General features: G+C 39.7%; 6 protein-coding genes and 1 long non-coding RNA gene across 15 annotated transcripts; 2 read left to right on the plus strand and 5 right to left on the minus strand.

The window, feature by feature from the left end:
• Positions 1 to 19,253: 19,253 nt before the first annotated feature.
• Positions 19,254 to 171,595, minus strand: rerea (arginine-glutamic acid dipeptide (RE) repeats a). 7 transcript variants are annotated; one of them, XM_057363526.1, is made up of 23 exons: positions 171,393 to 171,595; positions 133,685 to 133,754; positions 99,447 to 99,912; positions 88,590 to 88,660; positions 58,491 to 58,596; positions 57,159 to 57,255; positions 56,131 to 56,235; positions 50,757 to 50,805; positions 49,734 to 49,858; positions 49,536 to 49,635; positions 44,148 to 44,246; positions 38,351 to 38,431; positions 29,542 to 29,704; positions 29,109 to 29,201; positions 26,400 to 26,599; positions 26,127 to 26,288; positions 25,926 to 26,039; positions 23,276 to 24,651; positions 22,427 to 22,643; positions 21,642 to 22,344; positions 21,300 to 21,467; positions 21,039 to 21,207; positions 19,254 to 20,915 (listed from the first exon to the last, which is right to left on the minus strand). In XM_057363526.1, exons 3-23 carry the CDS (start codon positions 99,766 to 99,768, stop codon positions 20,882 to 20,884), a joined length of 4,554 nt encoding a protein of 1,517 aa, XP_057219509.1. In that variant the 5' UTR covers positions 99,769 to 99,912; positions 133,685 to 133,754; positions 171,393 to 171,595; the 3' UTR covers positions 19,254 to 20,881. The 7 variants fall into 7 exon arrangements, with proteins under 7 accessions (XP_057219509.1, XP_057219511.1, XP_057219512.1 ...); XM_057363528.1 differs by lacking the exon at positions 133,685 to 133,754; XM_057363529.1 differs by lacking the exons at positions 133,685 to 133,754; positions 171,393 to 171,595 and adding an exon at positions 124,699 to 125,248 and having other exon boundaries at positions 21,300 to 21,437.
• Positions 171,596 to 175,269: 3,674 nt separating this feature from the next.
• Positions 175,270 to 183,013, minus strand: eno1a (enolase 1a, (alpha)). 2 transcript variants are annotated; one of them, XM_057363533.1, is made up of 12 exons: positions 182,880 to 183,013; positions 181,483 to 181,577; positions 180,006 to 180,101; positions 179,266 to 179,324; positions 178,848 to 178,917; positions 178,567 to 178,700; positions 178,242 to 178,464; positions 176,999 to 177,196; positions 176,327 to 176,528; positions 176,109 to 176,217; positions 175,959 to 176,017; positions 175,270 to 175,736 (listed from the first exon to the last, which is right to left on the minus strand). In XM_057363533.1, exons 2-12 carry the CDS (start codon positions 181,565 to 181,567, stop codon positions 175,673 to 175,675), a joined length of 1,299 nt encoding a protein of 432 aa, XP_057219516.1. In that variant the 5' UTR covers positions 181,568 to 181,577; positions 182,880 to 183,013; the 3' UTR covers positions 175,270 to 175,672. The 2 variants fall into 2 exon arrangements, with proteins under 2 accessions (XP_057219516.1, XP_057219517.1); XM_057363534.1 differs by lacking the exon at positions 179,266 to 179,324 and adding an exon at positions 179,574 to 179,632.
• A 16,144-nt stretch (positions 183,014 to 199,157) lies between these two features.
• ca6 (carbonic anhydrase VI) lies at positions 199,158 to 204,803 on the plus strand. Its single transcript, XM_057363532.1, has 10 exons — positions 199,158 to 199,338; positions 199,683 to 199,862; positions 200,155 to 200,303; positions 200,808 to 200,903; positions 201,620 to 201,686; positions 202,380 to 202,537; positions 202,625 to 202,751; positions 202,835 to 202,918; positions 203,699 to 203,719; positions 203,813 to 204,803. The coding sequence occupies exons 1-10, from the start codon at positions 199,254 to 199,256 to the stop codon at positions 204,457 to 204,459; spliced, it is 1,614 nt and encodes a 537-aa protein (XP_057219515.1). The 5' UTR covers positions 199,158 to 199,253; the 3' UTR covers positions 204,460 to 204,803.
• An 807-nt stretch (positions 204,804 to 205,610) lies between these two features.
• Positions 205,611 to 209,090, minus strand: LOC130545332 (solute carrier family 2, facilitated glucose transporter member 5-like). Its single transcript, XM_057319770.1, has 12 exons — positions 209,049 to 209,090; positions 208,725 to 208,823; positions 208,467 to 208,624; positions 208,268 to 208,392; positions 208,033 to 208,185; positions 207,751 to 207,876; positions 207,246 to 207,433; positions 206,910 to 207,020; positions 206,731 to 206,832; positions 206,433 to 206,508; positions 206,005 to 206,132; positions 205,611 to 205,829 (listed from the first exon to the last, which is right to left on the minus strand). The coding sequence occupies exons 1-12, from the start codon at positions 209,088 to 209,090 to the stop codon at positions 205,611 to 205,613; spliced, it is 1,527 nt and encodes a 508-aa protein (XP_057175753.1).
• A 2,899-nt stretch (positions 209,091 to 211,989) lies between these two features.
• Positions 211,990 to 216,135, minus strand: gpr157 (G protein-coupled receptor 157). Its single transcript, XM_057363535.1, has 4 exons — positions 215,325 to 216,135; positions 214,633 to 214,846; positions 213,260 to 213,454; positions 211,990 to 213,064 (listed from the first exon to the last, which is right to left on the minus strand). Exons 1-4 carry the CDS (start codon positions 215,699 to 215,701, stop codon positions 212,864 to 212,866), a joined length of 987 nt encoding a protein of 328 aa, XP_057219518.1. The 5' UTR covers positions 215,702 to 216,135; the 3' UTR covers positions 211,990 to 212,863.
• A 1,360-nt stretch (positions 216,136 to 217,495) lies between these two features.
• On the minus strand, positions 217,496 to 229,775 carry LOC130572091 (uncharacterized). The gene is made up of 4 exons (XR_008965164.1): positions 229,624 to 229,775; positions 225,536 to 225,733; positions 224,985 to 225,059; positions 217,496 to 218,736 (listed from the first exon to the last, which is right to left on the minus strand). It is a non-coding gene; the product is annotated as an uncharacterized LOC130572091 (long non-coding RNA).
• A 17,869-nt stretch (positions 229,776 to 247,644) lies between these two features.
• Positions 247,645 to 279,450, plus strand: spsb1 (splA/ryanodine receptor domain and SOCS box containing 1). 2 transcript variants are annotated; one of them, XM_057363536.1, is made up of 6 exons: positions 247,645 to 247,839; positions 261,985 to 262,864; positions 269,356 to 276,776; positions 277,079 to 277,151; positions 277,232 to 277,309; positions 278,053 to 279,450. In XM_057363536.1, the coding sequence occupies exons 2-3, from the start codon at positions 262,171 to 262,173 to the stop codon at positions 269,481 to 269,483; spliced, it is 822 nt and encodes a 273-aa protein (XP_057219519.1). In that variant the 5' UTR covers positions 247,645 to 247,839; positions 261,985 to 262,170; the 3' UTR covers positions 269,484 to 276,776; positions 277,079 to 277,151; positions 277,232 to 277,309; positions 278,053 to 279,450. The 2 variants fall into 2 exon arrangements, with proteins under 2 accessions (XP_057219519.1, XP_057219520.1); XM_057363537.1 differs by having other exon boundaries at positions 277,252 to 277,309; positions 278,053 to 278,148.
• Positions 279,451 to 288,358: the final 8,908 nt, after the last annotated feature.

Raw genomic sequence — 288,358 nt, forward strand, 5'->3', positions numbered from 1 at the left:
TGATACTTACAGAGAAAGAGAGAGAGAGAGAGAGAAGAAAAAAGTTTCCTTTTGACGAGCATGTTCCATTGTGAGAATCCCCAGCACCCTCTGACATCTGCTTCTAGTTAGCACCATGACGTGCTTCCTGCCCGCCTGGGCCACGGTTCACAAGTCAAACGCCACACTGAAGATTGAGGAGAAAACACAGACACACACACACACATTTATGGCACTTGTTATAATATCATCTGCATGTGTGCTTGTGGTCATGAGGTCTGAACCACCTGCGAAGAATGTTTTTGTTCATTCCCAACACCAATAAAACGTGTCATCAGAGCAGAATGCCGTAAACATTTTACTTCTGAAAAGTTCGATTTTGTAATGGCTAATAGTTGATCTTTTTTTGTTATCTTTTATTACACTATGAAGGATTCTAAGCAGCATGTTATATAAATATGTTTGCTTCGATGCTTCAATGATTTTTTACAGATGTACAAATTCTGTGTTTTTTAGATATTATCAAACACAATTAATTGACCTTTAATGTAGTTTGTAACTCCACCCCCCACATGAAAACAGTGATCTTGACCTTCCCAACAGCATACAACAATTAAAATGTCCTTTTATAAATAATGACTGTAAAAAACACATTTAACACCTCTCTTCTCATCAGAGCTCGGCGCATTTGCACTCGTTGAATGTTGCAACTTCAGCCGTCATTGAGCAATCGCACTTCTGCGTAAAGAGTTACCCGGGTGATAAGCAGTGGAAAAGTGTGACCCTAGAGAACGTGGGGCGTAGAATGCAAAATGTGCTCTGCACCTACACACACTCTGGAGGGAAACCCTGCAGTCTGTGGGTGCGTGTACAGACAGACACACGAACACATACACATATACACAAACAAGCTGCGTGCATCATGACTGGGGCTTGTGGGTAACGAAAGTGAGAATGAAGAGGAGAGATCAGCGTAAAAGTGAAAATGTCAGGAGTTTAGATATAGCACACGAGGCGGCCGCAGAAGGGCTTGCCTGCGTTGGTGGCGACGTTAAACACCCCCACGTATGCTTCGCGCTCTGCTTTGATCATTCAGGAGCCTGTTTGTCTGCCCCACACCTTACCGAGGCCTTCTGCTGAAGCGAGGAGCCTTTTTATCAAACATGCCGAGATCTTCACTGGCGCATGGAAAATCATATTGCGACACCTAGACCGGCACATGGTGGACAGAACGAAGGCTTAGAAATGATTCAGTGACCACGTAGACAACTGTCAAACTGTATGAGCAATACTGGTTAAAAGAGTGATTTTAGTATTAAGTTTTTAGTAGTAGATTTTAATTCATTAATCCGCCACCGTTGTTCAATTACCAACATTCTTCAAAACATCTGCTTTTGTGTTCTGCTGAAGAAAGAATGTCATGGTTTGAAATAACAAGAGGGGTAAGAAAATGATGACAGAAATTTCATTTTTTGGTGAACTAATTCAATCAGGTGGTACACTGTCTGTATACGTTGTTTTTGCCAGTATAGCCACAACAATCAAAATAAATCAGAAGAAAGCCAAACAGGGCCACATGAAAATTTAGGGGACAGTTCAACCACATCTGCACATCAACAATCTTAAATCTGCGGCTCCACGCCGCCAATCCTCATCCTATACCTGCGGCCTAAATGGCATCCCATCTATAGCCTGGCAGAAGCCCTGCACATCCACGTGGCCTGCTCAGATACATTACCAGCCCGTAACCCAAATATAACAAGCAAGCCATCGAGTTCACTGCATAAGCTTTGCTTTCCTTGCTGTTTTTTCTAGCTTTTTTCTGTTGCGTACACACATGCACACGCAGAAATGGCGAATGGAAGTAACCCCCCTCCAGCGATGTTCATATCCTGCAGGAGCCCTCGGGTTCTAAACTGTCAATATCGCGTGGTGTGGTGGGCCGCCTCGCCACCCCTTATGGGATCTGTTAACCTCCTCAATGGTTGGGACAGCGCTGTAGCTTCTACTGAACATGCACATGACCTTCAGCACAGTATCGCATGCTAAATGATATATTCAGAGAATACGTGTTAATTAGAAATTGATGATCACTTTGCCAAATTGGTGGCTCTTGTGTATCCAGATTTTTTACTTGAGGCATGAAGTCTGGTCCTCACTTCACTTATTCCAACAACTGACCATTTGGACGGTGTGACTGACAGGTAAAGCATCCACAAAACAGACCCTCCAATATTCAGATTAATGAGAAATTAATCAAATTGATTTCAATGGCATTAACTCCTTATATAAATCCTTAGTAGAGTGCATACTGTAGAGAGCAAGCATGTGGGAAATTCACACATGCGTGTGTTTGAGGTGATGGTTGCACGGGTGAACATGTACAGGCACGGCACACACAGATCCTCTTACTGCAAGACGCTGGCGGTGTATACTTATATCTCTGGTTTCTCCTGCATGCGTATGTGTACGTGTGATGAACTATATTAAATCCCTCCCGCAGAGGAGGTGTCATGTTGCGGCTGATGCTTTACGGCTGGTGCCGGAGCGGGCTGGCGGCGAGAAGCGGCGGCATTATCGCCATGCTGAGGAATGTCTTATCCCCCACCAAGACCAGCAAACGTCAGGCACAGCAGAATTAGAAAACCCAGCAAGGTGCAGAACCGCCTGCAATACACCTGGAGGACAATTATGACTCATTACAGGGAGAAGGGGTGAAGCGTTGGATCAAGCTATGACCCAGGCCGGACTTTAAATGGGACCCAGTGGGCCATAAGCTCTTATATGTATCGAGCATGTGCACAACCCACTGCGCCACAGGTTTGTAAAGAATATACAGTAGATCTACAGAAGTCATTTGCAGATGAGACCCCCGCAGGTGGATGACAGGAAACAGTTTGTGATGGCAAGACTGGCACATACGGTTCATTTATGAATGATTAACAGAGACACCTGCCACTACTGAATTATAGATGAGCTAAAGTCAAACATATCGGCATGCACTCCCAACGTGTTATTAGTGACTGTGCTTAAAAGCTCATAATTATTCAGTTAAGGATCACATGCTTCAACGTTTTTAAAATCATTGTATATGTGTAATATTAACAGAACTACATGATTTTGGACAATTTTAAAAAATGTTCAATTATAATAAATTCCTAATTGCGGTTTTACATGGCCCATAATACTGAGAAATTTCATCATACAGATGTCTTATTCATATTTCTAGATATAGGTTATAAGCTTAATTGTGTAATAGCAATCATCCTAATCACATTAATTAAATACTCTGTAATAAATGATGCAAGAACAATTGTCATGAAGCTAAAAGACCTGCTTAAAGGGACAGTTCACCCCAAAATAAAACTTCTGTCATCATACAAGCAGGAGAGCGTATAAACATTTTGTCAACACGCTAAACAGTACCGTTAGTTTACAAGGCCATGCTACTAGGAGGATTAAAGCTGGAGTAAGCAAAGGAGACAATGAAGTTAGACAGACAGTTATTGGTTAGTCAAATAAAAGTGGAAAAGGTATGTTTTGAGCTGAATTACTTCGGTTTCGGGTGAATGTTCATTAGAAAATTATTTCTAAAAACTCAGGCTACACTATTAGCACTTATAAAGAAACTACAATAATGTAAAAACTCAAATGTAAAGATTTCTAGTTACAAATGATCATTGATCCAAAAAAACTGCTAACTGACTTTACCTTCATTTCACTTTAAAAAACCTATTACATTTGTTTGAAAAACATTTGTTTACATTTTTAAAAGAGCAAAAAGTACTGTATATACCTTTAAGAATACACCTCCTCTCTACTTAGTATATTAGCCCAGGTTGGCAAAACTGCCTCTATGGCATTCCTCTAAATCCTGCTCTTTTGGAGGAGAGATTGTACTTCCAGCTGAGCATGTAGAGAACAGCCTCACCAGGGACCAGTTCAATCTCAGCCTTCCTTCAGAGGATTAGCCTCTTATCAAGCTCGTAAAAGCTGCCGTAAGAACTGTCTCTAATTACTCCATCTTTAATTAAGCAAAACGTCAGCTCGGGCGCCCAGCAGGCCTCTCACAGATACTTCAGAACCGTGAATTCGCCGGATATATGTGAAAGTGTGGTGTTTCTGTATTAATTTGAGGACTTTAAGGTCAGCCTCTAATTCCATGTTACAGACAGGTAAGAGCAGATCTAAGAATACACCCTACGCACATACCACCACAGCAGATCTCAGAGGGAACCCTCCCACGAGCCAAACACCGTCCACACCCACTGCCTTTCCATGCTCTTGCTTACTGATGATAATCAGCTGCAATGGAAAGTGTGTGGGGGCTTGCAGGAAACCCTTCAACTACTGTGCCAGGTAGTCTAAACCTGAAACACACATAAAAACAACTTACGGGATGCTCACAAAAAAGAGTCCATGTTCAGAAGATCTTAACTGGTGTCACTTCAGGAAACCAATTTAACATTAGACATTAAAGGTCCAATGTGTGATTTTTGGGAGGATCTATTGACAATAATATGTCAATAGACTGATAATATGTCAATATGAATGATAATATGTCAATATTGAATGATAATATGCATAACTATGTGTCCAGGGGTGTAAAGACCTTACATAATGAAGCGTTATGTTTATATTACCTTAGAATGACCTTTTTCTATCTGCATACACCGTGGGTCCCCTTACATGGAATTCACCATGTTGTTTCTACAGTAACCAGAGCGTGTTTTGTAAATACGTTATCTCATTCGGCAAAGAAACATCTTAGCCCTGTGTCAGCCGCCGTAGTGCTTTGAAAGGGAGGGGCAAGCTGTTGGTTCAAATTCGCAACCTCACTGTGAGCGATTGCTCGAGTGGTCGGAGGCATAAAACGACCATGACACACTAAATCCAGCGTTAAGGTGAATTTAATAGGCAGACAGTGATAAATCCCAGCAAACAGGGCAAAAATGGCAAAAAAAAAACACATTTACAAGTCCAAGCGGTAAAGCATTACCAAGCTGTTACTATCAGCTGTAAATGACCAGGTAGGCAATCGCCCCCACCGTGCGGTACACACTCACTCTCAGATGAGTCTCCGTAGAGAACTCAGAGAGAACTAACTCTCAGGTGGCACTAGCCGCCATTTCAAGGGGAAGCCACGCCCCGGAGCATACATCTCTAACAGGTAAGACTACTAGTTTATCCCTAATGGACAATAAACATTTAACTCCTAAAACATTGCCCGAATACCAGTACAACAATACACAATATCATCCAGCCAACATTCAACAATCAAAACAACAACACAATAAAATCTTGCCGGACTATACTGGGATAATCCCTGTACATCATAACCCGGATGTTTGATACTTGCTCTGATGACGTAAACAGGAATCTGTGTTAACCAATGTGACAACTACACAATGGTAAATTATATTGTTGTTACATGCAAAATGAAATACCCAATAAACACTTAGAATTAACAAGAGTGTATTGTGGTCATTCACATGATATCAGAATGAATAATAATAATAAAAAATAAAAATAGCTAGCATGCCGGTTAGCGGCTAACGCTAGGCTACACGATAAAGCATAAACACACACACGTCATATAAACTCACATATTTAAACACACACCATATACTACATTGCAATAGTACACAGGTCCGAGTATACAAGATGCCAATACCGGCAGGCAGACCGTGTTAATGTATATGTCAGTGTGTATAGTTCATGTATGGTCACGGTCCTCTCCGTGACACTCACCACTAGATGCCACTAAATTTCATACACTGGACCTTTAAGATGAGGGCCCAACACTACCAAAAGTGTGTAATGTAGAAAAGTAAACAAGTGTACTTAAAGGGATACTCCACCCCAAAATTTAAATTTTGTCATCGTTTACTCACCCTCAAGATTTTTCCAAAATGGTTTACATTTCTTTGTTCTTTTGAACACAAAAAAAAGATATTTGGATGAATGGTTGCAACTGAGATTTATAGGGCACCAATGACTATTTTTGCACAAAACAATAAAATAGTGTCATTAAAATCATTCATTTCTGAATTAAAAATGACATTTTTTAAGTAATCTATCATTACCTATTTTTGTCATTTTAGACTATGACCACTTTGATGCGCGAATCTCACAGTAAGGGTCACATATTATCCATTTTTAACATGATGGTAAATTGGAAAATAGGCTGAATGTTTTAGTGTCTATACATGTTCTTCACTGAGATTAACACAAATTATGTTCATCTGTTTTACAAATGAACCAGTATTTAATTGAATCTGCCTAATTTGGTCAATCTTCAACCAAATCTTCTAATCTGTTAAATCTTCTACCTAGTAACACATGAATTTAAAGCACAATAACATTTAAAACATGCACAGCCTTTGGCGTCAACACCAAAAGATATGTAAATAGTTTTCTCCTTTCTTTTAAAAATTCACTATTTTCTATACTAATATGTCACGAACGGTTAGCTGCATTTTAGTATATGCATTTAGCATTGTTTTTTAATCTTAACACCCCTGTAACCTACTCGTGGGTTGAGACTCACTAGTTCAGAACCACTGCTATAAAGAACATGACAGTTTAGAGCAAAAGACACAGCATTTATCTCATTAACAGAAATCAAAGCAGGCAGGTGGCAGCAGGGAACGCTGGTATTTTGGTATGTTTCTGCCGAGGAAACGAGGGGAGCGGACTGCGGAGCCCTGCGGTCACACCACCCCGGTTCTCCCTGAGCCAGCCGGAGGTCGGCCCAGGCATGCATACATTAATGGCCTTCCACACTAATTGCTTCTCACTTAGACAAATCTCTGCAAATCACGGGGCGAGCCGGCAGCGCTGCTGATGCCCCCCGGGAGAGGAGACGGCAGGCAGGCGGGCGGGCGGGCAGGCAAGCGGGAGAGAGAAAGAGAGAGAGCGAAATGGGAGGGAGGGAAGCGCCGCCAGGAACGTGTGTGGTGTGGGCGCCTATGAAAGGCAAGGGGGGTGCTCCCTGGAGGTAGAGGGAGAGAAACTGAGAGAATAGATACATACATAGATGGGCTAACACACACACACATAGTCACACACACAGAAATTTGCTTGGAGAGATTCGTCCAAGCCGGGCAGACCTTGCCAGCCTCAGCCCCCTGACCCCCTGCAAACATTCTTAGATCTCCCCTACCTTCCTCTAGCTACCTATCTCTGTGCTCAAACACCAGCCCGGGGAGGAAAAGATGAAAAAAAAAGAAAATCAATAGCACAGATGGATGGCCGGATAACAGGGTCCGGCATGCTCCGGCAGTGAGGCAATCCAGAGGGTGCCCTCACAACTTCCACACAAGCGAAAAGAAGAACAACACGAAGCCGTTAGAGAGAGACGGTCTGCCCTGAGAGCCTAATCACACCCCCACACCTGTGTTTCAGCCCTCATTTATCCAGCCGTCCCACACACACCCACCAACCAACCAACCAAAACACTCGTTTATTTTGCCTACCTCTGTTCTCTCTTCCTGTCTTCATCAGCCCAACGTCATCCTTTTTGCAAACCTGAAATTCTAGGAAATCTCCACAATTAACCAGTGATATGGACAGCCTCATTAACAGTCCCGATCATGATAACTACTATGTTTTTCTGGACATACCTCGGTCACTTTCATTGTATGGAAACATTTTCCGTGATCTACGAAAAAATCAAACAGCATTTAAATTACATGAGGCGACTCGATGAAAGAATTATAATTCTTGGATGAACTATCCCAGTTCATCATTTACATGGCCAGGAACTGCACCTGTTGGACACTGCAAACAATTTACGAGTTCTTCATCTCGATTTCTTGCATTAACGTGACAATTAACCGTAAGAGCTATAATGACTGTAGTGATGTCTTGCAAATTATCAGCTGTAATCAGTTAAATGAACTCGAAATGTTCTAATCAGAGACGAGAGTGCCGACATCATTTAGACACACGTCTCTCGTTTATAACGTCACGTTGATGAAGCGTTCAAGATGCTGCATGCGACTCTAGCACCACCTAGTGATAAAATGTGGAAACGATTCTAACAAAAAGGTTTATTGGAGTTTTAAAACGTGCTACGTCATCACTTTTCTCAAATTAATTTGAACACCAACTGGCGGCGTATTTAACTTTTTAATTTAAAAAAAACTTCTTTTAGAAGTGCTTTTCGGTTTTCTCGTTTTCTAAAAAATAAATGTCCTGGAAACTCACGCCACTTTTTGCATTATTATTCTCCGCACATACAACAAAATCTGAGACTAAAATGTAAAGAAATACAATTAGTGTTGTACTGTACTCCACTCCACATGCTCTATTAACATTTTGTTCTTGGTAAGAGTAGCAGGAGAAAGGTAAAGGTTAGAGTAAGAGAGTCAGGTCAAAGAGCATGCGAGGACACGTTCAGCTGTACAGGTTGTGGTGAAGAGAACTTCTGTCTGCTGTGTGGGTGTAACAGGAACAAACTATCGCGCAATGGATTGGATATGTCGCCTTCTTGTGGCTTTACTGGGACATAACACCATATGTTCACAAATTAGCAATAATGACATTATGATTAAAAATAACTTTTTAGAAAGTGAAAGAAAAGCAAGGAATTGTTTCTTACAATACAAATAGTTTTGTATAAATCAGGTATACGGATTACATTTATTCCAGGGGTTCTCAACCTTCTCGACTCTAAGACCACAATTGTATTTGACAATATTCAAACCTCCCCCCTCACAAAAACTATTTAAAACTATTTAAAAAATAAAATATTTTAAAGCTTGACATTAACTGGAAAAATGCTTATTCATGATAAAACTGGCTAAATAAGATATATATTTTTAATATATTGAGTGAAGTAAGCCGTCGGTTGCAATTCACAACCTCACAGCTAACTGCTGCTAAATTTCGTACCCTGGACCATTATAAAGATAAACTTTATAAAGTTTTGTGATTCAAACACCAAATTAGTATGGATGTAGTACTCAGCAGATTACTACACGAAGTAGTTATCCAGTTAAACTTATGTGAAGGATATTTCATGCACTCCAAAATATGGTGTACAATCATGGTTGTGTTTATTTTCAACCATATTTGTTTGTCCAATAATGTGTAACTTTTGCACCTCCAAGTCACATTTATTCAATAAACATCAATGGCACAATGATGCAAAATACCAGTACACAAAATTAGGGTTGGGAATCGTTAGAATTTTATCAATTACGATTCCAATTCCGATTCTGCTTATCGATTTCGATTATTATCGATTCCCAGTTTCGATTACCATAGCTGAACTATATCATAGTTCAACTGTAGTTACTATAATGAAACTATGGTTAATTTGTGGTTCCTGTGCTTTTTAAACTATGCTTACTATAGTAAAAATATTGTTAATTTTCATAAGGGCTTTTATTGAGATATCAGCAGATATCAACAAGATACATGCAACGTGTGTAGTTTTCTGAACATATGCACACATGAATTGATTAGAGGAATTAAACATTTAATCTCAAGTATCCGATTCCTATTCCTTTTGTTTCCGATACGATTCCTAGTCTTTCAATTCCGATTCCAAATTGGAATTGATTTTCGATTCCCAACCCTACACACCATAAAACACAGCCTCTGTTCACACAAGAGTTTTGTTTTCAGTTGTATTAATAAATAAATGTATTTGTTTTTACGTTTATTTTTATGTTGCCATATAAATTGAATTTATTTTGGTTTCAGTTTTAGGAAAATATAATAACCTTGCCTCACACAGAGAAAGTACAATCAACCAGAACAACACAGTCTACAGTATATGGCCATATATAAATGAAATATCTCTTAATGATGACCATAAAAACACAAAACCCACATCCCGCCATATGCAGGTACTGCCACCACAGCACATCTGGATGAGTGGCTGTAATAGGCACATGGAGATGGGGAGTATTTTGGCACAGCAGGACTCTATTCCTCTCCAGGTTTTGCAGCGAGTCGTGTCATCTAGGGAACCGATGGAGCCCAGGCCTCATTAAAGGTGCTGAGAAGACCCATCAGGAGCAGTTTTACAGGGCCGGCCCGTACCACTTTCTTATTACATCTTCATCCTCCCTGAAGCACTCTGCTCACACAGCACAAACCCTCCGATATCAAATCAGCCAGCTGGGGAAATAACCCAGTAAAAACACTCACGTCAAATATATTCATACACTGCCACTGACAGACACACAAACTGAACATAAATGCAATATCTTGTGTGTGTGTGTGTGTGTCTGTCAGTGAAAAAGTATATGTGGTGGGAAGCCCGCCTTCTCTTTTGTGTTTTATGGCACGGGCTAAGACAATGATGTAAAAGCATATTGCAATCACATAAACATCTATATATAACTAAACAGAATAATATATATGTGTAATGAAATGTATGAAAACTGGTCACAGAAGACAAAGAAAAGCACAAGCATGTCAACGTAAATCTTCTTTATAGCTCAGACTCTAGCATTCAGCTCGTTCAAAATGGAGGAGAATGTTTCTTAACCTCCCACACAAAGATCACATCTACATGATGACTGACCACACAGTACACATATCTCAACTCTGTTTGCTCAAGGTCTAGTCAACCAAGAAGCCATTATCAGTGTTTACACAAGCCGCTTTTAACTGACTGATGCTGTTATGTGAGTGCTTCATCATCACCATTTATATCCACTCATCTGTCCATAATACATCACTAACATTCCTGTTAAGCTTTAACACAAATGCACAGTAAATTTGCTCGCAAGCTTGTTGTTTGGACAGAGATCAATGAGAGGCATTACAAGACTGAAGAAAGATTTAAATATTCAATGAAGCCCAAAAAAATGCAGTGGTCGAGTGGTTTTGGTAATGCTTACTATCAAATGTAGGCTAGAAGGAGGAAACGGGGCTATAGCAAATTCTTTTGTTTACAAGCTCTCTGTTCATCTAATATTGACACACCTGTGCTCAAGGACTGGCCAGGTGTGAGAGAGCTGAATTAATGCTTGTACAGAACAGTTTACACAACACAAACATCGACGCTGAATAAAAAAGCTTTAACTCTATTCCACAGTCTGGCAAAACCTACAATGGTGCTTTAACTGTATTCAAACATTAAACTGTAATGAGTATTGATGTTAGTGGAAAACAGAATTTTGCTGGTTTGCTTCCATCTTTAGCCTACTACTGTGCCACTGAGCAAATTGCTTTAGAGGAAAGTAATGTTACATCACTACATATGCAGCAACATTTGGCTAAAGCTTTGCGATTACAATCTTACTTAGAACTGTACATTGGCCGTCCAAAAAACAATTAAACATATTACAAATGTATTGCGTCCAAATAAATCCATTTGTCGTGTGTTTTATTATCCGCTAGAGGGCGCCAACTGTCCATTTTCAATGTAGTCACGTGACGTATCTAAACGTTTGGAAGAATCCTGTTTTGGCTAGTTGATGGGAACTGACACAAGCCAAGATCACGGATTTCGTTCTTAGGGTTAGAAATTAAACAAACCGCAGCATTTGTACGATTTTCAAGATAATTTGTCAAATTGCTGCTGTGTTGTGTTATGTTTTCTGTCAGACTGGGAGAATGTTGTCAAGTCTGATAACATTACTCAGCCGCTAAGAGCATTTTACGTTATCCATTATGAGATCAGTGTTTATGTAGCTCTATGGCGGCACCCAGAGGACGCTGAATGGAACAAAGCGTTTCTGGGGTAATACATACAAACACTTATAAACAATATATAAACACTTGGCTCGACCAACAGAGACGCTGCGGTCTTTAGCCTCCTCGTTAGAGCGCCCGTCTCCCATCCGGACCGACGCCAGTTCGAGGCCCGCGCAGAGCGGGGCGAGTAGAGCCGGTTACATTGGTGCCGTGACCCGGATGGGAGTGAGGTTTAGGGGGGTGAGTGTAACGGAGGCCAGCTAGTGAAGAGCTGCGCAGTGTGTAATCTTCACTCCCCGACCAACAGAGACGCTCTAGCGACAGACGCTAGAGACTGCGGTCTTTAGCCTCCTCGTTAGAGCGCCCGTCTCCCATTCGGACCGACGTCGGTTCGAGGCCCGTGCAGAGCGGGGCGAGTAGAACCGGTTACACATAGTCACCATACATGTGCAGTACCACCAGTGTTGGGTAAGTTACTCTGAAAAAGTAATTAATTACTAGTTACTAATTACACATTCGATAATGTAATTAGATTACTGTACAAATTACTCTCTTCAAAAAGTATTTAATTACTTATTACTTTCTATATCCTACATCAAGCTTGATTAGTTAAGTGATTCAAGGATAGACATGAAACGGCTCTTTTCATAATAAAGTATTATTATTAATTACAAATGTGAGAATTATACATTAAAGCACGGATTTTAAAGTTAGACTTTGAATTTTGATGTAAATTCCTCTTCTGCACACACACATATTACACAAAGTATTTAGTTTAATTACATCAGAAGTAACTGTAATTAAATTACAGAAAAAATCAGAGTAATCCCTTACTTTACTTTTTCAAGGGAAAAGTAATTAAATTACAGTAACTAATTACTTAGTAACTAGTTACACCCAACACTGAGTACCACTACCTTCAGTATAACTGTCCGCGCTTTATCTGGCCATGTGTCATCATCCATCTATTTACTCTGTACAAACACACTGGCGCGGAGCTGGTGGAGAATAGCGTCATGTTTGTTGTGGCTTGTATTGAAGTGCGCATGCCCAGTGGAGGTAGCTGTATCCCTTCTAGCCAAAACCGTGGGAATGGTGCGTTCACACCATGTCGTACGACTGGTAAACGCGTTTACGTCCTCGTCGAACTTGTACGGGAATGTGTTGGATTTGGGATTTTTCTGAAAAGTTTCATTTTAGGAAAGCGCCGACTTTTCCCATTATGATCCAGCAGCGCCATTTGCGTTCCAGACACCTCGGATTTATTTCCGGGTTGAGGTAAGAAATATCCTAAATCCGAGTTGTCTAGAACGCAGCAGCATCAAAAATAAAGGTAAAGTGCTAATTTCATAATATTTCAATTAAACATTTCATATGTGATTATAAAATAGTGATATCTCAATAGCATGAAATTCTATTAGAATTTAACTATAAAATCTACAACATTTTCTGCAAAATAGCATACCATATAGCCGTATAATTTTAATAAACCGTTACTTTCTTGTACGAGTTAAACAAGGCTATAATGCAGATTATCCTGATTAGTGATTATGGTCTTTTTGGTATTTCTCATTACAAATCTCTGCTTGGATGGATTTCAAATCTGAATCCGCTCGTTCAAATGACATTCTCTACAGGGAGCACAGAGCTCAGTGTACATATCAAAAGCAGACGTCTCCTCTCTGCCATCTTCCCTCCACTCAAAATTTAAGAAAGCTGTTGAGATTTGACTCACACGTCTTCTGGGGTTTGGGGCTGTGTGGCCACAGATCTGCTACTGCGACGCTGTGAAAAGCCCCTCGTCTCAAGGATTAAACACAGCATCTGATCACTGCAATGTAGCCATCTGTAATCTTATGATGTAGTTATTAAACTGAAATAGTGTGATGCGTTAGAAAGCACTTGAAGTATTAAGCGTTGTTAGTTGATAGCACGCAATATTTTTGTAAGATTGTGGAATGAGATTACTTGCCAAAGGCATGTCTGAAATGTGCTGGTTAGTTTGATGTTTCTCGGAAAACGAAATTAAGTACTTTTCAGTATGTGCACGTCTCAGATTTAGTATGTGAGCACAAATATTGTTTAAAAATGTCATTAAAAATGTATGTCCGTGTATTCTGCATACAGCCGCGAAACAATTAAGAGACAACTTTGGTTTTGCCTTTAATCGTCATTTCTGCATGTATTGTGATAATTCCAGTCAAGTGTCTGTTAAATTTCAACAAAAACAACCTTCAGTAATGACATGAACTCACCAAACAGCAACGTAAAAGACTGCGAAAATGCAAATATGCTTTAAAGTTGTGAAAATACACTGTAAAAACTGTAATTTTACAGCATTTAAATTGCTGTAAAAAAACATCAAATTACAATAATTTTACATGCAAAAACTGTTACTTTACGGTATTTCTAGGAATTTTCTTTTACACTGCATGTAGAAACCTTAGTATTATGTTGTTTAAACAGGAGTATCGTTTTTGCAAACATTTTGACCCGTTGGTCGTGTAACAATTTTCTGCAAATAAATGCAAATAAAAAAATGTACATGGGAAAAATATATTTTGGGGAATTTTATTTCTGAAATGTTGTTACAAGTTCATTGAATGAAACAAAAGTGATAATTTTACATAAACAAATATGTATAAATAATAAATTTAGAAAAACAGAAAATACTAAGAAAAAACTAGTCTCTTAATTTTTATTGCTAATTTGATATTGCTAAAGCTCATATACAACTCCTTTTTGGATTCAGTCCGAATCATTTTAGATCATTTTAAAACAGCTGGTGACCTGAAACATTCGATTAGATCATCACTGATGGGCCAACACACATCTGTGGCAAGCAACTCATGATGCAGTCTTGTTGCCCAAATGATCAAGACATACTGTCTGAAGAAAGTAATAATTTGCAAAATATAAAAAAAAAACATGAAATGGAATCAAACGCAATAACATTTGGGAAACTTATAGGCGTATCAGCATAGTTAGCTTCTGATAATTGATACTGTACTACACCATATGAAGTGCGTTTGGGACTATTCGTGTTTTTTGTTACCATCAACCAATCAGTGTTGTCATGACATCATTTTCTAGCAGCTCAGGAGTAATTTGTCACATGGTGTTTACATCTCAATAAAACCTTTATGCAAACCTGAGCGCCCATAAGCAAAGACGGCACAGTTTAAAACACATATATCCAGAGGGTCCCGAGCCAGCCAAGCAACTGCCATCAAGACGAATAGGAATGCTAATGGTTTGCTTTTTCCAGACCTCTTTGTCGGACCATTAAGACAAACAGAGCAATGTTGAAAACATTACAGAGACACAGTGTCTTTGGGAAATTATTAGGGAACTAGGGAAATTAACCTGATGTCTTGCAGTCTTAGCACTTTTAATTAAGTAAGTAGTAAGTGTTTTATTTATAGAACAGCTGTACTGCAGGTAGGATAAAAATCACATTTGTTATATGTTCAGACTGTCAGACTTTAAAGATTATATACGTAAATGCATATAATATTGGCCCACTAACATGGCACTTCAACTTTGACTCGAACTAGTTGTTTTTGAATCTTGCTTGAGGAATTGCTACTGTTTGAATTATAAGCAATGATTCATTGAAATAAAATTTTGTGTGATACAGGTTTATTGCTGATATCAACTTTAAAATATTTTTAAGCATTACAATAAAAAAAAACATTATTCTTGACAAATAATACACCGGACTGTTTTTTTCTAAAATACAATGTGAAACAAGCTATTGGCGCAATGCATTTTAACATCATCCTGATACATTCTGATATTTCAGCTGTATACTGCATTTACCCCGGCGTGTGAGTTTATCACCTACCGGCCCGAGAGGTGTCTGCTGTGCTGGAGTCAGGCATGAAGATGGACTCAGAGAAGATTAATTGCACCATGGAGGTGCGAAGAAAAACAAAGAACAATCTATCTGTGTCTGGGAAATCGGACAGCCCCACAGAGAGGCGAGTGAGCTCATTGGCACGGTGATCTATCACGGGGTGCTCATTACACACAAGGTCAGGGTGCTCCCTGTTTCTATGGCCCCAGAAAACATCATGTTGCTGCATGTGGTTACACCTGAAACCTTTCGGACAACCACAGGGCAACATCATAAAATTATGGATTAAGATCGTATTTCAGCTGTGATGCTGTACATCTCATTCAGACACATTCAGATAACCTTAGAAGTGGAGGTCAATAATCTTTCTATGCTGAAGGAATGAGAAGTAACACGCAGCTTTTAATAGGATTAAACTTTTATTGAAAGCGCACTCAGTATTTCTTTCTTAAAGGGATAGTTCACCCAAATATGAGGATTCTTTCTTTTACTCACCTTCAAGTTGTTCCAAATCTGTATACATTTCTTTGTTCTGATGAACACAGAGAAATATATTTGTAAGAATGCTCGTCACCAAACAGTTTTTGGCCACTTTAATAAAAAAGTTTAACACCAAAAAATGAAAAGCTTTGAAAAAGATATGATTAAAATGATGTTCCTTGGTATAATACTGGTACATGATACTGGGATTGACAATATTAAAAACTGCTTTACTTAAATAATAAAGTAACCAAAAATATTGGCATTCCCGTGATGTTTTACAAAAGTACACTCCTAGACACATAAGATGGTAACGTTTATAATGTACATTTGAGACTGTAGGTGGCCCAAAGAAGCTTAAGTTATTACCAACACTATCACAAAGCAAATATTTCAGTCTCTGGACACCTGCCAGAGGGGATAAGCGTGAAAAGAAGATTTCATATATCTCAGAGAATAACAATGTAATCCAGCGAAGAGACAGAGAACGTCAGAAAAAAAGATGATGACTAGAATGAAGAGGGGAGGGGTGAAGAGAGAGAGAGAGAGAGAGAGAGAGAGAGAGAGAGAGAAAGTGGGTGTGTAATGCACAGGGCTGGCCAAATGTGAATCTAGTCCCGTAGAGCAGATGAGGGAATAGAGATCTGTTATGACAGGAATGCAAGAGTGGGATATCATTAAACAGAGGGGAGCAGTCCTGCCGTCCACACAGAGACTTACACAACAGCTGCCTAATAATACTCACTGACTGCACACTGGCCTCAACAGAGAACACTGGGCAACCCATGTGAGAGAAACATCATTACTGTTTCGGTCTCCTCTTGGATGAGGAAGGTCTTCCAAGTTTTCACATCACATAGAAATGACTTTTCACTTCAGATTTTCAAAAGGACACTACAGAAGTAATGGCAGTGTGCAATATATATATATATTTTTTTGCAATTTAAAACAATGAAGCCCGGTGATGTCTAGGGATGAGAGTAGCTTTAATATTCTCAGGTATGTCAAATTAAAACAATACACAACTGCAATGTAAATTTGCCATTTAGTGCAGCTGCCAAATAATCCTGACTTCTTTTTAAATGTATCTGTATTTTAGATCAGTTAGTTTAGAAATCATGAGTCAAACTGTTTTTTTGCTGTATGCAAGCAAATTTTGAAAATGTATATGCAAAAGAAGACGACATTTAAAGGTGCAGTGAACTAGGACCACAATTTTAACCCGAGCTTTTGTTATATAAGAGCGAATCGTATTCAAGCGAACATCCTGTAAGTGTCAGACCTGAAAACGCCCTTGTTACTGAAATAACAACTGTTATTGACACGAGGCTCAGCGAACGGCAGGTCCTGGGTTGAACACCGCCTCCACAGAAGAATATCAACGCCTACTTCTCGAGCCCTGCCCACTGGTTCGCGCATGACAGCACTGAACACAAGCTGCATGGAACTAGATAGAGCGAGTGTAAGCATCATGCCATTAAAGATCGTGCAGTGCCTGCTTGTGGAAGAACACAGTCGCTGCATAACCTTCCTTCGGATTCCGACAGTAGGAATGCATGGGAGAAGTTCATTTTTAAAGACGTTCCAGCTCACGTGGGGAAAACATTGAGCGTTTGTTCGCTTCACTTCCAACGCGGATTCCTTGAAGAAGTCTTTGCGGAGAGACTAAAATTAAAAAGCAGTGCTATATTGGATCCGATATTCAATATTGGATCCGATAGGAATGGCGCAACAATCTTATGCGAGTAAAACATTTTTGTACTATGCGTCACTATTGCTTTGTTAGAGATCGCTTGATATGCCCTGATAGTGTTACCTGGGGACCTCTAGTGATTTGTAATAATTGTAATCGGGATCTCTGATTTGACGGGCTCATATATCATTTTTCAAGGGTTTATCCACCGTTTGCGAATAATGGAGGCTGTTTTGAAGTGTTTTGATATAATTTCTGGGTCATTTTGGCCGGGAGTCTACAGTTTGTTTATTTATCATGAAAACTATAACATTTGAGATGTACGGTCATATATCACTAAACACCATACAACTACATGCTATACAAACTATACACAAAGCCTTGCCATCACATCTGGGAAATAAGTCCGTAAATTTGAGTAAAATCACGTTACGTTACGTGTCTAACCAACTCCAACTAAGTCAACTACGCAAGCTGCTATCCAATCACAGCGGTGGGCGTTTACTTCCAAGTCTTCTATGCGGCCCGCCCTTAAAAACCGAGCGTTTCTCCAGCCGGCCTCAAAACCAGGGTAGAAAATGGCCCATTACTTATTGATTTAGATGTTTTTGAATGTAAAAACCACGCGAACGTCATAAGTAGACACTAGACAATAGTATAAAACAATAAAAACGGCTAGTTCACTGCACCTTTAAGCATCTCTTTGCTCTGGTGAATTACAAGGTGGAGTAAGAAAATGTTTTGAGTGTTAAGAAATGCAATAACACATCTGTTAACTTTGTGCGGTTTATGGGTTGAGTTAAAGATAAAGACACTATGTACAATATGAGAATTGCTTTGTGTTCTTCCATTTATTGGTGCTTGTGGACTTTCTCTTGGAATGACTCGTGCTAATAAAATGGACATCATTATAGCTTTAGAGCCATGTACTGCAAGTTTAACACTAATGTTATTGTGAGTATATTTTTTACGATCACTCTTATAAACCTGCTGCATTTATAAGGATGATTTCATTCAACCCAAAGACAAAATAAAAGACTTGAAACATTTTTTTTGTCAGCATGAACATTTACTTTTTCCATGTCATATAACAAAAAGTGTGATATTAACTAGAAATCAAGTTTCCATGTGGTGCAACTTAGTTTTATTTTAATTCCACAAAATTTTCAAAAAAATTACAAAATACTCAAATGGGGAGAACACAGGACTCACAATTTGCCTCAATTATCTCTACTTTTTGTTTACACTGTGTCATCCCATGGCGACTACTAATATATACAATAAGCTTCAAGATACCAGTATATATAAATCTTAGCAGTCAGAATGAACATTCTGCTATTGCCGCTTTGAAACAAGAAGCTAAACCATTGACAACACTCAACATCAAAGGTTTAAGACACAAGAGGGACGAAAGAAGAAAATGTTTAAAACAAAGAAAAATGCTGTATACACTGAGACAGAAAAAAAGACGACAGTCCAATTACAGAAAGTGATGATCAGTTTTGGGTAAATACTGTTAAAATATCTTTAGGGTTCAAGGATGCAGAATGGCTTTTTTAAAACCACAAGGACAAAAAATGATACTGTGAGCTTTCGCTTTACTTTGAACTGTATGCTCAAAAAGGCCCAAATTCCAGCAACAATCTTACTGGAATAAAATGATTTTGTAAAACTGAAATAATAGTTATTGTGATGAATCTTAAAAAACAACAAATACTGCATGTAACAGTCAATGAGTGCTATCTACCAGCCTCAACATGATGGAGAGAAACTAAAGAGGCCTCATGCATCACGGGTAATGCAGTCTCAGGAAGGCAGAGAGAGAAGCTCAGATAATTGTCTTCACTACTGTGAACACATGCACACTCAGGTACAGACTCGAATCCAAGCTCTACATTTCTCGGTCACCATTTTCCCCCAGGCTTCACAGTGAGAATGGTTTGATGAATTTGTACAGTAGATCTGGAAAATGATTGTGTGAGCAGCTTGCAAGAGGAGTTTAGGAACACAAAGTGGATATGTGGGGGAATTGCTATCTTTACCAGCACCCTTAAACAACAGTTCAATGTGTAAAGCTAAACATGAAACAGAAAAAAGAGCATCAAGATGTCATATGTTGTTACTTAAAACAGTACAATCGGTTTTGCAATGTGTAATACTACAACCGTGGGAGTAGCTGGATTATGAACTTCACTTATACAACCGTTGCATTTCGCTTTGGTACACAAAAATCAAAATGACAGACTTTTAAAATGCACTTGCTCATATAAAAAAGCCAATTAGAGTTTAAAAACATAAAACGTCTTTGAGGTTATTCAGTGCAATACTCTTTTTCCAAATGGTCAAGGCTACACAACTCTTCCCCCTTCTCCGCTTCAAGTGTTTTGAGTCTTCTGCGTTCAGCCATTAAAGGAAAAACACGGTCATGAATGTTTGAGTTGCAGACTGTCAATATACAAAAACCAAATCAAACAAAACAAAAACAGGCTTCATTTGAGCATTGGCCTTTTAGAGGTGTCCGGTACCATTCTCCCAACATCCCCGGTTTAATGGACTGAACCATCTGACATGGTTACCTGCTCTACTAGTGCCACCTCCTTCCCCTCTGAAACAAGGGATGACACTTCAGGAATTATTATATCGGAGGTCTACCAACTTGGTTAGGAATCCACACCTAATAATAATTATAATAATAATAGTAATAATTATATGTATATATATATTTATATACTATTTACAGACTCGAAAAAACGCCATGCTGCAGCTTCTCTTAACATTATGAAAACTTCCTACAATGTATTAAAATAAACGTTGAATTTAAGATAGCACTTTTCAGATATAATGGCCCAGCTGATCTGTTCCTTTTTTCGCCCGTTTAGCACAGTGACAAAGTATCTGGTATTCTAGCACCTACAGAAACATCAGGGAAGATTCTCAGAGTATGTTCATGCAGGAAAGTCACGATCGGTCCTGTGGACGCTGTTACTACTTGAACGATATATAACCCCCCGCCCCCGTCGCAAAAACAGTCAATGTCCTAACAAAAACGGTCCGTAATAGTGAAGAAAGCTGACAACAGAAAAAGGTTCCTCGGACAATCCTTGTCGCTTCGTCAAACTTAAAATGTTCCAAGGACATGTGAGTTCCTGTGTGTGACTGTTCTTCTATGACCTCCTGTGTCCTGCTGAACTCTGGGAGTCCTCGGCTGATCACAGCTGTTTGTCGCTCTCTTTCTTCAACCGACTGAAACAGAACAGAAAATAGTTTTTCATGAATATATTCTAATTGGTGATTGTGTCATAGCACGATCTTTCATTGTGGACACAAGCAATGGCTAAGACTTCACATCATGCAATATAGACTGACCTGTAATAGTCCTCCTGTCCTGGCAGAGGTCCCCCGTGCATGTGGTGATGACCGTGTAGCCACTGCTGCTCCATGGCCAATCTCTGTAACTCTGCAGACTGCGCGTGCATGGCCTGCAGCTGGTGTGCCGCTGACATTGGTGGTGGTAGCTCTCTGGGGTATGGAGCACCTAGCAAACACAACACAAAGTTTGGTCTGTTATTGGCTGAACAAAGCGCTAGCAAGATTGACGTGTCATAAATGTACATGACGCAGTCTTACCGAACACAGGGTGCCGTAGCATCTCGTGTTCATGTGGATTCTGTCCGAGCAGGGGGTTGGGGATGGCTCCAGGCGGGTACGGAAACCGGGCGAGGTGCGGTCCAGCTGCCAGCTGGTCTAAGGGATGTGGCCCAGAACCTGGAGGACACACAAGGCATTCACCACCACCTACTCCGTGTCAGCAGCTTTTTGTAATGGTTCACAGTCAATATTATATTGAAACACAAATAATTATTATTAAGAGCATTGACGTTCAAAATGAACATCAAGGTTCATGCATTACATTTTTTTTAAACAGTAATAATCAGCATACAACATAGTACAGAGTGAGGGTTTCCTCACCTTGGTGCAGTGGGTCCTGTTGGTGCAGATGGAGGTGTGAATGGATGTGCGAGTGCTGATGGTGGTGCGGTGTCACGTTGTACATCTGCAGCCGCTGTATGTGGTCATTAGCCACAGAAGCCATTCTTTCAACGTGTAGCCTCTCGGCCAGCCTATCAGGGTAGGCCATCTCTGGCCGTAACTGCGGCCCAGACAAAGCCAGACGCTCTCTCTCCAGAGGGTTCAGGCCCGGGTGGAAGGAGGCGAACGGGTGAGGGCCAGCCATGTGAGGGATACCAATAGGCCCGTGCCGGGCAAAGTGCTCCATTGGGTTGGCGGAAGGATGCAGGCCGTCTAATTCTGGAGGTTTGACCTCGAAGCCTGGCTTCATCCTCTCCATCCTCAGCTCCCTCTCGCGGATCTCCCTCTCACGCATCTCTCGCTCGCGCATGCCGGGATCGTTATACAGGCCTGGCATGTGGTAGGCAAGGAGGGGGTCTGTGGGATTGAGCGAAACGAAGAAGGGATGGTTGCGGTTGGTGGGGGACATAACGTGGGGCCGGGCGTATTCCCGTAGCGTGTGCAGAGCGGGTGTGTCAGGGCCGATGTACGGGGGCACAGTGGCGATGGTGGTGGGAGGTGGATCGAAGGATGTCCGCATGTGAGCCGATCCTGCCATCTGAGGATCTCCCATGCGACCCTCATGGGAAGAACTGGATGCTTTCTGCGTGGACAAAGTGGATGTTTAGAATAATGCAAAAAACGGATGACAAAACAGTAAAAAAAATAACCAAACCAAAACTTACAGCAGATCTCTCTGCTTCCTTTTCTCGTTCCCGCTCCCTCTCTCTTTCCTTCTCCCGTTCTTTCTCTTTTTCCTCGCGTGCTTTTTGCTCAACCTCCCTCTTGGCTTTCTCCAATGCCTCCTCTCTTTTCTTTGCCAGTTTCGATGAGGCAAGAGGTGTGAAGTAGAAGTCTGTTCTGGCACATGTGTTGTATCCTCTGTCCAGATGCTTGTTGAATCTGTAAACAAGATGGACGGAGAGATTGTTACTACACCTCTACAGACAGTTTGAGAATAATTGTAACCAGGGGCGCCATAAGGGGGTGAGGTTAGGACGATTCTAAGGGCCCACACTTTCGGGGGCCCTTGCGGGGATCATGCCGATTGGACCCGGAAACTAGGGGAAAAACGCACCCAGTCATTTGGGATTTTTAATGTAACCCTGCCCAACTTGTGTAGAAATCCTCCCGCAGGCTGTTCAAAAGACAATGCAATTACTTTGTAAAAAATAAATAACCTCTGGCATGTGCTCTTGTTTATTCTACGGTAAAGCCACTCGATCAGTCATTTTATTCGCCAGTGCCATAATGAGCTGCTCCCTTTGTGCATTAGTGAGCTTATTGCTATTCACTGCAAGCAAGTGTGAGACGAGGCCACAACAGCTCTACAATGACGAGCTCGGTTTTGATGGAGGCTTTCGCCGTTATGATGCAGTCATTAATCTATGCCCTGTTCTGTACGCTTGATGACTGCAGAGAGGCAGAGATGAAGCTGAGATTACTTTGTATGCTAAGCAAACTCAGTAGTCTCCTTGGCTTCACCAGATTAAAGGCGAACTGCTTAAGAAACAGTGCAGACTTGCATAACGTACCGTGCTGACTGGCTGGCGTGACTGGGAGTGTTGACGATGGTGGGTGCAGGTGAAGGACTCCTCTGAGGAGGTGGAGGACTTTCCGGTTCCTCCGTCTCATCTAGAGGCTCCTCTTTAATTTGTACAGGTGGAACAGTGGAGGGTCCCGGGCAGGGCGTGCTGACCGACGCAGGCAGAGGCATGGATATCGAGGATGGTGGTGGCTGTTGCAGCGTAGACATAGAGTTCGCCACAGAAGAGGAAACGGTGGAGGGCGATAATACGGGCGAGCTGCCTGGCATGAAGGGGTGGGGAGGGAAAGGGGGTTGAGAAGGCGTCGAGTGAGACGAGGAGGAAGGAAGAGGAGGAGCCGGAGGGGGCACCTGACTTGCCGTAGCCGGCAGGTTTTGGGATTGGGTGAGCACTGGAGGTTGCACTGGCGGTGGCTGGAGTTGCTGGTTTTGTGACATGAGTTGAAGCGGAGGCGGATGGGCAGACGGAGGGTGGTGCGTGGATAGAGAGCTGAGGGGCTTTAAGGCTGGCGGTGGGGGTAGGTTGGAAGGCATTTGTGGGAACGGAGGGTGGTTTGAATGCTTGTGTGATTGAGGGTTTGGCATCTGTGGGATAGGGGTGGTTGGCGGTGGTTTGATGTGGGGCATTGGCAATGGCGCGGGTGGTAATGGCTGCTCTCTGGGAGGCTGGTTGCCACTCTGTGAGGAGGTCTGAGATTGGGATGGGGGTGTGTGAGGTCGTTGTTGCGTCAAGGGGGAGGCCTGCGTCTGACCAGAAAGGGGTGAAGGGGGCACCTGAGACTGACCCATTGGGAATGGCTGAGGGGGTAAAGCGTGAGGGTGAGGCATGTGCAATGGCCCTGCCTGCAGAGGGTGCCCCATGGGCAGCATGGGGCCGTGTAGTGGAGGTTGCAGGGACTGAGGGCCAGACTGAGAGGGGGGTGGGGGCTGAGGCATGCCCTGCAGAGGGGAATGGGGCGAGGGTAGTCGCTGCACCCCTGACTGGATGAGGGCGAGTGGACCTGCTGGAGGTATCTGCTGAGGTGGCATGGAGGAGGTGGGGGGGATTGAGGGGGATGGCTGTGAAGGGGCACCTGAGGTGGGGGGTGTGGATGCTGCAGCTGATGAAGGTGGGGCAGGGGGTAGAGCTCCTGTTTGACACTGGATGACCGGAGGATGTTGGCCCTGGAGGATCTGCTGCTGTGCAGAGGAGTCCGAGTCGCTTTCGTTATCACGCGGGCTGGGAATGCTAGGGGAGGAGCTACGGTTGTCCTGGTCAATATCCTTAGGATCACTGCTGCCATCGTCATTCACGCTGCGACCATCAGAGCTCTCCCCCTCACCTTCTCCTTCACACTCGGAGGGTGAATTTGGCCGACTCAGCTCCTGAGGGAAATGAGAGAAGGTCAATAAACTTGGAGGCACCCTTAATAATGATGGTTAATATTTAAGAGTTCTTCCGGAACAAACACACCGCTACTCCCTAATTCATGAAATTAATCACCACTGAATAAATGGGGCAGTAACAACTATGGTTGGTTTTGAAAAGAACCGGAACCGTGAGCAATTTATACATTTCGGTTCCCGAAAACGGTTCTGTGCGACGAGTGGCCAAGCGCTGTGAGAATCCTTGCACCGCAGTTTCCCGTAAAGGTTGTCACAAACCAAACAGAAACTGCGCTGCGCCACCGCTTTAATTACTAAACATATAGTTTCCCATGACTCGTTGCGTTGCGTCTTTAACATGCGAACACTTTGGTTCCTATAACTGTACACACACTCCACAGATGCGTCTTGCCGCATCTTTACCTGCTGAACACATCGTTTCCCACAACTTTGACAACTGTGCACATTGTTTTGTCTGACTGTACATCGATCAGCTCCCTTCGCCACTAAATTACATTATATTTGTCACATCTTGTCATTAATAGGCTATACATACTGGCTGGACCACTAAATAAATAGACTGCTAATGTTATGCAAGTATGAGGGTTAGATTATTTTGTGTACAGGTCATTTCAAGAGTGAAAAACATTTTCTTTTCTTTTCTTTTCTAAAATGTGGACAGCACTCATTGTATCTCGCCATCTCCTGGCTGCATTATTATTTGTCAAATATGGGCTTTATGGAGTGTATGTATACATGATTACAAGTATGACAGTTAACATTTTAATATTTCATTAATTTAGGGAAATGAACAAGTGTTTTAGCATTTAAGGGACTATTTGGCCAACCAGCTTATTCCTGCTCGAAAAGCATAATGTTACTGTGTATAGTTATGGTGTAAAAACATCAATGTTGAAGCACATGTGATTGATGGACTAGCATTACTCAACAGTACCTACTACCTTACAGGAACACTCCATTCAATTAAGGAAAAATAGTAAAAAAAATTAACAGTTAATTTAAATGGAACCGGAATCAACACCAGGAATCATTAGGCAAAACTGGAATCGGAAAATCTCTTATGATACCCAACCCTAGTCACAACCAAACAAAAACTGTCAAAAATTTTTTTTATATCTATTTTCTTTTCAAAACCATATATCAGAATTGTAAAGGTAGCACAAAATGTAAAACAAAATCTTTCCAAGATGTTACTCAGCAATACGATCTAGGTTTTAAGATTTCCAAAAGTTTTAACACAATCCTCTGCTCACCTGCGTTTTAGATTTCTTTGCGCTCGCCCTCTCCGACTCCTCAGTGTCAGATGCTCCTTTCTCTCTCTGACGTTTGGCACTCTTCATAGGCGACGGCGCCTCTTCCTTTATCTTCTGTTATGAAAAAATGTCAAATATAAGTTCGCTTTGATGCTCTAGTCTGTGCACATGTGTTGTGAGGGCTTTTGAAATGAATCATACCTTGCTGGGTTTCTTCATGGAGTCAGTCTTGCTGTCTGTGCTGGATGTGCTGGCTGCACTAGGTGAGGTACGCCCGCTGGAGCGCAGGTCCTCATTGGTCGGTGAGGCTCTGCCATCCGGGCTGGAGGTTTGCTTCTTGCGGCCACTTCGTAGCGTTGACATCTGAATCAAACGAGACAACCTCTGATGTAACAAATGGCCAACGGTGCAAAACTAACTTCGTCTGATTACAAAAACTAAAAAAGGTTAAATATGTTGGTGGTTTGGACTTACTGAGCCGCGGTTCCGTCGAGTCCTCATGCTATGCTTCCCACTGAGTCCATCGTCTTCCTCTTTGACGGGTTTAAACATAAATGGCGGCGGGTCTACAGGCTTCTCGATGGGGGGCAGTTCTCCGTACTTCTTAAAATGAATTCGGCAGTCCGTGCACAGCAGGATGTTCTCGCGACCCCCGTGGTGCCAGTCCTTGGAGGCTGTAAACACGATTTAGGTTCGGCTGAGTTCAACTTATTAAGCATTACAGTAACAGCGGTATGTGAACTAGGACTAGCATGGGCCCTTAACTCGCATTTCATGGACACAATAAGCTCACAAAACATCAGAAGTGAGTTTGATATGAATGCCAACTGCTTCCAACAGATCAGAGGATTTAATGAAGCAAAAAACAAATGGGTAACTCTGTCAGACTGGATCAAATTAGAAATGACATGCTCTGGTGTCCATCTGCTAGTGGAGGGACAGGATGAACAGTAGCGCTCTCTCACACTGTGAGGGGATAATTCTACAGACTCGATGCATGCAGGGTGATGACATACGTCCGTTAAAATCTCAGTAAGCTAAGCCACTTCCGCTCTCATAGGGCTGAGGTGATTTGTCATCAAGTGATAAGGATATGTTTACTAAAAAAAGTGTACATTTCAGCAAACCGACAGCACTACAAGCTGAGTATTGTTGAGTGCCTCTGTGATCAAGCCTCAATTAAGTGCAAAAGTTTACTTGTTTTTTATCATATTTGTGAATGTAGCTTGAAACGGAAAGCCTGAAGCCTTTCCCCTTTTTGGTTGTCGATGTATGATGTAGTGCTTGAATAATTTGACTCACGTCATTGACCGTAGTCCTATGTGCGTGCATCCTGAGTGAAAACGTCATTGTTCCCTATAGAAGCCACGTGAGCCGGATGTAACCGAGCGTACTGAGACAAAACGAGTAAGCGACCGTGCATAGTCTATTACACTATTTAACAGGGGTCGGCAAGTACGTTTGGCATCGGGCCAAAAAAACATTCGCCGCTAGATGGCGGGCCAGAACATAGTCAAAGGATAATTTAAGAAATTCATTGATGAAAAATGCAACTAGAATAGCCTACTTTTAAAAATATAGATATTATATAATTATATATTATTATAGTCAAATAATTATTTAACGCAGCCTATTTCAATGTATTTGACGTAATCGCACGGGGGGGGAGGGGGGGTGGCTGGGGTACGCTATTATGTCGTGTCATGTGATGTTAACATTTAAACTAGCTAGATGGTGAGAGAAAATGGCACTATACTGACTTGAACTGAGACATTTATTCAAGAAGTTTATTATAAACTGAAAACAATTAGGCTTACTAGACACATTTTATGTCAGAGCGGGATCTGAACAGGATTTGGTTTACCGGTGAGCGTGAGCAGAGCGTTTGCTTGGTCCGTGAGCGAAATATTAATAGTAGGCTGAAAAAGAGCAGTTATGCTTCAGTCCGACATTCTGTGACATTACAGCCAATATTTTTAGTCATTTTTTATTTAAAGAGTGCCTAAAATAACTGTATAATAACTGATCAAGTATATTTGATTTTCGTTACTTTATTTCCGTGAACATATAGCTGCCATAGTGCAACATTCAAAATAAACGCACAAAAGATGAAATGCATATGAACACCTTTATTATTACTGGGGTTAATAGAAGAAACAGGCTCTAAAGAAAAATAGATCAAAACAAGGGGAAATGCGGTCTTAAAACGTCAAACCTCAATTGTTAGAGCATTTTAGAATGTACTTTTAGAAACTTGGACAAAGCAGCTGCGTCTTCGAAGGCTGCATGCGTCCTCCGGAGATCACATTTGTCGGCCGAGGCCGGAGGTTTATTCAGTTCTTAGTGACAGTGTCTTAAGAGAAATAAATATACAGTAAATGTTATAATTTTTTTTTTACTGAAATGAGCCTGTATCAAACCTCTTGTCACCCGTGCACCTCCGCAAATGGACTAGGCGTTTGTAGTTGACGTGCATGCTGTTGCGCTATTATTCAGGCTTCAGGCTCATGCGGTGTACATGGGACAATAATCCAGCAGCAAAAAAGTAAATCACCAAGAGGGCTGAGCGAGCGGAGAGGAATTTTCAGCAAGGCGCTCTCCGCTCCGCGAGAAATATTAACGCTCTGTTCCCCGCTCCTCTCTCGCTCCGCTCTCGCTCCTCTCTCGCTCCTCTCACATGCTCTGCTGGCGCGGGCCAGATATTATTGCTGGCTGACCCACGAGCCGCCTGTTGCCGACCCCTGCTATATGATATACTTTTTTTTTTAAAGGAGAACACTTGCAGGTTTCATCTGTCTTATGATATTATTTTAACAGGTTAATATCTGAAGCACCATAGAAAAACTAATATTTATGATCTAAACTAGCCCTAAGGGTGCATGCTCCCTATTTTATATGAATGTATTTGTTTCATTATTATGCCTCTTATTCTGGCTGGTAGTCTACGGAAGCCCCTAGAGCAATTTCAGAGAAAAATTGTAACATTTTGGTGCGTCTTAATGGTCGTCTGATCTCACGTTTAAAATCTCTTGAGCTGCCATCAATTCATCAATTATTTTTCTTATAGCTTCAGACTATAAGAAATCATTATGACAGTTATATCCTTACAAAAGCTATAGGATGGACTTTTGATTTCCAAAACTTATTTTCATTGGATTGAAAAGCAAGCAAAAAAACACTCACTGGTAGTGAAACAGTGCCGGCAAGCGTAGCCCTTCAGTTCCTGTTCGCTGTCCTCACTGTCAAAGTCATCTTCACTGGCCGAACTCAAGTCCACTGGATAAGAAACACACACTGGTTATTAATTTAACATCATTTCATATCTACAGCCTGTAAGACAACTATATCAGTAAGACATAACAGAAGCCTACTGCACTTATTAATACATTATCAGTAGTGCTTTGAGGAGACAAGTACAGTACACATAATTAGGTTGATCCCTCATCTGTTCTGTCTCTTATCGCATATGAGATTTCAGCTGTTTACTTTGAAGAATCACAGAGGGGGATATGTGCTCTGGAAAGCCATATTAGTCCTGGGAGTTTCAGGGATGTCATGTTTAGTCATGAGAGAGTCTGTTTACTATCTTTGGGGAAAAAGGGCAGATTTCACTTACAGAACTCGCTGGAAGGCGGGCGGGAGGGAGTGTTGACGGGGGTGGAGGCGGTTCGGGTCTTGATCCGACGGAAGACAGGCTGTCTGCGGTGCCTGCGGTGGGCTCTGCAGCTCGCAGCCTCTGGGGTTTTCTTCCAATAATAGTAAAAGGTGATCAACTCCCCCTGTGAGATAGGAAACATGAGAACATCTTTTAAGACCAACAGACTTCGGGTAACAGAAGTATAAAGATGTTTGGTGTTTAATCTGATTTAATGATACAATTCGTTGAACTATAGTATATGACAAAATATTGTTTTGATAGTCGTACTAAATAAATAAGACTTCAAATGTCAAACAGATAAGGGCAGCTACACTGAACGTTTTTCAGAGCCGGCTGTTGAAACCGTTTTAGTTTTGATGACAGATAGAGATCGAGCGGGGAGGTAGATGACTCGGCGTAGGAGCGCACAGTCCCGGACAAAAACTCCATGCCGGGTTTACCAGCACGCCAGCTTGTTGTGCTGCGGCCGTGTCGGTCTCAGGATTAGGCGGAGAAGCTCTCTGAATGCTGGGATATTAGGATCAGTACATTGGTGGCTGCCTGGGTGGCAGACGCTTGAATGGAAACAAAAGAACATGTCAGGGAGAGCTTTGGCGCTACAAATAGGGAGTGAAATGGCACCAAACCCCTGCGCTAGAAGAGTCAATTGAACTTGAATCAAACATTCAGAGGGCGCGTTTGCCAGGGAGTACGGCATATAAATCCTGAGCACAAAAGCCAGCCAGGAAATCAATACCCTACTGAAACATTAACACATGCAATCACGGATCAGAAGACGCTTTGCTGAGGCAGCCTGCGCAAATTAACTGTCGCTTTCCGGCCACGCTCAAAATAATACACATGCCTTAAAACTGTTGTCTGCTGGGGAAGCAATTATGCAGCGGTTCCTCTTGTTTCTAGCCTGTATTTTTGATATGCATTTCATGGGGTTGCACTGGAGAGGTCTACGTGTCAATGCCAGAGCTTTTAACATGCTTTAATGTTTTAATGGTGCTGGGATTGAGTGAACAGGACAGTCATGGGGTTTGTCAGGGTCTGTTACACTTGGGCCAAATGGGGCTTGGGTGTCTTTAATGCGTATTGATTGCTTTCTCTCTTAGCTTCGGCTGTTTTTCTTGACATCAATTGGTCATTAAAATGTTGCTCTACCCAGCACATTAACAGCTTTACGGCAAACACTAGAAACTATTCTTGGCAGGGACACATGTACTTTGAATCCTATCAGACTATTCATAGACAGTTTTATGGTTCGAGATAATTTTATACCAGATACATTAGTTTTAGATGCATGCATATATGACAGTATATGAAATACTTGGGCTTGAAAGAAAAGCTAGTCAAGCTGGTCTGCTAAGCTACCATGTCGGACATGGATAAACGCAGGAGATAAGTCTGGCACTTACAGCTTCTTAAAGGCTTTGCCTGCCACTTATTCACCAGCTATCAAGGTACAGCATCACTTTGCTTTGGAAGGCATACAAACCTTAATGCTTTACGCTTTAATATTTAAATCCACTGTAAGCTATAAAATATCTTTGGGATTGCTATATATGCTCATTTAATCATTGGAGAGAAAATAAAGTGAAAACAGACATAGCACGCATTACCAAAAAGCACACTTGGGCTGTGGTTAAAGGAGAATTTACTAAATGCTTCCAGATGCATCGGAGTTGAATTTACCGATCAGCAGCACAACAAAAGCAGCTTCCACTTTAAGCGGCCCAATGGACGCACGTACAAAGAATATCAATTATCGCAATTACATCAATTACTTGTGGGTGGTAGAAACGCTTCCTAAATGAGGAACACAAGGCTGACAAATCACTTACGTTCAACTTTAAGATTCCCAGCCACCTCTGTTTCTTGGCCTGCTTTAAAAGCAGCATGTTATCTACTCTTATTTGAAAACACGTAAGAGTAAATAACTTGCGATAAATATTTAGAATAATAACAAGCTCTGCTTCCGTGGGTTATTTACGTGATATGATGAGGGGACTGTGTTATGGCGAAAGGCTGTTGGTGGGTCGGCCAGGGCGCAGGTGCAGACCAAGGATGGCAGGCGTCCTGATGTGAAATTTAATTGAAATGTGCAGATCAAAACTATTCAGCAGGACAGCAGGCTGGCTTTCTTTACAGCCTAATGACTGTTCGCCGTATCCCACCCACCCCTCCCTTCCTCATAGTTGCCCCGATGCTTTTTATTTTCCCTCTCTCTATTTGATGTGAGCTTTGAAGCATGAAACCTCAACTTAATCCTACCGGAGATAAAAAGAAAAGGTCATTTTAGCCCTCTATTTCGCTGGAGCACTCCGTAGTTCTTAAACATCCTGGAGGAAAGGCTGGCAAAAATTTCATTCAGGCTCTCCGCGTAATAACGTGGGAAAAGAATTGCAGTGGCCATTCAAAAGTAATTTAGTCCACATGCTATCAAGACAGGTGTCAAGGTTTGGGAGGAGCCGACATCCACGGGCTGGCGATAGCGCGGTGATGTGTAATGCAATCTGCTGGTGCAGTATGTAGAGGAGTAGGGAACGAGGATCAAAAGAGTGATGAAATGTTTTGAGAGGATCATCTATGATGACAAATTTTCTTCGGGCGATAACTGGGTGAGGGAGAGCTATAGAAAAATCCCCTTTCAGGCTCGGGGAGAGGAGATGGTGGAGGAAATATGATTTGATTAGAAGCGTGGAGGGGCTGCGCTAAGTTCTTCATCCCTCACCCGTTCCAGCGCTGCCCATTCTTTTTGATGAGAATGGTTTGTACGCGGCAGATAAAAAAAAAAAGCAATATGTTTCAAGGTGCTGCACGGAAACGTAGGACAGGCACTGAAGATGCTATTAGTCTTTTATATAGGGAGATGTCCTACTGTGAAGCAAAATAAAAGATGACATGTGGGGGAGGAAATGTGTCCCATGAGTTCCTGTTTTCTGAGGAGGTCTGTGAAGCTGGATGCACATAGCGAGTCAAATGCTAAGACTGACAGCATGAATAACAAAGCCGGGGTTTGTGTGTCAAGGTAGATTTGTTGTAAGCAAAACAACGATTTTGCTCAAAACCTTTCAGGCTTTAAAACGTCAGATTTTCAAATTGTATTTTGTAGTATACTAAACGGATAAGTCTTTTATTTCCCGTTCCCTTTGTGCTATAAATGCAAGACATTCTGCTAATAAAAAAATGAAAGGCAAATTAGAAAACAAACACACATGATTTATGTTGGAAGCTAGGCTGCGTTTCCGTCATTTTATGTGATAAACGCTCCCACTTTTTGTTTTTGTACCACATAAAAATACTCTTAACTAAAACGCATACATTTTCACAAATAGCTTGTCCCCCTAGAGCCATGATAAATGCGTAAAGCTCCACGCGTGTGTGGAATTTCCTCCATTAGCCCTGAATCTCTAAGCAGAAAAGAAGAGCGTGTGCCAGGGAACAAGAGATACCAACAACGTAAACTTGGAATTATGAGACGTTTCAGTTTGCTTCCATCTGCAGTTTATTTCTGGAGGGTGGATTATCTGACAAGGAAGGGGCTTACCTCTTATCGTGGCACAGGAAAATGCTTTTCCACGCCTCGAGAACCCGTCAACGCTAAGTAATGTGGGCGTGGATGTACATGGCTGTGTAATTTCCAACAGATTTAGCTTCTTTTTATTGCAATTAGGATGAAACTACGGTGGACCAACAGGGAGAAAGTCTTATCTGGACTTTCTAGTCGTGTGTCTCTGTGTAGGACGGGTGCAAGGCCTAAACTCCTGTATTTATACACTCATCCACACTCAGGCCTGGACTTGAACAGATGGTTTCTGTTTTTCCTGGCAGATTTGTGACGAAGCCACAAAAGGCCTCTGCTTTGACAGCGAGCCAAATGGTTAAGGCTGTAGCTGGCAAATATAGGGGAAGGATAGCGGCAGAGAATGCAAGGGAGGGCAGCGAGGGGGAGAGAGAGAGAGCGAGACAGAAAATGGAAGACAGAAATGGACGAATCAACCCTGCCTGAAGAAATCTCAAGAGCGTTTGCTTGGTTAAACAATGTTTTAAACACAAGAACATTTGGTCAGTAGGTGCAAACATGCAATGTGCAGCTGTAAACATTGATTAGAGGAGTTGGCCGGTGTGCTTTCATGGGAGCAACGGTTCATGTGTACATGCAGGGTGGGAGGAACCATTTTAATTTTTGGGTGACCTATTACATTAAAGTCGCAACTTCTACAAGAACTGTTAAATACCTATCATACTACAAGCATATGCAACGGCACTAGAAATGAAAAATAAAACCATTACAAACTACAAGATTGGAGATATTTCATTCAATACCTATCTATTATTTAAACTGTCTTTATGATGACTTTTACACCAACTTCAATTCTTATCGACAGTCAAACTAAATGCTGTATCATGCAAGCCATTTAAATCACATTGAAAGCAGACATCTATTACCGTAACCTTGCCCCAAAGTCAACAAAGCCAAGTACCACGCTACAAAATCTGCCACCATTCAACACAATTGGCCAACCTTGTGGTTAAATCAAGCAAATGGGAGAGAAATATGTGCGCTACAATGGCCTTGGCTGATGGAGCAGAGTGTAAAAGGATGTTAAATAGACAGCAGATCCCTGCTGCGCCGCTGCTTTCTGTGGTAAAAGAAAGAACGAGCCGTGCTCTCGCAGGTCAACAAGGCACAAGCAGAGGAATCAGCAGTTGTGTTTCCCCGCTGTAAGCGCTTTTAGCCGTTGGAGGCGAACGAATGCCGCAGCGAGGCTTTTTGATGGGGTCGATCTCTTTAATCCGAAAGATCAAGCTGTACAGCTACAGCTTTGTTCAGACAGCCAGACCCAAAATACAGAGAACACCACGCACGGTCTTCTATGCACACAAATACACAACGTTAATATATTATCGTTTGTTTATTTGCACAGCCGATTGAATGGGAGTCTAAACCGTAAAAAAAGGCTAGGAATGGGCAACATTTCCGATATTTCCATAAACAACATCATTTACCAAAACAAGCAGACTATTTTATCAAGCTTGGACAGCTGCAGGAAAGTGAGTACGCCGCCAGTTTTGGCCATTTTAATTAGTGCCCGGCCCCGAATACATCTGATCACACTAGTGCTTCTCTCGGGCACTGGCTGCGGGGCTAATGTCTTTGCATTGAATTCAATTTGACATTTATACAGATCGCACCAGGGCAAACATCTGCTACAAGGTTGTGCAGAGAACATTTCTATCATCTTGGCCATCTTAGCTTGAAAATTACAGGGCCCGAGGGCTAGAACTGCCTCCTCACACAATTGGATCTTCACCTCCCCGCAACACCGGCGATACAGCTGGATTACGGCATGGCTGCTTTATAGTAACGGCTGTTTTTCCAACGTAACGGAAAATGCCCTCTGTAAATCTCTCCCTGCAGTACAGGCTTCTCTTTAAACATTTTATTTTCATCTCTGTTGCGTTCTTCCTGCAGGTGCAACTTCACAATCAAGCTTTGGAGCGGGACCAGCAAGTCTGCCACCCCCTGAAACTGGGGGTCTACCTGGCATTAAAAGACAGAGGCAAATTTCCAAATGGTTAAAGCCACAGACCGCATCTGAATATTGTTAACACATTCAAATACACCAGCATCTGCCCAATGCACCTTTTTAATATGAAAAGCACCTGGAATCACTCACAAAATTATCTTTTTTTAAATTACATAGCACTTTGGAATACTTCAATCTAATTTCTTTTTTTTACGACTTCTAAACTATGTAAGTGAACGGCTTTCTTAGCATCTTGTATGAAACTTAATTTTTAATTAAAAAAAACATTTTTTTGCAGTGATTAGCCATGTGATAAGCAGGATAGTCAGTCATCATTATCACAAAATAAACACTTCATGATGATACAAGACCTGATCAACATGTCAGGTTTATGATAAGGTTTTTCTAGCTCAAATGTGATTACATGTGATCTTGGTTTTATTTGCAAGTTACAAACCGAAACACATCACCGCTAAACAAGATTTCACTACTTTTACAGTCATCTAGAGAGAATCATTCCAGAACAACACATAGACAGAACCGTAAAGCCGTAAAAAGGTAAACACTGTTATCTGCAATCTGTTGACTTTAATTGGGAACTTGCAACAAATGATTCCATGACACTGTCTTACAAGTGGAGGAAATTGTGGCAGCAAAAACAGCACAGACAGTAAGACGACACACCCACTTCCCCAGCTTCCTCTTTTATTTGCCTTCATATAAAGGATTCCAGAGAGCTAGTCAGGCCTGGTGTGTTTGCACAGCAGTGGGTTCATAGCCTTGGCACTGGCTCTTTATGAGAAACTCTGCTAATAAGAGCTGAGGAGAAAAAATAGGGAGAGGCAGAAAGCTGCACTGTATCACACTCCACAGCTCTGGCCATGAGCCGGAGAGTTTAAAAAAACAACACGGTAACTTAACTCGCCTGACATATCAAAGAGAGCACGACCCTGGATAAAATGCACAGGAAAGCGTTCAGGTTTTCGAGTTAAAATGAAAACGGAATGAAATATCAAAAACTCCTTGTTCTCCCAGTTACAAAATCTAGCACTCCAAACAAGAAAGAGCGCAGAAGGCTTGCAGAAAAATAAATCAAGCTGTCCTTAGGGCATTGACTTGCACGGAGAGCCGGCTTCCAGCACAAAAGTGGGGCTTTTTAGTTACATGAGAACACTCACTTTTCATAGTGTATATTAAAATAACCCATCAATCATGTCCTTCAGCAAAACTGCCGTGCTTCTGTCTTTCCTCTTTCTGTCCAATATTTAGAGGGCAGTCTGTAAACTTACATGAATGGATGCATATTTACTAATCCAAATAGGCAAAATGGTTACTTTTGATTTTTGGCTTGCTTATAAATACACACATTATTCTAAAATCTCGGCCTAACCGGCTATTCAGGATAACAGAATACATTTTAGAATGTTACAGAAAAATAATGAAAATAATTTATTGAAATAATAGAACAAATGTTATTCCTTAAATATAGCCTACAATAAAACAGGACCTTGCAACTGTGCAAAAACATATGCGTACAGGATTTATCTACAGTAAAAAAAATTATAAAACAAGGACTCTGAACAAATAAAACCAACAAGTAACATTTGAAGACTAAAGGGAAACGCTCCACTTGTCAAACAGGTATTTGGGTGTGTACACACTACAGAGTTAATGATTATTTGTCCTGAATTCCTCTTTGTTATTTCACGTACAGGGTCATACAGTACTAATAATTAAAATGTAGTTATTTAAAAGTTGAAGCTGGTGGTAGGCAGAATATGTGCCGTGCAGCATGAACGGTCAAAAAAACTATTAAGTGCTGCTGTAAATTAAGGCTGACAGATCTTACCACAGCTTCTTTATTTTCTTTATTGACTAATCATTGAGTGTGGTAAACACACCATAAAACACACACTTCATAACCAACCTTTTAACCAGAGCTTGTGTTTGAGTTTATCTGACAGAGCACAGCAAAGCTAACATCTGACCTCTGACACAACATTGTTTAAAACCATGACTGGTATGCAAGGCATAACACAAGCATGTTAAATAAAAACATTAAAATAACAGATTTGTTGTTAAGAGGTTTTGCGTAATTTTCAGCTTTTGTTACAGTGTGAAGAGGTATTAAAAGCAGACTACTAGCTCTTTTCCAGTATTAGGCAATAAAAAACATTTATTAAAAACATACACATTTATAAGTACTAAAGAGGTGAAAAAGCACAGGATGTCAAAAACAAAAAGCAATAAAATACAGTAATATGGTAATTTGAATAGAGAATTCTTATACACTAGAAGACTTAAAATCTGGACAGATTTTTTTTAAACTAGACATCATACACTTGCAGAGTTTTTGAAGGTTTCAGATAGAAACACACTAACTGATCAAATCTGCAGACTGGCACAGACTTTCTGCAACAAGTACAGACTGAAAATCTGGGCAAAATCTGAGCAAGTCTTGTAGTGTATTATAGCCTTAAGAAATATCTGAGATTTCTTTTCACTTAATGGAGTAATTGTCCTCTAGATTCCTGTTAAGCTTGTGCTCAGCTGTGTGTAAAATGGCTATTTACTCAGAACCAAAGTTCTGACAACTCAAAAAATAAAGAAGTACAATTAAAATTACATTTTAACATGCAAACAAGAAGTACAATTAAAATGATATTTTAAAATGCAAACAAGAATTTTAAATAAAATATAAGCATTTAAATATAAATGTGCTCAGTAAATGTGAAAAATTGAGCAAAAAACACATTGCAGATATAACTTTTAAATTGACAAAAAATGTGCAGTTGCATTAAAAATAGGTTAACAAAAATTCAGATTTAATTTAAAGCTTAAAATAGGTTTAGTTACATAAATTGTAAGTTTATTTTCTAAAACACTATTGTTTATACAATAACAAAGTTTGTTATTCTTGTGCCTAAACATTTGGTAATCTGGTGTGTAGCTGTATTGCAAAATCTGCATAATGTTATATAAACAGTCATGGCTCTGTTTTGACTAAACACATCATGTCTCGGGGCCCTAATCCAAGCACCTAACATGCTTAGTTAAATCTAATATTCATGCACTCAAGTCCACATGTGAGCTATGGCTTTTAAACCCTTCTATACCTTCCCCATTTTCAAAACCACTGAAATGCAACTTCTGCCTCAATACAGACCACAGTTAAAAATGAATAACCTTTTTTAAGTGTCCCAGTAAAAAACCAACACAAATATTTTAAAGAGCAAAAAATGACTTACCGTCTCTTTATTAGGGAGCAATTCTTTCCGAATCCTGAAAAAGTTCTTTCCGTACTGCCTTAAACCCTTTATGAACCGTTTCTGTTGGAAAACAAAACACAATTTTTTTTTAACAGACATTACACTGTGACAATGTGTATGCATGAAAGACTACAGTACACATAATATACAACCATAAGAAAACAATGTTTTGATTTTAATCTGAAAATCTCTGCTCGGGTTGGTTACACTCCTAAGCAACAGCACAGTTTTTTACGCTGACAAAATGACAGGAAATGACAACAAAAGCAGGAATAGAAGCCAAGATTAAACGCAATGGCAGCTCGTCTGATATTTTAGTGAAAGTTTAATGACATGCATATGAGGGTCGTACAACAATCAAGTTCAAAGCTAAAACTTCAGCAAGTTACAAAGAATCACAACAATCGCACTCTTGCACTTCAAACAACTGCCTCATTCCTGTGCAAAGTACGAGAATTACATAACCCTTTTCTTACGTACAGTAATGCAAACAAACAACTTAAGCTAACAATGTTCACATAAATCAAGTTTATCAATCTGTAAATGATTGCTTTTTTCGAACAACAAACATGTACAATTATCAAACAAACCCTTCACCGATTAAAAACATGAGAAAATAACTTTTACAACCCAAAGCAAAGAGTTAACTCCTGAAATAAAATGCGTTTACACAGACCGCTGTAATACAAAAGGAGTCTGTGTAGCTCGACTGCTTTTCTCTTCCTTTAAGAGCCACAGACTGTGAGCAATAAAAAGGCAGAAACATTCATAACCAGCGAAGCAGACAAGCAGCAGATTTACTTTCTTGTTCCAGCGCGAGCCCCGCTCCACAGTAATCTCACTCAACGCACCTCAACAGCAAACTGTTTTAAAACCCAGCGAACCAACGGCACACGATCAAAACCTCTACGTCCACTCGTAGGTTGTACAAAAAAATGAGGTGCAAATCCACAAAGTCTCCAAAGGTACGTCGTGTTTTTTACGAGCAAGAGATAGCTTGTCACTCTCTGCTCCTCCACTACAAAGGGGAAGGCTTTACATGTGATCTTTCTGCTAGAGAGCCTCTGGTCTGCGGTCGGCTAGAAAACCTGGAGTGGAGCTCAGCGCTGCATGGCGGAACGTCACACATGCATCTGTATGTGCGCGCGAGTGTACCACACACAAGACTGTGCTTCTCATTAGTTCGACATCAATTCCCCTCCCACCTAGGGGCTTTTACAAGGGAACTGCACCATGAATACATTTAATGAAACCGTAAACTGCAAACGTCCACACCAGGGAGACAGCGAGCTGAGGAAAGCAGGGGCGATCTTTGTGGAGGATGGTTAAATGACACGAGTCGTCTTGAAAACCAGGCATGGAGTTCCTCCAGCCGTCTCAGCCAACTTCTCGGACTGTTACTGTATGCAACGGTTATGTAACCGGGAACTGTCTACACATGGCATTTAAAAGAACAATCTGTGGTGAGGCAGGCAGCGAGTATTACTCGTTTCTTCTTACAAAATCTGTGCCTCAAAGCGCTCCTAAAACTTGTAATGAGATGTTTGAGCATAATGAAAACCCGAGTTGTGCAAATTGAGACTAGATGATCACTTCCATGAGGCATTTGTAAATGAAAACATCAGATGGGTCAAGATGCTTGAACATAACTAGAAGGCATTGGAAAAACCTACCCCAGATGGCACGTTTCATCTGCTTTGATAAAGAGGCGGATGATTAACCAGTAGGTGGTGCAATGTGCAAAACGAGTGTAAGATGGTCTTAAAATAGACATGTGACCACACTGTTAGTATTGAATTAGACATCTCCCTTTCTAAATATTACAAATATTTTACTTAATGTTTTTTTATTGTCTTATCTTGTGCAGTACTTAAAAAGACAAATTGGACCTTGTACAAAATCAGAAAATAGTCATAGAAAGCACGCATGTTTCCACCAAAGGGCACATGGCATTGTGGGTCAAGGGTGACAACAACCACCAGTCAACACAAGACCGCATAGAACAAACTTCCTCTTACACAGATGATGTGTTAATGAATCTTCAGCCCAATGACCACAGATCCAAGGTCCACACCCGCGCATTTTGTTTAACACATTAACTTGCGACGGGATCATAGCCTGCCTTCATCATCTGAGGTCTGCAAACCCAACCGGCAGGACAAAAATCAATGACACCTGCCAGAGCGGCCTGATTATGTCACCCTAATTATGTTTCCGCTACTGTAATATTTACAGTGCACTGCGGGCAGGCGGCTACGTGCGCGGACGTCTGGTTCGCGCTCGCTCCACTCCGCATGTCGGCTCCACTTTAAGGCTCCATTTCAGCTGCCTGGGCTCACTGCTTTCTGAGCGCGACTAATAAATCATCCACCAATCTGCTCCCTGAATTGCTCTGCCTCTGCTACGATTGCTCCGGCCCTCCGTTGCTAGGCAACAGGGCAGACGAGGGAGGGACGGAAGGGGGAGGATAGCGAGGGGCGAGTGGAGGAGGGGTGAGAGGGGGAGGCGAGCGCTACCAAGTCACCAGCCGCCCGCTCTACCGAAACAACAGGCTTCTTTTCTGTCAAAAATTGTTCCAGCACGCTGGTTTTGCTCTCTCTTTCTTTCTCTCGACAGTACGCCATTGTAATAGAGAGAGGGGAGAATGGAATAAAGCTGAAAAGGCTATTGTAACGTGCGCACTTCCTGCTTAAATCATAATTGTTAAAAGCTGTAAAACTGGTTAAGATCATTGAAGCATGTACAAACAGATGGTGTCAGGCCACTCCACACAAAACACACTAAGCGTGTCCAACACAAACGCACACACAGGCATTCAGAGAACTGGCAGTCTTCAAATACCAAGAATGCCTAACATTTAGCTCTATGATTCAAACACACGGGGGTCTTATGAAATCAGTGTGCTTGGCCTTTTGCCGTGGCCGACCCGCTATGAGCAAAATGGAGGGGAGTATAAAATTACAGTCAGTGATAAGTTCACAAATATGATTTGACATGAAGGCAACGATTGTGACACTCTCGCACACAAAGCAACCACAAAAAGAGATGAGAGCCAGCCCACATCCTGTCCATTTAAGCCTTACATAACATCAAAACCACAACAGAAAAAAATAAAAACTATCAAAAGGCCAGACATAATAATAGTCATATTAATGTGAGAGCATGCTCAAAAATCTTTCTAAATCAGGCCGTCGCCGCCACTTAAAACATTTGCTTAGCGTTTCAAGCTATAAATACGCATCGATTCGACAAAACCACAGCTTTTCTTGTGCTCCGAGTAAAACCAAAGGTGACAGGAAATCTCCAACACACCCTTCCTGCCTCCTCAACTCACACGACTATAAGCAGTCTAATTAATCTAGGCACCGATGACTAAACTTCGCACACAATAACCCTGAAATAGCCCAGCGATGGAGAACATAACAAGCAAGTTATTTTCAGGGTGGGCTGCCGGTTGCGCCATCCGCAGGAAAGAGTCTGGCTCTATACTAGGGGAGGTGTTATACATTCTTCTCAGCCCCCACCGCCCTTTATTTCAATGCACTGGGATAAATAACAAAGAGCAGGGAGGTTTTTGGTTGAAGATAACATGCAGGCTTCTTTGCTCGCCACTGGGGGGCCGCAGTCTTGCCAGGTCGCCCAGCTATCAGGAGCTTCACGCCGTCATTAGTCAACCTGTGACGGGCCAGAGATAATACGCAGGAGGGCTGTAGACCAGATAGCAACCTTTACTGTGGTCATATTTCAGACACAGTGAAATACAACACTCATTGCGCTCTCTTTCTCTCTGGCTATGTCTCACAACCTAGTGAGTTAGCGGTCTAGACAGCATTTTTGGACAATATAAGCTTGTTCAAAGACAGCCTTTCATAGTTAAAAGAATTCTCTATCAAAAATGAGAACTGCATGACTCAGTCGTCTTTTAAGATTAAAGCGTGATGCTACGCATTTATAGGGACAGTTCACCCAAAAATGAAAATTCAGTCATCATTTACGTACCCTCAAGTTGTTCCAAACCTGTATAAGTTATGCTGAACACAAAGGAAAATATTTGGAAGAATGTTAGAAATTTTCAGTTCTGGGGCACCATTGACTACCATAGTAGGAAAAATTACAATGGTTGTAAAAAAGGTGCCCCAGAACTATTTTCTTTCCTACATTCTTCCAAATATCTTCTTTAGTGTTCAGTAGAACAAAAAAATGTACAATAAGTTTTTTCTTCTATGGTAGTCAATGGTGCCCCAGAACTAAAAAATCGCTAACATTCTTCCAAATATCGTTCTTTGTGATCAACAGAACAAAGACATTTGTACAGGTTTGGAACAACTTGAGGGTGAGTAAATGGTCACAGAATTTTCATTTTTGGGTGAACTATCCCTTTAATTGTACAGCATTTACAGTGTTATACAAAAGAAATCACAGACTGAGCTCTAAAACGGGAGAAGAAATAGAATGGTACGCTCGCTCTTTCTGTGGCTCAAACAGCTGCAGGCTACTTGAGGAAAGAGGCACTGAAGAGTGGTGAGCAGCCGAGGGAGACGGGTGACAAGTGACCCTGAACTGAGGATGATTCTGTCATTTCTGTGACAGTGCCTGTCACTTTTATTCACATTTCAAAAAGGAGCGTTGGAAAAAGTGCAGGAATAATGAGGCGGCAGACCTGAGGGCCAGAAAGAAAGAGAGAAAGCGAGAGATGATAAATAAATGAGAAGCAGCGGGGCCGGTGCGGGCATCCAAGGTCAGGGGTACATTTACACCTGTCCCTCAAGGCTTCAGGGCTGCGAAAGCACAACTTGAAATCAGATCGGGGGGAGTGGTGTCCTTGATGGTGCTGCGGTGGCCTGGCTGGGTTACAGACGGGGAGGAGGGGGCACCTTAAGACTACTTCCTTTGGGGTGCATGCACGTCACAGAGACAAATGCAAACAGCGCTGTAACAGAGACCTGTTCTCATGCGGTATCTATTCAGCGTGTCTATTAATTCTTTTTAGACACTCTTCAATTTTCAATTGTGTTGCTCAGCATGTTACAAAACAACAGTGCACTCAGTTAAACTCGCCACTGCGAATCAATAATCAATCTTACTGATCTTTAACCGTTTGCTGATACCATTATGTCAAACCTTATTTTCACAATTCTGCTGATAGACAATCTGTAGACAAATGTATATATACAACTCATACATATAAACAGAAACATGAGAATTTACTTATTTAAAATAAAAGGATCTACATACCACAGCCTAGTAAATATTTGGGTATCTCCAACTTTTGGAATATTTATGAGTTTTGCAACGTGCTTTTAAAAATCATAATGCCGGTTGAGAAACATAGTTCATTTAAGGACACTGGGCGTGGACTGTGAAAACATGTTATAATATCTTATGCAAGTAAATGTTTGCCCAGGGCTTTTAAACTGGACTTGAAGGCTTTACGTCAATTCCTTTGAAGATTGAAGGTAAGTGTACAAGTCGCTTTTCAGCCAGTTATCGACACTGTAAATCTTTCAACTACTGTTTGCAACACACAGCTTTCTGCCTTCCAGATGAAATTTAATTCCTAAGGCTAACCAAGACTTTGTTTCCCGTCCTTTGCTTGTTCGTTCCGTCTCTCCCTCAAAGAGAAGATTTATCCCAGAGGCCATAAACAGGATGCAGCTGCCCTGCTCTGCTGGACGAGTTGGAACTCTAGTGCTTTTTCACTGGACATTAAAGAACCAGAAACGCGAGGGATTATGGCCTCTTACTTCACAAAGACAAAGTTAACTCCTTCACTCACCACTTCATCTTCTGACCAGCACTTTTCGATGAGCTTTGGCACTGGTTTCTTCACCAGCCGTTGCAGGGCTTTTCCGGCATCATAGCTGCTCTCGTGAAGCTGTGCAAAACAAGAGGGAAAATCAGTCAAAATCAGACATGAAATTCAGCATCAAGGAATTTATAAAAAAGAAAATGATTTACAAAAAAGGAATCAGTGATTTACATAACCCACCCAAACAAACTCTTTAGATGAAACAAAGTCTTAGGAATGAATATATTTTATATTCCTATCAATCATAATTTCTAACACAACATAGACGAGACAGAGGAGAATTTTAAAGTGCAATTTTCATCGGCTCAATCAGCAAAAATGTGCAAACAACATGCCACATTTTGCTATGCTACATCGGTACTTGTTACTATTGAAAAATGTAGTTAAGTTACTAAAAATTAACGTTGGAAAATAACCGTGGGATGACTTTACAAAGCATTGTGGGCTCATTTTTCCCTAGTGTAAAGACAGCTTGAATATCTCCCTATAAATGTGTCAAAAAGGGTGAGTTTGGACAGCTGGGCTGGAAATCTGAAAGCCATTAAGTATTGAGCAGGCAGTGTGAACTGAAATAACCTCTAATAATACTCTGCCAAAAAAAACGGCACGCAAACATCCAGATGAAGACACCAAAAACACCAGCTCCTCATCCAGACAAGCTCCTTGTTTTACTAGCACTTAAAGGGGTCATATGGCACGGATACGTGCTTTTCTGTGTCTTTGGTGTGTTATAAGTTGCCCATGCATGTATTAGACACGTAAAATTGCAAAAATCTAAGTGTCAGAACAAAAGATGCATTCTATCTAAAAGCGAATGCTCACCCAGACTTGCCTGAAATGTCTCGTGTAACCACACCCCCACAAATCTAAGTCAGTTGGTGGTATGATTTGACTAAGACCGCCCAAATGTATACGCAAGTACGGTGGGCGTACCTGTCAGTACAATTGCTTTGGAACCTGATGTTCCAAATATGGTAAGAGGCGTTACATTTCCATCACACGCTTGCAGTATTCCACCAATCACTACGCACTGGTTAACTGGCCAATCACTGGCCTCGCTTTTCAGAGCGATGAGCTTTGTAAAAAATCTGCACGTTTCAGAGAGACAGGGGGAAAAAGAGGAGATACAAACATGCACGGTATGTGGAAAATACAGCATTTTTGAACCTTCACTCGTGTATACGTCGCGTCGTGAAATGCGTCGACGCTTCGTATTATTTACGTTTATCTGCCGTAATAGCAGTTTCTGTTCCCGGGCGTGTGTAAGTTAATCAGCAGAACAAGAGAAAGTATAATTCACCCGACAAAAAGCGATCGAGAGCCTTGGACGCAGCAAGTTAGTGAATGGACGGATGAATTCCCCCTAACGTTACCCCCAGAATGCGATCATCACAGCATGGACACGCAATCACAAACGGACGGCGAGGGGCACGTAGATGTAGACTTTCATAATAAATTACTTTTTTGTAATGTAAAACTACGCTTTACATTAATGATTTACATTAACGCTATTGTAGTAGTGTAAGTTAGTGTATGTGAACCTTTGCAGATTGTGACCCTGCTTAAATTACTCTTAAGCTTCAAAAAGGACTGACTATCATGAAACCACCAATGCACTTTATATGTCATTCGATAGCTTTATGCGAGGAATAAACCAAATATAGCATAATGAAGAAACTCTGACCTCCGCTGGTGCTGTCTGTCAATCTCCAGTCAACATGCGTGTGTACGGTGACGGTCAGGACGCTACTCTTTCCAAGATGTTCCAATGTTTTCATTATTCTTCATAATGACAAGATGATAGTCTATGGTTTTGTTTAAAATGTATTTTGCTAGAGACCGTGAGTTAACGTTACTTGCTGAGTATAGCTTAGTTTATTAGAAGCACTGGAAGCGGTCTGAATATGTTGCGTCTTCATACGAAATAACTCCTCTGATTTAACTGTATACTGTCGGATTGATGCAACGTACTATGTGTTAAACATGTAACATATCATCTCTTCTCGTTGTGTTCTAACTATTATTTACTTTGGGGAGCAAAATGATCCACGGGACTTCAGAAGGAGTAGGTGCTTTAAGCGCATCATTGTGCGTCCGGGATGCACATAACTGTAAATAATGAAGCGAATGCATTAAGCGCATCATTCTGAGTTCCGGGTGCGCTTTAACGCCACTCTGCATTAGTCTTTTATACGGTGATAGTTTTGTACAATAAACAGAGACAGTAGTATTTTACTTTTACTCAATTACATTATGAGACTGAAAATAGAGTCGGCTATTACTTGGAGGAAAAAAATACAGAGCATATATCATGCTCTAGTATTTTATATACACATTTTTTAATGTTTTTACATTTACATTTAGTCATTTAGCAGACGCTTTTATCCAAAGCGACCTACAGATGAGGGAAACAATGGAAGCAATTGGGACAACATAAGGACAACAAAAAGCGTAAGTGCAATAAAACATTTTTTTTTACCTTTAATACAGTACTTAAGTACATAAAAAAATCAGTATTTTTTTACTTTTAAAATTAAAACTACTTAATTAAAAGAAGATGGTGATTTTAATGTAAACACGGATTAAAATGTTAAAACAACAATATTTATTTATAAAATGTAGTGGAGTAAAAAGTATGATTTGCTTTATAATGTAAGAAAATACTAGAACTTATTGTTTATTTGCAAAGTTTGCCAAAGGATTAATAAAGTAATCCAAAAAATCTTTATTAGATTAATAAAAAATAATAATCGTTAGATTAGTCGTCCAATGGAAAAAATAATCGTTAGATTAGTCGACAATTAAAATAATCGTTAGTTGCATCCCTAATTGCATTACATCTAAAACAAACCATAATATTAGTTTCAGCAGTGTCATATGACCCCTTTAACAATGAGCTATTCTGTCACAAACTAACGTCAATCACCATTCAAAAGCTTCACATTTCCCAGACAAGTTTTGTTTATGTAAAAATACGAATACAGAACTTATTCATTCATCTTTAATTTTCACAACATCTGGCTGAAGTGAAGCATTAAATCCTTTTCTTTCCACTGGAGACATATCGGGTCTGGTTTCTCATTGGATGCTTAACGCACAACTCAACATCAACAATCATTGCTAACATGGCTACAACAAAGCAGCTTGTCAAAGGCAAGCAGGTACCTGATTGAGGCACGAGTCAGTCTGAACACATTGGAATTGCAGATGAGCGGAAAAAGGTCAGGAAACGTTGAACCGCCGATCGCATTAATTCTTGGCTTATACCTCCTCAGAACGGAAATGTCATGTTTACTGCATTTCAGGTTCATTTGTCGAACGTGTTTGCTGATTTTTCTCCCTTTCTATGCTTTTTGTAAGGTTAGCGAAGACAAAGGGAAGAATCTGTTTGATAACTCACAAGCCGTCTGCCTCTCTAGGGTGGCATTAGCATATCTAGCTGTTCCACAAACCCGTGCCAACTGGTATATTGTACTGTAACTTGACCGGCAGCTTTGCAAAAAGCTCAGCTATCAAAGTCTGCCACGCATTAATAAAGCTATGAATTACACCCCTCGTGTTCAGACATCTCCCACCTCAGACATTACTGAGGAGCTCTTCAACACCAATTTACAAGCATGTTTTGATGGCTCCTGGTGGCCCTGTCCTTCACGAGGCACAGTGCCGTTCATGGAGCCGCAGCCTGAGGTGCACACTGAGAATGTGAAGAAATGGGAGTTAAAAACTTTCTTATCATCGTTGACAATTACCCATGAAGACTGCCTGGAACATCTTTCTCTGTGTCTCTTTGGAACTGCAGGTTTAATTGGCCAGGACAAATTGGGTTTTATCGGCAGTACTAAGTTGGAGTAGAAGTACATTTCTATGTGCCGAAGGTCTTGATGTGAGCTATAATGATAGCAGGTACAGTCACTGACGTATTGTGCACTTGGGGAACACAAGTTACTTTCAAGGTCATGAAAGACCATACAGTGAAGACCAAAAAGCAAATAACTAATGGAAGATATTCAAGCTGCAAAATTCTCAAAATAATCTCAGTTTGAACACAGAGTTCTGCTAAACCAATTTCCTCAAGAGCTTCACTGCCCGAAGATTAGTTCTAGAAAATGGCTCTTCCTGAAGCCTGTGGTTTCTCTGTTAAAGTGCTCCACTGCCTGGGCTCTGCCTGGATCTTTTTATGGCTTTGACATATTTGACACTTTATGGTTTCTGTAACTGTGACTAATGTGCCTGGTAAAAATTCTCTGCATTTTTACGGAATAACTACAGTTAAACAACAATAAATATTGATAATAGCAAAACAAAAATGCACCAGGACTGAATTATCGCAGTTTATAAAAGGGGCTGATCAGAGATGGCTGAATCTCTTCAGCAGCTGTGTTTTATTGTGAGGATTAGAATGAGTCATCTGATACCGATGAGACCGCATCTCCAATTTAACATCGACTTTCTAAAGCTACACTGCTGAGTATTTTTAACTCATATCTGGCTCCTAAAGGTAACTGAAGGACATAAAACATGACCCGTACAAGTTATAATGGTTTTAACATGTAACAGAAATACAGTACTTTCTTTAGTACTAGATTTAAACAGTGGTGCTCTGTAATAAGCATCATTTGAAAGCTTGAGATGCCATCGGGAAATTCAGCTACAATCATTTACATGACAAATGTAACACTTTCAGACTACTTTATGTGAATAGTGAGCCTTTTAACTGAAAAAACAAAATACCTTCATATGGCTATGTTGACTGAATTTATGGCATTGTCAGTGCACACTGTGAATCAATAATGCTGTGCAGTTTCGTAGATATTTCAAAGAATCCAATCTGCTAAAAGCAATTACCAATAAATCACAGTTTGAAACATTTGCAAAGTCCAAAATGTATAATTAATATATACAGTTGAAACGCACAGCAAGTAAAATCATCCGTTTAAAATTTATGTTTTGGCATGGAAGCCAATCACCTTTCTCATAAACAAATCATAGCTGTCCTTTTTTTCAGAAAAAGGAAAAAAACACAGTACTTTGTGTTGTCATAGTTGTCACAGCAGTTTTTACTTATTATTGGTTTGATATTTGCAAAACCCAGTGACAAACATAAAGGGTGACAAAAAATTATGATTTGTGGCACAAAAAAAAAAAGAAATATGGAGATACAAGGTTTCAGAAGGACAGCAGCGAAATGTTAGATTAGCCCTGTAAAGGAAGCATCAATTTTTCCTCTTCGCTATTCTCAGTTCTGTTTCTTAACACTAATAATAGTACTTATTAAAAAAACAGAAATATAGCAGCTAGAGTAAAGTTCAGTTGTGGTCTTGTGAGGCATATTGCAGGAAGTGTGTGTAAACTTACAGTGTTTAATGCGTTAAGTGTAGTGTCGTCCCGCGAGGCGGCGAGGCAACCGTCCTCCGTTGACCCCCCATCACACATCCCCGCAAACGCAGCCATGCTCCTGACAACCAGAAGATTGAGAAAGTTAACACTGGCAACAACACGTAGCGCACGACTTGAATTGTGAGAAACATGATGGATGTGGCTTGTGGAACTTACCTGGCTGCCCGCAGGTACATGAGCAGGTCGCAGTCATTGACCCCTGGCATCCAAACCAGCTCCTCATTCTCTGTCAATGTTTGACCTCCAGGAGAGGGAAAGGGTTGGAGCTCTGGCAGCTTGGCCTAATTTGGCAAAGATGAGAGAGTCAGCTGCTGTCACAACCAAAATAGCACCAGCGATGAGTGCTAAATATCAATTTTCAAATTCATTTAATCTCTCTGATGTATCAGGGCGAAGGAGGAGTGCGAACGATCATGAGTGATTAATATCCTAAAAGACCTCGCTTGTATAAATGAGGTGGTGACTAAATATTATTCAGCTTCGCCTAATGTGTACAGGTCACATATTTAAACTCATAGTTAAGATGCTAGGTTAACAAGACGGTTTTGTGTGATCCAAGTCACTCATTCTGACTGAAATGAAAGAGCAAACCACAAGTAATTTTCTAACATATAACTAACTCTCAGTTCTCTCAGTAAGTCCTTAAGATCTTACATCTTGGGTTGCATCAATATCTGTGGTGGCCAGCCTGTAACGCTCGGCTCTGTGGAGCTTTATCACCTCAAAGTCATTTTAAGTAACCCTGGGCAGAGGTCCTGCTGCTGGTTTCACTCCACATGATAACTCTTAATGGATCTTCGGGACGATATACACTATAAAAAAATCTGACAATAATAGCTGGTGGTGCTTGGTCTTTTTCATCATATGCCATCTTCAGCCACCTTCCTTTTTGGTTTTCAATTTCAGACCGCTGTGACCATTCCTAATTCCCATAAAACACTGCTGAATGTGTCTAATAATTCCCACACCCTCAGAGCAGCCAATTTCCATACGGGCCCTGAAAAATCATTAACCATCAACGTCCATGCGACCGAAGTACAGCAGTCATTGCGCTTGTCAAAAAACATTTGCCTAATATAAGTTTAAGGTACGCACAACAAGCTTTTTATTAAGCATGGTTGTAAACAGCGGGAGAAGGTTTCAGGTAACATGGTGAGTATTTGTAGAGTGAAGACATACCTGGTGACTGGGGCCAACTCGAATCTCCCCTTGCGTACTGTTTAATCGCCTGAGAGAAAAAAAGGGAGAAAGAGTCATGTAACTGATGAGCAACTTTTTCCGTCATGAGTGGTGTACTGTAGTGCTGTTTTCTGTTCACGGAAGGAACATCACATGCAACTACGATTGAATTCTTTGCTTCATACGAGAGATCTGTGGTTACATAGAGCTAAAACTGTATTGGCATTAAAAGCCCAGCTTTTTTATTCTTGTATAACAACATCCCTTTAATTTACAGATTCTACAGTGTCTAAAAACTTTAACGCACTTACTGTGCTTTTAGTGCATTATACATCTCTACCACCAGAATGCAATATTCATTAATGCAAAATGCACATGAAAACACAATAGAGACAGAGGAAATGGTATAAATATAAACCAACAGATTCAACAAAAGCACAAAAGGTGGGTAGTTGATGTTTCTCATTGTTTCTGTTGAGGTGCACTACAAAAGCCCCCAAAAGGCCAGATGATAAGGGGGGGAGAAGAGCTTTGAAATGGCTGCTGCTACAAACCCATGGCAGTAACCATGGCAACTACAATTTAATAATAGTGTTCCGATCTCCAGCTGCAATGGATTAAAGAAAATGACAAGATGTTCCCTTTGAAAAGCCTTCCCTGCTCTGTTGCCATGGAAACAGCGCCGATTTTCATATAGCTAGGCACAGAGCAGGGCCCAGAAACTGTCACTATGATTTGCGTCCAGAGCAGCTCGCACTCCACCGCCGGGCTGGCTGCCCAAACCTGGCTGCAAAGTGAGGAGAGGTGAGGGCCTCAAATCACATCCCCCTCTTCTGGGTACATTTCATAAACAACCGCTCTCTCCCTCATGCACGATCTGCTCGACTCTGACCAAAAAACACAAGATCTGTCAATGGAGGAAATTCCACACTGAAACAAATATGGCAGACAGACCCAGGCTGAAAGGGGCTTTTAATCCAGGCTTTTTAATGGGACCTTCACGATGAAAGACATCCACGTCAAATAAATAGCCGGGCAAGCAATATTGCATCTTGACTGAAACTGAATCTGCTGTGAGATGATAGTGGAGGGGGAGAAATCTCTCGGCCAGGTTCCTAAACATTCTGCAGGCTCTGCATTTATTTAAATGGTCTGAATTAGGCAGCAAAACACACGAGCTGAAGGGAATGATCAGAGGACTGCTAGTTAAACTGCATACCTGCATCCAGGCAAAAACTATTTCACCTAATTAAAGAAAATACAGACAAATATGAAACTATAATTTTCAGATGCATTTAAATAAAACACTGTAAACTATTAAGCATTGTTATAATAAAAAAAAGAACCAGAATCAAATTAACCAATCAGTGTAAAACATTATTTCTTATAAAATCCTTTTTAGGAGGGCATTTTAGACAAGGAGTCTCCCTGATAAGTCTAACCTGTTACATATTAATTTACATACAATATTAACTTTTTTACCTAACAAAAATGTTGGACATCCATACACACTGTTATGAAGTGATACATTCATCTAAAGCAAACTATAATTCAGCATTTTATCTCGAGGTGAGTCTGGCTCAACATACAAGTAAAACAGCAACATGTGCAAACACTTATCACGCAAGCAACTTTCCTGACTTGACATCCTTTGAACCAAAGTTCAGAAAATCGCACTGGACGGACAAATGAAAAATATCAGCATGATCCTGAGTTATGATGTGTGTTAGAACATCTAAGATCACACAAAGATATCCTTGTGGAAATTCTTTGTGGTTCCTAAACGCATACACATAAAAACAACATTAAAACGATATTATTTTGTGGTAGGCACAGCATTATTGTAATAAATTGATCCAGACTGACAAAACTTTGGATGTAATTAATAGTTTTATTAAAGTTTTAATAAAGAGCTAATACTTTTGCTATCACACTTTATTAATTACAACAGGACCTCCAGCACATGTCAACATCAACACAACATCCTGCATATTTACACTCGACCACGCATACAGCAATCAAGCCTGGCCCCACCTCCCCCATCAATATTATCCAATCACTGCGCTGCTCTTAGACGGTCATAACAGTGGCTAAATACAACGACTGGACTGCCCCAACTTCATTCACACACCCACTAAAATCACCACAACAGCTCTCCATTCAGTGTCTAAAAGTGCGCACAAAGGCTTCTCCCTGCGCAATGTCACCACTATTGCTTACATAAAACACACAACGCAATAAAGCGAAGAAAACGAAGTCACGACAGCATCTCTCGTGTTTATCTGTCTAAATCGTTACATCAAAGTCAAATCACTTGACATAAAGGACATGTCACGAGACTGCAGATGCGTTGTTGTTTCTGCACGAACCCGAGTAACGTTATTTACATTAGCACACACGGAACCCCGCTTTAGCACAGTCGGCTAACGCTACTGACAGCTACACAAACACACCGGTCAGCGGTGTCAACGCGATATAATGCACGGACAGCTTTTCTTTCAACATAAACGCATATCTAACATGTCAGCACACACGCGAGTCACTCAGTATGACGACTAGCAAGCAAACGTACCTGCGCGGACTGAACAGGTCGTCCATACCGGAGCCAGAGCTGCCGTTTTGTTTTGACAGTATGAGGAATAAAGTCTCTCGCACCTATTTTTGTAGGTACTCAAAATGGAGGCTCGTGCATTCAGACGGACAGCTTTTACACTGAGCTTGTGCCGTGACCTCAGCTTTCCCGTACCGACAGACAGCACTGAGCATGTGCCGCGACCTCAGCGCGCGCGCGCGCAAAAGAATCACAGCCCATCACTCCTGCTCTCACACACCATGCTGCTGCACACCAAACAAGCGGGAGGAGGGAGTCGAGAGGGCGACAGACTGGGATTGAGTGGGGGACCCATGAAGGGGGCTTCCGACCAGCAACTGTGGAGCATTGCGCCCTGTGTGTCAGCCACAGTATCTTCCACACCCGAACTCACCCTGTCCACCTAATGCACATTATTATTGCCGTATCACATGACTGTTGTAATGATTCCTACTGTAATCCCGCTTTTTGTCTGACACCAGTAGTGATTCTAACACACAAAGGAACGGGAGGTTTTCCTAGTCATTACCATTTTGCATGGACATCTATCAGATGTGTCACACAACAATACTGGTGCAGATTTTGTTCTCCTCTGATATATAAATAAATGTATTTAAATATGCAAACATTACCAATAGAACCTGATCTGAATACACAAATCACTATGTACCTGCCTTTGATATTTACATGGCATGTGGAATTGAACAAATCTATTCAAGTATAACATTTAAATATTAAAGGCATAATCAACCCTTTTCATATGGTTTGATATATATTTTAGTTTGCACTGTTCTTTTCAATACAGCAATTTCTAGGGGTATATAAGAAAAAATATTGTGCAGAATGAATGCTTTGTTATTTTTTATTTAAACATTGCAAAGTCAAATAATAGTGCTTTAATATATATATATGTTTTAAACTTTGCATTTTTTAATTGAATGAAATGCAGATAACTAAACCTCAAAACCAATAGCATTTATCTATACTTTTATCTCTTCTGAAAATGATTGGGCTTTATTCTGGAAAAACAGTGCATTAACTATAAAAAGATAAACAGAGCCGTATAATCTTCCAATAAAAATGTCACTATAAACGCAACAAATCAACAATAAGCCATCAAATATCCATCAGACATTCTGAACAACTGGATAATTGCTACACTTAATGTACACTTAATCTTAATGCTTTACTGATGATTTTGTATATACAATGTAACTTCAAAATAAAAAATCCAGGAAATGGAGTGCTATTGTCAACACACAAAATCAATACAGGGCTCTAGACTGCAACCAAAATGCTCGCAAATGCGATCGTTTTTTTATAATGTGCGAGGAAAAATTTCACAGGGTCGCATTGGTGCGAGTGCGTAAAACAATTTTTTGCCCGGCCAAAGATTTATTTAACATTTAATGTGATTTATGAGTGGTGAATGACGCGCTTGTGATAATTGCAGGAAAGAGCGAGCAGAGAGTTCGTGCACTCCCTCTGTCTCCAAACTAAAGTGTGTGTTTCGCTTCATTCGGTGTTGCAGAGACCGAAGCACGACGGGACGGAGTGCTCCATATGCTTTTAAAACGCTCTCATGGAACATTGATGTCATATTCCGATCGTTCGCCGCAGTGATTAATGAAGTCGAACACATCGGTCTCTAGCCTACACACGTTAATCTGATTCTGATTTAAAAAGCAAGGTCAGAATCAATGTTTCACGTGGCGCATTTTGAGAATATTTTTACCTGAATGACAGCTGGGTGTGAATGTGCTCAAATTAAAACATGTTGCCTTTTCTTCCATGACAAGTGTTCCGCACATGCAGCCGACAAAGGGAAAATTCTATCTAATGAAGTGTTTTCCTTGTTAACTTCTATCTTTTGCGATGTCCTAACAGCTGTAAATAACAAACAGCGCATCAATGTCCGCTAATGTCCGATTCGCGACGTAATGACTCATTTGAACGGATTCATTTTGTTGAAACAACTCATATGTCAAACACTGAACTCACGAGACTCACTGTCTAAACCCATCAAATCAGTCACTCAAAACACCTCAGAACACAAGCGTGCTTAGACCATTTAACAAGAGTGGTTTGTAAGATTTAGTATTTAAAGCTTATTTATGACAATGTGTAGTAATAAAGTACATATATAATAATTTAGTTCCGAGTTACTTTTGAGTTCTGAGCTATAGTAGCTAATTTAATTAAATTTTATGTGGTAAAAAAAATAAAGGCCAGTGGCAAAAACACAGCTTTTTGCAAAGAGGGCAATAAAGGAGGATTGTGAAGAGTGACAGGTTATATTTGTGTCAGATCATTTCACAGCAAATATATCACTTGAATATAAAACTGTATAAAATAACAAATACAAAGTTTCTCTGCATTTACTGGGCTCGCAAGTGTAAAAGTGCAAATATGAAGCGGTCTATATCCAACTATTTTAAAAGACAGAGTGACAAATTAACAGCACGATTCATCAACTGAGGTCATTATGATTACCATAAAAAAGGGTGCGACCAAATTGTAAGTTGGTGCGACCAACTGAGAAAGTGGGTCGCACTGGAAAAATGAATCTAGAGCCCTGCAATATATTGCCTTGACTTTATTTACCATCAAAGTTCCTTCATCCCCTACTGGACTATTTGAAGTAAATAAAACAAAACCATCAACTGCAACCCAGAAATGGTTTTCATAAGAGTTCTATTTGTACAATATTTGCAACACGCAGACATCTTAAAACAGCATTTGCCTGAAGAGTAGGAATGATTATTGATGTCAGCGTCGGCTCACCTGGTTTCTGGGTTATATCCTAAGATGTAGAAGAAAGAGTCGATTCGTGCTTTGAACTCCCTGGCAGCGAATATGTCAGAGAAGTGTGAAATGTTACATTTCCCCCTGCAAAGCAAAATCAAGCAAACAAACCGGTCTCATTTCAAGGTGCAAATGCATTTCCACATGTACTCAAAGCATCTGAAACACCATTATAGTGTTTGTTTCTTTATTCTGCAGGTATGATGAATAAGACCCCAGTACTGCTATATAATGATAACATTTAAAGACCCTTTCCTTCATTGCGTTATACAAACAAAAGGTGACGTTGATATGGGTGCCATGCCACAACACAAATCTTAATATTCTATTATATTCTCCCCCTTTTCAGCGCTTTACATTTCAACATCAGGGCACATAAAAATAATAGGCATCACTGTTTGTACTTTCCAAGGTGGCTCAATGGTGTCCTAATTAGATGAAAAGAACATGAGGTTTGGAGCAGGCATTACGACATGCTGGAGGAATTCACAGAGTTTATCTAAAGCCCTGTAATAAGTCAAATCAAAGGAGTTTCTGTGCAGAAGAAGTTGCAGCTAATTTGCCCTGAAATCAGTGGTTCAGCGCTGTGGCTTAGTGTGCTGCCTCCAGATGGTTTCAGTTAAGAGAGAGTGAAGGAAAGGGGGAAAAAATACATCACATGGGTAAAGACAGACCGAGCGGATCTGGTTTCTTGACAATAAGCATGCCTGTCCTCTTTTTCCTGAGCCTCATCGCAAAAAAACGTAATTGCTTTCAGTAATGCTTCGCATGCAGAATCGCTGTAAAATGGTAGCCTGTACTGAGATGGCCACTTGCGTTGTAAACAGAGGATCAAAACGTCTGTTAAAGGTCTTAACAGCTATATCCTATAGCGTCTTTAGATGAGGTTTTTATATACGAATGCGTACGGGCAGTTATTATTAATAACTGGAAATCACTGCGGGTACATTCATAAATTCCTGATCACACTTCAATGTAATGTATTTTCAACTTTTTGTGTGTGTTACCTGAGGGCAGCAGCATGATAGGTGTCCACGTAGTCTGAGATAAAGAGCTCTCTGCTCTTAACCACGGGATCAGTAATAACCAGCTCTCGACCAGAGTCTGGAGAGAGAGAAAATAGACACAGAGCCTGAGAGGAATCCAGACTATCCGTAATAAAAATGTGCACACACAATAACTGCAGGCGAGAGACAAAAGAAACCAGACAGATGCACACAGTGCTACATACTATGAAACTGCATGACTGCTGAAGTGTCATAATGACATCAACGGTATTTTTGCTCTTGGAAAATGTAGAAACTAAAGATGCAATTAAACCCTACAAATGCCCATAAAAAGGGATAGTTCACCCAAAAATGAAAATTCTGTCATCATTTACTCCCCATTTTGTCATTTCAAATCTGTATGACTTTCTTCTGCAGAACACAAAAGAAGATATTTGCACTTGCATTGGCTTTGTGTCCTTACAATAGAAGTGAATGGTGTCTAGTGGTGTTCGGTTACCAACTTTCTTTAAAATATCTTCTTTTGTGTTCTGCGGAAGAAAGAAAGTCATAAAGGTTTGAAATGAAAAGAGGGTGAGTAAATGGTGACAGAATCTTCCTTATTGGGTGAACTATCACTTTAAAATGCCTATCATTTTGTAGAGTTGTGTTAATACCTATATTTTACAGTACACAACGTAGTGAAACAGAAAATGTATTGTTGTGGTATTGATGATTGCATAATGTCACAGGTATTGCAATTTCAGTGTTGCTACAGTCCTGGTTACATATTGTGGGATCAATAACTTTGACTAATCATACATATTCCTGAAAAATCGACTAAAAAGCATTCTTGGATCCAAAAAGCTGAGCATCCATCTCTGACTAAAGCAGGGACATCTTCTGGTCACTGATGCAGCAGGTGGTGGCTTCTCCTCTCCAGCTGGCCGGCAAGTATGCCAGCCTTCTTCAATGCTTTATTAGAGTGCAGTGTGAATCAAAGTGCCAAAGCCTCTGCCCAGCGGAGCCCCCAGCCTGTTATTACTGCCTGATGTGTGTATCAAGCTAAGATTTGCTGCTGATAGTCGGGAGAATGAGTGCTCCGAGGGCACATTACACTGAAAGTTATTTGCACTTCACGGCCCCGCTGTCGCTCTTGAGGGAGCGTTACCAGGGAAACAAGGGCAGGAGAGTTGCATTTTTCCAGAATCCTCATTTATGCTAGATGCCGTTTTCTATGAAACTTTACAAACCAATAACCAGAGGTGGTTACACAAATGATGGGGGTGAGAGAGACTCTTAAAATAAGTTTTTGATGGATTTTCTGCCAGACGCGCACAGGCGCTCTCTTACCGTTTTCATTGTTGCGGTCCTGCACCAGGTGCTGGTAGACAGAGTCAGGTACCTCAGACTGACGGTAGTACCATTTCACATTCATTAACAGATGGTCCCGTTTACTCTGGAAGAAAAATAAACATTTGATCAAATAAACTGACGTCGTTTGTTTGTTAATAGCATCACAAATTGGCCCCTGGCAAACACGGGCCTGGATTTATAGTTCCAGACGTTCTATGCCAAAAGCCCAGGGTGGAACAAAGTCAATTAAAAAGGGACTGAAAGCATTTCATTTTTTAATGAAGTAAACAGCTCGATGGCCATGTGTGGGTAGGAAGTGAGGAAACATGGAGAGTGTAAATTTAGGCAGCTGGGTTGCTGTCCTCTTATTGTTTAAAACGCATGATAAGCACAAGTTTTATAAACGACTATAAAAAACAGGCCAGCATTGTCTAAACATCAAATGAAGCTCAGATCTCTTATAGCTGCACTTTTAAATGCCACCCGCTGTCCGACCAGGGGACTGCATGCAGTGCCTAGTCTCTGCAATACCCCACAATGTCCAGCAAGTGGCAGCACTGAGATGCATCCAGACCTCCTGAAGGCACTTCTGAGAGGGGCAGGGGAGAAGAAAAGGGCAAAATACTGTTTTTATTCCCTGACATGAAATATTTATTATCCCCTCACACAAACCCAACTGGCCATTCAAATGTTTAAAAAGACATCAAAGAAACCACAGTTCAGCAGACGCTGGCGACAAGATCCCCTGAGCTACGGCCAGAAATCAGAGTCATCTTTAACATGACTTCAGATTACCACATTCCCCACAAAGGCTGAGTGTGCCACCGCACCAGCCTAGTGGAAAAAACATCCTGGGTGAATCAGAAAGTCAAATACATCTTGTCAAATGGGGTGGTGGGCTCTCAGTGAGCTCATTGTTAAAAAATTCCAAGACTTCTGCTACCTTCACTGAGGTCAGCGGAAACCACTGGGAGCGTGCGAGCATACACGTGTGTTGTGCTACACTATCCACAAAGGAAAACAGAGCGGCAGGAATTTGCAAACAGGCAGCGGCTTTTCGATCCAGCCAAAGGGGAGAAATGTTTGGATTTCAAAAAGCGAGAGTGAAAAAGATCTACACAAAACATGCGCTGCTGTTTCTATCTGCACGGATGAGATGTAACCCATTCGAATGAGACTAAAAAGGTCTGCCTCTAACTGTGTGTCAACAGAGGTGTTGTCATTGCCTGTTACGCTACAGATGAGAGACAACCTGGGCTCCCTCAGGGCGTTTCGGAGCTTTCCCTGCCTTGGTTGAGCTGAATTCACCATTATCTCTGAAGATGGAAAGCAGAACATGAGGGAGTGTCTATCAGCACTCCCACCTTCATTTACAAAAATGAACACAAACCCTATAAAAACACTGACTCCAAGAACAAGAAATGATCTAAAGAGCACAGATTAATTCAGAAAGAGGTTAACGTGAAGCAATAATGCCTCTAAAGGCTTCCCAGACTTACACTATTTAAGATATTTGTGACGTCCAAGCAGATCCTTATTTGCTTAAAAACGCATAAAACTGCAATGAGTGTATGCGGCAGAATCCTGCGACCTTTCCTTTTACTGCTCTAGAGCTGGAAATGACTCTTTCATTATCAGACCCTAATTATGTTTGCATGTTACACTGAGCAGATCACCGCACAGAATCAAATTATCAAGATAAGCAGTCTGAGGCAGAGAGAGGCAGCCGAATTGAGGCACAGGCGAGGAGCACATTACAGTTACAATGCTGAATTGATTAGTGACATTTCACATAGCATTCCCTCCCTCCCTGAGCCTCTCCACATCCGGCTGATCCCAGCACAGCTCAAACCCACCTATAGATATAGACATACACATATATGTGTACTATGTATATATATATAACCAAATTCTGTACAGAGGACACAATCACAGCCTGAAGAGGGCAGAATAGAGAAACTGTAGAAACATGGGAGAAGAAACAGGGCGAGACGAACACACTGGGCATCACTAATTACAGCGCAGTCAGTGTGCAGGTCCAGTGAGAATGCTAAAAGAGGCTGAAGCTGGACTTTACGAGTCTGGTCGGGACTGCGGTGCCAGAGGGCGAACGGGGAGGGTGGAGTCTCTTCCAGGGGTGTTACACAGCTCCAACAGCTGGGGTTTCTACAGGGAGCCGCCAGGCTAATAATAACCTCATGTGTGGCACACATCACAGAGTAAAGAGTGTGAGGACTATTCATTAGTGATGTGAGAATTAAAGCGGTGCGCACAGAAGCGGACTCTTGAGCCATGCTTGGACGAAGAACCGAGGTGGTAATGAGAGGACAATTACATGAGCTGAATGCTTGCGCACACGGCATTTGAATTAGTCACGGTTTATTACGTGCTATTGCTGAAGGTACCAACATGGAGACCAAACCTCCCACCTCTGAGAACCGCTGCTACATGCTATTGGCTGAAGGCTAGTCTCTTTCTGTTTGGCATAATCATTAAATATGGTGACCGCCGCAAAAGCTGCTAACAAAAGCAGCATGATGTGGTCACATGGTTTCAAAATGAACAGGTAAAAAAGAAACGGTTCTCACATATTCTCATAGAACCAACCCACAACTAAGCAAAACCATACTCCTCAGCTATTCACCTAGTGCACATTAACAGGAAATGTGTGTTTATTTTGTAAATTTTATGTTGTGTTTTCTGTCATGCAGCACCAGTGCCCTATTTTGTTTCCTCTGAAAAGCTCCTCTGAAGTTCAGGGATTGAAGAAAAGCAGAGATTTAGCTTCCTCGAGAAAGTGGCAATGTGGAAGTGGTTTCTTAAACTTGGCAATGGGACGGAATTAAGGCTTCGTTGGCAGTTCAGGCATGTGAAAGATCTGAAAGTCCAGAGTGCTTAAATTCATAGCAAAGCGGTCGGTTTCAATCTCAACAGCCTTGAGGAAATGTCTCATAGGTTAAAAACACCCACAAATCTCAATTTCTGACCTTCTCAATTTATTGCCTCTTACAAAAAAGGACACTTCTAACACTCTCTTTTTTCTCTGTGTAGATGTTTTTGTGTTTGTGACATTGAAGGGACAGAGCTACAAGCTAATCTTCTCTTCAAACATGATATGATTAGTGAGGAGCAGGCAGGCAGGACGGGCTCACTCTTCTCTCGCATGATGGATGTGCCTGATACAGTTTCCGCCCAATGCTCTCTAGCTCTCTAACTGTCTCTCAGACACAGACCAGACACGGCCCTCTCCTTACACACACAAGCACTTCCATCTGGACCTCGGCTCACAGCTGTATGTGCGTGAACGACAAAGAGAAGAAAAACACATCCCTATAAGCCCTTAAACAGCTCTGTTGAACAAAAACGTCTCGTGTGAGGAAAAACATTTTTGTGTGGGCGTTTTGTGGTGCCATTTGTGTGGGCGTTCTTTTTAATACAATACAATAAACATGTCTTTATGAAGCTAACACATAAACGGCAGCAGAAGCATAACAGAGGAACATCTTAAGAGCATTTGCAGTGCTCTCCATCAGCATTTTAGTGCTGCGCTGCTTTCTAATTGCTTTAATATGTAAGTGTGCACAAGACTGCCATCTTTGACCAATTTACTGCTTTTTTAAAACCAAATCAACGCAATTCACTTTTAACACACCTGCATTTTGCTCCAAGCATATGGTTTTGCTAAAATAGCATAGTTTGACTATGATATTTGCATTAAAACCACAATAAAAACAATTTTACTAATGTTTCTCTATAGCAACCACATTTGTAGCAAATAAACATGCCGACTGTAGTAACATCTTGTTTTTGACGCAGAATTTTTATAAACTCAAGAATGTGTCTAGTGTGAGTCTCAAGTCATCCAATTTGCAGTTCAATCCTCCCTCTGGCGCAAGTCTTTTTTTAAGGAGCGCAATGGTGCTGTCCTGCCACTGTCAGACTGAAACTAATAATGGTAAACAAGTGCTGATGACATGTTTCTCCCCTGCAAAAGCCTGTGTACAGATTACTCCTCCGCCTGTCTACAAGAACAAATGGAGGGAGGGAGGGAGGGTGGGAGAAGCGGGCGGGAGTCACAGCTGTGATGCCAGCACAGTCAGGACCTTTATGCTGCTAAACACCGGGAGCCTCTCTCTCTCCCTCTGCTGTTTAGATATTAAATCTCGACTCACTTTGAACAAAGTCTGCCCATCTGTCAGCCGCTCTCTATATTGGATTCGATGAGCATTAGGCGGTTCAAAGGGGGAGATTTTTAGTGTAACAAAACCAGGATAAAACGGCACTCCCCATCATAAGAGACAAATCCAAACAAGCAGGCTGCGATTCAAAACTGTGTGTGCTGCCTACCAACCAGCATTTTAAAGGGGTCATATGGCGCGAATACGTGTTTTTCTGTGTCTTTGGTGTGTTATAAGTTGCCCATGCATGTATTAGACACGCAAAATTGCAAAAATTAAAGTGTCGGAACAAAAGATGCATTCTATCTAAAAGCGAATGCTCACCCAGACCTGCCTGAAACGTCTCGTGTAACCACACCCCCACAAATCTACGTCAGTTGGTGGTATGATTTGACAAAGGCCGCCCAAATGTATACGTAAGCAAGGTGGGCGTACCTGTCAGTACAATTGCTTTGGAACCTGATGTTCCAAATATGGTAAGAAGCGTTACATTTCCATCACACGCTTGCAGTATTCCACCAATCACTACGCACTGGTTAACTGGCCAATCATAGCACACCTCGATTTTCAGAGCGATGAGCATTCGTTTCCGCTCGTTTCAGAGAGGCGGGGCAAAGAGGAGATACAAACGTCCACAGTATGTGGAAAATACAGCGTTTTTAACCTTAAATCGTGTATACACATTGCATTACATCTAAAACAAACAAAATATTCCTTTTAGCCGTGTCATATGACCCCTTTAAAGCATCACAGTTTGTTTCAAAAGCAGATATACATTACGCAGTTATCCAAGATACTAAATCGTATCATAATAATAAGAGCGGAGAGAAATGTTGAATATGTATTTACTATTTGGTATTTATTCAACACTTAAATATGAAAATGTAAAAATATTACTATGCATTTTTATGCTTAAAGACCATAGCCAAACTTTGCTGGAATCGTCTGTGTACTATTTTAAGGCTCAGAGTTACGAACTATAATGGGTCATTTATGACTGTTTATTTTTTAGCATTCTGCTTAAAAGGCTTAAAAGGCTATGTAAGCAGTAGACATTATGTTCTGTAACAGAGCTTTCTACAACCCTATATATTCTTAGCATAAATTCAGACCTGCAGACGTACATTGCCAGGTGACTAACGCCGTGCTAAGAGTACAAATAATGCTAATTGAGATCTCCCTGCTTCTGCCGCATCCACTAGACCTGCCGCTCGAATCGCCCTCGAAAACAAAGCACTTAAAACACTCGACTGGCGGCTGTTCACATAATCTCTGTGTCTATTTCCTCGCCCAGATTCTTGATCTGGCAGGCTATTTCCTGTAGCTGGACGTTCGGGGATATCACATCAGGTGTGTTTGATATGGGGAGGCAGTGGCTGTGATGTGTATCACAGCGTGTGTTGGGTTGCTACACACAGCAGGTGTGACTGCCTCATTTCCCCTCCCCCATTTCCATCCTTCAGAACCGCTTCCCCCCCCATTGACTGAAATGCTAGGGGAAGACATGCTGCATGATTGACAGCAGTCTCCATGCAAGAATGGGTGGAAAAAGTGTTAATGTTTAAATGGTTGTTATTGTAACAATGAAGGGAAACAATATTGTGTCCTAAAAGGGGAAAACCGATGCTTGCATAATAAGGAAATAATGCAATGACAAAAATCTCTTACATGAGCAGACTGATAAAATCCTAGTCTATAAAAAACATCAATGGACTATTTTCTACGTGCTCTTGTTGTTTCAGACTAATCCAGACAATAGAAGGAAGTAAATAGTTATAAATACAACTTTCAATAACACTGAATAACAAAGCCCCACACAAAAAGCTTTCAAAGCTGGTGTTTACTACGCCACTGCTAAATCAAATTTAATTAAAGAACAATAAATAGTTTTAACAGAATCTAAATTGAATGTGATGACACAAACACTGGATACTATGAAATAACAAAGAGACAACAAACAAACATCACAGCCGTGCTACAATAATTTTACTGTAGCTGCTGAATCCACTGCTGACTTTAGATTCAACCCGAACCTTCATCTTGGGTAACATCTTATCTAAAACCTGACTGTGTCAACCCTAAATGTCTGCTGACAGTGTAGATTTATAGACTGAAGCACTGCGACTGAGAGAGGAAAATGCCTGTGAGCTCATGGGACGCCAGATCTGTGTTTCTGACCTCCACGGTCACAGTATAGAGTTACTCCATAATTCTACAACTACCCTGACACAACCTTGTCACACGGCCGGTAAGATAATGTACTACACAAGCACAAGGCTGCTGGAACAGTCTCCCAGAAATGTGAAACATCTCCAAACATTTGAGCACAAAGGCAAAACACATGAGCCGGTGAGCTTATCCAGTCTTGAATCTGTAGAGAGTGCGACGGCGGATCAGTCGCATGAGCACCAGGCTCAGTTTAGCCTTGAGTCGCTGCTCATGTCTCTGCACTTCCTGAATAAAAGGAGAGAGAGAGAGAGAGAGAGACAATGTGCTGCCTTGTTAGTGTGGTCTAATGACTGGGTCGTTTCACTCGCCGGGGAGGGGAGCAACCATGCATTCATAGATAAACACAGACAGGATCATGGTGAGGTGAAAAGGGCTGATCCACAGACAATGGTTGCACCATGGCGACTGGTATTTATATAAATTTAATGGAGAAACTGACTCATAACCATTTTTTAATACGCAAGATGAATAATAAAAATGGCAAACCCAAACTTTGGGACAGTCAATTGTTCATTTTAAACGAATTTATTCATTCATTTTAAATTATACTTATAGACCATTTCATCGGACGCGCGCGTGCCTGACCCCAGTTAACTTCCGGTTTGTGTTTGGCTAGTGTCTAATAATAACTATTTATATTTAATTTCATTTATGTTAATATTAAGTTGTATTATTGTTTTACTGTATAATAATTGTATTAAATAAACGATATGTTGAATTTTGTTGTATGTTCATTTTATTAAATAATCAATTTATTGGATGGTTGCATTTAAACAAACCGTATGGTACATTGACATCTAGCGGTTCAGCTTGGTATCGGAGTCTAAATTCAAAACATTGGAGAGGTAGGTTTAGTCAAGTAACGGTTCTTCTCGGTTTCTTTTGATTGTTATCAGAAACAATCTACAGGCACGCTATTGTTTGTAAAATTTGTATCGGAAGTTAAGTTGGGGTCACAAAAGCGTGCATGCGCAGTAACGTTTGTTTGTTGTTAAGATGAAACCAATATTTCTATTTCTTCTTGAAGTGCTTTTAACGGTGTCACAATGCATCATGGGATTGCCTTCACCTTTAAAACAGTCTTTGTGTCTGGAGCACGCCTATAAAACACTGGATTTGTAGACGGCTCACTAGATTTTGGAACAGAGTGTGTGTTTACAAGACTGATGTATAAATGAAACAAGCTGTAGGGCCTTTAAGGTACTATACAGAATACACACAGAGAAAAATGGGGTGTGTGTGTGTTTAAATGTGAACCAGGCCTGGTTGGCTGGTTAATTCCAGCATCAAGGCTACGGCATGGGCCGCTGAGCAGTGCCGGGTGTGATGGAGCACAGTAATGGAAGGCAGGAAATGAGAAGTCTTGGTTAAGCCACGGCTAATCGATCAGTGTGTTCGGGCTGGAGCGAGCCAAGCTGATGCAGGGAAAGCGGCTTGTGGTGGCAGACGCTGCGCAATCCCTTCGTTTTACACAATGGTCTTTGTTCCTGTGTGCTCAAGCTCTAATTGCATTGGTGACTCACTTGAGTCCTGATTATTTGATTGGGCTGATTACAACGCTCACCTTTCATTGGCTAGTGTACATGTGGCTCAGCAGTTTTGGATTAGGTACAGGAAAGTTTTTTTAAGTAGGTTTAGGTGAGACAGAAATCTGATTTAACAGATCCAAGTCAAATCAGCCGAGAAGAAATCAGCAGCTGATGGGAATATTTATGAACGCTAGCACCGTTCCAAATCTTAGTGAGCTGCCTACACATAGGCAGCTTTGTAAGGTATTGCAAGCACACTCTTAAAAGACAGCTGGTCAAAAAAGTAAGTAGAAAACATCATGCTACATTTTATATAAAATTCTAAGCCATCATGACATGAATCCTTAGCTGAGAAAGCAATCCCCGTCACTAGAGCTGCACAATATATCGGAATTATTGGAATATCGCAAATGTCCATATCGCAATGGTTTGCGATAAGTAGATCATTTTGAAAAATCCATGTTTAATAACTAAGGTTTCAAGTTGATGCAGACAGCAGAGCGATCAATAATAGAAGGAATGTGAAACATGTATGTTGGTTGTATAAGTTTTTTAATATATTCTAATATAGTTTAAGTTGATTTTACAGGCTTTATCGTATTGCCTTATTTTGCAACTTATATTGCATGTTTCTTCAATTATCGTATTTTTCTTAAATATCGCACAGCCCTAATATCTATACATTATATTTTAACAATAATGAAATGTACAGAAAATTTTAAATGTACAACATTAAATAATTAATAACAATTATATTATTGTTATGAATTATTAAGAACCAATTCTCACTATTAACAGCTTGCTTATTAGCATGCATATTATTAGCATGTTGGCTGTTTATTAGTACTTATAAAGCACATATTCTGCATGACCATATTCTACATCCCTAATCCAACCCAATACCTAAACCTAACAACTATCATACTAACTATTAATAAGCACCAAATTAGAAGTTCACTGAGGCAAAAGTCGTAGTTAATGGTTTGCTAATAGCGAGAATTGGACCTTAAAATAAAGTGTGACCATTGCTATCATTATTATAAAATATCAACCATTTATAACAAATATATATACAGTATTAACCAATAGATATATATCCTTAATAGATATTAGTTATTTGAAGCTTCCTGTTAGGATGCTGGCATCAAAGGCATGTAGGCAGCAGATAACAAGGCAGCAGATAACAAGGCAGCTTACTAGGTTTTGAAACAAAGCGGATGTAATATTCAAGACAGAGAAAGAGATAACCAAAAAGGCACAGAGGAAGAAACAGACATGCGGTTCCTTACAATGCCACTCCACAGGAAGTGGTCATCACCAAATACATTTTAGTGGGCAAAAACATCAAGTCAAGAAAATAGCTATTCCACCCAGACTTCTGATTCCTCTCACACACTCACATGTCTGGTTTACTATCTCCGTGGGGACAGTCCATAGGCGTAATGTTTTTTATACTGTACAAACTGTATATTTTATCCCCTACCCCTAACCCAACCCCTAAACCTAAAGATCATAGTAAAATTTTAGCATTTTAAAAAAAATATTTTTCTGCACAATTTATAAGCTTTTTTACCCATGGGGACCTCAATTTTGGTCCCCACGGTGACACACGTCCCCATGTGTTGGTGTGCATTCAGGTTTAGGTCCCCACCGGGATATACAAACATGTCCATACACACGCACGCACGCACACACAAGGCCTCTTTCAAACATCAACCTCTGCAAATATTTAGTTTGTAATATCTCCCATATAAAGGAGCCAAAGCATTTGACTGATCCAGATCACGCATACTAAGACATGGGCAAACATTCAACAATCTACAAGAAACTGCCGTGTGAGGTTCCTAGGATGATTCAGAGAGTTTGTGCCTGGGCAGACGGTAAACTAACCGGCCTGTGACATGCCAGCTGGAGCCCCGCCCTCTGGCTTTACTGCGGTTATGGCATCCATGGCGATTACCAGTGACAAGCGTTCATACAAACACACACAAGATGATGCAGACTCAACTATACATCTCAAGTCACCATCCTCTCGCAGACAGAAAGGCACACACATATTCTTTCCGTATACGTTTAGATTTTAATGAGCGTGTGTACGCAGCTGAAACAGTGGCGGAGGGGGAGAAATAAAGAGGAGCGCCACGGGGAGCTGCTTGTCTGTGCTCCAGACTGTCAATCTGCCAGAGGAGCCGTGCACTACAGGCATGAGGAGAGATCATCTGCCTCCTCCAATCCCTCTCTGTTCTCTTTAATTACACACGCACAGCACATACGAGTATTCACGCGCGCAACGAATTAACATCGACGGAGAGGAAACGAAGCAGACCTCCTTGTCGACGTGTGTGTGAGAGACGGCTCAGACGGGGAGTTACTGGCCTCAGCTCTGTGTCAAGGAGAAGAGGAGATAAGCATCTCTCTGTGGAGGAGAGGACAGAGGAGAAGAGGAGGAGACTGGCAGTTGGAGCTCAAGGGTCACGGCTAACTCTCTGGCTGTGGTTTCTATCCCAGCATGCCATCTTTCAGCTGTTTTTCAATCCGTACACACATACACCAGCAGTCACCAACTCGGTTCTTTGTTATCTAGGGCCTACACAGTCCTGCCAGATAAGAGCTCAGGTCAATCTAATTAGATGTAATGGGTTGTTACACACACACAACTGGTTAGATGGAGTCGTCCAGCCACACTGACAATTTCTCGTGCTTACTTCTGCAGTAAAATGCGAGCATATGGTCGGCTGCTGAGACATCAGCCATTTGACATTTTTATCAAGTACCATAGTACATTTGGAGTAAACTGATATCTAAATTGGCTGAATGCGGTACAGGCCTCCACCGCTAAGCTTAACATCGATTCAAGTTGGCGCGGAAAGCGCACCGGGCTCGCCACATCACGCTAGATTAGAATGAAAACAAGAAACGAAACGTCTGCACGTATTTCTGTCTGCCAGGATGAAGGACGAAGCAAAGTGAGGGTGACAGCTCAATGTGGTCCTCTGCCTATGTGCGTGTGCATGAGAAAGAGGGGGTGTGGTTATTGATAGCTCCTGGCTCGGTGATGCTGCTCGGCATCATTAGTGCAGCGGTCTGTAAATTATCCCTTTTCTTTTTTACACTTTGGCTCACCCACTCGTACCGTGACGACCAATCAACATCCAGCTGGCTGACTGACAGCCTTGCACAGCCAGTGATTGAATGGCAGGGTGCGGCGGTGAGGTGATAATCCACTATGTGGTGTCTGTTTATGATGACTGAAAAGAACTGTTTGTTTGCAAGCCTGCTGAGATTTAAAACCATTTGAACTGCCCCTCCCCTGCATTTGTTTTTCTTTCTTGCAGTGTTTTTTCGTCCTCTCTCTCTCTCTCTCTCTCTGTACAGGAGATTTTCCAGCCCACCGTGTTGGTATTGATTGCGCAGCCTCCCTTGATTGCAGCCCTGAAGTATTGACCATCCAGCTCTCCGAGAAGCAAACAAACACGCATGCATGACACACAAAGTGTGCGTGTTTGTGTGAGTGATAACACGCTGTCAAGCCCCACATCCAAATGCTCCACATGGAGGGTGTAAAAGCCCACAGCTCCTGCTCATTTGCACAATGGGGTCCATCGGTCATTGACAGTCGGTGAGCACATGTCCCCTGCTTTTCTTATATTCTTATCTTACTTTTGGAAACAATTTTACACTTCACATACACAAACACTTCTTCTGGCTCAGGAAAAGTGGCACTAAGAAATGTTTTGATCACTGTCATTTGCTTCAGCTCGCAGTCTCTCCACAATGGGTCTGATCTAACTACTCACACTCCACCCTAATGTACCGCCACAGCCATTACCCACAATTCCACAATAGAGCTTGGATGCTCTCTAATTACACCTGCATCTATGTGCAATTTTAACGCACACACACACACACACACACACGCTCACACGCACGCACACAAAGTTCTCACAAATCTCATAATGGTGGTTGACACGCTTTAATACACTTATTTTGTACTTTCAAAACACGATTTTTAGAGCAAATGGGTAGTTGACAAATAAACCGTAAATGTCTCCTACGGGTGCGACAGCAAAAATTTAGAAAACAAACTGTTAATAATATTACTTATTAATATTTATAGTATACTATAGTATAGTATTCATATTCCATGTCACACCATAGGACACGTGTACGGTTTATTTGTCAACTACTCAAATATACAGTCTGCAGTAAATGCTGTGGACAAATATTTGGTCAGAAAAATAGGCAACACATGATCTGACACAATATTTAAACTCAAAATGAAATGAAAATGGACCATTTACAAATTCCTTGCATCATAGTGCCTAATTGTTAAATTGGTCACAAATATCATTTCATGTGTATTGACTCTAAATACAAATATTTTTTCTTAAAATTTAGTTGTTCTTTCAAACCAGAAAAAAAAGAAAATCCCTGTATGACATCAGAATGCCATGTGCTTTGCTACAGATCGCCCTAACTACTTGAAAACATAAAATGCGCTATTAAACAATACAATGACATGCATGTTTTCCATGCCACAGCTTATAAATCAATCACACCGCAAACAGAAGACAACATTGGCCAGGAGTATATCCAACAGTATGACATAATTCTCATGCCTTGTCTACATTTTCATGTTTAAATGTCAGCCTCCCACATACGGTAAAGACTCAGAGCCACTGTTCTCTAATGGCTGCCGGTGACAGCAGTTTGACAGCTCTGGCACAGATCGGTACGATGTGTCGATGCACTTTGACTCTCTCCTCTCGGTGTTTCTTCTTCTCTTCCGTAAACCTTTGTGTAAACCCCTACCATCCATTCAACCGTAGTGCAAAGAAAAGAGATATAGTACAAGAAAAAAAGCAAGGTTGAAGCCATAAACCCTTGATATTATGCCTGCTCTGGCTACCACTTGGCATTTAAATGCCATTTGTGGCAGCAAACAGTTCACACTTAATTACAGCGGGCAGGCAGCTGTAGCGGCCAGCCTTTCCACGCCGAGGCAAGCTGAGCCGCCAGCACCAGCCCTTTCAACTTCCCATGCCGCTAAAAGAGAGCTCACCTTTTAAATACTAAATTGGCCCGCTGCTCAGAACATCTCAGCGAGGGTTTCCCGGCTTCTGAGATGTTGGCTAGCGCCTCCGTTCTTCAAACACTTCACCATCAGCCTGTCCTGCTGCCCCAGCAGTGGATATAATCAATTGGCCTTTATACAGCACCATGAGATCTGCCTTTGTGTGCATGCGTGGGTGCGTGTGTGAGGGACACTGAAGCATAGATAGAAGCCTCCTCTGAGCTGTGAACCTGCTTGGATGATGTGCTGCACAGAGACATTACAAAGGTTTCTCTGCCACTATCACTCTGAACTGACCTTGGGACAGTAAAGGAAAAGAAAAAAGGCCATATTTTGAAAAATTTAAATGTAAAATTTAAAGAGTTGTGGCATCAAAATGACAGCAGCTTACAACTGTGCCTGTGTCATGCGGTGAACTAATATCAGCCACGGACATACACACCAACTCCATCAAACATAAGAGATTATCATAAAAAACGGTCCCATTTATAACTACACCATTTTTTTACATTTCATAAGCTCATTTTATATTTCTTGCAGCAAACTAAACAACACCAATTCATATTTACTGCTTAAAGGGATAATTTACTTTTCGTTTTTCATTTACTATTTTGAAGAATGTTAGTAACGGTTATTTAGTTTTGATTTTAGTTTTACTTCGTTTTATAAATATTTTTAATAAGCTTTTATTTTTAAATTTTTCGTTATTTCGTTAATTTTACTAAAAGTTTTTGCTAATTTTGGTATATGCTTTTGTCACTGTATAATTTATTTTTTATGTTGCTACATAAGATTAATTCATTTTTATTTTAGTTTTTGTTTATTATAATAATTTTTGTGCTTTAAACTTATTTCAGTTTATTTTTGTGGCAAAATTTCAATTTTTCCGTTAGTTAAGTTTTTCCAATAATTTTTTAATATTTAAATTTAATTTCAATGAACAGAAACGTTTTAATTTTAGTAGGGCTGGGTTTTGCGACCAAATTGGCGATTCGATTCTTATTTGTATGGTTTCGATTCGATTCGATTCAATATCGATTAGTTATCAGTACTTAGATTAAAAAGCTTGTTTTGCAGGCATGGAACCCACATTTAAGTATATATGCTGGTAACTGAATCTCTCCTTGCGTGTCACCATTGCGTATCTCGGCTCCAAAACATTGATAACATTGTGAAAGCCCTCGTTCTCAACTATCGCATATGGGCGTAAATACTTGCAAATCAGCATTACTATAGCGTCAGTTATTTTCTTGGCGCGAGGTGAATCTGACTGTAATTTGCAGGCAAAAGCGAAGTCTAGCCGTTGCTGTCAAGAATCGCATGAACCAGATATCGCGGCAGGGTGACATCTCGACAGGTGGTTTCATAGGTTTGTTGCAAAATCATAGCTCTTGCGGGCACAACTTTCAAACGACAGTTGTTTTGTCGACCTCACCTTTGCCGTCATTGCCTTTAAACAAAGTGCTTCCACACATCAGACTTTAATTTAGTCGGCGCTGGGGTCCATTGGCTACCGTGAGCTTCCGCCATGATCCGTCCCCCTCTCCCACTTTTTATTTGAAATGGTTTTGTTTTAAATGTATCAGCACGAGTGATTGCGACATCTTCAGGAAGATAGGCGAAATACAGATATCCTTGAACTAAAGCACACGCATTAAGAATCGATTTCCCGAATCGATATTGTTTCATTAAATTGAAGATCGATTAAAATCGAAGAAACAATATTTTTTACCCAGCCCTAAATTTTAGTAAATTAAAATGACAACAACGGAAAAACATCGGTACTCATTGACTTACGTTGGTTATGTGTCATAGAAGTGAATGGGTATTGCCATTGTTTGGATACCAACATTCTTTAAAACATCTTTGTTTGTGTTTTGCAGAAGAAAGAAAGTCATACAGGTTTGAAAAGACAAGATGATTGAATTTTTATTTTTGGGTAAACTGTCCCTTTAATATCTGCAATATATGCATCTTCGAAGCATCTTTGCCGATTTTGACGTGCTTCTATTAATTACACTATAGAAAATCTATAAAACTATATTTATGTAGACAATTATGTTAATGTAGAAAAATATAATGCACAACAGTATTGAGATGCTGTATAGATTAATGGAGCTAATCTGTGATGCACAACGCATGATTGAATTTTCACAGCCCTAGTAAGAAAACAAGCTGAACTAAATTCTGAAGCTAAATTCTTCTGCTCAATAGTGATTTATTGAGAACAGATTCATCTTATCTGCCTGAACGTGCAAACCATGCCAAAAGAGGCTGGACTCCGTCTGTCCCACATCAAGCTGTGAGAGAAATCCATCACATCCCAATTTATTAAGTTTTATTTGGAAATTACCAAGGTAATGTCACCTGATAAGGGGCTCATGCTTGTTGATAAAAGGCAGCAGTTTAGTATTAATGCCCATCTTATTCAGCCTCACACACACCACTGCCCTGATCTCTGCCCTGGTTTTTCCTCCATATCAAGCACTAATCCAGGTCTTATAATGTGCTTGGCATTTCCTAACATGCAGCCAACCTCAGCCCACTCACTCCTAAACCATCAGTTCGAGGCCAAAGCAGGTGAAGGATTTCTCCTTTGAGTGCAGAACAGCATTCCGCTTCAGTATCACGCATGTATGCGCCCGCTTGTTTTTGAGTGGCACTGGAGATGTTGGAGAGCATATGTGTCACAGTAGAGAAACACGCACACAGACGTACTCAGGTTTTAATCTGTCTCAGCTAGTGCAGCACACACCCTGACACAAACTCCATATCACCTTCTAGGCAGGTCTACACATTAAATCAGGCCATTTCATCTTCAGCAGCAGGGAAGAGCGGCATGTATCTCCTCACTAGCACAGATCAGCCCCGGACATGTGTGTCCACCACATTACAAATGGAGACCATCACCTCATCTTCCAGCATGTCCACAGGCAGACATTTATCAACACCACCAGGCAGCGGCAGAGGCTTTCGAAAACGAAACTGCGAGCGAAAAACAAACGTTCCCAACACGTAAGTGTGCAGAAAATGATCTGGTGTTCTTTCTTTCTCATTACTTTCTTCAATCTATAAAGAGCTATTCTGCTACAAATGGCTCAGGCATAACTGCAATCTATAAATGGGATGTTAAGTTCAATAGCCCAAGGTAAGAATCGGAGAGGGCCCGAGCACCTCGTTGCCCTCCGCGTTATTCTTGTCACAATGCGGCAGTAACAAAAGCTGTTTATGAACATGACAGAAATAAAAACGAATAAAACATTTAGTCACTGACAAAAAAACTTTGCAGCCTTGTGCTGGAACCTACTGTAACTGAAGATTGTGAAATCATTCTACAAATTTCTTTCTACAAATAATTTGCATAAAAAAGCCCACCAGCCTTTTAAACAGGTTTATAAACGTCAATTAAAATGTGTACCTCAAATTACTATTGGATGCTTGCCCTGACATCATCGCTGCAAGGCGCTCACACAACAGGAGAACATGCTAAAAAAATGTGCTGCACCAAAACAGTGGATGCAAAGTAATTAATGTGAGCACGTCCCCTACAAACCACAAATGTGTTGGAATTGAATGCACCAGTGATGTAAAGTATTGGAGTAAATGTAATTAGTTACTGTACTTAAGTATCTTTTTGGCTACTTTGTAGTTATACTGTGTATTAAAGATATTAGCAACTTTTACTCTCTACTTAACTACATTTTTGAACAAGTATATGTACTCTTTAACTTCACTACATTTGTAATGACTAATGCAATTACACATTACATTTTGCATGGCACCTATCTTTTTTTTGCAGCAGTTTATTTTTGCTACAGAAGAATTAATATTGCCATTTACAGGGCATTGAAGGTACTTCTTGTGAATTTTCCCTTACTTCTTTATGTGAATACGAGTGCATTATCAGGTAGTTGACAATCGCTGGCTTTGACTTTTTAATTTTACCTAACATTATTTTATTTATCCGTTATATTGAAGAGACCTTTTTGAAGAATGTTGGCTTACTTATGAGCACTTGAGCTTAAATGAGACTTGGGTGTTTGTAATAGATGTAGGTTATGGTGTCGACCATGATTTGTTGCAATTTTGAGGTGTTCAGTCTTATTATGATTTAAGAAAATAAATGCGATTGCTCTCCTCGCGAATCGACTGTTTCTTGTTTTTCACTGACAAGTCTCTTAAGTGTTGAGGACTAGAGCTGCTTTGAGCCTACATTCAGTATGAGTAAAATACTCAAGTACTGTTAAAATCAGATACTCGAAGACTTTTACTCAAGTCGTTTTGGAATTGGTGACTTGTAACTTGTAATGGATAGTAATTTTCACTGCAAGGTATCTGTACTTTTACTTAAATATGGTTTTCAGGTACTCTTTACACCTTTGGAATGCACGGGGAAAAAAAGCATAGAAAACCCAAGAGGAAGGAATAACCTCAGAGGCGTGAGGATATAAGGCTATGGAATTTTCTAGCGCCTTATATTTCCCATCCTCCCCAGGCCAGAGGGCCCTCCCACTCCCTCTAGTGTTTATTCTTCTATGAGAGCTAATTTGCAACATGTGTTCTTTAATGGAGAGAGCCACCCGATAGAAGCATGTGAACCTGATAGCGCTGTAAATCTGCACTTCCACATCTTTTTTTATTGGCCTGTCACACTTTGGACAAGCTGGAAATTACACTAGGTGAACTGAGAAGCAGCCCTGAGACACTCTAGAATAGCGAGGAAGAAAGGAAAAGAGACAGATGAGAAAGAAATGGTGTAAGGTGCTGCGAGCCGGAGAGAGAGTACGAGAGAGAGAGAGAGAGCGAGAGCGAGCGAGAGAGCGAGAGGATCCAATTACACGGCAGTCAGGCCAAGCACATGTGTTTGGAGAACCGGATTGTTGCAATAAATATTGGCCGCACAAAGACTGTGTAAGGCACTTGGCTAATACACAACAATAACCAAATTTCTGGATTACTTTGGGGCAAATATCAATTACAGTGTTTTAGTTAACAAGAACAGGAAATCCAGCTGGGGAATAAAAACGACACCAGTGTTTGGGTGGGGGTTCGGAAAAACACAATTTATCCGCGTTAAGAAAAACCCTTTCAATTTCATCTGCCCTATAATCTTTGTGGGCGGAAAAAAAAAATATTCCAAAACATCAAGTCACGCTTTCAATAATAATTAAAATGCTGAGGATTACATCAATGCACTCGTTGTTTTATTACACTGTGATTGTCAAAGTGTAAACATTCCCTTCGTGTTGGTATCTGTATTTTTTTCTCTCTTTGACATCAAAGCGTACAAAAGATAGAGCAGCTTGCCTTTCCTTTTTCCCAGATGAAACAGTCGGGTTGAATGCCAGGGCTCAGCGTTCCCAGCTTCCGAAGCTAGTGAAGACATCAGAAGAGGGAATTTGCCTGTGATGTGCCAAAAACCGCTATTGTGTCTCTGCGGCAAATTCCACCGATTCAAAACAAGGAGAGTGAAATTAACATAGCCGCTCCGCCGAGACCCAAATGATTTTTAATGCATAAAAATACTTGACAAATACCCACCCCACCACCAGCGCGGCGGCGTGGTCCGGGAAGGGAAAGCCGAGATAATGAAATGTGGTGAGAAAGGCTCTGTTTAATAATTTAGTCTCGCCGTCAAGGAGCTGCTATTGATTGTGCTTTCAGGTATCTTATGAAAATGTTATCTCCTGCCTAGCATTCTCGCAAGCTCCATCTGGCAATGTAATCACCACCCAGAGCACCCGTACCCCATTGTTGACCCCACACGCCTCCATTTTGATTTTACCTCTTGTTCTCCTTTATACCTTTTCCCCTCGGCCACACAGCTGGTTTCCATAGTAGCGTTTACTGAAAGCACAGAGCTGTTAAATGGATAAGGGAAGGAGAGGAAGAGAGTGTGTATGTATGTGAGAGAAAAAGAAACAAGGAAAGATAGAGCAAGAGAGAAAAAGAGATTGTGAAAAAGAAAAACAATACAAAGGTTCTTGATCTTTTTTTGATTGGATGATACTACAATTCGTATGCTTTCATATCCTTTCTCTCTGCATCTTCTGTCATGTGGTTACCATTGTTACCAAGTATACATATTGCTTTATATATTTTCTGGTGTGTCTACAATTACCATCTGCATAAATGCTCTCTTATGGAGATGAACTAGAAAGTGTTTTTTAAAACAGCACCAAAAGACAAACCGACACAAACGGAGCTTCAATTGGTTTTGGAGAGATGCCCATTTGGAAGTAGCGACAGGCAGGGCTATGTGTATTTTGCACAGTGCTAAGTACCTAATGTCATTACCACCAGCAGCATTAATGCTTCCTTTAGTGGAATTTCAAGTGTACTGGAGGGAGGGAGAGAAAACCGGCCCCACACTTCATTCAAGAACATTAATCAAAACGGCCATTAAGTTGCAGCATTTCACAGCAGATTTACTTAGTGTCTCAATGCGTTGGGGATTTACAGTCATGTTTCGCCGAAATAAACTGGAGCCATGAATAATTCGAGAGGGAGGGCAACATCAAAACAGTGAAAAGTCAATTCCGAAAAAATAAAAATGGATGGAGGGGCATGTGGCGCGCACACGTGCACAAAAAAACGGACTGCCGTTGGTCTCTCGAATTACTTCAAAAGGCCATTGGGGAAAAGTGCATGTTTTAGCATGTTTAGCCATGATGCTGCTGCTGAATTTAGAAGTGCGTGTGATGTCATCCTTCTTGCTTGACAAAAAGCAACACCGACTACCCGGTGCTAAACCGACATTCACTCTTTTTCTGCCACACACGCTGCCCTCCAAACGGCGAGTAGAGATATTTCAGTCCCCGAGAATAGGGTGTGCTGGTTCTTTAGCTGCCAGCGAAGCCTGCCGCCCTGGAGGCTCGTTTTTGGAAGGACCAAGGAGCCACACATACTAACCACACAACAAAAACCTGGGGGGCACTTGTGAGCAATGCACTTTTGCATATTTATACATGCAAATGCACCCGCTCGTTTTCATCAGCTGAGCGGGCAGAGGAGTGATGGGGGGTGGGCGGCGAACACATCAAGTGTAACACTAGCATGAAAGAAAGAGAGAGAGAGATAGAGAATGCAAAACCACCCATGTCCACGCAGCCCCTCTTAATGACTGCAGGCTCCCTGATGTAAAGATGGCAGCTTCGCTCAATAAATATTAACAAGAGCAGCGACTGATGGTGCTGCTCACTGATCCATAATTGCATTTCAAAATGCTGGAGCTCAGGAGGGAGGGGAGAGAGAGAAGGAGATCCTGTTAAAGGAGGAATATGTGTGCTAGGTAGCGGGTCTTAGACTGATGAGGCAACCTACATATCCCACCCTGCGCCGAATGGGGATTTAATCAGAGCTGCGATGGGCATTTAATATAAACGCTGGCCATTATTACACTTCTAATGTTATACAGGCCCTTTAATTCCTTCTCCTGTTTACGTGGCTGGAGGGGTGACGGATGCATTTGCGCATGACTGTATACCTACATTAGCGGTAATGTTCTTATTTGTGGACATCGGTGCTGCTGGCTTGCAGGTTGGAGAAATATCCACGGGAGGTATTGTGCAGGGCGTACGTGCATCTTTTCGTAAACCCACTTTTACGATGGTTGACGCATGCATGCACATATATTTGCATCTTCATGAAGGCGCTTTAATTAAGGCTTTGAATCATTAGCTTTTGAGGGCTCTGAGATAAGCGCGGAACCCATCAGGAATGAATTACACAGGGAGAGTATTTGCATCCCATGAACGCAGGATCTAATGCCTTTAATTTAGCTTCAGGAGGGCTGGCACCGGGCTTATCAAACACTTAAACCACACACCCTAATCAACAATATCCGCACTGCCAATAATCAATAGCCTGTGCTAATTGACATTTCAAAGCAGGACCACTAAAACAAGGGTCAATGCAGGGACAGTTCAAATTGCAGTGTCCTTGCCATCCACTGGGCTATTGTTTCAAGTGAATCATTAGGGGGCTATGTATAGCTGAGTGAGCGAACTGTATAGCTCGGCGAGCGAACTGCAGGGGTAAAAACCTGCATTAACAGGCCCAAACCGAACCAGGGGTCTTATGGTACAATGTGATTATTAGATTCGAGCAGGGGTCCTCAAGGTAATGATGGGGTCCATGTAAAAGTTGTAAAAGAGAAAAACTGTTGAAAAAGGAAAAATATAATACATTTTTAAAAATAATATGGCTAAAATACGTAAATAAGATTTAATAAAAATATATAAATAAATTAAAATTGAATAAACTGACAAAAAAATACATATTTAAATTGAATAAAAATAAATAAATAAAATACATCATTTAATAAGTGATTAAAATAAAAAAAAATTGTTAATTTATTAAACAGATACAATTTAATTTAAGTAAATTAATTGAAAAACTGACTAATATTAATAAAAGTTATATTAAAATTACACATACATAAATAATGAATACATTTAACAGTTCATTACAATAGTGAGGAAAATATATACAATGTAACTTAGCAGAAACTCTTTTTAATTTATAATAATTTTTCAGCGTATAAAATCAGGCATTCACAGAAGACACATGGCTTTTAAATTAACTAAGGATGGGGGTCCCTCACCCAAGGATAATAACACTTGGGGGTCCGTGCCATCTAAAAGGATAAAAACCTGTGGACTACACAACTTATCTATATATTTTTTAGGAAAAATTGCCGTTCTGATGCTCAAGAAACCTGCAGATCTTTGAAAAGCAGTGCATGTGCAGCGTCCATGCAGACATGCGCATTAGCCACATCACTCCATGTCAAGACTTCCACGTCCCTACAGGAACTCACACCATAAGACGTTTTAAAAAAAAGCCTGTTTGTGATTTCATGCATTAACCATCCTTCACTCCGCCGTGTGTCGTTGTGCTTCACTGGAAATCATGAGTTCCTTCTCATAATTGTATTGTACATCACACCTAATTAAATGTCCATAAGCACCAATACAACAAGAAGAGCAGGGCATTTCTGCCCGCGGCCGAGCCCCCAGAGGCGAGCAGCAATCACTCCATTAGAGCCAGCGCTGTGTTGCAGCTGAGCTGGCCAATATCAGCAAATTAGTTTAGCCACGGGGATGGGGGAAGGGTGCCACGGCAACACACCGACAACAAGACTGTCAGTCATCAGGCATATGCAGCCAGCCCAAATTAACAGGAGGAACAAGTGAGAGAGGCAGGCGGAGACAAAGAGGCAGGACATTGAGACCGAGATTGACTCGAGGAGAAAAACTCGTGCTGTTTATGATCGATTCGGTGGTGAATTGTCTTTGTGTCTGAGCATCCCCTCAGAGATCATTCTCCCTTCTTTTTCTCTCTCTCCCTGCCTCTCTTTTTCTTCCCAATGTCTCAAGGCTCTATTTTCAGCCAACCGAGTGTCAACACGACTCTTTTGATTCACGCGTGCTGAATCACTGTATAACACAATACCTGTTTCCCTATTAGCAACAGATACTTAAATGAACGTGTTGTTCTCATCGCGTTAATACGCCGTACGTGTGTTACGCGCTGCACTGATGGATTGAGGCTGAAAAATAAACACGCTGAGGTTGTCAGCATCCTTGAAATCAGCATGCAACGCTAGATTCGAGGAACAAAATGGTGCTGGGATAACAGCAAGCCATTATCGCACATGAAATGAATGCAACTAGTCATTCTGATCACAGTAATGACTTAGTATATGCTGCAAACCCGCAATATCTGTATTTTGACAGCCAAAACTGTCCATTTGATTATTAAAAATATTATTGTATCCATCCCAATGAGCATCATTAGTAGATGCTGGAGTCTTTGCAATACATGCATTACACTGCAGATGCATGTACAGGCAAAATGATGAATAACTGTTTTATTTACTTAGCAAAACCAAAATGTACTAGCATTTAGAGCTTGGCACGTGTTACGATTGTGGAGTATTTTGTAAAAGCTGCTTGATTGAGGGCACAAGCTAGTCCCACCTCAAACAATGCCAATACAGAAAAGATGCATTTTCCCCACCCCCTTGAGTCTCTCCATTATTCTGTCTTTACCACCAAACTGTTTACACGAGCAGAGAGGAGCTCAGTCATCTGCGTCTTAATCACAGTATGTGTGCTCACAAACAAGGGTGGAGGCACCTGTCCTTGTACATCTTTAAACCCTTTTAAGCAGCGAGAGGCTCTTGCAAGATATGAATACGAGCATAGGGAAAAAAGGAATAGGTTGAGTGAAAAGCGTGTTGATTAATGGTGTGATTTTGACTGAGTGAAGGTTGGAAACATTTCTGTGACAGTGTGAAGATCTGCTCCACACACACAGGGCACAAAAAGATTCAGAGTAGGCAGAGGGATTGATTGCAGCATGCAGGTTTGGTCTCCGGTGCTAACTGGATTCCCAGGTCATTAGATAAAGTACACGGGGTGACGTTGTTCAACCCTTAAGACTAGAGGAGAACCATATTAATGAGGTTGTCTTGTCAGAAGCGAGGCGATTTCCGTGGCTCGTGGCAGAAGAGGGTCGCCGGGATCGGTTGCTGAGAGCGAGGCTCACGTGACACAACAGAAGCTCTCCGACGCGAGCTAGCGAAAACACAGCTGAAGCCGAGTGTGCCACGAGTGTTTAATACCGCAGGAGAAACCCATCCTCCAGAGAGCCATGATCATCGCGCATGTAATGAATTGACTTTATTATGTAGAAGCACTCTGTAAATCTGCTAATGCTGGAACCTGCCGATACCCTCATTTAGCATTATGGCCTCTCCTGTTTTCAGAGACCTCAACTGCTCTATACAAGTGGATGAATTAAAGCCTGGGATGAATTAAGGCTGAGAAAGAGAGAGAATGCAGGAGAGGGGATGTCAATGAGGGGGGTGAGGAGGGGTCAGGGCAATCGACCTAAAGGCTTTTCTACCATTTTAGTGGACAGATGCTCGTGTCCCAATTAAGAACAGAGGGGTGACAAAAGAGGTGAGGGCCTGGGGTCTAACCACACGTCCGGTACACTTGTTTCAGACCGCCTGACATCACCTGAGCTATAAAATGACTTTTATCCCAGATTATTTTGGGGAAATAAAAATATCAAGAACACACACAACAACAAATTATTTGACCAATTCTGTTTTTTAACACTAACACGCACAACCAAAAGCACTTAAAAAATAATTTAGTTCGTTTAAAATAAAAATATGAAATGTAAAACATTTGCGCTGTCAAAATGAATGTGTCAACGCATGCAATCATTTTTTTCAGATTAACGTGTTAAAAATATTTAATGCAATTAATGCAGCATCTGTTTTTCTGTCATCCTTTGGCTAGCATTATATTATATGATCACTCTCTTATTCATGCAAAGGCTTTTAAACCATTTAAGCACGATTTGAAACGTCTTTTATGCGTCCAGTACAGTCACGCAGCTTCTAGCTGTGCAGCGCGAAAAATCTCAGTCAGACAACGCACTAGGGATGGGCATTTTTCAATAATTTCATATTCGAATATTTGAGCTCATAAAAAACGAATATTCGAATATTGGTTTATTTAAATTAAGTTAATAATGACGTAATTTGTGACGTTTTTATTTAGTCACAATTTCACATCAAGCTTATAATTATCATTAAATAGTCATAATGCATTAATATTATATCCTGTATATCGTTTTTTTATGCTGAAAAAATAGAAAAATACATAAAAACTGCATTTAAACCTGCGCAGAACGGTATAATACAAAAAGAAAACAGACAAAACAAAACAAACAAAACGCAACGTATATCGACAGTCTGTGATATATGGTTATCTTGTTTATTTTGTTTTACATGTTCTTGATAAGAAAAACAAGCATATAGGTCTATTTTACTCTGGTGAAAGTCTGTTCAACAAGCCGACAGTGGAGAAAACGCGCTGCTCTTCTCTAACTCCCGGTAACAAAACCCAGATCTGACAAGAATACCTGGCTTTATTGTTTATAATGTTGATAATAAATAAAGTAAACGGGCTTGATACCTCATGCCGACTGTTAAGATCCTAAAAATTACCCCGCAACAAAGACGGAGCCATAGTGCTTGATTCCCTGATTACGTCATCTGAGGAAGATATTCTGCTGATCAGCACGCATATAAATATTGTTTTCTTTGTCGTTCACGGTCAGTGTCTGTCTTGTTTAGCTTTGCATTGGATTTGCATCAATAAATAAGGTAGGCCTATTTATTTCAACTAAGGTAAGGAATTACAGCGCGTTTTAAAACAAACAAAAAAAGCACCCGTGCGAATTTATTTAGACCTACAGGCTGTAACTTGAAGGCGACGACCCTATTTGAACTTCTAGAAGGAAAATTCTTGCTTTTAGGTATGTAAAAATGTGCCAGTCTTATGTTAAGGCCAAATTCATTACCATTTGTTGCAGTGAAATGTACATTTTCATGTTTCAAGTTGTTGAAATTAGCATTACTTAATATATTTTTAACAAACAAATATGAATTTACTAAGAACAACTGCTGCAAACAAGTAATGGTGATAAATGAATTATTGTTGTTAATCATTTAATATTACGTTGATATTTTTATACCTAATGTAAGTAATGTTAACGAATTCTGTGGCTCACCAGTTTTGAAACATTTTAATATGGTGATGTGAGCCGTGCATAAAACGCGATCCGGGCATCCAATGTGTAAACTTAAAATATTTAAACTAGCTTGCAATCTGAGTGAACAAAGATTTAGGAACACATACAAATGATTTTTTATATTTTCTGTACATGAAAAAATCATTACAGAAGAAGTGAAGAAGCGTTAAATAAGACCTGACTCTAAGGTCTTCTGTAACAGTAAATTAACCTTGTGGTGACGCAGTTTTATTCTTATGAAAAATAGGAATATTCGAATAGCATTTTTAATATTCGAATAGTTATTGCGGATCGAATATTCGAATATTCGTGCACATCCCTACAGCGCACCAGAATTAAGTTTTCTTTCATGCTTTAATAAAAAAAAAAACACAAGATTATGCCCTTGAGCACATTTGTTTAGTAATTACATTATTATTATTGTTTAGATTAATTTCCAAAAAAAATGTTGTTAATTAGTTATTTTTTTTAATAGATTGACAGCACTGTTAAAAATACAAGAACCGATGTGCAAAATACTAAACACACCAGTCAACAAAACGACTCATCTTAAAACAGTCCACATCTAACGCTGAGCAATAAAACGATAACGATATGTATCGACGACAGACCTTTATCAATAACAATAGAACGATGCGTCCATGCAGTGCGACACACATTCGCATCCACTATTTAACAACGTATATATCTCTATCGCAGACATTGCAGTTATTCATCATCACGGAAGTTTATTATTTGTAATAAACCCTTTAATAAACCTGATGCTGTCTCTGTTACAATAAGTCTATTTATTACCAAAAGACTTTACAGTTATACAGTTCAAATTGAGAAAATGTGAATAATACAGTGGTGAAAATCAATTTTCTACTGGTCTTAATAAAGGCTATTAAAATGTATCAATAATTATCGATATCGAATGATACGAAACCTTATATCGTCGATACATTTTTTCAGCTGTATCGCCTAGCCCTATCCACATCCCTTTAATAATGGATTCAAAATAAGCTACTTTTAACAACTTACCCTTCAAAAATAAATAATGCATAAATGACTCCACTAATCAATCACGCATGCACATTCCTAGCACTTACAGGGCAAACCAGGATCCAATATATCTTACAAGCAACAACACGGATGAGCATTGATTAATGAGATGGATAAAGCAGTTGAAGAGAAAGAAAAAGAAGATCGTAAGAAGGGCCACTGACGTCCTTTTCTTCCCTCTTGACATTTACTGCCATCAGACAAAGACTTCATGATCTGCACTTAATTAAGGTAAAGATAATCACAAAACATACTATATGTTATTCTTGGCAAGAGCAGACTTCTGCTGCCCTCAGCACTCTTCCCAGCAATCCGATTACAGGCTGCTTGGATGCCCGGGCTCTGGCACGCACTCGCTCTCCCCCATCTTTTTCACTCAGCCCTGCACCCCATCCTCCCCCATTCAGCTCCCGTGGCTGTCATAGCCTGCCCTGCATCCAACCCCCCACCATCACCACCTTAGCCGTTCAGTACTATTAACAAAGCCCCCTGGGGCACCTCCACACACTCCACAGGCGAGGCGCACAGGCAAGCTGAGGGACCTCTGGGCTAATTGCCTCCTGCTGTGGGGAAGTAGCCATCAGAACGGTCGTAATGTGCTTATTTGCTTGTGACGCAACTTTATCTCAACGCTGAGATCGTGAAATCTGGCGTGGATGCTTTTGGCAGCTCTCGAGCAGAGGAGGGGGGAAATAAATCAGGAATTTCATTGGCCTGATAAATACAATTCAATCCAAGAAGGTTTTGCTGTATGAGCAACACGTCTTTTGGAGATTCAAGCGTTTTAAGCAGCTGATTAATAATCTATGCAAAAAGTGTCAGAGCGGATTGTGATCCTCAACTAGAGTTTCTGCCTCTCTCTCGCCTTTTTTTAATTGATCAATTAACGGCATGTAAAACCAAGCTGGCGCTATGACGTAAACATGTGTGAGCTAGACGGGGCTTTACTAGAAAATATCTAGTGCTGTGCTTCACACAGGCTAATTAAACTTGTAAATCTCTGTGTTGGAGGCTGGTTTTCCTATTGAGCAAAAAGAATGAACAACTCCAGGCATTAAATGTAAAATCGCCAACTGTCAGCACATTTTAGGGTTGTTCCGATACCGATACTAGTATTGGAAATTCCTCCGATACCACATACAATTCTGGTATCGGAATCGCGAGTACTTGAATCCATGTACCGACCCGATACCAATTTCTTAAACAGGACCGTTATGCCCGCTAGCTTTGCTTAACGCTGCAAATGGCAAGCCTTCTTCACTGCTCAGAATGCAAACACAGAAAGTTGTGCTTTGAAGAAGAAATGAAAATGTGCTAGGGACGTGCACGAATACTCAATCCGCAATAATTATTAGAAAATGAAAAATGCTATTTGAATATTTTTATTTTTCATTAAAAAAACTGCATCTCCACAAGTTTAGAATTGTCTTGTCTTATTTGACGCTTCTTCACTTCATCTATAATGACTTTATAATGTACAGAAAATATAAAAAATAATTTGTATGCGTCCTAGATCTTTTTACAGTCAGATAGCTAGTTTAAATATTTTAAGTTCACACACGGCGGCCTGACAGATCGCGTGTTATGCTCAGCTCACATCACCAAAAATGTTTTAAAAACTGGTGAGCCACAGAATTCGTTAACATTGCATTACTTATATATACGTTGGTATAAAAATACCAACGTAGTATTAAATGATTCGATGATTAATTTATTTATTAACATAACTTGTTCGGAGCGGTTGTTCGTTTGTTAGAAATATGTTGGGCTAACTAATGCTGATTTCAATAACTTAAAACATTAAAATGTATATTTCACTGCAACTAATGTTAATAAATTTGGCCTTAGCATAAGACTGGTACCTTTCTCCATACCTAAAGCCTGTATTTTCCTCCTGAGAACTTCAGGGTCGTCACCTTCAAGTTATAGCCTGTAAATACATCCGCACGGGTGTTTGTTTTAAAACGCGTTGAAATGCTTTAGTTAGGCTTAGTTGAATTTACTTATTGATGTTAATGTAATGCAAAGCTAAACAAGACAGACACTGACCATGAAACAACAAAGAAAACAATATTTGCGGTGGTGATCAGCAGAATTAGTCATTCTTCCTCAAATGCCGGTCACGTAATAAACAACAAGCACTAAAATGGCTCCGTCTTTGTTTTTAGGATCAATTAACAGTCGGTATGGAGGTATCAAGAAGCCTGTTTATTTGATTTATTATCAACATTATAAACAATAAAGCCAGATATTCTTGTCAGATCTGGGTTTTGTTACCGGGAGTTAGAGAAGATCAACGCAACGCATTATTCACATTCTCCGCTGTCGGCTTGTAAACTGTCGGCTTATTGAACAGATCAACAGAGTAAAATAGACCTACTGTATTATGCTTGTTTTTCTTATCAAGAACATGTTAAACAAAATAAACAAGATATCACATATATCACAGACTTTCAATGTGCGTTTTGTTTTGTATGTTTGGTTTTTGTATGATTTCGCTTCGCGCAGGTTTAAATGCGGTTTTTATGTATTTTTCTAGTTTTTCCAACGTTGTTAATCTTTTCAACATTAAAAACCCTATATACAGGAACTAATATTAGTGCATTATGAATATTTAATGATAGATATAAGCTTGATGTGAAATTGTGACTAAATAAAAACGAAACAAATTACGTATTTTTTCACTTAATTTAAATAAACGAATATTCGTTTTTTATGAGCTCAAATATTCTAATATGAAATTATTGAAAAATGCCCATCCCCAGTGCTAGCGCTGTTTGGCAGTATTTCAGAGTTGACCAACCAGCCAGTAAAACTGCGACTTAAGAAAAATAAATAATATCACTCTCAAATGTCTGTCAGATAATAAAAATACTCTCTAATTTACTGTATGTATTTGTTCATGTTTTATTAAGGGATACGTCTAAAGCACACCATAAAATAATTCTATCAATTCACACAGGGGTAGTATATACAGCTGTATACAGATACACACCCTGGTATCGGATCAGTACTCTGTATCGGCTGATACCCTGAGACCAGGTATCGGAATCGGTATCGGGAAGGAAAAAAGGGTATCGGAACATCCCTAGCACATTTCACTTCCAAAAAACCTCGAACACAAGTTTGGTTAAACAAGCATGAGCTAGAAAGACTACGGCAAAATCTAAAGCAAAGGTAAATCAAATCTCGGCGTCTTGATGTTTTAGCACTCAACACCAGCATTGCTTCTGAACAAGTGCTGGCGGACAAACCTATAGGGAAATGAATGCAGGCAATTATCCACATCAAACCTCCCGTTTGATCTTGCTTTCGATGTACAGAAAGAAATAACAAATAAAACACAATAGCGTGAGATGAGGGCATGCGGAGAGGGGGCCGTGATCTGGACAGCAGGGAGGAAGGAAAAGCAGACTCGACTCACCAGCTTAAAATCCTGAATGCTACAGATGAAGTAGGGCGTGTTCGGCCGTCGGCTCTCTATGTACACACAATCTGTGAAAGAAAATACAGAGAGAGCGTTATCAGCATCATATGCACACACCAAATGCAAAAACATGATCTCTATTATATTCATCTTTCCAAAGTCAAACCTACATAAAATAGGGTTTTCCTTTGTAAAATGCAAGTGGAATGTGAGTAATAGGATTAAAAAGCTTTTGGAAGCAGGACAGTCTGCCCTTTCCAGAACAAACATCAAGGGGAGTCCGAGAATAAAGGCCAGTAATGTTCCGACACAATTATGTGATGTTAAGGAGGTTTGTGGAATAAAGAGTTGAGACGCAACGAAACAAACAAACGACAGTGTGGTTGACCATGCAAAACGCATCCACAAACTCCATAAAATCCAAACAGTGCTAAATGGCATAACTTATCCAGTCTGCTGCTCCTAACAGAAGCTGAGTGGAGGGGCTCTGTGCTTAAATTGAATGTGACTGGTGGTATGGCCAGGTCATGAACCCTCATCTCCTTAACAAAAACATTCACACTGCACAACCCCAACAAGAGAAAGCAGTTTTAGCTGAGCGACACACACACACATACACGCACGCACACATACTTCCTTCCTCTGCGGTCAATCTGCCAAACATTTGTAGAGTGCGGGGGATGAAAAGATCACCCTCTTGTTTCCACCCGCTTTGCCACAGAGAGACAATCTGAGCCTCTCTTGAAATGGAAAATACTTCGGTGCCGTGGTGTAGCGACATCAAAATAGCGATTTATGGAAAAAACCTACATCTGTTTGAAAGAAAGGGAGTGTTTGCTAGATAAGAATCTTATTTACACGGAAGAATGAGCCTCCAGTTTGAAGACAAGCATTCTTTGATAGTTCAAATGTGTTAGGAACACAAAGAGGGCTGTGCTTGGCTGCTTAGATCACCCTCTGTCAGACTCGGAGGTGCCAGCCATTGCTCCATTCAAAACACCCATTACATTACACTGCTATTTCACACTAGCGATCCATTTAACGTTGGCACCCGAGTTGGTATGCGTGTTAGCCGGCCTGCTCGAGTCGAGATGTGGGTTGCTGTGGTTTCAAGTTAAGACAACGTGAAATCTAAATAATTGACCCTATTTATACTGTCCTGGTCTCACCATTTACAATTCATCACTGTCTTATTCTAGAAGTCAAAAGGGAATTACGAGCCCCGCCTCTAAAATGACACTTCTGCTGATGTCACCAAGGCTGCAAATGCTATTGGATAGTGTTAAAGGCACAGTTCACCCAAAAATCACTTCAAACCATTACGTCTTAAGTTTCTTCTGCAGAACACAAAAGGAGATATTTTGAAGAATGTTGGAAACCGAACAATGGCGGTACACATTCACTTCTACAAAACTAATGCAAGTCAATAGGTTCCGCCGTTCTTTGGTTACCAACATTCTTTTGGGTAAACTACCCCTTTACCTAAATAACTCTGATATTGTTTTACATTTAAGGTCTGTCTCAGTTCTGGTACACTCACCCACTTTCCGCTAATTCCTGACGGATAATATCCTGTACTACATTTTTTCTTGTTGAATATCCCGTTTGAAACAACTTCATGCCGTAACATTTGCTGCAAACATTGATTTTAAAACCCCACCTTTATACTTTTGTTTTTTCTTCATGGCTCACAGCACAGATATCTACTGGCCTGCCAAAACGCCAGGGATCTATTTTCTCTACATGAATCCACCAGCCGCGTTAAGACACTATAAGCTGCAATTCTCAAAGGTAAATCCCATAACACGACGCAAGACGTTAAGAAATATGTCATCGTTCAGATTCATCTTTTGTTCTCCCCCTGCCCCTCCCCTCCTCGTCTGAAGGTGGCGGCACAGGTCAGTCACAGCGCTGATGGATATATTCACTTACATTATCTTGTAAATGAGAAGATGAGCGAGAGCAGAAACAGACGACAGAGCCCAGACTACCTCACCAACCTATATAGCCTCAGAAAACCTTGTTCAGACCGGCTATGATAACAAGCCTGCGACTCAAAATGGCCCCTTCTGCATTCCTAACACCCCCTCCCACCCCCAACGGTTTACATTGAGCACAGCCTATTAAATATCTTTATTCCGCCTGCTACACTGAACGGATAAACGCAACGAGATCAATAACAGCACCGAGCCAAACATATAAATAAAAGATGATGTGCACTAACAGAGTTGGAAAGGAATCTCTCTTCTTTTGTTAGTAGTCGCTTTTAGCCACCTCAGCCTACGCCGTGCAAATTCATCCTTGGAATAAGTGTTCAGATAATATTTACCTCCATGCGGTTTTAACACCACAAAGACTTTAACATCTCGTGATCTGTGCTTAAAGGGGTCTCACACACACACACCGGGCGCGAGCTGCCATCCTTGCTGGTGTGCGAAAGTGTGTTTGTGTCACGCTCCAGGAGCTGTGTGTTCAGGCTGCTGGGTAACGGTGAGCCTCAACCCCGTCAACAACACACGAGTGTTAGTTCCTGAATTAGTGAGCCGGTGACAAAATGGAGTCGCCGCTGTGGCTTGTTAATCTACAACTCATGTTTTACTGTGCTGTATGGCCTTTGTTTATGAGCCAAGAAGTGTGAATAAATGATGTGCTCAGCATGAGGGCATGGAGTTATCTCAACAGACTGATTATCTGGTATATGACTCTCAACTTTAGCGCTCAGATAAGCCACATTTACTTCCCCTTTTACATTTGATTTTAATTTGAAATAAATATTTGTATTTCAAATGTCCTTCTACTTAGAATCCATGTTGCTGGAAGAATAGACAATTGGAAACAAGAGCACCCGACCACAAACATCACAAGTGGTCCCTGAAGCAATTCATATCTAAGTTAAATATGATGTTTAAAGGGATAACTCACCCCAAAATTAAAATTCTTTCATCATTTACTCACTCTCATGTCATTTCAAATCTGTATGACTTTCTATCATCTGCAGAACACAAAAGTAGATATTTTGAAGAATGTTGGTAACTAAACAACATCAGCCCCCATTGACTTCCACTGTATGGACACAAAACCACCGAAACACTTCTCAAAATATCTTCTTTTGTGTTCCACAGAAGAAAGAGTCATATACTGGGTAAATAATGACAAAATCAATATTTTTGGGTGAAGCATCCCTTTAACTAAATGAACAAAACGACATTTGATTGTAACCACTGGGAATGGGTTGGATGAAAAGCAAGCACTGTATTTTAAAACAGATCCAGAACATATTTATTTGCCAAAACAATGCCTAAAAACCTACTTGGCTATTGGTTAACGTGAACCAATATCCAGCGAAGCCCATGTGGTTTCAGTGTAAAAAGGATAGTCGTTTCAAATTATGTTTTTGTTCACGACTGCCAAGGCGATTTTTCACTTTGAAATAACGTTCACAGTAAGACCAGGGAACACGATCAAATCCAACCAGCATTCCCATGTGTTTTTAAAACATTTAATCCGAAAGGTACTTTTCTCAACCATCTGTGAAACTCTTTTCCAAACAAAAAGGTCCTCGTGAACTAAATTGCGTTTAATATTTTACAATAATGACGGCCCTCGCTGGAGAGTTGCGAGGCTGTTATTTTCGATGTGCTCTTCGAGAGCGGACCTTTAAGACTCCAATCTGTTCCGCTGCGTTCCAGCCATTTTGTGCTTTTAGAGAAGCCCCTCTCTATCAGAGAGCGAGCAGGCAGAGAAAAAGAAAAAAGAGAAAAGAGAAGGGGCGTCTGGGGGAGGGGTGTATGGGATTTGAGGGGTTGAAGTACAGGGATGTGTGCTGTTCTAGGGGCTTTGTGGACTCCCAAAGGCCACAGGTCCCGGCTCTCTCTCTTTCTCAATCTCTTTACCTGTCTTTCTCTCCCTCTCCCTTTTAGTGGCCTGAGGATAACAGAAGAGTGGGGGCTTTGCAAACACCACAGATCCATTATCGACCACTCCGCTAGAGCAGCCTGGCTTCATCCTTAGATTGAGATTTATTGAGCTGAAGAAATAGTCCATCACACACAGCGAAGCGCACGTGCACACACCCGTGTTTAAAGAAAATGGCAGTACGTTCGAAGTTGATCTGTTTCCAGCTATTATTTCTTAATGTATTGTCCCCGTCACTTAGCAACATGAATATTCATGCGGGAAGAGGGGCAGCGCTTCACCAATCCTCCTCCTCCACACTGAGGCTTATTGTTCACTAAGCCCATTCTTCTCCACCTATGAAGCGTGCCTAATTTATAACACACCTTTACCAATGAAACAGACCTGCCCTGCTTTCCCTGTCAACCTAGTTGCTGTTTTAATCCAATTCACTTCAAGGCAAAGGAGCGGGGGTCATTACCAACAACGAAACCCTGGAGATGGTTCGGTGATGTCACGGCCCCACGCAATGGGCGCTTGACTACTTAAGCATTGTTAAACCCAGACATCTCAGTGGGCCGTTGTGGTCACGCTCACCTAAAATTTAAAAGAGCAGGAGGATTGCAATAACGTGGCGACGGGGGGTCCAGGGCAGGCGCTGACTGCACACTCCACGTGTCGCATTCACACCCTTCACTTCCTACACCTCAACCTGCCTCGCTCTTGTCTCATCGTGCTGTGAAGTGCTTTGGCGCAGGTGCTTCAGTTGGCACAGGTTCCCCGTGTTAGGAAGAACAGGTCTGTCCTAACCTCGTTCATCCAATTTACACTGGCGCTAATTTCCTTTGCCGTGAGTCCTGCCCCTTCAAACACACATACGCGCTCTTTCCATATTAACCCTGTCTAGCTTGCAAGTTTTTGGCCCATCTCAGACCAGGAGATTAATACCTCCAGCCCGAATTGAATCAAACCTTGTATGCCATGTCGTGAGAGTAGCAGGCAGCAAAAGCAGACTCCCCCGGGCCGGGAACAGAAGCCGCCTGACGAGTACAGCACACTTAGTGTGTAGCAGTTTTCTAATTTGTAATTGGCAGGTGGTTCGATTTCACAAAGCCTTCTCCAGTCTCCCTGTCATACAATGCCGCTCAGAGGGAAATTTCTAAATAGATCTGGCTCTTTTATTTCCACCTATCGACTTGCTACGGATTTCTCTGCCCACTGTATGAAATCCCTGAAGAGTATTCTAAAAGGAAAATATATCTTGGCAACACTTAATTTTTTATTTGGGGTATAAATTGATGTTTTGCTGACGCTGGCAGATCACACAGATTCATGTTCGTATCGAGGTCTCACTGTCAACGTGAAACAGCATTAGCCTAATTTACTTACAAAATGAACGTTTAATATATATTTTTAATTAGAATTCTGGGCACAAGAAATCTTAAAGGGATAGTTCACCCAAAAATGACAATTCTTTCATCATATAGGTTTGGAATGACATGAGGGTGACTAAATGACTTCCTTTCTTCTGCGGATCACAAAAGAATATATTTTGAAGAACGTTGGTCACCAAACAACAATGACTTCCATTGACTTCCATTGTATGGACGAAAAACACAGACATTTCTCAAAAGATCTTCTTTTGTGTTCCACTGAATAAATACACTCATATATGTTTTGATCAAAATGAGGGTGAATAAATAATGACATTTTTATTTTTCTGTGAACTACATGAAGAAAAGAACAAAATGCTACACAAGTGTAAAACACAGTCCTTTAATAGAACCAGTTGATAATGATTTGATTCAGACAGCAGAGCTTCCGTTTGATCCATAGGAGATGGTGTCCTTGACTGCCACTCTACCCACTCCTGCTTTTCTTCCTCCATCTCTCGTTCTGTCTGTCTAAACCTTAAGACAGCTGGAAGTATAGTGGAAGACATGCATGGAAAAGTTGTCTCCCTACATGGAGTGATACTGTGTCTCTTCAAAAGAGCAACAGGAAGATGAAGTCTGCCGCTTGATGACTCACTCAGGTGGTCAAGTGCTGTTAGTCTCACCTCGCTGAATAATACATGACTGGGCCAAAAGAGAGACGGCTTTTTTCCCTGGACAACAAACGCGGGAGGAGCGGAACTTCACTTGACTGACGGACTGAACTATTTTTGCCAAGGTGGTGTCTGTCCATTTTCACCCAGCAAAGTGTACTGTGTGTTTGGCTAGAGGGCTAGTGTTTCTATAACCCCTAACAACTGTATCCGCTGACAAACATGAAACACACACTGAGCTAATACTAATCGTGCAAAACTGTGAGCGGACAAAAAGGCGGTCTTGAAATGACATTAGCGAGTTGATGAGGAACCGCAAAGCTCTGAGCGGAGGTGAGGACGACGTGTTGAAGCTCACGGGGGAGATTTCAGCCTCGCTGAATGGACTGTGGGCTTTGGGTGGCTACGTAATTAGATGACAGCTGTCCAGACACCCAGAGGCAGACGGGAGAAAAAGAGAGAAACAAATACAGAAAGAGAGAAAAATGACTTTGGCAAATTCTACAACCATACCTCCACCTCATTTACAACCCCAAACACCTACAGACATGTATAGCCTGCATAAGCCCCCAAAGCTGCATTCCAACAAAAACTGAAATGTTCCCCACCCCACACACACAAAATTGGTAAAAAGTGAAACCTGTTCTTTTGTATTGAATAAAATACATTTTATAACTAGCATCTTATCTTGTCGGCCATCTTGACTCGTTTTCACTGAGCTGGGCACAATGCATTCTGGGATTGCCTTTGCCATGAAGAACAAACGCGACACGGCCCTACCTTTTAACATCAGGATGGCTAAAAAGGTAGGCAGTTCTATAGGTTTTGAAACACAGCTATAATGATCTCAATAAAGCCCACCCCAACCTCAGCAGAGCCCACCGTGGACATCCACCTCTCTTTACTGTCAGTTTTCTCATCACACTAGTGGGAGCGGCCTTTCCTGCTTGATGAGCTCTCCATTTTAAAAGCCAAACGGCAGCCGAGGATACAAATTGCTGTCACAGTACAAGGACATTGGTGCGGCTCTGTGTTGAAAAGACGGACTGCAGACAGCCACGGTCCAGGCTTGAGTATTGATCTCATGTGTGTATAATCTCCCGGCTGGATCCATAAGCTGCCTGTGTGTAGCGAATATCCGCAAAGCTACAGGGAGCCTGGACACGAGAACGCCACTCAAAGGCCTGATCGATTCAGCCGCTACACTCTTCCCCTCCATCCGAGCAGCCCTGCCTGCAATACCAATACCTCTCTCTTGTCTTCTCTCCACGTTTTTTTGAGCCCTCTCCTTCCTTCCTTCCTCTCTCTCCCTCACTCAAGCACACTCGATCTCTCAAACGACACGGCCGTGTATCTTTCACCGTGAGCCTTTTCATTTTTTCTCCGACATCCTAATCAATGCACACTAAGCTTGCTATAAAAACGTCAGTGGACAAAGAGCGCGCGGGGGAACAGAGGATCTCGATGTCGGCTTTTAATATTACTCCATCTTATCTAGTGCCCGACGTGCGGTTGACTCTCTCCGGCCACAAAAGCAATTTGTGTCTCGTTTCAGTTCCTCCCTTTTCTTTCTCTCTGCTTTGGTCACTCGCTCTCATTTTCCACTGGCTTCTCGGCATATTTAATACCCACTCCAAGGGTGGCCGGTTTTACATATTGTGTGTCGCTAGACAAACATAAAAGGATTTAACATTTAGCAGGGCTTAATCCAGCACAAGCTTTGTGTCTACTTAAGCCTCTCGAATCAAATCTGATTGCAATAAGGCTGCAGCGACTGACCGCCAACAGAACGCAGTACTACATGTGGCCACAAATGCACATTTGCATAAAATGCATCTACATGAATGATCCACATCAAATGATATTCACATCAACAGTGCTAGCCATTCTATATAGGATATTAAATACTAATTGCAAGACTTGTTATATAAAGACTGTACGAATAAACAAATGATATGAATCATATAACAAAATCTTTTGCAGAATTTTCCTTGTGTTTGACAAAGCTATAAAGCTTTACAGCTGTCTCCTAAAACACGTTGACTTCACATCTATACACCTTTATATTCTCCTCACCGACACTGACAAACATCGAACAACATGCCTCAGATATGTCTGATTCAATTCACTCTTATCTAAAAGAGAGCTGCAGCGCTCTCCAAGGCAGAGCAAGGGCGGCTCGGCAGGGTTATTACAGAAAGAGCTTCAGTTGGAGCAACTGTGTTTTCAAGGACCTTCAGCAGATAATGCCTCCAACTCTATTCCACAGGGGCAACGGCTAGAGGAGGAGGAGGAGGGCAACCATCAGCACATTCTCCTCTCTGCCCCTCAAAGCAAATACTAGGAGGAGGAGACTGGAAATTACACATTGACTATCATTTTCACTGTCTTCCCATTAAATAACTAAGCATTGGCAGCAGGCTACTGCTTGACCTTTCTGTTGCTGCTAAATAAATGAAAGATATGGCAGGGATGATTTAGAACTACATACGCTTGGCAGCTGCGCTACGCAGGCGTGCTTTAACCGACGCTGGAGAGTTGACATTTCCCCCTAGTCTCATGTACAACCAATTTCTAAACAGCAGGTGAAAAAGAGGCCATGTTTACAGCGCAGGAAAAGGTTATTGCTCTGGTCTAGGCTCAATCTTAGCGCCTAATAAAGACCTAATATGGACCACTTTACTTATTGTTGCCGTGCACAGCGAAGACCAGGAAGACTGTCATGTGTACTTTGGCATGCAACGTGTAAAAATGAAAAATAAGCTTTTGCACGACGATTCCTTGTGTATTTTCATCAAGACGCAGTAAATGAACATAGCCAAGCCCTGCAGCCAATATAAAAATGTCTTTGTTCTCAATAAAATTATAAATTTAATAAGTAAAGCCTTGTGGGGCTTAGGTGGCATGTTTATCCTACACTAAACTACTTTTTTTGTAACGTTATTAAAAAAACGGCAAAAAAGCTAAAATAGCAGCGTGCCTACTTTGTGATGTAAGAACTTATTAATTCTGACAGCAGTAGGGGTGACCCCGACTAGTCGAAGAAGCAGCTCGTTCCGCATGCACCCGCAGAGGACTCGTAAATGAATATGTAAACCGTTTCTAAACATTTGTCACTTACTGAACGTTTGGGCATATACAGTAAATATGAATTAACACTTTGTCGGTAAATGCAAGTAGTTCGTTTCTTAGACTGAACTTTGCGCTGCATGATACAAAAAAATAATAAAGTAATATAACCAAAATCACAGCATCAAGCACAGACTTTTGGAACTTGGCATTCTCTCCGTCAGGAGGACGGAGAAAGAGTGCACAGGAAAAAAGGTGAAAGGGACTTTTTGACTGTTTAAATGGTTAGACGCTTTATTACATTCCTCCTTTACGTGCGGTAACTTTATTGGTAGTTTATTGGTAATGAATGTGCTGTATTCCCGTTTGTAAAAAATAGTTTTGAGGCGAGATCTGGTCTAGTATTGTATGGCACAGCACTGTTACGTGATGTTTCAGGGAAATGTCTATTCATTTTACTATTTGTGGCTTGTGTTTTGAATATATGTTCCCCTGCATTTCAGACATTTTACCTAAACACATTTATTTTGCACATTGCGACTTGATTCTGTCTTTTTAAAATTATTATAAAGGTATATTCTGTTCTAAACAAATTCTGTAAATTAATGTTTGATTGTTTTTTGGTGCATCAATGTTGCGCTGCACTTTGTGGTGTACCCTTGTTAACCACCTGGCGTCGTCCCCACATGCACACACACGCGTACGTGCAATTCGACTATAGGCAAGACGTGACAATTCTGATTCGACTATGTAAATCCTTAGTCGAAGACACCCCTAGACAGCAGTATCAAATTTTCCTCCGCAGGTCAAGCTACAAACTTCACTTAAAACAATATTTATTCATACAGTCACGCAGACTTCATAATAGGGGTGGGTAGAATGACCAAAAATCTATTTCACGGAATGATTCATTTTATTTCACGGTAACGATATATTTCAAGGTAACAATCTCCTATTATAATTCTATATCTTAAACCTCATTTTTCTTAGATTGATTTAGTTAATTTATTTATTACAGTTCATTTAAATGCTCGCCATAGTTAAAATGTAGGCAAGTTATGAAAATGTACTAAAGATATCAAATTAAGTTCTGATAATCAGATTCATTATTTATTTATATTTATCTTCTGGCTATATCATATGTATAGGCTACAATAGGAAGATAGACAACATGTATAACAATGAAGTATGAATTCATGCACAAACAATGAGAGTACAGTAGACTAGTGTTATAAACTGGTGTTCATGGGGTCTGTACTGTAGGTCTTCGTCGCTCTTCACTCTCTATCAGATGCGCACTTTTAGTGTTGCGACTCTTTGTCTTTAGGTTTGTTTATTCTCGTGCTTGTCTTTGCACTGCGAGTCTCTGGGGACTCCACACGCATCTCCCAAAACGGGAGGTAGCAGCGCATCACTTTAAAAGCGCTCACGAGGCGAGCATCATCGCGCGTTTCAACGCAAGTTTCACCTTGGCTCGCCTAAAGTTAAACTTTATTAAAACTATTAACAGCTTTACAAAGCAACCTGACTTCTGAAATACGTAAGAATGAGCTTTTTTTTATGCATGCGCAGATCCCTGCACCTGGAGCGGATCACGAAACTACAGACTGAAAGAAGGTGAAAAGAATTTTTGATTTTTTCATTTGTTATGGGTGAATTCATATCATCATAGCTTCCAGAGCGCAGAGTTAACCACACCTACTTATTTACATTCAACAAAATCTCTTACGGTTGATAACTGCATTTTCTGTCATTCCACCCAGGCCTACTTCATAATACGTTATGAACAGCGAGACAAAAACGAAGCATAGCACAATTGTAAGAATTTTACAAACTAAACTTACCGCCAGGTCTGTAAACAATGTCATCCTCCGTAATGAAGGAAGTGATCTCCCCGTTCTCCATTCGCTCATAACGCGACTTCTTTTTAGGCAACTTCTTCTTGCCTTTCTTACTGGCCTCTTCAGCGTTAGCGCCCCCAGGCGTCTCGTTGTCGTCGTCCTCGCTGTGTTCGCTCTCTGCATAGTTCTTAGCCCCGCCCTCCAGCGTGCAGCTGCGCCGGGGCCGTGAGCTCTCGCTCTCTCTCATTTTGTCCCGCTTATCGCGGTCTCTGTCCCGATCGCGGTCGCGCTCCCTCTCCTTGTCCTTCTCTTTATCGGCAGTCATGATTCGCCACGTGCCTTCTTCTGTCCTCTCACGGCTGGGCCTCCGTGAAAGGTAGACTGTGAGCCTGGGCTTCAGTCTTCTGAATTTACCAATCAAATCCAGGGAAAATTTGGCCACACCAACAACCCCAGTGTTTCGGGAGAGCTGAAGGGAGAAAATGGAAATGACAAGTGTTAGACGGGTAATCGTAATAACCTAAACAATGAAAAATATCTGACTATGCAAATACACAATCATAAATTTGGGGCGGGACTAATTGTTGAACCAATGAAAAAATGAGTTCTGGTGATGCAGATATTACACTTCATCTCTAATGCCATCCTAGAAAGACACTCTTGATGTTTAATGCTAGTTTCAAGCCATGAGAGATATTTGAAAGAAGGGCCTGTTGATATACACGCAATCAGATGAATCAATCACAGCCAGCGAGCAGCGCTGTGACGCCACACGCCAAAAGGAACATCAATCGGCAGTCTTCTCCGCAGCAGTGGCGTGTGTGCTCGGGAGAGCTCTGAGCACAGCTATATCAAAAGAGCACTAACTCCAAGCCGCCTGCTCTATTCCCCAGCTCATTTCTGCCTGGCGATGAAAAGCGCCACTGTGTTTCCCCACACAGTGACCTAAACAGGATTCCCCACTGCATTATCAAATAGGCTCAGCTGCACGTTTTACAGGGTATTAGGTTTATACAAACCCTCGCACGACTACCCATTTCAAGCCATCGAGAATTTCTCTCCTGCACAATGCAAGGCTTTTCCTGTGAAGATCCCTCAGGGCTAGAGCGTTTGACAGTTGTGTATGCTGGTCAGGCTAACCACAGCCTGGCCAGAGGCGGCTCTACCTCAGCTAGCGCAGCCATCAGCCGTGGAAATCAGAGCAGACAGGCATGGAGAAGCAAACCTGGCAACAAACTCTGCTCTGGATCAAATCTTGTTTTTACAATGCTTTCACAATGCTCACCGCTACCCTCTTAAGTCAACGTTCATGAAAATAAAGATCGATCTTCTAAAGCAAAATAACAAAATGAGGCGTCTAACATGGAAGCGTGAAATGGCTGTGTAACAACAGAGGGCTCTGCACTTGAAAGGTTTCGCACCGCATCCCCCTCTTCAGATAAACCGGAAAGTAAAGATTGCAGCCTCTGGTGCAGCTAAACCTGACAATTGTGAGAAAGAGCTACGGTGAGTGAATTTGGAAATGCGGGGAGCCTGCGGGAGGAGAGCAGCGGGACAGAATTGGGCTGTTTGTCGGTGTAAAAGGTGTGTTTATGGAGCAGGTATCAAAATGTAGAGAAATGGCTTATCACAGGCACGCAGCGTCGATGGCGGCCTGTCATCTTGAAAGCCGATGTCGACTGACATGGGAGCTGCTCTCTCCTCGTCAACCTCGACGCTCATGCTACAGGCTTATTAGAGAGCTCTGCTGCCACGTCACGGCTCGAATAATCACCTCATCATGAGATACCGCGCTAACCGTTAAAGGTCCAATCTTTAATATTTTGGAGGCTCTATGGACAGAAATGCAATATAATATGCATAACTATGTCTTCAGAGGTGTTTAAAGACCTTACAAAATAAGGCTTTGTGTTTTTATTACCTTAGAATGAGCTATTTCTATCTACATACACCACGGGTCCCTTACATGGAATTCGCCATGTTTCTACAGTAGCCTTAAACGGACAAACGGCTCAGAGCGCGTTTCGTAAATACGCAGTCTCCTCCGGCAAAGAAGCGAAAACGTGACAACATCTTAGTCCTGTGGCAGCCACCGTAGTACTTCGAAAGGGTGGGGTGGAGATAGCAGTTGGTTGCAAATCGCAATAAGCATAAGTATATAAGCATAAGTATATAAGCATATGCATAAGTTGCATTGAGGCAATAGTAGCAACACAATAGTGTTGGGCGATATTCAATATAATCAGATCGTTCTATCACCAGCCTGTGGATCGCCGATACGCGATAGTATCGAGGGGCGGGGCAATTACGCATTTATCTATGACAAGCTGGATTTGTGGACAAAAACAGAAGCTTATGTGTCTAGAAAATGCTCATGTGTGACTGCAATTAGCATTCTATCAGAGTTTAAGGTCAGTGCAGTTGGCAACATTGTTACTTACCACCGCAACCTTTTAAACAAGAGAAAGTAAACTATTGCTATAACTCAATATCATTCATCCAAATGCGTCATTGATGCCCGCGTGCGCTGTTATTACTTGATTGGCAAACGTGAACAACTCGTGCGGTGGTTTTAAACCCTCACACGCATAGCAATTCCTGCAAGGAAAACCCCAAGTTTATCACATCACAAGGAAAACCCCGAGTTTTAGCACATCACAAGTTTACACTGCGTTCCAAATTATTATGCAAATTGGATTTAAGTGTCGTAAACATTTAATTTTATATTGTTCAATTAAACTTATGGATGGTATTGTGTCTCAGTGCTCTTTGGATCACTGAAATCAATCTCAGACACCTGTGATAAGTAGTTTGCCAGGTGAGCCCAATTAAAGGAAAACTACTTAAGAAGGACGTTCCACATTATTAAGCAGGCCACAGGTTTCAAGCAATATGGGAAAGAAAAAGGATCTGTCTGCTGCCGAAAAGCGTCAAATAGTGCAATGTCTTGGACAAGGTATGAAAACATTAGATATTTCACGAAAACTTAAGCGAGATCATCGTACTGTGAAGAGATTTGTGGCTGATTCAGAGCACAGAAGGGTTCGTGCAGATAAAGGCAGAATGAGGAAGGTTTCTTCCAGACAAATTCATCAGATTAAGAGAGCAGCTGCAAAAATGCCATTGCAAAGCAGCAAACAGGTATTTGAAGCTGCTGGTGCCTCGGGAGTCCCGAAAACCTCAAGGTGTAGGATCCTCCAGATGCTTGCAGTTGTGCATAAACCTACTATTCGGCCACCCCTAACCAATGCTCACAAGCAGAAATGGTTGCAGTGGGCCCACACATACATGAAGACTAATTTTCAAACAGTCTTGTTTACTGATGAGTGCCGTGCAACCCTGGATGGTCCAGATGGATGGAGTAGTGGATGGTTGGTGGATGGCCACCATGTCCCAACAAGGCTGCGACGTCAGCAAGGAGGTGGCGGAGTCATGTTTTGGGCTGGAATCATGGGGAGACAGCTGGTGGGCCCCTTTAGGGTCCCTGAAGGTGTGAAAATGAACTCTGCAAGGTATGTAGAGTTTCTGACTGAGCACTTTCTTCCATGGTACAAAAAGAAGAACCATGCCTTCCGTAGCAAAATCATCTTCATGCATGACAATGCACCATCTCATGCTGCAAAGAATACCTCTGTGTCATTGTCTGCTATGGGCATAAAAGGAGAGAAACTCATGGTGTGGCCACCATCCTCCCCTGACCTCAACCCTATTGAGAACCTTTGGAGCATCCTCAAGCGAAAGATCTATGATGGTGGGAGGCAGTTAGCATCAAAACAGCAGCTCTGGGAGGCTATTCTGACATCCTGCAAAGAAATTCAATCAGAAACTATCCAAAAACTCACAAGTTCAATGGATGCAAGAATTGTGAAGGTGATATCAAAGAAGGGGTCCTATGTTAACACGTAACTTGCCCTGTTAGGATGTTTTTGATTGAAATAGCTTTTGATTTCAGTAAATATGACCTCCTAATGCTGCAAATTCAACAAATGACCATTTTCAGTTTTTTACAACCTATGAAATGTTTTCAAACTCTGTTGTGCATAATAATTTGGAACAGTGCATTTTGAGTTTTTCATTTTTTAAATAAATACTGTTGTCAGTGGGAGGTTTGTTCAATAAAATTCCAAATGTACCCTAACTGTTGATTACTTGAAAATTATACTGACTGTCATTTGCATCGACAAATTAGGAAAACCAGAGAAAGATATCATTTGCATAATAATTTGGAACGCAGTGTATCGTGCACTGAAAACTGAAAGCCCGCACATTATAAACTCTCTATGGCGCGAGGAAAAGCCCGAGCCGCGCGCATCACAAGTTTATCGTGCACTGAAAACTCAAAGCCCGCACAATATAAACTCTCTCTGGCGCGAGGAAAAGCCTAAGCCGCGCGCATCACAAGCTCTCTCGTGCACTGAAAACTCAAAACCCGCACATTATAAACTCTCTCTGGCGCGAGGAAAAGCCTAAGCCGCGTGCGTCATTGCAAACTCTCTTGCATGAAGAAATGCGCAATGCGCGTTTGTAATATTGATTTGCAACATATATTGGCAAACAGCCAACTATCGTCTAGGGAATCAGCAATCGCCGATAGGTCTGAGGATCGTCGATACACGATAGTATCATCTATCGGAACAACCCTACAACACAACTAACTGAAATTCGTTACTGTGACACCACTAATGCATGGGTGCGATAAATTGCTTGCGTTTATTTTCATTTGTAAGCTGCTCTGAATAAAAGCATCTAATAAATAATTTAAATGTTAATGTACACACTAGTCTTGAAGAAAAATTGCAAATAGCAGTAGGGGAGGGTGTGGGGGATTGATATTTTACATCACAACAATGTATTAATATACTCACAGCATATAAATAAAATTGGAATGTAAATTCAGTGTCATAAAATTGCAGAAGTCCAATAAAGGATGAGAGAAAAATAAAATGTAAGGGATTTCAATACATCACGGTTTAAATAAGTAAACTCTAAAAAGAAAAGGAAAATGTTATATTACACCCTGCAGGCACCCACAACTAGGGTAGTATCATTAGTCAGAGCAGAGACTACTCAAGATATTTCTGCCAAAACAAAATAATAAAGCAAAAAAATATAACTAAATAAACAATACAATACAATACAAAAATAATCTGAATTAGCATGCTTTAAACAAACAAATCAGGCTAAATCACCATAAATTAACATTCCTCATTAAAAAAACAAAACAATTCTTTACATACAGTATAGCAACATAACTTAACTATCATGACAACCCTACTGCCTACATGAGACAAGCATTCCACAGTCACACGACACATAATAAATAACTTGCTACTGCAGCAAGGTCAGCAATCCACACCTTTTGAAGACACCTGCAAAGAGCATCTCATTTATACCAACAGGAGAATAACCAAGCAAACAGCAACAGACAAACAGCTCCATGTTCTCCACTGCAGGGCGGTTCATAGCACCGACCAGCGAAAATGCAGCAGCTCATGTGGCTTCTGAATGGTGACCGGGACCAATTAAGCAGTGGCAAGTTCTCCTCTCAACAGTACCCACAGATGAATAACACGCTGTGGGGCAGGTGAGGCTTGAAGCCATTACACATCAATCACCAGAGCAGGACCTTTTGAAAGATACCAGCTGTCTTAATGGAAAAGGGAGGGAGAAAAAGGCAGGGAGGGAGAGAAATCAGCCATTTGTGAAAGCTGGTTTTTAAAAAAAGAAGCTTCAGGGGTCTCGGCCAACAGCACCTATTTTACCATTTCCATTACAGCAATGAAGTCAAGGGGTGTGAGCCAGAAGGTTTTAAATAAAAATACATTTCTCCTTCAGCGGGCGGATAAATTAGACCTCCTCACCCCTCCAACCACACAGTTGCTCTCCCACTATTAACACATCACCTCACAATGGGCACGCAGCAGGACTCTATTACAAAACACACTCCTTTTTCAACATTATTCTTTCATGCTCCATGTTTTATTCATCCTAAATCACTCTCCTATTACGCCAATAGGACGACGCATTCATCTCTGTGATTTGAGGCGAAAGCCAATGAAAGGACTTGCAAACACAAACACAAACGCCATTTAACGAAGCGAAACCGCCAGGTGATTCATTCTGGAGATAGTTTTTGAAACGCTAAGTCAGCGATGAACGAGTAGACAATAGAGAGATCTTTCTAATCGAGGAGAAAAAAGCACACAGGAAGTACTACAATATATGTACATTTTATAGAGATCCCAGATGCGATGAATTAGTTTTCATTATGAAACTGTAGAAATTTGCCTGCTGAGGATTACCAGAGGCTTTACGAAAGGACGGAAACTTGTGAAATAAGTGTCTGATATGATTGTTTTCTGCGAGGGAGATTAGCCTCAGAATATATCAAACAAAACATTATCTGCAATATGAGCAACTCAAATCTTATCCAACAGAGGTACTCTGAAAACAGCTTTGCTGAAATCAATCTATTCTGCTACGGCGCGAAGCTCGATAAATAAATAAATGAAACGACAGACTTCTGAAGCAGAGGTCCAACACAACAGAAACAACAAAAAAACATCAGTAGCGGAGAGTAATCAAAACAGATTTCTGCTACTGCTGCTGATGAAAGCGCCACACAGACTGAGCCAACACTAAATTGTGTCGAATTAGAACTTGGAGCAGTTCAACTGCAAAAGTTTTACATGATGAAACATCACAATCGCGTATAAATCCCTACTGTAAACACTGATTCACAACATCATTTGTCCGATTGTACATGTTGATAATGAAATCATTGCACTGAATAAATCACACCCTACTCTAAAACATAATAGCCACTACTGACTATTTCCAACAATTACCGAGTGCTTCTCAATAAATGACTACCCACAGCAACTGTTTTTATCGAGTTCTAAATTGCATTCATACGCTGATGGATCTTTAAGCATTTCCACCAATGTCTGATCCATTAAGTGAAATAAAGTAAGAAAAAGCGATCAAAAAATAGGCCTAATTCTCAAGCAGACTCATTTCTGTCTAGCTCACATTATGCACATGCTAATATCCATGCGTTCTGTTCTGGTACCGAAGCCTTGCATTAGTAGATGATCAAGCCAATGTTCCTCACTTCTTTTAAGCTCTTTTAACAATTACATCTGGAGTTCCAGATTGTCACTGACAAACTTAACAATTTAAAACTTTAAATCAAGAACTCTTTTATAGGAGGAACAAAGTACATTTCCAAAACGAAATAAATGTATGGCACCAGAAAGCCTAGAACAGATGCATCTGGAATGATTATTCTGTATAAATAAATATTCCCATTTTAGCAGAATGAGATTCGATTTGTTGTTTTGGTTTCTGCTTATTTACCTGTTAGACGATTAGAGCCTCAGCAAGTGCAAATCATAAACATTTGTAAAATACTTGAAACGAGTCTTTGTTTTACTTCATAAACAAAACTTTAAAAAACAAACAAACCCCAGAGACATCATATGAGAGCAATATTGTTCTCATTTAAGTGCTGCATATGTTTCAGATGGAAAACAGAATATACTCTCATGTGCATATTATCCAATAAACATGGCACTTTAATCCATCATCAAATATGAATCATACTCGCTAAATAAATTCAGCGCACCTCCATATAATAAGCTGGTAACCACATTGTAAGTTGTGCTAGCTACAATGGTACTTGTATAACATGAAGTACCATGCAAATACTATGGTACATATGAAGAGTTTGGTTCCAAAACTCTGTTTTACAAAATGTTCAAAAATCATGTTTTTTAAGCCATTATAACTAAAAAAAATGCAGCTAACTAACACAAAAACATAACATAATAAAAAAACATGATTTTTGAAAAAAAAATAAACACTTCTCATTTTGGAACCAAACTTTTCATATAAACCAGATAGGGCTGTCTTCAAAATATCGATACGGCGATACATCGTCATGAGCTCCTGACGATGCGCGCATCGATACATCTGCCTCCGTATCGATTCTGTAGCACTTTTGAAATTAGCAAATTATAATGCATAAATATTGTGTAACAATAATTAATGGTGTAAAGGATCTGATCGGAGTTTATCCGTGTTCCGTACGGTTCGTGTGACCCGCACGCGGATTAACTGCAACGTTTCACCATCATAAAAAGGTTGAAAGGTTAAGAGCGCGCTCTCTTACCTTCTCCCTGCATCCGTGAGGAGTAGTATCTGACTGCAATATCGGAGGCTGCACTCTCAGGACCGCATTTCTGGGGACGCATTTCTAGGACCCTGCGACAATGGAAGTGACGAGTCGAGTGCATTTCCAGAATGGACGAGTGGGAGTGTCAAATTTGAATTAATTTTATTAGTTCAACATTAAAAACATTTAACATTTTATTGGAAAGTTAATGTAACCGAAGTGAGTTGCTAAATAGTCTTGAATGCAATACATAGCCAAAATATAAGGTTCTAATGCTGTAAAACGAGTTGTAAGTATATTCGTTCAGCGAAACTGTAGCACGACTGGCAAGCGTATGTTGATTTTGTGATTATGGGACAATTATTAATTCTAGACCTAGCCAGCACAATAAACTGTAGCACTCTTCGTTGTGAAACCTTGTTAATTACTCATTGTTTTTCCATTTTAGGTAATTTAAATTAATCTTAATGTTTTAATTGTCTCGTGCTCACAGTCAACTTGTTAATCCCACGATGCATGTCTCTTCATTTTGACACTGTTTCTATAATATTGATTGTTAAATTTGACATCATAATAATTGACTGTTAAAATACCATGTGCTAGATTTTGTAATGTACTGTGTAGTCTATTCAAGGACATAGCTCAGTGCAGGCAGTAGTATGACAAAAGATGAATAAATAAATTGGTCAAGTACTAGGTTTCGGCCTAATTTAAGTCTATTTATTTATATTGTTTTTGTGTGTGTTTGTGTTCAACTGTTCAGTTGCGATTTTAAATAAACACAATCTTAAATCTGCGCCCATCACTCTGTACTTGAAATGTGGTTGATCTAGTGACTAAAAAGGGAAAACCATGATTTCTTGTTTATTTATTTTTTTACTTAATATATTATGCTAGTTAGTCACAATAATTACTCAACATTCAGCTGTTAGCAATAAGGTTTAATTGCATGAAATATAGTATTTGTGTGTAATAAACCTTTTAAAAACTAAGTAATTAGAATTGGGTGGATACACTGTCTTAGTTGCACTTTTTCGGTCCTCAAAAACCAGGGTCCTTGGTATTAGGGTTCTCTCCTAACTCCGATTCGGTAGGTGGCGCCCTAAAAACCAATTAGGGTCCTAGAAGTGCGGCCCCAGAAGTGCGGTCCTGAGAGTGCAGCCTCCGATATTGCAGTCGGATAATATTGTCCGTGAGCGCAGTATACATGAAAGTGCATTCTCGTATCAATCACGGAAACGGTTGCGTTAGGCAAAGTTTAAAGTTAGTGTCGTGTAGGCGCTAATTCAACACACATGACGCAGCAATGCTTTTGCCTTATCCACTATAAAACTATTGAATGTTATTAAAATCAATGAAACTCCCTCCGCTGGAGGGATGTAGTGACGCGCTGCTCGCTCATAATACAGTAACGCATTTGAAAAAGACGTGAAAGAGCCACAGTACATGTGCATGTACTAGAAAGTGAAGAGCAAAAACCTGCTTAAATCTTACAGCACCTGTCACGTTTATAATATATCTAGAAATCCGTCATATATTTCAATTCAACATTTCTTTTTTAATTAAATCTATTTACACTGACTGGACGTTTATGCATATATTCATATTTTTGTTATACATATTGTCTATTTGTAAAACACATGCATACATATAGGGGTGTAACGATACTTCAAATTACGATATTTCGCGATGCAAAAATGTTACGATGCGCATCGTAGAGAGATGGAGATATTTTACGATATGTTTAATTCTATTTGTTCAACGGTCAAGACGCTACCTACTCTGCGCCAGCGCATCACGTGTGCTTATCTCACATATGCGGTAGAGAGAGAAGTCTCTGTGAGAAGGGGAAGCACAAGACACAATCTGTGTCTCCAAGTGCTTTACAAAGCGTCATATTGTCCTTCACAATCGCCGTTAAAACAAAGCAAACTTGAAGCGCGACTGCAGGCGAGTCACTCCGAAACTCATTACAAAGGCAGCACAAACGTTTCTAAATGCCAATGTTAATTTATCCGCTAACTTGAGCTGCTGCATAACGTGATATGCAACAAAGTAAGCCAAAAGAAACCAGCGTTGTTCCGATCAGAGAAGCGATGAAGTGAGTCGTACTGTATATTAAAAGATCGAATGACATGCTAAAAAACAAGTGTGTGATCTGCACGATTGAAGAATGTGTCTTTTTGAAAGATTTTTCTCATTCATTACTGTCTCAAGCAAAGACAGCGCAGCTTCAAAGAGACACGAGCCAATAGCGCTTGAGCGTGAGCTCTGTCAGAGTGTGTCATTGGTTGAATGTACTGAATGAACACGCCCTTCACGAGAGTCAATTGAGTCAAAATGAGACTGAATGAACTGCTACATGTCGTTCATGGTCTAATATTCTCTGTGTTACAACAATGCATATCCAGTAGTTACTCAACTTTTCTGAAAAATAAAGGTAATGACCTGGTTTCATTTAATTCCAAGGTAGACATGTGCCCGGTTAACCGGGGTTACCACTAAATCCTGCTGAAACCGAGCTGGCTGCGAAATGCAAAATATTGATTATTTTAATGAAGCGTAGCTTGTCCGTGAAGCACGTCTCTGGGATCAGTAGGAAATGCTGCTCGATCTAAAAGCAGAGCGAGTTTAAGTCGCTTATGCATTTAAAAAAGCAACACCCGTCAAACATGATCATTATAAATATACTTTATTATCATGAAAATACCTGAGGAGGCTTGAGGATCAGTGATGAAAACATGTCCTTTGGCATTTCCTAGAACTACTTGTGTTATGGTCTTCTTCTGCAGTGCGTATTTGGAGTTTCTGCACGAGAGCGCCCTCTGGCTTTCAGATGCAGCAGCATTTTACCGTACTACACTCACAAATTGTGCATAAATCACGTGATATATATTTTCGGTTAACCGGGCATATGTCTATTCCAAGGTAAAGTAAATTATGTCGAAACAGTTAAATCTTTGTATGGAATATTTAATTACACCAATTAAATTAATTAATCCAGATAGATTTTAGTAGACTAATATAATGTAGATTTCGTCGACTAAAAATAGACTAAAACTATGATAAATTGGGATGACTAAAATTTTAGTCAAAAGACTATGACTAAAACTAAATCAAAATTTGCTGTCAAAATTGAATCAAAATCTTAATTCTAATTTCAGTTGAGCCTTAAAATGTTAAAATTCTTTATTAAGTTGTATGTGCAACAAAATATTTTGAAAATAAATGTTATTTGAAATTTTTATTTTGTTCAAAATATCGAGATGTGTATCGTATCGTGAACCCAGCACCGTGATATGTACCGAATCGTGAGCTGAGTGTATCGTTACACCCCTACATACATATGATGTAGCCTAGAAACCCTGTTTTAGAAACAAGGGTCTATAAAGACTTGATCTTTTGCAACTTTATACTCATTCTCAAAACTACTTTATGCATTGATTTGTCAGATTAACTGATAGGTAGTTATGAATGGCAATTTTCTGCAAGTATATTTTGCTCTAAATCTTTCATATGAGAAATGTAATAAAAAATTGACCCGTATCGGGATACATATCATATCGGGGCGTGTATCGTATCGTGAAGTTGCTGGCGATACACAGTCCTAAAACCAGAGTACTAAAATTATTCAGCCGACACCTTTGATGTAATGTGGTGGCACTGCTGTGCCTTGTACAGGTATGCAGAGGTTGATGCGTTATATACAGAAATCAAGGTTGGAGTCAAGGGGCTAATCTAACGCCGGTCGAGTCTGTAAACCCAAGGCTGAAGGCTAAGCTCCAAGCAATCCGAGTATATACACAGTAAGTGGATGTGTATGCGTATGTGTATTCCCACTGCAGTTTTCCCGGAGGGGCCAGCTCCCCATCAGCACTCGTGTCTATTATCAGCATCGGGCCTGAGAGTAACTTCATTTCACACTGGAAGACACAAAAACACTGCAAGCCACACTGAGGACTCTCAGACTAGTTTGTCTGTATGGTGGTGGGGGGCTATTCCAGCACTGTGCTTTTAGGGTTGTGCAGCAAACAAGCACGTCTAAATGCAATATCACCGAGTGGGCACGTGATAAAAACAAGGGTGGAGAACGCTATATCCATGCCATTTCTGCCACATCTAGAAACTATACAGCGATTGATGGTGAATATATGCAATAATCTAATGTTCTAATGTAATAAAAAGGGAATTAAAGTTGGTGAAGGCATTTATAATAAACGTCGTAAAGAAAGTAGTATTTAAGGAGTAAACACAATATTAATTGTTGATCCCCGCACATTCTGCGGCAGATGCTCTCATGGCTCGTCCTCCCCAAGCAAACCGGATCAATAACCAATCAATGGCAGATAAACACACACGTCACATTCTAAATCCATCCTAGATACAGAGGATATTACGTTACGCTTTTCCCACCTCCCCTCATCCACTTTGATTCACAATACAATGACTGTGACGTGAATGCGGCCGTTTACAAAAGCCTATTCACCGTTTCAATGGGTTGAGATTATGTAGCAGCGCCTGTGCATCCCCCTCAATCAAAATACAATCAACATAATGGCTGACGCAGAGGAAGACTGTTAGCATGGTGACGGCTGAAAAACACAGAATAAAAAAATAATTTGATAATGTGTGTAAAAGAATACGTAAAGCAGATTTAAGAGTAGCCAGTTGATCAAAAGCGCAGGGGCGGCTCAGCTTGAGCTGTATTCACAGGGAGGTCTCCGTGACTGTCTGTCAGGGCCAGCGCTTCACCGAGGGTGAGGATGGGAGGGGGATGGGGGGGCAGCTCTGCATCACCCACCTCCCCCCATCATCACATGAAACGCAAGGCCTGGAGGAGAGATCTCTGCTCAGGCTCATTGTTCAGGAGCTCATCTTCTCTCTCTGCGATGTTATTCCGCACACGTCTTTGAGAACATAAGGTTAAAGATGATGAGGCTGCAGCGCCCATGCCATTAGGTCAATGCATCGAACCACTTTCAGACTAAATTATTTTGTTATCTGGTGGCGCTCTCCCTAAGTCTTGGCAAACCGGTGGCAGATGGTCCGGTGAACAAGCAGGGCATTGAAAAACACGCGTAACAGCCCTGCCAAAAGCACCTCCACCCCAGATACCACAGGACGGTATTACCTCTAATTAGGAGCGGCTTTTGTTTCTGGATCAGCCGCCTCTCCTGCGCGTTCTAAAACCGCAAGCCGACTGTCTTTAAGAAGCTCTAGTCTGCTGTGAATAACACCCTTTTTGTTACTCCACCTCTCCATTTCAAGCAACTCGGCTTCAATATAAATATACATTTTAGAGGCCGAACGCGCTCCAGTGCTATTTCCAACGCAGGCCACACAAAACACGCATTCGCTGTTTGTTTACATTCGGCAAGTCTGGAGCAAGCTATGGCACCTACGGTGTTGACTAGTATCAAATCTCAGTCCTCAACATCTTAAAGCACAGACCCATCAGATCGCATCCCTGAATTACCTCTATACCGGAGTAAAAACACGCCACATTGTAAACATGATTTGAGATTGTTTCCGTGCCTTGGAACAGGAGGTAGGAGGGGAAGTGACTGGAGGGTAATGAAAACACTGCTGAAACAAGCAGGATCAGAGCTTCTCTCTCCTCTCCGGACAGCTCATAAAACATGCATTGACTAGAACTGTTACCATTCTCCTGTTTTACTGCACCGTGCATGCTCTCAAGAAGAGAGCGTGCTTATCAACCCGTACACAAACCAGACCCTGGTTTATTTAAAGGCGTCCTGTGACGTAAGAGCACCTGTTTAGAAAAAAGATAAATAAACGGCAGGCACCTAAACAATGGGTTCAGGGTCGTGTTTAAAGCCGTGTACAATGGCAGCCGACAGATTAACTCGTAATGCATTCATGTGTGAAATAGAGACTTTATCCCTCACAGATAGCGTGTGGGGCTTCCAGAAAACGCAGGCCCGACCATTTTTCATCATTTTGTAAAACAACTGTAATATATTAGATTACCGCTCGCAGCCTTTGGTGCGTTCGCACAATGCAGACTCTGAAAATACCCCGGTGTTTTACAACAAAGCACGGTGGGAGGTGGGTGTGGGGAGGGGTAAGGGGGTCTGGCTGCTCATGCAACGTGGCTTTTCTAGCCAAGCGACCACATTTAAAAACAAACCATTTTCCAGAGGCACCGGGTTAAACCGCTTGACTGTGAAAAGTAGTTCATGGAGGTCGTAACCAGCCTGAGAAAATAAAAGCCACAAATTGTCTTATTAAGAGTAAATAAAGCTACTACAAATTGAATTTGGGTTCCTTTCTAAATCAGGAGAATAAAGATTCCGTATCGTGCACTAACCCTCCATTTCTCAAGGGAGCCAACCCCACGCACTGGATTTAACACAAACCATTTTACCATGCTATTATTTAGCAGCACATTCACCGGCCCATAGCATTTTTTGCAATGGCAATGGATGAACCTCTAGGTGCAGGTTTGTGTGCATCCAAGTTAGAATAGCTTGGAAATGCATGGGCAAGCTCATAAACAGAGCGAGCATGTTCAGCACAGAGCCACATTCATCCAAGTGTATACACATGTGTCAATCTAAATGAGTAGTCTATTGACTGCTGAGCAACTGTATTTTCTCTAAACTGCACACCGTGCAGAGCTAATAAAAAGCTTGGCTGAAATGAAATGTGGCCTGACCTTTTCGGATCTTTCTTTTAGCAGCTCCTCTACGTAGATTTCCAGCGCCCCTCGTGTATCATGCTGTTAAATAGGGCCCTTCTCCCCCGCTCAACCTGTGTCCCCTTAAGAGGGAGCGGGCACATTTCAGATGTGCTAATAGCATGACGGAGAACCCAGCGACTGCAGGACAAGCCCACTCTAAATGAAAGACCACAGACGCTGGGTTGCAACGAGCAGACTTTCGATGCAAACTGGAAACCCATTTCTGCTATGAAAAACGAGAGGAAATCCCTTTCAAACTGCTTTGTCGCTTGGCTAATTATTAATAAGTAGCTCCAAAGCCTTACGCGGCAATTTCTGCTCGCATTTCGTCCTGTTATCTCCCAAAAACAAGATCTGATGAAGATTTACAGTCTTTGTTACTAAGAGGAACATCTTAATGAGCCACTCGCTCCACAGAGCCACCGCATCTCTAACCCTGCGTGGCAACAGCAGATCAAAAACTCAATAATGAACGTGGATTCGCTGTAATTAATGTTTGTGAGAATCCAAGCGTTTTGAGAAACACACAAACATCAATGATTCATTTTATATAGAAATAATCTCTGATCAGCATTAGCAAGTGGGTCCAAAAAACAAATTAGATTTGAGCTAAGAGCTCCATTGATCAGCTATCATCTAAACTGGCTATGAAAAGGGGCTGGTAATCCAATCCGCCCGTTCGGAAGTGCCGGGGAGAGTTGCATCTCCACAATGGAAACATTCTGTCCACAATGTAATCCATTGTGTTCATTCAGCTAACAGAGAACGCAGCGTTTTGGAACCCGTTCGATTACACTAAAACGGCCCAAATCACCATGAGTCTAAACAAGGCGAGAGGGAACGCAGGGAGGATCCGTTTTCAGCTTGGCTCAAGAATGAGGCCGGAGCGGCCTGAGGTCCCGAGTCAACGGCTGTGAATAAGAGTCCAGCTCCAATGACATTAGACTGACCCGTAGAAATAGTGAAGCACAACTGTCAAAACTATGCCGCTCTCCAAAATATTCCACACAATTCTATGCGTCAGCTGAAAACTCACATTATGCTAGATTTATTTCATACGGGCGAATATTTAATGGCCGTCCGCAGTTACTTTAGTGGATCCCTGGTGGCTAGTGCTATGCCTGCAAAACAAAAACCTACATAAAGTCAGCTCAGTAAAAACAGATGCCAACAGCCATGTTCATTAGCAACACTATACAAGCCATGTGAGATTATAGAGTGTGAGATTATACATTCACTGCTTAATAATACTCAAGACTGTAGCCTTTGTGCATTAGACAAATGGATCAATATGAAAAAGAATCAATAAGGAAATCGCTCAAAATAGATTGTTTCAATCTAAACAGATATTCAAACAAGCTTGCTTCAGGCTTTAGGACTGTTTATATGAAAGCCGTCATTTGTACAACTTTACCTTTCTGAGAAAGTCAAACATGCATGAGAATCAACAGCACGTACACTAGTAATAACCTTGGGCTGTCTAACCATTCCATTACTTTATGGAACTGTATAGCATATAAATAGCAGATCCATTTCAACCCAGTCTGCCAGGGCTCTATTTCAGCTTCCCCATCATTAAATATTTATCCTTGCAGAGTGGCGGATTGTACAGAGGTGATAAGCATTCAGAAATCAAAATTTTCAAACCCCCTCCCCAACCCACCCATTTCCCATGTCTGTAACCCTCTATTTTCCCCCGACGTGCAACAGAGAGAGGTTTATTCGAACGGATTACCTACAAGTGTTCCTTTAATCGGTGCGAGCCAGTGCCCACATTCCCAGAGGAAATGCTTTCTGCTGGTCTTATCGGAGAGATGATCTTAAATACCAAAGGAATGAAATAACTTTTTTATAAGGAAGACTCCCTGCTTTCTAAAGAAAGTCAGACTGGGGGAATTTACAGTAACAAATTCAACATCTCCAAGCCCCTTTGTACCCATAACACGCCAAATTATGATCTAAACAGCCTGGGCTGAAACAAAATAGGAGATCTGCCCTCGCCAAATAAGGAAAAGATCTTCATTGTGAATCGAACATAAATTTAAGTAGGGCCGCTGCTTGTTGCTGTCGCTGCTTGTGTGAGCGTTTGGCTCGGGTTGAATTTGGCATCTTAGAGCGTATAATGATGAAAAGATTTCATGCCTCAGCCTTGTGGGTGGTTGCTGTTGGGTGCGAATGCATCTCCAGCGGACCCCGCGTGCTTCAAAAGCTCCTCGGGCCGACCTACGGTACTTCACAGGTATTCTTGGAAGGACAACAAAAACATATTTTTAAAGCTCAATGGGGAACGGCCTGCCAGAGGAATGGCAGCTCAAAGCGAACAGGCTGAATTCCAAACGGAGCCTCTATATACCGGCTGGGAACTCTCTACAAAACAAGAAAGATCTTATAAACGTTTACTGAATAGCCAAGATATTCAGCATCAGGCGGCACTTCCTTCTACGCAGAAGACGAAAACAAAACAGACCCACTTTATGAGATTTATTTATAGAGAAATGCTTTTGATATTACATAAAACTTCTTACGTACAAATTTTGTCTGTTCAACGTTTAATCCCGATTAATCGTAACCAGGAGAAATGTTTTTGTTTACATAATGTATGTCAGTGTACTGTGAATTTTTTTGTATTTATTATCACATACATACATATATATATATATATATATATATCACAAATATTCCCTAAATATATATATTAACATAATTTAAATTATATATAAACATATTTTTATAATTTTCTTAAATATACATTATGTATATGGGTTTATAAATACAAAATTAATTAATATTTTATGTTAACACAAACTTTTATATTGAACGCAATTAATTACGATTAATTGTTTGACAGCCCTACACTACATAAATACAAACACACACACACACACACACACACACACACACACACACACACACACACACACACACACACACACACACACACACACACACACACACAGCACACACACACACACACACACACACACACACACACACACACACACACACACACACACACACACACACACACACACACACACACACACACACCTTACAGTTCCCAGAACTGAGCCCTATCTTTAAGCACATAATTAGCTTTTGTGTGCTAAACAATACAAATAACCATTACAATACTGTAAACACTACTGTATTGCTTTGATTGTTCATATTAATTCAGAGAAACGTCTGTAATTCACTATAAAGCAGTCTGACCTGTGTTTTAAATGAACGGCGAGATCATGCTGTGTGTTTAACCCATGCGTCACACAGCTGAGTAACACAAGCCCGACGGCGAACCATAACCTGACCCCGCGGCAGCCATGTTTCCGCATGACCCTGTGGCACTGGCACGCAATACTTCCTTCGAAAAAACACAGAAGCAAAATGTACAGAAATCTGACAAGGCCACTTTGTCAAACAAACAACCAAACAAGTACATATTACACATCACATGAACACAGCCGATTGAGATTTGATAAGAATAAACGAAGAGCTTCCAAATGGATGTCTTCCACACACTAGCCCTGACACAAAGTGGTGATGACAAGTGGGAAAGCAAATATTCAATAGCTCTGCGATGCTTAATGGCGACTGGAGTGGGATTGTGGTGTATTGCAACAATAGAGTATAATTTCCCTCCCGCTCTGATGGAGCCACTTCACTCTGATGAAGAACACGACCATTGAGCCGATTCTATGACCACAGTTTCTGTTTCACCCCCCCAGCTTTTCTCTTTGTCCTCTCAATGACACACCTAACCCCCCCCCTTCACAAACACACAACAGGCTTGTCATTTTCAAATGTTGCCATTCAAGACTCATCGATTTATTGTAATCAAACAAACATGATGCAAAAGGCCAAGATAAACACACGGCTCGCTCGACAAGGGTAAATAAACAGCAAAGGTCTTCGTGCACAAACCTCGCGTTCATTAAAGCGGCGTTAACAGCCGGTTACGGCCGCTGGAGCCGTAGTAGCGAAATCAATTACCTCAGCAAGTATCGATATGTCTCGCAGCCTGTTTACAATTTAATCTCTAACTTGTCAGAGCCATTATTTTCCTAATCACAACGCTGGCTCTTCTGCGCCTTTGTCTCTGGCTCATGTTTAAGGGAACAAAAAGGTCACGGGCTCCAGCGCTCCCCAGGGCACAGCCTGCCATCGCTGTAATTATTCCCGAGCAAGAGATGACAAATGAAGTGGATCAAATCAAAGGTGTCAGTAGCTCTTATGACACCGGCCCAGTCGCGCAGGTTAAAACGGAGGTCAAGCTAAAAGGGAAAACTAGTTAATGCCTCCCCCCGAATAATTACGAGCGGACCTCTTTAAGTGACTGTTTGGTAGGTGATCATAATTCCAGTCTTCTCGCTCTGTCTCGCTATAATAACCTGAAGAAAATCCATACGTGCAAGCAATCGACTGATGGGGTCATTCAACTGCAATAGATAAAAACAATGCAATGATGTGTTTATTACTCAAAGCGCATCACAACGGTTGCAAAAAATATCTTGAAGTGACACAGAAAACAGCGCTGACATTAAACCAGTTATAACATCAACAAGGATATCAGCAAACGCGCCGTTTGTATCCTGGCCAGTAATCATTGAGAAATGGAGGCTGATGTATTATTTACTGGCTAATGTATAATTCAGAGGCAACAGCAGATTTAATGCATAAATAAAGCTGTGATACACTCGCATTAAATGTTTACTCACCAAAATAAGATCTGAAAGTACAAGCATGTCAGCACGGCGCCTTTGAAAGTTTCAAAACTGTCACACGTTTTCTTTCCATCTTAGCGGCTCGTGCTAAATGTGAAAATGGTTTGCAGGTGGCGAGACCCGCAACCCCCTTTGTTCACCTCCGTGAAACATCAGAGATGAGTGTCTAAGAACTCTGATGTCTAAGCACAAGATCTTAATTAGTAGCATGTTTCTCTTAGTCAAACACAAACACTGTGACATAAGGAAGTTCATGTTCCAGTTAAAAGGTTTCTGTTACTCAACTATTTCTTTGATGATCTGTTCACATGAAAATATTTAGCCAAAAACTAAAGTTATTTTGAAAATACATTGCATTCTCAAAACACAGCATGTCACATTTCTGAGGAAAGTTTGCCAAACAAATTATGAATGCAAAACAAGCCGAAAGAATTCTTGTAAAAAGGTTAATTAGGCAGATTCAGAGAACAATCTTTGACGGAAAACATGTCAGCCACAATTCCCTGAAGGCTGCGCTATTGACCCCGGCGCTGAGGTTGGCCTAGTTAAAGAAAAACGTCTGCTGTGAGGTGACTCTTGTTCAGGTTTGTGATGAAATACAGACCGTTTTCTCACAGCAATGTGTAAATTTAAAATACCTTGCGGGGAAAGCGAACGTGACTAACGTAAATATTGATCCTATTTTGCTCTCCCTGTGCAGACTTAAAAAGCATATTTACATATAAAACAGATGCCAAAAAGATGAACAAGTCATCAAATTGACAAATAACTTTGACACCAACTCGCTACACTTTCTACAAGGACAGTTTCACTGCAGATAACACAAGTACCTTTTCTCAAGGGCAAAATAATCATAACGTTGCACAGCAAATTTCCTGCTCATAGATCCCCCATGTGGTTTGAACCTAGAACATCTGGGTTACCTGAACAGAGCTTTAACCTCTGCACCGCCATCCCAGACGTACAGACTGAGTTTCTACACCGATGGAAGTTCTTGAAAGAAAAGAAACTTCCTTGGGCCAAGCAGAGACATCTTAAAGCCATTGTTTTCTTGTCTCAAAGGCACAAAGCTTAGACATCTGAAAAACTGTCATACTCTGCACCGCTGGGACATCATGGCATGCAACTGGCTCTGCTCTCATAAGTTCACACCTCAACCACCCAGACAGCTGCATTCCTTACAATGTTCCAGCCTTGGACCATTGTGGAGGTATGTGTGAGGTTGAGGGACGGTGCCCAAAACATTGTCAAACCCATGCAGGGCACCAAGTTCGGGATGACCTAAACTCATACAGTTCTGCCATTAGTCAATACAGGAAGTCACGTTACATGTTGAGGAAAACCACTGACACAAAAAAACCCAGAACGCTAGATTTAATAAGATCAGTCAACCAAATACGAGCGCATGACTTCAATCATACGTTCTTTCATTAAATATGGTTACGCTTATATCCAACTTAACCTTTTCACTTCTGAATTCATATTGCTCTAGATGAGGGTTTTTTAACAGCCACAAATGTTTCAAGGCACTTACATTTAAATCGTCTGCGTTCACCAACTTCATAAAACTATTTTTACATTAATAGGATGAGAAAAGGTCTAATGTCATTTCTTCTGCCAGCCAAGACTGCACAACAGATTTATTTGATAAGAGATATATCAACAGTGCCATTATTCAACAACAGCCGGCCTAGTTTGTTCAGAACAATGTGTATAGTGTCACAAAAAGATCACCACCTAAAAAAATAAATCACCTGCCTGAGAAGAGGCGATCTAGCTGAAAAGTAATCAGTATCTGCCTTAAAATGAACAATTCTTCTGAAAGAAAATAAACACATGCCTGCATTCTGCATACAGATGACCTATCTTAGCTTCTTGCATCTCTTTAGCTAACAATGCCTATTTCTGTTCTGTTTTAGCAATGTTTGTGTCAATTGACCCTTGCTAACATAGCGTAGCGTGACTGTAATGGAGTAATCTTGATGAACGCTTGTCCACCCACCATTACTAATCACAGAAATTAGATTCTGCATTTTGAGTGTCATATCTATCAGCTTTAAGCTGGATAAAGTAAAAAAAGATTACATTTATAAAGCACAAATGAGCAAAAACTTAAGCAATTTAAAAACTGTCTGACAAAATTGGAAGTAGTTCTGAGCGAGAAGCGCTCCACCACAAAAAATCTTAAAAATGGGCTGGGTTGTTTTCTCCATCGGAGTCTCAATGACAAGAACTGAGTAAATACAAGGAGGGGTGTGCAGGCAGAAAAACATAAAGACTCCATCTGACATCCCTAACAGAGCAGGAAAACAGTGGGGCCTGTGGGACCCCAACCTCACTTTATGACCATGTGCTGAATTAACAGGTCCAGATGTCCCCTCTCACTTAACATGTGCGAGACATCTCGAGCAAGGGCTCAGCTGCTTTAGGGCTTATTAAAAAAATATCCGTTTCAATTATACCCATTAACTTCTCTCACTCCTCGCGTTTACATTTATTTGACATCAACAAGCCTCCTTTCCGCCATGATATATGTTTAACGCATAAATGAGCCGATTCGGTCCTGGAGGTATGCTAACTGCTAAAGGTTGATCGGGTTAAACTCATCATGGAAAGAAAGAGAAACAAATAAGTCACAGGGAATGTTGCTGAAACACGGTATCGTGTACCCGTGAAGCCTGAGGAATGAGTCGAACAAAGACGAGCCTATTACCAGACCGATATCAATCTGCCGCTAGTACTTGCTGCTGCAGAAGCATTCAGACGACTCAGCTGCTTGGGCTGTTTATAGTTTGACAGTGTCAGGTCTCTTTGTCACCAGGGCTATGAGCAGGCGCCTGTGGTTACTGTATCTATTATCAAGGGGAAAGTGCCAACACATTCTTGTAAACAAAGGAGAGTCTACCTGCAAGAAACAAAGCCCAACCTGAAAATGCTGGGGGCGACCAATCGTAAGGATCGTTCTGGACTATCTTCCAGAAACACATTTAAATGAATAGGCTTTTAGTCAATCAAGCCGTTACCAACGCAACTCGGATAAAGGTTTACTGAGGTTTTGACTGTGATAACCACAGCATTCTGACAACACAATAAGGCAACAGGAAGCTCAAACATGACATTAATCACCTCTGCCCTTTCTCCAATTCATGAAGCATAACATTACTCTGCCCTGCCTCACACAACTGAGCTTATAGATGCGACACCATTAGAGAGGAGATGTGCAGCGTAATACCAGCCAGTTCCATCATGCGAGCAGATTAAATAACATGCCTGCCCAAGCCCTGTCAAACATTCAGCATGCGCCGCGCATCAACTGATCCGCGACAACACATTCTGTGAAAAAACCCCTCCGTCAGCCCCGCCACACGGTCTTTGATCCAGCTATCAGCCGTTTGATGCTTTTAGAGGTGGGGGGATCACGCACAGGCAAATCAATGTGCAGAATGCTCAAGATACACTCAAAATTGTATCTCTGCTCTTAAAAAAATTAAAAACACAACCCAAGATCATTCGATTCAATTAACACCAAATCTGCATTTTGTCTTGTGCGCGTTCTGCTTTGAAAACACACAGGCTAAATGTTATTGTGCGCTTAGGCATTAAACATTTAGCAGCCATTCTCGACTGCTCAAGCAAAGAGCCAAGCAGTTATTAAGGGAGAAGGATGACACAGTTAATCATACACCCACACACTGAAAATGAAGGCCCGGCACCCAGATGTATCATAATGGGAACATTAAAATATACAGCACTCACGTTGTTAGCAAGAAGTCATTTAAAAAGAGAGTAAGAAAGAGAGAGCCATCTACTAAAGATGACAGAAACCTCACACAAGGACATTAAAAAACACCAAACGCTACCTTATTTACAATTCTCTATTTTAATCAAAACAGGCTACTGTTTGGCTCGCAAATCACAAATGCTTTGCACGCACGCGCCACTACAAACGTGGAAGATTTCAATTAACAGCAGGCTGAATTTAAATATTCAACCTGCAGCCCGTGTATTTGGACGTAATCTAGCTCAAACAGGTTTCCCTGAGTGTAACAAAAGACAATGAAAAACATTCTGTTCCTCGCTGTACTCTTTAGTTCCTCTGCAGGAGAGACGCTTCACTAAATGTTTGATTTCTTTCACCTCAGGCTACCCTCAAAGCCATGGCATGTGTAACTGGGTTTATAAAAGCTTTTCTTCTCTCCTCTCCATTTTCTATAAACCGAAGGATTAGGACAGACACTCTATACATAGTGTTTTGATTAGAGATTAATGATGTCTATATACCGGTCAATTTCATCTTTTGGTAACATTTAATCTTTATCCTTGTGATTAAACTGAGACTGCTGTGACCACACAAGTCTGTGACCCTGGGTTTATCAGCAACCCCTAAACAAAACTAACAGTTCTGTTCCCACAATGTGATCCAGATACCTCAAAGCTCAGATTCAACAATTACCATCTTGTTGCTGGGGATTAAATGATAAACAACTGAAAAGGAAAAAAAACATGCTTGTGTGGGGGATGGGTTGATCACTTTGTGCACAAAAGAGTAGGCCTCGAATATAAATAGCTACATCTCTTGTACGTGCTAGTAACCAAATATGTTGGCCTCTGTACAAGTTACCCTAAGGAAATTAACATATTCAAAAGTCACATGAATTAAAAGTATGACCACTAAACCAAAGAGGGAATACAAGCTGCTTCCTCCTCATGCACAGCATGGAGAACAAGATCAGATAAGGCAGGCAGTGAAACAAAAACTGTTTCGGACAAGTATTTTCAACCACCACCCAAGTTACCCCCAGTAACAGACAAGGCCCTTTGGTCTTTAGCGCCAACATAACACTGCGAGTTCGAACAACCGTATTTGTTGTCATCAGTTTGTGTTTCAGTTAACAAAAACAAGTTAGGCTTACTTGACTGTCCCACGACCAGACACCAACTGGTCAGGCAACTCTACGAAAAGCTCTCCTAGGGTTTTTAGTAAACAAAAGGTCTTAACTCATCACTTCCAACCTCTAAAGGAAAGCAAAGGGGGTTGGTGGGGGTTCATTCCAGATACACTGCTGTGATTATGTTGTAGATTACTTTGTAAGTCTGGGTGCCAATAAAGATGGTGTTTGATAATGCTAAAGACTTGAGATAAACAGCATGCTTAATGTATTGATGATCCACAGCAAAAGCACCTCCATGTCTAAATGCACCATTTAAGCTGCCACCCAAGCATTAATAATTCACTTAATGCATACCAGCTCCTCACTTAATAAAAGAGAAAATGGACAAACTTTTTAAGAGTTGAAATAGCTGAGGATGGTTTTAAAACCGCCTTTGGTTGGGCCAATTGGCCAATTTGAAAGAAAATCGAGTGACAAAGAAAGAAAAAACGCCTGAAACAACAATGTATCCAACTTGATAGACTGCTCACTAGAGTCATAAAGCATCCTTAAAATATTACACACTGCTTGTCTTTCAACGGGGAATCAAAAGCGAAACACGCAATAAAAAACAGGCTGCTTTCAACTTCTAAGCCTGCAGCAATTGCCAACATTCCATCTCTATCCCCCCATTTACCTTCCCACCCACTCGAGCCCTCTAAACTCCCTCTATCTTTCTCTTTTTTCTCTCTCTCCACACAGTCAATGTCGCCGAGGCGCTACTCACCCGCCAGTATGATGATCTAAGTTCCGATCGGACCGCTGCAAACAACTTCAAACACGATTCCGCGTCTGATTCCTCCAAGACGACCCCGCGAACTTCTTGGCCTGGGCCAAAATCCAAGAACCCGAGGGCTGATACTTTATCCCGAGAATGCCTATGTCCATACACATGAGAAACCGGGAAAATGCCTCAACAAAAGACGACCTCGCTTTACTAATTTATGCGCGTTCACACCGCCCGGGGACTCTTTTCTCAGCGCGCGCGGTTCCCCCTCCTTCAGCCGCGCGATAACTCCGAAAGCTTTTACGCTTTCGGAGAAGTAAAGCTTGATACGGTGCGGTAGTTTGTGGAGGGTAAATCACTGAGTTTGCCGTTTACAGACTCCGCTTCCTTTTCACACACACATACGCACGCGCGCGCGCTCTCTCCCTCTTCCCCCTCGCGCTTTCTTTCATATGCACACACACCACGTTCTCTATCTCTCTTTCTGTATAACCCCTCCTCCTCCTCTTCAGCTGTTCAACAGACGCATCCACATGGCTGACCTAGTCTTTCTTTATCCAGGCACTAGTGAAGGAGAATTACCCCCTCCCCTCCACCGCACACCACTTCTAAAAAGCGAACAAAACAAAAACATGGACTGGATTCAAATGAACGTCGGAGACAAACGAGTGCACGGGAATCGTGATCGATCGTGAACCGTAGGGATATGGTCGGTAAAAAAAGTGCATCGGTAAGCAAGATGTTGAATCCGGTGTAACCGCGCGCATTCAGACGAATGCTGTGAGGAATATTAATGTCGCGGGCGACTCCACCTCCACCCTTCCAGATGATCAGAAATAAACACACCCAAGTAGCGACATCCCACCGTTTTAACAAACCACAAATTCCTCTATTGATCTTTGGTGTCCAATAATGAACGCCCTGTTTTAATTGCCGCGCTGTAAAACGCCACACGATTGGGGCTTGAGAACAAAACAACCAGTGCAGATCATGTACGTTGTGCGCTGGGTTTTCATTCTCATTTGCATATTCACATAATTAATTAGTTTTTTTTCCACCGATGTGTCAAATCCATGTAGGCCTATTCACAGTTGTGCATTTGAACAAAGATGAGCATGCGTTCACCGTTCGTTGCTGTTGCTTTAGGAAGCACAACTGATTTATTTTATGTTTGCATATAGAGCAAACACTGTACAGCATTTCATTACTATGTTGTAACAATCTACCAGTGCACACACACACACACACACACACACACACACACACACACACAAAAGAGCAGGATATTCTCCACCCCAACCAACATCAACGTTATATATTTGCGGAGGCAGCTAAAGATCAATAGGAACTGAGTTTGGTGTACTGCGGGCCCTTTATTGCGCTGCAAACCATGTAGCCTGTCAGCTTCTCAAAAGGAGGAGTTGTCCCTAGTGATCCCAGTGCTGGCAAACGTTTTCCAGCTCCAGGGAAGCCACAGACAGTGTGACTTCTGTTTCTCCTGACAATCCTTAGCTCTGCCTTGCACCCACACACACACACGCTCACACCCCAGCAGGCTTCCTCCGCCCCTCCTGGAAAGCGTTTGAGATTCACATTCAGGAGTATTTATTACATTTACTCAAGTGCATCCATATTTATCTCCCCGAGCCGCCCTGATAGCACTTACAATGTGCCCAACAGGAAACCTGAGTCACTTGCTTATGCGAGATCCTCGCTGTGCAAGAGTAAGATATTTAGAGAATGCAGTTTTCAAAGAGATACCAATCGGTGCTATCAGCCAATGGGAGATTAACCAGTGCCTTGTGAGAAAAATACACAACAATGCGTTTGACATGGTGGCAAAGAGTTCATTACGGCTCACAAATGAGTCCCGACGTAGGGTGCGTGTTCCAGAGGAAAGCTGAACGATGTATAGATCGTGCTTATTCGATGGATATTAAATCTGTGTGATGTTATTTACAAACAAACACATCGTCTGGACGACTGACATTCATTATTACATCACTAAATTGAAAGCAGAGACATTCGACTGTTAATTCTCAAAATGCAGTGGTAACATAATCGGCCTGATGGCTCTAATACGTTTTCAACTAATGCGTGCTGTAAAACACCTACCGTTTCGATGGATTTATCGAGCAGCACGCACGCAGAAATGTAAGCCATTCGAGTTGGTTTATGAGAACCAAAATTATTTCAAGGGTGAATGCTTTGCATTTCATGCACTCAGATGGCTGTTCCACACGCATTCGCAACAGCAGATGAGATCCCATTATCAGGCAGACGAGAACTCCACCTCCAGGATTTCACAGCTCCTCTGTTTATCACATGGCCCTGTCAAGTTGGGCACCATTAACCGATAATGAAAGGAGACAACCGGTGCAGTTACAAGCAAAGCATTCTGCATTCTACAGGCCTAAGCATGTATCTGGGAAGCTGACTGTGTCTATTCAGTTCTGCCCTGCATTCAATACCGCATCACAATGCCTCGGCTACTGTACTCTGACCCCCTCACACCAGTGGTTTAGCTTGAGATGACAATCCAATGAATAAAAGAACGACAGCTAGAGTGAATGACTTACTAATAGTTATTTTAATAGTAAAAATCTTCTGTGATGACGGAAAAAAAAGGCAACAGCCCTGAGAAAGTTCTTTGTTACAACCGTCTTTACTGATCTAATTTTAATAACAGAATGAGGCTTCATCGCATTAGCTGTAGATGACTGATTTATTACGCTTCCTCCTGTTTGATTGTCTTTCAACAGGTATTTGAAGACTATAGAAAAACCCAGACTTTAAATGCAGTGCCATACTAATAAGTCAGCCAGTAGCTGGAACAACAAAAAAGGAGAAAGAAAAGATGACATGGTTGAGTGAGCCAAGCTTCTGAGCACTTGGCAAGCCTGGGAGGCCCTGGCCCCTTAAGCACTCATATCTAGTAACTTCATTTAATGCATTCATCTGGGATCATCAGACAAGTGGAAGGGAAACCGAAAAAAGAAAAACATTCAAAGCAACGTTCCCGGTACAAGGTTCAGCGAGTTATCGAGCAGTAAAAACAGCATGAAGAAATTAAACTTAATCTTTCACACTATTTCAGGGATAGACAGGATTTATTTCCCCACTCATAAACACATAATACTTTGAGGAAACTACACTGCCTACAACAGACAATTTCAAAGTGGTACAAAATAACAGTGGTCCGGAGTGCCTGAAAGTGGAGGGTGAGCTCAGCAAGCACTGTTGCTTTTTCTTTTCTCGCCCACTTTTTTCACCAGAGGTCATATTCACACTCTGATGTCTGCCATCAAGAACAAACACTCGTGCATCCCTTCAACAGACACCAGCCACTTCCACCCCCATTTTACTTTTTCCTTTCAAACACAAACACATGTAGGCTTGCGCGCTTCATCTGCTGACAGCCTCTCTCCTAGAAACTCATGAGACAATTTTGACTTCAATTCATCGGGTGCCATTTTGGCATTTTAGGATGAGACTGTTTTACAAGTTTTGAAGCTTGAGGGAGGGGTAATGGGGCTAATGGGGTAAAAACATACCAACCTGATCTCACGAGAATTCGTAAATATTTTACCAGGTGGCTGATTTGTATGAATTGTATGTTAATTTGTACTAAAACGTACGATTATTAGAAAAAAGCAACATGGAAGCCCCTCCCCTAACCTCACCCCTAAACCTAACGTCACTGGTGCGAAAGCGAAACATACTAAAACGTACAAATAAGATCGTACAAATTCATACGAATTAGCCACGTTGTCCACTGCTGGAGAGGATGGTAAAACTTTTTATAGTTTTACATTTAAAAGCATGTATTTTACAGGATAAAGGCTGTGTAGCTTAGCTTTCTTTTCATAAAGGAAACCTAGCTGGTTTTAATCTCAAAGGAATCTCTTAACATATTGTTAGATTGAGGTCTGGATCAGTTTAAAGAAATGTGTTTCTTGGCACATAAACATTTTCTCAAACTGTCTCATCAAAGGTATTCTGAGATACTCTGCACTTACTGACAAATACTTTATAGGAGCAAATACCAAAACATTACAGCCCTCCTCTTTTAAACAGTAGTTAAAGAGATAACTGCCTTCCAACCCATTATTTACCATCATAAACGCAACAAAGAGCAAAGCAAACCTCCTTTGATGCTAGGCAGGAATGCTCAATTTCATTGAAAGATTACCCAGTGGCAAGCCCTACATAGTTATATTGTTTACTTTGCCATTCGTCCATATTTGGCAGGCTCACGAAACCTCAAACCCTGTGACACTTCAACAAGGTTTATTTATCATATTGCCAAGCTACATAAACTCATAAAAATTCATCTTTCAAGGGACAGATTGATTGAAAAACCATCGCATTAGGAAAAAGCAACATTCGCGTTTACAATTCCAGATCACCCGCAAACAAATCAGATCAGGACATGAAGGCGAGGTTTTTGTGTCTCTTTTCACGTAATTACACAGTACAGACCTCGCTGAGAGACGAGTGACGAAACGCCTGACAGGCGGACTAGTTTTCAGCCTCGTGCATAAACTCGTTCTCAAATCCAAACGAGCGGTTACTTCTGAAAATAAACACAAGCGCTCGGCCAAATTCATAAGCGGGCTCGCGCTGGTTTTCAAGTGGCTGTGAAGCTTCTATTTGAATGCCTTAATTTTCTTTGTTTGCCGGTGGTAAATAGCCCATCTGGGCATCGACCCCTCCTTCTTCTACTCTCTTTACTTCGCTCACAAGACAGAGACAACACACACACACACACACACGCACACACACACGCACACACACACACACACACACACATACAAGCTTCCCCAGGTGCTACTTACTAAGCCCCTGATTCCACATGTATTCAGAGCATGCTGTTTCACAGTAAGAACTGCGGTACATTTGTCACAGTTAAAAAATTAAGCTTCTTAAAAACATTCAGTGTTACCTGGGTGTGTGTTACTGTTCATTATCAAACATATTAAATCTGCCAAAGATCTTTTAAATATTTACATTAATAACTAAAACCAAGTAAATAACACAAGAAATTTTTTTTGTTAAATAAATGTTGAAGTAAAAATATATGTAGATAAAAATGTTACATTGATTCATATTAATGAAAATACTTTAATACTAAATACTTAATTGTGAAATGATTAAATTAAGTTAGTTATTGAATATTTAAATACTACTTAAAATACTAAGGCCCGGTTTCACAGACACAGCTTAGCTTAAGCCAGGGTTGAATTAAGATATTTATGTCGCTTTTATAAAAATGCTTTAGAAGAATACATTACTGGTGTGCATCTTGAGACAAAACAATGGCACTGATATATTTTAAGATATTTCTGGGCAAGTTATATTGAGTTAAGACAGGTCACACATTCATTTTAGTCTGGGACTAGCCTTAAACCTTGTCTGTGAAACCGGGCCTATAAGTACTTGTGTAAAAAATATGCCTTGATTATTGTATTTTACTGTATTTTACTTACTGATGTTTAAATCCATAACAGCTGTCTGGCTGCAATGGTTCATTTGTTGAGAAATCAAATCCCAAATTTAATTTCTGAACAAATTAATATTAAATTATTATTTTTATTAATTATTAACTATTTTAGCAGTAACACTTAACAAACTTATTGTAAACTAACAATGAACAATTAGTCTGCTGTATTAACGTAGTTTAATGTTAACCTCCGCGTTTACTAATACAATTTTTAAATCAACACTTAACTTTTCACATTAGTTAATGCAAACAAACATAATTGTACTGGCATTAACTAACATTAACAAGTGATAGTTCACCCAAAAATGAAAATTCTGCCATCATTTACTCACCCTCAAACCTGTATGACTTTCTTCTGCAGAACACAAAAGAAGATATTTTGAAGAATGTTGTTAACCAGCACCCATTGACCTGCATTGGTTTTGTGTCCATACAATAGAAGTGAATGGGTGTCAGCGCTGTTCGTTTACCAACTTTCTTCAAAATATCTTCTTTTGTGTTCTTCAGAACAAAGCCATACAGGTTTGGAATGACAAGAGTGTGAGTAAATGATGACGAAATCTTCATTTTTGGGTGAACTATCACTTTAACTAATGGTAACAAATACAACCTTTATGTCAAATGTTACAATTTTAGCTATAATGACCCTTGTAAAGCCCTTGTAAAATAACCAAGATACAGTGCGAATTTGGTTTGATGCATTTAAAATGCCTCACAAATTCAACCTTTAGTGTTTTGTGTATGCCACCACTGGGATGCCATTCATTTTAAACGCTAAGAAGAAAAAGGAAATGAATGGAGGACGTTGCTTTAAGCTGATGTCTAGACCCATTAGATCACTCTGCTAGTGTCTGCTATGTGCGAGAAACACATTAAAAGTCTCTAACTCTGCCACCCGATGGACAGAATGAGGAATCACACCACAGCCTGAAAAATACAAAGACACAAAAATCTCCCGGAGGTTATAAAAACAATACTGTGTGTTCACATCGAGCTTGAATGTGGAGTTTGATGACTTTTACAGCAACGGGAAATTCAGAGGCTGCTGTTGGTGATTCATTGTTTATATCTCGCTCTAGATACCCATGCCAAGTTTCTACCATATCCAAAGCAAAACAAGACGTTTGTGTGACTAATAAATCACATTTAACTCCAAGATACCATTCTCGGCCCGAGATGACGGAAATTTTCAATAGATTACCAAGCAATTAACAGTGTAAATGTTCTCCAGCAATATAAATATTTGCTGTTTTGCTGGAAATACAAAAACGAAGAGAGCAGAGAAAAAAGCGACACATTCCGCTGCTGTATTAACATCTTAAAGCCAAAGAGCTTAAAGCGGAGCGTTAAGGCTATTGTCAAACAGTAAATGCTCTCGGCAGTATCTCACACTGTTGTTTCAGAACTCAGAACCAGAAGGTTGCCGGTTCGATTCCCAGGGCCGACGGGTAACGACTGAGGTGCCATTGAGCAAGGCACCTTACCCCTGCTTGTTCCCTGATGTACGTGTGTTCACGACTTGCTGTGCGTGTGTTCACTACTCTCTGGATGGGTTAAGAGGTCACATTTCGGGTATGGGTCACCATATCTGACTAATAGGTCACTTTCACTTCACTTTTACTTTCAAATGCAGATGAAATCATACTCAATTGGCAAGGTGAGGGTTTCACACTTCTGTCGCCCTGTCCTAAGATTTCAGAGTTTCACCACCCTGACCCAAATGGAGGGTCGGGGCTGCTTTCGCTGGCGCACGACGAGGAATGCAAACAAAATGACAGAAGGTCGGGTCTGTAGCACTTGAAACGCTCGCAGGAAGTACAGAGGAAGCATTGTTCTCCCTCACTGCAGGTACATTCCTCCAGACGGTGAAAAACAAACCCCGCAATACCATCTACACGAGCCTAGCTGAGTGTAAAAGTGTCACAGTGACTCCGCTGGGGCTCTGAATCATGCTGAATGCTGACATCTTTCTGGAGATGTTTTTAACACCGGAGTCAGCGTGTATTTAGGACATGCATGTGTGTGGGCTCGTGAGCGATTGCGAAAATCTCGAGCAAAGACATCATGACAGTTGTCTTCGTAGCCTGCCTTCGTGTCAGAAGGCATTTCTCACGTATCTGCGTGCTATCGCTTTATAAAATTGCATGTGATGCTGCTGCGGTGATGTGAGAGATGACACGGAGTGGCTGTCGATGTGAACTGGCGTTCGCATGTCATTTAATAACAGTTAACGGGATATTCAACAGTAACGGGATATTCAATGAGAAACAATGTAAGGCAAGGCTTATTCTGTCAATTGGATCATGAAATTTTGATGCTAAGAAAGTAAATGTGGTCATTTCTAATTTTATGTTGACTTGTATGGATGTGCATTGTGGTCAGTATGGATGTGCATTGTGGTCATTGTGAATGCTAAGGACTGTAAGTCACGTATACGATACGGTACCGTAAAAGTATTATATGTTGAGCCTCTTTACACGTGTTTTGCATTGCATCTTGTTGTTTTTTTAGCATCTCAAGCCACGAGCGTTAGGTTTCCAAGGTGGTGTGTCGAAGTAAAAATAGCCAAAAACTGCATTCCTTTGTTCTACTCCATTCAGCTATGCTTCGTCTAGCTGCATGCTTTTGAACAAAATGTGTGGGCTACACCTCTCTCCATATAGTGCCGAATGTTGCTGCTTCCCCAAAGAGAAAAAAATCACTATGTACCAACTGGACCACCTTAAGTGCCACTGTAACAGTGGCAAAATTAAACATGAAGTCCCATTTTGTTGAGTTAAAAAAGTGAGTCATCATTGTGCTTTCAAGATCAATCGTTCCCGTCACTTCAGAGTACTGCGGATCCCTGGAATAAAGGGCAGAAAAAGAGGCGGCGAAGGGAAACACAGAGACAAAGAGGGAGAGGAAGAAAGGAAGACATAGCCAACGGAAAGCCAATTATCAAACTCATTAAGTAAGCCACTCTGGTGCTTTAAGAGGTGCTGCCTCCATATCATTGCTGGATTTATTACCACAATTTGCTCCCCTGATTCAGTCTGGGACTTTATCAAGATCACCATAGGGGTGACAGCAAAACAATCACATGCACCCGTCACAGATGCTGGTCGGCATGCAATGTGGTCATGTTTTGATGCTAAAAAAGTGGGCGGGGCATAACACGATCACAAGCACATTTACATTAAAACTATGCACCCAAAGTGACATTTGGTGCTTTTAAGGTTTATGCGTTGGTGCATTTTATCTTTTTTGTTTGAATCCAAGACCTTGGCTAGCACTATGCTTTACTACAGAAACATGTTATGGTTCAATAGATGTTTTAGAAAAGAGAGCATGTAGCAATCGAGTCAAACAAATTGTTGAAAGACTAACAAAGGGGGTTTCTGGAAAACATCAGAGAGGTGTGTTGTTGGCATCAAGAGGTGGAAAAGAAGAAGATGTTAGGACAGGAACAGCTGGATTTACAGTTGTAATGCTGTTACTAACCTCGACTGCCTTTACCTCTACGTCTCCAAGGACCCGCAGCCCTCTTTACAAGCATTCACACTACCACACTCTGGGGAAAGCAAAAAAAAGCAAGTTCAAAGAAAAGAAAGGAAGGAAATAAATCAAGAATGCATGAGAGAATAAGTGAGTAAATGCAGGCAATAAATGAAGAAACAGCATCCAGCCATTGCGGCTCTATGCACACGAGGAAACAAACGCAAGATTAATGAGTCACCTGGAATTACACTGATGATTTATTTCAAAACGTCTATTCCTGTCAAAAACAATGTGGCGAGGGGAAACAGGGAGAGAACAGCACGTAAGATCTAAGCAACGGCCGCTTTCACAGTCGCTTGGTTCTACACTTTAGAAATGAATCCAAACATAAACTCCCTCTAGAGACGCGGTTTTCCCCCACCCCAAAAAACCCACACACACACTGATTTCTAGCCCTCCTACAAGCCTTTAACTCCCATCCAGCTCCCCGAGCAGCCCGTTCTGTCTTTGCCTCCCAGCCAGAGCTGTGCAAATAAAAACATCAGGACCTCGCCTCGCAGCACCTGTTCGAAAACAGTGACATTTTACATTCAAAGGCGTCCGTTAGCCGAGCATCACAGCAGTCATTAGCCTTACAGAGAGAAACCATGAAAGCACCTGGAAGGCTTGATTTATGAGGGCTGAAACACACTTACTGCTAATCCTTAACATTTCACATAGGAGAGACTGTTCCATTCGTGTGTGTGTGTGTGTGTGTGTGTGTGTGTGCGTGTGTTTTCATTGTGGAAATGCAGAAAAACCAAGCTTTCAATCAGCAGTAGGGCTTCGCAGTAAAGACGTACTACAACTAAAAATAGACGTGTTACTGCATGAGATCTATTACAAATGTTTGTTAATGTTCGTTTAAGTTTGCAGACGACAGCAATAAATATCTTTGTTTTATACGTGTAAGTAGGGCTTTATTATACTGTAATTATAATAACGATTATTTTGCCTAATGTTGAGATTATTTTCATTGACTTTGGAAACAATAAATAATAGTTATTATTAATTAATAAATAACTTGTCAATTTAACACTGGATTCAACTTATAATAACAAATAAGAGTTCATTTGCAAAAACATTTAAAAAATCATGTGGATTCCAAGTAATATCAATCAAACTGCAGTTGGGTTGTTTTGATTAAGTAATAATAACTCATAAAATACAGCTAACTAAGACTATTAAAACATGATAACGCCATAAAAACATGATTTTTGAAAATGTTTAAAAACAGAGTTATCCGTTTTTCCGTTACAAAACGGAATGCGGCACAATAATAGTTTTAACATGATTGTCATTTGTGTTAAATCTACATGTGTTTTTAAGCACAACTATTCCATTTCATTTCTTTGAAGCTGCAATGCTTAGCATTTGCCTCTATAGCGCCATCTCTGTTTAAAACATTAAACTGCACGTTAATTTACAAACAAATGAACTCATGGATTACTCATGAAATTCTACCCCACATCTCAAATTATAAATTAAAATTATAAATTTACAGTTGCGAATCAAGATGTAAAGAGACAGTTTTGAACATTGATGTTTTATGTTCTTGCTCAGTGACTGGTTTTGTGAATTATGAATTGTTGACATTTAATTATTAAATTATCTGTTGACAGTCCCAGTTTCATTTCATCTGTCTGCTGCTAAAAATATTGATTTAGTATTGATAATGAGGTACCGGCGGATTGTATCATGCCAAAGCCGACATTTTGGTATTGATCCAAATCAGAAGCGCTGCAGAGAGTGTGAGGAAAACAACATTTGCTGTTTGCTTAACCTCTGAATCCATTGCATGTCCAAGCATATGGTCTACTTTGATTTAATACTTTAAAAAGAAATAAGAATTGTTTCCCCGACACCCGACATGTCCGCCGATCTGGTGAACCTTCTCTGAGCCTTTGGGACATCTGTTCCACAGAATTAGAGCATTTAGCCCTCTGCAATTACTCCAGATAAAGGTTATTAACTCCCAGGATTAGATCACTGTATTAAAACATTGGGCTTTCTCCTCATAAACAGCTGCATGTTTATAGCTCTCTGTCTACACGCATATTTCTCTCTCAGTGAGTATGGAATGAGAATAAACCAACAAACTTCACAGCAACATGGCTGTCGAGCACATACATGCTCATGAAAAGAGGACATAACCTGATATAGACAAAAAAATTGATGTTTCGAGTTGCATGAAAAGAGTTAAAAACCTTGGTATGAAGACAATATGCATACATATAAAAAGGCACTTAAAAGGATCACTCAATAAAATTCTGCCATCATTTATTCACCCTCAGGTTGTTTCAAACCTGAATAAATGTCTTTGTTCTTCTAAACACAAAGGAAGATATTTGGAAGAATGTCAGTAACCAAACAGATCTCATCAGAGGTAGCTTCAACACACAGGCGCGTGGTGCGGTCTTTATAGAGTTTTTTTGGATAAACATTAGCTTTCAGTGAGTGGAAGAATGTCTCTCTCGCTGTCTTCTCTGTTCAGTGAGTAGCAGAAGCAGCACATTCATGACAAAACCGCAGCTTAAGTGAGTGAGTGAAAAACAACGTTTACAGGCACCTGTCATTGTTAATGACTGGATATATGAACATAATCATTTGTCTGTAATTATTATTTTATGTCTGACAACAGAAACATTAAATATATAAATGAATATAAACAACAACGCCTTTATTGGGCATTCAGTTGTAGTAAAATATAGTAAGTTCAGAGAGTAAACGAAAGCGAACATGCTAATTAGCACGTAACGCCACATTGCACCATAGTGATGGGTAATAATAGATTATGATGGATTTGTTTACGAGCCTTAAAAAAAGTCTAGCGCAACCTCTGGATCTCATCCCCCATTGACTCCCATAGTATTTATTTCCCCTACTATGGCAGTAAATGGGGGCTGAGATCTGATTGCCTACTGACATTCTTCCAAATATCTTTCTTTTATTGTTTAGCCTGAGGATGAGTAAATGACAGAATTTTAATTTTTGGGTGAACTATGCCTTTTAATAAATCTCATTTAATCCAAAGAGAAATTGTTACTTGCAAATCCGTTCTGCTCACGTTTCGTCAATGAGGCTCAAAGAGACTAAGGATGTTCATTAAAAAAGTAAATTATGATTTCATGTCAAAGAGAGCAATCCAGGATACTGTAGACACAAACAGCACAATGAATTAAACTGCATCTTAGTTGACAAAGTGCAGAGATAAATGAGTCTGTGAATGACTAAAAACGACAGTCTGAATCTCATTATGCAACTCATCTCTCTCTCTCTCTTTCTAACTCCTTTTCGCTTCCTCTTCAGAATCAGCGTTACAAATTCTTCACTTCCCGCCTGCCGCGGCCCCCGAGTCTCTGGCTGATTTGAAACTCTACTGACAGCTCTCATGACTAAGGCTCTCATGTCAAACACCATTATATCAGCCATCCATTCATTCCCTTAACACTGCTTTAGTGACATTTTCAAGCACTTAGCTGTGCTGTAGTACTGTCTATGTTACCTCTTACATCAACTCGGCAGCCATCAGAAAACGTACATTATTCAAAAATGCAATCTAGATTGTAAAAAAAAAGCTTGGTGCTTTTTTCCAGGCTGGCGGCTGAGATTAGAGGTTTAAATGCTGCTGTTTTAACTAGATCAGTGGGATTTAATGCTAACGCTCTTGAACAAAAGCTGCCGGCTGCTTTTCTAGAACCACAACCAGTGCACTCCATTTGCCTACAGGTTTCCGAGCATCTCAGGGGAATGGTCGGCTCGATAGAAATGTAGTTTCCATGCTTGGGGAAAAACTAGAAACATCCAAACCAAGAAATAAAAACAAATCTGCCTGCACCTCACTCTCCACTTGACCCAACATCCTGACGCTCTATTCAGAAAGGCAAAAGCCTGGAAAATAAGAAATCATAATCCCTGCTTCCCTTACATGAGATGTGTGCTGCGGTCACTGCTGACCTGGGAAATCTAACAGAAAGAAAACAGATTACCTGCTGATTAGCCTGCATTATAGGCCAGCGCTAACCTTTGTGAAATCGACTGCCTGTTCTGTGCTTAGCCAAGCATGGCGCTCATCTTCTCCAGCCTAAAGAGAAAAATGCAGTGACAAGCCTACCGCTCCCTATTAAGTAAGTGAGCTGAGCAAACAGCCCTGCACATCCATCAGCGAGCAACGACACACAGTCCTGCCATCCGCAACGGCAGTCTTCCCTTTAGTGTCTCTCTTTAAAAAACAGAGGTGCTGTGTTCATTTAGCTCTTCTTTGTGAGATGGTAACTTAATATTATTCAGAATGCTAAGTGATGGCGACTGGAAAGGCTGTGAGATGATAATCAACACTGGAAATACAAACAAGCCCTGTTGACAGACACAACTGCAGTGAGGTGAACGCCTGATGATACTTAAAACCAAAATGTATGCAAATAATAAATGATATGCTGGCTTCTCACAAAGCCCATTCTCAGCATAGATGCTCAAATGTTTTACAGAGTAAAAAATGGTCTTTAGAAATCAGACGCACGCACCAGGACCCAAGTTAACTTCCGGATTTGGTTATCGGTCTGGCAGTGGCTAGTTATATATGCTTTAATATTTAATTTATATTAATACTCATTTATATTAACCGTTATTAATTCTTTGCGGTGGGCTATCTGGAGTTAAGTTTGGGGCACATAACGTTTGTTTATGTTGTTGCCGCTAAAACCGTCTATATAGCTACATTTGTACATTATAAGAAATACAAGAAAATGTAAGTTGTGCTGTTCTAACAAAATTTCCTGCTGCTGTGTTGTGGGCGGTTTCCAGGGTGTTGCTTTGTGGTTTCTAAGGCATTCGATTCCAAGCCCCCAATTTGCAATATTCCTCCTAAATAGTATTCGAAATTAGAATTAGTATGTCCCAAATCATAGTAAGTTGAAATGAGTATTATCAAAGTGCCCAGCTGGTCTGCTATGACCGGTGAACATTTGAAGTGTAGATCCATGAACACTCAAATGGTTGACGCTACTCTGTAATAGACCACTTTGAAAGAAGTAAACAACAACGCTTGTCCAACGCTAATCCAGAAGGACTTCCAGTTTCATTTTTTTAACACTACACAAACGTTTGAACAAAATGATATGCACAGAACATCTATAACCGAATCAAAATGTTAAGTCTTTGAGATTTCATTATATATGTAAGATTATAAAATAAAATAAATAATGAAGTGCTCCTGGACCAGTGCTTACATCATTTACATTTATGCATTTGGCAGACGCTTTTATCCAAAGCGACTTACATTGCATTATCCTATACATTTGTTTCTAAGTATGTACAATCCCCTGCGATCGAACCCACGACCTTGGCGTTGTTAGCGCCATGCTCTTACCACTGAGCTATAGGAAAGCCTTACAAAGTAGTCTATAATAGAATGGTAATAGAAAGTGATGCATCATTGAATTAAAGTGTACAGTACACATTACATAAGAAATAATGAATGAAGAAATTGCTTCCTAATCGTATAGGCAACAACAGTCGCTTCCTTTTCGTGTAAGTATATCCAATTGCGTGCATACTGTTATGCTCTGCAATAAAATGTAGATACTTTTCCAAAAACAATACAGTACATAGTATAAATCAGCGAATTGGGACGGTGCATTAGTATGAGAAGATCATTGGTGCTCCCCTGCCCACCCTCCAAGAACTGTATACATCCATCCAGAGTGAGGAAAAGGGCTCAGAAAATCACCCTGGACCTCTCACATCCAAGCCATCATCTCTTCACAATGCTGCCGTCTGGTCGGCACTACAGAGCCCTGACCAGACACAAAAACAGCTTCTTCCCTCAGGCCATCTACCTCTTGAACAGTTAAATGTTTTTACCCACCCTGCAATTAATAACTCTGTGCAATAACAATTAAGTGCAATATTAATTATATCCTCCAGATAATACACTATTAACTTCTGTAAATTATATTTCATTCTGCTGTATATAGCACATACCTTGTACTACAATAGTCTATTCTTGTTTTTTTATACATACTGTATTTACATACACTCATAGCTTTACTCTCTATATCTTTATCTTATGTTTATTGTATTGTATTTCTTAATTTTTGATACCCATAGGCCCTTATTTAAATCATCTGTGTACTGTATTCTATTGTGTTATGGTCTCTGTGTACTGTTGTTGCTGTTTCTGTGTACTGGATGCTCCTGTCACCAAAACAAATTCCTTGTATGTGCAAACATACTTGGCAATAAAGCTCTTTCTGATTCTGATTTTTGCATGTTGCTAAGGTGTTCTGTGTGGTTGCTAGGTGGATGCTTACTGGCCCATTTTAAAAGACCCCAACCCCAGAGCTACACTATCCTGGTGCCCTGATAAAGCTTGGCTCCTTTTTTGAAGTCTGCGTGGTTTAATTGGCTGTTTCATTGTCTGCCAGATGAAATTTTTAAGTCTGGCTGCTAAGAAAATTAATAGCACCCTTCTCTATCTGAAGTATAATTCATATGGGTAGTTCAAACAGTGCCTTAATAGGTATTACAATGTAATACTTTAGGTTAGGAGTCTGAACAAACACCTGACCTTAAATATGAGCAATAGTCATAGTGATGCTTGCCTTAGCAGGCACCACTAGTAAAACAAAATTGATCTGTTATAAAAACACTTATAACTATGCTAAATAGCACTAAGATGAAGGCCTTTATGAGCAATATTTATGCCAAAATGTCATCAAATTCAAATAAATTCCTTTCTATTACACACAAGGAACAGAATGGAGTGCACTTACGTTGACAGACTTGTTCCTTTTATTTAATACGGCTACGACAGAATTTTCATTTGACAGTTACAAATAGCCCTTAAAGATACATACACAAAACAGTAGACAGAAAAGATCTGCTCAAGTCATTCAAACATATTCCCACAGAGCTTGACCCGCTCCTTCAGCATGGCCCTCTGCAAATAAATTCAAATCATCGTTCGGCCAACGCTTATTCAATTCAGGCTAATATCGGTGCTCTACCAAACCGGGCCAACGGCTGACATTTAACATTCCACGGCAGTAGATACAGAAGGAGGGGGGTGAAATGAACCCGCTTATGCGCCTTGACACGGTGCCCTCTGCAGGAAAATAAAAACATGGCTTTCACTTACTGCCAGACGGTGAGCTGAGCCTATACATCACCTCAGCTACAGAGGAGACTGATCCAAGGTCAGCTCCATTTCCTCGCCGTGCTATTTTCTATCACAATCGCTGAGCGAGGGCCGGAACAGAGACGCTAACGTCACATCTGTGTGGCGGTACAGACTGCGAACCACTCCAGGCTCTTTTATGAGAGCGATTGACTCGGCTACGTAAATGAAGATGGGGTTAGCAAGCATGCAAACTAATGGACAGGGAGTATCAAACCCGCTACGTACTTTCTATACATTTGAAAAAACGATGCAGACTGAGCATGCTCTTACCCCGAAATGACGTGGAAAAGAACTTTTTCTCCAAGTTAAGTAAAATGAGGCAGTACTCGGCTCAAATCTCACAAGCAAACAGCATTAATGCTGAGCGGTGTGCTTGCTGATTGCTTGGTTGAGCAGTTGCTGTGTTTGAATGTGTGTGTGTGCGGGACTCTGGAGTCATCAAGAGCACTTCACGCTAGGTTAACACTCAAAGTGCCCTGGGAAATAACATTTAGGCTACATAACGCTTACTTAACATAACTTCAGTTACACATAGCAAAGCCAATTTTTCTAACTGCAGTCTTTTAAAGACTAGAACAAACACCAAACAAAGCGAAACTCCTGCCTGATCATCATTATGCATTAATCTGTGTTGAGAACAGAAAGGTTTTTGTGGTAGGCGGTAAAACTGGCAGTGAAGGGCAACAGGAAGAGGATGTGGGAAGGAGGAAGAAATATTATGCATGATGAATAGCAGTAACAGTGCTTTAAAGGAATAGTTCAACCCAAAATAAAAATTCTTTCATCATTTACTCACCCTCATGTCATTTCAAACCTGTATGAATTTCTTGCTTCTGCAGAACACAAAAGATATTTTGGTACCCAAATAACATTGGCTCACATTCACTTCTATTGTATTGACACAAAACCAATGCATGTCAATGTGTACCGCCGTTGTTTGGTTACCAACATTCTTCAAAATATCTTCTTTTCTGTTCTGTAGAAGAAAGAAAATCATACAGGTTTGAAACGACTTAAGGGTGAGTAAATGATGACAGAATTTTCATTTCTGAGTGAACTATCCCTTTAACAACGCCCCCCACAAGTGGCTTCCTGCTGTACATTCACCAAACGAATTAAACTCCACCGCAAAACCAAAAAAGAGAGCGAGAGCACCCTTATGTGAAGCATAAGATGGTTGCCCTGAGGGTTTGGATGAGACCAGCCACAAGCACAGACGCTCTTCATCCTCTTGATGAAGGCGCAGGATGGCTCTTTTAATCTCGCTTCCCTGATTCTTCGCACGACTCATTGACCTCTCCTCGGAAGTGTCGGAGAGAGCTCCACAAAACATCTACAGAAACACTTCCTCCCATTCAAACGCCCTACCCTGCCGGTTCTTTCTCTCTCTATCTGTCACTCTCTTTTTACTTTACAGCTCTGGCCCTTGTACACCACCCTCCCCCTTTATTCTCTTGTAGGCAGGAGACATACACTTCCTCCTCATCCCCCCTGCCCACCCGCCAATGATGTTTAAGGGTGAAGCACAGTGGCAGATGGGGAACATACTGCAGCAGGCTAATTAAAGGAACCTGAAACTTCAATGAAATGTCTGAAACACTGGACCTGTCACCTCTGTGGAATTCTTTATTAAAGCAGGCAATGATGACAAACTTCGTCTAACGTAAACCCGTCCGGTGTAATCCAGTCATGGCAGACAGTTAGAGAGATTATGAATGAAATTGCTCTGAATCGCCATGGCCTCGACCCTCTGAAGAGAATCCACCATCTCGTACCATATGCCTTTAACTATTCATTGCTTTCATGCAGATCTTTATGAAAAGTGTTGTTAGAAACAAATAAGATTTTTCTATTGTATAATGAAAACTATGTGGTGCTTATCACAATCTGTTGTGGATGGTTGCTAAGATCAAAGTGTCCTGTATAAAACTTGGGTCCCTCCAGCAATGTAAATCTTTAAAATGTACTTTTTTATATATTTTTAAAATAATTATAATAATTACAACACAATAATAATCATAAATAATCATGAATTCAGTTGCTAAGTAATAAGGAATGGCACATCACTTCTCAATAGGATGCACAACTGTATGTGTATAGTTCAGGTTTATGGTATAAGCTATAATAAAAAAATCTGTCATCATTTATTTACCCTTACGTCATTCAAAACCTGTGACTCTTTCATCTGTGCAACAAAAAGGAAAATATATTGAGAAATGTCTCAGTGGTTTTGTGTCCATACAATGGGGGCCAGCGTTGTTTGGTTACGGACATTTTTCAAAATATCTTCTGTGTTCTGCAGAAGAAAAGCATACAGGTTTGGAATAACATGAGGGTGAGTAAATGATGACAGAATTTTCATTTTGGGGTGAACTATTCCTTTAACACTTGAGGTTTAGGGAAAATGCAACAGAAATGCTTTAGCAAGCAAAACTAAACCTTTTAACATTAAGTGGAAATAAATCAACCCTTAATTATCAGCTTATCGAACCGGTTGACAAAATAGCTTCGCCTTACATCTCTATGTGCAATAGGGACCGATACAAAGAATAAAATACAGCATGTGTATTTACCCTTTTCTCAGGGGTTAACCACATGATCGCATCAATCCCATGATCCCTTGTGCTCTCTCATCAGTGCCACACTATCCTTGCAACTGACACCTAATCTAGCACTCTCCAGAGGGATGCTGGGATAGCCGCGGCCCGAGGCCAGCACCCGCGGGTCCCGCTTGATTAAAAAACAGCAGTAGGAGTGTTGAAGGAGAATGCAGCACCTGTCATGATATCTCAAAATCATCACTCACTTAAAGGTAGAATAGGTGATCCTGTCCAGAAACATTTTTGTCATGCTGGTTGGAAATGTCTTTACATCCTGATAGTAATCAAGAAGTATAGTGGTCAAATAATATTTTTATAATTATATATCATCTGTGAAAGGCGTAGGACCAAAAAACGTTTGCCTAATCAAAACGTTCTGGCTGAACGCTGTGACTGGTCATGTGTACATTTTCAGCCAACGTACTTTGCATACCACTGCGCACCCTGTTCACGCAGACATCATACGTCAGTGTTTCCCATAGGATTTTGACAGACTTGTGGCGCTGGTGACGTCACAAACTAATTTGCATATTTGTGACGTCATCACGTCGTGTTAGCACTTTTTTTTACATCACAAACTAATTAGCATATTTGTGACATCATCACATCATGTTAGTGTTAGCACTTTTTTTGACAAGAAAAAGTTGACAAAAGCGCGTTTTAAGTAAAAAAAACGCTTGCAGCATTTGGTAACAAATAGCAGCCGAACGCCATGACTTCGCGCACTAAGGCAGCCCAGAGAAACATAGGCAGCGTAACGGAAGTCTATTTGAATTATAAACAGAGAGCGTCTTTGCAATAACTAATCACATGTTTAAAAACTACAATACTAATTTCTCATTAGAAATGCAATCAGAAGTTGTTGAAAGTGAAAATTAAACTTACATTTATACAAAACTATCCTCCAACGGGCGTTTCGGCCGCCATTTTATTTTTTCGAGCTTGAGCCTTCTCGACCAATCACGTTCCTCGCATGTTCTTATGGAAACGACAGGTCTCTGTTATTGGTTAGCTGTGAAAAAGGAGCTTGACGTTTTTTTCAGAAAAGTTGAACTTTTTTCAACCTCAAAAGATGCTCTGAGCTGCAGAAAAAGACGCCGGCACTGGCGTTTAACAAAGCGCTCAGGACGTTTTTTTGAAAACACGGTTTACTCCATATAATTATTAGGGATGTAACGATTCACCGTGAGCCGGTTGAAAATCGGTTATAATGAGTGACGATTCAAATTGGTTGAGGTGTGAACTGAGTGCTTTATTCAGGAACTAACTAGGGCTATCAATATGTAAATCATAACTATTTCAAGAGTGAATCCCGCATTTATATGCCGATGTAATTCCCGAAACTTCGCAGCGTGTATGTGGCCGTTGGTTTTAGCAGCATGAAAAACAAGTTTTATACAATTCTGAATGGATTAACTTATATATAGCACAGAAACCGCACAACAGCACTGCCTTTATAATTACTAAAAAGCTGTCACTCATCTTCATCGAGATCTCTAGCACCCCAGAACCAGGCCTAATAATAATTTACGTAAGGAATACAAAAGCCCTGACATGGAGTTGATAAATATAGTGGATAGACAGAGAGAGAAAATTACCCCTCAAAAAAGTTAGAAGCTTCCTCTTCCCGACTGCGAGTGGAGGTTTATTATTCTCCATTTTTTAGCTGAAGTTAGCTTCACCGGAGCGACGCCAATCAAGCAGTCATGTCAACAAGGATGTCCTGCGCTTAGTAGTCTTTAGAAGTGGGGCGGGGCGTTTAAAATTTAAAGAGATATGACAACTTGCCCATAAACAAACTTAATATAAATTATTGTAAATAATTAATTCACGAAATTTACCATATACATTGCATGAATTTAATCACATTTGTCATTATCCTTTTTACTCAAATAAAAATATCTGAGGATATTAGGATAACTGAAAATACCCTAATTTCTTATGGGGGGTCCCGGATCTCCCCAGTCCCCCTTCAATTCAAGCACTGAGCTATATGCTGTTTGCCCTTTCTCGACAATGTGTTGATGTATTACGAACGCTTCTTTGATTTTAAATGCAAGTGACGGTTAAATACGAGAGGTCGAGGGCTCGCGCACACACGGAGCTCATCGGAAGAGATGCGAACACGGAAGATGTGGACGCGCAGGCGGCCACGCTCCACTCACACCAAACAAGTCAGGAAGGAGAGAAGACTCGTAAGCGCTGTTTATCCACTAGTTATTCGATCACAGATACTGTCATTAGCACGGATGGATAATTAAAAATGTGACGGCAAATATACTTGGGCGGCCATAAATATACCTGGGCGGACCGCCCAATTAAATGCATTGTATGGGAAATGCTGATACGTCATCAGCGCGCTCACGTCAGTTTTGTCAATGTAGGGATAATGGCGGACAATCAGCAACAACCAAACTTTCCTGCGGAACCGACAACAAGTAAATATACAAAACGAAAGTCAGTTATTGAAAAGCAGTGACGAAAAATCGTCTGGATCATGAAAGAGGAAAAACTCGAATTAACATCGGTTCAGCTTTTACACGATGGAGACAGCTCTGGCAGGCAAGGGGTCTGAAAGACAATACTATGGTTGCTCTTTTTCTTTTGGACAAGTATGTATATGCTTCGAGAAGAATTTAATGGATTTAGTTTGTAATTTGTTACGTGGATTTACAAAATACATTCATATGTTTGGAGGAGGCGTGGCTTTGGACGGCGAATCGCATAGAGGGTGGGATTATAATTTCAGTGCTAGCAGGCTAAAGTTAGCACCTTTAACTGCTAAATATAAATCCACGTCATTGCATCGCAGATATAATTATCGTAAGGGCAGCGAATAATACTTTTATATTCGTCAGATCAATATTGACACAACAAGAGAGAAAGAGCGCAAAGCCTAACATCAATAATTTCAGAATGACTAGGAGGTTTGTTCAGATATCAGACAGGCAGTTGGAGACAAATATGGAGAGCGACATCAACGCATGGACCAATGAGAGCTCTGCCCCTTCCTGCCCTAGACTCCACTCTCTGTTTTCCTACCTTCAACCTAAACAATGAGTGTCAAAACCTTGTGCCTGCTGTCCTCCTCGATCGCCCCCAAACCCCCCCCCCCTTTTCGCGCTCAGATGTTTGCTGTCTCTCTCTCTGATAACTGCACATCTATTTCAGAGCGGCTCCAGGGTTTTGTTTTCAGACTCTCCAGTCAGGTAAAAATGATAAAGAAAACATGCTCAGTATTTCTATATTTCGAATGCTTCCTTTCTGGTCTCCTTTCAGTAACTTTATTTTTGTCAGGAATGAAAGTGCAGAGCGCTGGGCTGAGGCCATGTCGGGGGAGTTTACCCTCAATTAAGCACAGGTAAAGTAATGCCTGTTCTGGGGGTGCTTGTGAATACATCTCAACCTTCGTGACTCTGCAAAGCAATGCGTTGCATATTTGATGGAAGGGCGTTTTTTCTTGTAAGAACTGCAGGTGCAAAATTATACATCTACCGACTGCTGTGCTTAAAAATGGCGGCGAGTGATTTTTCTCCATTAAGCTTGAGGGTGAAGCCAAATGCATCACCTGGATTCTCCAACGACCTACTGAAATTACAGGTTCATTTGTGACACTATTCCAGAGCACTTATCGCTTTCTCCCAATGGACAAATAAAGTACTTCGAGTGTTTAACCTTTTGTTACCTCACTCACAGCAATCGTGAAGTTGTTTTCCAACTCGGTTTAAAGTGGAACCGCGTAGGGCTGGGCGATATATATCACGATTCACACTAATTATACATGTCTGTCGATTCCGAATTCTGTGTTTTATGCACAGCTCTTCCGGGAACTACGGCTCTTTGATCAGTAGGAAGTATTGCTCGATCTAAAATCACTACGAGATTGAGTCGTTTATAACGTGCATTTGAAAAAGCAACACTCGTCAAACATCATTATAAATATACTTTATTATCATAAAAATACCTGACAAGGTTTGAAGGACAGTGATAGAATATGACCATTGACTGTAGCTCTGTCCCAAATGACATACTGTGCACTATGCACTCAACCATGTAGTGTATGGATTTTAGAAGGGCAGTATTGTCCCAAATGGAAAACTAAACGGTTTTATACTAACCAGAAGTATATCGGTTTCCCAGACGAGCGCAAATGACGTCAATCGCACGGCACAATGCGTGTGAATAAAAATCAACTTGTACATTGTACATTTAATGTAGTTTTCATCTGTCTTGCCAAGCATTTCTTTAGTCATCATCAGATTGATGCGATATCACTTTGCAGGAGAGTTTTGCTCGAGCAGCGTCTATAAAACAGTATGTTCTATATAGTATGAGTGGGTGTAGTCTGAATACATTTCGGACATACTGCATGTTTTATAGTCATGTGACCTGTATGATTTTTGACCTATGACGTTTTAACCACAACCTATATGTGAGCGTTTATAAAAACATAATTTAGTCACGAGAAATTCATTTATTGGCACTTATATTAAAAACGGACATCCGCCTTATAGTTTTCCGCTATATTTATTTGATTTAGTTTTGAAATTTGACCGTTGCTCAGCTCCCGTGGCATCATGGGATAGAGAAGTGTCCTTCCGAACCACACACACGAATCTCGGCGGAAGTAGTAGACCATCCGGGTATTTCTCGCCTACTGTTTTTTTGCATGCTGAGGTTTCAGACATACTATTCATGACTCATACTCATTATCGCCTACTATATAGTATGGAAGTAGGCAATTTCGGACGCAGCAACCGTGTGTGTGTGTAAATCGTTCTTCTTCTGTCCCATATTCTGAGTTTCTGCACTAGAGCGCCCTCTGGCTTTCGGATATGGCGGCATTTAACTGTAATTCACTGAGGAAACTGAGCATAAGAATTGCACGATATATCGTCCCAGCCCTAGAACCACGCTACTTCGCTTAGCTCGGATCCAACTCGATTCAGGAAGCAAGAAATCGTACAGGTGGCTTCTGTACCACTCCAACGAGAGCAACTGTTTAGGTAAACACAGGATGCGAGGATAATTAAATGATTAATCTACGATGAGCACTTCACTCCGATGACGGGCCGCGCTCACAATTTTGACTTATTTTGATCTGATCAAAGGGTATCAAATACTCTCTGCGCTTCATGCGAGTCATCCACTCCTCCTTCGTCGATAAGAATCCAGGAGAGATGGAGATGTCCTGCCCTCTGCTCAAACTCTTTGTCTCTCGCCCCCTCGTCTCTCTTTTCCCTTGCAGTGCACAGTATGACAAACGAGTAAACACAGATGCTGAGCAGCAAACTGGATGAAATCGTTTTATAAGAGATGACAGTTCTTGCTACGGCAAAGAAAAATCAAACATACAGCACGTGTAACTAGTGATGCAGCAAAATAAAATCTACACGCATTGGGCCAAACACATTTTTGCTCTGGTAATTTAAAGGTGCTGTGTGTAGTTTTTTGCATATATAATATACATAACTATGTCTTCAGAGGTGTATAAAGACCTTACATAATGAAGCGTTATGTTTTCATTACCTTAGAATTAGCTCTTTCTATCTACATACACCACGAGTCCCCTTACATGGAATTCGCCATGTTGTTTCTACAGTAGCCCCAAACGGACAAACTGCTCTACAGAGCGCATTTCACAAATACGTTATCTCCTTCGGCAAATAAGTGAAAACATGAGAGCCCTGTGTCAGCCACCATAGAGCTCCGAAAGGGAGGGGTGGAGTGAGCCGTCGGTTGCAATTTGCTACCTACCCGCTAGATGCCGCTAAATTTCATACACTGGACCTTTAATAACTGTTAATGCTGTAAACATTTTATTATATGATCTTCCTTTGTTTTGGATGTATTTATTATGCTGCACCTTTGTGCAAAATGTTTTTAAGTGTCTATAACATGCTTTTGACTCTACATCAGTCTCATTACGAAGAGATGTGAGTTCATTTCAGTTAATATATCATCCATCATCAGCCGACATTTACATTAAATCCAATTAAATCCGGATCAGCTGACACGCATGCTGCTTTATCTTCTTGTCAAAGTTGCTGGTAATGATAAACTTATATCTTAAGATAACTGCTCCTGTTACAATTTCCATTCTGCAGTTTTTCCTTTATTTTTGTCAGTGAAGATTGTTCACGTAAGTATTTGGCTTTAATTAATCTGACATGGGAAAAACGAACAGACAACAGTGAAACAGAGGTACTCAAGCGAGCCAACGCCTCCAGACATTAAGACGGTATTACGATGCTTAAAAACAGCATCACTGCACCTACCAGATGTCAGAGCCAATTACATACAAGGAGGCTGCAGACCGCCCCGCCCAGGACTCCGTGTCACCAGGCCGCCCGCAGACACCTCACCACGTCCTGTCCAATGCCATCAAAGCCAATTAATTACCTCTTAATATCTCTGATTAAGATAAAGAGATAAATAAATGCATCAATCGCAGAACCCCAAGAGGATCCTCATCTGAACAGCGTTGTGACAGCTGAAAGCTCCCCCACGACCCCCCCCTCCCCCGTGCTACAGATGTGACACTGCATGTAAAGAAAGGGGGTAGGGCACATGCTGTGGGAAGAAGGTAGCTTTTTGTTCTGAGCCCACACAGCTGTCACTTGCAGTCTAGTCCAGTCACATTTCTGTATGCAACCATCTCACCACCTACCCACAACAACACACACACACAATGTAATTCAAACACTGAGGTTAGACAACACGACTACTACCCCTCAGGGCTGCGCTGCATTTAGGACCACATGACATGGGCAGAAAGGCAGGACAGGTCAATGCACCTGGTCAAACGCTTATTTTTATGAGTCTGTTTGCCCAAAAAAAACACATCAGAATCAATTACGTATGTTCACCTCTAAAGCCAGCTAATCCACTTGTGTGCCATAAACTTCCATGTAAATCCACTTTTATACGGCGTAGACCGTGCCCCCATTAATCACCGCTGGCACGGTCAGAAACGGGTGGTCTCAAGGGACAGCCTTGGAAATATCAGAGAGGAAGAGGTCACGACTAAGGCTGTTGACACTGTTGTGAAAACGCTATGGCAAAACAAAAAACAAATGGCAACATCAGCTTGTGAACTTGAGATCAGGCAGGATTATTATATGAAATAATTTGTATGTGCGGGACGTGTGTTTGTTTAACATTTTAGCTTTTCCATGTAAAACAAGCCAAATGCAGCTATTATACTTTCAACTAATTGTTCAACTTACAGTTTTTTTTCCCCGAAGGCACCCGAATGCCAAGCTACGGAAAATTGTTTCATGTGAGCTACTTCAAATGGGAAGTTGTGTTAAAGGGACAGATCACCCAAAAACTAAAAAAGTCTTAATTTACTCACCCCCGAGTTGTTACAAATCTGTATAAATTTCTTTGTTCTGAAGAACACAGAAATATATTTGGAAGAATGCCTATAACCAAACAGTTCTTGGCCACCATTGACTAGCATAGTAGGAAAAATGACAATGGTAGACAAAAGTGTCCCAGAACTGTTTGCTTTCCTACATTCTTCAAAAATATCATCTTTTGTGTTCAACGAAACAAAAAAATTATAAAGCAATTTTTCTACTATGGTGGTGAATGGTGGCCAAGAATTGTCTGGTTACAAGCATTCTTCCAAATATCTTTCTCCACACTTGACTTTTCCCTCCATTGACTTCCATTCATACGCATGCTAATGCGACAGATCGGAAACGCAAGCCAGTCCGAAGATATTTCGATGCGTAGCAAAGTTCAAGTTTGGTGAACTCTGACCTGATCTGCGAATTCGCGTCACGTGAGTGTGTGAGACCAATAGAAGATCAAAATGTCACAGCGTGACCTCTTGGTACAGGAAATGTAAAAGATGGAGGAATCACTCCCGCCCATTTTCGCAGCACCGTCCGAACGAATTTCGCATGCTCAAGAGTCTAATCTGGCTTTCAAAACAGCTATGTGATTTAAGCCTTTTCTCTTACATTCCCAAACAATTGTAAACACACTCTTAAGATACAAAAAAAAGAGGAATAAAAAATAATCCGACACAGTCTGAATCTCTATTTTACTTATCTCCTATACATCAATTACTCGCAACAACACATCATTCCACGCTTTCTGAATCTCATATCGACGCAATCCGATTTTGAAAGTTAAACAGCACGAGTCAGTGTCAGCCACAGACATGCATTAATAAATGATAAAATAGCTCCTCTAATCCCCTTGTGCAGGGCCAAGTACTTTTTCCTCATCAATGAGTATGATATTTACACAGAAACTGAAGCGAGACAGAGAGGTGTTCGGTTTTTCTATGGTTTTAACAGTCTGCTGCCTTACAAAGAGATGCTTATTTGTTTCCGTTGCAGCTTGTGAAAACACCGCTGTGAGCATCGGCTTATTATATTCTCCCACACCGGCTCCCTCTTTTCTCATTTCTTTCTCCCTGTGCTCCCTTAGTGACAGATGTAGAAGCGTCATTGACCTAAATCACTCTTTTCCAGCACATTAACCTCGAACACCTTCCAGAAACACACCTCCACAAGAGAGGCGCGCTGCTGCCGCCACCATTTTAAACACAGCCCGTCTCTCACCTGCGCTAATTGTTAAAATGTCCTCTCATTACATGTGGGTGGGCGATGATGGAGGCTGCCAACGCGGTTACTGAACGCAAAATGAAGCCGCGATAGACCGAATTAATTGATTAAATGAGAAGAAGCTGGATGGGAGGGGTTGTCAATCAAACCCGGCGGGGGACTGAATGAGGGGTTGGGAAAAGGCGAAACGACTGAGATACAATCGAGCTCGGCTCTTCTCAGCACGATCAATACGATTTGATTTTTTTAAAGCTCTGTTTATGAAATGCTATAATCTCTCATTAAAATGAAGGCGAGTGTGGTTTGCGTAAATGATTCATGGTTTGATATCCATACTGTGTAATGGGCTCCTCTAGGTGCGGCTGCTCTGTAGTGTGAAAAATACTACACAAAAGAAAAAAGAGCTTATTGCAAAAATAGTGACACACAGGTGCAACGTTTGCTTGGAACAAAACCTGAAAATATTTCTTTACCTTTTTTCATTAAACACAAGGAACCGCATTGACTACCCAAGCTCATCTAACACCGGATAATTTACTGTCTCTCCTCCAGTCACATTTTTTTCCCTCGCTTTTCTCCATCCTCTCTCCCTCCCTCCTTGTTTCTCCACACAGCAACGACTCCCAGTGAGAAAATGAAGAGATTAAGGCTGCAGCATGTGCCTGGCTTTGATTTAGGGGAAACTGGCTAATCATAACATAGACAGTTTAGTGCAATCTTGCATAATGAAACGCTCGGCACTAACCACCTAATGCATACTAATTTGAAACAATCCACTCCTGGGACTGGCAGAGCATGAGGGGACCGGCCGAAAGAACCGAGATGCTAACATCCAGGGACATCGACACACACACACACAAACAAACAAATGAATTCTTTGGCCTCAGACCACATGCACGGATGTAGATTTGCTGTGGTCTGAAGAGCAAGAGGGCTGTGTGAATGCTCGAAGGCCAACTTAAATAGAAAGGTCAAGCATCATTATCAAAGGACTAAATAAACAGCCGTTTGCGACCGTGGTGATGTTTTGGCTGGTGCTGCTGTTACTGCTGATTCCGTCCACCCAAATCCTTTATCTTTCTCTATCTCTCGGGCTCAGACATCACATTAAGACTGTCATATCCTGTATTGATCCTTATCCAGACAGGGCTTTATTGCTCCTTTTTCTACCTTGTCACGGGGATAAAGCTATGCTAGCATTCTTCAGTTCAGAGTGCATTAATAATAACTGCAGCCATAGACACTGGAATAGCATAGAGAGAGAGAGAGAGAGAGAGAGAGAGAATCTTTCATTAGCATAGTGGCAGGTGGGAGGGTGGATTGTGCATCCATTATAAACTAAGTGTTGGGAATTGACTACACCTAATCCTTAAGTTAATTACCTTTAGTCAAGGCCAATACCCTCACCCACCAACGTCCTCGGAAAACGACAGTGTATGTGTGATCGAGTGCAGAGAAAGGCCACAACACCAATAAAACCGTGTTCTTAAAAACCATCCGAGGAATTAATAGCTTGGCCTTATTTCCAATTGGCTCCTAAACACATTCAATATTCTTCCACAATGATGTTTTAAACAATGCTGCGATGTGGCCTGCCTGATCAACTTGTAAATAATTCTCAAGGAGAGACCGTTACTTCTAAACCATTGCGTAAACACATTACTAGCCTAGCGCTGACGCCGGGGCCAATCGACACCTTTTAGCCGTTGCATTCGTCTCCGCTAGGAATCGCTGGCAGCTGCGGGCATGTGCACTTGACGGCTATATCGCCCCCTTCTCTCCTCTCCTCTCACTCGATTTTTGCTTTTTTTATCAGCGGCTAAGAGAAAACTGACAGCATATTTAACATTGCAGTTTTGCAGTACATTTGTGCTCCCCTGGCCGAGTTCCCCCCAGACTCATCAATGCCGCATTACCAAGTCAAATCAGGTGGTGCTGCAGAGCTCGCCTCACACCAACACAAAACAGCCAGATCTGTGAGCATCACCATCACAGCCTGGGAGAGAATATAAAACACTTGCCCCCCTCTGCCGATCTGATTTCTCTGCAGCCTGAGATTATAATCTCACAGGCCAACTGTTACCCTGTTATTGTTTCTCATTTCCAGCGTCTGATACAATTAAAGGTGCACCCATTGTATCAATACTCTTACCTCTTTCTCTGACACGGCTGTTCAGAATTAAATACTAGCTTAGTGAAAACAGAATAGAAAATTATCTACTGCCTAGTGTTTTGAAAACTGGTTAGTATAAAAATAAGATTTACTAACACCATGAAACAGCTATGTTGTTTGTCACATGACCCAATCACAGTGCATATTAATTGACTTTTGCTTAAATTCAAAGAGATAGATTTTAATTTTGAGCAAACAATTTGATCAATTATTCACCCTCATGTCTTTCAAAATCTTTTTTCTTCTGTGGAAAATGTCTTAGAGGGTTTTGTCCGCAGTCCGCAGAATGGAAGTCAATGGGGGCCAATGTTGTTTGGTTACCATGTTCTTCAAAATATTGCCGCTGTGCTTCTAAAACCTTTTATGTTCAAATTCACTGTTTTTCAGAAATGAAAAAAAAATTCTGTACGTATTAAATTATAACTGTATTGTCAAAAACTTTTTATTGGTTGGATATTTGTAAAACCCAGTGACAAACATAAAGGGTGATTATGGCAAAAAATAAAAATCAAGAAATATGGAGATACGAGGTTTCAGAAGGACAGCAGCAATATCTTCTGTTGTGTTTTGCAGAAGAATAACGTCATACAGGTTATTATTAATAACACGAGGGTGTGTAAATGATGAAAGAATTTTCATTTTTCGGTGAACAATCCCTTCAACATCTGGCAGAAAAAGACTTAGAAATGTTACAAATCATTCTGATATCACTACCAGTTCATCTATCACACTGCAAATGAAAGTTTGAAGTGCATTGCATTGTGGGATACAACATTTCACAAAGTACAGTATGTTGCTCATTTTGTCAAATGTAGTAGGTCGTCCGGGTATTTCATTTATACAGAACAGCGCACCGTATTCATAATATATCCCATACGGATAGTGTGTTATTCTGAACATTTTCTTGCCCTCTCTCCTCCTCTCCATTTCTCGCTTATGACCATCGTTCTATTGGAGGAAAGGTCACACTTACTGCCCCCTTTCATCATTCTTATCGCCACGCTGCCATTTACAAGGCAGACAAGCTCTCCTCTGGCATGAGCTCAAGAAAGCAGGTTAGAAGGGACGTTGAAAGAAATCTGCCATTTATTTCCCCCCGCTTTTTTGTTGCCGTTTCCACGGCTGCAGAGGCAAGACAAAAAGCTCTCGGGAGGAGGAAGAGCGAGCGAGAGTGATTGTGCGAGCGAGAGAAAGCATTGTGTATTGTTTACTCTGTAATTCACAGCGCATGCCGTTGATTAGCAAAGCAGACTGCGACACCGAGTCTGGGTGAGGCACAGGAACTATCTCTCTCGCTCTCTTTCTCTTTACTCTAGGGCACACTGTGGAGTGACTGATGGCTGCAATGTGAAAAAGCTGCCTGGGTGAGGAGTGAAATTTAAACTGCTGCTGTCAGGAGCATTATTTGGCTTTCATTACGACGTGCTGCTCCGGTTGCCTGAAACAAGCCGCTCTCTACGTGAGGCAAACAAGGCTGAGGCATCTCGCCTCCCTTTTATTAATTCATGTTCGCAATGAGCTCGTACATGATAATTACTGACAGAAAGCCTGCTTTGTGTGCTGACAGTCGACACAGAGGTGAGAGATGAGAGCACGGACTAAACCTTTAAACATGGATGTCTAATAATATCACATCTGATGCTATAAGCAGCGCAGACATTCTGAAAAAGAAAATACACTATGGCAGCAAACAGAGAATCTTGGGCAATGATGATCATCTAGTAATCCAACTAGGTTGACTAGTTTATTCCTATTTAGAAATGTGAATTATTTTTAAAGGGACAGTGAACACAAAAGATTATATTTTGAGAAACGTCTCCATACATTGGAAGTCAATGGGGGCCAATGTTATTTGGATACAATCGTTCTGTTGAAGAAAGAAATTCATACAGCTTTTAATTAACATGAAGGTGAATAAATGATGACAGAATCTTCGTTTTTAAGTGAACTGTCACTTTAAAGCACATATATGTGCATATATCTATACCTATACAGATATCTTTAGCCATTAAATATCCCACAATGAAAGTTGCATTTAAGTTACTGGTAACTGCAAAGAAGACCCCTCGAGATCTCTGCATTCTGTACCTTTCTGTTACGCTTCATCTAGCTATTTTTGAACACACCTTATTGTACTGTAAACACACCTCTGATCATTGTCACTGTCAACCCACCGACTAGTCTATAAACACGTGGTTTTATTCATTCCTAATATATAATAACAGTAGCTATAGCAGAACAGCCAAAACATGTAGCATCACTGCATTTTTAAAGCTCAATAACAGATTAGCTGTACTATAAAGCATTTCCTAGAGGACTTCTGTTTTTAACCAATAAACTGATTGTGCTGGAGAATACACAGACCTCCTGCTGTTCGGTGTAGATGAATGAGACTGGGAGAAATTTAATTCCCTGCTAATTAGCATTCTGCTCAGAGGAGCATGTGGTCTCTCTGTGGGTTACGCCCAGGTCAGGTGACACCGGGCGACTCAGCAGCAGCCGCCGGGCTGGCAGTAGCGAACGCTCTCGGGGGAAACTAAGTGGCAGAGCCCCTCTTCTGCTCTTCAGTCTGGCTGTCCCCTAGAGCTACTTCAGTCTTTCCCAAAACAAAGAGCGATGCTGCTAGTGGGGAGGTGCTGGGCTCATCTCCTTCACCACAGGCAGATAAAAACAGGATTACAGGTAAATACCAAGAGAAGAGGCAGGCTGGAAACTCGCTGTCTTAAAACCCCCAGCAAACCCTTCTCCGAAACCCAGGAACAACAGCCCCTACGACTCAAATGCCACTCATTGGCAAAGCGCAAACATGCGGCCCCTGTGTAATTTGCTTTAGAAGTGAGAAATGATTGCCTGCGACTAGACAATAATTAATTTTGCCACGGAGAGAAAAAAGGTTACGCAGCCGCTTCAATTACAAGACGATTCCGCCTTTGCTAACAGACGGGGTTGGATTCAAAAAACACTTGGCGATGACAAAAAGGAGAGACAACTCTGGTCTCATCAGAAATAGGCAGCGATGTGGGAAATCAATGGAGAGATCAATGGCGCGCCTGCCTCACTCTCTAGAACAGCGGGGGAAAGGAGCTCTTTACATAAGCACTGATAACCATCAGGGAGGCTTGCTTTTGCTCGCTGATTTACTGCGCCAGACCCCCGAGACACCTTCAGGTGGCAGAGCCGCTCTTATTCGCTATCACTGTAACCTTCTCAAAAGCATCTTCAAAAGACACACAGTCGGAGAGAATTTAAATCATGCGTTTACTCTATTTAAGCAATAAAGTGCAAGAAACTGTTGTGAGTAACGTTATATTTGCTGTATTGTAAATATAGTCACAGGGAAAGCATAAAAAAGACAGACTAAGGGGTCGATCAGACAGAACGCGTTTTTTGCTGTTAGACGCGCCCTCTCTTGAATTGTTTTCAGTTGGGAGCGTTTTGCACGCTACTTATGTGCACCGGGCGCCTCGTGTTTTTGGCGGAGTGCTCTGAGTGCCTGAAGTTGAAAAAAACAGAAAGCAGAAAACGTCTAAGCTTGACGTCATGCGCATTTTTTCCTATTGTCCAATCGAATGAAAGGAGAGGCGGGCCTTCCGATGTGGCGACGGAACTTTACAGTTGCTTGAAACGTCCGGAGCCTGCAATGATGAATTAGAAACTCGTGTTGGCTGACGCAGGTTAACCGAGCAAGGTTGTGCCTTTTTAAAGTTTCTGATAATATGACAGTTAATAGCAACTAGAGCGTTCGCGCTATAATCCTTGACTGACAGGACAGCTGTTTCAGTGGTTACCTAGCAACATAAAAAACCGCTGCGCGCTGCTCTTTTCAAATAGTCAACCAAAAGCGCAGCGCGTTTTCGAACTTGTACAAGCTCGTTCTATGTGATCGCCCGCTAAAGCATCATTTTTCATTAAAGGAATAGTTCACCCAAAAATATAAATTTTGCCCTCATTTATTCACCCTTACGTATTATGTATATGACTTGTTTTGTGGAACACGAAAGAAGACATTTTGAACAAATGTCAGGGTTTGTGTCCATACAATGGAAATCAATGGGGGCCAATGTTGTTTGATTACCAACATTCTTCAAAATATCATCTTTTGTGTTCTGCAGAATTCATACAGGTTTAAAATGATGAGCGTAAGTAAATGATGAAAGAATTTTCATTTTTGGGTGAACTATCTTTTTTATAAAATTATTTCAGGACCATTCAAATTCTTGATTTTGAGCTTGATACCTGTTTACACATCACTAGAAATTAAAGTGGGACCAGCTGGTTTTAAAAGCAATAATAAAAGTGGCTAAGAAACTAAAGTTCGGAGAAAAGCTCTGGTACCATGTATTTGCATATACAGGTTAGCTTCATATTCTGTTCTCTGTGCAAAAAAATTCATTCATTTTTAAATGTCTAAAAGTGTCTTACATTTCTGGGCCCACTGTGTAAATAAACACTAACAGTAATCAGAGAAGGGAAACAATTAGGACGTGGATGGAAGAGAAGGTGCAGTAGCAGTCTTCATTAGAGCTGCCTGCTGAGAACAAGCAGCAGTAGCTGAGAACACGCCGGGTGCTTTCGGCCGATCGGTTAATTAGGATTTTTGCTGCTTGGTTTTGCATGAGAGAGGCGGGAAGTGGAAGGTTGATTGCCTTTTATTATCAGCCAAGCAGCTTCTGCGCTCCCTCCTTCTTTATTGCAGATCGTACAGATGCGGAGCGTCTCGGCAAACATCAATTCCAATAATTACAAGAAAGTGCAAGCGAGAGCACGAGCTATCGCTCATCCGCGGCCGTTCGTACCGCCACGTTTCCCTTGATGACAACGTGCGACAGAAACATTTAAAAAGCGCACGAGGATGCGCCAGTCGTTCCTCAAATTGGAGGATGAATGGAGAAGAGAGGTGCTTTCGAAGTAAAGAGGAACGCTGTAATAACTGCAATAAGCGAAGGGAGTTGTGTAAATAAGATAAGAGGGCTCGAGAGTTTATGTTGTGAAAAATAAAGCTAAAAATATGTGAGAGCGCAACGTGTGAATGTAACACCTCGGTGCTAACCGTGCATCTGTCTGAATGGAGTACTACTCACTCGACAGTTAAATTTGGCTAAGGTTCAAATTACATGGCCTAAAAATCACAAAATACTTAGCTTAATAGCATTGCTTTGCTGCTATTGCAAAACAAGAAAGAACAAATCAAGTAGTCATGCTACAATAATCCACTTGCTTAACACAAGGAAATCTGATATGAGTAGCCTTTCTAATTCACACCGTTTTTTTATATCCCTGTCAGAATTCATTTCTGTCTTCACTTGTTCTTTTTACTCACAAAAGTCCAGCATCAATCACCCATATCATTCACAGGAAATGTTATGGTTTTAAAAACATGTGAATGCTACAACTCACAAAAACCTTTAACTAGCCACAACGCTCTTGTTCGTACCAAGTGATCTATAGATGCTGGCGTAACTGACCCTCTGACTCGTTTCCACTTATTACCGAGACTAATGCTGCCATTTGAATAAAATCAATACTTCTGTTGACTTAGACTTTAAAGCGTTTCTCGTCTAATTTCGCCCGTTAATGTTTTTTTCATGAGGCAGCGCCCTGTGACACATGAAATCCCTGGAGTATCCGATAAAACGGTGGGTGTCGAATGAGCTTGTCATCGCTCTCAAAACAACCACCGTCACCACTTACTCTCTTCTATTATATGAAGAAATATTACGGCTACATCTCCAGCACTAAATTTTGAGTAGACGCCATCAATTTTATGGCGAAGCTTTTCAGTATAATAAAAACAGATAGCATGCTAGTTCGCTCTGGAAATACAGAATGACGACTGAAATCATTACAGCCGTTCGAAGCGGCAGACATTTTAAATCAATCTATATTCAACATGTGTGTATGCATATTTGTTATTGAACTGCGTCTCATCTGTCCGGTCCAATTAAAGCCCCACAATGCAAAAGATGTAAACAGAGAAGAAAAAGGAGAGGGCTGCAGAGAACGAGAGCGAGAGAGAGGCAGGATGAGGGAGTGTGAGAGAGCTCCAGGGTAACGCTTCAATGATAAAAGCAAGAGAGAAAATCTTGTTTTGATAAGTGAATTACTGGCCTTCACTACATTTCCCTGCATTCCAGAACCAGTGGGTTCATTAAATGCATTGATATATCTGTCAACCTCGTCTGAGCTGCCTTCCTCGGGGCAGAGAAATGCAGTCACCTTTGCAGCGTTGAATCTCTCAACAGCTCGAGGCAACAGATTTATTACAAATTGATCCATTAGATAGCGCTGCCGCGGTTTATTGTTTACGCCGTACCTCTCTCCCTGCTCGTCTTCTCCCCTAATAAGCGGGAAAACTACAGGTGCAAAGCTATCGTCACGCACAGCTCAATACAAAGCAAATGAAAATGAAGCTAAATATCTTAGAAAAAAAGGTGCTATCTAACTGACACCGATATGCCTTGAGTGGTCACTTCGTGAAGAGGAAGTGGTTGTTGCAAGGGTAAATGAAGGGCAGGGGAAAGGAGAATCTTGACGCGGCGTTCTCTCTGATGAGTCAGGACTGATTAGAGAGCACAAAGACAGCAGGCTACCCCCCCTTTCTCAAGCACATAATTCACACCTTCAGATCCTCACACATTCGCCATTAAAACATCAGACAAGACTTGATCATTGCTCTGCGGGCGCAGCAGTAAAAACCCAGCTCCGGTCTGCTAATATAAATGACTATCAGACCTGCTTTACGGCAGAGTCATGAACAATGCCAGGCTTTTATGTCGGCATCTGATGTTAGGCTCTTCCCAAAGATCTAAGAGGATAAATAAAATGAATGCCAGTAGGAAGGCACCGTGTTCCATAATAAACTGAGCTCCACATGCATCTTTGAGCAACCTTAGAGAAGAAACATTTGGATTTGGAATGCTATAATAATCATCAGATCTCCATTGAACCAATATGACCTACACATGTATGTATACTATCCGAACATACATTATTTTCATCCATCACTGCCTATACTGTAGGACCAGTCGATTGTGTATACAGCCTGACTCAATAGTACAAGGAGGTCAGCCACAACCAATAACTGATGAATATTGATTATGCTTTCCTTGAGATGTCTTGGTGGAAAATGAAAACAAAGTTACTGTCATGTAACTAATGACAAAAGCAAACTCTTGCTCACAATAAAGCAAGAATCCTCTGCCATACATTATTTTAGCTAACAGCTGTAGTAGGATGCATTTTTACTATAGTTTTTACATGAAGTGGTATTTTCATCTTACATTCCTGGAATTCCTCAATCCTGTTGTTTTTGATCAAATGAACTGTTTCACATTTCATTTGGTGTTTTCACACTAAATGGCTTTTATTTTAATACCCATAGAACACACACGTAGGCCAAAAAGATATACATATATTATATGTATATAAACATATGTAATGTATATACAGACACACACACACACACGTATATGTCTGTTTGTGTGTGTGTACAGTATACAGTATATACTGTATGTACACACACGGGTATTTGACAAATTTACTGTACATGTGTCCTATGGTGTGACATTTTGAAATTTTGAAAACAAACTGTTAATAATATATTATTTTATATAATTAATATTTATAAAAGACTACATATATTACATATATACAGTACAAGACTACATAGATTACATATATATACACACACACACACGCAAATATATACACATTTAATAAAATGTAGGCAATTTCAAGTATCATGTACAAATTCATATTTCAGTAAGAAAACTGTATATAGAGGGCTCCAGACTGCGCCTAAAACGGTCGCATTTGCGACCAAAAATATTCATTTAACTGTAAATATCCAACGGAATCTCCACACTTTTTAAAAAACGCCATGGTAGAGAGAGCTGTGGAGGTCTCAGGGAAGGTCCACTTCCCAACCTCAAGAGGTACTCAAGCGGCAGACGCGATGGACTCCCATGCCGGACCGATGCCCGAGGTCCCCTAGTAGCAGGAGCTGTGCGAGTGACTGGTTACACAAGCAGTTTCCTGCACGTTCAGCGACAGCGCTCTGTTTATTCCACACTCTGCATACCAATGCTCGATGAGCTAGCACGGAATAAGCGCCCGCAGATCTCCACAGAAAACTCTGGGGAATTCCGTGGATTTTAGCGCTTGTTATTGACAAGTAGACACACACAATGTGAGCGTGTTAGTATTATGCTTAGTTAGTATTATTATTATTTTAATAAGCCTGAGGACGAACAATGTGATATTTGAGACGTTTAAAACTAAACTAATCGCGGAGAAGTTCAGGGAACACATTTGTTATAAGACACCGCTGTATCATTTCAAATCCGTTCACAGCAAGAATGAACAACAAGCGAATTCTCTTGCTAAGTTTTATTTGAAGTTATATTTACGTTGTGTTGTGAACATGCGGAAAAGTGTCATTATTACAAACTTAAATCAATATAATAACGTAACATGGCCTTTCGTAATAATAAAATAAAATATATAGCCTACTTTTTCTTACAGTATAATATATAAATATGGTCTTGACATGCACCTTTTCTGTTGGTTCAAATTAATTCGGAGGAATTTGGTCAGGCGTATTCAGAGTTGAATCAGTCTTAGCAATAATCAATAACACTTCTCTGCCTCTTTTTAAATGAGCAGAACCAAATCTGCTCTCATCTGCCTTTAAATGCATAGACAGGCAGCATTTGAAGACTATTTGAACACATTTACGCATTTTTATATTTGCGTACAAATGTAAACACCTTTACAATTATTCTGTGGAATTCTGCAGATTCTTCCCAAATTTTAGGGTGGAATTTACAAAAAAGTCTGCAGATTCGGTATGACCCTGCTTATGAGGGAAAACAACTTGAAAGGAAAACTTTATGTGAGCAAAACCTATGAGAGGGAAGATTTACACACAACAGGATAACTAAAATTATTTTTTATAAAAAAATGTAAATTCATGTAATATGGCTCTTAAAAAAATAATTTGGCGGTTCCTTAACTGATTTTTTTGTCTGGAGCCCAATATTTAGTATAGGCTACTGTGGTCCTTTTAGCTTTGCATTATGCGCTTAAGGTGATCCAGACACTTACGTCTTGCTGAACAAATTGGTTCAATATTTAAAAGCGCTGGTTAATGGGCCAGCAGGTTTATAAGGGATGTTACTAAAAGGCACATGTCAAACACAGTGCAGAAGCCCGAGTTCTCCTCCCCCGGTCCGTGCTGTTGCGGCTAATGCATCGGAGAAAATTGTATGGCTTTGCTAATACATCCTCTCCTCCCCGCCTCTCTCATTCCTCACACTAATGCACTTACAAATGGACAAACCAGACTGGAACCAGACTCCGAGTGAGTATGTGTATGTGTATACTGTGGGGGTGTGTGTACACTTTGCTCTTGTAGATGACTGCTCTGAAAAAAGGGCATTACCAAAATATGTGCAATATTCCAGGAGGCACTACATAATCCGCTCACGGCTCACACAGTACCCAGGCAATAAAGCACAGGTATGAAGTGTGTTAGCTCCATGTCACATCATTACAGCGAAAGCTTTTGTCTAATTAGCAGTGTCAGTCTCCAGTCAGCAGGGACAAACCAATAAGGCTTCATTCTTTTATAAGAAACCATCTTAGTTTCCCTCTTTACTATTAGTAGCTTTACTAATACACTCACTGAGCGTGTGTGTGTGTGTGCGTACTTGTCTGTGTACGTACGTGTGTGTGTGTGTGTGTGTGTGTGTGTGTGTGTCGCTATGTCTATGTGTGTTAGTACGTGTGCATATTGTGTGTGTGGAGTGTTTTGTATGTGGGTATGTCTGTCTTCTGTGTTTTCAACTTTTTCTTGTTTTTGCAGGTACAACTTTAATTATTTTGTTTATAGTCAATATGTCTCATGTACAGCTGCTTTGTAACAATGAAAATTGTAAAAAGCGCTATATAAATAAAGTTGAGTTGAGTTGAGCAGCCAAGCGGCCATGAGGTTCACTGTTAAAACATAAACAGCAGTTTGCTATTTCCCTCCCTTGCGCTCTCTCCATACGTCATGGAAGCCTATAGTAATGCTTTGGTTCTTTCACTCCTTAACATCTGCTTTGGCACAGCTCTGATCTGGGAGGACATCTTGGAGAAATTTGGATAAGGGTCCTATAATTCTTAAACATGTTGCTTCAAGCTGACGGGAGTTTCATGAGCTGTGCTGTGAAACAGTGTCTCGTCTCAACTACATGGCGAAATGCAGCAATGAAACCAAAGCTAATGTCATTCTGTTACATGTGAGCCTTATTTGTTCACATTAAAAAGTGCTGATTGAAACTGTACTTGCGTTTTCATTATTGAGTGAATAACAAGGGAACTAGCCTGTTTTATATAAATATGTAGAAACGCATCATATTCACCAAAGGTTGAATGTTTAGTAACATATACATATACATCCATAACAGTTCATGGCAGTATAGTAGACATGGGATGGGTAATACTCACAGATTTCTTAAGGTACAAATTTCTTTAATATACACTTAGGGCTGCCACAACATCAGGTTTTCACTTCACGGTTATCGTGGCCAAAGCAATACTCGGCAGCTATATTATCCCGGTAACTATTACTTTTATTATGGACGAATAATGATAACAGTCAAATTCATCTTTAATTGTGTTTATGTTGTGTTTTCGCACACAAAATTCTAGTGGGTTAGAGAGTTTGTAAACATTGTGGCTCTTAAGACAAAACTTTAAACGGGTGCTAACTTATTTACGATATTTTCATATGTGTAGAATTATTATATTAGAAAATATTGATAATCATGGTTTAATATCAAGGTTATTGTCAGTACCAGCAGTATATTGTGGAACCCCTATAATTATTGTGCAATTAAATCTTTGTATCTGCTACATATTGTAAATATACTACACATATCTACTACATGTGCAGAGATGATGATTAAGCAACAAAAAATCTGTTACACAGTTTACCACATAATCTCACCAGGTCTTTACTTGTTTGTCTTTTCGCTTACATACAAGAAAAATGACATACAATAGATTTGCATGACTCTCTCGAGAACTGTCAAGAATCACAAGACAATCAGCTCAAGACACGTAGAGCCTCTCGGTGTCAGAGAGGAAGAAAGGAGGCCTGTCTCATTTCTGCCAGGCTGCCCTGAGTGTCAGCGTAATATCTTAAAACAACAGATGCAGAAAGCAGTGCTGCAGCCAATTACCCTGCTGTTGGCATTTGTGCTACACACACTCAAATGCACACACGCGCCAGAAAACATCTTTTGAGAAGAATGAAAGAGCGGGATTGTTATGCGTGCTGTCAGTGTGTGTTGTCAGACTGTTAAATTTAATGAGTACACAGCATTTGAATGGCCTATCAGGAGCTGTTTGGAAGGACTATGACAGCGTTGTCCAGGGCATCAGATCTTTCAAGGAGGAATCGTGGATTTTCAGCAAACAACAGTGATTTGCAGTCATGTTGTGTTTGCAAATCAAAGCAGACCTTACTGTTAAACAACGGCAGTGTAAAGAATGACCTACCGGGTTACACAGATGGCAGCGATCAGTTACACGCCGTAAAAACAAGCACGATCAATGGCCAGCAGGTCAAAAGGTAAATTAACTGAATGGGCGCATCTTTAGAAAAATGATGGCAAAACCGAAAACTCACAGCCTTAACTGATACGACTTTCTTTTGAATAAACAAAGAGGTTGAGTCTAGCTTTAGGGGTTTAGCTAATTTAAAGAACAATTCTACCGTACATCTCTGAGGACAAAATATGCCTTATCTAAACCAAAAAACATGCAGGCAGTTTCTCTAGTAAATAATATCACTAATTAAAAACCTCATTCACATCACCAGTGACTTTATCGCTGCATGCCACCAGACACTGTGGTGCTTAACCACTAGAAGACATTGCTAGTTTTTGTTGCCCTACTAATGGTTCTGAATGTCATTACCAGCACATCATTCCATGTTGACATTAAAGCCACAATATGGAAGAATTTTGTTAAGAAATATGCAAAAATCACTTGCACGGTGTGATATATTTCATGCAGTTGTGAACTTACATTATCCCAAATGTTCCCAAGAATGTGCAAATCCAGAGAAATTCCTATTTAAAATAATGGCCCGTCCCTTGTCTCCCTTGTATTTGTCACATATCAGTGACTTAATATCCGGTGCTCCGCACTACCCTCAGTTTCCGGTTGTAGAAACTACGGCAACACGCAAATGCGGAAGTGGTTATACAGCATCTGGGACGCAGCATCTGTTGTTCTGTTATTATGGATCACGATTACTCTTTGGCGAGTAAAGGAAACCCAAAAAAGTGTAAACATAGGCCAACGAGGCAAGCAAGGCTTATGGACAAACGAAGAAATAAAACAAGGATTAATATCAGCGTGGCGTTTTCTAAATGGAGAGAGCTTCGCGACCAACTTGGACTGGACAGAGACTCCGCTCTTGCATGTGTTAATAGACAGGTAAGCACATTTTTTATTGTACACAAAATACTCATGCACAGATTATTTGAATAGTTATGAATGCAGTTACCCTATGAAATACAGTATATGTTGCACAAAAATATGTAGCCAATAACGTTACTTGTAAATGCTGTGGGTTCAAAATAAAATTCATTCATTACCTCGTCCGTGAACATGATGGTGATCTCCATACGCCTCTGGATGGTGAAAACGACATGTCCCATGACTCTACTCTCCTACATAACGTCATTTAGCTTTGTCTTTTGTTGATGTTTCAAAAGTACGCCATCTAGCGGTCAAAATATTCCATATTGTGGCTTTAAAGGGATAGTTCACCCAAAAAATGAAAATTCTGTCATCATTTACTCACCCTCAGATTGCTCCAAATCTGTATCAATTTCTTTGTTCTGCTAAACACAAAGGAAGATATTTGAAAGAATGTCAGTAACCAAACAGATCTCATTCCCCATTTACTACCATAGTAGGGATGTAAATATATAAATGGGATTCAGTGGGGGATGAGATCTGTTTGGTTATTGACAAATCTATACAGATTTGGAATAACCCGAGGGTGAGTAAATGATGACAGAATTTTCATTTTTGGGTGAACCATCCCTTTAAATATTAAAGCTAATAAAAAGACTAGCCTACATGTTTTTCTTTCCTCTATCTAGAAGAAAAATAATTTGTATTCAAAACATTTGTATTCGTTTCTCTGAAACTGTCAGGAAAAATGCTAACACACATTCAAGCCTGTGCTGAGCTTCACGCCGGGTCAGTCAACTATCTGACACGAATCAAGTCTGGGATCAAGAGGAACAGAATGTGTCAGTGTGATGGAGCATTATGTAAATGCAGCCTCTCCCTGCCTAAATATTGACAAATCAGCTCAGAGAGAAGAGCACAGCAGCATCCACATGGGATCTCCCCTCCAGTCGCCTGACTGACACTTCATAGGAAACGTCTTCCATTTACAACCCATTATTTACTGCTCTCCCCCTGATTGCTTCACACTGGCCCTGGCAGCAGCTGCCCCAAATTGCCCTCTTGGGTGGATTCGGAGCACACTCTTGCTCGAAAGATGGATTCACGCGATGCCAAAGAGACTAACTGGATTACTTCTGTTGTCAGCGTTTTTCCGATTGCTGCCTCTATTCCAAGAAAATGCAAGAATCTAAGATTGCACGAGACAGTTTGACTGATGTGAATATTACAGCAAGGTGCAACTGTACACAGCGGGCTACGTTTCACTCGACAATGAGCGGTAATCTTCGGCATTAAACTGTACTAATGAAGGAGATGTAGTGATGTGACTGTTGAGCTATTCATCTATGAGAACCCTCTCAGCTGTTAAAAGCCAACGGCAGAGGCACTGCACTGCAGTGAATCTTCATCACTATTATGGTGAAATATGAAAATGACAGGCAATCTGACTGCAAGGTGTTCGACAAACAAGATTCAAAAGGCGGGACGCGGCGGAATTGAGTGGCGCTTTGCGACGAGAAGGATGTGCTGCGCTTTAACCTGTTTTCAAAAGCTGAGCCAGGCCTGTACGGATGGCGAATACAATAGCCCCGTCGCCTTTAGGGTTGAAAAATGAGCACAGCTGTGAGTCAGTGTGACACTGATTTTGTTCAACAGTTTACATAGCTGCTCTGTGATACCCTTGAGAGTACTCTCATGCCCTTTAGCCAGCAGAGAATGATTACTAATAGCTTTCTTCTACACTGTTAAGACTCCCACACTCTTTCTTTTTGTTGCGTTAGGCTCAAAGTGAAATAACAAGATCTGCAGAGAATAGCAAAATGAGTGATTTTATTCTCCTCTGAATCTTTGACTAAGAAGGCTCAATGTTATTCACGCAATTCAGCTTTCACATTTTTCCCAAGCTTCTCTAACTACATTTACACTTATGCATTTGTCAGACTCAATAAACAAAAAATACGTATTATTTTATGTTGTGAATGTGTAACGCTAACTACGTTATTACATCAGTACACGTTTGTGAACTGGACTAGTCACGCTGTAGGCACTATTTGTTCTTGCGTGCACCCAGCAAACACAATGTAATAGAAAGACATGTTGTTATTGTTTTATTTCACGGTACCCAGGCCTTTTAACTCATCTCATTCAATTCAGACCACAAGCACAGAGAAAATGTGATTTATATTGCGGTGTAGCGTCGCCTGTGAATACCTGTGCAGAAAACACTAATATGCCGCTTTTAGAAGCTACAAACAGGAACCTGCAGTCGTGTGGTCAGTACATTTGTCATTAAAAGGCAGCGTGCAGGTTTTGTTAAATGATATCACACAAGCCTGAGGTGTCAGTTATTACTGGAAGCAAAATGACCAAGTGTGATAATCCTAGCCTGGTTGCTTCACTTTGCTTTCTTTCAGCCTGCTAGATAAGCACATAACACAAGGCAGAAAAGTGTTGAAAATCACAGTTAAGGACAAACCATAAAGCTAAATTAATGAATTACCAACAAGCCTCAATTGCATTTACGCTATGAAAACGAAAAGTAACAGTAAAAACAACGATAGAGAAAAAAAGCCATGCATACTAACAAAAGTCCAAGAAAAATGAAAAACAGCCCTACACATTAAATCGCTGTAGCAAAATAAAGCAATTTGCCTAAGTACTGTACTGTATTCCAACATTGTACAAACTCAATGAAAGAAATTACTCATTGTTTCATGACAGGAAGGAGAAAAATCACCACAAAAAATACTTTTAACTACTTCTCCCTCCTCCAATCACAAACGGTTAGGGGTGCCATTTGGTCTTAGTGCTACACAGTGGCAGGTGGCTGCACAATTCAGCCTGTGTTTACTGCATGTTGAATAGACAAGAAAACAATGACATGATTATGACCTTATTCAGTCCCACTTCCAATTAAGTGAGCAGTGCTTTAAGTATGACTACTGAAAAAATAACTCTAGTGAAAACATCTTATGTTTATTAAAACAGCTGAGACAAATATTTATAACCGTTCCACACTTAACCTACTAAGCAATCCTTTTATTAGTAGTAGAATCTATAGATGGTTTCATCAGATGCACGGGCCTGGTCCAAAGTTAACATCCGTTATGTGTTTGTTGATCGGTCTGGCTAGTGACTGTGATATAACTATTTATTTTTTATGTAATTTATACTAATATTACTTTATATTCAGATTTTATTGTATAAAAATATATTAAATAAACAATTTGTTGAATTTTATTGTTGTTTATTTTATTAGGTAAACAATAAACAATTTGGGGAATGGATCGTGTAACTTTGTCGCATTTAAGTTTAGCCGAGTAACGGTTCGTCTGGTCTCCCAAAATAATACTGGCTAGACATAATTTTAACTTGCTAGTTAATGTAGTTTACTTTTTTGGCTGTTTTCAGAAATAATCAGGGACTTTATTCTTTATGGATGTGTACTGGAAGTTAAGTTTGGGCCACAAAAGCGTGTATGCGCAGTATCGTTTGTTTATGTTGTTGCTTTGAAACAGTCTATAGCATTGGCAAAAAATTATTTTATATCTCAAACATCATGTTCATGGGGACAATGGACATGATGACATAACAACTTGGCCTTGCATTTGAATAATCAGCTGGTTTTATTGATTCCAGAAGGTAAGCCGAATAATGTATGACATCATCCAACATACTGAGGCTACATTGACAATGCAACCATGTGCTATCATGTCCCTACAAAATCTTACTACAGATTTGTTATTACTACATATTACTCATTAACAACACTATTAAAGCAGAAATGTTGTTTTTATGCAAACATACAAAATAAAAGCCCCAACATAAGGGAAGCGTGTTATCATTGTCAACCACCTGTTATTATTATTTAGAAAAAGTGTCTAATCAACAGCCAGTTTGTTTTACACTTACAAAAACTCATCTGAACCTTTTTAAAACCCTGCCATGAAAACTGTGGACTGATCTTTCACATCACACCTTTGACAAGACAAACACAGAGCAAACACAGTGAGTAAATACAGGCACCTGACCTCACAGGACATATTTGATAATAAAACTATGTGGTCTACCGTCTAGCAACCACTCTTGATTAAAACACACGAAAGGCAAGACTGATTCTTTTGGTCAACCTCAGGTTTTTTTTAATAAAAGCTTTTGTCAATTTTCAGCAGACCACTTTAATGATGCTTAGTGCAATTAAAACCTGCACACTAGATGAGGTGCGTGCGTGCCTAAGCGCGCGCACAAGTTGCCAACAAAGCGCTCGTGACTCGGATGCAAGACATCATATAACACGAGACAAACTATCAAGTTCAATTCTGTCTAAACTCTCCAATAACACTTCGCTTCTGCACCTGATCCACTGTCATAACCTGACTGACTGGCGCGCTGTTATAATTCGAACAATACGTGAATGATTCAAATATGCATGTATCTATCGGGCACTTTGATCGTTGGCACATACAGATTATGAGAATTATGGTGGTGATGATGATGATGGTGTTAGCCTGCTAGCTAATATCTCCCGTGTTAATAAACCATAACACTCCCTCAACAGCAGCAGCTCACAGCGGCAGTGATTAACACACTCGGCTAATTACACGAGCCACAAACAAATAAGGTCATCTCCCGTAAACAGAGACGGTCAAAGGCTTACCTGGAATCCTTCTCTACAACATCAGAGATTTTGTGTTTTGAGAGGTTGTAACTGAGCAGCAGCGGCGATTAGCGGATGACAGTCAAGTGCCGCTTCAAGTGTTTTGGAGTCGTTTTACAAACCTAATGCACCGATATTAATGATATGCTTGTCAGTCATCAATATTTATGATGGTGAGGAGTGTTGGTAACGGGTCAGTGTTGGGACACAGTGTTGTCTCTCTCTCTCTCTCTCTCTCTCTCTCTCTCTCTCTCTCTCTATCTATCTCTCACTCTCTCTCTCTCTTCAGTAAGAAAACACCCCCCCCCCTTCGCGCAAAAGCCGCTCTTCCTGCGAGGAGAATAGCGTGCGCGTGAAGACGCTCGGCCCACTTTCTAGTGTCGCGAGTCGCGATTGGCTACTCGCGAGCAATGCGAGCCATGTCAGCCAATCAGAGCGATCATTTTGTGATTTAAAAACCCGCGTGAGTGTATATGCATTTTTAATGTGTGTGTGATAAACGTTGTGTGTATTTGTCAGACAACAGTGTTAGCGTGATATACACGCGTTGTTCTTGCACAATCAAATATGCTTTTTCAGATTTGCATGAACGGGAAATGTTTATCTTCCACCATATAATTTTCACAATATTTTAACAAGTTTTTCATTAACAAAGAAATGTTTTATTGCCTATTTTTATGATCGACGTGACCTTTAATCCAATGATACAGTATAACCATGTTGTTAAGGTTTTGGGGATGCAAAGACTTAAGAATTTGCCGTTGAAAAACCTTTATTCGTGGACCACTCATCTCAAATCTCAAGGGGGTATATGTATGTGTATTCCGTGCGGCCCTGCGTTAAACACCCGGTCTTAAAGGGACCGCATTATGTTTGAAACGCTCAAGCAGAATATTTCTCTCCTGTGTGCATATAAACACACGGAGTGTGTGGCACCCTGCTGTGGAAATGATTGGTTTATGTCGTTGTCTCCCGCACTTTGTGTTTCACCCTTCTCTGAAAGGGTGCTTCAGTTAGTCCCAAAGGATTTATTCAACAGTGAGTCATTGAACACGACCGCTGAGCCTGAGAATGCTCTACTTAACCTTATGCTGTTCTGTCATGGATGTAATCAACACACAAAAAACATCATCATATCGTTTTACGTTCAACGTTTTTTTTCCACAGTCAGTAACAGTGTGTATTTTTTGACTGTACAGTCCCTCATTACATTTAATAACATTGTAATTAACGTTATTGAAGGGTTAGTGGAATACTGTAAATGGCACCTGTTTTGCATTTTAATAGATTGTCAGTGAAAACGTGTAGCACGTTTTGCAGTAGATATGTGAAGGGTAAATTAAATAGATCCTGAAATTATGCATTATATGCATTATAAATATTTACCTTCGAATGAGGTAGTCGTTGAAACTGAACTAAATAATAAAATTATTAAGTTTATGTGTTTAATTAAACAAATGCTTGCACGAGCATTCATTTTTTATATTAAAATTTCCGAGGATGCAGGTTTTCGGATGTTTTGCATATGCAGCATTGTCCAACAAAGAAAGAAAGCAGAGAAATGATAAATGGAAGCACTGTGGCATCACAGTGCTGAAGAAAAAAAACACAGGTTGAAGTCTAACTGTTTTGTGTTACGGTGTAATGATAACAGCTGGCTGTTTTCTCCCCTCATTATGATAAAGGTATCAAGAGGCTCACTCCAAGATATTGTGTGGGAAACGGATGTCTTGTTATTCTATTGTGACATTGTTGCAGATGACAGACTGAATGAACAATAAAAATGGGGGAAGGAAGAGACTTTTTTGACCTGGTGTTTTGATTGGAGGAGAAGGAGAGGGTGGAAAAAAAGGTGGATTCAGGAGATGTCTGTAATCAGAGAGACAAAGCCAAACGTGCAAGTGCGGTTAAGAGACAGGTTCCTGGGTAGAAAAAGAAACGGCACACCTCCTTTTCCTTTGTAAGTTGAAATATGAATGCTCGATGGCTTCTCTTGATACTGAACACCAGACCTCCATCATTCCTGCCAGCACAAGGCAGATGGCTTGAATCTCATTTCCACTGCTGGACTACCTTGTTTTGGCAGCTCATCTAAGGCTTTGCTATTAGTAATCCCTTACATACTGTCAAGATATAATGTACATTACAGGTTGACTTTATTCTGGCAAATGTCCTTATGCTTTTAAAATAAAAGAACTGAGGGAACTGAATGAAGACATTTGTGTGATGAGTGGAATAATGAGGAACTGGATTACAGGAGACAATAAAGCAGAGTGATTTGATTGTTATCATATTGTGGGCGGATTCATGCTCCCAGTGGGACATAGATGGCACATGAACACAAGAAGGAAAAACCACACGAGCTATGCAGATGAGAATTATTCAATTAATATGCAGTAATCACATAAAATGATAAGCAGTAACAGTCATAATGCTTTCAAATACTAAAACAGAATGTTCTTTCATCACGCCAGAGCTTGAAGTCTTTTTGTGTAGTCAAAGTAGAACAGTAACAAACCTTTCAGTCGCAAATGTTTTTAATTTGCATTGTGAATTTGTATATTTTTACATATGCACTAAATGCTAAATCAGAATATTTGTTTCATTTTGTTGGATTTACAACATTATTTGTTTGTTAAGCAACATGCTTTTTTATAAATAAAGGATGCTTTACATACTCTTGCAAAATACTTCTTGTGAAATACAGGATTAATCAGTTATCTGTTGGTAGCAAATGAGTTAACTTTTTGCTTGAACAGCGTTCATCTTAATAACAGGTAAGCATTTGTGCAAAATTGTTGTGAGAAATAGATACATGCTGATTCAACAGTATTTCATTTGTGACACAAAAGAGACCCCATGGCATCAAAGTAACAAGGAAGTGACGTGTGAAGGATTCTGCAATACTGTAAAATAACAGCAGAGGGCAGTGTGCCACAACACATCTTGCAAAACTATTTCAGTCATGCATTAAAAAACAGGAACTTTCAGTAAACATTTTTATAACATGTACATATATACACACTGAAAGAGTCTCAGAACAAAACTTATCACCCGTGGAAAAAGGACAGGGCCATTCTCAGGGGACAACTGCTCAAATCTATACAATCTATTTAGGCGCACAGACACGTTGGCAATACGACCACTGGGTGGCACAAAAGATAAGCGTATTTGTAATTTGGCTTATCCACTTTTCACAATAAAATTGTTAATTCAACATACCACAACATACTAATATGGCAGTTTATTTAGCAATAATTAACATTTAATTATTTTTATTTTGTAATATTCCACAAAGTACCACATTTATTTAAAAAAATCTTATTTACTTTCATGCTAAATCTTTAGCTGCTTAGAGAGGTAGGCAGCATGGAAAGAGTCTTCACTGAATATTTGAATATACTGACTGCTAGAATACAACATTAACAGAAAAATGTAATACAGCATTTACAGTTATAATTTAAAATCTTAGAAACTTACTGTAATTTTTCTCCAGTAAATATTGATTCACTGTTAAATGTCAGGAATGAAGTATAAAGTAATTTATATTCTGGAGTGTGCTTTCTATCATAAACACTATAAGAACACACTTAGAGTAGTTTGTTAAAATTTAATGTTTGGGTTATATTTCCAGGACACAAAAATAAAACAAATCCTTTAGTAATGACAAATACAATTTCAATTAATTTTAAATGTGTGTATATACACACATTTTTTGCAAATAATGATGATCAAAACAATGCAAATCTAATGTGCATGATGCATCCCATCCCTTTATGAAGAAACAACAGCCAATTAAACTTTTATTCATATGTATGTAGTTGAATGTTTTATGTAAAAAAAACTCTTTATATAATATAACAAAGTTCACTCACACTTTCATTTAAATAGGGATAATTTATTTGTTGTTATGCCACACATATAGAACTAACACTTCTCAAAAGCAATACAATGCACATAGTGCTGTGAACAACGTACAGTAGCGCTAAAATACTCCGTGGAGCACCAGAATCACTACAACTCACAAAAAGCTAAACAAAGATCTCTCACACGACACAGAGACAATTAAAGGACTGATGTTATTTGGATTACAAAGCATAGATGGATTGCGGGAAGGGTTATCACAGAGAGCAGTGTTCAGTGTCATAGACTACAGAGCTGGACCTTTGAATTCACTGCGTTTCCAACTGGTCTCCATTCTACAGGAGTTGACTTTGCGTGGCGTTATGTGTGGGAGACCAAGCATGATAAACACACTAAGACCAATTAAAGGTGCTGCTTCAGATGGGCTTCCTGAAGTTCTTGCCAGCGAAGCGAGCCTTATCACCGAGCTCCTCTTCAATCCTGCGTGGAAAAGCAATAACCAGATCAATCCAGGAATTACATTTTGCTCAAAACTCAGCAAAAAGTATTGACTGGCACCATTAATTACATATTGACCGGCACCATTAATTACATATTGACCAATCAGAAAGAAGTATTTTAGAAAAACAAACAAAATATAAGTTAGAAAATATAACGAGTGGCATATGCTTGTTTATGTAAATGTACTGAAGGTAAACTCACCTCAGCAGCTGATTGTACTTGGCCAGGCGCTCGGATCGGCATGGAGCACCAGTCTTGATCTAAAGAGAGAGGAAAAAAAAAAACGTACAGTTTTATTCCTTAAACTATATTTAAAAAAAAGGGTAAGACAGTGCTTGGTATGTCTATTACCTGGCCGGTGCAGAGTCCGACCACCAGGTCAGCAATGAAAGTGTCTTCTGTTTCTCCAGAACGATGACTGACCATCACACCCCAGCCGTTGGACTGGGCCATCTTACATCTAAATAAAATCAAGCACATAACTCAAGATAAGCAAACATTTCTTTTATTTAGTTGCATTTAGTACTTACAAACATGCATGTTTAGCTCTAGACATTAGAAATACTCACGCCTGCAGAGACTCGGTGACAGATCCGATTTGGTTGACTTTGAGCAGCAGGCAGTTGCAGGCCTTATCAGACACGGCTTTAGCAATGCGCTTGGGGTTGGTCACTGTGAGGTCATCACCCACCACCTGGATGTTGGTGCTGGCAGTAAAGTTGGACCAGGCCTCCCAGTCATCCTGGTCAAATGGATCCTCGATGGAGATCACTTAAAAAAACAGAGAAGCGTTACCGACTATGCATTAGACAAATTTCTCACTTAAATGATTAGAAAGGTAAAATCCTAAATCTTTATGTCTGTAACTGTCATCATGAATAAGCTGGTGCTACAAGAGCTTGTGCAATAAAGTGATTGTTTGTTTAAATTTAAAAAATACTCTAAAGTTTATTTAAATACACTGTATCCATTAAGTATCAAGGGAACAGTTGACTAGCCTCAAGACGAGGGTCAAATCATTACTGCCATTGCTTTGCAAGTTCCCCCTACAGCATCATTCACTGCCGTATATCCTTTCTAAAGACATCTTAGTCTTTAAGACATCCAAAATAAACCGGTTTAAGAAATATTCTGGATCTGTATTCATTAAAAACGTATTGTCCGCCTAGCTGCTCTCACGGGACGGTCAGTTGTCAGAAACACACACGCAGCAGCACTAAAGATCAATGACGGCCACTGACCGGGATAATCCTTGACGAAGCTCTTGTAGAGATCAGCCAGCTGATCGGGGGTGATATAACGGCTGGGGTCATCAGGTGACTTGAAGTCCAGGTCGTACTTGCCGCCCTTGTAGAACTCGGAGGCAGCCACATCCATGCCAATCACAATCTTATCAGTGTAACCAGCTTTGCTAATGGCGTTCTTCAGGAGCTCAAGAGCTGCAAAACATACATTAGTTTAGCCTACAATATTGTCAAAAAAAAAAAAACTTTAACCAATACCATTATGTTAATCAATGTATCAGGAAAAAACGGTATATTTTACTTGATTGATATTATTTAAAATAGTTTTAAGGGATCATAGTGCAAGACAGCAACTTTGCAAATCTTTTACGGTTTTAACTTTGGCAAAGTATTTACGTCAACTGGCCATATACTGTACATCTGTAAGCATTTTAAACAAACTATGAATATTTCTAAAGCTTATATAAGTGACAAAATTACAGTTTGAGGCAATAATTTCAGATTTATTTAGACTTTGGTACATTTGTCATGGTTTTACGCATTAAGCTTATACATTTACATATGCTTTTAACCTAAAGCAGCGCTTGGGCTGGTTGTATGAATCCTTTTAAGATCCTCATGTGGATTCCTGCGGAATATTTTATAGACAAATAAATTAAGACTAAAATGACAAAATAAGGGTTAAGAGGACAAATATTTAGACGTCCACAGACGGATAATCCAACATGTGAGGAACTGTAAACAGTGCTTTTGACTAAATCAGCAGATGTTAGGACAGCGTCTCATGCTCGGAGCCAATGAGCATTCCCAGAATTCCCCACAGAGTGGGCCACAGCTGCAGTTCTTCACTGGGTCCCAATCAATTTCATTTTAAACCAAGGCCCCAGATCTTAACATAAAAACTATCAGTTGTTTGGAAAAAAAATGTTTTCATGTACTGGATAATAGCCAAGATAACAGTACTCCGCCAGAATTCTCTGATGCCTTCAGTTATCCAATCTTAAGTCATATAAAAAGTGTGAATTTGTTGTAAATTTATGTCATTATCTGATCCAACTAATTCTTCAGGCATGGTTTCATAACCTTTTATGACAGTGTTTAAGATCTACATATGGAAGTATGGATATATTTACATCAATTCACAGTACTGCAGTATTGACATTATTAAATGCCTGTGGCATTCTATACTTAATTAGGGATCTTTTTTTTCTGTCGTTTCTAAAACTCCAGACTGTCTCACCTTCTTTGTTCTCAAGGATGTTAGGGGCGAAGCCGCCTTCATCACCCACATTGGTGGCATCCTTCCCATACTTCTCCTTGATAACATTCTTCAAGTTGTGATACACTTCAGCACCAATGCGCATGGCCTCTTTGAAGTTGCTGGCGCCAACGGGAAGGATCATGAACTCCTGCATGGCCAACTTGTTACCAGCATGAGAGCCACCATTGATAACATTGAAGGCCTTTGAAAACAGACAATCTATTTAAAGTGTGCCAGAGTTTGCATTCAATAATGCTTTTTTCTGCTTGTAACAATAGAAAAATAATGTTTTCTAAGAGCGTACAGGTACTGGGAGAATGACTTCAGGGTTGCCGGCGAGGTCTGCAATGTGGCGGTAGAGGGGGACGCCCTTCTCTGCAGCACCAGCCTTGCACACAGCCAGGGAAACGCCCAGGATGGCATTGGCACCAAACTTTGCTGTGGATTCAAGCAGGCACATTCATTAAAACAACAGTCTGTTCAAACCAGTTTGGCTGTAATAAATTTCTTTAATGCCTTAAATAAGTTCCGTTACGGCAACTAAAGCAATCAAAACTATAAAATTAAAGTATATAATATGCTTACATTTGTTTTCTGTGCCATCCATATCAAGCATAAGCTTGTCGATCTTCTCCTGCTCCATGACTGACACGCTCTGTTTAAGCACAACAGATTTATTACTGAAAATCAATCATTTGTCTGACTGGATGAAATTCATTCACATATATTAAGCACAAAACAAATGCAACATTACAGCATTCACAGCATTGTGAGATTAGAAGGGGCTTTATATCCTGTATTTAGAATTAAGTAAATACTAATGTGCCTTTTTCCTCAAATATTAGTGAATAGAATTAATCAAATCACAGCGAGACACTACAATCTGACTTACCACTTCTGATCTGACGCTCAAACAAAAAATACCTCCTTTTTATAATACAAAATTACCATTGCTTAGCAACAATACACATTATCATGTTAGTCAAAAAACAAATATTCCTACCTGGCTAACCAGAGCAGGTGCAATTGTTTTATTGATATGCTCAACAGCTTTTGAGACACCTGCAGGGAACAAGCAAACCATCACTGACCCAGGCCGAGGAGGAGAAGAGCATGCAAAGCAGACATAACTAGATGATCACAGAAGCAAGGCAAAATATCGTTTTATCAATAGAACCCCAGGAAATCATCTGTGATCATCTACAGATACCTGCCGTGGTTAGTCGCCAAAACAAACCCATGGGCTCATGCTTCTGTGCTATGTCAAAAGGGTCAAGTTCCTCATTTCAGTTAATAAACACACTAATTTACCTGATTACACAAAGCAGGGGCCAAGAACTCATTTACATATTTAACAGCTCTTTTCACCCCTGACAGAGGAGAAAAGAATCAGATGAAAACAGGAAAAAGAAAAGATGATAAACACTGAAGTGTTGCTAGAATAAATAAGTGAATTAGACAATTGAAAGATTTACACATTTTAGAAGGAAGAAATGAATAGTTTTTGAAATATATAGCATATTTTGAGTTTTTGTTTTTTACTCAAAGATTATGAGGATAACTGAAATATACATGACATTATGTATGTGTATATTTTTAAACAAACATAATTCCACTTTGCACGAATTATGCTTGATTTTCATTCTTTTAAAAAGCACTTAAAAAGGGCAAAGAAATAGTAACACACATATACATACTTAAATATGCTTGTATAGTAATACTAAATATATTTGAAATACAAACCTTTGCCCAGATAACGTGTTTTGTCATTGTCGCGGAGTTCAAGGGCTTCATAGATGCCAGTAGAAGCACCACTGGGCACCGCAGCTCTGAAGAGACCTGTTGAGCAATAGCATGATTAACCATTCACATCATGATACATACAAAAAATCCTGCATGTTTCTCTTAAAACTAATATGTAGCCACAATTCCCTACTCGAATCACTGATGTAAAAAAGAGAGGTTTTCTGTCATGATGCACCAGACTAAGACAAAGAAAAAAGCCACATAAATGACACTACCTGTGTGCTACATGTTCCAACTGTGTCAAATCTGCACTAAACAAATTCAATGCCAGAGCCTGCAGATAAAACTTTTGATATTTTTAATACCTGCAATGGTAGCGTATATTCCGAAAACAAAAAAAAGGACACATTTGTGTTAATATACTCACATCCATCTACTCCCATTCGACTGGCAAAGATTTTGATTTGACATCACCTTAAAATTTATGAGCTATTAATGTAACTTAAGTTATGCTTGCGGAATTAAACTCCAGCCCCCATTTCACACTGTTTAACCAAAACACATCCATTGAGCTGTACTCAAATAAACACAGACACGTCTGGGTGACTTGTCACCATTTGTTTTTCCCAGTCAGAGACCAAAGGGAATAGTACAGGAATGCCAGCAGAGGGTAAATGTACACTACAAACACTGGTTTCTATAAAATACGACCGTTATCTTAACTGCAGAGTGTGCCAGCTCCCTCCCTCGGTTTAATTCTTTCTGGCAAGAGATAATTTTCACATTTTTGTTCTCTTGCCAGACGCAATCTTTTAAAACGGTCATTCACTTCAACTTCATTAAAATTCTTGCCTTGTGTTAGAGGCCAAACTATCAGCTTGTTTGCAGACTAGTGTGCAGGGAATTACAAAAGCAAAATCATGGTTTTCTTGTTCCTCCGATTTGTTGGATATTATGCATCAGTGATTTTTTTAATCTGCAAAAAAATCATCGAATAATTGGCAAGAGGTCCATCTCTGTACTTCCCTGTTTCTGTGCATACTGTAGCAATGCTATCCAAGTGGTATACATTACGCTGCCTATTTATAACCACCTTCCATCTGATACATCAACTCCAGGCTACTGGACACCAACATGAGCGCCTGAACAGGCAGAGAAGAGCTTAGACGCTCACCCATGCGAAACTGGTACACCCTAGTAACGCAGCACGCAATGTCAATTACTGTCGCTTTGTATTGATGTTAAGCCTGTAATGTGCAGTTCTGCCACCCTGAACAATGCTTTATATGAATGACATTTTAGCATTTGCTGGCAGATTGTCTTATTTTACAAAAAGATTGAATGGATTAAACTGGATCATACATACAAATTTATTCTGATAGCTTTATTTGGTTCTGAATTGTTTTCACTAACTCACTAATATAATGAAAAACAGAAAATACATTTTTGAAAATTGTAACTTTTTTTTCTCTACCTTTCTTGGTGTACAGATCAACCTCCACCGTGGGGTTTCCACGGGAGTCAAAAATCTCACGAGCGTGGATCTTTAGGATGGACATGTTGCAGTTTCTAAGGAAAAAAAAAAAGTATAAAACAAGAGCTTTGAAAGCCATAGAATGACAAATCTAGAAAACGTCTTAAGAATAAGAACAAGAACACACTGTTTATGAAAAAAAAAAAAATCACTTTACATTTGCATTCACATTGCATCTCTGGACACAGCTCGTTTTGATATTAGGAAATACTGAACAAGGTTAGTGGACTTTGCTATCTCAAAATACTCGACTCAAATACACTTTAGCATTCATTTTACATTTGTCCTAGTCATTTTTCATCTGCCAAGTGATGACTCAAACATTACAAGAGGATACAGAGGATTTCTCTCACACTTATGAGTTGCATTCAGATAAAACATACATGTCAAAAGTCTTATATTATTTGTGTAACTACACTGTCATGGGAAAACAATAACTGCTCACAAGACAAGACCATTTCCTGCCCTGTCAAGATACTGGACATCCACTTCATTTAGACCAATGGAAAATCCTGTAGCCTTAAATGTCTGTGTAAACGTCCTACTGGACACAACAGTGGGCGGGGTTAACTGAGACTGACAGTCACAAATGCCAACCCCCTCTGTGGCAGAGAATGTGTTGCTCTCAGTTTTAACCGAATAAGAATGAGTCTTAACCTAAAATATGCCTGAAAATCTAATGACCATTCAAACTATGTCGTAATTGTAGTAATGCAAGATTATTTTTACTGTCATTTTTACGGACTCCGACACTTAACTCATTTAGTCGAATACAAATCAGATTTTAAAGACGCAAACAGGCTTATTGACGTATAGACAAAATAAATAAAATAGACAAGCTAATTTTAGTAAAAATGTGCAGCCTCTACTAACAGGCCTCTCACATATCCGTTGTCAAAGCAGACCTCGATTTAGTTTGCAAATAAAACCTCAATTTACAGAAGTCGAATTGAAACGTACAGAAACTATAATCTCTATACTAAACGTGATTTTTGACGTTTAAAAATCACGTAACTAAACACGACAACCCACTACCAAAGACAGGCTCTCGCTCTCGCTCTCTCTCTCCTTAAAAATAACTCACATGACCATGACATAAAGCAACATGCTGTTGCAATGTGGAAATAAGTTAACCGTACAAAAATACCTCGAAATTCAAAAGCGTATCACCGAACAAAGCGTCACCTTGAGTATTACATAACACGGTCGACCATCCATACCACTGATTTAATACTGACATGCAACAGAGCCTATTTTTCCGGGTTACGGGATAACGTCAATATTTCTAATTGTTTGTAAGGGCAAAAGAATAGTCAGTTTGCTTGTTTTCGCCGTACCTTAACCAGTGCAAGGGCAGACGAATCCTGACCGTGGTGCAGTCGTGCAGAGAAGGCAGAAGCTGCTGGCCTCGCGCGCTGTTAAGTGGAGGACACCAGGAAGTGGTCTGCGTTTCTCCAATTCCGATTGGTCTGACGCGTGTCACGCGGCACGCTATTTAATTCGCATGGGGAAATGCACGTTTTCATCCATCACGACCCCGCCTTCTACAAGGATGCGGATAAATGTAATTTATGTATTAAAAGCTTTTAGTAAGTTGACATTAGTTTATAAAATAAATACATTTGCAGTTACTGGGGGTTGCAGTGGTGTATGTTTAGAAGTAGTGGTTTAACTTGAGTAATGGACGATGTTTAATAGTAGAGACTGCTGCAATGTGGAGTACGTGCAGAGCATCACCTACTGCCAGTGATGCGTCATAGAGAGCTTCCCATCAATGACGAAAACTGGGCATTTTTCCGCTTTGAAGCATTCTTTAACGTGGCTTCTTCCATTACACATCAGTTTATAATGATATATATATATATATGTTTAAATTGTAAAATGGTGCAGCATATAATAATTAATTTCATGTTTGTTGTTGTTTTTTCATTTTACCAACATATCAATATTTTAAATATATTAAAAACACTATGCACATAATTCTTTGTTCATTTTCCTGTTAGATCTAGATTATGACTTTGCATTAGTTTAGAACATTTAGACACATCTTTTATTACCAACACCGAGTACAATTTTCTCAGAGCAAATTTCATCCCCTGGTCTCCCTATTTTACAACACATACGATGGACCAAGTGATGCTGTGCAGCTTCTAGCATGGACTATGGCGGTTTCACATCATGAATGACCTTGAGAAAGATGACTATTGCGCCATCTGGTGTTTGTTCATAGAACGACACAAACTTCAAACGTTTTCACTTCAAATCCCCAGAAGTCTAGTGTAACTACAACAAATATGCAAAAAATGTTTGCTATCCACAGAGTATTTTATGCTACGATAGCATAGATATAGATTGTGTGCAAGTATTTAGAACTTTAGTCAATTTTATTTTTTTAAACATACACCCAAGACTAACAAGTCTAGCCAGTGCTCGAATTGAATCAAGGCTTATGGGGGGTCCCCACCATAAGACTTTTTTTTGGTGGGGGTGGGAGTTAGTCTTGCAATATACAATTTATACAAAATACACAATATATTTGATTATAATATGCATAACTATTTATTAAAACTTACATAAAAGAACAGGCTTTTGTACTGATAAAGAATAATCAGTCCAATGTTAATACTGGATTTAGAGGGTGACAAAGCAGCAGACCCAAAAGGGCAACTATGGCAAATATACCAGGGGACTACATATAAGGCACTTGAAGTTCCGTAAAAGCATGTGACATCAAAATACATTGAAATTCTCAAAAACAGTAGAAAATATTCAGATGGCTTTCAGACTCACTGAATGGTATTCAGATTCAGCAGTGGCACAGGAATAATTATTTCATAATGTCTCAGAAAGCAATTCAAATCAATTTTATTTATATAGCGCTTTTCACAATGTGCATTGTTCCAAAGCAGCTTTACAGGAGCAAATAAGAAAAACACAGAAAGGTAAAACACAGCACAGTGCATGGTGTTTATAGACCAAGCAAGATCATTATAATAAATAATATCTAATAAATGAATGAATAAATAAATAAATGCAGTCTCCCGGTGAGCAAGCCAACACTGCACTGCTGTGGCGAGGAACCCAAACTCCAATGATGAATAAATGGAGAAAAAAAAACTCGGGAGAAACCAGGCTCAGCCGAGAGGGCCAGATCTCCTCTGACGTGTCATAGCTGCACTCAGTGACCAAAGCCACCGAGCAACGTCCACGAAGAACAGGAAGAGCCCACCAGCCGCGAACCAGGAAGCCCAACCCGCCGAAACCGTGCAGGTCCAACCCGGTCCAATTCCGCGATCAACAACAGACAACAGAGGAACAACCAGGGAAAAGTAGTAATGGCATAATTAACTTTATTCCTCTGTTGTCCGACATCGACCACAAAACAAGACCAACCAGACCAGACCCACACAGTCCCAACAAATGAAACTCCCCGAACCACAACCAACAAGCCCCCCCAACTCCCTACAAACACCCACCCAGCAACCTCCAATCAAAGTCACTGAGTGCAGCCATAACTTCAAACTGCTGTCATGTGATGTAAGTTTAGCATTAAATACTAAGTATTGTAAATTTAGCATTTATGTGACAGGTAGTCCGTCTTTGCTCTCGGTTGGGGATGGAATTGTCTGAGCTGGGCCGGTCAGATGGTCGCCTTTTTCTTGGGTGGTGATGGAATTGCCTTGGATGGAGCTGGATGTTCAGTCAATCCGCAGGCTCTCGCAGGAGGATGGTACGGGATTTTCCGATGTAGCTGGCGTAATCTAGTTGGGTATGGGCATATGACGTTCATCTGGGCCTGGCGGAATCTCTCCCTTGGCGAGGACAGAAAGAGAATAATTAGCGTAGCTGCTGTTCATTAGCTATGTATTAGTGAATGCTTGGCTGAAAAGATGTGTCTTTAATCTAGATTTATATTGGGAGAGTGTGTCTGATCCTCGAATAGTATCGGGGAGGCTATTCCAGAGTTTAGGTGCTACGTATGAGAAAGCTCTACCCCCTTTGGTGGATTTAGTTATTCTAGGTGTTATCAAAAGTCTGGAGTTTTGAGATCTTAGAGAGCGTGATGGGTTGTAGTGTGGTAGAAGCTCCGTTGTGTAGGTAGGGGCTAAACCGTTTAAGGCTTTATAAGTAATTAAAAGAACTTTAAAGTCAATACGATACTTAATGGGTAACCAGTGAAGGGTTGATAACATTGGGGTTATGTGATTGTATTTTCTGGACCTGGTTAGAACTCTGGCAGCTGCATTCTGAACTAACTGCAGTTTGTTTATTGATGCTGCAGGACAACCACTAAGCAGTGTATTACAGTAGTCAAGTCTTGAGGTCACAAATGCATGAATAAACTTCTCTGCGTCAGCAACACATCGAATATTTCGCAATTTGGCAACATTTCTAAGGTGGAAGAAGGCTGTTTTTGTGACATTTGAGATGTGATTTTTAAATGACAGGTTGCTGTCTAATATAACGCCTAAATCTTTAATTGTATTTGTTGGAGTAACAGTGCAGCCTTCAATTTGCAGGTTATAATCCGAAATATTCTGCTCACGTGTCTTTGGTCCGATAAGTAATATTTCTGTTTTATTAGAATTTAATAGAAGGAAATTACAAGTCATCCAATGCTTTATATCGTCGATGCACTCTGCCAATTTAGATAGTTGGAAGGAATCATCTGGTCTTGATGAGATATATAGCTGAGTATCATCTGCATAACAGTGGAAGCTAATTCCATGTTTTCTAATAATGTTTCCAAGGGGCAGCATGTATATGGAGAATAGCAAGGGTCCTAAAACCGATCCCTGAGGTAATCCATAATTTACTTGCGTTAGATTTGATGATTCCCCATTTAAATGGACAAATTGATGTCGGTCTGATAAGTAAGATCTGAACCATTGTAGTGCCTGTCCCTGAATACCGGTATAATTGTGTAAGCGATCTAGAAGTATTTTATGGTCTACAGTATCGAACGCAGCACTAAGGTCGAGCAGGACTAGGAGTGAGATGTTACCTTTATCTGATGCTATAAGCAGGTCGTTTGTAATTTTAACGAGTGCAGTTTCAGTACTATGATGCGGTCTAAAACCTGACTGGAATTTTTCGTGTATGTCATTATTTTGTAAGAAAGAGCACAACTGAGTGGACACTACTTTTTCTAGTATTTTAGACAGGAAAGGGAGATTTGAAATCGGTCTATAGTTTCCTAGTTCATTGGGGTCTAAGTTTGGTTTCTTGATAAGAGGCTTAATGACGGCCAGTTTAAAGGCTCCTGGGACATGGCCTAGATTAATTGACGAGTTGATAATGTTATAAATGGGCTCAATTGCAACGGGTAATAACTCTTTTAATAATTTAGTTGGTATGGGGTCTAATAAGCAAGTTGTAGGTTTAGATGTTGCAATAAGTTTAATTAAATCTTCCTGTTTTATAGGTGAAAAACACTGTAGCCTTTCTTTTGGGGCGATGGTTGGTACTAATTTATAGGACAGACTTGGAGGTTGAGTTTTTACTATTTTGTCTCGTATGTTTTCGATTTTCTCTGTAAAAAAATTCATGAAATCATTGCTACCAAGGTGCGGCGGAATACCCAGGTCAGGTGAAGTCTGTTTATTTGTTAGTTTAGCAACTGTACTAAATAAAAACCTTGGATTGTTTTTGTTAGTTTCTATGAGGTTACGGAGGTGCTCAGCCTTTGCTGCTTTTAGTGCCTTTTTATAACAGTTTGCACTCTCTTTCCACGCAATTTTAAAGACCTCTAATTGGGTTTGTTTCCATTTGCGCTCCAGTTTACGTGTTTCTCTTTTAAGGGCGCGAGTGGTGCTCATGATAAAGGAAAAGCAGTGATAAAGGAGCAGTCAGTAACTTCAAATGGACCTGTTTTAGGACATTTTTATTACTTAAACAGTTACAAAAGGATGGAAAAATGCTATAAGGCTGTAATGATTCTATAGAGATGAGATTAGGTATTATTCAAAGAGTGCAAGACAACTGGGCAAACAGGATATAGTCTTTATAATAGTTCATAAGTTTAACATAGGCATGTCCATGCAGATTCTCAAAAATCAACTCATTTAACAGTTTGTGATAATAATGTTTGTTCCAAATTTCTTGTTTAAATCCAAGAAACTAGTTTATTAGACATATTAAAACATAAATTGTAATCTGTCAATCTGTGTGTTAGTGTTGTAGGGATTTTTCAACGATTTCAGTGCAGTTTACATAGTTACGTCCAGTAGGTGGCGACAAGGGACTGTTATGAGTGAGTCTGTCAGTCAGCAGACTATTCAACCATTTCAGTCCAAAAGTCTGCTTTATTCAGGAACTAACTATGGCAATCAATATGTCAATCATATATTTCAAGAGTGAATCCCGCATTTATATGCCGATGTAATTCCCGAAACTTCGCAGCGTGTATGTGGCCGTTGGTTTTAGCATCATGAAAAACAAGTTTTATACAATTCTGAATGGATTATATATAGCACAGAAACCGCACAAGGAGCACTCCCTTTATAATTACTAAAAAGATGTCACTCATCTTCATCGAGATCTCTAGCACCCCAGAACCAGGCCTAATAATAATTCACGCAAGGAATACAAAAGCCCCGACATGGAGTTGATAAATATAGTGGAAAGATATGTAGAGAGAGAAAATTACACATCAAAAAAGTACGTAAGAAGCTTCCTCTTCCCGACTGCGAGTGGAGCCCAGCAAACACAGAACGTTCCCCTAACATTAGTTTTTGGTTCCCTTTTGGTTATTTTTTGGGAACCAAAAAATAACGTTCTAAGAACGTTCTTTTCAGGTTTTATTTTTTGCAACCAGAAAATAACGTTCCCAGAACGTTGCAGGCTGTTTTTTTTAAATACCAGAAAATAACCAGAAAATAACCAGAAAATAACGTTCTCTGATGGTTATTTATTGGTTATTTTTTGCAACCAGAAAATAACCAGAAAATAACGTTCTCTGATGGTTATTTTTTGGTTATTTTTTGCAACCAGAAAATAACCAGAAAGTAACGTTCCCTGATGGTTCTTTTTTGGCTATTTTTTATGGTAAAAATAGTCAAAACTGGTAAACGTCATTGACATGTGCAATACATAAATTATAAGATCACATTGAAAACCAAATGAAATTAATAAATGTGCCCTTTAATGGCTGAAACTAGTTAATCTAAATTAAAATACAATAATCTATATCCATGTGTATTTCTTTAGTGTGGTTGTCTGTTACTGTATGTGTGTGCGCTCGAGCACGTGCATTCTCTGCTCTGCCGCGCACTCCCGTCATTTAAAAATGAATGGTCATTTCGTTTTACCTCACCGACTAACACATTAGTTTAGCGGTTTATTTATTTTTATTTTTTATTTAAAACCGTACAGATTTGAGAGTAGACTTATATTTTCGTGATTTTCGATTGATTTGACACATCTAAATCAACAGACCGTGATGAGAGGACTGAAACTCAGGGCTTTTGATTGTTATATCTAAAGACAGAGCCCCGCTATACTTCTGTGGTGAGACAAAAATATTGTTAGCCTGAAGATAATTAAATGTTTATTCTTCTGTCAATAAAAATCTGCTTTAAATATTGTGTTGAAGTCATTGGTTATTTTATTTCGATATCTATAATGTCTGATGTTGAGGTAGGCCTACACACAGTGTGGTTTTATTAGAAATGATATACTGTGCTGTTTAAATCGAAAATTAGGCTACTTCAGTGATGAAAAAGGAATTATTAGGCTAAAAGAATAATCTAATGCATTGATTTCATCCTCCATATTGTGTGGGATGATGTATTTTACTTATTTTAATTAGATTAACGTTAGACAAGCCATGGATAAAAACACAGCATGGATGTATTCATTACTGACGTGTAAACGGACCGAGAAAAATATTTTAGGCTAACGTTCTGGGAACGTTCCCCTAATGTTAGTTTCTGGTTGCCCATAAAGTTTTTTTAAGGTTTGTTTTTGGTTATCTTTACGGAAATAAAACGTTAGTTTCATGGTTTCTATAACGTTAGGGTAACGTTCCTCTAACGTTAGTTTTGGTTTTTGATTACTTTCCTGGAGAACCAAAAACGAACCATAGAAAAGAACATTCTGGGAACCAAAAACTAACGTTAGGGGAACGTTCTGGGAACCAAAAATTGTTAGCTGGGAGGTTATTATTCTCCATTTTTTAGCTGAAGTTAGCTTCACCGGAGCGACGCCAATCAAAGCAGTCATGTCAATGATGTCCTGTGCTTAGCGGTCTTTAGACGTGGGGCGGGGCGTTTAAAATGTAAATAATTAATTTACGAAATTTACCATATCCATTGCATGAATTTAATCACATTTGTCATTATCATTTTTACTCAAATAAAAATATCTGAGGGACTCCCTTAGTCTATTTTTTACTTCTTATGGGGGACCCTAATGCTTTATGGGAGGTCCCGGATCCCCCAGCCTCCCTTCAATTTGAGCACTGAGTCTAGCACTTATACTGAGAAATGTCCCATTTTCATTCTCTGTTCAGTTATAGACGGTTTCATCTTACATAAACAAACAGTACTGCGCATGCGCACGTTGTGACCCCACCTTAACTTCCGGCACACATTTACAAACAATAGAGTGCCTGTAGATTATTCTGATAACAATAAAAAGAAACCGAGAAGAACCGTTACTTGGCTAAATTTGTCTCCAGTATTTTTAATTTTGACTCCGATACCGAGCTCAACCACTAGATGTCAATGTACCATACGGTCTGCTTCAAGTCACCACGAAACGGAAGTTGCGATTGACTTCTTTTCCGTATCACCTGTATCCGAGTGAAACGACTTCTGAAATAAGAAAAATATGTAGGGCGGGGCTTTATTCTGCCCTTCCCTTTTTGATTGGTTTGTTGTAAGTTGGGCCTGGAGGGGAGGGCTAAAAATGCCTGGCCATTGGGCAGTCAGTATAGTCCTACCTCTTTTTTGTTGCTGACGTCATGAGGTGAAGAGTTATTGTTGAGAGGGGGAGAGGAGCTTAATGCTTTTGATTAAAGATTACAAGTGCAGATGAATTAAAAACAAATAATGGTAGGCACAGATAAATCACTTAAAATAATCACTGCAACATTGTGTAAAACACTTATAATTTTCCTGTTTGATTGCATGGTGACTTTAAATGCGACCAAACTGCAGGACCCATTCAACAAATTGTTTATTTAATAAAATGAACATACAACAAAATTCAACAAATCATTTATTTAATACAATTATTATACAATAAAAAATGAAATAAATGAATATGATCATAAATGAAATAAAATATAAATAGTTATATTATTAGACACTAGCCAAAAACAAAACGGAATTTAATTGGGGGTCTGATGAAACGGTCTATACACATATAGTTAGTTCTTCATATTTAGTAACAAATTAATTAAACATATAGCTCAAGAGATGACACTTTGCACATGCACATCAAACAGTTTTATGATGTTTTGAATTTTCTTCAGTACATTGCTTTCTTTCTCAATTTGATCTTTACTAGGGGTACCTTTATGTGCACTGGGTACCCTTATTTATCTGTACAGTGTACAGATTTATAGATTCTGAAGTTCTCAATGTTTTTATTTAAATTTATGAACTGTCAGCTTTGATGAATGGTTCAGGTTTTCTTTCTGGGAAATCGCTCCGCAAACTAAAAAGTATCACAGACTATCAGTGAGATTGTTGATGTATTTTGGGTCATTCTCGATCTTGATGTTGATCTTGATGTTAAGCATCCATAAAGCTTAATGCTAGTACCACCATCACTGGTATTGTGTGGATAGTAGTTCTAGATTTCTACTACTCATATCACCCAGAATATAGGTTACAAGGTCTTGTCTTGAATTTTGGCCTCACAACATGTTTTTAGAAGTTGCATCCGGGTTACTGTTATGTTTTTGCAAACTCCAGACATGTTTCAAGTAGTTCTTTTTGAGTAATGGACGAGAGCAGAGCTCTTTATATGGTTGACTGCACTTTTACTTCATTGACAGATACTGAACTCTGTAGGTACATCCAACTTGTTTAATGTGGTTTCTGCATGCGTTAATCAAACAAATGATTCTGGGTTTTTGTATTTTCAGTAGGCTATTTGTTTGATTTTATTCAACATATTTTAGTTCAACTATAAATGTAAACCAATTGAATACATGTACATAGACATTATGTTGAGCATGTTTTAAGTTTCGTTGTAAACAGAAGGTGATTTCAGTTTAACCGGATGTCAAACTAAACGTCTACCCATCAAACTCTATAAGCAGAGCTGTGTACATAAGTGTTCATTTGTCACATTATGCATGTATGCAAGCAAAGTTTATAGTCATGTCACATTTGTCAGCTGATTTATTGTTTGTCATTGCAACCTCTCCTCCTCTCTAAGTTATATATTTTTGCTTCCTGGGAACAACTTGTAAAAACATGTCTTGTCAGCTATCACAGTTAAACATCTTTACTCAGGAGCAAAGCCTATTTCTCCATCATTTAGGAAAACAAATGGCTCAGGTGTTTTAAACTAAACCAACTTGTTTTATCAAGTTTACTCTTTAAAGGAACAGTTCACCCAAAAATTAAAATTCTGTCATCATTTACATTTTACTCTTGTAATTTTAAAACCTGCATGACTTTCTTTCTTCCACAGAACACAAAAGATATTTTAAAGAAAGTTGGAAACCGAACGGTGCCGTCACTCATTACATTTTTTGTATGGAAGTAAATGGGTGCAAGTTAACAACATTTTTCAAAATATCTTCTTCTGTGAGTAGTATATATGCGGGACATTGTGTCAAAATGATTGACAGGTATGATTGATGGTGACCTTGACCTTTGCGGGGGGGGTTGACTTTCTCCGGACCACCCACGTTGTGAGGGACCGCCCACATCGCGTTGACCTTTTGACCGTATCCTCCCATATTGTAGGGACAGCCCATTTGGCTCCATTTTTCCGGGGGGCATGTCTGAGCATGTTTTTAGGAGGTTTCGTATTGACACATATCTTATGCATGAATAAATAAATACGGGTTTTAAAGGAAATGTTGAATAAATAAAGCAATGATTAAATAAATAAAGCAGTGAATAAATAAGTGATTAAATAAATAAAGAATTGGTTAAATAAATGATTAAATAAATAAGTGATTAAATAAATAAAGAATTGGTTAAATAAATGATTAAATAAATAAGTGATTAAATAAATAAAACAAGGAATGAATAAGTAAGTAAATAAATGATTGAATAAGTAAGTGTGATGAGGGAGGCGGGACGAGAGCCGTGAGGGAACGACGCGAGGCCGGTGGCGCGAGTGATAATGAGTATCAGCTGTGCGTTACACCGCTCTCGCATCTCTCACGGAGGAGCTCCGGAAGCATAAGAGGAGGAGTGACAGGAAGTTATGACGAGAGATGACCAGGCCTGGACATGTGTTTTAGTTATGTTTGTGTAGCCGGCAGTCAACTGTGAGGTGGCTGCCGGCCCTTTACTTTGGTTTATGCTTTGTTTATGTTATTAAAGTTTTGGTTATCGTTCGCCGGTTCCCGCCTCCATCCTTCCTTACTTTGAACGTGTTACAGTAAGTAATTAAATAAAGCATTCGATATGTATATATAGATGTGATAAAACTTACATTTTCCAGAGAGGAAAGACAGCATTCCTGACGTTATACTGAGAGGCCTCTGTTTCAGGGAGACAAGATGCAAACACGACGACTCGTAAATTGTTGTGAAAGTACGCGGTTGTAACGAGGTGTATTTCAACTTGTTTATGTCCGGCTCTGTGACAGCGTTGGACGTTTTAATCCTCTATGAGTTGTTTTACATCATGGTGTGAAATTGACCGGGGTGTGACCCTATTCCATGTATGTGAGGCGACATGGCACGAGCGGATTATCTCGACACAGCGAAGCGTTGTTTATGATGGGCAGCTGTGGCTTTCGCCCTCGTGGAATGTGGGACAAATCGCTTTGCGTCATGCAAGAGTGTCCAATGCAATCTAGGGTTAGTGACAAACTATAATCTATAATCTTCCTGTATCTCTAACTAATCAGAAAACAATTTATGCTACTAATTTCCACTAACATTCCAAACATATCCGTGTGTAAAATGAAATACAAAAACACGCTTTATTCATCATTATCTGTTTTGTTTAAATCTCAAACCATTCTCACACGTGCCTCAGCAGAACCCTCACAGAATGCGTGTCTAATTGTACAGGGGCCTCCATGAAAATGTCTTGACCAAATAAATGTTCGTATGCGTGCACGAGTGTTGACCAAGAGCGGTTACCTTCCAGCGTTCATGTTTCTGAAAAATAAAAATAAATAATCTGAGTATCCATTCTTCAAACTGTGTCTACAACACTGTATAATTAAAGCACACGCCAAGATGTTTTTCCTAACTGCATGGAGCGGTGTCTTTAAAGCTGATGTTGCCCCTATCCTGACTGTTTTCCTTCTGTCTGAGAAGATGCTAAGTGCGTCCACCAACCAAGGGTGAAGAAAACATCTTTATTGCTAGTGTTCATAGCATCACAGCAGGCAGTTGGGTGATTCCTTAAAACACATAAAGCAGATTTTGATTGAACAGCAAGAATCCTTAAATTGAATGTACGTCATGTTAATTTCATGAATGTTTTTTATATCATGCCTCCAGGTTGTATCATATAATAAGTCTGCATAAGGTTTTCAAAATAAATTTTTTACATTAAAAATAAAAGTGATTCTATCAAAGGCATGCCTTTTAACATAATTGTTTATATGATTCTAAACTGATATTCTTTAAAACATTTAGAATAGTCAAATCTCACACATCCTGTTATTAAGAGTTGTCTTTGCACATCTGTTTTAGTTTAAAGAGCTTTCTGTGGCAACCCCTTTACACATAGACACTATTCGCAGATTTACTGGAGCGACTGACATATATAGACTCTTGGTTCTTTTCAGCGTCAAACCTCTTTTATTATTTTGTGTTGGACATCTGATTGTGCAAGGAAACTCAAGAAGTAAACATTCCATCCTACAGTAAGTGTTTCTGTTTACTTTTAGTTTAAACAAGGTTTTAATTGTTGTTAAACAGTTTGCTTTAGATCCAAACTTTACATTCACAAAGTATACGTTGAATCTCCTTTTCTTCATTTTATCCTCACCATTTTCTTATGTTTTGTTTTTGAGTGTCTATTGAATATACTAGGCTATATTTTCTACAAAGCAACTGGGCAATAGAGGTCTTCTCTGCAAGGATATGAAGTAGCTTGATTTTTTTTGTATATGTAAATAGCTTTATATTTTTTTTCATACACAGATTGGACAGGTTGCGTGCTGGATTGTGTACTACATAAGTGGTAAAATGTAGTTAAATTTAGGAAACTTTCGACATGTGAAAATATATCCTTAAAATAAACTTAAAAAGTGGCTAAAGCATGCAAGAAAAATGGTCAACTTGTGCAGACAATGCATCATGTGAAGCGCTGTGAATTGACTTCAAATGAGCAAAACATACTGCATAGTGCTCTCAAGATAGAGATGCTTTGGTTTCAGGTCTTAGAGTGTTCCTGATTTAAAGGATTGGCTGGTCATTTTTTTTGCTTAGTTTATTTATCATATTCAGCCAAATGCTTGTGTTTTCATCTTTTCTTGACTGCTCTATGAGTACTTTCAAACATACATTGCATTTTAATTTGCCTTCACCTTGTCTTTCAGTGATGTAGACTTGCATATGAAGGTAAGCCCACATGCATTACCCATTCCAAATCTCAAATGTCAGCAAATGACAGACATAAAGATACACTTCTTAATCTGCATGTCCGCTATAAACCAGTGCTTCGGAAGTCATAATTTAGTTCACACTTCTCTGATAACCTGATGTGTGAATATAATTACTATATAATTACTATGTGTAAGAACCTTCCATGGGATTGTTGGTTACCTCCAGGCCAACAAGGGGCGATCCTCTCCGGATTCATTCTCAACGCCGCACTGTAAACCCGAATAAGTTGGGAAAACTCAAAATTTTGAGTTATGATGTTCCCAATTTTAAGTAAGCAAAACTAGTCAGTTTTGAGTTTGTTGTACTGTTGTTGACTCCTTTTAATTTTGAACAATTTTAAGTAAGCAAAACTAGTCAGTTTTGAGTTTGTTGTATTGTTGTTGACTCCTTTTAATTTTGAACATTTAGCAAAGTAACTTTTTTTATTTACAGCTAAATAAATGAAAGGTCTTAAGACAACCTAAACAGTTCAGCTGCATCAACAATTAACAAACAGCCTTCACAGAGAGTGATGCAACACACACACACACACACACACACACACACACACACACACACACACACACACACACACAACCTAAGCACCACTCTTCTGAACGATGGTAACCCCAAAAGTCAAAAACACAACAAACTCTTCTAAATATCCAAGATAATTGAACATTCATCATTAACAAGGCTTTTCCTTTCTAAAAACTCATAAAATAACACTTCATTTCAAAATTTACTTTCCTAATGCAGTCTCACGCAAAGCATGCTGGGAACTGAATTTCATTCTCAACAAATCATTTTGAATTAACTTGTTGAAATTAAGTTAAACTAACTCAAAAGTAAGAATTAGTTACAGGAACTCAAAACATTTAAGTTAGGATTTTTTTTATATAAAATTAAGTTTACACTACTTAAACTGTTCAATTTCTTTGAACATTCGGGTTTACAGTGCGCTCTAATCAAGCTTGATGTGATACACCTGGGTTTTAACCCTATTTAAAGGGACTCACGTTATGACTCATCGTTCACTCTTGAGCCTATGCTACCTGTTTGTTGCGGAAAGTAATATTGTAGCAGACTATTGTTTTTGGATTCTAAGTTTACCTTTTTGGAATACTGCTTTCGTTGTTGTTACTTCCTTTTTTTGAGTAAACACTACCTGTTGCTGGAAAACTCTTGACTCCTTGTTTTGGCTGTCTCCGCTCTTGGGTTCATTAAAGCCTACTACCTAGCTCGGTTGGTAAAACCGGTGGCTATACAAGCGGGAGAACCGGGTTCGCTTCATACCTGGAGCAGACTCCTTACACTATGATACCCCATTTGTCTTAATGAACAGATTTCCCTTAAGAGCAAATGATTAAACCCTAATACCAAACTACGATAGGCTATACAACATAGATGCAACATCTAACTTGCGCTAACAACAATTTTGCTCAAGATTTTTTGACTTGCATTTCCAAAAAACATTTTTACACATCTTAAATTGTTTTTCTTTGGTAAACATTTTTATCATTTTAACATATGCGTTTAAGTCGGTACGAAGTTGTTTTATATAAGGTTTTGAAACATTGTTCTAATATTTATGGCTTTCTGCTTATTCACGGCTTTGATTTGGTTTCATACATGTCTCACTAAAGCTAACCGGCGAGATGTTGTTCCGTCCTCAATACCAGGAACATCTCAAAAGCGAAGCGGCTGAATTCGTGAGACCACGTGATTTGCTTGTCCGACGTTGTTTTTCTGAATTTTTCGTGTTTTAGGGGTTATTGTCATGGCTCTGCTTCCTTAGTCATGTTTTCTTGGACCTGTAGCAGAGTCATGGCAAAGCCTTAGGTTTTATGTGAGAAGACCATGAGATGTTGACATCTCATGTGTTTTCTCAGGTCTTGTCATTGGCCCCGCCCCTCTCATTTCCTGTATTGTCTCCCTCTTGTGTCTTATGTTCTACACCTGCCCCTGCTCGTTATCCCTCGTTTGTCTTCTCTATTTATACCCTCATGTTTCTTTGTCTTGTTCCTTTGGATTGCGTTTCATGTGTACATGCATGTTCTTGTACCCTGTGCCCGTGTTCGTTCTTGTTGGAGAAGTCTTTGTGTTCCTGGTTCTTGTCCTGCCTGTGTTCCCTTCCATGTTATTTTTGGTAAGACGTTTGGTCATTGTTTTAGTTAGATTATTTGTTATTGGCTGTTCTTGTTTTCATTTTGCCCCCTCGTGGGAAGTCTTTGTTTTCTGTTTGTTTCTTAGTTTAGTTCCTGATTTATACCCCCTCGTGGGTTTTTGTTTTGTGTGTTTTTGTTTAAAATTAAAGTCTTGGGTTAACCCTTCACCGCCTGCCTGCATTTGGGTTCTTTCACCACGATCGTGACAGTTATACCATGGGAAAGTAAAAATAAATGGTTAGGTTTGTGCAGTTTTTTTGTAGTGCTTATTGCTATGTCATTCTTTGTTCCCTTATGTTTTACTACACTTATAAAACATTATTTTACCACAAAATAACCTAACAAAATAAGGTGTTGTTTGAGGATAAACCTCTCAGCGTGCATTTCGGGTCTCCTTCCAAGGGTGCAATGTGAAATACGGAAGTCTGCACAAGGACATTTATTTTGACATAGAACTGTGCGGCTTGGACATGGCGTCCGTCAAAAATAGGCTAGCTGCGCATTAAAGATCGGGCAACACACTCAGTTTCTGCCAATCTCATATTAATCTTGAGTGCCTATACAGTAGCATTGCATACGTCGTATCTTCGAAGAGTATTTAGTTTGATCAAATTTACAAAAGACAGATACAGCTGTACGATTATTTCTGGAAAAACATGCCTTGCCTTGCCGTGCTTTTCCGGGAGCATGGACAATAAAAGGAATAGGATCCCTGTGATGACACAAGGATCCAGAATTAGAAAAAACTTTCCGAAACAAGTTGGAGTGCTGGTGGAGTGTACCAAGTACAGAAATACTATGTCATACGTCCAACTCGTTTTTTAACAAGTTGACCAGTTAAGCATGAGAAGCCAGCATGTTTAGTATAAAGAAGTCAGAATGCATGACATAGCATGATTATTTGTATGTTCATTTAAGTTTACCGTTTAGCTTCATATTTGTAAAAAAAGTTATAGCTTTAAGTTTTATAAAAGATGTATAATTATAAAGGTAAATTCCTCAGGCTCAAGTTAGACTCCTACACTCTCTCTTATCATATAGGGCTAAATCATCACCTTCACATAAAAGTATTTCCAAGTAAGTAGAGTATACATTTTAAATTATATCTGAAAGTTTCTTTGAAATTAGTTTTTTTTATTGGATATCCATTATGGTTATAACTTTTTTGTATTTTTTTACAAAACTTTATTAGCATTTCCCATGTTCTTTTTTCCGGTTATTGTGTATATTTTGGATATGTTATGTCCTTATTAATGCCAATACCAGATGAATAATATAGTTGAATGTAATTATCATTATTTCCTGAAACAGGTTGTAGTTACAAATAAACTGTTGCAATGATACAAGAATTCACAGCATGGAGTGGCAAGTGTTCGAAATATTTTCAATCTTAATGATACATAACAAATCTTCATAAATAAAGAAAAACATTACGAGCATGAGCACTTCGTCTGGATTTGTTTGACAGTGCTGTGGGGTAAAAGCTTTCACAAAGTGACTCCTTTATCAACACGCGAACAAAAAGAAATAACAATTTACAAAGAAGGGTCTGGATTATCTCTCAAGAGTAAACAAGGAAAAAAGGAGTTTGAGAGGTACTGAACAAACCAGTCCTGTTGGTATTGAGATCTAGCCACTACAACTCCACCAAACGCCAATACGTCAAAGCTTCTGTAAATTACCATGTTACTACACGCCTTTGGCATTCTGGGTGTAAACCGTTGAATCAATGTGACACTCAGCACCTCTTTACAACCCTGCGAACACATTCAGACTCACAGTGTGGGCTTGTTGTCAGCATGGAGCTGTTTCAAGTGCTCTTATATGCCACTTTTGTGAATTTTGCATCGGCTGGAATAGATGGAGCAAAGTGGACATACTTAGGCAAGTGTTTTTTTATATTTATAGAAAGCAAAACAAAAACTAAAATACATTTGAAATAAAGCCTACTTACGAGTTCTGTTATGCATCTACATTTAGCCTATGCGTCTGTCAGGTAAAAACGTAAAAACATTTTTTAAATTACTAATATAAAAAGATTTATTTGTACACTAAAGTAACAAAGCAAACAAAACATTTCACAGTTTTCATTCATTTTACAGTTGCAGCAAAATATGTAAAACACATGTAAAGTAGCAATTACGCATCGGGTTTATCTCATTCCTTTCATGTATATAATGTCCGTTGTGTGCTTGTGGCTCATATAAGTGTGTTATACTGTTATACAGAAGGAGAACTGGATCAGAAACACTGGGCAGAAAAGTTTCCAGAATGCGGCAAGAGTCAACAGTCTCCAATTGACATACAGCGGCGAAAAGTTCGTTATAATCCGCGAATGCTGCAGCTCGAGCTGTCTGGTTATGATGAGATGCAGGGTCAGTTTGTCATGACAAACAACGGACATTCAGGTAAGTATTTTTAGATTTAAACTTTTAAGGATGAGATTTACACCTTTAGTCAAAAATGTTTAAAAATGATGTGCGTTTAGAGCCCTGCGTCTGTTTCGACCTTCTTTATCGCCCTCTAGTGACAAAAAGTTGCTTAAACATTTCCATAAACGTGCGAAAATACACACACAGTATATCAACGTTGTACTACTGGAGCATGTCTTTGTATGCATGCTTTCATCCAGCTGATTTAATGTGATGTTTAGAGGCTAGGCTAGTTTTCTCTCCATTAATATTTTCTTGTTTTTGACAGTGGAAATTCAGCTGCCACACACAATGATGATCACCAAGGGATTTCCAGTCCGCTACACTGCTGTCCAAATGCATCTGCACTGGGGAGGCTGGGACATGGAAGAAAGTGGATCAGAGCATACATTGGATGGCATCCGCTATATGGCAGAAGTAAAACATTTTTTTTACAGAATTTGTACCCTACACCTAAAGTAATCCTATAAAAGCATAATAATCACATGCATACATCCTATTTTTAAATTAAAATGTACAATTATAGAGTTAATTTGCAAAAATAAAAATAATGTTTTGTTATTGTGCATTCCAATTAATATCAATCAAACTGCAGTTGGGTTGTTTTTATTGAGTAAAAATAAACAAAACAAAAAAAGAGAAAATGCAGCTAACTAACACTATAAAACACAACAAAAACATGCTAACATAAAAAACTTAATTTTTGAAAAAAAATGGAGTTGACTCTTTTTGCAAATAAACTCTTCAATTATATACCATTTTTATTGATATACCATGTTATATGTAGAATTTTCTCAAAAGGGAAATCCTCCCTGTAGCAATACAGAAGAACATGTTAGATCTGTGGTATGTTTTAAACCACATATTACACAATTAACAGTGCAATACCTCATATGTTCCTGTTTGACTTCTCTGTCACAGCTCCATATCGTTCACTACAACTCTGAAAAATACAGCAGCTTCAAAGAAGCCAAAGATAAACCAGATGGTCTAGCAGTTTTAGCATTTTTCTATGAGGTAAGATGACTGTCAAGGGGAAGTGTCCTCAAAAATACTTTAATAATGGTTTTCATCCTTTGAATTAAAGATCATTTTTATGCCATGCTGCCCTTTCATGAGATTGAAAATGATCCACAAATAATTACATAACAATACATTCAAAGAAAAAAAATGAGATGCAAATCTCAAAGAGTCTCTGTGAATGTTATTCATGTTATTACTATGAGGTCTTTTAGGAGCTGGGCCAGGACCAATGACCCCAATGACCCTATGTTGCCTGAAGCACGTAGCATGAGTGAAGTTAGACATCCGCATTTCTCTGAACTAAATGGGTTAATTGATCAGACTATTGTGTGTTGGAGCACTGGCTTCTGATGCCACAAAATTGCACAGGCCAGAAGCTTTCATTGGCATTGTGCTCTTATCGCCCATGTGCTTTAGCAACACACCCACAGGCATTCTGCTATGCTATCCATATCTAGTTTAATTGAAATATGTGGTTCTGCAATTGCTTGGGTTAGAGCTGGGCTGCATCAATAGTGTATTCATAAAACCTGTGTATGAGGTTTTATCTGAAAATGGCTCAATCAGTTGCACATGCAAATAGTAACAAAACGAATTTCAACTCTGTGGCATTGTGTGTTTTTAAAGCATTGTTAAGTACTCTTTATGCACGTTCTTGTGTGTAATCACTGCCTATAGTAATACATTTCACGTACATGCTTTGTTTTCAGGATGGGCATTTTGAGAATACATACTACAGTGATTTTATTGCAAACCTAGCAAAAGTCAAGTATGCAGGTAATGCAAAACATCTGTGTTAAACATCTCTAAAGCACTTAATTCAATGAATTTTATTTTTATGTAACATCTATGCACTTGTATTCCCATACACTGTTAAAATCAAAGTGACAACTTATTTAGTAATTTATCCCATAGCTTTTAATATGTACTGAGGTCCTCTTTACTCAGTTTCTTGAGTAATTTAAAATTTTCATCTCCAACTTAAATTGCTTAATTCTGAAAATCTCCATATTGACAACATTTCTGAAACCTTGGAATGCAAAAAATGTTATACAAATCTGTTTTATTAAGGTAAAGGTATAGTTCACTTAAAAATGAAAATTCTGTCAACATTTACTCACCCTCTTGTCATTTCAAACCTGTATGACTTTCATTCTTCTGCAGAACACAAAAGAACATATTTTGTAAAATGTCGGTAACCAAACAACTGCGGTACCCATTCACTTATATTGTATGGGCACAAAACTAATGCAAGTCAATGGGCACAGCCGTTTCTCTTTTTAAATATCTCCTATTGTGTTCTATGGAAAAAAGAAAGTCATACAGGTTTGAAATGACAAGAGGGTGAATAAACAATGACATAATTTTCATTTCTGGGTGAACTATACCGAATACTGATGCAACTTAAAAATATTGTTCCTATATTTACTCTTTGCCATTTGTAAGGTGTTTTTTCTATCGCTTTTACAGACCAGTCCATGAACATCTCTAACCTAAATGTGCGCTCCATGCTCCCAGAAAACCTCAACCACTTTTTCAGATATCAGGGTTCTCTCACTACACCTCCATGCCATGAAAGCATTCTGTGGACTGTGTTTGATACCCCCATCACCCTGTCCCACAATCAGGTGCGTCCTCCCTTTCCCCTTTAAAAAAGTGCACAAGCATTTGTGTTCTTTTTCACTTCCCTTAACTGTGAATGCGATGACCTTTAGATCAGGAAATTAGAGAGCACATTAATGGACCATGATAACAAAACCCTGTGGAACGACTACCGCATGGCTCAGCCTCTGAATGACAGAGTGGTGGAGTCCTCGTTCCTCCCACGTCTTGGCAAAGGAGGTGAGGGCAGATCTCCAGCTGTTCTGAGAAATATTTAGTGTGCGGTGCCTGAGCATGTTCTCTGTCTCTTTTGATTTGTGCAGGACTTTGCCGTCAGGAGGAGATTGAGACTAAGCTTAAAAAGATAGAGAATCTCATTGCGTCGCTGGACAAAAAAATGCTTCCGGGTATAAACATACCAAGGACTTTTCATGCGACATAGCAGGCTAATAAAGATGAAATATGTAATATATTTGATATTGAAGGGGTCATATGACACGGCTAAAACAAATATTATCGTTTGTTTTAGATGTAATCTAATGTGTATACACGATTGAAGGTTCAAAAATGCTGTATTTTTCACATACCGTGCATGTTTGTATCTCCTCTTTGTCCCACCTCTCGCAGATTTTTTACAAAGCTCATTGCTCTTAAAAGCGTGGTGTGCTATGATTGGCCAGTTAACCAGTGCGTAGTGATTGGTGGAATACTGCAAGCGTGTGATGGAAATGTAACGCCTCTTACCATATTTGGAACATCAGGTTCCAAAGCAATTGTACTGACAGGTGCGCCCACCTTACTTGCGTATACATTTGGGCAGTCTTAGTCAAATCATACCACGAACTGACGTAGATTTGTGGGGGCGTGGTTACACGAGGCGTTTCAGGCAGGTCTGGGTGAGCATTCGCTTTTAGATAGAATGCATCTTTTGTTCCGACACTTTAATTTTTGCAATTTCACCTGTTTACAGTAATACGTGCATGGGCAACTTATAACTCACCAAAGACACAGAAAAACACGTATTCGCGCCATATGACCCCTTTAAAACAGTTTTGTCTCATATTATAATGCATACACAGGTAAAGCTAAACCTTTAACTAAAACATCCTCGAATTACATTTTTAAGCTGTCTTTGTACAGTATATATGCAAACAAAATTTGACATGCATTTGATGTTTACTTTTAAGGGCCACCGTTTCCAGGCACGGGTGAGTGTTTTTTTTTATTATTATAAAAGTTGTCAAACATTTTCATTTAAAATGTAATATATGTTCTGACATAAATTTGCTACCTTTTCCAAGACTCGCAAACTCTATCCCCGCTGGTCCTGTACTTCCCAGAAAAGAATTTGGAGACTTACGCCCTGGTGAACTTGACCCAGCCCATGACCCTTCAGTCCTTTACAGTCTGCATGAACGTCCGCACGCCCCCCTCAAACGTCCTGACTGTGCTGTCCTACTCCACCTCACGCAACGACAATGAACTCATGATCACCTTGGGATCTGTAGTGGGTCTTTGGATCGGCAATGAGTTTGTTAATTTACCCTTCGAGCGCCAATCCCATGACTGGACAAACTATTGCTTCACCTGGGCCACACATACCGGAGGGGCTGAGCTGTGGGTGAACGGACTAGTGGGTGAAGAGCGATATATCAAGGCAAGGTATACCATTCCACTTGGAGGAACCCTTATTTTGGGAAAGGACCAGGATGGCTTTTTAGGTATCTCAGCTACAGATTCTTTCGTAGGTTACATGACGGATGTAAACGTGTGGGATCATGTGCTCACTGCGGAAGAGATTGAAGAGCAAATGTCGTGTAGCAATGGAAAGGTGAAAGGGAATGTTTTGAGTTGGGGTATTACACAGCTCAGTCTGTATGGAGGAGTTCAGCTGTATGCCGAGCAGGTTTGCCACCGAGAGAGAACGCCACTGCTCAACACATTCTGAACTGTTTTTAACCGACTGTCAATATCAGTGAGACTTGCTTTGCTAACTGGTACTGTATTCTGTCCCAGGGGATTTAAATGCAATGGAAAGATAAAAGATTATATTTTATTTGCTCTGTATTTTCAACGTATTTCATTTCAATGTATTCTTACCCAAATGAATAACCATATCTAAAACATTAAAATAAACAATATTTAGATTGTTAATTGTGTTTGATGTTTTATACCACATACATACAAAATGTAATCAAATATTATCAAATATATTACATCAAATAATACACACACACAGCTGCAGACAATAGACTTTAAAAGAATAAAAAATCTAAGTTATTTTCAGCTTTTAAGAATTTACTATTTATTAGTATCTGTTTAGGTAAAATGATCATATTTTTTCATTCTGTGAACTATACTCCCAAATTTCAAATAAAAATATTGTTTCTATTTGCATTTATTTGCAGAAAATAAAAACTGGAGAAACAGGTACAAATAACAGAAAACAAGTTCATATTCACTTTTAAGCAATACAACAGTAATATTTGTACATGTATTTATGAAAAGTAAAAAAAACTGTGATAACCTCAATTTTTTTCACAGTTTTCATGTCTTGTCGTGTCAGTCTTTATTGCTGTTGGATGTTTTTGTCACTCATGAGGTTGGATTTTGTTGAAATTCAAGAGACACTGGAATGACAATGCATCTAGAAATGCTGATTAAAGGCAAACTGAACTGAGCTCTTCATTTGTTTCTCAGCTGTATACAGTCAAACCCAAAATTATTAAGACACCTTCAACATTTCTCAAATTATCACAATTTATTCGCCATAGTTTAGAAAATGGTAATAAAATATGACAAGAACTGTGTCAGTACAAATTAATCTTTGTTAATGTCAGATAACTATTATACAAAGGTATATAATGGAGGTTGAACAGCTGTCAGCTGTTGAATTTAAGTACACAATTTGATAATACCAATTTAGGGCAACCAATTACCAAGCACTGCTTCATTTTGTTCAGTCTGTGGTAAAATGGTCGCATTAGCAATTAAAGGCAAAACACGGTCAGGTCAAACACTGTGTCACTGGACGCGAACGGCGCGACGCGACATGACAAAGTTTAATCTGAATTGAATTTACTTTTAACCAATCAGCCTTCAGAGGAATGTGCTATTAGTTTCACGTTCATTGCTTTCCGCTCCAATTTCTGAATCTCCAGCCCCCACTACAGTCTCCACCTTGTTTCTCTGAGCAAAAAGCTTGCTGATCTCCAGGAAGGTCTTGTTTTTGGTTTCTGGGATGACCAACCAAATGTAGATAAATGTGGCAAGACAGATGCAGGCAAAAATGATGAAGCTGTATTCACCCAGACCCCTCTGTAGATACACAAAAACTATGAGGAACACATTTTTTCCTTCAAGCACTTTCATGTGCTTTGATGATTCTGCAGGTTTTATAAAGAAGAGGACCTTCAGAACACCTACTTTGTACACTGATTCCAATACAGTGCAGTACTATAAATATTTATCAGTGCTTTGTTTGAACTCTGACCTCTAGAAAGGGAAAGACCAGGCCAACTGTGAAGTTTGAAAGCCAGTGAACGGAGCCAGCCACCATGAAAGCCGGTGGTCTAGATGACTGCCGGAACATCTCAGTGGTGATTACATAAGGAATAGGACCTGTTAAGAGAAAACAACCCGTCAAAAACAGAAATTCTGTCATCAAACACCTTCATTGCTTTTTTATAGGAGAGAAAAGATGGCTTGAACCACAGTGCTGCTTTTACAATCTGCTTTACAGCCACTTTAAAGCACAACCTCTTGTGCTCACTCTAGCATTTTAATGTAAAATCTCTGAACTGCAGCATAAATCTATTGTCATTCCCCACAAAGGAATAAAACAGGCTGAGGAGGAGAGAGTGAATTCATTGAGATGTAGCGAGCAAACTGACTGATGTAGTATTATGGGTGTGAACTCACTTGGGCCAATAGCATGTCCGATGACGTAAGTAATGACACAAATGATGCTGACATAAGGCATCCAATCTAGTTTTGTCTGGGGGTGAAACATTGAAAGCAGTTATTGTAATCTGCCATGCTAATAGAATTGCATTTCTCACAGTCAAAATTTGTCAATCCAGATACGTTTTAAATACTCATTCAGTGAACAAGAATTTAAAGGGCATGCCAAAAACTGCTCTTTTAGTTAGTTTTATTATTCATAATGTTATGCTCTGGCCTTTATTGTACCTGGGTTTGAATATGTGTACTGTTATACCTGAAAGTGAAGAGCTATGGTCAGAAGTACACAGGCTGCACAGCATATGCCAAAACCAATCAGTAGCAACAGCTTTCTGCCCGATTTCTCCACAATAAACACCTACAGACACATTTATATACATTACTATCAGGTTTTTCAGTGTCATAACAATTAATATGATAAATGAAGATTCTTACAGCTGCAACTGTCATGAAAACATTCACAGCTCCTGTTCCGACCGTCACATACTGAACGTGATCTTCCCTCACTCCTGCTGAGCTATAGATGCTGTCAGCATAGTAATATATCTGAATAAGGGATTCAGTCCAACAAAACATATTTGAAACCCATTGTGACATATACACTTAAAATGGCCAGTGTGTACTTTTATGGTGGATCTATTGACAGAAATGCAAGTTAAACGCCAACTTATGTTGAATTCTGTTGAAGCTTTCAGAAAACTGATTTCACCACAGGGTAATGTGTTGAAATGAACTAGTTGCGTAAATTGCTTGTTTCAAAGCTGTGCTCACGGCATTGACGCCTGACAACTGTTGACCCATGTTCATGATGACGATAGACAGCAGCTGCCAGCGCAGTGAGCGGAAGGTGAGGAGGTTGAGCACAGACAGCCGGCCTTCTGCTCGCTCCGACTGATCCTCAACGTGCATCTCACACAGTTCCTCATCCACATCCTCCCAACCCCGCAGCCGCTGCAGCGCTACAACACAACCAGAAGACATCAAAGTGTTTGTGCTCATGAAGCATTTAGATCAAAACACATCACATACAACAGATTCTATATTTAAGAACTGGATCTCATGTTGATGTGTAAAGCAACGCTACGTTATAATTAAAGAGACATGTGTTTGTGTTCATCATTTTGTTTAGATTACCTCTTGACAGCTATTTGTATGCTGTAAGATTCTCATTTACAAATCATCTGCGGTCTTTATGCTCATTGTTGGCTCAACTCTGCTGTGAGAGGGTTTTCACGTTGTGTTTTTACAGAGTCGACCAAAATATCTCCTTCTGTACCTTTCCTGGCAGTTTTTTCATCCCCCTTCTGTATGAGCATATAGCGTGGACTCTCTGGGAAGAAGGGCAGAAGCAGCAGTTCAATGACAGCTGGAATCCCCGTGAGACCCAACATGATGGTCCAGCCTGAAGAGAGAACATTACATCAGCACCATCGACTATAAAGAGTGCATCTAAAATCTCTACATTAGTAAGCTGAATATTAGTATGTAATCTTACAGTTAAATACAGATTGACATAAATACAGCAGCTCACAAATGATTCGCACTTAAACAATGTTACCTTCTTTGTTACCCAGGATACTGCGAATGCCAAACACCTGGGCAGTCAGGATGCCAATAGTGATGAAGAGCTGAGGCACGATCCCAATGGCACCCCTGAAATTCTTGGGTGAGAGCTCGCCCAAATACATGGGGACTACATTAGAGGATAGGCCTGGTGGAGAAAAGCACACTGGAGCACACAAACATGATAAAACATGATCCATACTGTCTGACGGGTGAAAAGATCTACTGACCTGCACAGATGCCCACTAGAAAGCGTGCCACAATGATGATTTCAAAAGACCTCACCACTTCACTCACACCCATCATTACAGCAGGAACGATAGAGAAGATGTTGTTGAACAGAAGTGTGCCTTTTCTATAATGTCAACAAATGTGTCAACATAATGGCCCTATACAGCTTATAAACAAATCTACTTTCTGTAAAATTACCGTCCTAATTTGTTCACCAGTGGCGCCACCATGAGAGATCCAAAAAACCCACCGAGTGGGTACATGGAGACGGTTACGGACCACAGGAGCGTCAGAAAATTGTCTGTAATTGGACCGTACCGATCCTCGTATATTTGGGTGTAGAACATCTGCATGTCCTTTTAATCAAAGAGTAACGTTTCAGACTATTTAAATCTGTTATTTTACATTTACCTGTACAAAAAATGAATAGAATAGAAAAATGTATAAAGTCAGTACCGGGGCAGGTGAGTTTATTACAGCAACATTGTAGCCGTATTGAAAAGATGAACCAAATGCAGAGATCAAAGAAGCTAAAGCCAAGACCAGTGTCAACTTCTGTAAAATAATAGCAAGATATTTAAAAACAAAACGTAAATTCTACTAACATTCTTGATTTAAAACAGAGCAATATAGAAAACGTCATGTGAAAGCTGCTACAGTATATTGAAAGTGACCAAAGGTGAAGGTTGCTGTTTCCAAACTAACATAGAAAGTATAGAATTTATACTTGCTTAATTTTGCTATAGAAAAATGCAGGCTGTTGTAATGTAGGCTACTCACCCCCTTCCTCTCAACAATCTCTACTTTTATCTCTTTCTCCATGCTTTAAACCCACAGGAATAGTTAGAAAAACTTTAGTGAAAAAGACTGACTGTCATTATTTATTTATATTGTACCCTGGACTTTGGATCCAACTCTGATAACCAAGGTTATATAGTTGTTCGGTCCTAAAGCAATATATATGTAGTCATATAACCAGGCAAAACAAAAAAAGTAATCATGTCTGCTGCTGGCACTGGTAAGGTAGCCTACTTATGAAATAATTAACCCCAAAATATTTTTTAATTATTTAATATAATTAATTAATAATTAATTACTGGTTCGAGTAATAGTAGTTTTGGCATAATTTGTCTTTTCCTGTAAATAATATATATATATATATATATAGAACTAAAGGATAAATAAATACTATCAAGAAGCATGCGGCTCTCGATTACAACTATGTGGCTTTATATTTGTGAATACAAAGAACATTTCCGCCCTCTACAGGTGGAAAGTGTTAATGCGGTTGGTAAATAGTAGTAGGATTAAGCTTTTGTCTACTAAAAATATATCACTCACACTTCGGTAAATTGTGAATCAATATAAAATATAAAAGAGTTCATTGAAAAGTGATTGTAGATTTAATTAATATAAAATTGAATGGGATGTTTTCAGGTTATCACTGTCCTCCAGGAGACCTTCATACTCCATTGGGAATGCATCACCTATCATATTTGCATATTTTTTAATTAAGACCCTATTGATCAGCGGTTCACACCCGAGTTATGAAAATAATAGTAGATACTGTTAGTAACACTGTGCTAAAGTAACTTATCAAGTCCTATACAGAACAAGAAATGCTGGAGTTATTAATTGAATAATTATTCAATGTCATGTACTAAAAAGAAACATTGTAGTCAAGTATAAATTATTTCAGTAACACTCATCCATAGGCCTACACTTTGAAATGCAACATAAATATATTTTTTGAGATGCAAAATTTTGTGCACTAAATGAATACGATATTTTTTTACCATCATATGCAGGATATAGTATTCTTTTTTTATGTCAAGTGGTGCATATAAATACTGATGGTATTTTCACATTGGCTGTATTTATAATTTAATTTGTAAATACAGCCAATGTATTTATAATATAGTTGACAAGTCAAAATTCAATTTTGTTTCATAACTTTCATCTTCATCATTTCTCCTATAGCTGGGACTTTGAACATACATGCTCAGACTAATATATCTAACCTAGCCTACAGTATATCAACCATCATTGATGAACTCTTCAATCAAATTCCAAAAAAGGGAAACATAAACATATGTATTAGGTATATTTTTATATCCATCTTTAAAAATAACCAAAAAGGCCACATTTAAGAATAAAGCTGCAAAATCCCTCTGATCAGCATGACATGGACAGTAGGGGTCTCTGTCCGACTATCATCCAGTCCCTCCTGCAGTGCAGTACTGCAGTTTTTCCTCATTCTTATTCCTCCTTCAGCAACTCATTAATCAAATTGATTGTACCTCATCAAGCTAAACAGAGATCCTCAGCTGTTTATTTCAGCAGGTCGAGGGCTGAACACCCCGCTGGGGTTTGTGTCCACGCGGTCAGATCGGTGCAGGTTTACAAAGCTCTAATTTAGGTGGTTGTACTCTGCAGTCATTGCATGTACTATGGGGTCTAACATAACCTAATAATAGATACTGATGTACATTGGAATTACAGTCAGTATTATTTGTAGGCTATTGAAAATTATAACATTCAAAATAAACCAAAAAGGGACAGTTCATCCCAAAACAAAAATTCTGTCATGATTTACTCACCCTGAAGTTGTTCCAAATCTGTATAAATGTATTTGTTCTGATGAACACAGAGAAAGATATTTGGAAGAATGCTTGTAACCAAACAGTTCTTGGCCACCACTGACAAACATAGTAGGAAAATTTGCTTTATAAATTTCTTTGTTCTATTGAACACAAAAGAAGATATTTTGAAGAATGTTGTAAAGCAAACAGTTCTAAGGCACTTTTGACCACTATTATAACTTTTCCTACTATGGTAAGTTTTAAGTAGTAAATGTAGTACATATGCATATGTATATTTATAACATAAAAATATATAAATACTTGACAGCGGTGTCAGATAATGTACTTGAGATACAGATTCCATTCACTTGCAAAAAGCGCTTGAGGAAATGCGCATGCAATTAATGTTCTGTAAATCAGTCTTCTGTGAATTAATTGGCAAACAATATCTTGCGAAATAAAAACACTTCTGTTGATAATCTGACAATCTGAGTGACAAGCCAAAAAAAACACTGAAGTAGATCAAGAGATTGTTCTGTTCCAGCCTGTTAAACACAACTGAATTTGTCTTTACACCACAAATAATGACAAATGTTTCCAAACCGACTGTCGAGCCATTTTCCACCCCCTCAATAAGCTGTTGTTAGGAGGGAGTCATAAGATCAGCTTGTCGACTGATGCTGCCTCAGGGTCAGTGATAGCACACAGTATATAACCAGCGCTGCTACATACCCTTCTCTAACCAGTAAACACACTGAAAACAAGATTTGCTATTGTGCTTATCCTGCACCCTTTCCTAGATTTTATCAGAATGGTTCCTCTTCTTACAAAGTGAAAGCAGACCTGGTATCATGCACAGGCAATGGAGAAGTTTCACTTGTATCCTGACGGTGGTGAAACTGGTGTAGATCGAGTCGGTTACAATGCATGCATCATCAAATATTTACAGAGACTCAGCCACAGCTCAGCTCATTTTAAATGCATATAAGCCAATGCCATGACACATCTGCATGTACGCAACTACACGCCAAGGATTAGGCCATATACTGGACCAATACTTGAATCATTTACTAGGTGGACTAAACGTCATACCCATTCAGACATTATCATCCATAAAGCACATCTAAATGTTGCTGATGCAATATTTTTAATCGGACATCAACCAAATACGGATATCAATCATTTTATTGAAATAAAATACATTGGTAAAACAACTGTGTGCATGTAGTGCCGAACATAGACATAATAAGTGCGATAATAAAAAAGACTCCTTCCCCCCTTTTCACTTCCTGTTTGTTTTCAAAGGCATTGTGAACAAAAGTACATGTTGTGGCATGTGTTCTGAATCTGGACATGAAACTCTTTACAAAGAAAATACAGATAATATATTATACAGTACATACTGTATGACAAAGAACGCGCCTGCTCGTATAAAGGGAAGACATACTATAGCCTTCATGCATAGATAAAAACAGTATTTTATACATATAAATCATGTTTTTAAATATTGATCACATAAACCTTGTAAATATAAAGAAATCTGAGGGATCTCTGCAGTATTCATGTTTTTGTTGGGAGAAAAAAAAAATCTCTTGTAAAGACACTTCACAGTACATTTGCCATTTTGGTCACTAGATAATAAATTGCTGTATCCTCGCTTCCCCTGAGCTACAGATCTCATTTCTATTTAAATGAACACGAAACATCTGCGGCAGCAATATGAAAACAGATTCCAGTGGCTGTTGGAGACAGAAAGCCTCCCGTCTAAAGTGCTGAGCTAAACCAGTAACATAAAGTGCGTTTGTCGCTCTGCGGGTTTTGTGCATGTGACCGCAGTCCCCTGTAATCCCTTTAGGCACTTGGTCAAACAAGAAGGTTCAGTTTTGGCTCGGTTACAGATGACCAATCAGAATAAATTTTCACACTCCGTTTCATCCAGCTTTCAAGTGTTTCTTGAGCATCTTCAAATAGATGCCATTACAGCAACTCTTACTCCCCATCGTCCTCCCAGGTTCAGGGGCCGATATTCTCCTCAGCGTGTGAAGGCGTGTTTGCGGTATATGCGCTTGTTCTGTTCTGGGACACCGAGTCGGAGTTCCAGCCTCTGTTATGACCTCTGCAGCACAGCAGAGCCACCAGCCGTGATCGAATCGAGGGAGTGAGCAGAACAAACATTATGCAGTTCGCCGCTCCTTGAAAGGTGTTCCCTATTCCCTACAGAGAAAACAGAACACTTCATTAGAGCCACTGGACTGCTGAATGCAATGAAGTATTGATAAATTACACTGATAAAGTACACAAATAAACTACATTACACTTATGGCGGAGGAGGCAAACAGGAGTAAATTAAGTTCATTTTGGGGTAACTAAGCGGAACCGAGAACAATCGACTGAGAGTCCCGCACTCACGTGCAAGGTCACCAGCACTGGGTTTTGCCTGGCGGGGGAGCCGGTTAGCAGGAGCAGGAAGCGGACGGTGCTCCACACGCGGAGCAGGATGAAGATGATGGGGATGATGGTGAGCTTCCTGTCTGCCGTTGAAGACAATGAATGAGAGGCTGGGCTGCTGGTCAGGATGGGGCGGTACTCAGCCAGGGCCGCATGCTTAAAGATGTCACGGAGACATAAAAAAGAGATCACATTCATTGACACGACAGCATTTTTATATCGTACCAAAAAAAATTTCGGAAAAAAATTAATGTGTTCCTTGGGTAAAATGTCTTTTTTATTATTTTATCATTTGCTTAAACACATAAACTTGACCTTTAATGGTAAAGCAGTTAGTGATGGACTGTTATAGAAACCAGGCCGTTCAATTGGTGATTATTTGGAGAGTATCAGCCTCTCCCAACTTGGTTACAAATTACTGGCCATCATTAACTCGTAGTATATACAGTTGTGCTCAAAAGTTTAAATTAAATAATTAAATTAATTAAACCTTAATTTTCAAAAATCCTCTTATTTTTCCAAAAGTTTCAGCTTTTTCCAGATTGTGCAAGGGGTGTGTAAACTTTTGAGCACAACTGTATACAGCCGCAGAATAAATTAAGCGATCACTCCAGTTTTGCCTTTAATCTGCATTTCTGCATGTAATATGGCAATTTCAGTGCAGTATCTGTTGAATTCAAACTGAAACAAACTTCAGGAATTACATAAAGTCACCCAACAGCAATTTGAAAGACTGAAAGAAGGCAAAGACACTTGAGAGAAAAAAAATCCATCATATATACTTTTGAACCATACCAAGAATACATGTACAAACATTGGTATTGTGTTGTTTAAAAATGAATATAAACTTGTTTTCTTTAAAGTCGTTTTTTAAAGACCTGCAAAAACTGCATCTTTTATTTATTTTGAACAGTTTGTCCCGTTTAAATTTTTTGCAAATAAATGCCTATAAAAAATATTTGACTTGGAATTTGGGAGAAATGTTATCACCAGTTCACAGAATTAAACAAAAATTTTCATTTCACTTAAAAACATGCCTAGAAATACAAAATTTTGAAAATAGTTTTGGAGGTCTCAATTTTTATTTGTGGCTGTGTATACATCTATATGTCTAAACCATCTGCACTACTTGACCTATCAATATCAGCTACTGAAAAAAGTAGTTTCCAGTAATCAGTCAAGCAAATCAATAAAAATTCACATAAGTAATGTCAAAGCTTTAATGTGTGGTTTTATTTATTTGCACTTATATATGTAACATAAATGTTTTTTCAAGTTTATGGAACTCTGCTAAGCCCTAAGATCAAGCATATGATGAGTAACAGTGGACTTACTGCTTTGCGAATGTGTATCTTTATAAGGATGTACAGGATTGGCAAAGTGACATAGGCAATGAACTCCCAGATTTTTCCTGTGAGCAGCATCCACAGCACATGGTCTTCAGCCTGGATGTTTACCCAACACCAGCCAACAGACACCTCGGAGGCATCATAACCAATCTTCTGCAGAGAGATAGCTGCCACAGTGATGGCGAAGGGAACACCCCAACTGACACAAACAGACAGAAAATCACAAGATCACTTAGCTGATGAGAATCATAGAAAAACATCAGCTCTCTAAAACGCATAAAACTTCAAACAGCAGTTGGTTAGTTTTGATTTAAGCCATAATAACTCAAGAAATACAGCTAACTAACACAATAAAACACAATGACAACATAATAAAATTCATTATCTTTGAAAAATATATTCCAAATAGATACCTTAAGGGTAAATATTGCATATGAAAGCAGAAATAATTTTCTTCTTTTTTCTTACATATCTTACAGATAAAAATAGCACATAAATACAAAAATAATAGCACTGTAAGTAAAAAATAAAAAACCAGCTTGGCAAGGTAGAGTAAACAAATAGCATTAAAATAAATAATTAGCCTAATAGTTTTTTTAAATAACAAAATTACCAGAGAATGACAAAGCAAATATACGCTTTACTAAATTGACACTATAAGGACTTTTTTCAGTTACCTGATAAGATGAAAATACAGCACCAAGTTATCGGCCTGTCTCTGGCTGGACCTCACTATAAAAATGTACAAGTAGATGGCAATGGCCACAGTCCAGAAGAATGAGCTCGTGTTTGCGAACGTGGAAATCGCTCCTTGCGTAATGCAGTCTACTGAATCCGTCTCAAAATCCCTCCAAACTCCGTAAGAGTACGAGAGCGCGGACAACAGGTCAGCGACAGACAAATACACGAGCAGTTTACGCGGTTTAGTTCTTAGATCGAGCCATATCGCATACGTACATATGATTAAAAGTGATCCAAAAAATGAAAGCGCACATGACAGCAAGATAAGCACCTTTTCGTAAACATACACCTCCGTCTGGTTCACCTCGGCCATACTTTCGGTGTGTTGCAATACAGTCCTGTTTAATTCATCTATCAGCGTTTCGTCCGACGGAATGCCTGTCAAAATGTAGCCTCATCAAAAGTATTAAATCCACTTAAGTATTAAATCCACTTGTAGCCCACCGAGATACCACTTTTATCCAGAAGCGAAAAACGGCGGACTTTAAGGTCCAGGGGCGTAACAATCTTTACAAACACAACCGGTCCAACAGCTACATGATACATCACAACTGCTGAGACAGTGAAACAGCCAACGATGACAAGTCAAAAACATGTTGAACTCCTCTTTTAATGCCTTGTTGTAATCGTAACGCACTCCTCTTATAAAACAATGGCATTTAACACTTAAATCGTAAATCGAACACGAATATAAGTTACTAAACTGTCGAACTAAGATTTCAATCTGAAGTTTTAAGGCGAGGACTGCCTGCCACACGCCACCTGTAGACGAAGATTTGTTAGTTTATAACAAACTAAGTTTGTTATTTTTTCCAGCTGTTTTTATGACTGTACGTATAGAAATCGTGCCTTATTTTATTTTTGGCAGATTGATTGCTATTTGTATTACCATAGTTTTATTGCAAACACCATGGTTCAGCTGATTATTGTGGTGAGAGAACATACATTTGTGGCTAATACTACAAAAAAACGAAACAAAAAATGCTATGCTTGAAGTTTTCATACAGGCAGTTTGAGGTTTTTAGTTTACCGGCATACAATAGCCTATTATTCTTACATTTATAAGCTCTGTGAAAGATGACTGTGTCTAACGACTGACAATTAAACGCATCTGCATTCTGCAATCACTATAATACACCATCAGATGGCGATATGTATACTCCCAAGCCTCACGGTTTCGTACTTTCTTTCTTTCCATACAGTTCCAGTGTGGTTCATCTTTTTATTTCATGGACTGAGAAAGAAAGCAAAGGAAAGTCAATGGTTCACCTCCAATAAAGGCTTAGATTTCTTCTCAATACCTCGATGAACTGTGCACTCACATTGTTATTCACAGGGTTTTGAGTGTCTCTCATTCTTGTGCACTTTATGCATAAGAATTATTCTGCCATGCATCAGTAACAAAATCAAACTAAACCCTGGACTGATACCTAAAACTGGACATTATACACGATTTGGGACGAGACTTTCTTTCCTGAGAAGAGTTTAGACCTAGAGTTAAAAATGCATGTGTGCTTATATTTTTATGTAAGTCCTCATAACTGCTCCTAAATTAAGGCCTCTGGCCAATAGCATCATTATTATTTAAATGTGTCGAGTGGCTAATATATGTTATGATATTAGGTACGGAGTAGAAAGAAAGAAATACACAAGTAAAACATCTGTTTTGTATTCTGATAAGTGTGTGCCTGCAGGGATGAGGAGGTTGGTTTAACAAGGACAGTTTTCAGCTTCTTATCACAGATACATGGAAATGAAAACCCAGAGCCATTGACATAAAACATGGACATATCTAGACCTTAAGATAAACTAATTCAAATACAATTCAAAATACTGTTGAATTAAATTCTAATTCAGTAAATGACAATATGTTAGGTTACTCGTACTGTTATTTGGATTGACTGGCTATGTGTGTATATATATTTCTACTATAGAGTTTAATGTATATTACTTTTACAGTAAGATTAATTTATATGGCATGTAACCTTTTACATAGTTTTGCATTGCATAATAATCAGACCCTCAGGCCATGTTTTATAAACCAAGATTTAATCTAAAGGTAGAATTTATAAACAGATTTCATGAGTTCTGGAATCACTGTAGACTTACTGAAACACTTTTTTATTTAAAATGTTAATTGTGTTAAAGTCAACCATTTTACATTTTTACAACATTTTAATGAATTATCCACACATATAATGAATCCACACATATATTACAGAATAACTCAACTCACTTTTATTGTCACATCACCACGTGTGGTGAGTGAAAGTCTTGGGTGCGTACTCCATACAAAGTATAGAAGTATTGAATATATATAAAATAAAATAACTCTAAAAATATTATTTGACAATTTCTTGGACAAAAGACACAGCACATAAAAATACTATTACACGGTTCATATTAAATAAATAAATATTAAAAAGAATCTTCCTAAGTAAATATTCCACAAACACATTTTCAAACCAGAAGGAAAAGTACTTTGCTGCATTGTCAGCTGCTATTTTTGCCATTACGATGATAATATATGTTTTGGTCCATTAGCAGATTTAATGATGAACTCATCACAGCACAAGCTGACTACGTCATCAGACAGTAGTCTAAATATAGGCCAAAGATGAACAGGACACAACACGCACATAGAAATACTGAAACTGCGAAATCTGGTCAGCTGATATAATAACATATGACTAAATCACCCATGAACAACACGTTTTTCTCACGAGGAAGTAAACAAGTACTACATTTGGTTAAAGTTAACCTTAAACTGTGTTAACAAAACATACTGTAACCATCAATCTTTTGCTTTAAAAATGTACTGTGTGAGATCAGTCAGCTGTTAATTTTTTAAGAAGCATTGACAAAACCAAAACTGGCTCTCACAATAACAGCAGATGGAATGAATGAAGACAGAAGAGCGGTTTCTGTCTGTATCTCCTCAGCCTGAGCTGGTGGGTGGGCGGCTGAGTGCGTGAGCGGGGTCGGATGGATGGGCCTCCCAAGGTGACGAGTTTCTGCGGCAGTATACTTGCTGATTGCTTCGTTCTCACTCCACACAACAACCAGCTAAGACACTGCCAAAGAACCACTCACAACAGTGCCCCTATCTCTCACGGTCTCTCCTTACGTCATTACAGCATCTTTCAGCCTCAATCCAAATGATCTGTAGGTGCTCTTCAGATATGACTCTCCCATCTCCTGCAGCGCAGCTCGAGGCACATTAACACTCCGTCTGTGGAATGTCCACAGTCCTTTTATAACAGTTGGGGAGGGTTGCAGATTTCCCTTTAATGATAAATCTTAGTTCTGCTTTCTGTTTCCAAGAGATGACGGTGGTAGGTGAAAGTCCTGAAAACAGAGAAAACATCCCATACTTCCAGTTTATTACAGTACACCTGAGCACGGAGTTCACAAACATACTGTGTGAGGTAACTGAAGCGTTCAACAGACAAATTACATTTTTGGAACAAGTGTAATAAAACACACGTGCCCGTGTGGAATGTGAGAATTGGAACGATGATCATTTACACGTCGCCTCTTGTGTGTCTGTGTAAGAAATATTGTAGTTTTTTTTATTATGGTTTCAGCTACCAGTATGAGTGTAGTGGCATTCTCATATTTTCTGCCGAGCCTGCCGATTCCGTCAAGGCTTGAAAGGAATGACTCCTTTGTGTATGACTCAGGGTAGAAAGTACCAAATATCACATGTTCAGTCTCTGAGTTGAAATGCATTATTTTCAGCATCATAGATGTCTGGATCATACAGACAGACACCAAAGATTAAAGGGATAGTTCACCCCAAAATTCTGTCATTATTTACTCACCCTCCGAACGACGGCGGTACCCATTCACTTCTATTGTATAGACACGAAACCAATGGAAGTCAATGGGTATCATCGCTGTTCGGTTACCAACATTCTTCAAAATATCTTCTTTTGGGTTTTGCAGAAGAAAGAAAGTCATACAGGTTTGAAATGACAAGAGAATCACGAGACACCTTTCAAGATCTGAACTCTCTTCAGCTTTACTTAAAAAAACATATTAAACAAGCCTAGGGTGTTGCTGTTCTGAACTGGGTCTTTCAGCCTGTCCACAGAGTTTTTTTGCGGTGTTCAACTGGTCTGGCTGTTGGTACCTGGTTTGGAGACCACCTCAGCCTCTTTTTCATCTTGCTAAAGCTACCATATAAACAGCTTCTGAACCTCACATCCAAAAGTGAAAGACACAACCTGTAAAACCAAAGATCCATTTAGAAAAAGTCTGACCGCCACACCTCAAAGGAGGGGAAAGCACACCTTTTTTATTACTTAATATGAACTATGCTCACCCCCCTGCACCGCAAATAGAGCCGTGACTCACTTATTCTCATATACCCGCTGAATCCAGGTTCAAAGGGTTCAGCCTATATTTGCCCGTAAGAAACTATAGAACGAATGTGTGTGAAAGAGCAACACATGAGTGTGTCATATGTTGGTGAGATAAGAGGGTGAGAGTTGGCCCAGGCCGTGGTTTGTTGTTCACCTACGGAAGATCTGCGAAGGCCCTGTCTGTTGGTATTCCCCACAGTGAAGCTATTCTGGGCAGGCGGCCTCTCTCCTAAGGGCTAAGCCACAGAAGAAGGGTCTCCGCTGTGATAGGACGAATGCTGTTCTGCTCATACAGAACAGAGTGGGAGAGAGTCAGCATATGCGTGGGCGAGCGGAAGCGAAGAACAGCGAGGAAGAGAAAGCGGAGGCACAATTAAAGACAACGAATATGTGAAGGGGAGAAAGAGTTTAATGAAAGAATGGTTGTGTGGCTGACTGCTGGCGACATTAAAATGATATCAGCGCATCTTTGAATGAAGTAGGTTAGCTTTATTCTACACCAGGTTTAGTCATTCATGTCTTTAGATGCACACTAAAGCAATAAGGAGCATTATGACCCGGCCACGGCAAGCGAATGTCCTTCGTGTTATGTACTGCTTGTCAACCGCATGTACCTCTATATGTTAACCCTTGAAATATACATTTGCCTAAAACGGGTTAACATCAAGAGATGGTGTTTTATCTTCGTTTCTGTTCTGCAGTTGGAATGAGAAGCACCGGCGAAGCCTTTTTACAGCAACTGCTGATATAATATTCCGTTGCGTCCACAGTGTTATCTGAGTCTAAGCAAACACACCTGTAATTATGAGACTATTTCAGTAACAGCCCTGCGCTGACTGCTGTCTCACATGCATGCTGATGTCACTGCGGGATGGGGGGAGAGGCAGAAAGTTAATTTAGAAAAAGTTAAAAGTAATATATAAGAGGATTCTTTTTTTTGTTGACACAGAAAAGCAAACAGTAAATCAAAAGTTTTCCACCTGCCTGGTGGGTTTAAAAAAAAGCTGTTAAATATTTTACCGAAGACTTGTGCTACTTAAAGAGATAGTTCACCCAAACTGAAAATATTACTTTATTCATTGTTATTATATTCATTTTTCATTATTTACGTTTTGAAATCCTAAACATCCATAGTTTTCTTATTCTCTGTACTGAAACATATCTTCCTAAAACCTTGAAAATACATCATATGTTTTACTATTATGCAAAGGCTTCCTCTTATATTTAAATTATATTTAAATTCTATATATATTTTTTTAAGATTTGTTTTTGGCGGTTTTTTTTTGCCTTTAATTGTACAGCTATTGTTTTAGAGAGGACAGCGAGCAAAGTGGGAGAGAGAAGGGGGTGGGTTCGGGAAAGGACCACGAGATGGGAATCGAACCCGGGTCACCCAATGCACAACCGCGCCACATGTCGGAGCACTGCCCACTAGGCTATCGGCTAATCATTTCTGTTTTTAAAGGGATGACAACCTGTCAGTCCTGCTTGGCTGGCTCATAGTTACTTGACGTGTATATTGCACCGAAAGCATTTTGTGCAATACAACACATGACAGGACGCACGCCAAATGACATCATCATTGTCATTTTAGTCAAGGACGGATTATGACTTCAAAGGGCCACGGGGCCAGTTACCTCCAAGGGCCCCTCCCACAATTTTCCGTTCTTTCCCTTAGCTGCGCATTCACAGTTATAGAAATTGAAAGTTAAGACGATAAAGAATATTAAAACCGTTCTCGCTCTGCGACAAATGCCTGGGTTACGCTAAAAATAATCTGTACAGCGTTTATAGAAGTCTAATATTAGCTACACAGATTACAGCTCCACAAATTATGGCGAACTGTCAAATATACACGTATGTAATGCATCACATAAATAAAAAAATATTTCTCACCATAAAATCTCTGTGACACATGTCTGTAAACATCAAATCATCAAGCAAAAGATTCAGAAAATGCTATTTGAATGTGCTGTAATTTAATCAATAAGTTAATTTTTAATAAGTCACATTTAATTTAATAAGTTAAAGTAACAAAAACATATGTTGCCATGATTTGTTGATCATTTCATTTTTTTACGGGGTATCCACAGAGGCCTTGCATAGGCTATGGGACCCATATATTAAACAAAGATAAACATTTGTTTTCATTGTTGTTGGGTGCTCTGTACCAAACTGGATGGTGCAACCTTGAAGCCCAGGGCCCCCTCGGGCTCATGGTAGTCAAGGGCCCCTGGGCACTCGCCCCATTGGCCCTGTCAGTAATCCATCCCTGATTTTAATATGCTGCGTGTTATCAGATTAAAGTCTTTGAATCCTGTCAGCCAAAAATTGTCATTAGACCACATCTGATGCCTTCCTTTGAGGAAATAGGATAGGCTGCTTGGACAGACAAACGTAAACATGTACAACACACCCTAACCGCTGTCTACCAATCTTTAGAAGTAGCGGAACGCTACACATGTGCTGTTAAAATCAGTGTGGAGGTAATGCCTGGCTTAAACCATCATATCACATGCAGTGCTCTGTAAAAGCATTCAGACCCCCACTTATCCACGCTCACACACATAAACTCACGCCTCGTGATCCGGTTTCTGCTGCAGTTGCTAAATTGCAGTGTTGTGTCCCTGTGTCTGTATTGCTGAGGTCACATGATGGCAGGAATTCCTGGCTGCTTTGGGCCTGATGTCATCTCTAATACAGGCTTTCAGGAAGCATGGGGGAAAACACACAGCAACACACACACACCTGCCGGCCGGCAACGGCTTCTGCCTGTACACCTCTGACACACTTTAGAATAAAAAGACACACGGGCACTACATTATCAGATGAATGAGTTTTTCTATACACTTAGTGGTCACAAAGTGTGTCTTCTTCGTACAGCAATTGTTGTTTAAATAAAATGTTTAAATTTATAGGGGCGGTTTCCTGGACAGAGATTAGCCTAAACCAGGACTATAGGCTTTAGTTAAATTAGGATATTTAAAGTGTTTTTCAAAACATACTTGACAAACCTCTTGAGACAAAACAATCGCACTGATATATTTTAAGATACGCAAGTGAAAGTTGTTTTCGATCAAGACACCTCCAACATTTAAATTAGTCTGGGCTAGGCTTAAGTCCTGTCCAGGAAACCGCCCCTTAGAGTCTCATAACTGAATTTGGAATTGTTTGCATTAAATGTAATGGCTATCACATTGTCAAATCATACACGACATAACTACAGTTACTGTCTGGAACTCTGAAACAGATCAGGAAGGACGGTTTACAGAATTAATAGTAAAATAAGTTTAATCAGACAATCACCTTACTGCTTACATTGAGTCTTTACCTGTCCTCAGGACCTCTGGATAAGTTTCTGTAAAATAAATACTTTGTTTTGAGTGCTGCGCTCTCTTTCTCACACGGGTCTGTCACTCTGTCTATAGTACAGCAGTCATTTCATTCCTCAGACTTAATCATCTTAAAGGGAAAGCACTGCTGAATGTCACCGAACAAATCTTTTCATGATTGCTCCTTTGTTTGGCCACTTATACTATTACCCTACCAAAAAAAAAAAACCCACTGCCGCGAATTTCTTAGAAAAGTACCTAGAACTTCAATATTGGATGTAGCAGTGTTAACATCAAAGTTAAATTCCGTCACTGGAAACCTCAGAATGTGTATCTATGTAGGAAAATGAGTAAAAAAAATTCTATTAAAGGGAAATATAGGATATTCCCTTTACATAGTATATGGGTAGTTGACAAATAAATGTGAACATGTGTCCTATGGTGTAACAGCACATATTTAGAAGAAAAACGAACAATGAAGATACATCTCTTTTATGCTATTTTAAATTATAGGCAAAATATAAATATTAATAACATCAAATAATATAACATTTTGTCTTTACATTTTTTGCTATGTCACACCATACACAATGGTATATTTGTCAGCTATCCATATACGCTGTGTCATCGTTTTATGTCAAATACTTACAATACTTAGTATGACTGAATGAGTAGGCTATACTTTTAACCTGAAAATTTTATTTTAACATCAACTCATATTTAATATAACTAAATAACAAGACCTAGAGACGAATATCAAATTAGAATTTTATTTAAATATTTTACATTTCAGCAGAACATTTTTTCAAATGTCAGTTTTGCCATTTCTCAGGCTAAAGACAGATGAGGAAAAGTGTCAGTGTATAACTAATTAAAACTAATGGTACTAAAGCTACTAACTGCATTTTCTCAGCTGAGCGACAGTAATGCATTTTTTTCTAACTAGTGCAGCTTTTCCAGTAACAAACTACGTATTTATCACATTTTATTTGTCAGTTTTATACCCGAGGAAACTGAGGCAACAACCAAAGGCTCTGCTAAATGCTCTCATATGTTGGAAAGTCCCATTCGAGTGAATTGATACGTTTGGATGGTGCATGTAAAGTCCCTGCACGGCAATTGAAGTCGTCTTTTTTATAAGGATATATTTAGTTATATGTTGCTGACATTATCGTCTACTTTTATATTTGTACATTTGGATGTATTGTAGTTTTTTAGCTCTATGTGTTCCACTTTAATGCTGTTACACTGACCCCATATAAATACAGATGAGGTTATAAGTTTATATAGATATGTAATTACAGTATAGATTTTTTTTCAAATAAATTACTGCCCATTATTTATAAATGATAAAGATATTGCCCTTGTAAGAACAGTAGTTTCAATGTAATTATAGCTACTGTTTTGTTAGTTACTTGTAGTGTAATTATCTACTTTTTGCGGCCTTAATGTTAACTAGTTAAACTAATCAGCTTATAGGTTGGAAAGCTGTTGTAATTTCAGCAGTTTTCCCAACACTGAGGGGAGAAGATGAAGAGATGTTGTACGAAAAGATCATCTCGAAGTATTGACAGGTAGAAAACCAAAAAAGCCCGAACCTAAAGTCTTTGCAAACCTATATGGGGAGACAAAGTGCAAACATTGCATTCCTAAACAATATCGGTTTACTCAAGAGACTGTTGATCAATGCAAGCTCTATTTGTAGAGCTGGAAAGCATTAATAATTCAAACAGCCCACCTTTCAGCCATAGAAATACATTGCTTTCAGCACACAGATGCTGGCAAAAGGAGCGGTGCTTATGTGAGTTAACCACTAGTTCACGGAAGTAACCACTTTGGTAGCCACCAAATAAACGTACAGACAAACCCATAAAACAAATCTGACAAACCGTCTCACCTTATGTCTCAGGGGTCACACCATCAGAGAGCTGGCCGAGGACGGGGATCGTCCAGACATCGAAAGTGGAGGAAACTGTTTAATCAGAAACACAAACCACATGCCTTTAGTCAACAGTGTCCATATATGTGCTTGAACAACACAAAAGACTGAGTCACAAAGGCCTGTGATCCCTCCATTGCTTCAGATCGATCTTCTCTATTTTTAAGGTCAGCAGTATTTGTTCACGAATGGAGGCCAGAGCACCGAAGGTGATGAGTGCAGAGTCATTGAAGAATACATCGATAAAATATGTGCATAACCACCATAGGAGCTTACATTTAGATGCAGAACAGGCACAACTCTTTTTTAAGAAATGAATTTATGTCAAAGTTTGTTAAGACAGAGACACTAATGCAGATAATGACTTTAAGTGCAGTTCATAAATCAAAATAAATCTATCGTACTCCATTAACAGTGCAATTTAAAGTTTACTGTCATTGTGAAATACAATAAGACATAAAAGCACTTCTATTCTTACACCAGCTACACCTGGGGAGTGACACACTTACCTTTTCAATGTGTTTCAGTAATTGTCAGATATTCTCCAGCCGGTATCGTCAGTTCGGTACTGTCCTCTTTCACAGGTCAGACGGACGAGAAAACACGCACAGCTGATGCTGACCACAAGCCCCGACTTCCTACTGACAAGCCAGTACAAGTCAAGGCATGTTCTTGCTCTGCACAGCGCCCTCTGGTCTGCTTCAGCACTGAGAATTTTAAAGAGGAGGAGCATAAAGAACAGAAGAGAAAAAAGCTTGAGAGGACACATTACATCTCACCTTCTCCTGACTGTTCTGAGCATGTTTAGACAGTCACTTGTCCAATAGAAAACTACAGTGACAGACGCGTGTGAAGTTACCCCCAAAATAAAAATTCTGTCATCATTTACTCATCCTCAGGTCAGTTTGACTTTCTTTCTTAGGTCGAACACAAAAGAAGATACTTTGAAGAATGTTGTTAACCGGCACCCATACACTTGCATTGGTTTTGTGTCCATACAATAGGTAAATGATGACAGAATTTTCCTTTTTGGATGAACTATCACTTTAAGTACAAACGTACAAAAATGCCAAAGTAGTATCATGGTATTATTCAAAGTGTTAAAACTATGATAATGTACAAATATTTGTCATGTATTTATGATTAATGTAAGATTCATTTATAATTGAGTTTCAGTTATTAATTATTACAAAATATAGGCCTACAACTCAATGACAGAATTTACATGTACATTCTTTTTTTTTATTGAGATCTTTAAAAATTAATTATAGATTTTTTAATTTAATTTCAATCTTCCAAAATGTCTATATTCAGTGTTTAATTTAAAATTTTAGATTTTTAATTTTTGGTTTAGCCGTAGTATTTTAAATGACCATAGTTTTGCTACAGTCTAGGCCGGGATTGCCAGCATAACATTTCTTTTGTATATGTATACTGTAAAACTGTGTAAGTGTCAAATAAAATCTTAAATGAATCTATATTATCTAAACTATCTATATAAAAGATAATTCATGTAATTAATGTAAGGTCACAGCATAATTGTTCATAATTTTTAGTAAGCATCATCGGTGAGTATTTAAATTTTCCAACTAAAGATACAAGTGAACAATGAGTATGTAAAGTTTTAAGTAAAGAAATACAGCAGTGCTACTTTAGTCAATGTCAAACTTCATCTCGACTGGAGGGAGTTCATTGCAGGACCTTATACTGCTCCCCCTGGTGGAGAAGTTCTTACTGCACCAAAGTTTCACAATTCTGGCTAATGTTCCAAAATGACAATCTTTCTATTGCAAAAACAAGCCAACTCTGCAACGTTTGAGTTGATTTACATGAAATGATCTATAAAGCGTTGATTATCAAATAGTAATTGTACACTTACCTGAATCCTCAGTTGAATTTTAAACACACATTCACACTTTGATTTGTGCAGTAAAGCAACCCAATCCCTTAAATAACAATATAAAGCTCCATGAGCACAAGGATCCAGATAAAGTTCCTCAGCAGCCCGAGTTGCAGTGTATCATCACAGCTCAGCACTACAGTAAATGTAACACTGTGGCCCCTCTCTCTCTTTGTCTCTCTCTCTTTCTCTGCAGTCTGGACCACTGTATGTTACAATACTTGTACTGCACTTCACTGGATTGCAGCAGTCCAAGACTGATGACCTTACCAAAAAAAAGAGCAGAGTCACAAACGCCAGCGTTTCCATTTCCATCAGCACGCTGTGTCCTGTGACTCACCTTCATTCTTTCATTGAGAGCTCTCACTTTTCCCTCCTCTGATTCATTTACCCCACGCTGCGATGTCTGTTCTAACCCATTTCATTAGTATTTTTGAATGATTGACTATAGAGTGCCAGAGCATGTGAAGAGGGTGATGGCCGAGTGATGGCTTTTTGGAGACAAATGCTGCAGTGGCTGTTAAGAGGACACCAAACATCTAGCTCAGGGCTTTCACTGGCCTACTCTCTGCTGCATTGGTGTCTTGTTTTAATCGTGTCATCATAAAACCATTTACAACTATTCTATGTCGTTTCTTTGGTTGGTGAACCAAAAACATGACAAAAAATATTTGCAAGTGCAATTACTTTGTATGCAATGCTCACATAGTATAAGAGGTTAAAAGTCAATGGAGGACAAGCGTGCAATTCTTACTCCAGCAAGATCAAAGCTTGCTGCATTGATTACATCATCGGAACTAGAGCACTAGTACGGGACAATGCACCATTGGGCTGGGGGGAGGGATGGGGGATAGCAGTCTAATATATCTCTTCTCCTATTTTCTCTCTCCCTTTCTCTCAAGAGTTGTGTGGACAGAGGACACATCCACACTTTGCTCTGCCAAACTCAGTTACACGGCCAGTCGAGGGTAACAGACTCTCATAATGTTCACTCTCTCTCTTTCTCTCTCTCTCTCACGTGACTCTCGCACTGCCTGCGTTTCTTGCGGCTGCAGCTGCTGCCATGTTTCAGCAGTACTGCAGGAACTCTGCTGCAGGACACTGCAGGGGACCGTTTCTGCCCCTCTGTCGTTTTCCCTCACTAACTACTCGCGATGGCAAAAAAGTGCTGCATGTGTAGCTTTTTCGTTGTTTTGGAAGACGTTCACATTGCAGCTGATCTCTTGAGAGAACGATGCAAAGAAATGAGGAGTGGGGGAGGTGGGAGAGCAGGAGGAAAAGGGAGAAGATATGGGAGGATGGGTGTTAAGAACATCAGGTGAGTGCGGCAATATGCTTTTTGGCTGAGCAGCAGAGACCCCCCCTCCTCCCCCCGGCTTCGGTGAGAGCGGAGAGAAACTGCAGTTTCTGCTAATGATGTCAGGCAGTGGATCTGACAGTGATATATATCGCTGCTCATGTTCCTGCTGTATACAGATCTAATCCTGCTCTATACGCAACCGACGCCATTCCTCATCGCTCACCTGGGGTGTCCGGGATGAGTCGTGCGTGTTGCCTGAGTTGAACTCATCATTACCGGGTTCACGGTGCCGGTAATGACGACTGTAGCGTGTGGAGTAGTGGCATGTGCCAAACGGTTGTTGGGATGACGTCCAACTACAACCTTTCCTACTGAGAGGAAACCCCCTTTCTGTTAAAAAGTGCTACACAAAAGATCATGGCGTATTTCTTTAAAAAGCTAAAGCCCAGAGTTGAATAGAGAGAGAGCGAGCTGAAGCAGAGAAAGACCTGCAGTGAAAGAGTTATGAGTCTATGGATTACCCTCGCTGCTTTATTTTAGTCTCTCTCTACCGCACTCTCTCTCTTTCCTGTATGGGACAGTTAGCAAAAGTGTTGCAACGTCCCACAGAGAGTGTGAAACAATCTCTGCACTGACTTCCTTAATCACTGTAGAGTGAAAATTGTAGCACCTCACACAAGCAAACACACCAGCGTACTTTCACTACCACACGGGTTCTTGAGACCCTCATGCACCTGTCTGTCAAACTTCCTGTCAAAATCGTCTGTCCGAGAGTGGCGGTGACAGTCTTAGCTGACGCACTCACGCAGCGCCCGGTCCTCCCCGGGCCATCCTAAAATGTGACTTCCACTTTCCCATCTGCTGCAAGAGCTTTAACTCTTTCTCATCCGTGCATGCGGGACTGCAGCCCTGACACTTTTGAGGCACAGACAACACAACGCATGAAAGCGCAGCAAAGTAGTCTGTGAGTGACACCTGCCGAATCCGTCTGGCCTACATCTTTTATTTATGCCTGTATAGGCGTCTGTACTTGGAGAGCTACTAATTCGGGCTCGTGCGTCTTTTGCTTCCTCTGCTAAGTGCTCTCGCTGGATGGAATCCCACATGCATCTGCTGTGCAGAAACCCTGCGTGTTACAGTACTAAGTTACACACGGGAGGACCAGCCGGCATCGGCCCCCTGCAGAAGACTACAGAAGAACATGCATCGTGTAGGTCAAGGAAGCCAAGCTCCTTTAAGACTAAACCCTGTGTTGATAGCAGGTGAGCAAACAATTCTTCCACCCACATATAAAACAACACAAACACCCCGACGGTCTAAACCCCCGCACGAATGGGCGAAAAGTTCCACATCCATGCTCTAGCCCTGTAGAGAAAGACAAACTTCCACATACTCACTCAGCTTCCTCTTCTCGGGATGCACAACCCGCTGTGTCTTCTCCTCCCGTGGCGTAAAGTTGACTGCAGCATTGCTGCCGAATGGAATGACATTGTTCGCTCTCTCACCGCGTCTCATTCTACTGCTCGCTCGCCCTCTCTCTCTCTCTCTCTCTCCCCCTCCTCCTCTCTGCGCGCTCACTGGCAGCACAAACTGCACCGCTCAGCAGTGTTCTCCACTGCCGCAGCAGCTCCTGCATGAGCCCTGCGTATCCGAGTGTGCCGTGACTTTTAAAGGGGAACGCAACCTCCAGGGTCAGTGTACACCTCGTCGCCACCCCCACTGCCACGGTGACGACCCCCCCATCCTCCCCCGCAGCAGCTGGCCAAGACATTCCTCTAAGAAGGGGGGGTTCAAATCTATCTACCTCAATTCGGATTAAAGGGGTGACCCTTTTTGAAACTAAAGTGTGCTACTCGTTGTGCGGAGACCATCCATCTTCCCGGGTGACACTGGCTTATACCTAATGAGGCTACGTGTGTGTGAGCGTGGGTGATTTTGTGAGGTAGATATTAAAATGATCACAGCTGAATGAAGGGATGTTTTTTTATTGTTTAGAGGTTGTGCTTTATGTTGATAGTTATTTGAACTTTACTTTAGTGTTGAAGTATCAATATTAAGCTTCTAATGTTTTCTTGAGATTCCTAAAAAATGATAAAAATTGACATGAATTAGATTAGACAATTATTGAAATGAGATATGAAATAAATTTATAGATTATATGACAGCATAGCTCACATCAATTTCAATTTGGTGTAGAAGACTGGTGTTTGATCAAATTTGACTACAGTTTGAGCTCTTGAAACTGTATTACACATTTTTTTTGAAAAATTATGAGAATTTAGAATTTTGGTTAAAGTGATAGTTCACCCAAAAATGAAAATTCTGTCATGATTTACTCACCTTCTTGTCCTTTCAAACCTGTATGACTTTCTTTCCTCTGCAGACTACAAAAGAAGATATTTTGAAGAATGTTGGTAACCGAACGGCGAAACTCATTCACTTCTATTGTATGGAGAGAAAACCAATGTAAGTCAGAGTACCGCCGTAGTTTGGTTACCAACATCCTTCAAAATATCTTCTTTTGTGTTCTGCAGAAGTCAGACAGAATAAAAATTTTTGGGTGAACTATCCCTTTAAGCAAAAGTCAACTTTGCATCTTGGATGCTGTCTATGAGAAACAACTGAGATATCGAGGGATCTCTTTTGTAAATTTTCTCTGTAAATATTTCTAAGTGTAACATGAAACCCATAAGGCAGCTCCAGACAGCGAAGTAAGAAAATGTTCATTCCAACGGCCAGGGGAAAAAAGAAATAAAGAAATACAGACATCTGAAACCCTTGTTAACCAGGATCTTAAGAAACGAGATCTGGCGCTGTTTAAGGTGTATCATTGCTTCCATTGCAATCAGCAGGTCAACTGTCTGGGAGTGAGAGAGATACATTACCAGCGGTGTGCAACATTATATTGGACGGAGGAAGACCACAAAGCATTTTGACAATCAAGATGATTGAAACTTGCATCATGTTCCGTTCAGAAGGGTTCTCCACAGTGCGTTCTAAATCCTTACACATCACAAGATCCGACATTACCATAACTTGTAAGAGAGGTTGTATTGAGAGGTCCGGCCCTCTCCGTGCGTGTCCAATAAATCAATCTCAACTCTTTGCATCAGCAAAGCTGGACCTGCAACCCAGCCATGGATTTTTTTCTATGTGCTCCCTCTTCTTGTATAAAGCACAACGATATGAGCCCACAACCTTTTACTATGGTTATGACTAGCGCCTCCCATGCTGTAACAAAAGCCCACCAGGTTACATGTTTTCTCATGAGATTATGTAACATTGGGAAATGCACGATTTCAGACTGTAGTGGTCAGGGCCATGACCTCTGCATCATATACAAATGTAGACCGCATGCAGTGAGGGGTCTTTGTAGAAATGGCAGATGTCATCATAACCATATCGATTGGTGACCTGCGAGATAGCCCGGTGGAATAGAGAACGATCGTGCAAGAGCTCTGTGCTGATCTTGCACATCTGTGTGACTGCGAATGCACTTTTCATTCTGTTCTGCAAATCATCGAAGCCCTACAAACGCAACATCATACTAAGGGGAGTAGGGGATGGTATTAAAATGAAACATGTTTGATTATGGATGCTTTTTCGGCCTAAATTGTGTTTTTACATTCTTACAGCACCATTCAAATGATTTATGGTGTTTATTTTGTTCCAGCTCTTCAGTACAATAAAAAATAAAGAGGGGCATCATGGGCAAAAAGCTTGGATGATTACTCCTGGTGATGCCACAGTGGACAATATATTTTGAGATTATTGGCATAGGCTGACGATTGTGCATTATTGGTCAGTTAGCAAATGTGGTAACTTTGTGTCAGTTCTTAAGCGGGCCACGTCTAGGGCAATAGCTTTCAGAGTTGTAAAGGAGGGCCGCCAGATGCCGAAACGTGTCATAGATATATGTACCCATACATGAAACAATGTGTTTGATATTTAAAAACGTGGTCACGTGATGTGCCATTGTGCTTCTTGTCTGGTGAGCTACAGGCTTGTCAGTTGCAATTAAAAATATATAATTTATTGAATTTGAGGTAAATTAAATTAAAGACACCAAAATAAAAACATTTGGTAGTACACTAACAGACTATAACTATAATATAAATACTCTAGCTAGCATATAACAATTGATCTAGTTACACTGTAATTTTTTTATTCTATTTTAAAAATGTTTAAGAAAAAATATATTTGTATATGTACAGTATATGTACGTGTTATATTATATTTATATATATTTCATATATATATATATATATATATATNATATATATATATATATATGTAGGCCTATGTACAGGGTTCCCACACTTTCATCAACACCAAATTCAAGGACTTTCAATGACTTTTTCAAGCACATTTTGGTCAAATTTAAAACTGTGTTTTTGTGCCGTCGCCGGACCCTTTTGGGAAAAGGATACCATTTTTTATGATTTCTCTCTTCACAAAGGGCCATTTCAGAAGTCTGTTAGCAAAGGGTACATGCAGTCACAGACATAAATAGACACCGCATTGAAGGCTTTGGCCTGTTGCTGTTATGGGTTCAACAATGCTGCCATATTGGAGAGGACAAGACATAAACAAAAGGGAGCTTCTTTGAATAAAAAGCACAATAACGTTTACATTTCACATTGTTTTTTTTAATGATTTACAGTCTACGTGGAGTATAAAAATGTCTTGTCTCGAGTTACTTATAATATAGATAGTCAGACTTAGAAAATTGTTCATTGTTTTGAGGAATTTAGAAAATTCACACTAGTCAATTAGTGATTTGGCTTATTGTTCATAGTAACTGTGGAGACATTCCAATGTAAGTATGGGATACTGTACAGTACAGGTGCCCACTTATCATGATAGAATAAAGGACTGAAGCGGAGACAACCTAGTATCACACAGAAGGGGTTTCTTTTGCGATGACAACCGACTGGCTGTACATTATCCTGATTTTAACATGGCTACTTGCCTCAAGATCAAATTATATCATGTATTATGTATTGATTTTAAATATTTTATTAAACCATTTCCAGCAAATGCAAACCTACTGCAGGGAAAACATGTTTACTTTTGGGTTTTAGGCAAGAAAAAAGACAAACATTCAATTTGGTTTAATCATTTGTAAATACAATCTCATATATGTGATTATTATTGTACTTGTCAGAATGACAAGTACCTGGATGATTGTGCATTATTAGTTTTGATAATAAACAGATGAGAATGCCCTCAAGGAGCTTAATTCAAAGGGTTCTGCCCTTCAAAGGTAGTACAACATAGGTGAGTTCACTTCTGTTTGGAATTCGCTTCTCATTTGAATATTTTTATTTTCAATTTATTTATTTAGCATTCAATGTGACAAGTAATCAATGGTGACCTGAGGGCGCTATGTACGCTCAATGTCATCTGTCAATCTGCATAAATAGTGCTCTGGAAAGTTTCAAGACATTATATAAAATAAATTGTAAATAAAAATATATGATATTACTGTATGATGATTATTATTACTGTTATACTCAAAATTAGGTACAAAGCAGTTTCTAAAAGATACAGGTCTCTGACGCGTGCAGGAATACACCAGCATTCAAACATTTCGTTCCATCACTGCTGATATGGTGAACTTGATAAAAAATGACTGAGCGACTTCAGACACAGCAAGCTCAAATAGCCAAACCTCCGCCCAAACACACAGCAAAAGTTCATTACTGCAACAGATAACACTGCTGGGAGCATGTTTTTGTTTTCGCTAAACCAATGCTATCTAGCTAGCATTTCAGTGTTTCTTAACATCCTAAAAACGATTCAAACTCTTAAGGCACATTTACTGACAAGAATAATGATAACTAATGAAATTATTATTGAAATGAACGCAGTTGTAAAGAAACTTATTTAGCAGTGGTTTAATACAACATATGTTTGACTGTATACGATGATCTTAACCGTTTTGCTTGATGCATAACCTGCTGGTGTACTCCACATCTTAACTTTGATAAACCATATTTTTATTATAGCTTGAATTTGCACTTCTCTGGCATTGAGCGAGTTAAATAACTCCACGCCTCTGACTGTTTTATGCAGGACTGCACATGATCACGATCCATCCGCTCAAAGCCTCTTTTTTAAGTTCTTCCCGCTTTCCCCCAGATCAGCAGCATTGTTTTGTTCTGGCTTCGGCAACACTAACCAATATTTTTAACAGCGCGATGCAACTAACAAAATCTAGTTTGTTTAATTTAAGCACTTTCAAGTACCTGTGTCTGTTTTCAAATACTTTCCAGTCCTTGAATTCACATGTCAGAAATTCAAATACTTTCAAGCACTTTCAAGAAGAGTGGGAACCCTGTTTGTATATACGAATGTATATGTGTGTGTATATATATACTGTAAAATTGAAAAAGTTAATACATTGAAACAATTAATTTAAATTTAAATATAATTTTAAATCAAATTGTTCATACATCTACATTATATTGGCCACTCGGCTCTTTAGAAATTGGTATCAGCATCAACCACTACAAACTCACATTGGTTGACCACTACATAGAAACATCTCAGCATTTTGTTCACTACTGGTTCCCTGTATCTATCCATTGAGAATTCTGTGCTGACTTTGACACAGATAAAAATTCCTTCACCAGCATCTCCTTCATGAGCAGTACATTTGGGTAATGGCATCCCATTGATAAAAAAAACATGAGTGAAGGGCCCTTTTACATGGCTGATCACATTACCCCACACCTCACCTGACGCTCTGAGTCAGCTGTCAGAGTGTCCCCTTCCGCCCCTGCACGTCTCAGGGATGATACCCACGAGAGCATCTCATCACCACGGTTTCAGTCAGGTATGCACTGACCGCAGTAAAACCATGGGATTGGAATGAGTTTACAATATGTAAAGCTGGTACAGCATGATGCTAGCAACGCCAGGGTCAAGAGTTTCGATTTCCAAGGAAAATGTGGATTATGATGATTACATTCCAAATGCACTGTATTACTTCCATTCTATACGTCCTTAGTACTATTTTCATTTCTATATTTCGCTGCAGCATGACATCATATCCTGTTTCCAATATTCATTGCAGAGTGTTTTTACATGTTCAAAGAGTAGCGTGAGCCCGCATTCAGGCTCCTCTGTGTTTCACAAAATTGGTGTAATTAGTTTTATATTAAACCCATTCTTGGCAGTACATTGCTTCTGTGTGGTCAGGGGGTCTGTATTACTCCAACAAATGCACATTTGGTTCGGATTACTTTACTATTAGATCACAGAGGTTAATATTCATCTCCCACAAACTCTCAGGTGTTCTTCAGCCAGATTGAAAGTTAAACCGAAAACCCCATCTGTTTACTACAGTGGCTCCACTTTACTGTGACAGAACCAGCTGTCCTCCAGCAGAGCTTCAAGCAAAATCTTCCCTCCACCTCTCCCTATCTTATTCAACCTATATATTTACCTCTCACAACCAGCTGAATGGATTAACTAATCGTCATGGTTAGTAAATGCACCTCGTCCATGAATTTATTAAGCCTGTGCCTCTCCACCGACCTCGTTTTTAAAACAGGGCAGATATCTCCATAGGCTTCAAACTGCAGCAGATCTTACATAGGCTATAACTGCTAAGCACCTTGACACATTGACTGAGGAAACAGCTTAGAAAAGCATGTATGGGAAATAGGTTATTTTATTTCAAATCTTTGTTAAAGAAAAAGGATGACTGCAACAATCTACTAAAAACAAAACAGGTTTATTATGTACTCCTGCAAACAAGCCCACACTGTAAAATATATTATTTTACAGTATATTTGTTTTCCAATGAAAACCGCATGAAATATTTAGACTCGTTTACAGATAATGTATCATCCATGCAAGACATTTTCACTTGTTTTTTAATGCTTAAAAACGCTAAATCAATCTGTCAGTACAGACAAAAAATATACTTAAATTCCAGAGACTCTTTCTAAAAACAAAGCTTGAAGGAATATCTTAATTAAAAAACAAAAAATTCTGGCATCATACCCGGCCTCAAGTTGTTCCAAACCTGTATGACTTTCTGTACAAAATGATTTTGCTGCTTACTTTTCATACAATAAAAGTCATATGGATTTGAAACGATATGAGGGTGAGTAAACACCAACCATTGTTGTTTTTTTCAATTCAATTCAATTTTTATATATATATACTGTAATTATTAAGTTATATCAATTTTCGTTGTCAAAATAGACAATATATGCTATTAAAACACATGGTATTATTGTAAGTTTTTCTCGATGCAATGTTGTGCAATGCAATGATGAAATTTAACTGAAATAAATACTGTGTGGGATTGTCAGAAACTGTCAATTGTTTAATTCAGTGGTACTCAAACTGGGGGCTGTGGCCACCTGGGGGGCCCCAAGATGGATCGAGGGGGCCACAGATTTTGTGGCATTACATTATATGAAATATATACATTTATCAAACATTCTATGGAATCAAACATCTGAAAAATCAACCACCAACCAAATGTTCCAACATTGTAGAACAGAATTTGTTTTTGGTTTAATTAAAATTCTAAGTTTAAGATTACAAGTTTTTATATAGAGTGCCGCAAAGCAAGGCATGCTCTACACAAAAGAAAAAGTTTAAGAACCACCGATTGAATTGTATTAGTGATTTTTAGTATATTATTCGCAAAATTATAATGTGTGTGTTATTTGTTACATTTACATTTAGTAAAAAAACTAAAACCTCCTTTGACCTTTATACATATACATTTAGTAAATGTAGTTTAAAATGAGGTTTTGATAACTATAACTATTGATATCATTATTTGTCATTTGTTTTGCTTCTCTAGTAAATTGATTTTGTTTGTAGCATATTAACATATTTGAACTAAAACAAGAGCCTGAAACTATGACTTTCTGCAGGGTATAAGACCAGTTTGTGATCGCTTGAGAGTCTGCGGCAAAGATGTCAGAAACACGTGGCCTTTCTCAATGTCCAAAGAGACGCTGATTTTGAGAAAACATAATGACAACATGTTAATTTGCCATGTTCGAAGAGGTGGACGGCTGGAGAGGATTGTTATGGTGTCAGAGTCATGTGTGCAGTGAAGAATGGCAGCCTGCAGTCCTCGGCATGATTAACGGCTTTATGATGGATTGGCCTCCCCCGCAATGGGTGGACTTAAGTATATGACTGCTTCATGCCACAAAATTAAGTCTGACCCTTTGAGCCATCAAAGCTTCAATCATATACATGCCTAATGTTAGCCAATCAGGATCTCGGAATGTTTGGAGCAAAGTCCAAATAGCTGACCAGGGGTTGAGCTGGGGGAGTTTTAATTTCGACAGCAAAATATTTGGCATTCCACCCGTTTAATGTGTTTTGGAGTGTTAAAGTGAGTCAGTCATTTAAGACCTCTCATTAGATCTGCTAGGCAGTACACTGATTTTTAAAGTTGATGTTACATGCTCAAATTAGTCTGACACATGAGCTGTATAAAGCACAGGGTAAACTAAGTGAAGATAAACACGTTACTATTTTTCATGTAGTCACCGCGAGTGGAGAGTCATTACTCAATTCACTCGCATTTCTCACTGCGGCTTTTCTCAGTTATAATTGCGTTTCAGCACTTTCCGCACAGTCCGTGTTTAATGTATACAGATGGAGATGGAGTATAACGCATGTCTACAAAGCAGCTTATTTGATGCATAGTTGCAATACATATGCATGCATGTCAATTCAACAATATGCACGCATGTCAATCATAATTACGTATTTGCTGACCAAAGGAAAACAGCATCACACACTAGCCTGTGAAGCTACTCACATGATCAGTCACACAACATTCTCACTCCCTCTACAGGACAGTGGGGGGAGTTGCAGGAAGACCTCAGCTAGATCAAATTCTACAGCGGTCAATGAATGAAAACATGAAGCGAAGAAAAAGTGCTGACGCTGCTGTTAGCGACGGTGTAGAAATTATGTAAAACTGTACAATCAAAAAACACATTAGAATAAAAATACATGTAGTGTACATTTTAAATTAGATTTTAAATGAGAATTTTCTTTCTTTCTTTCTTTCTTTCTTTCTTTCTTTCTTTCTTTCTTTCTTTCTTTCTTTCTTTCTTTCTTTCTTTCTTTCTTTCTTTCTTATTGGTTTGACTTGGTTTGGCTCAATTTTATATAGGCCATTAAATGTCATTCCAGTCTTTAAATGTAAATGCATCAGTCTTAGGGAGAACAATCTTTTACTGAGCAACATTATTCTTTTTGAAGTTAAATTCATCCTGACTGATCATTAATTTCTCGCGTGAGATGGTAAAAGCATTTGGGCTCCTTTGACCTTTATTAAAGCAGCCAGTCCTCCTGGGGTCGTGGCTGATGCAGCTTTGTGCAGATGAACTCTGTCTCAATCACAAAGCAGGTCATATGCATAACAAAGCATTATAATACCACTTACAGTAAAAGACGTTATGGTACCTTTGTACTTACTAGCCTACAATAATATTGAGTACTTTATTAAATGAGAATGAATAAGATTTAAGAAGATTACATGGGCATACATTCGGGTTTAGTACTGCAAAGAAGCTTAGGACAGAACTGCTGCTTTGCGGAACATATCAAGGGAGAACACTTTGCAGTACAATACTTAAAGGGACAGTACGGTATTGCCCGAAATGACCTGCAAAGAATAGATTTGCATAAATGTGTCACAGTAAGTGGCTACAATTTAATTTCTAAGGAAAATGTGTCAGTCAAAATCCATAAGCCGTTTTAGGATTTTTCATAATATTCTGATACTGACAGATTTAACATTTAAGATTCAAATAAATGCACTCCTTTAGGTGCATTTAAAAAATACATTTTTAATTAAATTCATACCTTGTGGTTTTTCTATTGATTGTTTATTTTAGTATTGTTTATTATTATCGTTCTATTCGGTGGTATTTTACAATAATAAGGGAAGGGTTCAGGTTGCTACAAGGATTTACACCTCTATTTACATGATGATGCAAAACAAATTTGACTAATTTACAACTTATCCATATTCATAAAGACAGATCTGAATTAAAGGGATGAACACAACTCGAAGGTGAGTAAATGATGACAGAATTTTCATTTTTGGGTGAAGTGTCCCTTTAAAATGAATAAGAAATCAATGATCTGATCTCTCTTAGTAATCATGATCAGCAATATGTAAACTGCATTGTCGATGGACCTGTGGTGCACAAGGCGTTTTGCATGTCTGTTCAAGTGAGTGTACAACCGAGACAGCAGTTAAATGCAATCAAGGCACATAATGAGGTAATGAGAATTGCAAGAAGCTCATTAAATATCTACAGGGAACTTCAGATTTCAATAAAAGCAATTTATATATGATTAATATGACACCTCTGGGTCTAACATATTTGTTCTGTCCAATTTGGTCATAGCAATACAATTCAATGGTGAATGATGTAAAGGTATCTAATGAAAGAAAGTCAAAAAGAGTTTGGGGAAAACGATGAACTATACTCCAGATGGAAGTGACATGTGATAGCACATAAAAGCATAAGCCCCACCAGTACTTCAAAATGCAATACTCACTTCACATTTTGCTGTATTATTTTGTATGTTTAAAATAAATATGATAAAATACCAATAACAATTTGATACAAAAAGGATTTGTTGTCTGTTACTATACATTACAGAGATCTTTATAACAGGGCGTTGGGCTGTAGATTGCACCACACACTTGGCACCTGCTCCAGCTGCTGTATAGAGAAAACACCAAAGCTGAGCTGATCAGCACACTTGCACCTAGGACTGTATCCACAGAGCTGCTCTTATACTAATCCTTATTGGCAGTGGTACTAAAGACACGCTGTAAACGGGTCTTCAGTCTGCTGATATGGAGATCAGGAGATAAGACAGATAAAGAGATAAAAAAAATCGTGGATGAGAAATAAGAGATAAGAACATTTTTTTGTCATATCTTTATCATGGGAATAAAGAAATAACAATCTATTACATCTAGTGCTATATTTGCTGTACTTTTGTATAGTGACCTTCACACGATTCCCACAAATTCTGTGTCCATTGCCTACTGTACAAGTAAGGAGACTGCTCAACGCACACTGCCTAGCCAAGGCCTTCCTGTTATCCTCCACCCCCATCCATGGTGAAAAGCTGATTGCCTTTCTTTCTCAGCAGCAATGCAGCATTCAGGTCCTGCAGGCAATTTGACAAATGAGCAACGATCTGAACTGAGGGGGATGCCTCCACTGCAGCACGTCCCAGAGCACACGTGCCCGTAACCAGTACTGCTGCGCTTCATACATACAACTGTCCCATTGCATGCACACGGAGGCAGGCAGGGGGCGCGCGCGCGCACACACACACACACACACACACACACACACACACACACACACACACACACGCACGCACGCACACACACACACACGCACACACACACGCACGCACGCACGCACGCACGCACGCACGCACACACACACACACCGCACGCGCACACGCACACACACACACACACACACACACACGCACACACACACACACACACAAACTCAGCTGCAGTGCTGTAATGGCTTTAGCCTAAAGCTCAGGTATCTGCTTTGGGCAGGCAGTCCCATAATTACCTCCACAATGCAGCACTGAGCACCATCTCTACGCATTACTGGAGAACTTTGTCCTCAATCTCAAGTATAAGATTTTAACCTCTAATTCCATCACATAAAGACAAAAATACACTGCCAAGTCATTCATTATTGCTGTAACTCTTACAATAAGGTTGTATTTGTTAACATTAGTCAATGCAAGTTAACATGAACTAGCAATGAACATATTTATACATCTTTTATTAACATAGTGTTAATAACATGATAATTTTAGCATTTACTGTACAAGTACATTTTTATAATCAAATGTTGTAAATGTTAACTTTAGTTAATGCACAATGAACTAACATGAATAATTGTATTGACATTAACAAACATTAGCAAAGAATAATAAATGCTGAAAACTATATTGCTCATTGTTAGTTCATAGTTAGCAAATGCATTTACTAATGTTAACATATACAAACCATTTCTTAGTAGTATTTTTTTCTAGTAAAAAGAATCTAACCATCTAAACAGCATCCAAACTTAAGAATTGAAATTAACTTAAGAAACAAAATTGTGTACTATAAGAAAGACACAGAAATTATTTGTCATTGAAAATAATAATTTTCTTTGTTTAAGTAAGTCTAACAACAATGTATGAATCTTAAAAGAAAACAAGGAAAAAAATTGAGGTAACGATTTTTTCTAAACCAAGTTTCCCCAGGCTATCTTGTTTTAAGGATGTTTAGATATTTTTACAAAAAAAAAACAATTAAGAAAAGGTTTTGCTTATTTTATATTATTTATCATTTTATTGTATTTACATTTGATTTATTTGCTTATTTATTTAGGTTATATTTAACCTTTTTGGCATTTAGTAAACAAAGCAGATTCATTTATTTAAACTCAGTTAATTGGTTTAATAACATGCGGTTATGCAGTACTGAGCGCCTGAAGTGCTTTCTGCAGAGAGAAGCATCTTACTGCACAAAACAAATGATACTATATGGTGCAATCGCTCTCTTTGGTCCTGGGTTGATAGTTTACTGTAGGTTGTCAATGCCGCTGTCAGACACACATTCTCTGCTTTAGAGAGCGAGTGATTTGCGGGTTGCCTGCTGGGACTTAGTATTGATTACTTTTAAATTACAGGTTTTAAAAGGTTGGCGAAAAAGAGGAGGTGTAAGCGGCCCGTGCGCAGCAGCGTCTGCACGCTCTCAGGCAGTAATCAGCATCTTCAGCATATTATGCTAGCACTGCACAGGAAAATGTGAATTTCACTGAGAGACAGCTGAGTGCTGGGTAATTTAATTCAGGACACACACACACGCACGCACGCACGCACGCACGCACACACACACACACACACACACACACACACACACACACACACACGCACACACACACACACACACACACACACTCTTTGTCGGCCAGCGGTGTAAAGTGAGCCCTATAACCTTCAAAACTACAGCACCTTTCATCCCATCATAAAGAATGACTGACAAATAAGGCCAGTTAAGCCTTTGAAGATATTAAGTGTGTAGAATCATAAAACCTATTCTCCAAAAATTGTCTTTTGGAGGCAAGCAGAAATTTGATCAGCATAATGACGGCTTGTACCTTAATGCATTTGACAGAAACTTTATTCTGAATGTATCATTTTACCCAAAGTAATGATATTATGGTTATAGTAACTGTTTCGATTATATTAAATGCAATTTTGTGGCTCATCAATTTTGCATTACTTTATTGTATTTTATTTACATTTATTCTTTTAGCAGATGCTTCTATCCAAAGCTACTTACAAGTCAGGGAGCATTTTTTGAGCCGCCAAAAAAACAAACATGTTAAAACAACAAAAATGATTTAAACTAATAATTCAACACTTAGAAAAATCGCTTCGTATTTCTACACAACTTTGTCCTCATTTTGAAGAACAAAGTTGTTTTAACTTCCGTCAACATTTGTGAATCTAAACATCATCCACTTACATGTCCTTGAGAAGCAAGTTGTATAAAATAATCTAACATGACCTGCTCCATTTTCAGACAACTTGACGCAAAAAGACATTTTGAGTTTTATGCACTGAAGTAAAAGGACCGTCTCTGGCAATGTGTACATCATTTACAGCAGTTTATACTTTAAATATTATAATAATTGTATAATCAAAAAGCCTAGACGTTTAGAGACTCCAAATGATGGTGCAGGTCACAAATGTTTTCTGTAATTTTAATTAAAAAAAAAACTAAGACACTTTTATTCTGTGTGCTTTGGGTTTTACCTTCATGTTTCCATAGGACATACGAATTTGGGAAAGACTTTTTTTTATTCTGCTGCTGTACCATGCAATATTAAACACAAGGTGGCAGAAAAGAGCTTTTTTTTAACCTTGATCTGAAAGCATCCTAGTAATCCTTCTGTCGCTTACCCTGATCACAAATAAAAAAAAAAGCTTTGGCACCTTTACATCATCTTACAATACAATGCCTCATTGACTAACGCCTTATTGACTAATGATGCCATAAGGCTAATAACTACTATGTTATGTATGTTGACTGCAAAATATCACAGTTTTAACCACTTCCATTCAAAAGTTTAGGATCACTTGACTGACATATATCTCTTGTAATCATTTGATGTAAAGGCATTAGCTATGCATTTGAAACGAGCTGTAGACATAAATATAACTGTGAAAACATTTCATTACAAATTAAAATATAAAAAAGCTTTTGAAATGGATAATTTGGACCAAAAAAAGAAATAAAAAGAAAGGGCAGCCAATAAGAGCCCAGCATAGATGGAAACTGCTTCAATACTGTTTAAAAAGCATCTCAGTGTGAGACCTGGCACATCACATCACACAACACATCACAGCAACTTGTTTTACAGTATACTGTATCTCTGCTGTGCCAACACACCGGATTTAACAGCATGTCAGTCCTTCAATTCCCAGCATGGCTTCACTTATGCCTTGCACGTAAAATAAACAGAATTTGTGCAGGAAAAAATGTGTCTGTCCTGCAGAAGGAATGACTCAGAGAGAGCGAATATGTCAGAGCGTTGTGTGTCTGTAGAATTAGCTCACAGTAAATTTCCTTTTCCTTAAGAAACGTTACTCATGCATGCATTCCTTCAGCCCACTTCCAGTTCCTAAAAAGAATGAGGTTCTTGTGCATGATGTTTGGTGCTCTGCTGAGGAAACACAGCATGTGAGGAACGCAGAGCCAAGACACATTTGTATGTTTGCTGGTGAAAATGGAATCAGACCATGGTAAACAAATACAAACCCGATTCCAAAAAAGTTGGGACACTGTACAAATTGTGAATAAAAAAGGAATGCAATAATTTACGAATCTCATAATCTTATATTTTATTCACAATAGAATATAGATAACATATCAAATGTTGAAAGTGAGACATTTTGAAATGTCATGCCAAATATTGGCTCATTTTGGATTTCATGAGAGCTACACATTCCAAAAAAGTTGGGACAGGTAGCAATAAGAGGCCGGAAAAGTTAAATGTACATATAAGGAACAGCTGGAGGACCAATTTGCAACTTATTAGGTCAATTGGCAACATGATTGGGTATAAAAAGAGCCTCTCAGAGTGGCAGTGTCTCTCAGAAGTCAAGATGGGCAGAGGATCACCAATTCCCCCAATGCTGCGGCGAAAAATAGTGGAGTAATATCAGAAAGGAGTTTCTCAGAGAAAAATTGCAAAGAGTTTGAAGTTATCATCATCTACAGTGCATAATATCATCCAAAGATTCAGAGAATCTGGAACAATCTCTGTGCGTAAGGGTCAAGGCCGGAAAACCATACTGGATGCCCGTGATCTTCGGGCCCTTAGACGGCACTGCATCACATACAGGAATGCTACTGTAATGGAAATCACAACATGGGCTCAGGAATACTTCCAGAAAACATTGTCGGTGAACACAATCCACCGTGCCATTCGCCGTTGCCGGCTAAAACTCTATAGGTCAAAAAAGAAGCCATATCTAAACATGATCCAGAAGCGCAGGCGTTTTCTCTGGGCCAAGGCTCATTTAAAATGGACTGTGGCAAAGTGGAAAACTGTTCTGTGGTCAGACGAATCAAAATTTGAAGTTCTTTTTGGAAAACTGGGACGCCATGTCATCCGGACTAAAGAGGACAAGGACAACCCAAGTTGTTATCAGCGCTCAGTTCAGAAGCCTGCATCTCTGATGGTATGGGGTTGCATGAGTGCGTGTGGCATGGGCAGCTTACACATCTGGAAAGGCACCATCAATGCTGAAAGGTATATCCAAGTTCTAGAACAACATATGCTCCCATCCAGACGTCGTCTCTTTCAGGGAAGACCTTGCATTTTCCAACATGACAATGCCAGACCACATACTGCATCAATTACAACATCATGGCTGCGTAGAAGAAGGATCCGGGTACTGAAATGGCCAGCCTGCAGTCCAGATCTTTCACCCATAGAAAACATTTGGCGCATCATAAAGAGGAAGATGCGACAAAGAAGACCTAAGACAGTCGAGCAACTAGAAGCCTGTATTAGACAAGAATGGGACAACATTCCTATTCCTAAACTTGAGCAACTTGTCTCCTCAGTCCCCAGACGTTTGCAGACTGTTATAAAAAGAAGAGGGGATGCCACACAGTGGTAAACATGGCCTTGTCCCAACTTTTTTGAGATGTGTTGATGCCATGAAATTTAAAATCAACTTATTTTTCCCTTAAAATGATACATTCTCTCAGTTTAAACATTTGATATGTCATCTATGTTGTATTCTGAATAAAATATTGAAATTTGAAACTTCCACATCATTGCATTCTGTTTTTATTCACAATTTGTACAGTGTCCCAACTTTTTTGGAATCGGGTTTGTACATTTTATTTGGTGTTAAACATCTAAAGCGGCTTTCAAGGATGCTGGAGAATTTGTTATGTAAGTAGTTTCAAAATGGATTCAGTATTGAATCACATGTAACATTTCATTTTAGATTTATTTTTTCCTATGCACAAATCATTGTTAACTTACTGGAACTCAAATTGTTTTCTTGTTGTTTTGCTCCTCTAGCAACAATCTGCTAAATATTTTAAAGGAAACTCCCTTTAACAGCTGGCAGCATTATTCTAAGATCACAGCAACTTCTTCCACTAAGATTGTGTATGATTTGTATTAGTTTATGAGCAGGAGAGAAGGAGCCAAGATACATGTGTTTTTATATTTTTAAGAGCCAAGGTACCAGAGGCTCATGGTAAGTATATGCAGTCAATGGTTTTTACAGCTTTGGTTGGTATTATCCAACCTTACTTAAATGGACAGTTTACCCCATAATGAAAATTCTGTAATCATTGACTCACAAAACTTTTTGGGCTGTGTTACACAAAAAACTTCAACTTTCGGAACAGTGGCTAAAGCAGCCTCTGGTCTACTTTTACTGAGTGAAAAAAATGGAAAAGATTTATGGCATTTCTAAGCAAATTTGGATATGCCAGTAGCTAGATTGAACACAAGGGGACAGTACAACACTTTCACATTTCACAACTCCCTGAAGGCAGCAAACACCAGCGGTGTTTTGCAAATAAAGGAACAGTTCAACCAAAAACTTTAATTTGGTTATAATTTATGTAACATTATGTTTTTCAAACATGGGGAACAAAAGATGTTTGGTAGAGTGTGGGTGCAGCCTCTGCTCTAATTCACTTTCATTGTATAAGAACATCAACATTCCTAAAACTTTCTCAACTTGTATTCAACAGATAAAGGTCAAACAGGTTTTAAAGGGGCACGACAAGAGTTTTTTTTTAATTTTAGGATGAACTATTCTTTAAGGTCAATATTAAATCCAACCAACAAAAAAACGAAGGATAGACACTTGCAACCAAAGAGTTGATGGGTTGAAGAAAAGTGGTATATAGTGTAAGGTCTACAGAGGAGTACACACTCGCCAGACAGTAAGAGTTGCCAAGGTGCCTCGCTGTCTGTTGAGTCATAAAGAGAGCAGCCGCATGAATCAGTGTCTTCAAGCATGGAAAACAGTTAGGGTCAGAGTGCAGTCAGATTGAAAATAAAAACGAAAGCAAGTATTACTGTAACTCAAAGAAGGATGGTAACAATATGCTCAATGTGAATGTGTGTGGAAGGGGTCTAACATTCAAAAACCCATATAATCAGCCACTGTTCTGACTAAAATGTCGATTTTGGTCACAGACACGATTGAAAATAATAGAGCTTAAAGCACCACAAAATATCACTTTTTCTATCTGGCAAATACAAGGAAAGACACAAGATAAAATATACAACTATACTGCCTAATATACCCTTACGCAAACTATATTTTCCTATGCATTAACTGTCAATATATTAAATAATGAAACATCTATTCAAATATATAGAACAATACATTGTTAATATCTTACAATATCTCAATATATTATACAGAAAGTATAATAAAGTATATAATAATACAGAAGTAATTGCTGCTTTTCATATATTGAAAAATATAAGCACTTGGTTGGTTCCAGTATATGATAATGTATTATTTAATAAATTGCATTCTTTTTTCCAGTATATCCCTAAAATATATAGTCCTATATATTTTGTTTCGTAATGGTATCCACAAAAAACTCACAGGACTCAAATTATAATTCCAGCTATTACGACTACCAAGAGTGATTTAAAACGAAAATAAAACGGAGCACTAGCAAGCACATGTTCGACATGCACGTTCAGATTGCTTATCATCATTACGTAGTCCACAATTAGCAGGCTTTATCAGGGGAAATGAGCTAAACAACAAAAACTCAGCTCATTTGGGAGGGACGTTCAGCAGCAGCTGGGAGCTATTTGACCACGTGACATGAGAGATGTTTCTGTCGCTGTAGCAGCCATCATTTCACTCAAATACAAGCCTGTGCTAACAAGACACGAAGAGAATATATAGACATGGATTTGCACGGGAATATCGACTGAAAGAGGTTCCACTCCTTCGCGAATGGTTTATTTTTCGGCGTGTTTCAGTTGCAGGTACGCTTTGAAATTCTTATAGTTTAATAAAATGTGTATGTCTTTTGTCCAGTCGGTGTGTGTTCACATGCATACACAACGCGTTTGTCCCTTCAAGGTTTCTCAAAAGCAAACATCCCGTCGAGGTGTTCGACCAGCTGAAGTTATAAAGCAGGACCTGAAATGTACACGCGCCTCTTTATGCGTCTCAATGTAAATAATTCATTAGTGAACAAGAACTAACGTTACTTCCTGTGGTTGTATGTGATCTTATTGCTGTATATTCACATTTTAATCATTACTATTTCTATTTTTAAAACTAACAAAGATGTTTTGTGGTCGTCCACTTAATTTCTCGCCCAGTTTAATGGAAGCAGTATTAAGAGATTAGCGTGTTTCTCCCTTTCGTTACAAAAGGCCAGTTAACGTTAGCCGCATTAAGCTCGATGCACACGTTAATTTGAAGTATCAAACGTTACACGAGAATTGTGTTTTTTAAATTTGAGGTTTGTAATTGTACTTTACGGTAGTAACACGTTTGCTTAAGGCAAATGCTTTACTTTCGGTTTAACACCTGGAGCATTATGCGTGGAGGTTTTTTTTGTTGTTGAACCGAGCACAAACAACATAAGTTCACAGTTCTTGTTGTAATAATACTAACCTGTTCTACTGCAACTAGTTAGCATTGAATAGAGTAACAGGTTAACGCGGATTTGCTTACTCGGCTGTAGTGAATATGCTGCGTGATGTTTCCAGGAAGACTGAGCATGGCGTTTGACCTCCTTTTAAATTTGAGGTATACCGTGCCAATACGGTTATCTCCTTAAGGTTTTTGTAACGTCAATGGTGACTTATATCAGTTTACCACAGTTTTATTGTAACAAGCAAAACTTGAGTAACATTTTTATCTTGATTGATTCATTGTTTTTTTTCCGGGCCTACAGAGGCAACGATGTGTTTCTCAGATTAGTCTGTGGTTGATTGATTTGAGTCCGATAAACATCTCTCGTTTCTATAAAGGCAGGTCTGAATTTCTCACTTCAGCATGCAAATGATTTGTTTGTGTTTGATAATTGTTTGAAACTCTAATGTTCTGCTGTATCATGCAGGTGGCTGGCCAACACTTTAAAGGTGCTGTAAGCGATTTATGAAAACTGTTGTTATTTGAAATCGACAACAAAACAAACCCACTACAATGCCAATTAACACGCCTCCTCCTGCATTGCTCCACAATCAAACGTGCAGTGCAACGCATGCATGAAATGCTTAGCTTTATAAAAACTTAGACCTCGCAAATGAATAAAATAAGCGAAGACAACACGAGTATATACAAGCAGCACACTGGTTCCTGATAAAAAAGGATGCTCAAAACTGCTAATATTACAACAACAACAGCAACAACATATCTTAGTTCTGACAAACAGCAAAATCAATGTAACTCGCATACTGATCCAAAGCAAACAGGATTTTTAGACGATCTTGCTCTCCAACATCTTTGCTGGAAAGCCTTCACTATAGTATGCTCTCTGCTAAAAGCCTTCGCATACTACCACGGGTCCTAACTTATTTCTGCTGGAAAGTCTTTATAACAAAAGAACAGGTCCTAGCTCCTGCCTGACTTTATTCTTATTTTTAAGGGGGCCGACCGCGCAAGTGCTGCAAGATGCATTTATCTGTTTGGGAACAACGTAAAAATAGCACATCAATAAAGAAAACCTCTCAATTCTACCACATTAATAACAGAGATGGCCTAGACAATGCTGTGTGACTCGGTGCTTCTGCATCTGGTGTGCGACCCATCCCCCCATACTTAAAATCCGCAGACCCTTTACTTGTATGTAATAAGACATCGCTCTTTCTACAGTCTTTCTAATGTCCGCTTGCTCTCTTCCCTCTGTCAACATGATTGGACGATCCCCTTACTGCTGATTGGCTACAAGTTTGTTCTTGTACTCAGCCCGACTCGGTTTTCTAAAGCGTATTTGAAAAAAAATACCCCCTTTAGGGATGCGCACGAATACTCGAGTACTCGGACGTCGCGCTCGATGATGAAAACGATGATCGCTTGGACCTATAAATATATTTTTCAAATAAAATTCTTTTTTTCTTGGTTATGCTGGCATTTCGGGTAATACCCACACTTATAGCACACATATGTCTGGCAAACATCTATTTGACATTTGCAATACGTCATATAGACTTCTAGAAGACGTCTGTAAGATGTTTATAATTTAGACTGGATGTAAAACTGCTCTCTCTAAGATGTTTAGCATATGTTTTTACACAGCAGATGTTTTCCAGATCTCCTGATCTTTAGCAGACATCTAACAGACGTACATGTGTTGTATTCGCATCGTTTGCGGAGCAGGGCGAGTGTTTTCAATCCATTCCCATGGACGCTGAGCTTGCTGAGATGTTCAAGCTCGCTTTGCGCTCACTGAGCAGGAGCAAAGCGAGCATTCCTCTGCTCCGCGAGTGCCACGTGAACATGCGCTCAAGTTCATAAGAATGGATTAAAAACGCTCGCCCTGCTACGCACCAATAAATGAGTCAGATGAGTAGTCAGACGAGTAGGGATGTAGCGATTCACTCAGCTCACGGTGCGATTCATTCACAATTTATTTTTACCAAATGAGTTGAGGCAAATTAGGAATTAACAACTGCCCTTTTATTATTTCTTGAATGCTGTGCGTTTCTTTGTGAAAGAAAAATATATTTAGTCAAGTAACAAAACTAATTCCAAATCGACTTCTAAATCAAATAAAAAATGAATAATATAAAAATCTCTTCAAAATAAACTAACTTTGTCTGTGCTTTTATTGGATTTATTTACATTTAAGAAATATCAATATATCCACGTTTTACAAGTTTGCAGTAAACATGGCGGCCCCTGCTGTTCAAAACATGTATTGCGATTCAAATATCTCAATCGGCTTGAATCGTCACGATATAATCGATTTTAAAACGGCTCACGGTGAATCGTTACATCCCTACAGACGAGCATAAGAGACTAGGGATGCACCGAAATGAAAACAAAACACTTGGATGAAGGCCGAACACCGAACATGGCTTTTCATAATTCTTCTCTTTATTTATCCATTTGTTTCACTATTGCATAAACTGAATAGTCAAAATGTGCTTTTTATTTTGTCTTGCTTTTCAACATAATACAATATAGTTTAAAATAAAATTGAGCAAAACAAGTAGGCTAAATTAAAAAAAAAATTGAGCCCTCTCCCTTGAATAGCCTATAACTGACTGCAGAAATAATGTCTACTGTACTCTGTACCCCTACAACAAAACATTTAATTAAAAAGTGTCATTCAACATTATAAACTAAAAATATGAATAAACGAAAACTGTTGGATTATTATAGGCTACACTACAAAATGATTTAAAGAAAAAAACATCCATGCAAGCAATTCTGACTGACAACCATTTGTTCACGTCTCTCCTCCAAACTCTGCCCACAAAAGCTGACTGTTCTCTCAGAAGGTGCACTCATGGCCGGGATGCACAGAACTTAATTTGAAAAGTTGTCTAGTACAAGGAACTGTGTGCACGCGCGTGGCCACTGTATAAGGCTGTCAAATTAAAATTTGAATTTCGAACATTTGTCGAATTTGGGGAAAATATGCATATTTGAACGTAAATCTGGGCATTCAAATTTTACGCATGTCTGGACGCTCACGCAATGTGATGATGACGTAGCTGACGTGGTTTGTTCAATTACGTGGAGCAGCACGGCTGCGTTATTAATTGGAAAAAATGGCTGTAAAAGACGGTGGGGTTTACAAATCGGAGAGGATCTGACTCACACCAACACCTCTTAAAAGTGCTGTGTGGCGCTGCTTTGGTTTTTGGAGAAGTGTCAAAGGGGAAATTATTGACAAAACCAACATCATTTGTAAGCGGTGTAAGAAATCGCTCCTGTATCACTCCACAACATCTAATTTAACCTGAGAACACACATGCAGTCCTCTCATCCCGAAGAGTTTTCTTGAATGTCAAGACAGAGGTCCAGCATTAAAACAATTCGGAGTAACTTCGTTTTACACCATGCACGAATATTACATAGCCACTAAGTAACCTGCTGCAAAACGGGAAGAAATTACTAAAATGTTGACGACAATTCAAATGCAAAAATTTTGTTCTAGCTCTTAACCCACAATACAGTATTCCTTCCCGGGGAACAGTTAGCAATCGCATTTCTACGCTTAATAATATAGTTAAATGGCGGTTTGCTTTGTTTTTGTGTTTATATAAATACCAGCTGTTGAAGCGTTTTTCTAATGCTCTTACATGCACTTTTGAGAAACGCATTTAAGAAATTCTATTTCAATTTAGGAATGTTTAAAATGAGTGTTTATGCAAGTCATGCAATTTTGTTTCAATAAAATTAGTTTGACTAAGAAAATGCGGTGCTTGATTTGGTTAATATTATTGGGTTATTGTTTTGCGCCCTCTTGTGGGCTTAGAAAACAATACAGTACTTTTTCTCTTAGATAGTACTAGTTCTTTATAATTCAAATTTAATACGAATATGAACATTTTATGTATGAAATTCGAATTCATTTTTCAACCATTTTGACAGCCCTACGACTGTATGATGTCGTGAGTGGCGGAGGTACTGTCAGACCGCCCGCTCCAGTTGAAGTACACAAGTTACTGACCAGGCAAGTTCCGTGCTGTGTCTTTCTCTGACACTTCAAAATGCGCTACACACTGCCGACACGTCTGCTGCATTAATAAAGCGTGCGCGTCTCTTTCTCTCTGCGCTGGTTGCTGCTTGATCGTATCACACATCATGTTCGGTAAAACAAAACTTTCCGGTGCATCTCTAGTGTAACCGTTTAATAACATGGCCTAGAGTTGAAATCGTAAGTTTTAAAGATCTTAAAAACATCGTGCTCAGGCATTTAGTGCTCTCAGATCTGTGTTTTATTTTGGTTGAGTCATTGAACCTTCTTATAAAACATTGTTCTTGTGGTGATGTAAACTTGTTTGTTAGAAGTTTAGCTGTTAAACTGGTTGATGAGTGGGAATAATATATTTTTTATAGCTTTTTAACAAATACTATATATTAAAAGAAATTACAATGTGACAGTGTTATTTACTGTGTAACAGGTTTGTAATCACTTTTTGTGCAGGTATCAGTGAATGGTTGCCAATGTTGTTTGTGTGGGGTCTTTAACACTTTGCTTGAACTGAAAACACTAAGATAAAATCATTGTTTTGTTAAGAGTAAAACTAGACATTTACAATTCATTCCTAATGATATTTGCTGAATAAAGTCTGTGTCTCTCTCTTTTTTACTCGCACAGGCGTCTTGTACCATTCCCAAGAAACCTTTTCCACAGGTTTGGATTAGCTATCTATCTTTCTCTCTTGCATAAACTTATAAAACAGCACAAACCAGAGGACTTTTTAAGTCATGCAGCACATGTTTATCTGGTTTAAATCCCATGCTTTAGCAGACCAGAATCAACTTTTCGTAAAGAAAGCTTTTTTTATGGGTGATATCTATTTTTTCATTTTATTCAAGGGTGATTGAGATCCTATGAATCGCTTTGATAAATTATTGATGCAGCGCAAGACTTGTGTACTCCGTTGAATGAGTGTCCATTAGTATCATTTTGAGTATCTTTGAACCTCATGCTCTCATGTTGTTCCATTGGCTTTGTCAAATCGAGCGTTTCATTTGCTTACGTAACTTCGCTAAATTAGTGAAATAATTTATGAGGATTTCAATACAGCAAGCCTTGACACAGCAGTACCTGTAAACTAATGAATGCTGAGCCATTCACAATCGGTTTTTATTCCTGCTGATTTACATAGTTTTATGTTTCATAATTACTGTATGTGAATGTGTTTTGGATTTCAGCACCATGCTTTGTTGTTTGGCTCTGTACAGTAGAATGCCCTGCTTGTCATTAACTTGTGTGTGTGTGTGTGCACAAGATATATACATTGTGGAGATATTACATCATTGTTTTTGTCACATGACCTGAAATGAACCTATAACGTACTCAAATGAAAATAATTTACCTCGATGTTTGTTAAACGCGTACAATTTTACGTTAAGAATAAGTTTCTTTGTTCCTATATCACTTGCAAGAAAAGAGTACCCCAGCTCATTTTAATTTATTTGTTAACTTTGGCGTCTCAAGGGATAGAAATCCACCTGATGCATACTGAGAAATTTGGGTTGAAGCAGGTAGCTAGACCCTGCTGCACTGCTTTTTGCACACTAAGGACATGATACTCATTTTACACAGGATAGAGGTAGGTAGTTTTGGACACTGGCATAGGCTCTCCAAATTTCAAGTGAAGTAGTTCCTTGTGTTATCTGGAGAACTTCTTTCGAGACATGATAATGCGAATCTTGGCCTCATCTTTTTACCTTTAAGGTAAGTACTGTAAATCCAGTTGGATGGGTTATGCCGGATAAAATATCACCGGTGAAATCTACAGTACAGTTACCTGCGTGAATGTTGAGACAACAGCCTTAAATGAATGCAGATGCTACAGCTTAAGTTGACTGGGGTGGTATGAAGGTATATACCATCAAACTAAGAATTGCATCACTTCATTTTTGGTCTCCACATGGGCCTGTTATGGCTACTTGAGTTAAATTTGAGTCTGTCATTATCACTTTCTTCAAACACACCAGTCGCATTCAGGAGATTCCTGTCAGACTGCGGTTTAGAATATATTGGTTATGGTGTGTCATACGGGTGTTGCAGCAGGGCGGTTGAGTTCTGTCGTGATGGCACCCGCTGTGGCCTGGCCTATAAGGCTGTTGAACTTGTCTAGTGGGTGAGTGATCGATCCGAGCGCTCCTGTTCTCTCATAACTGCTGTAGACAGCTGTCGAGTCCACAGCCCTGATAGACAACTGAATGATATTATTGCTGTAATCTTGGGTGAGTCTGGTTCCTTTTGGCACTCCCTTCAGAAAGACATGAATTTTTTGAGATTCATAGTTTATTCTCTTTCCTTAGCTATTCCTGTTGTTGCTTGGGGTTTGTCAGCCTGCCTTGAGAACCTGTTTTTCAAAATGTAGAGACTAAGTTATTCAACATAAGACCTTGAGTCATAAACTATTGAGAATCTCAAGTGACTATTTTTAGTAATAATTGCTAAGTGATGCATTAGATAACAGGATTACCTTTTTTAAATTAACTATTTAGTACATTTTTGCCATTATGCTTAAATAACCAACTTGGATACTTGGAGCATATACTGTTGCAACTAAGGGAATAAATTGTCGACTTCAGCAGATTTTTTTATGTAAATAATTAGGCGTGGCTAACTCGTGTCCTCTTGAGCTGTGTGTTCTTTAAGTCCTACATCCAGAGATGCAGCATAAGCAAACCCCAGTAAAAGTAGGGGCTTATTAAAAAATGTGACATTTGTGGCGTGGAATGGTTTGACTTTCTATCTAAATAACAAAGTTGTGGTATGTATCGTTACCGTAGAATAAAATTACTCGTGCTAGGAAACAGGTTTTTGGTCATCACCTACTCCAACCTTTGAGGTGAAATTAAATAAATCTATAATTAGGTTGGTTTCAGGTTCACTTAACTATGAAGTGTTTACATAAGACGCCCACTTCTATTTAAAAACGCTAGATGGAATCGGGGTTTTTTATACTGTCAATTAAAGTTCTATTTGTTTGCCATTTTACACACTACACAGTATGCCTGCTGCCTGAATGGAGCAGGGGTAGGGAACCTTGATCCTGGAGGGCCACTGTCCTGCAGAGTTTAGCTCCAACCAGCTCAAACACACGGCTGTCGTGAAGTTTCTAGTAATCCTGAAGACTTTAATGAGCTGGTTCAGGTGTGTTTGATTAGGTTGGAGATAAACAATGCAGCACAGTGGCCCTCCAGGATCAAGGTTCCCCACCCCTGGAATAGAGCGTCTGTGTGGCATTTGGGTTGACACCATGATTTGTCGTCATTGGCTTTCTCAGTCCTGTATTGCCCCTCACTCACAGCTGCCTGCCAGGTGCCTCTGTTTCATGATTAAAACCTGTCCAAGATCATGTCCCTGTTTCAGCGCTGTCTGTCAATTTGCACAGAGTACATACATAGACAGTCCATCCTTTGTGTGTTTTTGTTTTCATCACAGACAGTCCATCATTTGTGTGTTTTCGTTTTCATCACAGAACCGATGAAGTTCTGTAGCATTGGATCAAGGCACACTCAATTATTCCTGTTCAACCAGTTTCCAAACTCTATGTACTTCAGCAAAGCACCACAGTTGTGAATAACTAGGCTAAATGTAAAGAGTGAAAATATTGTTGTATTGTGATCCAGGTGTCAATATTATATTCAAAAGGGACCTGGCAATGTCACCCCTTATCCAAGTAGGGGAAAGGTTAGGGCTTCAGGAGGTCACAGCTTTTACAGGGTAGGAAAGTCTAGGTTTGGAATAACTCTTAAATGTGATCTTGATGGTCAAGACAAAAGCTGCCACTGTTCCCCTGGCCTGACAAATCCCCAGAGCCCCCTCAGCATTTCAATCAGCCCTATACAGAGCAGAGACCGCCAACCAGCTGCGAAGCTCTTGCTCATAAGCACCGAAATGAAAAAAACAAAAACGGATCATGGTGTCATCACCATATGACTTTCCAGACAGCATCATGCAAAACCACCAGACAAACCGTGGAGATGATGGTGCAGAATGACATCACTTCTCTGCCGGGTATCGCACAACAACGTGATTGCTTGTTTAAATCGGTCCTAACAGCTCTGTTAAAGACTGCCTGGGTTGGTCCTCCGCCACGCAGCTTAATTGCTCCAAGCATAAAGAGTGTGCAAATTAACATGTTTCCTACTTACTAAAGGTTGGACAGCCATTGAAAACGATATTGTTTGGCATTCACAAACTTGCCACCCACTTCTTGGTGCTTCTCTGGCTCGGGTGGGCCAGTGACGGAGAGGCGTGACCCTTTGAAAAGATTGTTTACTTGTATCGGAGAAAGGGCTGAGATGCTCCTCAATGAACTTGTCTACAATTCAATTACCCTTGGGCCCCTTCAGCGCCTCATTCTGGAACCCTGTTTTCAGCTAGCCATTTTGCTCATTTCCATGCTGTACATTAGACTTTTGACTTGTTTTTCAGACATGTAAATGAGTAATGAGGTTTTTTTTAAACTCTAGACTGGCCCAATTGTTGAATATCAGATTTTTTTTAACAGTTATGTAATTTAGGAGGGCAGGAATTTCATTAAAGCCACTGATCTATATAAATGACTGGATTGCTCATGATGTCATTACACTGAAGCTACCGTGCTGCCATGTTGTTATGCCCAGAGTTATCTCACATTAATGAAACAGTATCACATATTAATGAGACCAGGCCCCATTTTTATACTTAAAGTCTCCCAGTACATTCTTACCATGCAAATGTCTTAAGCATGTAAATGATGAGTTATTTAAAGTTGGGAAATTTCCCGTCTTATTAGATATAGTTACGTTCATTTTCATTACAGTAGCGTGCATATCAGATCAGCAGACTCACGATACACCTCAACATATGACAAATGTGCTTATTCTGAAATCTAAATACAGATTAATAAAGGCTGTATATGTTCTTTAAAGGCGGGGTGTCCGGTTTCTCTTAGCCGTTGTTTGTTCAAATCACCAAAACAAACACACCCCTACCCCCATCTTTTGCTTTCGTCAGCCATCGGCTCAGCTAATGTCCGTCCTGTGCACTGTGCACCTTACTTCTGATTGGCTACAAGGTTGTTTTGGTTCTCAGCCCGACTCTGTTGACTAAAGCGTAATTTGGAAATCTGTTACCCCGCCTTTAAGTCATTCAATTTTATTTCTAAACATTTACACGTGCCATTACAACAGTGTGCAATACATGCTTACCTTCTACACATTGATTTCTATGTCGCAATTCTGCCCAAAATAAACATTAACCTTGGAAAAAACATAAGTAACAATTAATTTAAACACGCATATGAACTAAAAACTTATCGCGTGCCTTTTATGCTGAATTTATTTTTTAACTGCCTGTTTGTCTAAAGCCCTATTCGCACGGGATTAGTATTATCTGGGGACCTCTGGTTATTTGTAATAATTGCAGAGATTGTCTGTGATCATGTTGCGCATTCGCCCTGGATAAGTGAACTCTGATTTTACTCGAATTTACTGACTTATCTCCCGGAAATGACGTGAAGGCGCTTCCCTCTTTCTAAACATGGCACGAAAGAGAGCTTAACACGGATGCGCTGTCTGACAGAGATTCACCGACGCAGCCTTTAGCCCTTTACTGTACACACCAGGCTGGACCTTGCGTTGCGTTTTGCCGCGTCCCACAGTTTAGAAGCTGTCTATCTTCATTGAACATGTCAAAGCAACTGTTTCAAATCGCGCTTAAGTGGTTTAAAAGCCTGTACACGAATAAGAGCGTGATTACATAATGTAACACTAGACAAAGGATGTCAAAACAAACGGATGCTGCGTTAAATATTTTTCATGCGTTAATTTGAAATATTTAATCGCATGCGTTAACGCGTTACCGTTGACAGCCCTACTTGAAAGTCTTGTCATTGTAGGTGTAGTTGTATGTAAACAGAAGAATGTTCCTTACCGCATGCTGCCATGCATGTCATCCATCTCCATATATTCCTTCTTTTTTGTTTCGCTCTTCTGATCCTGTCATGTTTTTTTACAGTGAATATTTTCTCTCTGCCAATATTATTGTTGTCTGGTATGTAGCGACATAACCCAGCACCCAAAATACTGTGAAAACACTCCAACGCAGCTTCCATTCTTTGCGAAAGATGACTGAAAAGGTGCACAGAAACCTTGAAAAAATGATAAGATCCCGCCAAATCTTGTTCAAAATTTCAAATCACAGAGATGCCGATTCGCACTGGACTAATATTATCACAGGACCTCGGTGTTCGTAAAAATATGGTAGGTAATATGTGGGGGAATTTTTACTTGACAAATTACAGACATGGCTGTTTCGCACGTGATTAAGATCACAGACAATCTCTGCGAATATTACAAATGACCAGAGGTCCCCAGATAATACTAATCCTGTGCGAATAGGACTTAAATCAATGGCGCTCTCTGTCAGTTGGGCATACCAAGATAGCGGCGCGATCGCTTCTGGTGGCTTCACCTCCTACCGTTGGTTTAGCGTTCTAGATGCAATCCAGTCATTTATATAGATCGGTGTTAGAAACCAGGACATTAGGAGGGGGTTTCATACACACAACACTGTCTATTCTCTCTACATTTTAATGATTTCTTATCTAGCCTACACTGACCTTGTCTGGTCTAATATCGCCGGCTGGAATTTGCGGTTCTATGTGAGAACAGCTCCACTGTGTATTGTTTTTTAAAGCCATACTTTATTGCTTTTCCTGTTATCTTCAGACTAGATGATCTTAAAAAAGGAAATGGTTTGTCTTTTTTCCACTCCTTTATTTCCTATTTTTAAAGAGCATTGTGTGATGCAGTCGACAGCAGCGGGTTGTAGTGAAGCAAGAGGTTGTTCTCCTCTGTCTTGTCATGTGATGTAATAGTACTCTGAGAAGAGCTTAGTAAATACAAGTGAGCCATTGAGCATGTGACTGACAGCGTAATACAGTTTTTGTGATATTAACAGTCCACTGCCGTTTGTGAGGAAAGAGATTTAGTGTAAGGAAAGATATTGGTTGATCTTGGGTCAAGGAAAGCTTGTCAATCGAGTTTTTTTTTTTTTCTTGCATCCTGTAGGGCAGTGGTCACCAACCCTGCTCCTGGAGATCGACCGTCCTGCAGACTGCAGCTCCAATCCTGCTTCAGCACACCTGTCTGTAATTATCAAGCAAACCTAAACACCGTGATTAGATAGTTCAGGTGTGTTTGATTGGGGTTGGAGCTGAAATCTTCAGGACGGTCGATCTCCAGGAGCAGGGTTGGTGACCACTCCTGTAGGGGCTGGACTTTTTTTGTACATTGTCTGTAAATGTAAGATTCTGCACATTAACTGCTTTCTATGAAGTTAAACATCAGCTTGTGTAATGCATAAATTATGCTTTTTGTGTGTTGTAGTTCTCACATGGTTGGCAGAGGGCAAGGAATAGTTCACCCCAAAATGGTCCCAATTGACTTGACCATAGTCATTTTTATTCCCATTTTTAAAGTCAAGAGCTCCGGAGGTTGACATCATGCAACCTAAACGCCGCCATTTTGCAGTCTATCAGGACAGCGCTAGAGCGGCTCTAGCATTTGTATTGACAGTGGTCAAACAATAATTTAAAACCAGGTTGTTTACTTTACAAATCGTACTGTTTTAACATGGTGGACAGCTGCTGTGCATATATCGACAGAACACCGGAACAGGCAGGGGGAGCAAAGGGCAAATCATTTGATCATATTCCTAAAAATCCTGAATCCCCGATAGATGTATAAATGGTTAACTGCAATAAAACGTGCTAACCAACACGTCACCACTATATCTTCTTCCTCGCTGTCGCTATGCTGCCAAATCCTAAACAAGACGCAGAGCAGCAATTGCCGAGTCCAGCTGTGCAATCGCAGTGGGCTCCTACCACAATCCCATAGTGTCTGTCTGACCACCATCCATGGCATCAATGGAGGGTCATTTAGTTTTTTGGGAATGTTTAACCTCCAAGATCAGTGATATAGCTATGCTGACTACCTACAAACAAGGACAGCTAGCGGGTCGATTACGTTACACAGTTGACTTACCCTTCCAATGACGACGACAGCAGGTTAAAGCCGGCAGACTCGATATCCATCCAAGTTGAATGTCAATTTTTACCACTCCAGGCTTTTAAAGAGTCGCTGGAGTAGGACGATGAAAAGTTGAGGTAGTTGTAGATATTAGGATCCTGCAGGTCAGGAAAGCACCCCGGGGGCATTATAGGGATCTGTTATGTTTAATCTAAGTTTTGCTATGCACAGGTCTATGTCTTTTGAATTAGTGTGCAGCGAACTGTTGACTTGAAACTCATGCTGGTGCCATTAATTTCATATTCGCTCCCGGCTGTCACTAGCCAGGTTTCCATTACATATTTGTGCAACACTTAAGCTATATATTTTTAAATGTCGATAAAAAAATATTGCGGAATGACTGCGTTTCCATTAAAAGATGTTATGCGATTAAAGTGTATTTCATTTATTCTCGCGATAAGTCATTCTGGCCATACTATAACGTTTTGTGGCAGGTTGCAAACCAACTTTAGATGTATAGTGCCACCTACTGTGATAAAAGAGTGAAGAGAAATGTCTATATTTCCTTATATATTTTCATATAACCTCCCTGTTCCTAATAAATCTCCATACTACACTCACTCATTTTCCTGCATTTGGGCCATCATATAAGATATTATGTAATGTGAATTCCTTACATCCTATCTTTCCAAATATTCTGACGATGTGACTTTTTTTTATATGCAACATGACTTGTAAATTCGACAGTGTTTCCATTGCAGTTTTGCAAAATATGCCTTTATGGTTTTGCAAGAAAAAAACACCTCATGCAAGCTTAAGAACTTTTTGGCGATACATGGGAGTTTTTGCAAAATTGACGTGTTCCATTGGTATTTTCAATGCGCTATTTCAATTTGCGCATTTTGAAGGGTAGTTGAAACCTGGCTAATGCCTGCCAGTATGGCGGTGTAAATCCGAATAGGTCACGTGACTGCCGGAGCTCTATTGGGACCTTTTTTTTGTACGAATTTTCATTTTTGGAAATGAAATCCACAATTCCTTTAAAGGAACAGATGGAAATGTAAATTCTTACATTTACTCACCCTCATGTTGTTCTTAACCTGTATGACTTTGTTCTGCAGAACACACAAGATATTTTGAAAAGTGGACCCCACTAACTTCTATTGTATGAACACAATCACAGAAACATTTCTCAAAATATCTTTTGTGTTCCACAGAAAAAAAGAATTTATATATACAATATATATATATATATATATATGCGATTTGAATGAGATTAGAATAAATGATTTGGGTAAATCAGCCCTTTAAATCTGGTTTCCAGATTTGTCCAGTGTTACTTTAGATGCATTTCATATGTTTTTATAACTTGCATGTTCCGTTGGGGTGTGGAAAAATGCAACCGTAGGAAAATTGATTTGTCGCACTCATTATCGCTTTTATCTTCCCAGGTGAGTTTAACCAGCAGCTGCTTTGTCCTGGTTTCCTGGCAACTACTGACAAAAACAGTCGCCTTGGCCTCTTGATTGGTGGAGGTGCACAGGTGAAGGAGTGGACCCCGGCTGCACCTCTTTTCTGTCGTTTGCTGCACTTTGAGACGGAAGGGGGAACAAGTTGCTGTCAGAACCACCCAGAGCATGGGGCAGAAGGTTCCGGGAGGCATTAAAACTGTGGACATGCGGGACCCTGCGTTTCGGCCTCTCAAACTAGAGCTGCAGGCCCTGGATTACACCAAACCTTCCCGTCTGGATATGTTGTTAGACATGCCACCATCCTCCCAGGACGTCCAAGTCCAGCACTCCTGGAACAACGACGACCGGTCGCTCAACATTTTCGTTAAAGAGGACAATAAACTCATATTTCACCGGCACCCTGTTGCCCAGAGCACAGATGCCATTCGGGGGCAAGTGGGATACACACGGGGACTGCACGTGTGGGAGATCAGCTGGGCCATGCGCCAGCGGGGTACACATGCCATTGTCGGTGTAGCGACGGGTGAGGCCCCACTGCATTCTGTAGGATACACTGCACTTGTAGGAAACAATAGCGAGTCCTGGGGCTGGGACCTGGGACGTAACAAACTCCATCACGATGGCAAGAACCAGCCCAGTAGGACCTATCCAGCTTTTCTTGAACCTGATGAAACCTTTATCGTCCCAGACTCGTTTTTGGTGGTCCTGGACATGGACGAGGGGACGCTAAGCTTTATTGTCGATGGACAGTACTTGGGGGTTGCTTTCAGGGGACTCAAAGGAAGAAAGCTATACCCTGTAGTGAGCGCCGTGTGGGGACACTGTGAAATCAGAATCCGGTACATAAATGGACTCGATCGTAAGTACCATACTTTCACACTTGCATTGTGCTGTCTGTACTTTTAGCGATGGTCTTGGAACAATGTGCAGTTATCTCTTGTATAGCAAGGTGGACTTTGTGGTTTGTTAAACATTGAAAGTGGAGCTTGTGCGACTGCGAAAGACTTCCCTCATCCATGAATTAAATGAAGTCAGTTTTATTTACCTGATAAAGACCATGACATCATTCTTTATCTCACATCCAGGAAGCAAATCATTAAACTAACCACTTTGCATTTTCCACATGATTCCACAAGCAGACTCCACTGTTAAAAAGTGTTAGTAAATTTAACAGAAAAATAAAATAATAAACAAACTTCACATATACAATGAAAACTGAAATTTTTATATAAAATGTACATTTTATTTATTAACAGTTTTATAATTTATTTTTCAAAAAAGACAGGAAACTGGCACACTGTTTAACTTTGGACAAAAAATGGTTTACGTTAATAATTTATATTTTTATTAGCCATGACTTTAACATTTCAGTCCCATGACCTTCATCAGGTTTTAATGTTAAATTATATTTGATTACATTGTGTGTTTTTGGCTTCACCGCTATCCTACGCTGCTATCTTAATTTGGTTGTAAAATTTTGTAAAATTTAGTTTTTCAAAGTAAGATATAAACTACCATGTATTTTACTTTGAAAAAAGATTTTCCATGTAGAAAGTGTTTTAATTTATGAAAAATTAAGATTCTTTTGTGTACATTAGGGTGTTTGGTTACATTGTTTAAATATTAAAACCATTATTTGAATTTACTTTTTATAGAGCATAAAACATTTAAGCACCATTGAGAATTTTCCTGGTGATATTTAAAAAAATCACTTTTACCAAGTCCGTTATAATGAGCAGAACCAAGGTTTTTCTTGTTAAAAACTAGTGTTTGTCGGTCAGATTTCTTGAGACTCGCTCCATCCTCTACCCCAGCATGCCGTGATGAATCAGTTTTGAAAGACGTTATTCGTGACATGATTGCACTGTGGTCAAATAATGAAAGAATGCAGGTGAGGGGCCAGACTCGCAGCAGTCCCTGAGAATGCCAGACATGACTCCTGTTGAGTAACTCGCCCCAGTCAGTAGAAACTGTCTCCTGGCTGCTAATGATGCCTTGTCCCATGAAATACATTGTTTTCACCATAATGTTTTGCATGCCATCTACCATCTGAATGACTCCGTAAATGTTTTTTTCTACGCAAGCCATTTGTACCAACAATTAATGGAGGTCTGAAGCTGGGACGAGGTGTCGCTACTGTGGCCGTAACGCATTAGTTCAGTACGCAGGTGTTCATATTTTTAAAGAATTCTCATCGCAACTGAGAGCAAGATGAGAAGCCAGAGTATTACTCAGCCTTATGACTCCAAGGCTTTGGCTTCCTTTGAGTGTCTGTCTTGTGTCAGTGCCTTTAATGCATTCCTCGTCATGCTTGTGTTCAACAGAGGTATAACGCCACCCTAATTTGTCCTTTACATCATTCTGTTTAGTTTCCCCAGCGTCCCGTTAGCCAAAGTTCGTGTTTTATGAAGTGATCTCAACGTCCGAACAGGTGCTGGTGTGTGGAAAGCCTACTGAAATGCACAGCACCTGGAGCTGTGTGATTTGACTAAAGAGGACCTGTGGGGAAAACTAGTGCTGTTGATGTTCAAAATCTGCTAGTTAGGGAGCGTTTTAAGGAGGTTTTTTTTATAGTATTTTTATTAGGATTTTAACATTTTACAAAAAAGAAACACATTTTTAAAAAAAAAAATATATATATATATATATATACACACAAATCAACGTTAAGGAGGTTTTTTGTACCCTGTGTACATGTGACACAATGAGTGCGTTTACACGCACAAAATAAGCGGTTATCTATCAAAAATTAGCTTCTCAAAGAGTCCAGTTTTTCACATGTTTACATGCATATAAATAAACTGGCTATGCAGAAAACGGCGTTTACTTGGAAATTTGAGACTTTGCGTGCAGTGATGTCAAAATCGGTGGTTCATCTAGTAATTACAAGTAAAAAGTAAATCGGAAAGAAACTGTCATTTTCCTTTCTCTCATGTCCGCAGTACTCACAAATGCAACAATGTTTTTTATTTTGCCATTTCTACATCAACTGCATGATTCTAGAGAGGACTTTTGTGTTATTTTACTGTTACTTCCGTTTGAGACTTTTACTATTACGCTGTCAGACATGCACCCATGTCCGGCATCTTTTAGTGCTGGGACGTCTCCATATATCAGTTTCAAAGATCTCCAAATCCAGCGTTATATCCACAGTTTATATAACATTCATCACCCAAATGCAGTGAACAAACAAACACCTGAACTTCGCGAATGCTCTCTCTCTCGCTCGCCCTCTCTCTCTCTCGCTCTCTCTCTCGCTCTCTCTCTCGCTCTCTCTCTCGCTCTCTCTCTCGCTGTCTCTCTCGCTCTCTCACAACTCGTTTTTTGACAAGTTGATTGTGTTAAGCATGAGAAGACTGCACGTTTAACATTGTAAAGAAGTCAGAATGCATGACACCGTTGCAACACCCCTTTAAGCATAATCTGTTTTAGACTGTTCATGTAAACACATTCTAAGATACATAAAATATAATTGAGGGATAAACTTGTTAACCTCACTAGTATAAGGGGGCGTTTTAAAAACTGGTGAGCCACAGAATTCGTTAACATTACTTGCATAAGGTATAAAAATACCAACGTAATATTAAAGGATTAACAAAAATATGTTTTTTTACCATAATTTGTTTGGAGTGGTTGTTTGTAAATTCATGTTCGTTAAAAATATGCTAATTTCAGGATTAGTAAATATCTTTCACCAGAGGAACTTTCACCAGTGTAAAATAGGCCTATATGCTTGTTTTTCTTATCAAGAACATGTAAAACAAAATAAACAAGATTGTCAATAAACCTGCAGAACATGCTAAACAAAATTAACAAAACGCAATATATATGTATGTCCAGGGGTGCACATAAGTTTTTCTATCTGGTTCTCAAGAGAGCACCTGGAGATTCGGTTTGGTGCTCACATTGCACATAGTGTGACAAATTGTATTTACCTATTAAAAATAAACGTAAAAAAGTAGTTACTTTTTAATGAACAAACAAAATAATAAAGTGGGATAATACTATATTTACATTATTGTACATTTAAAATACAATGATAATGTATTTCTTTTTGTTTTTTTTACATTAGTAAATATTAATTTTCAACACCAATTTTGAAACTTAAAACGACAACCTTTTTGGTTTTTGGCAGGTTGCTGGGAAGTGCACTTGCGAACGCACATGGAGACTTGCGGTGCGGAGCTAGGATCGAGTATAGCATAGAGAAACACAAGCTGCGTGCAAGTGTCAAGTTTAAACGGCTTGTCCTTTTAGAAAGTTTAAGAGAAGCGGTGTTTTGGTAGACGTGCAGCGCAGCGCAGTTCCAGACAGTCACAGAGGCTGCGCGTGCCGCGTGCTTCTCTATAACGAAAGCATAACCAATAAAGGCGGAGCTACCAATACTCCGTTTTTCATCATTTACACCCAGGTCCCGTTTATCACCGGGAACAAACGAGATATCAGTAGATTTGGCAGCATTCAGTACAAACGGAAATCTTATCCAGTATTACATTTAGTCGGTCTAAAACAGTGACTGTGCATCAAAAGGTTTCAACCATGTCAGTACGCAAATGAGCGTTCTAAACTTATTTACAGAGCGCATTTTGAATTTGTCGCGCACCACTTATGTGCATCCCTGTGTATGCAGGTTTAAATGCAGTTTTTGTCTTTCTATTTTTTTTCTTTTCAACACAAAAAAACCCTATATACAGCATATAATAGTGCGTTATGAATATTTAAAGATAATTATAAGCTTGATGTGAATAAATAAAAGCGTTTGTCTTTAAACGAATATTCTAAAATTAGTTTTTTATGAGCTCAAATATTCAAATATGAAATTATTGAAAAATGCCAATCCCTAGTACCGGAGTCTGCTTAAAAAGGGAGGTCTGGGGCAGAGGCCGCGTTAACCAAAAATTCTCCGTTATTGACAGATTTTTTTTATACCAGTGACTGAAAAATCTGAAGGTCGTCGGTCACTTTGACGGATTAAAATGAGGGCAGTTTGTAATTCCCCTCTTTGTCGATTTGGTTGCATCCAATCATTTCCTTTCATCAGAACGTGATTGAAGAGATGCGTACGTTTCACATTCATACGCTTAATCGCCATCGTCCATTCAGGAAAACCCATGCGGGATCAGCAGAGACTTACGGTGCAGAGCCAATGGCGTGTATAAACAAGACTACTATGACGGCCCTCCACCGTCTAATTTGTTTCGCCATGGTTTCAAAACGAACTGAAAATCTGTTTGCACTTTTTACAATAACACAGCGATCTCTAACGTTGTTTGTGGTCTTGTTTCTGGATCTGATTCTGCAATCAGAACCTCTCGTCGCGTGCTCTGATACACACAGGCGCGCACAAACCAGTGGTGCATTGTTTACAGACTTTTTTCCTTCAGAGAGCGATAACGACTAGCGTCATTTTGGATAACTTTCAGTGAGTGGAAAAAAGTCTCTCTGCGTCTTCTATGTGACGGTTCTCGGTAAAAATTTAATCGCACTGTTTTCCACCAACGGTTCGGCACGGGCGTCTCATCTGACGACGCATTTATATGTGGTTCGTTAAAAATTATAATGCGTAAAACAGACAAAGTTCAGCTAATGTATGTTTGTCGATGGATACACATTTAATACCTACAACAAATCAAATAACGTAGACAAATTTCAATAGGACTGACGTATGCTGTACAGTCATTTATGCTTTCATCACCCGGGTGTTGTGAGCGCGCGAGTGCAGGTGAGACCTGAACAGCACATGTTGCTGTTTAAACTTCACTCATTCAAGCCTTGCCAATTTAAACATTTAAGTGCCAGATGATGCAGAAGAAAACTCGCTTTGCGCGCTGTGAGAAGATCCGAAGCATAAGGAAAGTCTCAGACATGGCACAAATATTGAGTTGTCTTTGAAGCGCTTTAACGGACAAATTCACACACGAAGTAGGTCAACATGTCCCTCTTGTCGAGTATCTTTACAAACGAGGGTTATGTCATAAGTGAACGGACGAAACCGACGAAAAACAACGCATGTGTACAGTATCAGTGTACTGGATCTGATGCATTCCTCTTAAAGCGACAGCTGCATATTCCTGCTGTCTGTTAAATGTCAAGGAAATCACTCTCTGCTTGTGACTCAATAGCTTCTGTAACTTCAATTATGATTCATCTTTATTTAATTTGTACATTATGCAATGTTATGTTTTATTTGATTACTTTAATCCATTTCTACCTTAAAAGGTATATATACAGTATCTTATTTTATTTTCTGCTTTGCTCTGTTGTTTTATTGGTGCTGTTACTTCTAGCTTGATTATTTGTTCTTATTTTTATTTGTCAGTAGTCCCTTTTCCCTGAACAGCACGAACCGAACCGAAACAGTGACCCTAAAACCGTGACACGAACCAAACCGTGAGTAATTTGAACCGTTACACCCCTAGCGTCTTCTCCTTTCATGACCTAACTGCAGCTTAAAGTTACTTGTAAGTGAATAAATGAACGATTACAAAACTGCGTGTACAAGCACCTGTCATTGTTACTGACTGGACATTTAAACTTTTGTCTGTAATTAGTATTTTATGTCTGACAACAGAAACATTAAATATGTAAACGACTTCGGCTTTATTGGATATTAAAATACAGTAAGTTCAAGGAACGCATGTACATCGCAATGATGTCATAAACATGCTAATTAGCACGTATATCACCTTGCACCATAGTGACGGGTAAAAATAGATTACGACAGATTTTTTACGAGCCTCTTCGTCAAAATGACGGACAATGAAAGTCTAGCGCAACCTCTGGTTTGGGGTGTGGTTCATGTGAACTCCAGTATGCTTGGCTGCTGATATGAATGCAATCGTACCAAATCGTGTAAATGAACCGCTATTAATGACGTATTATTTTGTAAAAATGTGTGCTTTTGTGTGTGTCTCACTCACTTTTCTGACTAACGTGACTGTCATGCTTCTAGCAGAGAGCTATATATCTAATTTCTGTTCGCCTTCAACGTTCTGAAGAGCAGCAGTACATTCATAAGACAGACGAAAGTGCTGTTATGTACGGAAGCTTTGGAAACCACTAACGGTTCAAAAACATAAGTATAAAAGTGAAGCGAGCAATGTTATGCGTTTTGCCCCCTTCTCCTGCAAACGACCTGCTGTTCGAACCCAAAAATAATATGAACTCAGTCCAGCAGGGGGAGGGGGGAGTAATCGAACTAAATGTGAAACCAACCTAATAGTTACTTGGTGTATTATGACTAGGTAACCAACCAAAGTTTTCTTAAATTCCACAAACTTTTACAAATGTATTTAAAGTTTGCACAATGTTTGTAACTTGTTTCTAATAAATGTCTTTCTGTCTCTCCAGCTGAACCTCTGCCGTTAATGGACCTCTGTAGACGATCTGTGCGGGTGGCTCTGGGAAAAGAGCGACTGCGTGAAATCCATGGACTGCCCTTACCTGCCTCCCTTAAGAACTACTTGCTCTACCAATGATGACAGTAGTGCCTTTCCAACAGTTCAAGGCATAGCATTCGCCTGTATTTGTCTCTGGGATTTACTCTTTCTGGCAAGCCTGTTTCATTACATTATTTCAGTCGTTTTGGTTTTGTGCCATACTGAATAACTACGTACGGTACCAAAATGATTTACTTTTTTTTTTTTTAAACTAAAGCAATCAAGGGCGTCTCATGTTTAATGCTTGTACTGTCAAGTTTTGAATCTTTGCAAGTCTTTTCTTGCTTCGCTCATATCCTGGAAATTCAACCCAAAGGTTTGTGTCGGAACCCCGTGGCAGATACTCGGACGAAAACGATGGCTTAGATACTTTTTAAGAGCTTTTTTTATTTTAAAGAAGTGTTGGCTTACCTTAGGCATTCTTGTATCAGGTCATTAATTTGAGACTCGATGCAAAATACAATAGCGTGTCAGGACGTTTTGGGTTTAATAACCAGCATGTTTTGAACAAGAAATATCTGGATATTAATATTGGCACCTTTTGTAGGTAAATTAAGAATGGTATCCTTCTCCTTCCGGTCAGTATAATTTAGTAGCGGAGTCAATTTTGGATTTGGTGAACTTGTGGGGTTAAAAAAAGATTGACACACAACCCACTCAGTGTACGGTGATGGGTTTAATCCTGCCAGATTAAAAATAGCCTGGGATTAGCTGTAAATCTGACCGCCTGGCCTGGAAAATTAGTGTGTGACGTCCGTGTCTATGAGGTGGGAGGTTGAGAGGCTGGAATTCATGACAACCAATGCTAATGCTTTATTCTAGCTTTTATAATTGCCCAACTAGTCAATAAATCCCTTTTCTCTGTTCACGCTGCAATATCTGAAGTGCCTGTCTCACGATACTGGTACGTTAAAAGAAAGCCATGATTTAAAGTCCTTTTTATATGAAATCAAAGAATGATATCACTGTGAAACTATGTAGCAGACATTAATCATTAAGAGGAATAGCTTCCCCAAGTCCCACGCAACAACATTTAGCTTGTTTTATTCATAAAAAGTTTTATTTTATGTTTTAACCTGTTTATGGGATGGGATAGTGACACTGCTGTTTGGTGTCTGATTAAATAGTGTCCTTTGATGTCACATGGGGAAATGTTGATGTCACTTTGCTCTTTTTAAGACTTGATGCAGAGAAGAAACGATCGCCAACTATTGTCATTTTGTTTCCATTTTTTCATCCTGGTCTTTTAGATGTGTAAATGTAGTTCATGTTTGGCTGTCATTTCGCTGGCCATGAGGGGATCTCTTGACTCCCTGTTTTTAAATCCTTACTGCTTGCAAAGCACCATTCTCTTTGTATTAAGTGATGTAGATAATATTGGTAACTATCTAATAAAGTTTATTATTATTATTATTATTGACCTGTTATCGAGTTGTTTAAATGATTTTAAAGGCCCTGTTAAATTAAAATTCTACATGGATTAGTTTTTACAGAATTCTGGAACTTCATAAATTATTTAAAATGAAACGCAAATTAAATCCAGCATTTCCTCAAGGCCAACATTGTCCACTGTTTTTAATGTTTATTAAAAGCAGATTTATCTTCTTGGATGATGAGTGCACTTTTGAAAGAAGAGGCCAGACTCTTAATAGACTAGTCTGTAACCCTACTACAATGTTTGTTCTTCTGCTTGAAAGAGCTTCTCTTCAATAATCCCCATTTTGTATGTCAGCAAGCATTTTATTTCTTAAAATAAACATCGGAAACTTTATTTGTAGACACAACTCAAGAGCTGAAGTGAGAACAAGACGAATCTGTTCCAAGCAAACGGCATGTCTTCTGAAGACCCTCCCTGACAGCTGTTTTGGGTTTTAAAGAAGCATTAGAGGTGCTCTGCTAGTTTAGGGCCCAAGTAAATGAAGTGCTGTGGGTGATTGAGTGGATTTTCATATCAATGTTCTCACTGTCATTCTGACTGCTTGGTTGCCATAGCAGTGTGTTTGCATACACAGAGCTCTGGAGCTTTGGTGTGAGGTCACTCATTTCAAGTATGCAGCTTGGCTGGAACACTGTGCTGTTTGGGTGTCTGGAACGGTGCATTCCTGCCTTCAAAAGTGGTGAAGGCTGGGAGTTTCTGTGTATGTTTTTATAAGGAAAAACTTGTCCAAGTTGGCTTATAATTCTAAAAATATGTTATCGGTGAAAGAGCTGTTTAATATGCCTACACCTATCGGTTAATGGACTGTGTTGTAAGGTACCGGTTCTTGAACTTTTTCAGTGTGCGTCCCCCCTTTGTGTAGCGTGCATCCCTGTGTGCCCCCTAAAGAAACACCTTTCTTAAACATTAAATTATGTTGTGCTGGAACATCAATTTTGTTGATTGTGGATGTCTCATTAGGTTGATTTTTTTTTTAAAATAAATTCAAAATGTTGCATATAATGCAATAAAACTCTGGCCTCCCTGGTGCCATCTTGACCACTGTTGTAATGAAGTCATCGTTGAGGGACCTTGCATTTCATTCTTACAAGTTATATTTTCCTAAATTTTGAATTTATATTAAACTAACTTATTAAATGACGCCTTTGAACTAAATTTATTGGGGCAGAATTCTGGACCGGGCTTAAACCTAGTCCCAGACTAACATAGAGGTGTCTTGATCGTAAACAACTTGACATTTCTTAAAATACACTGCTCAGGAAATTAAGGGAACACTTGATCATCCTAGCATAACACAGTCAGTTAACCTTCAGGAGTATCAATCAACCGGTAAGGAAGCAAAAGGCATTGTGAACCATTTTTACTTGTTTTGGTGCAAATGTAAGGGACAACAGGTACACTGGAGAGGCAACAGCAAGGGTGGTCTGGGGAGGACCATCCTTAAAGGGTATTACAGACCTCCATGTGCTTTGAAGTATTGGGATGAAATCCTCAGATCTATTGTCAGATCTTATGCTGGTGCAGTGCAGAGACCTCCTGGTGCATTATGATGCCCGGCCTCATGTGACCAGAGTGTCTATGCAGTTTCTTGATGACGAAGGCATTGATGCCATTGACTGGCCCTCACGCTCCCAAGACCTTAATCCAGTTGAGAACCTCTGGGTTCTCATGTATCCAAAGCCATCAAGTAGCACCATAGACTGTCCAGTAGCTCACTTATGCTCTAATCCAGGTCTGGAAGGAGTTCCCCAGGACACCATGAGCCATCTCACCAGGAGTATTTCCAGACTTCGTTGGGTGCTCATACAAGCACGTGGGGCCATTCACATTACTGACTAACATTATGAGATACTGTGATATAATTCTATTTCAAATTGAATCAGCCAGTATTCATTTTTTTTTACTGTGATTTTTCTGTAATTCCTGCCCTGAGTGAGTTTGATTTTGGCTTTCATTGACCATTGTCACATTATTTTTTTCTCTTAACATTATGAAAAGTATATGGGTGTTTCTCAAATGCAAGGACACATACTAGTGAGGCTGCCTCCTGCCTAGAGCAGTCCTTCTAAAGGTAGATGTTTAGAGTCCTCTTCGACATTAAACGCTAGAATGAGTGTCTAGTAAGAGCACATGGCAACATCATTAGTGTTTCCACCTCCGTGGTTACTTTAAAGAGGGAAGTCATGTCTGACCACAAAAAAAAATCATAGAGAGAGCATCTCCTATTGTTCTTTTTTTTTCTTCAGTCGTGCATAATAAAGTTGTGCATAACAACGTAACCGTTCATTTTTAGCTCATGTTAGCTCTGGTCCAATAAATAATATTAACAGACAACTTTTCATTTTAATAATGTCATGTACCATATTATAAACCACTATACATATTGAATTACTCATTTTCTGCATTTGTCTTTTATTACATAAAAATTATGTGAAGAAAGTGCTGACTGGATTCTCGCGATGTTTGGGAACGTGTGCAAAGGATTGTGGGTGATTTCAGGCAGCGAAGGATACCGTTGTTGTATCCTGCAAAACAGCTTAAACGAAAGACACAAAGCGAAAGCTTCCATCCAAGCATACTTCTGTTTGAGATGTCCTTCGGCGGCACTTGTTGACGTGGCAGCCGAGATTTGCAACCTGCCCAGTACGAGTCCTTGCGTTTGAGAAACACCCAATAATTGAAGAGTTTTAGCTTGAATATTTCGTGCATTGAAATCAAATAAAGTGTGATTTAGGTGTTCCCTTCATTTTTTTTTAGTGCGATAGTGCGATTGTTTTTTTCCTAAGATGCACACTGTGTTTTTTTAAAACAACTTAAATATTCTAATTTAACTAAGGCCAAGTCCTTGCTTAAGCTTATCCTTGTCCGAGAAACCGCCCCGTAAAGTTTAAATCCAGTGTACTATTTGATTGGTCATGTCATCTAAAAACATCAACCACAAAGAGTCTGATGCTGAATGTAAATCTAGTTAAAAGGTGTGCATGGGTTTAAAAGTGATTTTTTTTATATCGAAGCTGAATCTCAAAGCACCAGCAATATCCTACTCTTTCCAGCTGGATCATGCAGTTGTATGAGTAGAATGTATTCTACAAAGTCTCACATGGGGGTAGTGTTGTCAAAAGTACCGGTACTTCGGGTCCAAGTCGGTACCTAAAAATAAAAAAGTTGTCGGTACCTAATTTTCACAAGACCCGGTAGTACCGACGTACCGGGTCAACCGGGTACTGATGCTCTGTCTGACAGGTTGTTAGTCGGAAACTTTTTATAGACGCAACAAGACGTGATGAGCGGATAAGCGCGGCTCCGATCCACAAGAGATGCGCACAGAAATACTTCAGATTAAAGTCATATCACGAAGAAAACGAAGAGAGTTTTATTGTGAAAGGAGGAAACATCCGGATTTAAGTTAACAAGTTCAAGCGGTAAGTTTCAAATTATGCTCGCGTTTGCATTATGAATGTTGTAGCATATGTTAAGTTAAAGGTTACGTCAAAATAAACATCCCTGTTTGCGTGTTAATTTGTTAGCTCCAATGCTAATCCAGTCAAGTGTCCTTATTAACCATTTAATGCTTTTATAACTGTAATGGAGTAAAATTAATGGGAGGACAGGATGGGGTTTACAGTACCTAGTATTTTATTTAGGCCTGCAATCTATGTGCTAGAAAACTATCATACTAACTGCATGACTAGCAATGTGTATGTCTTGGATAGATAACTCTATTAGGTTTAAAATGCCACATTTAAACTAAAGAAAAATATATCTGTTGCATTTATTATTTTAATATACAGTTACCTTAATGCAAGTAATCTTGTGTAAATGCAGTATAAAAACTGAGGTATGTTTTAATATTGCATATGCATGTTTGTTCAGTCTGTTGACTTACTGAAGTTTTTTCTATTTGTCTTCTACAGCAGCAGACTGAGGAGGATGTTCATCAGCATTAAAGACCCCAGTGAGCACACAACAGTTTCAGCAACAATTAACTTATACTTCATGTATACAAAATGGCATTGCTTTCTATACATTTATATTAACAATGAGCTTTATTAATAAAATTGTGTTTCAATTAGCATGTACTTGTGTTTTGCTTTGGTACCGAAATTGGTACCGAGAACCGTGGAATTTTACTGGTATTGGTACCGACTACTGAAATTTTGGTACCGTGACAACACTACATGGGGGTAAAACAACGATCTTTTGTGAAGTAGCTCTTGTTTAGAAAGCTATATTGTGACTAGGCAAAGGGGAATGTGTTCCAACAAACAGATCTCATGAGAGTGGTTCTGCGGTTTGTAGTTTTAAAACGTATAGTACAAGTATTGCGAGTCCACAGTTAATGTTAGTCTTGGAAACATACAGGCCACTGGTGCAGAAAGCTAAATAAAGAGATTTTCTTGTGTTAATACAGGATCTCCTTGTTACATAACCACCATACAAAAGCTCAAGAGGGACTGAGACACTTGCTCTTTTCTCTCTATGCCTGCTATTATGAACCCTGTTATAAAGAGCAATGGATCCTACACATACAAAGTACACTTGCGTATAATGGTGTTTTTTGTTTGTTGTTGCTATGAATAGTATAGCCAAGTCATGGTGTAGACAGCTGAGAGACTTATTCTGACTCTCATTTGTTAATTTTGCATAGAAAGACTAAACAAAACTTGTTTTAAAGGTTTCAGTTTAAATTGTCCATATTTGGCAGTTATCCCTTTGTACTATAAAACGAGAATGAAAATTCTAGAATCTCACTTTTCTGATTCTCTGTATGTTTTATTGTTGTATAGGGTGTTATTTCCTTCCAATTCCTTCTCTTCGGCCCAACAAAAAATGACAATACTTTCATCGTTTACTCTCTCATGTCATTCAACCTGTATGACTTCCTTCTTTCTGCAGAACACGAAAGATATTTTGAAGAATGTTGACTTGGACTTCCATTGTGGACGCAAAACCACAGAGTAATTTCTTAAAATATATTTTGTGTTCCTCAGAAGAAAGAGTCATATACGGCATTCAAATGACATAAGTGTGAATAAATGACGACATTGTGTCTGGTTGTACCTATATGAGGTCACGTAAAAGCACCTAAAAGTCAGTTATTGCACACAACAGCACTAATATTAGATCCTCTTGCGTTGACAGGAGGATGTGAAGGAAAATGATGATTCCCTACTTGAAATTTCCCTCCGAGGGAACAAACTCATGAGGTGCTAGTTCAGACACTGTTCTGATATGTCCTGCTGTCATGTATTATTTTTGGTGAAATGGCGTCAAACTCTTTCATTGCCTATTGACCCCGGTCTTCTCATGAGTCAAATAGTTTTTATTCTCGCACTGTATTTTTGCGCTCTGCTCGCACAGTTTACTTGAATCTATAGGACAGGAATTCAATGTAGACACATGAAAAGCTCTGAGGACTGAATCAAAGGAAAAACCCAGTTTAGACCAGACCTTTCCAGATGGTCCGGAGAGGTACGAGATCAATCCAGACACTGAAAATCATTACCATGTGAAGGTTTTAAGAGCTAAAGTGGAGAGACGGCTTAAAAAGAAAGCGGCGATTAACCATTCACAGTGCCGAGTAATGGGGAATGAGCCATATCAGGGAGGGAAACGTCTTCATGGGGGCTGGCAAGTAAATCTTTTCATGTTGTTTCCAAATATGATATATGCTGATGAGAATTTAAAGGAAAGAGTGAGGGAGAAACGACAGTGATAGAATGAATGTGGAAAGGATCTTGTGTGTCTCACAGCTTGTGTGACCGGGCCGATCCAGCTGCAGAAGCAATGCCATAACTGACCTGTAACTATCGTCTGGGAATGTGGTTCATGGAAGAGTGGTAATAAGTTACCCCGGGATCAACTCTCCTTGGCTTTTTTCCTTGGTTTCAAAGGTCAGAGAAGACTATTACATTCATATGTACTGTAGTTTACATTTAACAATCCATATGTAATAGTATAGTGGCCAATATATACAAAATCCTTTAGGTTTCTCTTAAAGCTCAGTGTAAAATTGTTTCGTCTTTGTTGCAGTGCATGTACTCAATTCATGAACTGACAAAATCGGCATTTATCAGACATCACATTTGTTTAAAATGAAGTATTTTTCTTCACTTATAATATTGGAATTATCTTGCGCCATGAATTAGCAGGGCTGTCCCATAAAATCTATCTATCCGTCACTCCCGTCTTTCAGGCACACCATCCATGTCCTATACACCTGCCAAGTCCATCATGGCTGCTGCCAGCGCCCGATGCTTCATAGTGAAGTGAGTAGTCTGGAGGCTGGGAAGGGTTTTTGATCCAAGCTGCTCTTTTGGCACATTTGAATTGAGCTTTGTGCCAACAGGGGCTTTGCCTCTTTAACAGGGATACCCCCCGAAGAAGACGGGCCCCCAAACAACTCCATCTACTTTCATTGTGCCAGGTAAAGGTTTTATCCAATCTTTTCTTACATAAATGTTTTTTTAAATTAATGTAGTTGTTGGAAGATAACAAGTAACAAGTACGTCCTGAAGCAACTAATCGGTCGTGTGAATATTTAATCTGCTGTGTAATTTCCTTTGAAAGATTCACTTATTTTTGTGCTCATAGCTCCTGAAACCGAGATAAAATGAGACACAGGAAAATAAAAGAAATGCATATATTCAGCCAGAACCCAGATTTCTTTTATATTTGACCCAAGAGTTTTTGATTAAAAGATGAAATAATCATGCATTTATCCTGTAAGTTATCAATGAATGTATTTTTCCCATCTGTAAGGGCTGAAGCATTAGCAGTGTTTTCACCTTCCTCCAAAATACTGCTAAAGTAATACTACAATGATTTCTTAAAAACGCACCCAACACAATGATTCATTTCCTGCCACTGATTCCTATCAGCCATTTGATGTCAGCGGGAAGACGCAGTCTGTTCGGTCCCAAACCCAAGCTTTTATCCAGTACACACAAACACACTTCTTTAAGAGAAGAATTAAACAATAAAGGGTTATAAGGTTGTTTTTTTTTGTGTTTTAGAATGGCAGATGTATCACATTTTCGGCTGTGAAAATTGACATTGATAACCATATGCTACTTATTTGCTCATGTATGTTACCAACTATTTGTACAGAATAAACCAATGTGATTTTTTTTCTGGTGTTTGGAATGGTGACTGCATTCTGTGAGCCAGACAGGAAGTGTGATGATTTTGCTTCTGAGCCACTGCGACCTCGGTACCATCTGCTGCTCCGCTCCCTCTCCCTTCCTCTGGATATAACTCTGCCAGGTATTAACAGTAAACTAGGTATACTGATCCTAGGACAGGCACAGTTTGACCCTCTTTACACTGGGATAATTTGATTCTAATTTGAAATGGGGAAGCAACATAACTCCTGTATTGTGTCTCGCCTTGTTTGTGTAATGCGTCACAGAACATGACAAGTTCTGATAAAGGATTCATTGTTGTGGAGTTTAAGCAAATATAGGTACACTACCGGTCAAAAGTTTGCTTATTAAAATGTTTTCTTCCAAATTTAAAAAAATGAGTAAATTCATGATTAGCATGCAATAACAGAAATGGACAATTCCATGCAAACCTTAAGATGTAGAAGTGTTTTTACCAAAGGTTTTCACCATATTGATAAGTCAAATGTCAGTATTTGGAGGTTTAAATATCCATGTGAAGTCTCTAAAGTTGTTTAAAGCATTTTTCTTAAGCATAGTTTTCCATAGTCAGGTAAGTGAATTGGCACATACAGTACATGATGGTCCATATTCCTCATAAATGGCCACATGAAAATAAAATATAACACATAAATAATATAACTATTTTGTGGTCTGTGACGAGCATTCCATTCTCCATTTGTTCTGTATAACTGCTTCTGGTTTGGGCATTTTAATTCACAGATATCCTACAAAGTATGTTCTTTCAAAAACATGCGTCCTTTTTTTTGTCACATCCAAAACGCATAAATTTTTCTCTTATTTAAAGAGTACATAACATGAGATCATGAAAATTACTTTTAATATATTGTGTAATGTTGCTGTGTTTGAAAGTAAGCAGTCTGCAAAGTTGTAAATCCGAAGGTGAATGAATAACAAAGTTATTGGCTTGGAAAAAAGGGAGTCGACTCTGAATCACGCAAATGAGTCGTCCCTAGTCCGATTCGCGAACCGCCGCGGATTTACATCACTAAATACAGTCCCCGCCTACGTTTTGCTAGGACTGCCTGTGAGAACTTCACTCTTCTCCCCCAAACACTGTCGCTCGTGAGCCTCATTTGTGGTAGACCAATCACAGCAGACTAGACCATTTGACCAATCACATCAGACTAGGCTAGCGGAAAGGAGGGGATTAGACAGATGAATCGCGGAATGCATCATTTGAGAGTCAGTCAAGAAGTAAGGTAAGAATAACTGCCTATTATTACGAAATAATAGTGTTTTTACACCTTCTATGTACATAAACTTGTTGTTGGACACTTCATAAACCAAAGTAGGACCTTAAAAATCCTTAGTTATGTACTCTTTAAAATAGAAAACTCATGCATAAACTGATTTTTTTGTCAGGACTCTGTCAACAGGAGTTCAATATAATATAAAGACATTCTCTGAGAATTTATACATCAAGTTTTGACTGAAAATGTCACATCCATAACACTGGAATTGCCCAGATGTAACTATTAGAATTGAGTAATCAAAACTTAGAGTAATCATTTGTAAAAAAATAAAATAATAATGTAACCTGCTTGTATCGCCCTGATACTTTTGAAACAATTTGTAAGGAGTTATCTATTCTGGGCTTTTATTTAAATGCCTTTTCTTCAATATTTAGTCCAAGACACTCATTTCCATAACATTTTTATTGAATAGTTTTGTGAAAAAGAAACTAACTGTTTGCACAATTTTATTTAGCTCCACAAAACTAATTTTAAACATTTATTGTGAGCACCTTCAGATCAACTGATCAAAGGGTTCGTAAGGTCAAGTGAATTTATTACTTCAAATATTGCAGTAGTTTACAACACAGTCATTCACCACATCAATACACAGCTACTGTCGTGCACCTTTGTTATAAGCGCAATTACCATCATGCTTGAAATGCGAAGGGATTCATTTTCCATTTTGAGAAGGTCTGGGCATGACAAACATGTGCTCCGTGCACCATTTAGCTCCTTAACGGCACGCTTCAATGCGGTGGATAATTTTGCCCATGTGTTCCTCCCAGCTCAAGGGCACCGCTGAAGAAGTACCGCCCTTGTAGAACAGGAGAGCGGGTATACTCGCGCCTGGTGAACCCCTCAGCGTCAAGTGGCGATTCCCAGTCATGGAAAAGAGTGTAATTACCACAAATGGCTGCCAGAGCCCACATGAAAGTGGAAAATGGGCAACAAGACTGATTAATGAAGAGCTTGTTTGTGTATATGTCCCGTTTAATTAGGCAGTCAATTTATCATAGTTAACAGCAGTAATTACTCCACTCCTTCAATATGTGTGAGCGGTGAGTAAGGGGGGATGGATGCTGTGATGGTGAGGGTCAGGACTTTTGAATGATGGCTGGAGCGTGGAGAGAGGTTGCGGTTCAGACGGCCTCGGATTCTCCATCAAATCATCCTGATTCATCAAGACTGATTCATTCACTTGCTGCAATAACACATGCTGACTACGGCAACACTAGCTGTAAGTTACGCAACCGTTTTCTGTTATTCATTTCGGGCGTGTGCGAGTGTTTGTGTGGTGCGGTTAAAGGGAAGATGAGACAGCATTTTTGACAACACGCTACTGACCAAAAGGTTTTGTAAAGACATTTATGGGAGTTGTTGGCATACCCTGGGTTTCACTGTCTGTAAGGCCACGCTACTCCTCGTCTGAATCATGTCCCTATAAAAATGTGTTTGGAGTATGAGCATGTGTAATTGTGCAGCCATATGCTACTGTGCAAAGGTCCTCTTCTGAATCTTATCTCATGCTAGTAGAAGCATAAAAACAAATGTTGACTATTATAATGCAAATATTTGCTCTTATGGTGGAGCTCACAGTGATAAAGCTTCATTAATTACGCATCAGGTGAAACAATGTCCTAGCCAGCAGCTGCAATGGTCAAACATTTTACACATTTACTTATGTTAAGTAAAACAAATTTTTATCCTGTAGTTATACTTTTTCTTGGTAATAGTGTGTCTAATACGTGTTTAGACAACTAACGTTGACATCTGACCTATCAGTATATGGTAAAAACCTTTGGTAAAACTTTTTACATCTTATGGTTGAAATTTGCATGGAATTGCCCAAATGCTTTTGAAAAAGGAATAGGGCATCAATTAGAGTATCATCCCAGGCTGGTTTTAATTGTTTCTCCTCTTTTGTTTGTGAGTGGTGATTTAAAACATGCACTTGAGAGCATGAGTTAGAGGAAACAGTTGGGAGCTGATGTGAACGGGCCTGTTTCCTGTGGCAGAATTATTCACAGCCCTGTGCGGTTCACAGCTCTCCCATCGGCTAGACATCACAACGCCTTGCCAGACACCACAACATGCTGTTTTTCTGCTATTTTCACTGCATTTGACCGCAAACTGTAATTTAGCTGCATTAATCTATGCAGAAGAGTGTGATGGGAAACGGTGTGGGCAGGATGTGCTCACTGGTCTGGAAGATGTCTGGTCTCCTCTTCTTTGGCTTTCGAGCTGGTGGATTTGAGCATGTAAAGCCAGGCCCTTGTTAAAATGAAGTATTAAGTGCTGCTGAGCCACACACTGTAAAGTTCTGTAGCTGTACTGTCACTATATGTTTGCTGAGGTTGTCAGTTGTTTCTGTGTCCATGCTTTTTAGTCAAATTATCTGATTAACAAAATCATAAAATGCATATAGCCCATTCACTTAAAGGGATAGTTCATACAAAAATGAACATTCTTCCATTATTTACTCACTTTTACCTATGTCATTTCAGACCTGTATGAATTTCTTTCTTCTGCAGAACACCAAAGAAGATATTTTAAAGAATGTTGGTAATCAAACATCATCGGACCCCATTGACCTTTATTGTATGAACTCAAAACCACAGACATTTCTGCAAAGATCTTCTTTTGTGTTCCACCGAAGAAAGATTTATATACAGATTTTCAGGGCTGGGAAGGCTACTTTTCTAATCTATTTCACTACAGATGACAAAATGCATGCTTTAAAAAGTTATCTGTAACGGATTTCGTTAGATTACACAAGTTTTGTAACTTAATCTAAATACTTAAGAATACTTTGGAATACTAATACGGTACATAAAACAAAGGGTTCATCAAACTTTGTTTAGCCCTTGGCTTTCCTTCAAATTTTGCAAATGACATTCAAATTCTAAGTAATCACTTTGGTAATCGAAAATACTTTTCGGATGTAACTGTAATTTGATTACCACCCATTTAAAAGTAACTGTAATGAAAAACAGTTACACAAATCTTGTATTTTAAATACGTAACTAAGTTACATGTTTTCCTTACTCCCCAGCCCTGCAGGTTTTGAATGACATGAGGGTGAATAAATGATGAAACAATTTTCATTTTTGGTTGACTTTTAAAGACAAGCGTGTTTAGATGTGTGATTCCAATGTGATTTATCTGTTTTTACTGTTGATTTGCTTGTGTTCATTGAAGTCTTCTAGCTTTTTATTTCGATGGCAAAATGTGTGACAGAGTGAGACCAATTGCACTTTTCAGCTCAGTCGTCTAGCACTTTACACTCATTTATTACACTTTTGAGTGTTTGGGAACTTATACGTGATTAAAACTGTATAAGGAGTTGTACTGTGGATGTGACCTCATTATTCTTAACACGTTCCTTAAGATTGTCGGCCTCGGGTCTGTAAATTGTGATTAATCAAAATAGGCTCTGAATATACAGAAGTAAAGAAGATATTTATCAATGTTCTGATGTGTCCCGTAGGATTTTTTGGTTTAAGCTGTTGTAATATACAGTAGATCTTCCTCTGTGATGCAACTGGAGCACAGATTTGCCTCTTTGTTTTTACTCATGAATGTTTGATTGGAAGAATTGTAAGCTGCTCTATCTCATGTTTTACTGAGGGCAGAGAATGTAGAGATTAATCTTAGACGACAGGACTGTGTTTTGCAGTCAAAGGTGTGGACAGATATGGGTGTAATGTGATATGCATGCAGGTGGGTGCCTGTAAAACCTCTTCATGGACTTGTCAGGAATAGTTAAAGCTCAGTTATATGAGATGGTAAAGATTAGCTCTCATGCTTTTAATTCATTTTGAAGAACTGCATGAAGTTCTCTACAGGCATTCCTGATTTTGCAAAGTAAGAGATGTTCTTGGGTCAACATCATGGTCGACTCTGGGACAATGTTTAAATCAACCAATCAGGTTTAAGGGATAACTCAAAGACAATTGAAGTTAGCGTCACATGCTTCCACACCATTGTTATTTGCCTATTGCTTATGGTTAAGGTTTGGGGTTTAGGCTTTTTCAAAATGTTGTTCCAGGGTCAACAAAGTACAGTATGTTGCCCCAAGAACATCTGTCTTGGCCAAATTCGTTTGTCTAAATAGGGAAGATTGTTAGGCAACAGCTGATTTTTATTGAGGATAAAGTCATTGGGATTCATTGAATACCCTTGGTTGGTCTGCCTATCTTCAAGTTCATTGAAGATGAAACCAGAGTATTCTAGAAATGAAAGAAGATGCACATCTGACATTTAACTCCATAGTTCCTGTACTGTATATAAGTTCAGTATCTAGTAACCAGTTCCTCAATGTGCAACTGTGAACTTTGACATTTGGAAATTCATAAATGAATAATGTGATCTGAAGACAAACTTAGCAGTGGTTTAACAGACATCCTTTTGAGGTTTACGGGGCAAAGATCAGTTACCTCATTGCTGGGGTGGACTATGTCATTATGAGTTGTGCAATCTTATTCAGAACTTCTATTGATGGACAGAATTGTGAAATCTTGTGAAACTAAGCCAGGGTTCATAACAAAAATATAAATAACACAGAAAGGATGTTTCAAAGAAATAATCATTTTGTCAAATACTTTATTATGCTAGATAAGATAAACCCCAAAAGCTGTTTATCCTACAAAGACATTCCCTAAATAACTCACTTTCTGTTTTGTTAGAGTTCATGCTCACAAGGCAGACATTAAATACACAGTGTTTTATGAAGTGTCTTTGTTCACTGTACACTAGAGACTATTGTCTATAGAAACAGCAGCTGATGGTGGGAAGTTGCCCATTATAAATGTCAGCGTATTGTTTTCATTTTATGATTTTATGGTTTAGACTTTATGGGTCTTAGTGTTGTGTATAACAACTGAACTGCTAAATGTTGTGTCTATTGACAAGGAAATTTTCTTTGCATCTTTAAATTTTTAGTTATAAAATTACATAATTTGATACAACTTGCCTATAAAAGTTGGAAACAATGTCAGAGAGTATTCCTGTCTATAAAACTCAAATGTTATATCATTCAGGCTGTTCCAGGTTACTTTGGTTCATTGAACTCAATCCTTTTTATTAGATGATTGACACGGTTACTTGACTAGGTGGACTGAATACAAACACAGGATTAGACATATTTGGGACAATGATGTGGTGTAGCCATTCCTCAAAAAATAATACCTTTTATACAAACAAAGCATCAAATATGGAGACATGTCAACAATCAGTATAAAAACTATTACGCATATTTAATGTCTGGGTAATAGCTTTCATTTCTCAAGATCAATGCTAAAAAAGGATCAAATCTGAGGCCATTAGGTATGTTTTTAAGAGTTGAAGTTTTTTTGGGCGCCTATGTGTAATATGGATAACATCACTTTCCTTTTACTTTCCCTCCATTTTTAATGTTTCATTTGTTTTGTATGTAATTTTGTTGATATCGTTTACACTGTCTCTTTTGCATGTTCGGGTGGGATGGGAGTTCTTTTTTGTATTTTTATTTTGTGTTTAATTTATGAATAACATGTTTTTTGTTCACATATTGCATGACTTAGATCTGTTTTATGTTTATACAAAAACTGAAAAAAACATTTGACATTGAAGATGTCAAGATTGTGCACTGTCAGATTCAATAATGAGGTCTGTGATTACAAAGAGTAAATTTTGCAAAGATTTTAGAAGATAATATGCATTACCGAAGTATATCAAAACCAGTGTTACAAAATAAAGGCAAGCATGACATCTGAGTGACCATAACTATAAGCCTGATAGCCTATACTAGCCTATAAAGTGCAATGATTTCAAGTCAGAACATGCTTTGTCACCACATTGTTTGTTTTAAACCTTTTGCCATATAACATTTTATGAGTTTCCATTCTGTGATACAGCGAAATTTACAGCTTAGGGTTGCAGTGAAATTTTAAAAACTACCTCTGACTGTTTTTTATTCATATAAACTCATAAACAAGTGATGGTATGGTCAGGGAAAATGTAAAAGCTGGTATGTTGTGTGACGGGGATGATGACCTCAAGAAAAAGGAACTGAGAATGTGTTCTCTCTGTTGCATTTAATACGCATTAGAGTAAACAGCCTAATTTCATTTAATTTAAGCAGCAATTATATAGGCTGATCACAGAAAAACTGTTTTAGACAAACACGCAATTGAAGTGGTAAACTCGGGATGGGGGATTTCGGGTTTTCTGTTGACAAACTTCAAGGGCATTTTCTGTGAATGATTTTGAAACTATGACTCCAGAAAGCACACACGATACAGTTGTTTTTTTCGTACTGGATGAATATTACCCCACTCACACACAATAGCTTTTTGTTGAGAATGCGGCCACATGGAACCATGTACAGAGGCCTGGGTTCACATACAAGTAGGACAAAAGCTATTTTATTTAAGTGATGGAAAAAATATAGCTCAGCACATTATTTACGGGATGACAGTAAATGTTTGTGAATGAAGTCTATTGTGATGATAAGTCATCCAAGGGTCTGTGTCGCCAAGGTAGGATCGTGTTTCTGAAGAGGGAGAGTAGAGGGCATGTCACTGCAGACAGATTCACGGTTCACTGCAGTGTCTCTTTTTGAGGTTTTCCAATGGGGAACATGGGAAATGAAGAAAAACCTTTAAAGCAACATTAACTTCTCAGTTCAAATCAGGCCAATAAAGAACAACTGCAAACGTGTACTTCTGAAGAAGTTCATTTGTGGTATGTGCCGTAACCACAAAAGACATTGGGAACAATTCCCCCCAAATATTTAGATTAGTGGTCAATTGTGTGGGAACAATTTTTGGTGTTTGCATTGGAATGCAGGGACTTCTTAGAGAACGGAGTCAGAGACATTTACTTCAGGACGGTTTCCCTGGTAAAAACTTCTAAGACAGGAGTCACAATATTCTTGGGGATACCTGATAGAATTTACTGTACTATGCGTCAAAGACAATCCTTTGTTGAGTATAATTTTTTTTTAACAAAATGATGCTACAGTACAACATTTCCTAACATTTTGTGTTCTGTACCCCCAGAGCCCCATTAGCAATGTTTGAATTCATTGACACAAACCAGGGCTGGATTGGTAATCGCAATCGGGCATACCAGGCATTTTCCCGGGCAGCGATGAGCGGTGGGCCAGAACAGTTTGTTGTCTCCTTTGCTTACTCCAGCTCTAATCCTCCTAGTAGCATGGCCTTGTAAACTAATGTTAGCGTGTTAACAAAATGTTTATATGCTCTCCTACTTGTAAGTCGCTTTGGATAAAAGCGTATGCCAAATGAATAAATGTAAATAAATGAACACAATGGCGAAGGAGCCAGAAAACCAGTTGCGCGTGGACAGAACCAACGGGCCGCTTGGCAAAGAAGTCCAGGGCCCCTTTTTTAACCTAAATAGGATCACGGGAGAAAGTTATTAAAACAACAAGTCATTTTAACAACTTGTTATAAAAACACTCCCTTCCACTATTTTATCCTATAAAACAAGCAATCAATTAATTACATCATCCAGATGTCTACATTGTTACACTTTTCAAATTAATTCTGTGATTTTATGTACAGCAGCAAATATAGTTATTTGTTCCACCATTATGACATTGACTCTGTCCTTACTAATGTTGCAGACTTACTTAAATGGAAATGCTATTTCATTACATAAAGAAGTAAAATGTTACATGGACATGTTTACGAGAAACAGGGTTTTTAAGAACTTTATTCCTAAAGGCCCTGCTGTGGTTTGGCAGTTAGCTTCCCTCCTCTGAGCGCTCTGTAAACTGTGTTGTCAGGAACCCTACTCCTGTCATTGTCGATATTTGTTAATCTCTGTAAATTGAACGTGTTAATAAAGCAGAATGATGTTGGGATAATTTAGTGGCGAAATAATCTGCCTTTATTTAAAAAAACAGTCTGACAAGTGTCGCTTTAATGGCAATCTGCTTTAAACTACAGAACTACGGAAATGAAAAGTGATAGATTAACACACACATATACGTTGGTTATGCGAGCTGTATGTAGTATAACATTTAAAAACATGAATATTTATATTTTGTAGCATATGAAAAGTCATCAGAGAATTGATGCCAAAAGACTCAAATCATTTAAACTGATGCACAAAAAACAATTTTCCAATGTCACATATAGGAAATTCTTGAAGGTCACATTGTGCCCACACGTTGAAAAACCTACACTTGTAAAAACTTAAACTAGTTTTTCCTCAACACTAATGCTGACATGTTTTTTTTAATGACATTCGCTACACCAAACCACTAGAAAAATATTTAGCAACACATTGCTTACATTGCAGCATATTTATTATGCCATCTGTTATGACACCCTCACATCATAGCAGTCATCTGACAGATAGTGTCATCTCAGGGTCACCACTGTTTTCCCTGGCACAACTGAACAAACAGGGCACTCTGTTCCATGCTGCTTGTGCAACTATCTCTCCTGCTAGCCCTGTTTTTATTGAGCCAGTATTATTATTATGGCACGCTCCATTGAAATCTGGAAACATTATTCTGCTGTAACAGCAAACTCTAGAAGGTTTGTCAAACTGGTTGTGTTTAACAAGCAGGTGATCATGAGGTCCGTCTCTCCAAAAGCTCAGCACTCCTTTGCTCCGTTTCAGTCTTGCCCACTCTCAGGTCTCCTAGCAACACAACATCACAGTCGCCAAACATTCAGGACATGCTTGAAAAAGTTATGTTAAGTAGCCTCAATTTGTGCGGTTTGATTACGCCATTTGAAAAACTGTCTGCAGCACTCCGTAAGTAGACTGAAAAGTTCATGTGATGTGTTCAGCGTGCACATTTTTGCCAAGAAGTGTTACAGCGTCAGTGTGTATAGCTCAAGTGGCAGAGTACTGTACATCGCTAGCAAAGCTAAAGTCATAGATTCAGTAGCTACTCAGGAGAAACATACGTTGGAAAATAGCCTCTGTGTAAATGTAAGCATGTAAAATTAAATATGAGCGATTCACACAATGAGCTTTTCTGTAGGCTACTGACTGAGCGAGAAAAAGGAAAACATCATGCATGCCACAGCA

This window comes from Triplophysa rosa, linkage group LG21, assembly GCF_024868665.1.
Source record: "Triplophysa rosa linkage group LG21, Trosa_1v2, whole genome shotgun sequence".
In the NCBI taxonomy this organism is placed as follows: domain Eukaryota; kingdom Metazoa; phylum Chordata; class Actinopteri; order Cypriniformes; family Nemacheilidae; genus Triplophysa; species Triplophysa rosa.

Coding starts and splice junctions, on each gene's coding strand:
- rerea (XM_057363528.1), bottom strand. CDS start 99,768: ATGACTGCCGATAAAGAGAAGGACAAGGAGAGGGAGCGCGACCGCGAT. Junction 88,661..99,446: donor CATTGTTTACAGACCTGGCG/GTAAGTTTAGTT, acceptor TTTCTTTCACAG/ATTGTGTGTACATAGAGAGC. Junction 49,636..49,733: donor ATGTACCTGCGGGCAGCCAG/GTAAGTTCCACA, acceptor TCTGGTTGTCAG/GAGCATGGCTGCGTTTGCGG.
- eno1a (XM_057363533.1), bottom strand. CDS start 181,567: ATGTCCATCCTAAAGATCCACGCTCGTGAGATTTTTGACTCCCGTGGA. Junction 178,918..179,265: donor CACCTGCTCTGGTTAGCCAG/GTAGGAATATTT, acceptor GTGCTTAAACAG/AGCGTGTCAGTCATGGAGCA. Junction 175,737..175,958: donor AAGTACAATCAGCTGCTGAG/GTGAGTTTACCT, acceptor TTTTCCACGCAG/GATTGAAGAGGAGCTCGGTG.
- ca6 (XM_057363532.1), top strand. CDS start 199,254: ATGGAGCTGTTTCAAGTGCTCTTATATGCCACTTTTGTGAATTTTGCA. Junction 200,304..200,807: donor GCATCCGCTATATGGCAGAA/GTAAAACATTTT, acceptor TCTCTGTCACAG/CTCCATATCGTTCACTACAA. Junction 202,919..203,698: donor GGACAAAAAAATGCTTCCGG/GTATAAACATAC, acceptor TTTACTTTTAAG/GGCCACCGTTTCCAGGCACG.
- LOC130545332 (XM_057319770.1), bottom strand. CDS start 209,090: ATGGAGAAAGAGATAAAAGTAGAGATTGTTGAGAGGAAGGGG. Junction 208,393..208,466: donor CTGGTGAACAAATTAGGACG/GTAATTTTACAG, acceptor TTGACATTATAG/AAAAGGCACACTTCTGTTCA. Junction 208,186..208,267: donor TCTAGTGGGCATCTGTGCAG/GTCAGTAGATCT, acceptor TTTCTCCACCAG/GCCTATCCTCTAATGTAGTC.
- gpr157 (XM_057363535.1), bottom strand. CDS start 215,701: ATGGCCGAGGTGAACCAGACGGAGGTGTATGTTTACGAAAAGGTGCTT. Junction 214,847..215,324: donor CTGTATTTTCATCTTATCAG/GTAACTGAAAAA, acceptor TGTTTGTGTCAG/TTGGGGTGTTCCCTTCGCCA. Junction 213,455..214,632: donor AGATACACATTCGCAAAGCA/GTAAGTCCACTG, acceptor GACATCTTTAAG/CATGCGGCCCTGGCTGAGTA.
- spsb1 (XM_057363536.1), top strand. CDS start 262,171: ATGGGGCAGAAGGTTCCGGGAGGCATTAAAACTGTGGACATGCGGGAC. Junction 262,865..269,355: donor GTACATAAATGGACTCGATC/GTAAGTACCATA, acceptor CTGTCTCTCCAG/CTGAACCTCTGCCGTTAATG.